At 41.8% G+C, this 244,691-nt stretch overlaps 5 protein-coding genes across 9 annotated transcripts; 4 read left to right on the top strand and 1 right to left on the bottom strand.

The window, feature by feature from the left end:
• The first annotated feature begins 1,349 nt into the window (after window positions 1-1,349).
• On the top strand, window positions 1,350-33,714 carry dop1a (DOP1 leucine zipper like protein A). 5 transcript variants are annotated; one of them, XM_072669444.1, is made up of 38 exons: window positions 1,350-1,430; window positions 3,084-3,276; window positions 3,508-3,689; window positions 3,943-4,113; window positions 4,379-4,568; window positions 4,786-4,884; window positions 6,006-6,105; window positions 6,522-6,604; window positions 8,016-8,130; window positions 9,440-9,560; window positions 9,649-9,768; window positions 10,796-10,883; window positions 11,365-11,394; window positions 13,037-13,258; window positions 16,354-16,846; window positions 17,637-17,911; window positions 18,009-18,161; window positions 18,616-18,716; window positions 18,943-19,214; window positions 19,345-21,442; window positions 22,288-22,399; window positions 22,657-22,842; window positions 24,269-24,394; window positions 24,926-25,060; window positions 25,489-25,544; window positions 25,982-26,086; window positions 26,659-26,725; window positions 27,220-27,364; window positions 27,493-27,572; window positions 28,003-28,112; window positions 29,273-29,422; window positions 29,537-29,598; window positions 29,772-29,924; window positions 31,299-31,435; window positions 31,631-31,686; window positions 31,987-32,151; window positions 32,436-32,565; window positions 32,865-33,714. In XM_072669444.1, exons 2-38 carry the CDS (start codon window positions 3,139-3,141, stop codon window positions 33,165-33,167), a joined length of 7,329 nt encoding a protein of 2,442 aa, XP_072525545.1. In that variant the 5' UTR covers window positions 1,350-1,430; window positions 3,084-3,138; the 3' UTR covers window positions 33,168-33,714. The 5 variants fall into 5 exon arrangements, with proteins under 5 accessions (XP_072525545.1, XP_072525542.1, XP_072525546.1 ...); XM_072669441.1 differs by having other exon boundaries at window positions 6,495-6,604; XM_072669442.1 differs by having other exon boundaries at window positions 1,391-1,475; window positions 6,495-6,604.
• A 2,627-nt stretch (window positions 33,715-36,341) lies between these two features.
• On the top strand, window positions 36,342-91,684 carry LOC140546186 (clathrin coat assembly protein AP180-like). Its single transcript, XM_072669399.1, has 28 exons — window positions 36,342-37,140; window positions 56,826-56,968; window positions 57,773-57,848; window positions 58,607-58,709; window positions 59,566-59,659; window positions 59,889-60,000; window positions 60,130-60,236; window positions 61,220-61,261; window positions 67,245-67,306; window positions 69,032-69,037; window positions 69,660-69,672; window positions 69,856-70,001; window positions 70,430-70,512; window positions 70,885-70,899; window positions 71,346-71,543; window positions 74,811-74,891; window positions 77,235-77,462; window positions 79,172-79,261; window positions 81,146-81,214; window positions 82,486-82,623; window positions 83,073-83,135; window positions 83,767-83,940; window positions 86,225-86,437; window positions 87,845-87,869; window positions 88,199-88,334; window positions 88,444-88,548; window positions 88,693-88,787; window positions 89,351-91,684. Exons 1-27 carry the CDS (start codon window positions 37,011-37,013, stop codon window positions 88,777-88,779), a joined length of 2,739 nt encoding a protein of 912 aa, XP_072525500.1. The 5' UTR covers window positions 36,342-37,010; the 3' UTR covers window positions 88,780-88,787; window positions 89,351-91,684.
• A 1,210-nt stretch (window positions 91,685-92,894) lies between these two features.
• Window positions 92,895-104,623, bottom strand: prss35 (serine protease 35). The gene is made up of 3 exons (XM_072668787.1): window positions 104,595-104,623; window positions 96,829-97,606; window positions 92,895-96,507 (listed from the first exon to the last, which is right to left on the bottom strand). The coding sequence occupies exons 2-3, from the start codon at window positions 97,591-97,593 to the stop codon at window positions 96,037-96,039; spliced, it is 1,236 nt and encodes a 411-aa protein (XP_072524888.1). The 5' UTR covers window positions 97,594-97,606; window positions 104,595-104,623; the 3' UTR covers window positions 92,895-96,036.
• Window positions 104,624-127,633: 23,010 nt separating this feature from the next.
• On the top strand, window positions 127,634-214,416 carry me1 (malic enzyme 1, NADP(+)-dependent, cytosolic). The gene is made up of 14 exons (XM_072668930.1): window positions 127,634-127,735; window positions 156,858-156,991; window positions 163,017-163,166; window positions 179,193-179,268; window positions 180,458-180,619; window positions 188,247-188,350; window positions 204,617-204,726; window positions 205,239-205,336; window positions 206,029-206,142; window positions 206,228-206,333; window positions 207,214-207,356; window positions 209,814-209,987; window positions 212,324-212,422; window positions 214,193-214,416. The coding sequence occupies exons 1-14, from the start codon at window positions 127,649-127,651 to the stop codon at window positions 214,358-214,360; spliced, it is 1,725 nt and encodes a 574-aa protein (XP_072525031.1). The 5' UTR covers window positions 127,634-127,648; the 3' UTR covers window positions 214,361-214,416.
• A 4,843-nt stretch (window positions 214,417-219,259) lies between these two features.
• On the top strand, window positions 219,260-229,778 carry mchr2a (melanin concentrating hormone receptor 2a). The gene is made up of 5 exons (XM_072668771.1): window positions 219,260-219,553; window positions 223,950-224,159; window positions 225,434-225,628; window positions 225,837-225,956; window positions 226,430-229,778. Exons 1-5 carry the CDS (start codon window positions 219,354-219,356, stop codon window positions 226,740-226,742), a joined length of 1,038 nt encoding a protein of 345 aa, XP_072524872.1. The 5' UTR covers window positions 219,260-219,353; the 3' UTR covers window positions 226,743-229,778.
• Window positions 229,779-244,691: the final 14,913 nt, after the last annotated feature.

Here is a 244,691-nt window from a genome sequence, read left to right as displayed (position 1 = left end):
ACATAACTCAATGTAGTGAATTTCTTGTAATTGTAATTAATATCAATATTTACAGACAACAATTTATTACTTATGAGTTATAAGTATCACATTACTAAATGAGTATTAACAAATTGTTATTGATTGTTATTTCTATATTTACAAAATAAATAATTATAGTATATTGCATAAATGTTTAATAATTGTAGCAGTCATTGACAAGCTATTAGATTTCTGCTACTAATTCCAAATTGCTCATATAAAATGTTAGTATTTTTTTCTAGTGATACAGCTTGTGTATGTTATTGTATACGCTTAATTTCTATAATGGGAGCATTTATATATTATTCATAATTCATATCTCTAGCTTGTTATTCAACACTTTTTTGTTTAAAGCAAAACACATTATATTAGTACGTTTGATCTATATTTCTACATTTCTCCATAACTGTTTGTAATCTTTTTTTACACCAATAAAGTTCACACACCATTCATGTTCAAATCGAGTCCTTTCTTAATATCAGTAAAAGTCCATTAATTTAATGGGGACTCATTTTGAGCTTTTAAAATGGTTCAGAACGCAGCCCGTAAATATAGGCATTTTATTTACTAAAACCCCCACCAGTAAACCTGCACATGTTTTTCTGATGGGATATATGGAATGTTGATGAATCTGAATTAAAGATGATATATATTTTACTGCATGATGCCCTATGTGTATCTCGCCACCATTTTATTGATATTTAATTACTATGTCAGTAAAACAGTGTCTCAGGCACCATGCAGTGTATCCATAACCATCTGGTGTGAAAATGACTTTAATTAATCAACATTGTTTTAATTAATATAGTATGCAGCCCATAAACTATAGTGACATAAGGTCTGTAGGTCTATGTATGGAATATTAAAATAGTTGAGCTGAAGACTACAGTCATATTGCCTTAAATATTCCATTCGGACCGCTCTGTAGTCCAGGACTAGTCCCTGTCAGGGAAGCCAGTCATTAATGCTGGGTTTAGTTTAAATAGTTGTGTTTACGAAAACAATAAGATATTTACATTTATGGCATTTAGCTGACGCTCTTATCCAATGTAGTGTTAGGAGTCTTGCCCAGGGCCTCCTATTGGTGTAGCGCAGCATAGTCACCCAGACCGGGAATCGAACCCCAGTCTCCCACATGGTGTGGTAGCTCACTGGCAGGCAGTGGTGTTATCTGTTGCACCACACCAACCTGACTCATTCAGGTTTGATCCTCAGACTTTTATGAAAATACATAATCATAAAGTCAAGGATAATCACAGCCAGTGCACCAGGCACATTAAAAGTCCCATGCAGGGTGACTTTTATTGTGAAATATACTGGGATATGACCGGGAAGTGGTTGACGCTGCGCCTCAGCTGTCAGCGACTCCTATAAACACGGATCTGCCGAGAATGTCAACGCTGAATGCGGTAAAATGAACAATACCACGGTGATTTACAGACGTTGTGTTGGGTGTAAGCTTCGGGTTATCTCATTCTGTTTTTGGTAATCATACATTTTCGACGCTTTGTTCGCGTCGTTCGGGGGAAACCGACTGACATCGCGTTTTTCCGCGAAACGAAATCAGTGAAAAGCAAAGCGGTCCGTCAGGGCGGACGATCACAAAATACTGCTTCTCACAAAGACTCCCCCCTTTTACAGCAAGTAAAAACATCTGTCAAACGACGCGTTCAATTTAGCCTTCTAGGCTGGATAACACCAGCTAGCCCTGGTCATTGAAGCCGATGATATCGGCTGCATCCCAAATGACTGTTGTATGAGGCGTAGGGCTAGTGTAGGGCACTATTCTGCGGTGGGAGCCTTAATCGGCTAATCTAACGTTAGTGCTCTATTGGGGTGTAGAAGTCTTTAAATGACATGTGAAATGCCTTATTTGAGCTTAGTAACAGACATTATTCAGACTATGTAGGGTGTTATATGGGGCATCATGTGGGTGTAAAACACTTGGGTGAAGAAGCCATCATATGGCTTATCTATCTATTGTATTTTTGGGCGTAGAACCCTTTACACATTTTATATAGCCCTTAATATAACCTGTACATCGTGTTACTCTGGGGTGAAGAAGCCATTATATGACCTATGTGTTTTATAATTTGATATTCGATATAATCCGAGTGAATGAAACTATATAAGAAATTATAGGAGCAATTATTTTTTGCACCATTTGGGTGTCGAACCCCTTTTATAGGATTCATATAGTGCACTAAGTGGGAGTAGAACCCCTTTTATAGGATTCATATAGTGCACTAAGTGGGAGTAGAACCCCTTTTATAGGATTCATATAGTGCACTAAGTGGGAGTAGAACCCCTTTTATAGGATTCATATAGTGCACTAAGTGGGAGTAGAACCCCTTTTATAGGATTCATATAGTGCACTAAGTGGGAGTAGAACCCCTTTTATAGGATTCATATAGTACACTAAGTGGGAGTAGAACCCCTTTTATAGGATTCATATAGTGCACTAAGTGGGAGTAGAACCCCTTTTAAAGGATTCATATAGTGCACTAAGTGGGAGTAGAACCCTTTATAAAACCTATGTGATGCTTTAATTGGTGAAGAAGCTGTAATGTGATCTATTTGGGTGTGGAACCCATGTTATTGAATTTGTGTACTATTGTGCACTATTTGGGCATAGAGCCCTTTCTATTACCTATATTGGGCATTATAGTCTATGTATTGCACTTTCCCTGGGTGTGTGATCCTTTATTAATGAATTAATTAATATGAATTTATGTAGCTCACAAGTTGGGCGTAGAAACCTTTATATGGTCTATATAGAGACATGTATATAGTCCTCTATTGGGGTATAGAAATCTTTATATGGCCTAAATAGTACATTATCTGGGATGTAGAAACCTTTGTATGACCTATAGAGTGCACTATTTGGGTGTAGAAACCTCTACTACACTATTAATGTAGGACTCCGTGTGTGTGTGTGTGTGTGTGTGTGTGTGTGTGTGTGTGTGTGTGTGTTTATGTTTATGTTTACAGAAAGCCTTGAGACAGATTAGTTCCCTTCCTTGTCCTGGTATAACCTGTACCTATCCTTTTGTCTCCTGCAGGTGTGATGTGCTTGTGTTGTAGGGGACCTGGCTGTTAGTGCCGCTGTACGGGAGAATGAACGCGGAGGAGCTGGAACTGCTCGGTGACTCCAAGTACAGGAACTATGTGGCGGCTGTAGACAAAGCGCTGAAGAACTTTGAGTACTCCAGCGAATGGGCTGATCTCATCTCAGCACTTGGCAAGCTCAACAAGGTCCTTTCCTCTGTCTCTGACTTGTAAAACGGTTTACTGCAGTTAAAAGTTTACTGTTGTGCCAAAACAGGACCTGTTCTAATGGAAATGACTGGAGATATGATTTAGTAGGGTTGTAGATATCACCCAAGTTTATTACAGTATTAAATCCTGTGCTGTGTTTTCCCAGATGTTCTCTAGCTCTCCTCCTTCTGTAGTGTAATAATGCTGCAATAATGTCATACGTTATAGGTACTGCAAAACAATGCCAAGTACCAGGTTGTGCCCAAGAAGCTCACAATTGGCAAGCGTCTGGCTCAGTGCCTTCACCCAGCACTGCCCAGCGGGGTCCACCGCAAGGCCTTGGAGACCTATGAGATCATCTTCAAAATCATTGGCCCCAAGCGGCTGGCTAAAGACCTGTTCCTCTACAGGTAAAGGAGGCTGTGTTGTTAGTACTGGAGTGTTATTATGGGAGCAAAGGTAAAACTGTACCAAAATAGGGTATATTATATATATATAGGGTTAATACAGCGTGTTGATATCGGCGCCTCTCTGTTTGCTACAGGTTATTTTTATTCATTTAATCTGTGAAGGCCAATAGATAGCCTGTGTGTGTGTGTGTGTGTATGTATAATTTCAGTGTCATGCTCAATTTGCTCCCTCTGCCTCTGTCTTTTGCATTAGCTCTGGGCTTTTCCCTCTGCTGTCCAATGCTGCCATGTCCGTAAAGCCTGTCCTGCTTGGCCTTTATGAGACCTACTACCTGCCGTTGGGGAAGACATTGAAGCCAGGCCTGCAGGGGCTCCTGACGGGGGTCCTGCCTGGCCTGGAGGAAGGCTCTGAGTACTATGACAGGTTAGATGGCCCTAAGTGTGTTTGTGTTTGTTAACATGATTACAGTATGCCCACCTGTTAGGGTAAGCATGTAGACAGCAGACAGATGTCTTGTATCAAATTATCAAATTATTTATATTAGGCAAAATAACTCAATAAGTTTTATGATTCTTAAGATTTTTTGAGTCGGTTGCCCTCATTCTTGAGCTAATCCTCATCATCAGTGCTCCTTAGGGCCAGCATTTGCACTGTTTGTATTGAAGTTGCTTTTACTTTATTTACTAAGAACAAACACCCTGCTGGAGAAGGTGGCCGCAGCTGTGGAGCAACCTGCGTTCTACAGTGCACTCTGGGGGAGTATCCTGACCAGTCCAGCTGTAAGGCTCCCGGGGGTCAGCTTTGTACTGCTGCACCTCAACCGCAAACTCTTCATGGAAGACCAGCTGTATGTCATGGGCAGTGACATCGAGCTCATGGTACAGACTCTTATCTCTCCAAAAGTGCCCTGCCTGGCTGCTAGCCAGAGTATCTGCTTCTGTGATGATGCTCATGCTTGCAGTGATGATTATGGGCAAATGGATTATCTGATTCTGTTCTCTGCGTCATTTCAGTGCGCTCTGCAGCAAACTGGTGCTGAAATGTCCCAACATGAGTTGGACGTGTCTTGGTGTGACTCGTTTGCTGTGTTTGCAGGTGGAGGCGGTCAGCACGTCTGTCCAGGACTCCAGTGTGCTGGTTCAGCGAAGCACGCTCGACCTCATTCTCTTCTGCTTCCCTTTCCACATGAGTCAGGTACACAATCATTCAATCATTCATTCATTTGTTCATTCATTTACCAGCTCAAGTATTCATTTACCCTTTAAACTGCAGGACATTTAATTAATAATTCACAACAGCTAAATAATTTGTCATGGATACTAAATAGTTCATAGTAGTTATTGTATAATTTGTAGCAGATGCTGATTAATTCATAGTTGTTACTAAATAATGTTGTTAGTTACTGAATAATTCACAGTAGTTACTGACATTTCTTTTAATGGCAAAATAACTTAAAGTGGATCCTGTATTAGTATATACAGAATAGTTAATTGTAGCATAGTATAATTTATTGTTGCTTCTGAATAATTCAGTAGTTAGGAGTAATTCATAATGGATACTGCGTAATTCATAGTGGATACTGAGTATATTTTAGTGGATAGTGTTAGAAATCCGGCATACAGGGGGCAGATTCAGGAGTCAGGAGACTGGATCTGGGGTATGTGAGGGGTGTTGATGGTCATCACACAACAAAGGTTATCGGTATGACCACTTAATTGTTGTCACCTTTTGAGGGTCAATTGAATTACCATATACAAAAAAGGGGAGTGACCACTTCAATAGTGAGTATTATTATAGTATTATTATAATTGTAGTGGATGTGGAGTTATTTGTAATTCAGATTGAAAATTGAATTATTAGTAGTTACTAAATAGCTCACAGTGTTTGCTATTGATAGTGGTAACAAAAAAGTCATAGTAGATGTATAATAATTAATAATAGTTACAAAATAATGGGAACTATATAATTAATATTGGTAACGAAAAAATCATGGTATAATTCATAGTGGGTACTGAATAATTTATAGAAGAAACTAAATAATAATAAGTTATTCATTCGTTATTCAGACTGAATAATTAATAATGCATAATATCATGTACCATGAGGTTTTGTTATTTAAGTTTTTTTATGTTATTTTACTATCTGCTTTTTAGTATTTAATATTTTTAGATTTTAAATTTGATTTGCTCTGCTGGAATGAATACTATATATATACTATATAAAGCCCTTGCAGTTTTTTTTGATCAACCATCCTAACCTGGCTAGGGTTCATGTATAACATGTAGTTGCTGCTTCTGTTTATTCTTTTCTCTCAGGCTACTCGTCCGGATATGATCAGAATTCTGTCTGCAGCGCTGCACGTGGTTCTGAGGAGAGACATGTCCCTAAACCGTAGACTTTATGCTTGGCTGTTGGGTAAGACTACACACACACACACACACACACACACACACACACACACACACACACACACACACACACAGACATGCATACATAGTGGGCTAATGTTTATCTTCTACTATTCTGGAAAGATTATCTTGGTTGTTCGAAAGACCTGATTTTCAACTGAACGTGCACACAGACGGTTTGTGTTTAGCATTTACACATTTAACACTGGCTCTATTTTACCTGCAAACCACATGCCGCGGAACGTCCCTCATGGTAAGTGTGTGCGTGTGTGTCCGTCTATATGTGGGTTTGTTACAGTGGCTCACCTGATTTACTTTAATGAATGACTGATTAGATCATCTAAGTGATGTTCAATGAAGACATTCAGGTGTGTTTGTGTGTTGATCCCTCTCCAGGTTTTGACAACAATGGTGCGAAAATAGGCCCTCGCAACACCCGTCTCAGCAACCCGGAGGAACATGCCACCCACTACTTCAACACCTACTCCAAAGACATGCTGGTGCAGGTCTGTGCACTTATACTTACTAACACTGATTTACACAGATGCTCAAATGCTTAGAGTCAATATTAATTACCTCTATTTAAAGATAGAATAACAAAAAAAAAAAAATAATAATAATAATCATTGTGTGCACACATTTTGAAATCTCACTGCCAAGTTAGTCACTGTGGGGCATTTATAGTGTTACAGCAGAGGGAAGAGCCCAGTAGTTTTATTTAGTAGGTTTTAATGGCAATGCAAAAGCAAGACAACACCACTTATTGATTAAAATAATATACTCTATTAAATAATATTTTTAATTCAAAAGAATTTTTAAATGTCATGGTGTTCTTATTGTTTCTGAGTGGAAACAGTCACACCACATTACACAATAGTAATGAAACACCACATTATATTTCTCCATATACTTTATTGAAAGTAATTATGCAAAAAAAAAAAATCTGATAATTTAATATTTAAATATATTTTCACTTCATAATCAACAAAACATGACATTTCACCAGGGAGGCCCAAACCTTTGCATATGCCCTTGCATGTGCTCTAACCCTTGAACCAGTATTAGTAGCACAACCTGCAATGTGCTTCTCCTCCAGTACAGTGATGACTTACCTTTTGAACACAACCAGCAGGGGGCGCTCTGACCACAGCCTTTTATTTGCCTTTCTGACCATGAGCCACTTCTAGATGTTAAAAATGAACCTCATGAGCCATCCGCAAAAGCTCCTGATGATGTTCTTTGAAGGATCATAACACTGTTGTCCTCTACACCACATGACTGATGTCCACTCCGGCCTGGCCTGTACAGTACACGTGTGTATGGGTGTAATTTGGCTTGTAACCACACACTGGTCTCTCTTGCAGGAGTGTGTTTGATATGTTTTGGGTCCTCCTGGGGTTGGAACTGAGGGGCGGGGGGGGGGGGGGGGATCTTTGTTGCTGTGCCATCTGCTTCAGTTCACTTGTTGGAGCGCCCTCATTTGGGAAATGGAGTTACTGCAGCAAGCTTCTGCTGTGTTCGTGTGGTAGCCTGAGCGTGAAATTGGGTTTTGGAGATGAGAGACATATACACTGACACTTAGATACACTCTTGCATGTTACACACAGACACATTTTTAATTTCAAGGGCGTATGGCTGCTTGCTAGGTAGGTTTATGAGGCTCATATTAAAATTATGATCTGGTTTATTCAATTCGAATGAATTAAAATCTGCTTCGGCTGAAATCAAATTCATTTTAAAAATGAGACAAAATTCAGATCTGTCCCAATACTTTAGTCCAACAGTGAGGCGTGCAGTGTCAGAAAGCATATAAACAAGTTTGTTAGAGATTACATTCTTTACTGTTTCATGGACTTGTTTCTTGGACCATGTGCAACTGTGTTTATGTCTGCAGTGTAACTCTGTGTGTGTTTACAGGCCATGGTTGGGATCCTGCAGGGTAAGGCTCGGGGTGGGGAGGAGGAAAGCGCCCTCATGCATGACCTGAAACCCTTCCGCATCCTCATCAGCCTGCTGGACAAACCTGAGCTGGGTATGACTGTAATCACACTCACACACACATACACACACCTACTTAGGGCTACAACAACGAATCGATAATAATCGATTATTAAAAGTGTTGGCAACAAATTTCATTATCGATCCGTTGTGTTGCACGATTTATGTCTAACTCGCCTTGTCATATCCGCTTACATCACCTGCGACGCTTCGTCTACGCTGGAAGCAAACCGGAGCGGAGGCGTGATCTTCAAAATAAGTTTAACATCAAGAAGTAAATATATTCCAAAAAATTACATGACTGACACAGAAAAGAAGATTCGACTTAAATCCTGAAAAGTGTGGAAGCACAGTCACTGCAATATCCTGAGTTTGTTCCGCTTTGAAGTGAGGAAACGTAACGGTGCACTCACACTATGCACAGCATGCACATGCTACTTTTTGCTTGTTAACTGGACAATGTCTCACTCCTCATTCCAATACAGTGCAGTGTTTGCATCAGCAATGCACTTATTTTTCTTTATTTAATTTATTTTTAATTTATGAATACATTTAATTTCATTTAATTTAATAATTTCATATTATTGTTGAATTATTGTACACACTTTTTTGCTTTGTTAGTCAATGTTCTATTTTTAAATAAAGACATGGAAATATATTTTTCATTTGATTCATCGATTAATCGAAAGGATAATTATTAAAATAATCGTTAGTTGCAGTCCTACACCTATTTGTTTTATTTTATAGGAAGACAGTATGGGATGAGTGATATGAGCTTAAATCACTGCATTTTCCACTTTTCTGATGATGTTGATATTACAGAAAAATGATGATGATTTAAATAATACATTTATGAATGTATAGATTATTAATATATAGTAGATGATTTTATTATTTTTAGATGTGTATTTTATGCAATCCAACAGAATTTAATGGAATTTAATTTAATGATTGTTATGGACTAAAATGACTGATGCGTCTCAAAAATTTGTGCAAAAGAAGGAGGTAGAGGAATACGAAGCCCCCTAGCATTGAGCTGTGGAGCGGTGACACTGTTTTGTTTGGAATGATGGATTGTGCTCTATCTAGTACTTTTGGGATGAGTTGGGGATGAAGTGGGGTTGTGATCCTCCAACATCCTAACCTCACTAATGCTCTTGTCACTGAATGCAATCAAATTCTCACAGCAATGTTTCAAAATCCAGTAGAAGGCCTTCCCTGGAGTAGAAACAGTTACTCCAACAAAAGCAGGGTAAACTGTAATAAGCTGCACCTGCTGAGTGATCTCAGGAGGAGCACATTCAGTCCTTCGTCAGTAATTATGGTTGTTGTGGCTCCACTAGGTCCTGCGATCCTGGAGGACGTTCTGATAGAAGTGTTCCGGACGCTGCACACACAGTGCCGGGCCGAACTGGACCTGCAAAACCAGAATCCGTTCAGCAAGGACCAGACACAGCTCAGCAGGTACAGCCCTTACCACATCACAGTGGACGGTCATCTGTTGACCCCTGATAACATGTGTCTGTCTTCTTGCTTTTGTTTCTTTGTCCAGCAAACTCAGAGAGAACAAGAAAACAGCAGAGCTCATTAAAACAGCCAACCTCTTATTCAACTCCTTTGAGCCGTACTACATGTGGGACTATATCGCACGCTGGTTTGAGGAGGGCTGCAGGTGTGTATGGGTCTGCTGGTGTGTGGAGGCATAGTTGGGTTTGTGCATTTTCATATGTGTGTATATATACATTTTACATGGTATCCAAACTTATTGTCTATTCTATCAGCTCCACTGACCATATAGAAGCACTTTGTAGTTCTATAATTCCAGACTGTATCCATCTGTTTCTCTGCATACTTTGTTAGCCTCCTTGTGTGGTGGTTCATTCTTAGCACTGCAGTGATACCGACATGGTGGTAGTGTCCACTCTATTAGTCAGAAGCTCATCTGTTGCTGCACAGTTAGTAAAGGTAAAGGTGCACGTATTTGTCACTTCACTGCGAAATGTGTCCTCCGCATTTAACCCATCTGTGGTAGTGAACACACACTCACACACACTAGTGAACTAGGTAGTGAGTACACACACACACACCCAGAGCGGTGGGCAGCCAACTCCAGCGCCCGGGGAGCAGAGAGGGTAAAGGGCCTTGCTCGAGGGCCCAACAGTGGCAGCTTGCCAAGCCTGGGAATCGAACCCACAACCCTGTTATCGAAAACCCGGCGCTCTAACTGCTGAGCCACCACTGCCCCTGAGTGTTGGTCATATTGGTTGGTAAACCTGTTCTGCTGAGGTGTTTAAAAACTCCAGCAGCACTGCTGTGTCTGATCCACTCGTACCAGCACAACACCATGCAGCATCACTACAGTGCTGAGAAGGACCCACCACCCAAATAATACCTGCTCTCTGGTGGTCAGTCCTGTGGAGGCTAACAAGGTATGCAGAGAAACAGATTACACTCTATAACTATAGAACTACAACGTGCTCCTATATGGTCAGTAGAGCTATATATAGTTTGGCGATATAATGGGCCAAGTTCATTTCAAACCAGGGGTGCTCATTATATTCTGATACATACAGATTTTTTTACAGGTGTTAATTTTCTTGACGGATGGACCAATTGTATTTATATTGTTTATGACTTGTATAAATATAATAAATATGTTATGTGTGCAATATTTAGTGTACTTCTGCTTTGTCCCGTAGGCGGACTCAGAGTGGTTCTGACCCGTCATCGCTCTCTCTGGTTGAGTTCTGTCAGCTGGTTGACTTTCTGTTGGACATCGTCTCTCTGGTAACACACTCTCAAACGCATTACAGCTTTTTAGGACACAAGAGTTTATATCGTACTACATTCACAGTTACAATCGCACATACACACACTTACCACACAAACACACACTTGGGACCGCTTGTGTGTGTGTGTATGTGTCAGCACTGTGAATGTAGTATGATATGACAGTGCAGCGTTCACTGGACTGCTATTAGATAATCTCTTCCTCAGCTCTTGCTATCCACTGTGCTCAAGCCCCATAGAAAAGCCTCCATAATGTCTCTCAGCTCAGCATTAGATCAGCATTAACTTCATTTGCCGACAGTAGAGTCAGAATTGAGCCTCTAGTGTCTGTAAGCTCGTCTGTGAGAGATTTAAAGCTGGCTTGCTGCCATCTGTTTGCTGCCGATACGCTCTGCTTACCTTTCTCTGTTGAAAACCTGCACTTTCTCTCTATGTCTCTCTCTCTGTCTCTCTCTCTCTCTCTCCCTTTTCCTCAAAGCCCACTAGAAGCATGAGAGTGATCTGCCAGGTACAGTACTGCTCTTCTTTCCTCTTTGGCTTTCTTCGCACTGGTGTACCTTTTAAAGGATGTCCCGATCAAGGTTTTTTAGCCCTCGCGATCCGAGGACCCAGTCGGCCAGTACCGGTCAGATCCAATCTTTGTGTCTATACAAATAATACAACCCCCAACTTAGGTAAGATGTACTGTTAATAAACACTAGTAAACCCTAGTAAAATCTTTTTTATTTTTAATGCACAGTTTATATAATGTTTATTTAGGATTGCAACGGTATGAGCTTTTCACAGCTTTTTGCGGTATCACAGTAAACGTTATTTTACAGTTCTCCCTCGTTGTTGTTCTTCTTATTCTTCTTTTTATTATTATTATTATTATTATTATTATCTTACTCTTAAAATAATGATTTTTTTTGTTCAACAAAAGCTTTACTATAGTTTATTATAAAGATATAATAAATATTATAATGTTATTTGTGAAAGCAGATGTGAAACGTCTCCCGTTAATAAAAATAAATTAATAATTCAAAACCCTGACGCTTGCCTATAAAACCAAGAATGGACAAGCCGCTCTGTATTGGATGGCAATTTGTCAAAAGCTGATCTGTACGAAGAGCCCTTTGAGCTTCAAGTACGGCTCGGCTCGACCCGCCATACGTAAGACAAGCATCCAGGCTTTTTCTGTCTTGGCACCAAAGTGGTGGAATGAACTTCTCCTGGGTGTCTGAATGGCCAACTGTAGACCCATCTCTTCCAAGCGTACATGGGCGAAGCGGAGAGTATGTCGAGTATTGTGGTCTCCATACTGACTTTTGTATTTAGTAGTATCTAAGCTTAGAGGAATCTTTTGGATCCTAGCTGAAACAAACTAGCTAAGGCTATTTTCTGAGTGAACAGTGAAGCACTTTTGCAAATCGCTCTGGATCAGAGCGTCTGCTCAATGCCTTAAAACTAAATGTAAGAGGACAACAGGCTAACTGGTAATGTCACCACACTTAAAAAATGCTCTGCTACAACAAAACCAAAAGCAAGAATCAGGTTGGATCGGGCATCAAAAGCTGATACTCGATCCATTAACATATGCCTGGATTGGCCCCGATTCCGAGTCACTGGGTCAGATTGGGACATCCCTAGTACCCTTCCACTAACACCCATGCAGCACATCACCTGTTAGGGGTGGGGGTCTTTAGGCATCTGATTTTTGTTCAGTTTTTGCATATCATCTTTTTTGTCTTGTGTTTGTGCTTCACCAGTAGTGCTAGTTTGGTTAAGTATGTGTTTAAGCCTGTAATTTGTATTCAAAATACATTTTTATTGATATTTAATTTCTTTATGTTGCATGTTGTATAAAACACAGCCCACTATATACCATAAGTTAGCAAAATGATATTTTAGTTAAAAAAGAGTCCAAACATAAAGTCATGCATGAGATATTCATTTCATCCAAACATGCACATGTATTACAATCTACTTTTATGAGAGATTTTATTTAATTAATATTAAATTATATTATAAACAACCCCCGCAATGTGAATGCTAAAAAGCAGCTCAGTTCTGTAGCTGCCGGTTGGTGCAAACGCCACTCACAGGAGCCTCTTTTTTTTAGTAGACTGCAGACACCTCATGCCTCTCCCTCCCCCCCTCTCTCTCTACAGGAGACATATATAGAGATTCAGACAGAGCACCTGCCCCAGCTCTTGTTGCGGATGGTCTCTGCTCTGACTGGCCACCTGAGGGCGCTGTGTCTAGGGGAGCTCACACACTGCCTGCGCCTCTGCTCCAAAATCCTCAGCAAAGTTCAGCCGCCGCTGGTCTCCCCACTTACGTTGCCCTCCACAGGGGCCATGGCAACGGCCCGGGACCACGAGGGCCGGCGGGTGAGTAAAAGAGGAGGAAGGGTGAAGGTTGACAGTTGACCGGTGTTTTCCACAATGAATCCATCCCCTCACTCACACACGAGACCAGAGGAACTTGGACAGGTCTTGGACAGTTTTAACCTTATTAGAGTGTCCTGCTGAGATCAGTCACTTTACATTTATTAGAGTCATGTGACAATATTAAGAGACTGTACCAGTTTGAACAAGGAAACCCTTGTTGTCAAAAAGAAAAAGTCTAAAGCAAGACTAAAGTTCACCCAAAGACTAAAGACTAGAGATCACCCAAACCAGAGACCAGGACCTCTGGGACAGTGTGCTTTGTACAGGTGAAACTTTAGTCTTGCCCTAATGAACATTTTTTCTCTTTGCTCACCTGCCATGAAAACCAAACGTGTGTGTGTGTGGTCTCTTTCTGATAGTAGCTGCTGTACTTTGACCTGTTGGTCCTGTGATGACATTTTAGGATTGCTGGAGACTTCTTTATGCTTCTTGTGGTTCTGCTTTTGAGCTATACTGTCCTGAGATCCTTTAAAATGCCTTCCCAGACCTATCTGCATCTACAGCCTTCTTTCCCAAGGCCTCAGAGTACTCTTTGGATCTGGGCATGATGATGTTCACCACTCACTTCAACAATCAAGAGCAAACTAAGCTAAATGTGTGAGGTTTAAATAGGACAGGTTCCTTCAGAATCCTCCCTAATGATGTTTCAGTTGTCTGCACCTGATTCTAATTCTAACTATTTTCAATTTGGGGGTCTCCTAACTTTTTCCTATTTCTATTAATGACATTCTTTCTCAGTTTTATTTGTTTAGTTTTATTACCTCCATCCCCCGATATTGTTCACATTAGGATTAAATATCCACATGTTTTGTGGACGCTCTTTCTAATTAAGACATTTGGCTACTTTAAGTTGCACCCATTGCTGGTGGATAGGTTAAAACAGAAATAAGTTAAATGGGGCACACTTTCACTGTAAATAATGATATATATGTATAAGAATGTATAATTGAAATCTATATCTATATATCTTTTAGAGACAGTAGAGGTGGTTACTTCAACAATTTATTACCTTTGATTTTGGAAGATACATTAAATGAGCAGTATGTCCCAATACTTTTGTCTATATTGTATATGTTCTAGCTATGCAGAAGCATGATCATTGTACAGATGCCCTACCCTGTTTTTGTTGTGCTTTAATTGCTTGAGTTCTGCAAGCAGTTCACTCTCTTTTGTCCAGTGGTTCTTCAGCCGTGGACGACACATGGGGCAGCTAGGGTTCAAACCTAATTCTCAGCCTTTTGAGATGAGCTTTGTCTAGTTCAGCTTTGTTGTGAATCGAGCCTGAAGCATGTTGTGCCAGAATTGCTGTAGTGTGGGGCTTAACGTTTATCCGTCACTCTAATGTGCAAAACTTTAGATCTGTGGTGGTTGTTTGGTCGTTTATTAGAAATAGGCTGGGATTATTTCTACCACAGTGCTTTTGAAAACAGGCCTTTGTTTTCTGACTGTAGCTCAAACTGAACTGAACTTTGTATGAGTGTTACCATGTCCACTTTTATCGGCTTTGTCCTGCTGAGATCAGTCCCAGCAGTATAAGCCTGGCCTGTTAGGCCTGTTCGTGCTATTCCTTATGGGTTCTGGCCTACAAACAACCCTCTGGCTGATGCGTCCGGTTGCATGCTTCCACCCCAGCTACCCTGCGCTAGGCAGGATGGTCCAGGGCCCTCGCTCATTGCCCTTTGACTGGAGTGTGTGAGGGTACATGTGCTGTGGCCTGTCCGCTACCTGACTGAGTCGCTGTGTGTGTGTGTGCAGTAAGCCATGCCAGACTCCCTGGTGGTGCCAGGGCACAGAGGCAGTGGGGCTGAGTGATTCGCGCTCAGCTGCGCTCCTCCGTCTCTACGGAGGCCAAGCGAAATCTCAGTCCCCCAGGGGGCGCTCCACTCCACTGGAGCGTAAAGCCTCTCTACGCACCATCCAGCCTCTGTGAAAACGCTCCAAACCCCCTCAGAGCCGCCCCGAGCCTTGCTACCATCTGAGTCCAGCACTGGGGTGCCTCAGGGCTACATGCTGGGAACCATTGAAGTGTGGTGCCCTGGGTGTCTGTTCACAAGCCTGCTGGGATCAAGGCTAGGTGGAAAGGGCTGCAGTGCATTGTGGGAGCGGTTGAGCAGAGATAGGGCAGCAGCTGGGCTTGCTTGTGAGGAACAGGGGCATCGTCAGACCGGAGTGGAACTTGATGCACCTCATTGCGTCATTAACAATAAATGAAGTGGGTTACACTGATCCCATTTGCTTTATATTGGCTGGATCTCTCAAGATGGTCAATTTTCAGAACGCAGTACACTGAGAGCGCTTAGCTATCTTGCTAAGTTCCCAGTGAAAAAATGGAAAAACATAGTCTTAGTTAAAGGACGTTCTTGGCAAATGCAAAGAAACGAGAGAAGATAAACATAGGATATAGGCCCTTCATTGGTAAATGTAAGTCAGTTTAGACCATTTATGTTTATTTCCATTTATGCATTTATCCAGAGCGACTTACAAAAGTGCTTTACTGTTAGTTCAAAAATAACCTCAGCTAGTTTGAATAGACTAAAAATTCACCTCTTATTATATACTACCGCTTATATACTACTAAACACAAGTCAATAAGAAGACCATAGTACTCTACTCTTCGCCCAAGTGCTGTCGGAAGAGGTGGGTTTTCATTCTGCGTGTGAAGACAGCGAGCGACTTGGTGCCAGGTCAGAAAAAAGTGTAATGGGCTGCTGGGGTTCTCTTGTGATGTCAAAAAAAAAGCCCAAATCATATATATATATATATATGTATTTAGGGACATGCAGATATGGGAATTGTATAGGAATGGGCCGGTATGTCATTTTGCATGTGCGCTAGGCGTGGACTAGAGGGGTATAAAGATGAGTTGAACAGGTGTCCCGATACTTGTGGTGATATATCGTGGTTCCCTGTTTACATACCACAGAAATTGCAAAAACATGTACAGATATTTGCTTATTATTGATGTTGTTGGTATTATTATTATTATTATTATTATTATGTAATTTCTTTTTTCTGTTTCTCTCACCCTGTACCAGGCTCTCCCTACAACACTGGAGGTTCCAGTCAACGAAGAGGTGTTTGAGGACCGGGAGAATGCCCCCAGCAGCCGTTCTTCTGAGAGTGGCTTCTCCGACTTCGTTCAGTACCAGGCGGAAAATGGGCAGCAGGCAGACCCTGCTCGGCTTACAGAGGGCGATGACCCCGGGCCAGTCCGAACCAAACCCAAAGGGCCCTCTGCCCCTCACAGCAAACCACAGGACACGCCAGTAATGCAGCGCTGCCTGGAGCACTTCCAGCACTTTCTGTCCAGCCTGGTGAAGCTGTACATCGCCCCGGGAGACGGCGTTGACTCACGGATGGACACACTAAGAGTGGCAGGGCCGGAGGAGAGGGAGTGCGTATCCGAGCAGAAAGACTGTGCAGCTGCATTCACTGCAGCCTGTCAGCTGTTTCTGGAGTGCTCCAGTTTCCCTGTGTACGTTGCAGAGGGCAACCTGAAGTCCTCTTCTGCCAGGGAAGAGCACGCAGGTGAGAGCATGCTGGACTCTGGAGAGTCTGGAGAGTGGAAATATAGAGAGAGAAGTATAGAGAAATATTATATTGTTTCTATATATAGAAACAATATAGACAATTAAAGAGCACATTTTTTAGTTTAAGAACTTGTTAACACTGTTTCTTCCAAAATCAAGAGTATTTAAAGGAAGTTTGTTCCCCCTTTTGCTGCATTCAATTTTTCTACTTGCTTTAAGGCTTTCCTCTAGAACATTGCTGTGAGGATTTGCATTTACCCAATGGAGCATTAGTGTGGCTTGTCCCAAAGGTACTGGATGGCACGCCATCTCTCCAGAGAATGCCTTACCACCGCTCTACAGCTCAGTGATGTGGGGCTTTATACATCTCTAGCAGATACTTGGCACTGGGTATCATGACATTAGGTTTATGTGAGGCTGCTCCAGAGCATCCTGTTCTTTTGGTAGTGCCTTCTATAGACATTCTGCAAGCGTTGTGTGCATTTGAACCCCTGTTTCAGCAGAGTGTTCCAGCCACTCCAATCAAACTTTAATTTAAAGATAAAATCTAAATTTTATCTTAAAATAGCAGCTTCGGAATTATGTTGATGCTACACTGACTGTAATAGGGAGAGCAGGATTTCTGTTATTGCAACTTGAAACAGTTCTGTATCTCTGAGCTTGTCAACAAATGCTTGTGCTCTTATAGTGCTGCTTTAAACCGTGTGTGTGTGTGTGTGTGTGTGTGTGTGTGTGTGTGTGTGTGTGTGTGTGTGTGTGTGTGTGTGTGTGTGTGTGATCTCTTTCAGACGGTGAGCGTGTGCTTCCACCACTTTGGCTGCAGACTCTGATGGACGCCTGTTGCTCAGCGACAGACTTCAGCATCAAGGCCGTTGCCATCTCTCTGGTGATGGACTTGGTAGGCCTCACGCAGTCCGTTGCTATGGTGACGGCCGAGCGTGTGGGCAGTCCCAACTCCGGCCAGCCAATGAGTCCCAGCCAGGGGCGTGTTGCTGTGGTGATCAGACCTCCTCTCACCCAGGGCATCATAAAATATATCGCTGAGAAAACGAATTTCTTTAAGGTGCTGATTTTCTTTCTGTCCATCCCTCTTTCTTTCTCTCTCTGCATCTCTGCACTTCTCATGTTGTTGCTATTTTGTTCTCTGTTGCCCCCTGTAGAGTGTGGCACTGATTCTTTGGGAACAGTTAGGGGAGTCCACCCCTCAGCATCATCAGCGCAGTGTGGAGCTCTTCTACCAGCTCCACAATCTGGTTCCCTCATCCAGTATCTGTGAGGACGTAATCAGCCAGCAGCTCATGCACCGCGACAAGGTGTGCACACACACACACACACACACACACACACACATGGATATATATATATATATATACACACACATATATCACATATATTAGTGAATTCAACTGGATGAGGGTGTACCTCACAGACACTGACACAGAGATTCAAATGCACAAACAGCTTGTAGAATTTCCATAAAAGGCACTGCCAGTAGAACAGGATGCTCTGTCACTAAACTTAAGGTCACGATCCCCAGTGCCAGCCCCACATTACCAAACTATAGAGCAGGATAAAGGATAAAAACTGGCGCATGCCTCTTCCGACACATAGGTCGCTAGAAGAGCATAGTCCAGCTTTAAGCAAAAAAAACTCATGTTTACATGTAGCCACATCAATAACTACTCTGGATTGTCATTGTCCTATTTTACATTGTTGTTGTACATTTACACTTCTAAATGGCTCTTATGTGCCGGTTCACCCACTCAGAGGATCCGCTTGGAGGCCCATGTGAAGTTCTCTGTTCTGTGGCATCTCACCAGAGACCTAAACATCACCAAGTCGTCCCCATTCAGCCGCACCTTTGACAGGTAATGTCTTATTTACATATATAGATAAGTTTCTACAGACAAAGAGCATACAGTTGTCCAAATGACAAAAGGCAAGTTATCACAAACATATGTTTGGTTATATAAATGTGACCCACTGTGATTATTAAAGTAGAAAAGCTGTTGTTTTGTTATCAATCAATTTGCATGAAAGTCACTTAAATGTGCAGCTTTTATTGCTAAATTCTCCCGTATTCAAACACGGCAGGTCCCTCTTCATCATGTTGGACAGTCTGAGTTACTGGGATGGTTCGGCGAGTGCAGTGGGTAGGGCCTGGCTCAATCAGGTTTTGCAAAGGCACGATATTGCCCGGGTTTTGGAGCCACTCCTGTTGCTGCTGCTGCACCCTAAAACCCACCGTGTGTCTATCCAGCGTGTACAGGCCCAGCGCCACTGGGCCCGGGCTTTCCCCAACCCGCCAGACGCCGAACCAGAGCCTCCTGAGCCAACCTGTATGGGAGACACAGCAAGTTCTGAAAGTGAGTGTTCATTTTCGTGTTAAAACAGTTGCCTAAACCACATTCCTACAGTTTACTGCACACCAAACTGAGCTTTAGTAGTTCTTGTTGTTTCTGTTCCATTATTTAAATGATATCACATGTCTTCCAGCCTACTGTCGACTATCTGGGGACACCCTTAGGGTGGTACAGACCAGAGGCCTTCCTCTAGACGATATGGAGCCTTTCAGCTTGACGGTCAACCCTTTAAGCGACAGTCTGTCATTGTTGAGCCTTAGCAGCGAGAACCTTCAGCTCTGTGGAGAATATCAACCTCCAGATCAGCAGGGGGAGCCCCAGAGCTCTGATTCCAGTGGCTCCCAGTCCTCCACCATAGACAACGGCAGCTTTGATGAGGTAGATGGTAGCGCTACCGCTGTGGATCAGACCGGTTCTCTGGAGGAGGAACCTCCAGACAGGTCGGTTTCTGAGGTTCTCGCAGAGCTGGTGGACAGAGTGGCACAGATGGTGGAGGAAAATTCAGTGGGGACTCCCTCACCTCCAGAGACCTGGCCTCAGACGGACTCAGACAGCTCAAACTCCTCTTTGGACGTGTCTGCCGAACCGCAAGTCAATCTAGGGCCATTCCCTGGTACCCAGCCATTAACGTTACCTGAACTTGTAGCTGGAGGCACGTTAGAGTTTCTGTCTGTGGCGTCCTCAGACATGGTGGATGATGAGCCTCGTGAAGGGATGACCCGGCACAGCTCGTCTCCGTCCATCATCACGCTTCCGGACAGCAGTGGACGTGGCACACCAGATCAAGGCTTGCGTCCGGATGACCCCCAGGGCCGCAAACGCAGCCACAGCAGCACCCAGCTCAGCCTCAAGGGGAAAATAATGGAAAGGCTGGCTGACAAATCACCAGGCGCCAAGCCTAAGGTCAAGAAGTCCAAGAGAAAAGAGGAAGAGAGACGGAAGGCCAGCCAGGCAGAGAAGAACCGACCTCCCAGCATCTTTTTTGGGGACAGCCTGGACCTGGAAAACTGGTACAGCTGTGGGGAAGGTGAGGTGTCAGAGATCGAGAGTGACGTTGGATCACCTAGCGGTGGAGCTTCTGGAGTCCCCAGTGCATCGCGTTCTTCCACGTCCCCTACCCGCTTCAACGTCCACCCACTTTACCAGCACGTCTTGCTCTACCTTCAGCTCTATGACTCCTCTCGTACCCTACACGCTCTCTCGGCTATAGCTGCCATGCTGCGGACAGCTCCAGCTGGCTTCGTTAGCGCCATCAGCACCACCAGTATCAACAATACCTACACCCCACAGCTTTCTCTGTTGCAGAACCTTCTGGCACGCCATCGCGTCTCCGTCATGGGCAAAGACTTCTACTGCCCGATTCCACAAGATTCACACTCGCACTCCTTCCGCAGTGCCATGTACCTGGAAATTGTCATCTCGCTCTGCCTCTACTTCCTACGGAGCTATTACTCAGCCCACGTGGCAGCCATGACACAAGATTTAGCGGGGAACCGGGCCATGCAGCTGACCAGTGTGGAGGTGCTTACTCTACTCTTCTGCGAGTTGGCCAAAGTGACCGGCGGCTCGGCCAAAGGGTTCGCCAGTTTCATCAGCGACGTGCTGTCTAAGTGCAAGGTTCAGAAGGTAGCACTGCACTGTCTACTCTCCTCTATTTTCAGCGCACAAAAGTGGCACGAGCAGCGGGTACGAGGCTGTAACGTGGCTGCCGTGGAGGAAGGGATGACCGAAGAAAGCATCATCAACCTGTCCGAGGACCAGCTGGATGGATGCAGCGCTGTGCAGTCACAGCTATTGAGGCTTCTGCAAAGCCTGGTGGTGCTGGAGCACCATGTGCTGGTGCCGAACGATGACGGTGGGGAGGCAGGGCTTCAGGGTGCAGGGGCTGGCGCGAATGGAGCCAGTGGAGGCGGGGCCAGTGGTGGTGGTTTTGAACTGCTGGGTGGGGAAGTGGAGCATGTGAACCCTCAGCAGCCGATGGCATCGCTGCAGTACCTACCAGGACAGCCAATCACAGCGCAGGGCATGTTCCTGTGCGCAGTGATTCGAGCGCTGCACCAGCACCATGCCTGCAAGATGCATCCACAGTGGATCAGCCTCATCACGGCCACGCTGCCCTACATGGGCCGGGTGCTGCGCCGCGTGGTGGCGTCGGTCACTTTGCAGCTATGCAGGAACTTAGACAACCTCATCCAGCAGTACCGCTATGAGACTGGACTCATAGACTCCAGGTATGCCCCCTATCGTCATGCAAAAACCTTGCACCTCCATTTTTGCTGTTTTTACTTTTTGACATATTCAGAATCTGAATAGAAATGCTCCAAAATGGTTAACTTCTCCTGTAATGTTGCTTTAATGTTTAAAATATTCATACCTCTACAGAGAACACACTTAAATCAATAACAAATAATAAATATAGATGCATATAGACATATTATTATTGAATATCTTCTTATTATTGCCAAAATACTTGCAATATTGACCTTAACACCTAAAGCTATTTTTGTTGTGTAGAGTATTTAAAGATGCATTATTATAAAATAACCACAAATGTGATTCCAAAATTTTTCAAACTCTAGTGCCTCTGTTTTCCACAAGATGGCAGTATCTAACTGCAGTTGATACTTTAGCTGTCCATGGTGTTCGTAATAGTTTATTATTTATTTCTGATAATCTGCTATTCTGAAGTGTTAAACATCTAATGAACATGCTTAGGATGTTGTGGCAAGGGTTTTTAAAGTAGGTCTCAGTTGCAGGACTGTGGCAATATATATGTGTGAGGGTTGAAATACAGTACCTCTCAAACCATGCAGCTACAGTATGTTAGTCTACATTAATAAATAATCATTCGCTCATTTAGCTAGACCAAACACCCCCCCCCCCCCCCCCCCCCAGCCACAACAACTATGGTGGAAACCCCTGATGATGATCAGCATTCAACCAGATGTGTCCCAACTTTTGACTGGTACTGTGTGTATACACATACAGTATCTGCCCATATAACAATATTTCAACACATCAGTAATATGCATGTCTCAAACCATAATGTGTGGATGTGCTTGTGCTATATTCTCAGGCCCCAGTGGATGGCGCTGTGTATCCCACCTGACCTCATTCTTACTGTACTGGAGGGAGTAACGGCCATCATCCACTACTGCCTGCTGGACCCATCGTCACAGTACCACCAGGTGAGGGCGCCATATCTTTTTCTTTTTTTTTGTGCAGCTGCCTGTCCAGAAAGTCCCCTGTAAATGGAATGACTCTCTACGTACATATTTGTTTTTAATTGAGATAATATATATTTTGAGCCTATAAAAATATTGAAATTTTAAATTTGTTTATTTTATTTTTTATTTTTTTGTATAAGTGTATTCAATAAGCGCATTACTTATGTTTGTATGGTTGCGTTTGGTATCGTGTGTGTTCTGCACCTTATCCCATACAGCTCCAGGTGAGTGTGGACCAGAAGCACTTGGCGGAGGCTCGTGCAGGTATCCTCTCCATCCTGCACACCATCATGTCTTCGGTCACTCTGCTCTGGAGTGTGCTGTACCTGGCAGACAGCTCTGACCGACCTGCTGGTGCTGCTGCCGCCTGCTCCAGCTCCAACATCAACCTGGGCTCCACCAAGGTGAGGAGAAACTCATCTGGACTGCTCCTCATAAAGGGGAGTTCCTCTGTTTTTTTTTTCCTACATCTCTGCATAATTAAATGGTTAAGATGTGAACAAAGTCATTCAGAGTAGGGTTGATGTGAATTGTTCCATTCTGGAGAAACATGATGGAATTGAATGGGACCAGATACCAAAACCTCTAAAGACTCCCTCAGAGAAAGTTTTCATAAGTGTGTTGCCTGATGTTCGAGAAGATTTAGGGTCTAAAACATGATATTAAAGTCGCATATCGTTATAATGGTGGAGGATTACATGAATAAAAAAGGGTGTTATGTGGTAAAAAGTAGTCCCCACAGAAAACTAATTTTGTTGGGGTTTGACATGATAAAAGTCAGATGACACATGTAGGGTCTTTGTTGGGTTTGGATAGAAAATAAAATGGCTATATTAGTTGTAGACATTGCTGCCTTTGATCCAAGTCTGTGCAGTTTCACCTCAAACCACTCTGAATGACTTTGTTCACATCTTAACCATTTAATTGTGCAGAGATTTTGAAAAATCTCCACATTCCAGGTCCTACATTTACAACTAGGAATTTATAATTATCCTTATTACTATTGTTTTGGAATCAGTATTATGAATTATTGTACATTCTTATATATTAAAAACATGTTGTCAACAAAACCACAGATTGTTTAAATGCATGTATTTTAGAGAACACTGAATGCAGTCAGTTCCACTCTGTAGTAGAGTTATCAAGTTACAAACTTTCATATGGAAAAACAGCTGTTTCATAAAACAGAGGTTTACAACCCGGAGATGCTTGCTTGTGAGACAGCCTATGGGAAAGGTTTTAGCAGAAGGAAAATAAAATGCTGTTAAATGTCAACATGGTAAGACTGTGAGTCAGAGGCTCTTATTGTGAGTTTGATTATTGTTTTGGACACCTCTGGCGCCTGACGCCTGTAAAACTGAAGTGTGTGCGAATGTGAGTCATGGTTATATAATCATTATGTAAATACACATTCAAAAAAAGAGACAGAAACAGGTTTAAAATGTGTATTATTGTGAATTATTCTTCACATATTCTTATTTCACATTACTGTTTTTTTTAGTGGAATACCAAACAATGTGCATATCATTCAAATAATTAAAACTGCAATAGTGGAAGTAATTTGATTTATATTATTATATTATTATTATTATTATTTGATACAGATTATTATAATAAGTAGCTAATATTGGCATGGATAATAAATACATGACCAGTATGACATTAGTCATTAATAAACAATTCATATGTCATTCATAATTATTAATTCTAGCTACTAAATAAAATCATTATCATTATTAAAAAAATATATTACATCCTTTTTGATTAGTACTTGTACTCATCAGTGATTCTGATGGAGGATTTGTGAATTATGTATGTGACTTCCTCTAGAATCTGAGGCAGCAGATCCTGGAGCTCCTTGGGCCGATTTCCATGAACCACGGAACACACTTCATGGCTGCCATCGCTTACGTCTGGAACGAAAGGAAACAGGTCAAAACACCTGCCAGGAATAAGGTACAACGCATATGGAGAGTGCACCCGGTCTCTGTGTACATGGATTTGATTTACAGATATCATCAATATATCAGATACCTGTGTTCAGTTTTAGTGATGTGTTTAGTACCCTGTGATATACTGGTAGTTCCATTAACTGACAGATAGATCTCTGAAACTGCTAAACAGTATAACAGCATGGTAATATCATGGTATGCTGTTCTAGACAATATAAACCAGCAGTATGTTTCCTTTCTGGAAGTGAGCGTTCAGTGTAGTAATGTTTACAGTACTGTGTAGATTCCCTTCGATATCAGCAGTCCAACGAGGCTCAGAACTAGCAAATGATTAATAGAGTAGATTGAAATAATATCGCTCATCTCTAGGTGACCTTATGCTTCAGGTTCCACTTTATTTATTTAAAAGATCAAGCTATGATGGAGCCCTAGTGTTGTAGGGGATGGATTGTCTGTGATAGTACTCACTTTTGTGTGTGTGTGTGTGTGTGTGTGTGTGTGTGTGTGTGTGTGTGTGTGTGTGTGTGTATTATAGGTGATTCCCACAGCCAGTGAGGAGCAGCTCTTGCTGGTGGATTTGGTGCGGTCGGTGAACGCCATGCGTACCGAGACTGTAATGCAGACTGTGAAGGAAGTCCTAAAACAGCCACCAGCCATCGCAAAAGAGAAGGTGTTTTAATTGATTAATAATAGTAGTAGTAATAATAATAATGATAATAATCAATATAAATACGCAAGGCATGTATTTTTTTTCTTGACCATTTTTTAGCCTCTCTTCATCTCTTAGAATTAAACAAACCTGAATTTTTTTGCCTTTAAGACACATTATATAATCAGTATGTAAATTAATTCAGTTCTGATTGGCTCAGCTGTACATGGACTAATTCAGTAAGCATTCCGAACTGAAACACTGTTTCGAACTTTTGTGTAAACGGACGGGGCTATGCATCTCTGGGTTTAATAGTAGGATGTATGTAAATGCAATGATTTTTCAGATGATGGGCCCTTTGACAGCTTGTCGTCAGGGAGTCCTGCAGCTATGACGCTGCCGTTTCCAGTAAACCCTTCCTCACTGCAGTTTTCTCTGTCTCTTCACAGAAGCACCTGTCTCTAGAAGTTTGTATGCTTCAGTTTTTCTACGCCTACGTGCAGAGGTGAGTCATTCGGACTGGTTTGAGGATTTGTTTCAGTGCAGTTTACACTTACAGTCTGGAATAAGGTCTAAACCAAGGAAATTGCCATCACCCACGTGGGCTGCGTGGTTTGTAGAGGGGCGCATGTCTGACATCGGCATAATGTCAGTTCGACTATTTACTGAATTGACCACATTTTTAGATTTAGGGTGCTTTCACATCTACAGTTTTGGTTTAGAAGATGTGAAAGAAGGTGTGAAGACACCCAAATCTATCAATAATTGAAATGCTATCAGTTAACCAGCTCATCATCCATCACTTATCTCAGCTCTACCGCTCTAGGACGCAATCTTGGTCTAAGAAATGATTCAGTGCTATATTCAGTGTAATGGTGGGATGTATGATAGTATGGTATGATATGCAGGAACATTTCTTTTTCTCTCTCTTATCTGCCACAGGATTCCAGTGTCTAGTTTGGTGGACAGTTGGCCCTCACTGCTCGCGCTACTGAAGGATTCAGTGCAGCTGGGCCTTCCAGCACCAGGACAGTTCCTCATCCTTGGGTACTACGCATGAACTTAAATTAAAAAAAATATTTATTTTATTATTATTTAGATCAAGATGTCATATGCAGGATATCATCTACTTTCTGCTATATGAGAACGTCTTATGTTGTACTGTCTAATTGTTTACCTGCAACTGTTCTAATGTTTTTACAGTAAAAACTCTCCTATTATTGAAGTAAATGGCTTAAATTATGTGCTTAATTGCCTAAAATGCCTTTACTGTACTGTAGATACTTATTTTGTACACTTATTGTCCCTGTCAGGACAAAAGCAAATCCACCTGTCATTATTTATTTATTTATTTATTTATTTACATATTTTTACATTATTTAAATATGCCAGCTGGACCAATAAAAAAAACTATATTGACTTCATATTGTAAGTTAATCTTTAGCTTTTCCTCAATTGTTACTGGTTTGGGGATTAGATTGTTAGGTATCATTCTGAAATAGATCATATGCTTTATTTTTTTCTTTTACACAACATTCTTTGTTAGTAGTTTTAAGATATTGAGGAACTGTGAATGTGAGCTCACTGTTTTTTGACTGCTTCTCTATGGTTTGTTTTAGTGTTTTGAACGAGTTCATCCTGAAGAATCCCACCCTGGAGAGCAAGAAAGACCAGCGGGAGCTGCAGGTGAGAACAGCCCATCAGCTTATCAGCTCATACTGAGACCTGCTTCACACAGACTGCTTCTGTGTGTGCTGCGGATCGTTACAGCTGGGCATGTTGTATTTATTTACTCCTGGTAGTTTTCTGAATTGTGATTGGGCACAAAATTATCATGTTTATTATCATTTTGCTCATTTTATGTTGGAGCACATCTTTGCAACATGAATTAAAACAAAAGATTGTGTAAAGATTCTCACACCAGATTCAGAAACATTTCTCAGCCACAGAGTGTTTAGCTTTTTTAGCTTCTTTAAATAAAATCCATTATTGTTTAATGTAACATTTTTAATAACTACAAGTAGTTTATTCACTAAAATAGATTTTCTGATTTATGCCGTTTCCATCACCCGTATTGTCGTAATAAGTCAGATAATTTCCAGCATAAAATCTGTAAACCATCTGCCTTATTTTCTACACTAACATTCTCTGTTTTCCACTGTTTTTTGTTTTTTTTTAAGGACGTGACCCACAAGATAGTGGAGGCGATCGGCACCATAGCAGGATCTTCTCTGGAGCAGACCACTTGGCTGAGGAGGAACCTGGAGGTGAAGCCTTCACCGCAGATTGTGGTCGATGGGGCCAGTTTAGAGACAGATGTGGAAGGTAGGAGAGGACGCTGTGGATAAATGGATGTTTGCATGGGTGCATGACCATATGACCGTGTGGAGAGTCTCTCACTAATGTGTGTGTGTGTGTGTGTGTGTGTGTGTGTGTGTGTGTGTGTGTTTCAGATTTGATGCTCACAGTGATGGAGGCGTCCAATTTCACTCCGTCAGTCTACAGTGTTCATGCCCTCACACTGCTAGCAGAGGTAAACTCACAGTGTTACACAGGCTGTCAAAGCCTTTGCTCCTGCTCACACGTGTCTTCAGGCCTGCGTAGGACTTCAGACACTGGTCCCTTGGTGGTTCCACCCATTTAACTGTATTTTGAGGGGTAGATCCTTCAGTGCCATGGCCCCCAAGCGTTGGAATACTCTTCTTCTATCTCTCTGATGCTTCCTCTTGCTCCTCTTAAATGTTTGAATCTTGCCAAACACACAGCCCCCCAACCCCACCCCACCCTTCTGTCTTGGTGTGGTTGTACAATCCCTGGTGGTCAATATCATGCACTACATGGTTCCAAACCTCTGTGGTTCCATACCTCCATGCAACCTGGGCTGGGTCAGCAATCTAGTACACTAACCATTGAGCCACCACTGGTTTGTTTTTATTTACAGTGTGTTTTGGTGTGTTTTTCAGGTGTTGGCTCACCTGCTGGACATGGTTTTCTTCAGCGAGGAGAAAGAGAGGGTAATTCCCCTGCTGGTCAACATCATGCACTACGTGGTTCCTTACCTCCGCAACCACAGGTACACACTTCTTCTAAACCCTCTCTCTCTCTCTCTCTCTCTCTCTCTCTCTCTCTCTCTCTCTCTCTCTCTCTCTCTCTCTCTCTCTCTCTCTGTTCTTTTCATTTATCTACACTGCCTGTCCGAAAGTTGCATAGACAGCTGGTCCTCTTGCTCATGCTAATTTGAAATATTCTAAAATTCCACTTTTTTTCCATTATTAGAAACGTTAGAAAAGGGCTCTAGCAGAGAAGTTTTGCCCACACAAATCTGTGTCCATGTTCCGGATATAACAGATATAACCTATTTCTTCCAGCATGTTACCCCCTTGCTTTTGGAGTGTATAGAGTCATTGACAAAAGTTCACAGTAAGACTAAAGCCAGCATTTAGTTACTTTTTTTTTTTTTTTTTTGCAACCAAAGAAATCTTTGGTAGGCAAGCCTTCACCATTGGCTCTGATACAGACTAAGAAAGGGCACATTAGTATTAAGGCCCATGTTCCTTTACATTAAAGCAGCTTTATGTAGTATTTATGCCTTACAATAACAGCTTCAAACTTATTGAGATGCTTCACTGACTGTAGTGGTGAGAAGAGTGTCTGTACCGTTGCTGCTCTGGGCTCAGCATGCTGCTAACTTCACTGTAATGTAAGTTTGGTAAAGCAGGCAGGACAATGCTTGTAAGAACTGCGTAACTCTGTGTACTTGAGTAGTAATATTGGGTGTAGGTTTGGGCAAAAAAATTTATTACATTATGATAAATGTTGCTATCGTGATACACTGTATGCTGTTCTGAGCATCGTGAGGATCTCGTCAGTCAATAGTTTTTTCCCCAGTTGACATCGCCAATTACCCAACCCATACATATTCTCCCTGTCACATGCAATGCTCCCAACACTGCCCTGCCTTTAATCGAACTCAGCACATTTCTGAACTTACAAGTATAGTGCCCCCCCCCACTTCCTTTACTTTCAGTGATGGTTCTGTATTTCACAGCCTCTCCATTTCCCGCCAGTAGGAACAAGAAATACCAATTCCCCATAATGCTGCTTTAAGTATCGCTCATTTTCTAGCCAGGGCCATTTTTTTTAGCTCTTATTATGGCATCAGTTCTTAAAAAGCCAGGTTCTACATGTTTGCTTGTGTTTAACGTAATCAGTTCTGCTGTTCTCCCATACCAGTGCCCACAATGCTCCCAGTTACCGCGCGTGTATCCAGCTCCTGAGCAGCCTGAGTGGTTATCAGTACACTCGCAGGGCCTGGAAGAAAGAAGCCTTCGACCTGTTCATGGACCACACCTTCTTCCAGATGGATTCTTCATGCGTCAGCCAGTGAGCAGAAGCTATATGAGCCAATCGGTTCAGTTTGTTACCTTTAGTGGGAGGTTTGACCCTGGTTTGACCCTTCTGATTGGTCCACCTTTTTTTTGTTCTTGTCTTTTTCAGCTGGAGAGCCATCATTGACCATCTGATGACTCACGATAAGACCACCTTCAGAGATTTAATGAGTGAGTGTGTCCTGTGTGCTGATACGTTTCAGAACATGATATTGCCATTTATTAAGTAAACGTCTGTTGGATCTGTCTGTTAGCTCTCGTATATCAGTACATATGTTATCGTGTTGTGTATATAAGTTTGTGTGTTCAGTTGTGTATGTGTTTGTGTGTTCCTCTCTCATCAGCACGAGTAGCGGTAGCACAGAGCAGCTCCCTGAATCTGTTCACCAATCGGGACGCTGAGCTGGAGCAGAGAGCGATGCTGCTGAAACGCCTCGCCTTCACTATATACAGCAGTGAGGTGGACCAGTACCAGAAATACCTACCAGACATCCAAGGTACACACTCACTTGGTTTATACAGTTTCAGGCAGTTAGGTCATACTTACGTTCCCCATGTATTAAAAACCTACAGAGGCATGCAAAAGCTTGTGCACCTATGGTCAAGATTTCTGCTACTGTTAGTAGGTGAGTGAATAGAAAGTGAATTGGTCTTCAAAAGGCTTAAAGTTAAAGATGAAACATTCTATTCAACACTTTAAACAAGAGTGATGGTGCACTGTTCTACCGTCAAAGCTTAGGATCACCAAAATCAGCCATGGTAAATATCATTATGAAAAAAGAGTGCACTGATGAGCTCATCAATAGCCAGCATCATCTTGGTCTCTTCTATTTACAAGACCTGTTTCCAGAATTCTGTAATCTGGCCCTTGCTTAGGTGGTTTTGTGGTTTGCATCATGTAGTGTAGCCTCTGTATTTCTGTTCATGACGTCTTCTGTGAATAGTAGTCTATGGAACATGCACACCTGCCTCTGATCTGTCAGTTAGATAACTGAAGATTTTTATGAAGATTGGTGAGGATTCTTCTTCCATCAGCAGTGGAGGTCTTCCTTGGCCTATAAGTCCCTTTGCTATTTATGAGCTCACCAGTGCTCTCTTTCTTCTTAATGATATTTCACAAAGTTGATTTTGGTGATCCTAAGGTTTGACCAACGTCTCCAATGGTGCTATTCTTGTTTTGTAGCTTTGTTGACTTCCGTTGGTGCAGTTCTTGTCAACATGTTGAACATTGGCAACTACAACTGCTTGAAAGCTTAGGAGCAAGCCTAGCTGTCTAATGCCTGCCCTGATGAAGCAATAGAAATGGAGCCTGTGAAGCCAAATGTCCCAAATATGAGGGGGGCTGTGTAAAAGTGTTGTAATTAACAATTTAATTAATTTAACATGTAATACCCTTATATTAAAGGCTGGAATGTGTGATTTAATCATGCCTGATTGGTTTGTTTAGGGATTTATGGAGCAGACAGGCATATAGAGGAAAATGAACCTTATGGAGGGCACTGTATATATGTGTGGTGGCACACCTACAGTGTTTATGTATGTGTGTACACACACACACACACAGCTGCAAGGTGTTAATTCCTGCTAAAGATGCAGTGCACATGGGCACACAGACAGCAGCATTCACCAGAGCACAGGCATACAGATCAGCAGTAAAGTAACCAGTAGTCGTGCCACCACACTATCACACTAATCTGCACATACACACAGATCTACTGACCTCAGAAAGACCTGCTGTCTTCAAAAGCTTTGCAGAATTGTTGGAAGTTACTACATTCATCAGTCATGCTTCTAAGACTGTTGCCATATTGGCCTAATTATGAGAGTGTTATTATAACCCCTGTGTATGTGTGTGTGTGTGTGTGTTTCAGAGCGGCTGGTGGAGAGTCTGCGCCTCCCTCAGGTTCCAATCCTGCATGCGCAGGTGTTTCTGTTCTTCAGGGTGCTGCTACTGCGCATGTCCCCCCAACACCTCACCTCACTGTGGCCCACCATGATCACTGAGCTGGTGAGAATACTGTTCATACAGCTTTGGCCTAAAAACCTACATAAAAACACATGTAGTGCACCTGTCTCACTCACTTTCTGTTTGAACTAGGACACACACACACACACATACATAGACATACATATTTTTTCTATAAGCTTCTCCATTATCATAAGCATGACTGTTGTTTTTCACTGCTTCTCTCTCTTCTCTCAGGTCCAGGTGTTTTTACTGATGGAGCAGGAGCTCACAGCAGATGAGGACATCACCAGGTACACACATACATACCACAAGCTCCCAAAGTGTTCTGAGGTCCTGACCATTGATGCAGTGGTATACATACCCATAGATCTTAGCAGCCCCACTTTTGCGAAGCTAAACTGTTCCTTTTTAATAATAATAGCACTTACAGTTGACCAGGGCAGGTTTAGTAGGGTGTATATAAATAACTATGCACAAGGCCGTGCACTGGCTTTAGTGTTTTAGAGCACACCACTGCTGGAAATGAAGCATCACTGTATGGCTTCACTGTTTTGCAGTCTGATGTTTGTGTGTTTCTGTGCTATGCGTAGGACCTCCGGACCCTCCATCGCAGGGCTGGAGACCACATACTCTGGAGGAAACGGTTTCTCTACCTCCTACAACAGCCAGCGCTGGCTCAACCTCTACCTGTCTGCCTGCAAGCTGCTGGACCTGGCCTTAGCCCTGCCCTCAGAGAGCCTGCCACAGTTCCAGATGTGGGTGACCCCTGAACAACTGGACTCATTACATGCATTTTAACTTATGACATATTACATGTTTTACATTACTGCTCTCACTCTTTCCGGGTGGAAGGATGGCCCTCCCTCTTCCTCATTATTCAGCATGGGCGATGCTAGGCAGCTTATGTAACATAATTAGCAGTTAGCATTATCCTACAAGCGTGTTGAGCTTCAGTGGTAGAGCTTCAGATGTCTGGAGGAAGACTGTGCTAGCCTCAACATTAATAAGCTTTAGTCATAAAGTGTGTTTTGTGCTCCAGGTACCGCTGGGCCTTCATCCCAGAAGCCTCAGACGACTCTGGCCTGGAGGTGCGACGGCAGGGAACGCACCAGAGAGAGTTTAAACCTTACGTGGTCAGACTGGCCAAGCTGCTGAGGAAAAGAGCAAAGGTATTGCAGCCACTAAAGGCTAAAACCACTGATCCCACCCATTTACATTCATGGCATTTAGCTGATGGTCTTATTCAAAGCGTTTTTCATTGGAATCAGTTACACAGTTAGAAGAATGTGGCGTTGGGAGTCTTGCCCTTAGACTCCTGTTAGTGCCCTATTAGGGTATGATTGCCCAACCGGCAACACAGGGAAAGGCCAGTCCAGTTCTAACCCACTACAGTACACCAGCCACAAACAAGTCATCTGCCACTGCCTTTGATAAACTCACTTCATCTAAGCAAAAAATGTCCCCACAGAAAAACCCGGAGGAGGACTGTTCTGGACGACCGTTGGCATGGGAACCGGGCCGACTGACCCTGACTCTGTACGGCATCCGCAGCATGGAGCAGCTCCTCCCCTTCTTCAACCTCCTCAGCCAGGTGTTCAGCAGCAAAGCCAGCAGCCGCACAGGATCCTGCCCTGTCCTGTCCCCCTCCGACACGCCTCACGCAGCCAAACCCAGCAAACCCGAGAGCCAGAAAGTGTTCTGGAGTCGTGCCAGGCAGCACATCGAGGAGATGGTGGAGAAAGACTTTCTGGAGGGCCTTATCAAAACGTGACTGGCCAGAGAGAAGATAAACAAACATGAAAACATATGAACTGACCTGTGGAAAAACACTAACGCCTCACCTTTTAAATGACAAAAAAAAAAAAGAAGAGGGATCAAATATTTAAAAAATAACAGAAGTTTGTACATGGTTTTTGTTTTTGTATTTATAATTACTGTATTTTTTTTCAAAGGCTATTTAATTTAAAGACTTTTATTTGTATTTAGAGGGCAGCTGTGATTGAGCTCCGCCCTCTTGATGATGTGAAGTTTCTTTATCATTCCATGTTGTGCTGATTAGCATACGAGACATATCATTAAAAAATGAAAAGCGAAGCATATTTCGGAGAGCCCTCGTGGCGAGCTTGTAGCACACCTCAGGATATCCCGATTAACCGACCGGATTTGCACTGATGTTTCATTCCTCTAGTTCTGAACGGATCACGTCTTCTATTGTGAAATCATTCTGAGGCCATGAGAAGCGATGTGGCGTGCATTGAATAGCAGAACTGTCACTAAGAATCTACTGACCTGTTGAAATAAAACTGAGCTTTGATTAACTGGTGTTCTGGCGTATGTCGTGTTCAGTTGCATACGGACTGTAAAAACATTATATATATATATATATATATATATATATATATATATATGTGTATGTATACATGTGCATCCCCCCTTCTTACAACACTCAACAGACGTCTGGGTACAGAGGAGACCAGTTTCTCAAGTTTAGAAATAGGAATGCTCTCCCATTCATGTCTAATACAGGCCTCTAACTGTTCAATCGTCTTGGGCCTTCTTTGTCGCACCTTCCTCTTTATGATGCGCCAAATGTTCTCTATAGGTGAAAGATCTGGACTGCAGGCTGGCCCTTTCAGTACCCGGATCCTTCTCCTATGTAGCCATGATGTTGTGATTGCTGCAGAATGTGGTCTGGCATTATCTTGTTGAAAAATGCAGGGTCTTCCCTGAAAGAGATGACGTCTAGATGGGAGCATATGTTGTTCTAGAACCTGAACATAGTTCTCTGCATTAATGGTGCCTTTCCAGACATGCAAGCTGCCCATGCCACAAGCACTCATGCAACCCCATACCATCAGTGATGCAGGCTTCTGAACGGAGCGTTGATAACAACTTGGGTTATCCTTGTCCTCTCTGGTCCGGATGACATGGCGTCCCAGTGTTTCATAAAGAACTTCAAATCGTGACTCATCTGACCACAGAACAGTCTTCCATTTTGCCACACTCCATTTTAAAAGACCCCTGGCCCAGTGCAAACGTCTGAGCTTATGGAGCTTGCTTAGAAATGGCTTCCTCTTTGCACTGTAGATTTTCAGCTGGCAACGGCGGACGGCACGTTGGATTGTGTTCACTGACAATGATTTCTGGAAGTATTCCTGAGCCCATTCTGTTATTTCCTTGACAGTGGCATTCCTGTTTGCGGTGCAGTGACGTTTAAGAGCCGGGAGATCACGAGCATCCAGTAGAGTTTTACGGCCTTGACCCTTACACACAGCGATTGTTCCAGATTCTCTGAATCTTTTGATGATGTTAAGCACGGTTGATGATGATAACTTAAAAGTCTTTGCTATTTTACGCTGGGTAACACTATTCTGGTATTGCTGCACTATCTTTCTGCACAACAATGGTGGAATTGGTGATCCTCTCACCATCTTGGCTTCAGAGAGACACTGACACTCTGAGAAGCTCTTTTTATACCCAATCATGTTGTCAATTGACCTAATTAGTGTTAATTGGTCTTCCAGCTGTTCGTTATATGCTCAATTTCCTTTTTCCAGCCACTTATTGCCATTTGTTGACGCCATGAAATTTTGAATCAACATATTTCTCCTTTAAAATGTTACATTTACTCAGATGAAACTTTTGATCTGTCATCTATGTTCTATTATGAATAAAATATTGACATTTGCCATCTCCACATCATTGCATTCAGTTTTTATTCACAATTTGTTTAGTGTCCCAACTTTTTTGGAATCCAGTTTATATATATATATATATAGTCCAAGGTCAAGGCTGGTAGTATAGTATTGTAGTAATAGGGGTGTAGCAGTCCAATTATTGACTAATACAGGGATCAATCTAGCCAATCCTAGTCCGGGGAGGATCATGCTAGCCAATCCTGCCTCAGGAAGGAGCCTTCTAGAAAATCCAAGCTCAGGACAGATCATTCTATCCTTAAGCTTCAGAAGGATTTTGGATTCTAGCTCAGGAAGTATAATTCTTGCCAACCCTAGCCTAAGAAATATCATTCTAGCCAATCCTAGTTTAGAGGGGATCAGCATCGTTTAAATTCTATCCAATCAAAACTTCAAAAGGATCATTTAAGACAACCCAAGCTTGAAACAGATCACTCTATTCATTCATGTTCAGGAAGGAAATTGGATTCTAACCAATCCCAGCTCAGGAAGTAATTCTTGTTAATTCTTGCCTAGAAAGAATCATCAGGAGCCATTCTTGCCAATCGTAGCTCAGGAAGGAGCTTGTATTCTAGCCAATCATAGCCTAGGAAGCTTCATTTGTGCCAATCTGAGCTCAGGAAGGTTCCAGCCTTGCCAATCTGAGATCTGGAAGGACCATTTTAGCCAATTGTAGCTCAGAAAGGAGTAAGGATTCTATTCGATCCCAGTCAGCATTCTAGATCATTCAAGCACAGGACAGATCATTCTATCAAGTAATTGCTCAGATAGGAGCTTGAATTCTAGCCAATCCTATTTTAGGGAGTCATTTTCTAGCCAATCCTAGACTAGGAAGAATCATTTGTGCCAAACCAAGATCAGAAAGGATCCAGCCTTGCCAATCTGAGATCAGGAACAATCATTCTAGCCAATCATAGCTCAGGAAGGAGATTGGATTCTAGCCAATCCTAACCCAGGACGAATTATTCTAGCAAACGTAGCTCAAATCTGATCACTCTAGCCAATCCTGCTACAGGATGCTCCTGTAGCAGATGCTACTGAAGGCGGATGCTACTTGCCACTCATAGATCAGGAAGGGTCACTAGCCAACCCAATTGCAAGAATGATCATTTTAACCAATGTTAGTGTAGTAAGGATGATATCAGCCAATCACAGCTCGGGAAGGATAACCGTAGCCAACCCGGGAACAAGAACGGTGTTGGTTCAAAAACGGTTAGTTAAAAAAACATCACGCACTAACCGAGACGCTCGCGGGGCTTTTAATGACGCGGGCGCGTGACGCATGCGCGCACGAGGAGGAGCGAGAGGGGGAGAGTGAGGGAGGGAGGCGCAGAGAGGAGAGTGGAGGATAAAAAAGTAAAAAGAGGAGAGAGAGAGAGAGAGAGAGAGAGAGAGAGAGAGAGATCGCCATCCTTCCAGCATCCATCAGTGAGGAGTCCCCGCGACTGTGGATGGGAAGGCACGAGGAGCGCTTGGAGAGGAGGTGAGGAGGAGGAGGAGGAGGACAGAAGGGAGCAAAGGAGGAAGAGGAATAGGAGGACGCAGGGGCGCTCGAGCGAAAGGGACCTGGTGGATGCGAGCAGGAAAGGGACAAACACACACACGCGCGCGCCGTGGGAGTTACACAACCTGCTATAATAGCATCGTTTGCACGCGCTGGCTCTGCAACCGTATCGAGACTGCAAATCGGCCAGACTGGACCGGACAGGACTGGACCCTGCCCATTCCATCCGTTTGCCCGTGCCAGTGGAAAAGGACCCCCGGCCTGAAAAAGCCTGAGCTTATCGGAGGCTTAAGTGTTGCCCCCCCTCCCCCTCCCATCCCCCCTTCAGCTCCCCCTCTCCAACCCCTGCCCCCCTTCTCCGGTCCAAGCAGGACGCAGGATAAGCTCGTGCTGGTACTCTCCGTGAGGGCGAAAGATGTCTGGACAAACCCTTACTGACCGCATCGCTGCGGCTCAGTACAGCCTGACCGGCTCTGAGGTGGCCAGGGCCGTGTGCAAGGCCACCACCCACGAGGTGATGGGACCGAAGAAAAAACACCTGGAATGTAAGTGAGAGGCTTCAGAGCAGGGTCGGGGTGGGGGTGGGGGTGGGGGTGGGGTGGAGGATGTGATGGGCATCGTAGGGTACCAGTGTGTTTTTTGTGTGTCTGCTAACGTACACACACACACACACACACACACACCTACACCTTCATCATCTGTGCTTATATACACATGCAGGTGTTCATATAGACAGTGCAGAGCTACAATACTGATATGACATCAATATCACTGTGTGCATTTTTATTAGATCATTCAACATGATAAAAATACACCATTATAATACATTAGCTACTAGCATGATAGCATGCTGGTCAGGATACAATGTCATATGATATATAATATATAGCATATATAATAATATGACACTGAAATGATACAATATGATGATAGTAAACTGTACAGTATGCGTATGTAATCATACAGTACAATGGGAGACGGTACAAAAGGATACTCAGTGATGCGATACGATGCCATACATCACAATATAATATGATACAATGCCATATAATATGATACATGATGCCATATGATACTGTAAAATATAATACAGTGCTACACAAGACGGTATTCCACTATAGGATGCAGAACAGTATGGCGCCATACAGTAAGATTTGGAATTTGCTATAAATCTATATATCTTGATGTATAATAGAATATATACTATAAATCATTTGATATATAATAGAATATGTTACTATATGCCGCAATACAATACAATATATGATATAACGTGATATACAATATATAAAATGATATAATTCAATGTATAATGTGGTATAGTATAAAATATATGGTATAAATATAATATATAATATGATATACAATACAAAATGATGACAAATATGACAACAGTAATATTACACAATATGACACCAAGCAGTACGTTATGCATACATACACTTATATACAGTATGTGTGTATCTTTGGGCCTGCTCTTTACACATATATGTGAACACTCTTTGGTGAGAAAGTGAGTACTGTTTGCCCACACACACACACACACACACACACACACACACATATAAATAGGTCACTGGTGTGTGATTGAGTGTGTGATAGATGCTGCGGTGCTGATGGGGGTGGAAGAAATGCACGGCTGCCAGTGTTTGGGCTGGTGATGGATGAGGAAGGTGGTGTGTGTAAGATTCCTTTCACAGGGAGTGTGTGTCATCGCATACACTGAGAATGAAGCAGAGAACATGGCTGCCTTCCACGGTGTGTGAGGGGATCACAGTGCAGTTTGCTGGTTATGATGGGGGCTTTTGACAGTGCTGTGAGGACCTGCAGACATGGCTTGGTGGGTTAATGTGTGCTGGTGCTGCAGCTAGCTTCAGCTTAGCATTGTGCTCCTCTCGCATCGCCCCCTACACTTCCTGTAGTGTAGTACAGTCTGTCAGAATGAGTCACACGCCATGGGAACGTGGCATGAACACGGTCATGTGAACATTATAGAGCATTACAGAGCACCCTGATGCCTCCTGTAGTATAGTACAGCATGTCAGAAAAACCGTGGCCTGTGCCTGGCTGTCTTTGGGTAAGAGTCCTCTAGACCTGTGCCTCTGTCCCAGAGGTAATGAGGCCATATCAATAAAACTGGAGGCGTAATTACGCTGCATTAAGCTTTCAAAACACTGTTTCTTTGCTCTTTCATAGCCACAGTACAGGATGTAGTGTGTGTAACAGGGCTTCACACACCTAATCAGTGTGATCTTGTGTGTAGTTTCGGCATTCACGCAGCGGCGGGTTAATTACACCCCCGAACCCCACCTCCACTGGTGACCCACTGTGTGTCAGCAATCTCTTTGATGAAACGCTGACTCACCGGTCCCCCGCACTTCTATACAGTACGAAGGATTTTCAATTTTTACAGATGTCGGCAGTTACCTGTGTTTGAATGCCAGCAACTGGAGGGCCGAATGAAGATTTGGTCCTGGAAAAAATCTACCGTTGTACAAACGTATTGATTATAATACAAGCTTAATATTCACAACTACCAAACGTTACTGAGCAACCACTATGACATATCCAGTATATTTTGTGAATTAGAATGAATTCAGAAACTACTTGTATATAGCATCTATCCATACCCATTCCAATCTATATCAATCTATACCCATCAGTACCCATCAATGCCTGTCCATACCCATCTATTCCCATCCAGACCCATACATACCCTTCTATAACATCTATTACATCTACATCATATATACCCACTCATCCATTCCTATATCATCTATACCCATTCAGACTCATACATCCATCCATACTCTCTACACCCATCTGTACTTTACATACCCATCTATGCCCTATGCCCATACCATAATACCCATCCAGACCCATCTATACCCATGTGGTACCATCCATACCCTTATTAACTCATCTATACTTTCCATACCCATCTATGCACTTTCAGAACCATCCATACCATATATACCTATCCAGACCCATCTATACCTATCTGGTCCCATCAACACCCATCTATGCACAGGCATACCCTCCTGTACCAATCTTCACCTTCCATCCCCATCCATAACACATATGCCCATCTATACTACTGTCACCAAATGTTGGAGTGCTCTGACTTTGCGTAGGGTGTGGATTGTTAGCTGCTTTTCAGCCTTGATAATTGCAGTGTTTAAAGTAGGTGAGCAGCATTATCCATCTGCTGTGGAGGGGAGTTTTCCGGCCCATTATCACTGGGACAGGGCAGTGTGAGGAGTTTTAAGGCGCCATACAGCTTTAGCATATTGAGCAGACTCTCGGCAGATTTCTAATGGGCACACACTAACCCATCATCACCTGGTGTGCCACAGTTCTTTAGGTTAATATGTTCATTTCAGGAATGTACTCATCTCTCTCTCTCTCTCTCTCTCTCTCTTTCTCTCTCTCTCTCTCTTTCTCTCTCTCTATCTCTCTCTCTCTTGTCTTTCTTTCCTTTTCTCTGACTCTTTTCTTTTCTCTTTCTGTCTTTGTCTCTCTCTCTCTCGCTCTCTGCAGTAGCTCATGCTGAATCCAAGTGTGTGTGCTGCAGTGAGAGTGGGTGTGGTGAACAGTGGAGTGCTTTCAGCACTGTGGACAGGGACACCCCCGACACACATACTGCTATGCACACTCACTGCACTCTCCTTCAGACCCCTCTCAGAGGTCACTGTGTCCTTGATGTGTTTTATTCAGCTAGAATGTATGTGTGTGTTTGTATATCAGCGTTGTGATCTAGCCTGAAGTTGTCCCAGCAAGAGCTTTACTGGTGCCAGAAGTACATATTTACATAAATGTTCAAAAGTATCTGGACAGCTCTTCTAATGACTGAGTTCAGCTGCTTTAAGGTGCACCTATTGCTGACACAGCTTCCACTGACCAATAGAATAGGACGCCCATGGAGTGGCCAATGGCACATGACCCTAAGGTCACCCAGATCTGCCCAATGACGATGTAACGTGTAAGTATATTTTTAAGCAAGCTGAGACGGATCTGGTCTGCTAAAAGTGTGTACACATGTGGTATGTTGGTGTATAGACAAATTCTGAAGCCATGCTTCACACAGTGGATGTGGGTTATGCAACACACACACATACACACACACACACATGCTCACTCCAAAGAGGCTGAATGAGAAGGATGTGCTTTTGTATCCATTCATTGCACAGATGTCCAGAGTGCTTCTGCAGCTTTTTTAGGCAACGCTGGTCACTCACACACACACACACACACACACACACACACACACACTGTGACATCAATAATGTAAGCGGAGGTTGTGTTTCCTGTGTAATCAGCTGGGCTCACAGCCGGGCTCCCAAGGCCTCTAATCTCCAGAGAGAGAGCAAGGCACACCTAGCCGACTGCCCCTCCCCTTTTCAGCCTTACCTTTCACCTCCTCCACAACCTAGAACTCCCCTTATCACACAATGCTATCATTGCTGGGAGGGTGCAGGCCAGCATGGTCTTCCACCACTGGAGCTAAACATGCTTGGAGGAGGAGGCTAACTGCTAATTCTGTTAGCTAACAGACACCCATACTGGCTAGCATTACCCATGCTGAGTGATGCTGCGGGGGAGGACCCCCCTACCCTCCCAGTGTTTGGTCTCTTTGGGACTCCAGAACGAAGAACTCACCTCCTCGGTTCCTGATAACCTAATCTCCTAATAACAGAACCAACGCTTAGACAGTTGTGCCACTCAGGAGCCTCCATCATAAATTTTACAGTAGTCTTGTAAACTTTATTATTATTTTACCTTCCTGGCCAAGCTCAGAGCCAAGTCCTGAAATGGGTTTTAATCTGTATTTAGGAACAGATGACATTGAGGTAACCGTCCAGTTACACAAGTACACAAGTGTTTTGGTGCCAATACTGAGCGCCGATCGAGGACAGGGCTGGATGCTACATTAACCTTTCCAGGCAAGCTTGGTAATGCTTCATCAACCACATTTAAACGCTGTCGAACTCCAAGCACTTGGTGTCAGAGCTTGTGAATTTCCATGCAGAACTGCACTGTGGAGCTCAAAGTGTGGTTGGCAGTGTTTGCTAGCTCAGCTTATACTTGTACTGGGCTGATGGATGGACTCCCCAGTGGGCTAGTCTTTACTTGTTCATTAGTTTTACACATTCTACAGTCAGATACAGTAAAAGACACCAGACTAGCTTTACACTAGATTCTGCAGCCGCGAGTAAAATCTGTATCTAGTGGTTGAATAAGGAACTGCAGCATGTTGTGACCTCACGCAATGCTGCAGCAACTCGACAGACATGGGTCATATGATCTGACCAGCTCTCTGGATTGGCTAAATTATCCGGTCTTCGATCACATATTTGGGCTGATAGCAATACTTAGCCGATCGATCCTTCCATTTCCAGTATATACACTCTTGTTCAGGAGGTCCTTTAAAGAACCACAGGAGGTTTTCCCTTTATATAAAGAACTGTATAACCACCAGAAGCCCTGTTTGTTCGTACTAATGTTTTTTATTTTTATTTTCATGGTTACTAAAGAACTCTTAAATAACTGCTTTTGTTCTGGTGTACATCCGCTCACACATCAGCTGATCTACCTTTTAACCAGCTGACGAGGAGAACACTGTAAAATGAGGTAGATGTAGGCTTCCAGGTCTCTCTCTCTGTCTCTCTCACTTTCTCTTTCTGGTGCTCTGTGTGGCACTGAGGGATTATGGGTAGTTCTCTGCTTGAGGGTGAGAACTATAAATACAGAAGCCTCTAATTCGTCATTCATGTGCAACAAAAGATGGTTCCTTACACACAGACAAACACACATACACACACTGGCAAGACCTGCAGCACTTTAGTCCAAATGCTGCTTCTTTAGAGGCTAGAGGTTCTCTCGGTTGCTGTCCAGGTCTTCATTAAGGTTGCTAAGCTAAAGACATTAGGGCACAGGCCTGTTTAATTAATCCCATTAAATGAATCATTGAGAGAAACAGTAACATGCTGGTGCGTAGCAATACTAATGTTAGCATGTAATTACTGTTTAATGGCAGGGGTCAGTGTTTGGTGCTGGTCGTTTGACTCATTCTCAGTGTTCATGGAGTCCTGTTACAGTTCCCAGTTCACTTCCCACGGTTTAGTAACTTCTGCATCTTTCATTTTGAGCAGGCTTTCTTTATTAACCCATGACCTTTAGTGAAGGTCAGGCCTGCTCCGGAGAAGACGAGAGGTGTGAACACTCGAGAATGTACTCAGACTTGCAGAAAGTGACGCATGGACATGGCTTTCTTTCCTCCAGAGGCCCCGGAGAATTTGCTCAGATACATGATATCATGGACTGATGCTATCAGCAGATATTTAATCAAAACCTGGCCACCAGCCAAAAAGCTGAAACTGGGCCCAAACCCCTCGAAGCTTATAGTATATCTGCTGATATATTTACACGTCCGCCTGCAACACACTCGCTCTCCCGCACCGGCCTGTAAAGCTCAATTGTGCGTTAGCCTCGACCGAGCGCTCAAACGAACGGCGACCTGCTCTCCAGAGGAAATGCTTTAGTTGCCATGGAAACGGCCTTCCCGCACGTGTCTGAATTACACTCCCCACTGAAAGAGAAAGAAGCCTGTGTTGCACACATTCGTATGTCATGACATAATACAGTAATAACTGTATTACAGTATACACAATCAGCCATAACATTAAAACCATATAACCATGCCCTATATTGTGTACTCCCCCCTTGAGTCGTTGAGGCATGGACTCCACAAGACCTCTGACGGTATCCTGTGGTATCTGACACCAAGTCCTGTAAGTTGTGAGCTGGGACCTCTATGAGCATCCATGAGCCTTTGGCACCCAGGACCCTGTCTGTCGCTGGTTCATTGACCTTCGGTTGTCCTTCCTTGGATCACTTTTGGGAGGTACTGACCACTGTATAGCAAGAACAACCCGCAAGACCTGGCGGATGTTTTGGAGATGTTCTGACCCAGTCGTCTAGACATTTTCCTGCTTCAACACATCACCCTCAAGAACTGAATGTTCACTTTCTGGTCAATATATAAACGATGATCGGTGTGTTATAAATATATAATTATAATTTAATCTAATTCTAAGTGTAGCATGTTTCTTTGTAGCTACTGTAGCTTTGCTAGCTAGCTTAGCATTTGTTTTTTTTGCTAACGCTAAAGCCTCAGCCACAAGGTTCTGAAGGACACCATATAGAAAGGTAAAGGTGTGAACTCTGACATTTCTAAACCTGTTTTTACATTAATCAGTAGATCAAGATTTGCTCGTTATAAGAATCATACAGTTAAAAAAAACAAACACGTTCAATTTTGGGAAGAAGAGCAAAGAAAGCACCAAAATGCTCTTGTTCATGCTGATGCACACACTGAGTACGGATCCTGTCACTGCGTCCTGCTGTGTTTCCCGGGGTGGTTGCTGAGCCGCTGTGTGAGGCCTAGTTTTTAGCGATGGTGAAGATAATCCTGTGGAGTCAGGGTCGGTCATGTGATCATGTTCTGTCGGGATGACTACAGTCTGTTTGTGTTGTTTTTACTGAAAAGGCAGCAAGATCTGATGTGACACTCAACCATGCAGCTGCTGGCTGTGTATGTGTGTGTATGTGTGTGCATTTGTCCATACACATACATTTACAATCAAGTAAATATATATGCATTACGTATAGGTTGTATACATATAGGTAACATATACATGTAGTAATAATAATATACGTGTGAGTGTGTGTGTGTGTGTGTGTGTGTGTGTGAGTTATATGCAATACAAACTTTAGTAATGACATCACATGAAAACAAACACGTGTGTATGTGTGCAGAGGACTTGGTGATGTCACAGCTATGATGCTCTACCACTGCTATTTGATGCCTCAGGTGGAGCTTTATAAATAGAGCACAGAGTCACAGTGTGTGTGTGTGTGTGTGTGTGTGTGTGCTTGCTGATACAAGCATATACAGTATGTATGCAGAGATGTTAACGGTGACCCCCCCTCTTTCTATTTATCTATCTATCCATCCATCCGTCCATCCTTCCATCCATCCATCCATCCATCTATCTGTGTGTCTCTGTGTTTCTGTGTGTGTGTGTGTGTGTGTGTGTGTGTGTGTGTGTGTGTATGTGTGTGAGTTTGTTAGATGGTGTAACACAGCTGCTCTTGCTGATTGTGCTCTAGACCGCCCTTACAGTGACTGCAATTACTACCAGTGTGACAGTGTGTGCGTGTGTGTAGGGGGGTTGGGGCTAGGGGGAGGGGGAGGTGGTTGGGGTGCTTTATGACAGCTGTTAATTTGCTGTGTATTCAGGCCATGTCAGCATAAGTGTTCCTGTTGCTTTGTGAAATGCGAGATCCGTGAGATGCTGGATCTCTTTCTTTCTTTGTGTGTGTGTGTGTGTGTGTGTGTGTGTGTGTGTGAGAGAGTGAATTATGCAGTGGTTAACTGAATGCTGCGTGTATGTGACTCAGTGCTGCTGTGCGCTGGAGTTCTACTGCAATGCATTTCACAGAAACACACACTTTCAGCTGGGTGGTAAAGCACACTGTAGGGAGTGCTATAGCAGACTTAGTGGCACTAGTGAAAGACCTTCATTATTTACATATGTAAAGATGCCATGCACCTCAGGTGGATTATCGTGATTGCACCCTATGGCTCTATTATATACTGTATATGTGCTAGAATTGTGCATGGGATAAAGTATTTAGGCCAAAAATCAGCTTCTATGCTGTGTGGAATATGAGTGAAAGTGGTCTTTACTGTTCTACCACAAGCTTCACACAAGCCATGTTAAACCCTGAAGCTACCAGCTGGGCTGAAGGCCATCAGGGAGTGTCTGTGTGCTTTTGTCTTCCCCTGCTTTAATTCATCCGATTCATCACATCAGCTAATTATCAAACCCTCCATGAGCTGAATCAGGTTTGATAGAGCAAGAAAAGCATTAAACTGTTTCAGAAGAGCTGTGGAGGAGTCCAGCCCTTCTGTTCAGCGCTGCACTGAGGAAGGGGATGTGCTACAGCTAACTCTCAGGCTATTAGCAGCTTCATTTTGACCAAAAACAGAACAAACAGCAAGTTCATCAGTAGTTAATCAGCCAAGATTCATTATGTTCAACCGCAGTTTAGATAACAAGTAATAGAAGCTTGTACTTCACCAGTTAACACTGGAGCTATGTTAAGGTTAAATCCCAGCCGTTAGCAGAGGAGCTATGAAGCTAATGTAGCTAATAATTAGTGGAAGGTTGTATTCCACAAGGTAGCACTGGAGCTATGAAGCTAATGTAGCTAATAATTAGTGGAAGGTTATATCCCAGCCGTTAGCACTGGAGCTATGAAGCTAATGTAGCTAATAATTAGAGGAAGGTTATATCCCAGCCGTTAGCACTGGAGCTATGAAGCTAATGTAGCTAATAATTAGTGGAAGGTTGTATTCCACAAGGTAGCACTGGAGCTATGAAGCTAATGTAGCTAATAATTAGTGGAAGGTTATATCCCAGCCGTTAGCACTGGAGCTATGAAGCTAATGTAGCTAATAATTAGTGGAAGGTTATATCCCAGCCGTTAGCACTGGAGCTATGAAGCTAATGTAGCTAATAATTAGTGGAAGGTTATATCCCAGCCGTTAGCACTGGAGCTATGAAGCTAATGTAGCTAATAATTAGTGGAAGGTTATATCCCAGCCGTTAGCACTGGAGCTATGAAGCTAATGTAGCTAATAATTAGTGGAAGGTTATATCCCAGCCGTTAGCACTGGAGCTATGAAGCTAATGTAGCTAATAATTAGTGGAAGGTTGTATTCCACAAGGTAGCACTGGAGCTATGAAGCTAATGTAGCTAATAATTAGTGGAAGGTTATATCCCAGCCGTTAGCAGAGGAGCTATGAAGCTAATGTAGCTAATAATTAGTGGAGGGTTATATCCCAGCCGTTAGCACTGGAGCTATGAAGCTAATGTAGCTAATAATTAGTGGAAGGTTATATCCCAGCCGTTAGCACTGGAGCTATGAAGCTAATGTAGCTAATAATTAGAGGAAGGTTATATCCCAGCCGTTAGCACTGGACCTATGAAGCTAATGTAGCTAATAATTAGAGGAAGGTTATATCCCAGCCGTTAGCACTGGAGCTATGAAGCTAATGTAGCTAATAATTAGAGGAAGGTTGTATTCCACAAGGTAGCACTGGAGCTATGAAGCTAATGTAGCTAATAATTAGAGGAAGGTTATATCCCAGCCGTTAGCACTGGAGCTATGAAGCTAATGTAGCTAATAATTAGTGGAAGGTTATATCCCAGCCGTTAGCACTGGAGCTATGAAGCTAATGTAGCTAATAATTAGAGGAAGGTTGTATTCCACAAGGTAGCACTGGAGCTATGAAGCTAATGTAGCTAATAATTAGAGGAAGGTTATATCCCAGCCGTTAGCACTGGAGCTATGAAGCTAATGTAGCTAATAATTAGAGGAAGGTTATATCCCAGCCGTTAGCACTGGAGCTATGAAGCTAATGTAGCTAATAATTAGAGGAAGGTTATATCCCAGCCGTTAGCACTGGAGCTATGAAGCTAATGTAGCTAGATAACAAGTAGTGGAAGGTTAGCTACATCCCAGATGTTAACACTGGAGCTTTGAGGCTAATGCAGCTAAGAAGTAAGGGAAGCTTATATCCAACAGTTAACACTGGAGCTATGAAGCTAATGTAGCTATTAAATAGTGGAAGATTGAATTCCACAAGGTAGCACTGGAGCAATGAGGCTAATGTAGCTAACAAGCCGTGGGAGGTTATATCCCAGCCGTTAGCACTAGTCTAACTAGCCGTTAGTTTCAGTCTAACTGCACACATAAAAAATGTTTTCCAAAATTCCAAGACTTCAAGGATTTAATAGAAATCTCTGTTGAGGTATTTAAATGTTATGTATGTATAAATGGACAAAACTAACATGTTGGCTGTTCTTTCAGGTGAGAAGACCCTGTACAGCTTTCAGTGTGTTGTTTAGCTCTTTTAGACTTTACACACCCGTTTCGAGGATGATGGGTTCCCCTTTTGAGTCTTGGTTCCTCTCAAGGTTTCTTTCTCTGTTTGTGAGGAAATCTTTTCTGCCAGCTTGTCTCCTTTTAGCTGCTCAGAAGAGGCAGAGGTCAGCTGTATTTATATGCTGGTCAACCAGCACCACACTTGCGCCTGACTAGCTTAATCCAGACCAGCATACACCAGCAGGGTTGCTATATCAAAAAGTGTTACTTTATATATATATATATATATATATATATATATATATTTAAATTTTTGTAAACAATTAATAGGAATAGGAATTCAGAAGACTCCCTTTTACACTGTACCTGTTTATTACGGAACAAGTTTCCAATTTTGATTCTGTATTCTGTATTTTACAGCCTGAACGGTTGGCAAGTCTAGAGACAGACCACAGTGTAGCTTAACCTAGCCTACCCTTTAAGACTAGATACGTTTCGTTATTGTTTACAAGTCTTACCAGTGTTGTGACACATCCTATCCCCCCGGACACATCCTATCCCCCCCAGACACATCCTAACCCCCTGGACATATCCCCCCAGGCACGTCCTATCCCCCTAAAACTAAAATATATCGAAAGATATTTACTGATCAATACTGAGAAGTTTTTACCTTGATAAAGCGTTGCTATTTAACTTAAATTTATTAAATCTGAATCACATATTAGCAGGTTCAATGATATTATATTGTTGTTGCTACACTACAGCATTAAATATGTCCTAGTAAGCAGTTGCTTTGGGTCGTTGCTCACTGTATTGGGTACTAAATGGTCCCTCTGTAAGATGACGTCAGAGGGGATAGGATGTGTCTGGGGGGATAGGATGTGTCACGACACCGGATCTGTAGGGTGCTCTTGGTGTTCACTCAGCATGGTCTACCTGAAGGGGTGTGTAGTACACCCGTCTAGCTTCCCCATGACTAATGGTTCTGGTTTTGCTGGACTTTATGTAGAATGAGCTTCCTTAAAAGCCATCCACAAAATGTGTCTCTATTTAAAAGCTTGAAATATGCCATAAAAGCCATTTCTAAAAGATAATCTCTGCAAATAATACACTAACATGTCTTCTGTCAGCTGAAAATACATCATCTGAAGCATTTATATTAGGTTGTGAGCGTTAAGAACCCTTTTTGCCCAGTGAAATGATTGTTCTCTAGAACAGAGAACCTTTGTGTGTGGTAATTTAAGGGCCCTTGTAAAAAATGTCATTCCAAAAAGGGCTCCACAATTGATACTTTTAGTACTATGTAGAACCTTTTTTCTAAGAGGGTACATGCACACACACTTACACATTTAAAATGGATTCTTCAATGGCTGTTTAGCAATGGCAATGGTTCTGCAAAGAACATGACAACTTAAATAGCCCATTATTTTAAAGAACCTTCTATACCAGGGTTCTATGATTCGTACCAGCCAAGGACCAATTATATAGTACTATATGGAACCTGTTTGGCCATAAGTGCAACAATGAGCCAAAACATATATACACACAGTCACTGGGGCAGTGGTGGTTCAGCGGTTAGAGCGCCGGGATATCGATAACAGGGTTGTGGGTTCGATTCCCGGGCTCGGCAAGCTGCCACTGTTGGGCCCTTGAGCAAGGCCCTTTACCCTCTCTGCTCCCCGGGCGCTGGAGTTGGCTGCCCACCGCTCTGGGTGTGTGTGTGTGAGTGTGTGTTCACTACCAGATGGGTTAAATGCGGAGGACACATTTCACTGTATGCTGTACAGTGACAAATACATGCACCTTTACTTCCACACATAAAAACGGTATGTTAATTGTCAAAAAGACAGAAGAGAGAAGGAATAGTCTATGAAGTGTATAAATTCAGAAGAACCTTTTAATCAGGCAAAGAACCATTTTTGGATCCTAAAAAGATTCTTCAAGTTTTATGTACCACCAGTACCTTTACCAAAAGCAGCAGAGTCATACAAATCGCCCTGTCTTTATAGTCTGACCAGGTTGAGTTTCCAATTACAGGACGATGATTCAGTATTTTACGTGACGGTGGGCATCCTTACTTGTAGCTTAAGTAGCAATTTTAGGGGTACAAAGCTGTTCTGGAACAGCGTCCACTGTAGAATACAAATAACCTAAAACCTAATTGAATTAGCAGTGGGCTGTGCCCGTAAACTACTCAATAAATCAAGTGTTTAATTTCTCCTCGTCATCTGAGTACTGGGAGTGGTCCCTGTTGGCCAGCTCCATCCCCCTCTTCCCCGGGGAGCAATGCTGCTTATCGGATGCCAGCAGAACCTTCCAGAAAGCGATTGGCGGCGGCTCTTATTGAGATGAAAGGGACAGGCGAAGGTCAGGCAGTTTTGTGCTCTGTCTCTGAGTGAGCTGCAGTGGGTTGACCATCAAAACCCCTGGAGGAGGGAGGCCACTCAGTTCAGCAGCTCGGATTATGTAACATGCTGTGTATGTGTGCGTATGTGTGTGTGTGTGTGTGTGTGCAGCAGGTCATCTTGCCCTGTGTTAAACATGGACGGCTGTCATAGCCTGAAAGTAATGCATGAATAAAATGCACATCATCATTTTAATGATTCCTGACATATCACCAGGATTCCCATGGGAATGTTTTAGGGAATTCTAAACTATGCATTTAGTTATAAGCATTATAACATAAGCATCTATGCATTAAGTTATAAGGATGTTTTGGGGGGGCTACAGAGAGTCTGAACGTCTGAGTAGACAGGCCTTGCTCTCTCTGGGTAGGTAGTAAGGCCCACCTAGGCCTTCTTCGTCCCAGCACTGGTAGCTCTGGGGGGTCGTGGTGATGGGCAGTCGATTTCAACATATCTGGGAGTCGAGGTTGACTCTTGTCCAGTAGCCCTGAGAGTCTATTCTGAAGGAGTAGGGCCGCAGTACTTCCACCTTAAAATTCACAGCAGGTACATAATTAGAACTTAAGGTAACCGCTGCACCATTTAAGCTGGACAAAATTGTGTAAATAAATCTGTCTGGTTTTCTGGTTTATATTCTGGTTTATTGTCTCCAGATTATTCATTACACTGCAGCTATAAAGGCTGTTTCGCACCATCTGTACAGACTTGGTGCGAGTGTGTGTATGGGTGGGGGTGTTGTGTATGTGTGCACAGTAAACCCTACATATACAGCCTTCAGGTTTCTCAGGTTTCTCACCACATAAACAGAGGTTTAGTGGCTTAGCATTAGCTTGCTGCTTAATAGAGCTTGTTGTTCTTCAAGAGTGTTGAGCTGTCCGATGACATTGGACATGCTAGCCTTCACTTCTTGAGAAAGGAGATAGTGGGAGGTCCAGCTGGTGGCTGGTATGAAATTGGAAAATTGATTTAGTTCGAGCTTTAATAATAATAATTATTAAAAAATCAATATTTTAAGCTGTTCTCAGACCTTTGCACCCACTGCATATATAGACTGTGTCCTACATTTGTGATTATTTGCTGCCTCAGTGCTCAGTGGGAAGTGGAGTCCTGTGTATTTGCTGACCATCACAGAAGAAAAAAGCCTTTTCCAACTCACGGTCAGCAGATAGCCTTCACTTCTCACTTCACGCCTCCTACCGTTATTGATTTACTTTTTTCTTGTTTGTAATTTTTCAAGTTTTAATAGAAAATTCCACTTCTATGAAAGCCAGGGACAGAGCAGTCTATCTTTCTATCTCTGTCTCTCTCTCTCTCACTGTTCGTATTCAGCTGTTTGCTGCTGGGTGACAGATTGCCTTGCCCACTCGGCTGATTGGTGCTACTGATTCCGCTTGCTATAAAAGTCCATTCTGCCTGTCTTTGACTTGCTGGTCCAGTTTGTTTAGCCTTTTTTTTGTTCACTCCTTTTGGCCACCCGCCATTAAGCATATGGTACAATTTTTGTTTCAATACCCAGAATCCCTTCATAATTCAGTGAATGGCAAGTAGGACCTCCAGTGTACCACCAGTGAAGCTACATGTGTCTTCTAAATTTAATATGTAACGGTAATGATGCTAAAATAGTGGCAGATCTGAACAAAATGCTTTTTTAGGGACTATTGTTTGCCGCACAACACCCTACAACACCCTACAGTGGTGGCTCAGCGGTTAGAGCGCCGGGATATCGATAACAGGGTTGTGGGTTCGATTCCCGGGCTCGGCAAGCTGCCACTGTTGGGCCCTTGAGCAAGGCCCTTTACCCTCTCTGCTCCCCGGGCGCTGGAGTTGGCTGCCCACCGCTCTGGGTGTGTGTGTGTACTCACTGCTCCTAACACGTGTGTGTTCACTACCAGATGGGTTAAATGCGGAGGACACATTTCGCTGTACAGTCCACACTGTACAGTGACGAATACGTGCACCTTTATCCTTTTTAGCATGTATCCCTCCACCGTTTGAATGATATCTGAGTTTAAAACTACTTTTTAGACCCATAATCTTCTCAAACCTGTGTCTCAGACATCTGGCAAGGTGTCCACCACCACTGTGAACACTATGTTCTGACTCAGGAAGTTTCTCTAGAATGTAGCATATTACGCTAAACCAGCTCTGTACGACTTGTTCACGTCCTATCTATTAACTTATGGAGGGAATTTTGAAAGATCTGCATATGGGGCTGGAAGTATCACTACTTTGACCCTGAATCCTTTGCGGCGTCGGGGCTGAGCTGTGTATCCGCAGCTGTAATTAGACAGCGCTGGCCTAACTAATAGCCAGGCTTGTGTAAGTAATTAATGTGTGTAATGGTGGTATCCTCAGAGGACAGATCTGACACAGCTTGACACGCTATGACCCTCATATGCACATACACTTACACACACACACACTTCTGCTAATGGCTAATAGTGTGCAAAGCGATAAGCCTTTCTACTAGCCTTTCTCTGGTAGCTAATAAGTTCAGCCAGTGTGTGTCATAGTGAACAGCGTGATAAGCTGGGGTTCCTCTGTGTGGTGGCTTCTGTAATTTAGGAGCTGAGTGAGCGATCTTGAGTAGGAGAGGATGAGTTTAATCATGGAACCGTTTAGCTATTGGACGTTAAACAGAAAGCTTTAGCGTTAGATAAGGCAGCTTTGAGTAATGGAAACTGGTCTACAGATGAGATGTTTTATGGCTCTACGATATTAATGCAAACCATGGAGTTAGAAATGTGATGGCTGTACATTTCAGTCCCTCCAACGCATTGTGAGGACAGCTGAGAGGATCATCGGAGTCTCTCTCCCCTCCGTCCTGGACATTTACACCACCCGCTGCATCCGCAAAGCAACCAGCATTGTGGATGACTCCACCACCCACCCTTCACACAGACTGTTCTCCCTCCTGCCATCAGGAAGAAGGTACCGCAGCATCCGGTCCAACACGACCAGACTCTGCAACAGCTTCTTCCCCCAAGCCATCAGACTCCTCAACACAACTCAACTTCTGAACTGATATCTTTCTGGTACATGTACACTCTCCCTCTCTCTCTCTCCCTCTCTCTCTCTCTCTCCAACCATTTACCCCAGGAAAAAAGGGGAAGCATTTTTGCACAAAGCATTGCACTAATAACTTTACTTTACTACCTCACTGGACTCTTACACATTGCACAATTTGCACACAATTTGTGTGGGCAGTGGTGGCTCAGCGGTTAGAGTGCCGGGCTATTGATAACAGGGTTGTGGGTTCGATTCCCGGGCTCGGCAAGCTGCCACTGTTGGGCCCTTGAGCAAGGCCCTTTACCCTGAGTGTGTGTTCACTACAAGATGGGTTAAATGCGGAGGACACATTTCGCTGTACAGTGACAAATACGTGCACCTTTACACTACCGTCAATTATTTATTATTCTCTGGTCTGTCCTGTGTTGTGTTGTCTGTCCGCACTTGTTTGTTTGTGTTGCACTTGTGTTCTGTATGCACTGTGTCTATGTTGCACTATGGTCCTGGAGGAACGTTGTTTCGTTTCACTGTGTACTACATACTGTGTATGTAGATAAAATGACAATAAAACCCACTTGACTTCTGCTTAATCAGACTAGCATTGTTTTTAAGGTGTCAACAGCTAAGTTCAGAGAAACTAACTTAGCTAATTAGCATGCGAGCTGGTCTGATTATCACCCCGTCACATTTTTCTCATTAGATATCATATTAAAATGATTGTTAGCAAATACAGAACTCTAGATAAAGTCTAGCTCGGCTCTGAACTGTGTAATGTCGGATTTCCAATTTGGAAAGTCACCAACCCACGATTTCAAAATCCAAGATGGCCGCACTGCACATCTAGAGGATATCAACAGGAGCATTACACCATTTCTTAGCACTTCTGTCTATTTGTGTATCATTAAGTCATCGTTCACACAAGTCGTTCACACAGTACTGTCCGGCTTCTCTCTCCGGATGTGTTTCCATGCTGTTTAGATGTGCAAAATACTGTGTAATGAATTGTTGTCAACTGGTGTCGCTAACAGTGCTAAACTGAGACAATGCTAACAGTCTTAGTCTGGGACAGTGCTAACACAGCTAGCCTGGGACATTAAAAATGGGACATATTTTGGTTAGATTTACTATAAAACACTGGCAAATGCTTGGTAAACTCCAAACTGTTTTTTGGAAATGTTTTGAAATAGTTTGCAATGATCTGAATGTTTTACTGGAACATGGTCAACTTAGGTGTGACATCATTCCCAGTAGGGCTGCACGAGGAGACACTGGAGACCAGATAGACTAGAAAATGTTGTGGCTTTATATACAGCAAAAGCATTTTGGAAGGATTCTTTAAAGAACCCTTTTCCTTGTTTGTAGAGAAGCATATACCCAGACAAAGAACCATTTCAGCAGTGAAGTGGTTTTGTGAGTTTTTATGGTTCTGCCTTCATTTAAACAACAGGGTTCGTACGGGTCCTGGAAAACCTGGAAAGTCATGGCAAATAAACATGCTGAAATCCAGTACTGAATAGTCCATGAAAAATAGCAAACTTCATGGAAAGTCATGGAAAATATTGTAATGAGCTCCTGTCGTCATTTTATATAATAATATAAAACACAAGCTTTTACAGTAGCATACTTTTTCACATGACCAATCGCTGCCCGTATTTCATATGACCATGCATTACATTGTTAACTAGCTAGCGGACAGTCTTTCAGCTACTAGCGTGGACTAAATATTCCTGTCATCAAATCTTTGGTACTGGAATTTTTTGTTTTCTGGTACTTGAAAAGCCCTTGAATTGGGAATATTGGTTAACATGTATTAACCCTGAACAACCCTTTTAAGAGTGTACCTCTTTTTTTTACCATCAAATGTGGCTGGAGTATCCAAATATTATTTTGAAATGCTATATACAGTCTTATTTAGAGAGCTGTACCTATAAATGTGTGCTACGCTAAGACATTTGAACAGAATACCGTCTCAGAGCCTGTCCTGGTGTGTCGCAACAGATAACACCACTACCTGCCACTGAGCTACCACACCATGTAGACGGCTGGGGTTCGATTCCCGGTCTGGGTGACTTTGCTGCGCTACATCAATAAGAGTCCTTGGGCAAGACTCCTAACACTACATTGGCCCACCGCTGTAATACGAGTAACCTTGTAAGTTGCTCTGGATAAGAGCGTCAGCTAAATGCCATAAATGTGAATGTCCTCTCCTGGGCCGCACTGCAGAGCACAGTTAGGAGACAAGTAGGACGAGTTTACGAGGAATTATGTAGAATAGATTGATCTCTGATTCTGGCGGGGCTCTCTCTGTGCTACGCCTGCTGTCTCATCTCTTTTAGCAGAAAATTACTCTGCCATCTCTTCCTGTGTGTGTGTGCTTGTGTGTGTGAAGGACACTGTTGAATAGTCTGTGTCTGTGTGTGTGTAGGTGGTAGGCCTATTGCTCCAGTATGTTCTTTTGTTCTTTTGACCATACAGACAGAAAGCCAAATTAAAAATCCTAGGGATGTCTCAATCTTATTTAGTGGATCGTGATTGGGGTCAAAGGCATATTTTAATGGATCAGGGAGCGGCTATTTTAATCCCAATCCAGTCTTTGTTTTAACCACTGTGTTCAGAGCGCAATCTGGTGGTCTCAGTGCAAGCTGACAGAAGTGCAGACGTTCTCAGGAGGTTAAAAAAAAAAAGTTGAGAGCCTGCAGTGTGGAGCTATTTTACAGTGGAACTAGTAATATCTGAACCTTTATAAAACTATCACTGAAACGCTCAGTTTTATCTGTTTTAGCAGTGTGTTAAATGAGATGGGAGCTGATTGGTCAGGGAGGAGAGTCAGACTGCATTATAAGATATTAAACACATGATAAAACAGTCATTTTGAGAAAAGTGTCTACTAAACTAAATCATCTAGTCCAAAATGTCTCATTATGTTACTCATTTAAAAAAAAATACTATCTCATTATGTCAATATTAATCAGCAGCAAATCTTATCTAAACTGTGTGGCTGTATTATTTATACAAACAATTTATAAAAACAAAAATCGTATCGATATCGGCTGATACTCAGCATTAAGAGACTCAGATTGGATCGGGGGCAAAATAACCTGATTGTGACATCCCTATCATATGCACTGATCAACCATAAAATAAAACCATCTGTCTAATATGGTCCCTCTTATGCTGCCAAATCAGATCTGACCTGCTGAGGCATGGTATCTGGCACACCTTTAAGTCCTGTAACTTATGGGGCCTCCAGGAGCACCAAGAAGCCTTGTTGCCTGTTAACCAGCTGTGCTTCCTTTTAGATTACTTTTGGTAGTATTAACCACTGCATACCGGGAACACCCCAGTTTTGGACATGCTCTGACCCGGTTGTCTAGTCATCACAGTTTGATTTTGGGCAAAGTGACTTAGGTCATATAGGATACAAATTCCGACCCCCTGGCTATATATCATTGAACCCTAGGGATCCCTGATCCCCACTTTGAGAACCATGACCAAGAATGCATCAATATGGACAATTGTGGACCGATGTCAATATCCGACATTGTTGATGTATGTATCTGTGGATAGTGATACATAAGCCTAAACTATAAACTGTAGAAATTGAGACTAGACTCACCTGGATCAGCGCTACAGAGAAATGTGCATTAGTGCTAGGGGTTATAAAAGCAGTAAAATGCAGTCGTTTTAGTGTAGTAGACCATCATCACCGAAACACTCTGCTTGTCTAGAGTTCAGCAAATGCCTCAGCACTTATCAGCTTCTGCTACTTCTGATCTGACTCATCAGATAATGATCACTAAATGCAAGGCAGTTTGTTTTGATTTTGAGCTCTTGTTTCTTTCTTTCTTCTCCTTTATAGATTTGATCCAGGCGACGCAGGAGTCTAATGTGAACATCCCGCAGATGGCCGACACGCTGTTCGAGAGGGCAGGGAACGCCAGCTGGGTCGTTGTCTTCAAAGCTTTGGTCACCACACACCATCTCATGGTCCATGGCAATGAGGTGAGGAATTACTCCACCTGTACCCCAAGTGGGCTAAGCAAACATACATACATTCAGTATAGATATTATCAAATTTTCTAGACATTCTTGTTACTGAATTTTCTACTGAATTGTTTCTGAGCTGGTAAAAATGTTTTACATCTTGTAAATTTGTTTCAGAGTTGGTAAACTTTTATCACGTAATTTTGTTTTTAGAACTAGTAAAAGTCTATCACAGAAATTTGTTTTGGAGTTGGTAAAACTGTGTCACATGAATTTGCTTCAGAGATGATAAAAATGTTTAATGTCTTGTAAATTAGTTTGGTGCTGATACATCGTATTTCAGAGTTGGTAAACATGTATCTTGTAAATTTGTTTCAGAGCTGATAAAAGTTTAGCACGTAAATGTGTTTCAGAGCTGGTCAAATTTGTTATGGTGCTGGTAAAAGTGTATCACCTCTTGTAAATTTGCTTGGTGCTTTTTTTTGTAATTTAGTTTTGCCCTTCTCGGCCACCGAAATTCATATTAGATACTGACTAATTCATAGAAGTTACTGAATACTTCATGGTAGTTACTGAATATTTTATATTATATACTGACTAATTCAAAGAGGCTACTGAATCATTAATGGTATTGATTTTTGATATATGCTTTATGCCAAACAAGGTAGGAGTCACCTAATCAGAAGGGGTGTCTGGATACTTTTAGACTTGTAAAACTCCTGCCGTGTCTCTGACCACTCTGACCACACCAAACAACACACTGAGTTGTGCATGTGCAATCTGTGTAAAGTAATCTTTAATATATTTTCATCTTCGTTTCAGAGATTCATCCAGTTTCTTGCCTCCAGGAATACCCTCTTTAACCTCAGTAACTTTTTGGACAAGACTGGCTCTCACGGTAAGTGACTATAGCTGTTAGCTTTAGCAGCATGCCAGCTTAACTTTATCAGCCTCACTCACTTACTGCAGAACAGCTGATAAATTAAACTCACTGTGATTAAACTAGTTCTATAACAGTCATGTATACAGTGAGGATTTGAAAATTACAGACAATTCACTGGCAGTTTGAGACAATTAGCAACCACATAGCAGCACTTGAGCAACCACTTAGCATATCCATAGAAACCACCTAGGAATATTCTATAATTTTTTAAAATCTAAACAATGTCCAAATAGTAAAAATGACCAATTTATTTAAATAGCTAATAAAACTAAAAACATCTAAAAAAAAAAAACAATTTAATAGCTTCCAATATTATAATAATAATATAATATTGCAATATCTACTTTGTAATATTAGCTGACCTCATCAAGACAAGGTCAACTAACAATCTAGTTTGTCAGCCATTGGAATTATCTAAAGCTCTGGTAATCATTCTGGATTCATCAATTCAACATTTCTACATGTTTTATTTGAAATTATTTGAAAATAAAGTCACACCAGATTAGCAGATTAGAATATTTACACATTTAAGTCACGTTTATACTTATACTTTTATACTATACACATACAAGTCTTAAAAATGGTAGTGCACAGTTTTGAGTAAATTTATATACTAAATCGATTTATATATTTGTATATATTTATATCACTATGTTTATATACTGAATATACATTCAGTAGAGGTCTGATGGTCTGTTTCCTGTGTCTTTCAGGCTATGACATGTCCACCTTTATCAGGCGCTACAGCAGATATCTGAATGAGAAAGCCTTCGCTTACAGACAGATGGCGTTCGACTTTGGCAGAGTGAAGAAAGGGTGGGTGTACCCGACTATTTGTACACAATTTACCATACAGAGTTATATAGTTGTATCTATAGTTCTAGCCTTTCTACAGTTTGGCCATTCCCTGTTGATCTCTCTGATCAACAAGGTGTTTCTGTCTGCAGAACTGGTACTCACGTTTCAATAAAACGAACTAAAAACTAAAAAATGTAAATGAAAATTCTTAAAAAAACCAAAACAACAAGTCAGTGGTTAACAACTTACACCTGGTCTGTAGCAATGGAATTAAATTTTAAAAATGAATGTAAACTATTTACAATTTACAAACCCATTGTCCATATAAAAGCAGTGCTGGAACAGGCTGTGTTACTGCACTCTACCACAGTATTTACACAGCATTGCACATCCAGACTGCTGTTATAACGTCTACAAAAAGACACTTACAGATAGGCCAAAGTACAAATAAAGCCATAAAAATACAGTTTCTTACACCATCAGAAGACTCTTGGAAACTGGATGAAACTGAAGAGATCAGGTACAGGGAGAGGTCTGACAGACCAAAATCCACAACAGCATCAGAATATAAGTTTCTGAGAGTCAACAGAACAGCTTGTGAGATAGGCAGCTCACATGACAGCACCTTGTAGCACAGCTTAAAACTGGACCTAGTCTCAGTTTCAACTGTGAAGAGACGTGGAGATGCAGGTTTGACAGGTGGAGTGTCAGTGGGAATAGTGGTTGCTAAGATGGTGGAACACGAAAAGCAGGCGTGCCTGGGTCATGCAACTGGGGGTGTTCTAAAACCTTTGACCGGCAGCACAGCTGCTAAAATACTGCCTAATGGAAAGCTGTCTAATGGACTGTGTGTGTGTGTGTGTGTGTATCTTAGGGCTGATGGTGTGATGAGGACGATGACTACAGATAAGCTTTTGAAAGGCATGCCCACCCTGCAGAGTCAGATCGATGCCCTGCTGGAGTTTGACGTGAGTCTGTTTCCTGTCATTATTAACCAATTTCCTCAGAGTTTAAAGCGTTCCCAGTTGCCTAGGACAAACACATTTCCATGATGTCACTGTGACACACATGTGTAGGCTGTTTTATGCAACAGTCAGTGCTTGTTGTTTTTTTTTTTTAGAATGAGAATAATTTCCCATCTGATATGAATGCCTTATGGGTGTGACTACACCATGTTCTAATACGCTGTGTTTTCAGGTCCATCCAAAAGACCTCGTCAATGGGGTGATCAATGCAGCCTTTCTATTGCTCTTCAAGGATCTGATCAAGTTGTACGCCTGCTACAATGATGGGATCATTAATCTTCTTGGCAAGGCCCTATTCTTCCTCCATTAAGACAGACTCAGCTGTTTCTAAATGACAGTTAGTGGGCCACTTTTGTTGAAAGTACAGCAAATAGTAAAGACTAACTATTTGTTTGTCTGTTTGTTTTATATAGAGAAATTTTTCCAGATGAAAAAGGGACAATGCAAAGATGCTTTGGAAATCTACAAAAGATTCCTGACAAGAATGACCAGAGTTTCAGAGTTCCTCAAAATAGCAGAGGTAACACACTGTAGAGGCATACCGTCAAGCCATAAAGTCTGCACACCCCATCATGCACACCTTTTTCACGTATTATTGCGTTACGACTTATTTTACAATAGATGTAGTAATTTTTTGTCATAATATTTTACACAAAATAGCCCACAATAACAGGGTTTTATAGCAGGGTTTTAGACATTTGTTCTAATTTATGGAAAAATGGCAAATGTAGAGGTGGGCAATTTGGAAAAAATATATTATATCATTATATTTAAAGACATTTTCACAATACATGGTATTAATTTCTATATACATGATCGCAGACAAAATGCATCAGTGGCCAAAGATTTTTGAAAACTACTATGCAAATATTCTCCCATATTTAGTACAGTGATTTTTGTTAAAATGTAACTAGTTAATTGTTTGTAACTAATTACAAAAATGTAGCACGGTATCATAAAATATTGTCATATTGCCCAGCCCTAGTAAAATGTCATATTGCAAAATGGTGACTTTACAATAGAGGGCAAAACTGTTCTTAAATTAAATCAAGGTAAAATAAGAGTTTATTCCAGGTCATTTAAAGATACATGTTTTTCATTGGGCAGCGATATGTGCACAAGTGTGCACACCCTTTAAAATGACACCCAAAAGTGAGATGTATCAACAGCTTAATTGGAGTCCACCTGTGTCAAATGTCATTGATTGGACATGATCAGGGATTGCAAACACCAGCCTATTTAAAGTCCCACAGTTGACGGTGCATGTCCAAGCAAACCCAAATCCATGCGGTCAACGGAATTCTATGCAGAACTCAGAAACAGGATTGTGTCACTAAAGCTGTCTTTGTATGGCTTAACCATGGCCGAATGTCCCATAATTGTAATTATGAATTTCCAAAATTTTATGCTCCCCAGATATTCATTTACTATTCATTCAGTTAGAAAGACACTTGTTTAATGGAAACAGCTATGTAAAATAACAGCATCCTTTTCTCTCAACAGCAAGTCGGAATTGACAAGAACGATATCCCGGAACTTACTCAGGTACAGCGATTCTACCTTTATTTTGTCTTTAATTTGCTTTCATTGCCATTCTCTTCATAAAAGTACTAACATAGCATGTCAGTGTTGTGGTGTCCTTTAACGTGGTGTTGCATGTGTAGTGGTGTCTCAGCCTACAAATCCCAGAAACCCTTTCTCAGCTTTCAGAAAACGTAGAGTCAGTTTCGACTTTCGATCACAGACATCCATTCACAGTTTTCTGGTCATCATGTTCTCATTCTTTGGAACTGGACAGAGTCTAGAAATCCACTACAATGGATCCACTACTACTTACAAAGTGATAGTAGATAGAGGTTGGCGTATTCAAATAGCCCAGTATGTCAAACTTTGTTGTTATAGCAGTGTCTATTCACCTTATTTTCCATGAAACAATGAGGGTGGCCATTTTTGTTTACTTACTTGTGTTAGAACGTCCGGTGCGACAGCGAATCTATTGATGTAGAGTACAATCATAGTGATAATAAACATATGCGGAATCATTGGGTGCTAGTGAGGCTGATGGCTAAAATAGCTTTTAGGCTAACGTTTTACCCAGTAATCACACAAATACCCAACACGTCCGTGTTGCTGGAGCCTCATAATCGAGTTTTCTTGTGGGCCCCGAGGGTTCCAGCGGACAAAGCCACTGTCACTATGATCAGAGGATCGCTGGTTCAAATCTTGGTCATGCTGCTAGCCATCGGTAGCCAAGGGTGGGTACTGAGGGTCTTTCCAGGGTGGGTAGATGGTGCTCTCATTGCTATGGTGTGGTGCTGGCTGTCACTGGCGAAGTCGGGTATGCGCAGGGTATGCGCAGGGTATGCGCCGGGTATTCCCTCTAGGTGTGTTGGTTGGCCAGTGATGTTGCATCGGGGTGGGCAGGATCACCGGGGAGGTGGTTCAAAACATGAGCGACTTGACTGCGTGTCCGCATGTTGGCCCACCCCTTACTAGTGTTGGGGGCATTGTGTGTGATGGGAGATGTAATGTGATGGGTAATTGGTGGTCTAAATTGGGCAGAAAATGGGGTAAAAATCTGATAAAATGTAAAAATAATAAACAATTTAATTGCGTTAGAGTAGACGTGTTCTTTGGATGTGGCACCCCACAAAACTCTGATCATGTTGTGTTGTGTGGGAAGCTAGTTGACTATACTAACTACCTGGTCCTTTAGTGCTTCCTCTGCTCCCAACAAACCTGATTAAACTCATCAGCTCATTTCAGACTTGCAGGGGTGTTAGTAGTTAAAGTCAGGAATCCACTAAAATGTGAAGGTAGTGTGCCTCCAGGATCAGGATTGAGAAACACTGTTTGAATGTTGGGTTAGCACGGCTAACCACTTTATGGCCCTTAATGATCTGTGTCCACATCAGTAGCTTCAGACTGCATTCACTTTTAATACGACCATAAACCTTTAAAAAGAAAATGACCGGAATTTCTAACACAAAAGAAACCCTTGAAAGTGGGCATGGCGGAATAAGGTGGATAGGCTTAATAGGAAAACACTATTTCCCAGTAGTAGTGAGAAAAATACACAAGCTAGTGTGCAAAACTAGGTTATAGTGGCTGGCATTAATGTAGCTGACTAAGCGTTTTCTCTGTTTAGTCAGAGTATACTATTATGTAGCTAGCTTAGTGGGTACGTCCCAATTTCATACTAATTACTAATACTGACTAGTTGTTGAGTTTTTTGCAGTATAGATAGAAGTGTTAAAGTTGAGTATACTCAAATATCCAAGATACTTACTCTGTGGCCAACCTTGCTAACAGCAACATGTGGCCGGTAATGAGAGATGGTTAGTCATACCTACTTTTATATAGCTAGCTAAATGGGTGCGTTCCAATTGCACACTAAAACGAATACTGACTATTTTTTAATTAGTATGTAGTATAGATAAAAGTGTCAACGTTGAATATGCTCCATATATCCAAGACAGACTCTGAGGCCAACCATGCAACCGTATAGACAAAAGTTGAATAGGTAGGGGTAGTTAGTGACCGTGCACCTACTTAAGACACTAGCTAAGTGTTTTAGGTATGTTTCTGTGTGCTAGCTAGGCAAACTATTTTAATTGCAACATGTGGCCGTTGATGAGCGGTAGTTAGTCAAAGAAAACCCTTTTTTACGTAGTTTATGTGACAACTTAAGGGGGGGTCCAGTTAGTCACATTAAATCCACCATTTCAGACCTTACACCACTGGAGGGAAACGTGTTCATGGATCCATTCCGTTCTCCATTCAGCCAACTTCAGTCAATGGCGGCCGCCGCCGCTCTGACAATTGACGGTTTGATAACGTGCCCTGTGTTCTTGTTGCAGAGGTGCAGATTGATCACACAGGCTGAGAGTGTGAGTAGAGTGTAGTGCACACAGCTTTTCGAGGAAACGCAGCCGTGATGAGAGAAAAAGAGAGAGAGCGAGAGACAGACAGATAGTGCTAGCGAAAAACAGAACTGCACACCAGCTCTCTCTTCCCTAATGAACGTGGATGCAACTGAAGTGTAACGGGGCAGAGAATCAGCGCTTGCAGGGGAAGATGTGGCCTAGACCAGCTGCTTCAGGCCCAGTGTTTGCATCATCAGTAGGGTTTCCACAACCATTACAACCCTGTATACCTTGAGTCGTTAGTGACCCAAACCCTCATTCAAGCATACCTCAAATACCACAATTCCACAAAATATTAAAAATGTAACCAAATATTTGAATATTCTTTGGTACTTTTGTTGCTATTATGGCTGAACATAGAGCACTTCCTTGTTTAGTGCCGGGTTGCTAACTAATTGAGATGTATGTGTTTGGAGAACTGCTCATGCATTTTAGGGTTGAGATATCTATATATGCAAGATTTCAGTTTACACACATTTGCTATATTTCTAAATTCCCAGGCAAAAGAAAACTTCCGAGTAGGGCCTGACTAATGTTAGTTAGCTGGTGGAAGTATTTCACCGTTTTTTGAATACAGAATTACCAGGATTTGAACAATATCCTGACTACAGGGCAAAACCTTAAACAGATGTACCACTAAGGAACCCAAAACCAAACCACTGAAATATCATCAAATACCACCATTGGATTACAAAACACTAGAAAAAGAATGTAAAATGAAGTGAGACCTAATCTTTAGCATGTGAAAAATGTTATAACAAACACAAATATAATATTTTATGATAAAAACTAAACTAAATTTATTTTAATTAAAAAAATAGTAACCAGAAACCAATTACTATATTATTTGACTGTGAATTCCAGGTGTTTGAGTGTCACAGTTGTCCTTAGAACTGACCTTCTTATATATATATGATATTAAGAAGTATAATGCAGATATTGTTTGCTAGTAGAACATTTAGCCCACTGAAGTTGGTATTAACCATATTACTTTCATATATCAGTCAGGTCCTACTTTAGAACCTATGAGGATAAACACAGAACACTGTGTTTATCCTCACAACACATGTTTCATAAGTTTCCAGAGGTAAGTTTTTATACAGTATATATTGCCAGGCTTACAGTTGTAAGCAAACAGCCCACAGCAGTTAAGTTGAAATGTATGTGTACTAAACATACTGGCTCTATTCTCTAATGCACCAAAGCTAATGGGGTTTTGAGGTTGTGGAAGCTCTGCGGACAGGTTTAGGGATTGTTCCCCAAGTGTGTTGGGTTGGTTTGATGGCTTTCCCCGAACGCATGCTCGGATGCTGCGAGTTGGCGGTCGAATTGAACTGGGTTTTGGTCAGTGTCCAGCCTGTGCTGGTGGAAACCTGCATGGATGTGCCAATTCTGTGCCAAAGTAACACTCTAGTCTGGGTTCAGTTTGCCAAACAGATAATTGATCCGCAGATCCGTAATTGGTATATAGTCCCCTCCATAATGTTTGGGACAGATTTTTCCTTGATTAGACATTATTAAAGTACACATTTCAGACCTTAATTTAAGGGTATTTGTATATATCTTGGTTTCATTGTGTTGAAATTACTTTTTAAAACACAGTCCCCCTCATTTCAGATGTTCATGATTACTCAGATGTGTTCCATAGCTTCATTAGTGTAGGCATAAGATATTTAGGCTTGCTTTTAAGCTTTCAATCACTTTTGGAGGTGCCATTGGATTTTGCCATTGTTCAACATGAGGACAAGGACTGTGCCAGTGAATGTCAAAGAAGCTACTATGAGGCTATAAAACAAGAAGAAAACCACCAACATTAGCAGTGTACAATATTAATAAGAAGAAAGAGTGGTGAGGTCACTGATCACAAAGGGACCAGTAGGCCAAGAAAGACCTCCACTGACGGTCAAAGAATCCTCACTAATCTTCAGAAAAAAATTACATTTTAAAAGAGCCTAGAAAAAAGTGTATTGACCCATATCAGAGTGATGGCAAGAGCAAAGAACAGACTGCCAATGTTCCAAAGCATGGTGGTGAGGTGCCATGACTCTGGTATGTATGTTTGCCAGAGATACTGGCACACTTATCTATATCAATGCTGTAACTGCTGCAGGCAGCAGCACAATGAATTCTGAGGTGTACAGGACCATCTTGTCCTCTCAGGGTTCACTAAATGCCTCCAAACGTCTTGGGCAGCGCTTCATCCTACAGCAAGATGAGCCCGACCGTACTGCTCCCGAAGGAACCACTGGTGTTTTTCAAAAAAAAAAAAAAGGAAATCCTTGCCAGTCAACCTAGTTAAATTCATAATAACACAAAGCCCCGAAACAAAGCAAGAGCTGAAGATGGCTGCATTAGAGGCTTGGAAAAGCATCACCAGAGAAGGTACTTAGCACCTGGTGATGCAAGGTGATGCTTGCAGACTTCAAACAGTCATTCCATGCAAGAGATATGCAACACAATCCTAAAAATGGCTGCTTTACTATACCTGTCATTGTAGAATCTTCCAAACTTTGGTAGAAATGATGGGGCTGTGTAGAAAAGGGTGGTAATTTCAACATGTTGAAATGGAAATATGTGCAAATACTGTACCTTGAAACTAAAGTCTGGAATGTGTACTCTGAACATGACTCATTGGTTGCATTGGAAATTTAAGGGCAGTGGAGGTCCCTGTATGTGTTGAAATAATATTTGGAACCTTAAGGATCATGGTGGAAACTTTACATTGGTTGTACCTTGGGAACATGCTTGTGGAGTGTAGAGAATCTCAGTTTTGGAACCTCAGTTTTATCGTCCTCCACATGAAACCCCACTGTGTGGAAAAAGCCAATAGTGAAAGCAATTACAGGCCACCTTTGGCCTCCACTTTACAGGGTCGCTTGCGAACAGGCAGTGTCCAAAGCACCTCTAAATAGATTGTTTGCCCGGAACCTTTTTGAGGAGCTTTGTTGCCGGGTTTATTCAGTGTCGTTCTATGTAGAGTCTGGGAGATAAGAACCTTGGTGTCCTTATTTGATTCCGTATAGCTGGAAATGCATGGCATGTATTCATCTGTGATCCTGCGATTTGTCCAGCTAATGAGAAGCTTTGTAGCTCTGATGTGCCTGAATGCATGACCAAGCATGCCGCAGTGCATCGTGGGATTCTGGACTAGAGCATGGGGAACATTCGGCAGGTGCATTTGCAAGATGTTGAGATCAGTGTTTCTCAAAAACGGCCCTGAATGAACACCCCTGTGCTGCACATTTTGGTGTTTCCAGGCTCTAACTGTATTGTCTCAGTCGGGCGCTTGGGAATACACTGATGGCATTAGTGCAGAAAACACTACAGCGTGTAGTGCAGGGGAATTTAGAAGCAGAATGAAGAAGCACAGGATTTTATGGGATGGCATCTGCTCTCCTCATATTATCACCGTCTGATGTTCCACGATTCACTACCGAATGCAGTCAAACTAGCATTTAGGTTTCAGAAATGTGAGGATCTTTTTCTTCTGGTTGACGGGGTTATCATTCTGCATTTTGCCTCGTTCTTTACACCTGTAGGATTGCAGGACTTTGGGGTTTTAGCTTGCTGTGTTAACATGACTGTTTGTTATATATTTATAGGCCCCTGAGAGTCTGCTGGAGTCTCTGGAAACACATCTGAACACCCTGGAAGGAAAGAGGGGGTAAGTAATGCTGATTTTAGATATGTGAATAGGGCCTAGAAGCAGAGTACTGGGCACTGCCGGGTTTGGGAGTCTTGGGTGGAAGGAAGTTGATTATTGTTGTTCATTTTTGGTTGTTATTAACACTGATGAGGTATGCTGGATATGGTTGGGCTTAGTGGTGTTGAGTGCTCTTGGGATTCGAGATGCTGGATACGATTGAGTTTATTAGTGCTTGGTACTGGTGAGTTTAGGCAGGCATATTTAGTGTAGGGATGCTGGTTGTTTTAGGGAAATCGTACTGCAGTTGGTCATGGTTTAGTGTCAGTGGTGTCAGTGGTGCTTAGTACAGTTAAGATTAGAGATGCTGGGCACTCTTGGGTATAGTGGTGTTGAATACTTTTTGGATTATGTATAATGGATACTGTTGGGTTTATTGGGGGAGTTCTTGACATTAGAAATACTTGGGGGAGTTCTTGACGTTAGAAATACTAAGTACAGTTGGGATTAGATATGCTGAGTACTCCTGGGAGTAAAGATTGTGTGTACTATTGGGGTCATTGGGGTTAATTATTTTCATGGTTAGTGATGCTGAGTACTTTTGGGTTCAGTGAGTACAGTTGGGAATCGAGATTCTGGATCCTGTTGGGTTTATTGGGGGGGGGGGGGTATTCATGAGATTAAAGATGCTGAGTACAGTTGGGTTCTGGAGTGCTGAGTATTTTTGAGATTAGTGATGCTGGGTCCTATTGGGATTAAAGGTACTGGATGCTCTTGGGACTGGAGATGATGGAAACAGTTGAGTTTCGGGGTCTTAAGTAATTTTTATGGTTAATGCTGCTGGGTACTCTTGGGTTTTATTGGTGCTGAGTAGAGTTAGGATTATTGATGCTGAGTAATATTGGGTTCAGTGGTGCTGAGTACTTATGATAATAAAGATTCTGGTACTGTTAAGTTCAGCATTGGGATTAGAGATGCTGGCTATCGTTGGATTCAGTGGTGCTTAGTACAGTTGGGATTAGAGATGCTGGGTACTCTTGGGTATAGTGGTGTTGAATACTTTTTGGATTATGTATAATGGATACTGTTGGGTTTATTGGGGGAGTTCTCCTGACATTAGAAATACTAAGTACAGTTAGGATTATTGATGCTGAGTAATATTGGGTTCAGTGGTGTACTTATGATAATAAAGATTCTGGTACTGTTAAGTTCAGTATTGGGATTAGAGATGCTGGCTATCGTTGGATTCAGTGTTGCTGAGTATAGTTGATGATAGAGATGCTGAGTACTGTTGGGTTAAGTAGTGCTGAGAACATGTTGGGATTAGAGATGCTGAGCACTACAGGATTCAGTAGTGCTGAGTACTCTTGGAGTACTGGGTACTGGTGGGTTCAGTATTGCTGAGCAAGGTTGAAATTAGAGATGCTGGGTGCTGTTGGGTTCAGTAGTGCTGAGTACAGTTGGGATTAGAGATGCTGGGTGCTGTTGGGTTCAGTTGAGCCTGGTACTCTTTAGATTAGAGGTTCCGCATACCGTTGGGTTCAGTGATGCTGAGTACTCTTGGGATTAAAGAGATAAAAGTTTCTAGATATAGAGTATCTGAACAGGAGGAGGGTCTTTCTAGTACACTCCCTCTGTCTTTACAGTACTCTTTACTCTATTATTGACTGTCAGTAATGTATACTGAGATATTAATAGAAATGTATGTTGAATTAACATTTCCCCTCCCCTGTCTTTTGTTAACAGGGATGAGTAAGTATTTAATGGCATTCATATGGGAATGGATGTGTTTGAGGATTTCTCTTTCCATTGTGAACTTTTCTTTTCTTTATTGTTGTGATGTTCACTTTACAATTCTATGGATTTAGTTCTTGAACTTCAGTTTTAGATCCAGAAGAATGAAGTTCAGGTTGCTGCAGATCTATAGAATTGGTGTGAATGTCATTTTTGGTCCAGTGTAACGGTGTAATAGTTACATTTGTGCCAGATTACAACAACCCTAATCAGTGTTGACCAAACGGATTGCGTTCAGTTTGCTATATTTTGGTGTCTGATTTGAATTCTGCTGTTCTGTGGAGTTCATATCAGCATCTTTCAGCATTTGTCTTGTAACGACCTCAGTAGCTGTGCATGCCAGCCAAAAATAGCGTTCTTTTTTAAGAGTGAAATCTTAACAGAAGATTTCAGGAGACTGTTTAAGGAGATGTACTGATATGGTGGTATTTATGTTGTAAACTGATTAATGCCTGGTCTTCCTGCTTGCTACCGAGCTGCATTTCCTTCGTAGCCAGTTCACACATTTCATTTTGGCTGTGTGTTTGTTGATCATGACACATTTTGCCGGTTTATAAATTCTCATATGTTCTATTTTTAGGTCACCAACTAAGGTAAGTAATTCAATCTAATAACTTTAATAAAACATGGTATGAGTATGTAGTACGCATGTTTATTGTTACAGTAAGTATATTTTTAAATATGTGATTTAATAAACAATAGTATTCCATGGAATATTACAATATGTTAAATAAATATATATGGTAATGCTGCTGTGTGTGTGTGTATCGGTGTAGAAAGTGTCTGCAGCCAGTAACGGCACTCCTGCTGGTACTCCTGTGAAGACAGTCGATGCTGTTTCTTTGCCGGTCAGTGCAGCAGCTGTTGTCCCTCAGGTTCTTGCAGCTGAGCCTAAAGCAGCACCACCTGCAGCAGCAGCAAAGTGAGCCTTCACTGCACTACTCCTTCATCCCTCTATCACTCCATCACCATAATCCTTCATCCCTCTATCACTCCATCACCATACTCCTTCATCCCTCTGTCACTATATTCCTCTATCACTCCATCCCCATACTCCTTCATCACTCTGTCACTATATTCTTCCATCACCATAATCGTTCATCACTCTACTCCTCCAACAATCTATCACCATACTCCTCCATCACTCCATCACTCTACTACTCCATCACTCCATGACCATACTCCTCCATCACTCTACTCCTCCATCAGTCCATCACCATACTCCTCCATCGCTCCATCACTCTACTCCTCCATCATTTCATCACTCTACTACTACATAACTGCGTCACACAATAGTGTTCACATATTAATCTCTCTCTCTCTCTCTCTCTCTCTCTCTCTCTCTCGCAGCAGTGGGTTTAGTGATTTGGTGGATTTTGATTTGCTGGCCCCCAGCGGAGGCGCCTCAGCAGCTCCCACAGCATCATGGGGAGGTACGCCTGTTTTTTTCTCTCTGAGCTCTTGACCCCTAGTTTTTTGTACAGTTTAGTTTTCTAACAATAATTATTTTCAATTGTTCATCTCCCTCTTTCCCTCTAACACTAGTTTCCCCCCTTACACACTAATTTTAACAGCACACACACATACACATGCTCGCTATCTGTCTTTCACAGTTGAGCACCCAATCTAATAATTCACCCATAGGTGAATAAAACAGGCTCTGTAAAAAATCACTTACCAGGATTTTGAGTCTTAGTGTGTGTAAATTTGTTTTACACACTTTTCTTTTTCTGTATTTTTCTTCATGCCTGGTCACTTCTCCTCTCATCCCTCTGTGTTTGGCTTTCTCTCTGCTGTTTGCTCAGATCTTCTGGGTGAGGGTAAGTAGAGGCATTAAATACATATTTACTACAACCAGCTACATCATAGCGACTCTCACTGGCAATTATATCAGAAGCACCAACCATATAGAGGATGTATATGTGGGACATATACGTGGCCTTTCTAAGCATTTCGCCTGAGTGATAAAGATTCTCACCAAACTCTTCTCTTCTCCTCCTATGTCCTTTCTTCTCCTTTCTTCTCTCCCCCTTGCTTCTCTTCTCTTCTACTCTCTCCTCATCTCCTTTCTTCTCTTATTTCTTAATCTATTATTATTTTTTCTCTGCGTTTCTCCTCTGTTCTGACTTTCTTTCTTCTCTCTCTTCGCATTATCTTCTCGTCTTACCTTCTGCCTTCTCCTTTCTTCTCTTCTCCTCCTATCGTCTGTTCTCTTTTCTTCTCTTTACTTTTCTTCCACTTGCGTTCTCTCTCTCACTCCCTCCAGACTCTCTTTCAGCTCCTGCTGCAGCTCTGCTGTCTGAAACTGACTCCACTGCTCTGGCTAATTCTGCAGAGGCAGGCGCCGCGGCTTCAGCGGAACCTGTGGCTAACGCTAATGCTAGCACTGCTGCTCCAGCAGCTCCAGCCTCGCTGTCCACACCTGCCCCAACCACCTCCATCTCAGACATGGACCTGTTCGGAGGTCAGTCAGCCTCTCCCTGGAGGCGGGCTACAGTCAGTGTTAAACTGATAGGCCTGATTAGGCTAGGCTAGATTAATGACCACCTGCTCCCATCCAATCAAATTATGAGAAAACCTACGGTAGCACAGGCTATAGTGTAGACAGGCTGAAGGCCATAACTAAAGGTGGTGCCATTGTGGTTGTGTTATCAGTCTAAGGTTTGGGGATGCCTATAACTCTTTTTCAGTGATGACCCCTGCTTTTCTGTTTACTAGGCTTTAAGTTTTCTAGAGGTTCAGAAACAGTGAAACTATCTTTTATGGAACATCGCAGTTAGCGTTAACATGTTTCTGGAACTTGCAGTGGCTGAACTGGGGAGGAAATTGGGAAAAATCCCAGGAGGGTGAAGACAAGCACATGTCTTCTTCAATACAGATAAAGTCATTCACCGCCTCTTTTCGAACTGCCACAGATGCAGCAATACTAGGCAGTCAGTCTTCTCAGACGTGCTCCCCATCTCTGATACATCAGCTAACAACCACCTGTGCCGACCAGCCTCACAATGGGAGTGATGAGGGGAGAGATTGCTTTCTACCCAGCCTGAAAGAACATAGCCAATTGTGCTCTCTCAGGCTCCGGCTGCTGATGGCGAAGTAGCATAACCTGAGATTCCGCCTTCATCCTTGGGCTGTAGTGTCAGTGTCTTAATCTGCTGAGCCATTCGAAGCCTGTGTGTCCAAACCTTTGACTGCTACTGTACCTGTTTAACCGTCAGAGAGAGTTTATACACAAATGATTCTAGTTAATAGAATTAATTAATTGTTTATTGATTTTTTTTCTTTATGGCCTCCATTATTCTCCAAACGCAGCTCTTCTGTAGCGCAACAGCTGGTTGATTAAATCTGTGCTGTTTAATCAACAGGTGACTGAATCATATTGTGCTTACTAAAGCACAAACATGCCACCAGCTTCTTGCCTGCTGCTGAAGACAGACAGACAGTCAAAGACTTTAAGTCATTTAGGCCGGCCTGTCTGTTTCTGAGCTTTGCTTTTCAGGTGTCACACAGGCAGGACAGTGTGCAGGTCACTGCTCTGTGGGTGTGGACACAGGACACCAATGTCTGTGCAAGCCTGAAAGAATATCTTACCTGATTTTCTGATTGACAGAGGTTTCCCACTTACCCCAAACATAGACTGGAGTTTGGTGCTGATGTTTTTTTTTATTTTTTGAGTTCTACATTGGAGCTTTTACATTAGCTTTGCTAATGTAGCTAACTGCACCAATTACCTAACTTTGCTAATATGTAGCACCAGTTAGCAGATGGTTAGCATGGTGATAAATACTTGACTGCATCATCACTCACTCTCCTCAAAACTCATAGGGGTGTTCAGTAATCTGTAATAGACAGATTATAATTTTGTGGTTTCTGACACTGTGTGACTCACTGTTATCTATAAACATGGGTTGAATTATACTATATGGACAAAAGTATTGGGACACTCATTGTTTCTTCCAAAATCAAGGGTATTAAAAAGAACCTGCTTTTGCCCTATCCTGCTCTAGCTCAGGCCTGACATTAGACATGGTGCCATTAGGTTCATGTTTATCTGCTCCAGAGAGACCCATTTGGCAGTACGTCTCTTCAAGGACTAGACAAGCTGTGTGCGTGCATGTGTCGAGCTGTGTCAGCAATGGGTGCGACTTAATGTATTTGAATGCATTTGTTAGGAGAGGTGTCCACAAACATTTGGATATATACTGCATGTTAAATCAACATTATGGGGCTTACGGGGCAGTGGTGGCTCAGTGGTTAGAGCTCCGGGCTATTGATGACAGGGTTGTGGGTTCGATACCCGGGCTCAACAAGCTACCGCAAGGCCCTTCATCCTCTCTGCTCCCCGGGCGCCACAGCAATGGCTGTCCACCGCACCGTATATGTGCTCACAGTCACAGTGTCTGACACGAATGGTGTATGTGGTGGTCTTGTTTAAAACATGCAGCTGTACTGAAGCCTGAATTTCGTCTGTTTCGAAACTCGTCACACAGTGTGTGAAACCACATGACCAGGTCTGTTAAGCCATGGATTTTGAATAATGCTGATGGTAGCTACAATTAGCAAAACCTGTTAGCTAATTAATGTAGTTAGCTTTACATAAGCCTCACAGCTCCCATGAGAACTAAAGAAGCAGACTCCAGACACCAAACATGTTTTGGCTGATCGACTTCAGCACTGTGCAAAATCTGAGAAAATGTGTAAAGCAATTTACATCTATCTGGACAGTAATCAGTGTTCAGAAATCTTGAACATTAGAATAAATACTAGTAAACAAATAAACATTTCTTTTTCATGTGTGTGAGTGTGTCAACTTAAAGGAAATCTTCTTATGTCATATAGAGTTTTACATGTAGACACTTTCACTGACCACTGACTTTATGTTTGTTTGGGTTTATTCTAATATTAAATAAAGTTAATTACAGGTAGACACACTCATTGACCACTGACTTCATGTTTATTTGGGTTGATTCTAATGTTATATAGAGTTAATTACAGGTATACACTCTCACTGACCACTGACTTTATATTTATTTGGGTTGATTCTAATGTTATATAGAGTTAATTACAGGTATACATTCTCACTCACCACTGACTTTATGTTTGGTTGGCTTTATTCTAATGTTATATAGAGTTAATTTCATGTAGACACTCTCACTGACCACTGACTTTATGTTTATTTGGGTTGATTCTAATGTTATATAGAGTTAATTACAGGTATACACTCTCACTGACCACTGACTTTATATTTATTTGGGTTGATTCTAATGTTATATAGAGTTAATTACAGGTATACATTCTCACTCACCACTGACTTTATGTTTGGTTGGCTTTATTCTAATGTTATATAGAGTTAATTTCATGTAGACACTCTCACTGACCACTGACTTTATGTTTATTTGGGTTAATTCTAATGTTATATAGAGTTTTACGGGTAGACACTCACTGACCACTGACTTTATGTTTGTTTGGGTTTATTCTAATGTTATATAGAGTTAATTTCATGTAGACACTCTCACTGCTGAGATAAGTATGCCATTTTTGCACAGTACTCTATGTTTGGGATAAAAACTTTCAAGCTGCATGGAGCACCTTTTCTTTTCCTGCTTACTGTCAGGCTCTGATTTTATGCATTGACTCTCTCTCTCTCTCTCTCTCTCTCTCTCTCTCTCTCTTCATCCTCTCTATTCTTTGGCTGGATTTGTTTGTTTGTTTTGCCTGTGTGGTGCTGCAGACGCGTTTGCCCCCTCCCCAGGCGACGGGCCAGCTGATGGCGGGCCTCCTGCAGCCGCTGCCGATGCATGTGCCGGATCTGGTGGGTGCAAACGCCGGGATTAGTGTGTGTGTGTGTGTGTGTGTGTGTGAGAATGAGTGTGGTGTGATAGAACATGGTTACACTAGTCTTAGTTTGTGTGTGTGGATGATCTGACGTCTACATCCGCACACCTCCTGCGGTTTTTGCTTTGATCACATGGCTTAAGTAGTTGAAGATGCTCGCGCTGCGCTCAGCTCCCCCCGCCGCCTCCTCTTACTATCCTCATAGTAAGACTCATCAGGACAGCCCCTCTTCTGTTCTCTTCTCCCTCCACCTTTAACTCCACCTGTGTTTCAGTCAGTCCGATTCAGTCTGACAGTCAAACTGCACTGTATTAAGGGGAAAGCTGAAAGCTGATCAGAGGGATACAGTGTTGGTGTGAAGGCCGTCACACACTTAACACACAGACATGACGCGTAAATAAAGCAGAGAATATTTAGAATAACACACTACGCACACAGTATCGTACAATAATTACACAGTAACACCAAACACACACTAAATATGCACTAACACCAAACACGCACTGACACACCCTAAAAACACACTAAATACACACTAACACCAAACATGCACTGACACACCCTAAATACACACTAAATACACACTAACACCAAACATGCACTGACACACACTAAATACACACTAAATACACACTAACACCAAACATGTACTGACACACCCTAAAAACACACTAAATACACACTAACACCAAACATGCACTGACACACACTAAATACACACTAAATACACACTAACACCAAACACGTACTGACACACCCTAAAAACACACTAAATACACACTAACACCAAACACGCACTGACACACACTAAATACACACTAACACCAAACACGCACTGACACACACTAAATACACACTAACACCAAACACGCACTAATACACACTAAATACACACTAACACCAAACACGCACTGACACCCTAAAAACACACTAAATACACACTAACACCAAACATGCATTGACACACACTAACACCAAACATGCACTGACACACCCTAAATACACACTAACACCAAACACGCACTGACACCCTAAATACACACTAACACCAAACACACACGAAATACACACTAAATACACACTAACACCAAACACGCACTGACACACCCTAAATACACACTAACGCCACACACACACTAAATACACACTAGAGTGTGTACACAAAGAGTACCTTAAGCACAATTATCACACATTATTAACACACCAAACTCACATTTAAACACACATAAACACACATTTAATGTACACTAACACACAACACATACTAAACACATAAAGTGCACATTAAACTAAATGATCACAGACTAAGTAAAATGATGAAATACGGATTTGGGAGATGGACCACGCCTAGTCGACTATATATACCTCACAATTCTACTCCACTTATGTCTACTCCAGCTTTGCACCAACACCAGCTTCCTCCCTCTCATCTCATCGTTCACCTAAGCTAAGTAGGGCAAGGCTTCATGGACCCTCCTCAAGCCACCCTGAACCTCGTTCCAAATCCCACTGAGTTTGCACCCTGGGGTCCACACTAGCAAAACACACATTTAAGCACACTAAACACACGTATGCTCGCTAAACTCACAGTAAACGCCGTCTGATCTCAATAACTGCACATTAAACACACACTAGAGTTAGGATTAGTTTTGACGTTTGTCAAAAAGATCTGGATGCTGGGACACATCCAGTCGGTCATCTTGGTTGTCGCCACGGCAGCTGTCCCCATGGACGCAGAAATATTTCAGATAATATTATATTGTGTTATGTGACGCCAGTGTGAATAAATCACACAAATAAACAGTGTTCGGTGTGTGAAGGCCTTTCACTTTATTTTCACACAGCCTTTGTTGTGTGCCCTTGCTGCGCCACAAGATTGTTGGGCATATGACTGTGACAAGTACACATGACATTGTTTATTCCACACAGCATAAAGAGGACTAAAACCCTAGTCTTTTTTTAGGTGTCTTTACCAATATGTTTAATTAGTACTAATTGATGGTCATTTCGCTTTTTTAAGGGGAGCCAAACTGTGTTTACGGTTGTAGTGATAATGTGAAAGGCATCAGTTACTGTTGTTGTACAGTGACTGTACGTGTTTTAAAGGGCTCATATCTCAGAAAACTGAACCTTTTCTGCTTGACGCAAACATGGAGAATATGAGCCCTTTAGAACCATTTCATTCCTGTCTCCCTGACGTCTGGTTCTCCTGAAGTCGTGCGATTTCAGTAAGCCTCTTTATTTGCAGCATTTGTTGTTTTTAAACACCCCACCATCTGCCCTCCATTTCTCCCACCATTCCCCCCACCCCACCCCAAAGACCCCTGGGCTCCCTCTGAAGGGAGTGTGGAAGTTGCTCCAGAGCTGGACCTTTTTGCCATGAAGCCAGCAGAGGGCAGCACTGCTGCAGAAAGCCCAGCTAACGGAGAGCCGAGCATCGTCCCCAGTGACCCCGCTGCTGCCCCCAGCGCCCCTGCTGATCCCACCACCCCCACCACAACCACAGCCACAGAGTCAGCGGCTGCTCCGCCACTAGACATCTTTGGTGGTAAAGAGTCTGCGTTCATTCTTTTTCTACCTCTCTCTCTCTATCTCTCTATCTCTGTCTATTTGTCTCTCTATCTCTGTCTATCTCTCTCTCTCACTTCTCATTCCTTTGCATTATGACTAATAACTTAGCCGGCTTTCCCTACATTATTACAGTTATTATTTTGCTATCATTTCTATTGTTTTGATGAATTTATTCACATTATTAAAAGAAAGGGCAATAAGTTGAATCGCAAACTTGACCACCTGATAAACCAAACTGAGCTTATCTAAGCCGTCCCATGATGTAATATATTGTAAGTATATACTATTTATTTAATAATCAAATATTTGCATCGTTGATTTTGATCGTTGGAGTGTAAACAAGTCACATCCTCTGCAGAAACACACTTCTGCACATTTTAATATGCAACAAATTCATGTAAAGTTCCATTTATTTCCAATATGTTAATTTTAGTAAATAAATAGAAAGTGTGTCTAAATTGTGCAGAAATGGTCAGATTCAAGTTTCCTGTAGATGATTTATTATCTTATTTACAGGCATAACACCAACACAACATGTCATTTGAACAGGGATGTGCAAACTTCTGCATATATACACCATAAAACATTTTTAAAAACTTCTACCCTGGAACATTTGTATATGACCTACACTCTTCACAAACCTCCACCCTAGAGCATTTTTAAAAACCTCCACCCTGGAGCCTTTTTTAAAAACTCCACTCTGGAGAGCATTTTCAAAGACCTTAACCCTGGAGATCAGTTTCAAACACCTCCACCCACCTGAGCATTTTCAAAAAGCTAATTCGCTAACCACAAACTGCTATGCTAAACATAGTCTAGGGCACTACAGTCTTACTAATCTAAGCTTGATGTCATAATTGCTTCAAGAAGCAGCATAACGGCCAAAACAGACCTAAATACAACATGAAGCTGACAACACATTTTCTAACAACAACAAATTCTAAGGCACTGTGTGATTGGCACTACAGTCTAACTAATCTAATGACCACAGTCACACACACCATGAGTTGAAGTGGTAAATGGGAACCAACATGCTAACCATGAGCTAAGGCCCTAAGCCAACATGCTAGCTCTGAGCTACTGTAATACACTAATCACAAGCGACATACTTGTTTCTAGTCTGCTGAATGTATTGTCTGATGGTTGTTTGTGTATTGAATTAAGTCTAATAATTTAGTACTTTTATCTCCAAAGTAATGCGAGTCGTAAAACAGTGTCCTGGAGAGCTTGTGTTGTTGGACAGGTGGTCAAAGTCTTAGATTCACGTGTGGCCTGTAGAATTGCACTTCCTTTGGTCAAACCAATGGAGAGTTGTCTTGCACTGCCACTATCAAACCCCTCTCATCCAGGGTTTGCCTGCTAAACAAAAGGACTATTTCACCCAAAAATGCTAATATGGCTAACATAGCTACTGGCTGTCATTCATTATTAGCATTGCCTGCGTTTTTGGGAGAAAAATTCCTGTCTTGTTCCCAGCACTCTAGTGCACTTTTGATCTACTGTTTATTTATTTGGATTTCTTTTAGTATGTTTTGCATAGAAGATGCCAATGCACTTGTGTGACTAATGCGAGCTCTGTTTGCTTCACTCCTGTGAATGTTTCCGTGTCTCTCAGAACCAGATGGCGTTATAATATATGATGCGCAGGTTTTGAAGCGTAATGCACATGTGTGTCCTTGTTCGTAGATATGTTTGATTCTGTGCCTGAGCAAAGCGCCACCACAGAGTCCAAAGCTGCCGTTACACCCACTGCTAACGTAGACCTGTTTGGTGCAGGTACAGGAGACGTTTCCACTTTCCTCTGTCCAACGTCTGCCGTGGTGATGAGTGCCTGCAGTTAGCAATTCAGGGTTCTGTTGGCTGTAAATCTGGGGTGTAGAGATTCATGCCTTCAAGTGTTTTTGCTTGTTTCAGAATTTTGGAAATGTTGGCTTTATGAGAGCTCAAACTAACACACAGCACAGCGTCATAGCACAACCTTGAACCTGAAACTTGATCGATATCAAGTTTTACATTTGAAAATGACCCAAGACACATTTTGAAGCCGAAATTTGTGTTTGTGTTCCCTAGTGAAAAAAGTAGACTCATTAACCCATAACTTTATTATGCTACAATGCACTAAAGTGTACTTGTAGCCACAATAATAATGAGTGCATTTAAAAAGTGCTAAAATTATATATATTATCTATACTTTAATTCTACAAAAATGTTTTGTATTGTCTGTACTTTTTAAGTAAATTAATTTAACATACTTTGTGTTTTCAAGTAGAATTTTGCATTGACATTTTTGCAGTGTATTAAAACAGCTTAAACCACTCTGTAGTGCATAACAAATATATTTGTAAATTCTGTAGTATACTTTTTAATATGTTCCAAATATACATATGTACTACACTTTTTTATTTAATATTAAAACGTGTAGTACAGAATTTACAAATATATTTGTTATGCACTACAGAGTGGTTTAAGCTGTTTTTAATACACTGCAAAAATGTCAATGCAAAATTCTACTTGAAAACACAAAGTATATTACATTAAATGAAACTAAAATGTAGCTAAAAGTATAATTCACAGTAATGTTTTAATAAAAAATAAATTGGTTGTATAGATCAAAGTTTACATGAAAGCATTTGATGAAATCATAATATGATGTATTTGTTTTACATATTTTAGTACATATTTTAATGTACATACATTTGCCAATATATTTACTAATCAATGTATTATATTAGGTGCATTTTTCTTTTTGCTAGGGTTACAAAACAAGACAGCTGTAAAATTAAATGTAAATATCTTTAAGAAAATATATTTGAGTAGCGCCAAATATATTTAAGTTGCTTGAGTACGAATGAGTGTTGGTGAAAAATAAAAATTCATATAAATTGTCACTATTGCGCAAAAAAATTGTTGGTTTCTCCCAATTTAATACTGACAATTAACCTACCCCTTGATATCTCCTCCTAGCACTAGCAATGCTCCTGACACTAGGAGACTTCGCCAGCATGGCAAACTGGCCGCTGATGACAAGAACCACCATAGTGGATGCGCATTAGACCAGTGAGCCACTTAGAGCCCCTTGATTTTTTGACATAATACAAATTCTATTCATTATGAATGGACCAATAGAAATGCTCAAAAATCTTTTTACATTGACTTCCATTAAAATTTGTTGGAGATACAAGTGGTTTTTGCTCAACAGTGAGGATATACATATCTGGAAGAAGTAGTTCCAGATACTTTGCGAGGGCGATTACGGACACCTAAAGAATAGGAAATCCACTTCGGTACTACAGCACTGCATCAGCTCAAAAACCACCTCTCACACAGTCCACTGTTACCTGCAGTTATGAGCTACTGCACCTCAGACTCGTAGTCACCGGAGTACTGAATCGCTAACTACGGCCTTTTTATAACCGCGGTCTGGCAACGTCTCGTCTCCTATCGTCTTGTCTTCTTCCTCCCTCCAGCATCTGTTCTTTTTCCCACCACGTCTTGGTTTGTCCTCATAGTGAAACTTGGACTTGTGCATGTTCTTGCCTCCAGAAGCATGAGTGTCTGTCTGAATATTCGGTGTGCTGTTCTTTCTACACTTTCGCGATTCCTCACGCTCGTTCTGTTTTCTCCAAAAAAACGTCACTATTATCTACTGCTCTGATGAAGACCTTCCTGCTGTCTCTCGGGGGCCTTCGCCCTTGCCTGAGGCTTCAGTCACTGGTGACCTTTTATCGGGTGAGTGTGTCCTCAGCCTTTTCTCTCAACTCTGTGGATCTCTTTTTCTCTTTACTCCCTTCAGTTTCTGGGCTTGTACAGATATCCCCAGTGTGTTGTTTCACTTTGATTTGACTCTGTTCCTCTGCACTTTTTTCTTTTACATAGGTTTAAACATGTTGTCCACATGAGATACTGTTCATTACGATGAGTAGTGGAAATGCTTGTTGTAGAAGTTTAAAGAAAAGCAATGGCTGATGACCTCAAGGTGGACTTCAACTACGTTTGGGCATGACCATCTAAGTGTTAGCCCTGTTCTTGGGAGCATGACGGGACTGAGAACTACATTCAACCCTGGACTTTTATCTAGACCAGCCCACTTGGTCATAGAACTAGTTAGCTAGTAAGTTAGTAGTTTGCTAGCTTGTTAATTAGCCACTTTCAGTGCGTAGGCTATATTAGCATTAGGCTAGCCATCTGTAGCTTTGGAGCAGTTCAGTATTAGATTGTCAGCACTAGCTTTCAGATGATCTAAGCTGGTCTAAGCTTAAGAAAACATGCCCTGGTGCTGGTAAGCAAGCTGGTTAAGTTGATTGAGCAGTTTAGCTCTATCAGTATGACCAGTTTTACCAGTTGGCCAGTCTAATTCAGATGCCAATTCAGTGTAACAAAATGTAAAAACCCTAGGAGGATCATTTGAGCCAAGGCTAGCATGCTAGTTCATAGTTACCATGAAGCAACATGCACTTTGAACTAATGCACTTACCGCGAGCTAAGGCCCTACCCAGGCTATCATGCAACACTAGCTTCTGGGCTCCCCCTACAGTAGGGAGGTGTCATTTAACGTTGAGCCACCACTAAAGGATACGCTGTTCTGGACAAGCTGAGCGATTTAGCACCATCACTGAAAGTGAAAGAAGTGTGAGGTCTGACGTGGTACAGTAATGTTACTGAATTTTACACAAACACGACTCGGGTTATGCAGTGTTACGCAGTTCTGGCGAGGCGAGCGTTGTTCTGCCCGCTTCACCAAAGTGATACACTGCAGTTAGCAGCGTGCCGAGCCCGGTGGAGCAATGATTCACTATTCAATATTCTTATTATTAGCATCACAGTGATTTTCAAGCTGCTATCTTAAGGTAAAATGCTACATTGTGGTGCTTTAACATGCTTGCCCAGAGCTAACATGCTAATCACAACCAGCCTCATCTGCCCCAGTCTGCTGCAATAGAAACTCTTTCTCTCTCTTTCTTTCTTTCTCCTCTCTCACTTCTTTTTCCTCTCTTTCTCAGACTCCTTCATCGCTCCGGCTCCATCTCTGGTTGCTGCTCCAGCCGCTACTCCAGCTTCAGTTCCCGCTTCGGTTCCAGCTCCGGCTCCAGCTCCTGCATCTCCTCCCAAACCTGAGGCTCCTGTTCTGGATCTGCTGGGTGTGTGACCCTCACACAACCATGCAGCTCACACACACAGACTATCTGACCAGCTACATGACCTGCACAGTCTGAGACATGTCTAGGTGTAGTTAGAGTTAGAGTTGGTGGTTATGTGGTTTAACTGTCTGATTAACTGAACTCAGTTTACAGCATCTCAGATCTGGAGGAACACAGTAATGAGCCTGGTTTAAACGAACTCCGTCAGCACCACAGTGAACACACTGAAACCTGAACTTGTTTATGCAACATTTTCATGGTTTTTATAGTCCCTGTGCTTTGTGAGTGTAATTGTGGTGCGGGCTCACTCTTTCTCTCTGGCCGCTATCCAGTGTTTATTCTAATTACCCCCTTTCTCCTGCTGCACGCTGCAAATGCTGTGGATGCTGTGGACCTTGTGGTTGCCATGGCTGTGGTTGCTGATGACTGCGGTTGCTGATGTATCCTAGATGCTTTTGGGGACCCTCTTCCTGAGACTCAAAGTACAGCAGTTGCTGGAGATCTCCTTGGAGGTAAAAAAAAAAAAGTCCTCATAGTTTTTTTCCAGAATAGTAATATTAATATTATTATTATTATTATTATTATTATTATTATTAATAATAATAATAATAATATTTATGTTATAACTTCTACATTTTATAGTAATTATTAATTTTTATAGTCTTAACTAAATGTTTTTTAGAATAATATACGGTAGCATTTATAATAACTGTAAGAATTACAATAACATTATTATTATTGATAATAATAATATTATTATTACATTGTTGTTGTTGTTGTAACAATTAAACCTCAATATTATTCATATTCAACAGTTATTAATGATTACTCATTATTCTGGCTGTTGCTATTATTTCCTTAATTAGTATTATTGCAATAATACATTCAGTTTACATTAATTATTAATTATCATGTGATTCATAAGAATGTATACAATTGTAACCTTATCACATAATATACAATTATATTTGTATTATAATAAATGTTAATTTATTGTAATTTATATTATTATTTTTTATAATTATTATGTTATTAATAATAGTAATTATTATAAATAATTACTTTTCACAAGTGTACTAATTATAGAGTGTGTGTGTGTATTATAATGTATGTTTATGTGTTGGTTCTGATATCTGTCCGCAGGTCTAATTTCACCGGTGGCCCCCACAGTCCCTCCGGTTGCACCCGTGCCATCCGGAGCCCAGGCTGACTTGCTGGAGTCTGGCTTCGATGCCTTTGCCTCCAGCCCTCCGGCCTCCACAGCAGCTGACACTGCACCTTCCTCCGCGGCACCCTCCGGAGGTTTCGACCCGTCAGGTGAGGTCACCTCCCGTCTGTGGGATAAACAGTTAAACACAAACTGGGTCAAGGGATCAGCAGGGCCAGCAAAGGGTCCAGCTGTGTCGCGGCGCTGATGCTGAGCATTTCGCTTTCTGCATGACCGCTGCTGTGTTCACTGCTTTTCTTACGTTACACTGACAGGCTGGCACTGTGTGCACACTACTCTCTCTCTCCCCTCTCTCTCTCTCTCTGTTTTGCCAGTTTTCTTCTCTCTCTTTATCTGCTCTCCATCTCTGTTAACTGCACTGCTGCTGCTCTCACTGCTCTCTCTCTTTTACTCTCTCTCTCTCTTTCTGTTGTTTCTCTTTTGTACTCGCTCGTTCTTTCTCTTTTAATCTCTCTACGTTTATTCCTTCTTTTCTTTTTCTTTTTCTTTCTTTCCTTTGCCTTTTCTCTCTCACTCTGCTAACTCACTGATTTGTGTCCTCTTTGGACTCTGGGGTGAGTTCCCAAGCTTTTTTCCCCACAGGCTTTTGCAGCATGAGCTATGTGGCATTTTAGTGAATGGAATGCTGGGAATGCTCCTGTCGTTACCCTCTTGCTGTCCCGCACCTGCAGCTCCCAACTCTCCCTCTCCCTCCCTGAAAATGGAATAATGAAAGATATTGAAATGAATGGTATAAGCTCCTGAAACAGAGTTACAGTGGAGCTACTGTGTGGTGTCTGTCAGGTCCTTTGTTCAGCTTCAGATACTCCCCTCTACAGGCTCCTCCCACAAGCGTGTTCTTTTGTAAATACTGTTGCTATTTACTTTTGCTGTTGACACTAGTGAGAGACTGTTACTCCACCTCCAACTCCAGTGTATATCACAATACCTACATTTACAGTGTTATTAATATTCACCCTAATGAGAGACTGTAGCTCCACCTCAGTGTATATCACAATACCTACATTTAGAGTGTTATTAATATTCACCCTAATGAGACTGTAGCTCAACCTCAGTGTATATTACAATACCTACATTTAGAGTGTTATTAATATTCACCCTAATGAGAGACTGTAGCTCAACCTCAGTGTATATCACAATACCTACATTTACAGTGTTATTAATATTCACCCTAATGAGAGACTGTAGCTCAACCTCAGTGTATATCACAATACCTACATTTACAGTGTTATTAATATTCACCCTAATGAGAGACTGTAGCTCAACCTCAGTGTATATCACAATACCTACATTTACAGTGTTATTAATATTCACCCTAATGAGAGACTGTAGCTCCGCCTTAGTGTATACCACAATACCTACATTTACAGTGTTATTAATATTCACCCTAATGAGAGCCTGTAGCTCCACCTCTGTGTATATCACAATACCTACATTTACAGTGTTATTGATATTCACCCTAATGAGAGACTGTAGATCCGCCTCAGTGTATATCACAATACCTACATTTACAGTGTTATTAATATTCACCCTAATGAGAGACTGTAGCTCCACCTCAGTGTATATCACTATACCTACATTTACAGTGTTATTAATATTCACCCTAATGAGAGACTGTAGATCCGCCTCAGTGTATATCACAATACCTACATTTACAGTGTTATTAATATTTACCCTAATGATAGACTGTTGCTCCACATCAGTGTATATCACAATACCTACATTTACAGTGTTATTAATTTTCACCCTAATGAGAGATTGTAGCTCCTCTTCAGCTCCACTTCAATGCTGTCTCTCATTAGGGGTTTTTTACCAGCATTCTGTAAAGCTTGCCCAACCTAGTAACAGCTACTATGAAAGAACATGTTGTGGGCGAAGCATGAATAGATAAATAGCTATAAAAAGTGTTGTACAGCATGTGATGTATATGTGTGTGTGTGACTTGTAGTGATCAGGGTTTCTTGTGCATGCTATGCACTAAATGTGTCTGTTAGGATGACCTGCTGTATATTCTATGGTTGCTATTACGACTGTTTACCAGGTTTGTCCCTCAGAGACTCACAGCTAGTTCACTTTTACATTTTCTTCTCAGCACACCTGGACCAGGTGGTCAGATGATTATCAACAGCTAAAACTGTGGAGTGGTTGGGAGTCTGATCAGGGCTTAGTTGAAAAACACTGGAGTATAAGTCTGTTCCCTTTTCTTAAGTGGGTTTGACACATTCCACCTAGTATATACTGTTTTAGAGTTTTACCTGTTCTGTGTGGGTAAACATGCTATATCTTAATGAGTTCTGCTGTTCTGTGATGAGATTCTGATGTGTTAATGTGTGCCTGTGTCCTAAGCTGACCCTGTTGTCCATGTTTCTGCAGTTTTTGATGGGTTAGGTGACCTCCTCATGCCCACCATAACGCCCCAGAGTACCGGAGGGACCCCAGTGGCTGCAACACCGGCTCCATCAGTAATGCCAGCTGCTGCTCCCACCATGATGCCCACTTTGATGCCTACCATGATGCCCACTGCAGCTCCGCAACCCAAAGCCATCAGCGGAGACCTGGACTCATCACTTGCAAACCTTGTCGGAAGTATGTCCTATAACAGACAGTAGCTCAGGCTAGGGTTTGGTCAAGTTGGTCATGCTGTTAGACCAGTAAACTCATGAAAACATGTGTTATGCTGGTCAAGTGCTAACCAATCAACACAGTTTTCCCCTGGATGACCAGGTCAACCACCCTGACCATCAAAAATGTCTTAAGACTATCTGAAAGCAGTTGCCAGCTAAAGAAGGGTGGTGTTAATGATAGCACTATAAAGAAGCTGGAAGGTGTAACAGAAGTGAATGCAACATATCAATGTTACAAAAGTGTCTACTTTTAGCAGGAGGAGAGAACAAGGAGCTGATTTTTCAGTTCCAATAATCCACTGAAGTCCTCATAGGCAAGTCTGTTCATTTGGCAACCATCATTGCAGCGCCGCCTGGCAGTTATTTCCAGTCACACTAGACCAGGCTACCATCGCTATGAATAGAATGAATTGTTTGTAGCATTTGGCTCAAAAATGCACAAAAAAACATGATTTTAATTTTGTTCTGTCCACGTCGAGGGGCACTTTCCACGTCAGCCCTCCTCCACTTGCGGTGTAACTAGCTGCTTGGCTCTTTTTGCTGAAGGGCTGGACCCTGTTGATCAGCTCTACATGTAAACATCCCAGATAGCAAATATACATTCAATTATAAACGCATTATTGATTCATCATTAATCCCTGCAGCGTAGAATCACTAAAACGTTGATATAAAGTTTATATGCTTGGTCAGCAACCAAAATGGACCAAAAAAAAAACCTTTGGATTTAGGATTACAATGCTTAACATTATCTTTAGCATTAGAAGTTTAAACATAATGTATGCATGTAAGTAATCCCTTTTTCTGGCCATGATCTATGGTTGAAACCTCTGTTGTATTGACTTTATTTTCATTGTTTATTGTTGCTAGCCCTGTAGTCATAAGCTTCCTAACTAGCAAGCTAGCAGAGGAACGTAGGTGTGCAGATTAAGGGTGCAACCTAAAGCCTAAAAAGTCTTAATTATGTGTTTGTGACCCTACTTTATTAGTCAGCAATCAAAAACCTGGCTTGCAGATGTTCAACTGAACTAGCTGTGGTGTTTGTCTGTTTGTCAGCTGACTGAGCTTGTGTTTAATGGTTTAATGGTTTTAGTAACATCTTGCCATCTTAAAGCACATATTAAAATAATACCAGTTGTCTCTTCTGACAAAACAGTAATAACAGCATTTATTGTACAAGGTTTTATCTTTTATTTTTGTTTTGAGGTATTTTTACAGAGGTTTTTGACTCATGATTTAATTTATAACTAGTTCACTATAATCCACCCTGTGTGTGATGTAATAAACCAAATATCCTCTGTCTGAGAAAGATGCATGGTGACCTGGATTGTCCGGTTAAAAGTTTCTGACCCATTTCCTTTTTTTTTTGCAGATTTGGGAATGGGAAACCAGAAAAAGTAAGAGTATGGTATTTCTTACTGTGTATGTGTGTGTATAGTCTAGTTTATATGTGATGTCAGCTGCCATTTCTGAGTGAATGGCTCAGCCTGACCAGCTAGGTTATTGATCTGTTCATGTAGTCTGAATTGTTTAGAGTGAAATGACCAATCAATTCCTGGCCCACAGAAGAATCCTTTAGAGCTCAGTCCCATTAACTGAGGCCATTTTGAGTTCTTTATTTTATGGAGATTTTAATGAATAAATAAATAAGGAAGTAATACATTAAATTGTTGGGCCTGGAGGGTCTTGTTGATGAACTTGACGAGTGCTCTTACTTTTGATGCAGGGACGAGAAAAAGCTGACCGGCGGCGCTAACTGGACTCCACAGGTTGCGCCCACCAGCTGGGGCTCACCTGCCGCTGGAGCGCCCCCTGCTGGAACCTTGCCATCTGCCATTGGAGCACAGCCTGGATTCAGCATGGTGAGGAGAACGAGTTCTGATCTTTATGACCCAAATTTGTGTTCAGCGTGTGACCTTAGGCATATCTCTCTCTCTCTCTCTATTTCTCTGTGTCTCTCTACCTCTGAAGCCTCCGACTGCTGGTGCTGGAGCTCCCATGATGGGTCAGCCTATGATGATGGGTCAGCCTATGATGAGGCCGCCTTTCGCAGGAGCGGCAGCACCTGGAGCTCCAGTAAATATCTATACAGACATACAATAATGAACATTACCACTAATATCTCATTCTTTCCACCTTTGACCTTTTCGCAGTACTAATTTTAAAAAAAAATGCTAATGTTCAAATAACTCAACCTCTCATGTTTTCTTTTTTCCGCAGCTGTCTCCAGGCCCAGCAGTGCAGAGCCCTAAAAAGCCTCCCACTAAAGATCCTCTGGCTGACCTCAACATTAAAGACTTCTTGTAATATCCCAGGTATCATATTTTATACATGTGAAAGTACACAGATGAGCCAAAACATTATGACCTACTTAATACTCTGTTGTTCCTCCGTGTACAACCAATAACCTCCATCTAAGACCTCTGAAGGTGGTATTTGAAGTATCCATTAATTCCTGTATGTTGTAAGGTGGAGCCCAAAGATACTTGATCAGAATGATATATGGAAAATTAGTCAGGTTTCTCAAGCCATTCCCAAATCACTGAGTGTGCAATGTGACAGGAGGTGTTATTCTATCAAGGAAACCATCGGCAATAAAGGGTTTACCTGGTCCTCAGTGATATTTAGGATTGGGGCAAATGAATGTCCCACTAGACTGCTTGGATCCAGGGTTTGCGAACAGAACGTCATCCAGAGCATCACACTGCCTCCACCTCATTTGTCCCACGTCAGAGCGGACTGTTCAGTTACCCAGAATCTTACTGAACCTTATTCACTTCATCTGGGAGTGCTCATAATGTTTTGGCTCATCAGTTTTTCTGATTTTGGCTCCTCAGGTCAAAGACTAATAATTACCACTCTCTTCTTCTCTTTGCAGTGTTTTGGTGCTGGGCTCCAGTGAGACGTGAGAGTGGTGGTGGGTCCACTGATCGTTTACACACCTTCAGTTAGCCACAACCCAAAAACACAGACACCCCTGCCCTCCTCCTCCCCGCTCTGTGTAATGTCGTAGCACAAAATGTGAAGTGACCCGTAGAAAAAAAAGTCAAATGAAAACAAACAAACAAACAAAAAAAGTGAAGGTGTGCTTATGTCAGTGTAATCATTTTTTTGGTTTTAACAGAAATGAGACAAAACCTAAAAAAGATTCAAAATTAGCAATTTAAAAATGTATGTAGAGGTTTTCCAGTGTTGGCATCTGAGTTTGAATGAAGTGTGTGTGTGTGTGCCTGTGTGTCTGTGTGTGTGTGCCCCAGTTTATTGTGGTGGGGGGTGGGGGGGTCATAGGGTCCCACTTCCTGATTTATGTCCATTTCAGAGCAGCGTGTACCATTGTGTCATATGCAGAAGGTACTTGTGTATATAGTTGGGGAAAAAAATCTAAAAAAATCTCGCTCTGTATCTGTGGATGAGCTTATTGACGTGAATCTGATTATGAAATTATGGCTTGGTCATCTCGCATCATCGGTTATCTACATATTTGTTTCTCAGTATAACTTAATGAAATATACATACACAGTATATGTATAAATGAGTATCAAATCTGGGCCTCTAAATTATATATATATCGTCTGGACATAACGATATATATATATATATAAACCCTCTCAATCAAGGACATTTGTTTGTTTTGGATGGTCACTCATGTGTTTTCCCTGCCTGTTCTGCCTTTTTGATAGAAGATTTTAGATAAAGAACCTCTACAGGCCCCGAATTTAAAGGAATAGGTTGACCAAACATACTAGTACAACTAACAAAGAACGGAGGCTAATAATCACCAGTCATTTTGATAATGCTAATTGGTTGACTATTTGCGTTAATTTCTTTGTTAGCTTGTGTTAGCATTTCGCAGGAGCTCCTAAAAGATTTGGTCACCTGCTTTCAAAACATGTTTTTGATTATTCAGATTCCAGGTTGTCCAGAACAAGTGCTACTGTGCTAAACCCTATGAACTGCCTGTGTTTCAAGGGCCCCACAATTTCCCACTGTCTTCGTTTCAGTGGTGTTTTGATTTTCATAATTGCTTGTGGTGTTTAAATACCAAGTGTAAGATTGGTCAATGTTATTTTTATATAAATGTAGACAAAAATGTTTGGTCCTGTCCCAGTTTGACCCTACTTGACCTCAATGCTGATCCAGAACCCAGTCTGTTATGTGTGATTTTGAAACTGCATTAATTTCACACCATCTGCTGGCGAACGATACAATAGGTTTGTAGTGGAGGAAGGTGCAGTGTGTGTTTTCATCTGTTGGGGACTGTAACCCTACTGGAACTAGATCCGTCTTCCCAGAGGACCTTATTTGGCTTTGACTGGACAGTTTTGGAATAAACTATCTGTGTAATTTCACTTCAGCTGTTTGCACTGCAAATTCATACTGGATTAAAACCACTTTACAGTTATTTAACTTTAGGCTGTACAACACACACACACTGCAGATTGATACTAAAACCATTTAAAACAATTCCACAAATATTACTGTCAGATTGTAAATGTGACACACATGGCAGATTCATACTGGATTAAAACACACTGTAATTATTTCCCTCACACTGTAAAAACCTACAGACTGCAGATTCATACTGGAATAAAACCACTAATCAGTTGTTACTGTCAGATTGTACATGTGACACTAGATTATATAACCCCATAATTATCCCTCAGACTGTAAAACCTACACACTGCAAATTCATACTGGATTAAAGTCACTCCACAGTCGCTACTGTCAGACTTTAAAGACTACAGACACGGCAGATTCATACTGGTTTTAAATGCCAGATCTCATTGGTAATCACTCTCAGCTGAAGCTATTCTAGTTCCAGTAAGGCTTTAGGTCAGGTTTTCTTGGCCATATCCAGGCTGTTCAGAGGTGGTAGATGTGTGTGTGTGTGTGTGTGTGTTTCCAGAAGAGTTCACTGTTAAACAGTGTTACTGGTAATGATGTGTAGACCCAGTGCAGTTAGTTCCGTATCGTTCGCTCCCACATAGGCCATGTTCTGCTTGTCCTTCTATCAGATAGCTGTAAACCTTCAGTTATTGTGAAAAATGATTGGTAGGAAACGGCGGAAGATAATCTCTTTTTTTATTTATTTATTTTCCCCCCAGATCTATTTATTTATTTATTTATTTATTTATTAATTCAGATATTTATGACTCCCTGACCCAGTGCATGTAAGCCTTTTGAGATGCAATAAATACACTGAAGATCAAAATGCTGTCTGTTTTTTTTTTATGTTGATTGATTGTTGGTTGATTTATGGATTATTGATGCAACACTCTAAAGAATTTGTACATGTTTAAAAAGCACAGTTCAGCTGTAATCAATTCCACTATCCATTTAAAGAGCAATCCATTTTATCCAGCCATTATTTATGTTGTTGCCATTGAAATGAGATGTGAAGAGGAGCGCAAGCCACAAAGACGGTCCGGTCCATTTTTAAAAATACACACATGCATTTTTGTAAGTTTATATTATTAAATTATTGATGAAACGCGAGTTGATGGTTGGTCAGTGTTCAGAAAAGGCACAGATATTAAGTAGCGGTTTGCTGCAGCTATAAACCGGTTGTTATATAGCAGTAGTGTTCAGCAGAATTATGAAAATGACTGTTACAACAAATAACACAGATAGAACACTTTGCTGACACTATATAATAACCACCCTGAAAAACAGCAACTTCTAAAGGCATCATCTAATGGTTTGTTAATGACCTTTAATATCGTTGTTAAATATTTTCATTTCAATTATTAACTATTTATTTAGTGGCATACTGACAATAATTTTTTATTGTAAAAACATAAAAGCAATATTTAATAAATACTAACTTAGTCCTTGGATGATCATAAAAATAGGTCATCCCAACTCGAAATGTCAAGTACATCCCTGAATATTAATAAAACATCAGTCATAACTACCTAGTAATTGTCCACTTTCATGGTCATGAGTCATGAGTATCGAATGACTACATACATATTTAATTATTATTAATAAAGTTTAGATAATACAACTATTAATTAAAGCCATATTACAAAATAAATAATCAATAAATGCAAATTATGAATGCATATGTAACAATTATATGTAACACAAATCATTACCATATTGTTAGATCATGTTTTAATGTGCTTTTAATTGGAGTGTGTTACCAATGGGGGTCATCGCCTGGTAGACCTTTATGTGGTCATAGAACTGAATTCTATGAATGTCTGACAAATTTGACTTGTCTTGAATACTAAAACAGTAAGCATTTTTGAGTGATGCTGAACTACTGCTTGTTTACAAACTTGATTGAAAAAATTATCTTCAATTTTATCCTCTCACAACTTCATGTATAAATTATTAACATTTATTTGGTCCCCCCCAAAAAAACATATTAACTGTTTTGATTTACAATCTACATAACTGTATCCTCAAAACTCCATTATATTCAACGCCTATGGTATCTGCATTTAAATACCCTTTTATATATTTATTTTTAATAGATAACAACATTGCTTCATTTGAATCCATCAGTTGAACCTCACATTTAATAATACATCTACAGTACATTATGCAAATATACACTGATGAGTTTAATATTAGACATTAAATTAGCACCAAGAGTCAACATGAGCACCTGCATTTGTGGGCGATACCTTATGCTACCAAACTGACTGCTGATAAGGAAAAACTGCCCAGGGGGAAAAAAGACAGTAACAACAATAACAATAATTACCTCTACATTTTAGTTTTCTTTTATCTAAAAATACAAATGATAATAAAATAAAATCAAATATAAAATATTAAGGTAAAAAGTGGTTCTGCGAAAATATAATTTATTGACTTTTCTCTGTTACCCCAGCTGTTGTCCATCAGCCATGACATGTTTGGTGTCCACATTTTGCTAGCTTCAGCCAGACACAGCAGATATTCAACAGATGTAGATCTATAGGTGTGTCCTCCTGCCCAGAGTGCTTTAAATGTAGAGAACATTTGTGAATTCTTTGTGTTGATTTGACTGATTATGCTGAATTGACTCCAGATGCAGAATTGTCTGTTATTCTGCCAAACCTTGGTTTGCTTGTGTTTTTATCATTTAGAGTTGGACTGCCTGCCAATTTCTCTATGACAAGATCTCTGTGGAAATGCTTTGCATGGCCATCTGGTTAGCATGGCCTGCTAAGTGGAAAGTCGAAGGTGTCCCTAAAACAGCAGTGGCAGTGGTGGCTCACCGGTTAGAGCGCCGGTGTCGATATCGATAACAGGGTTGTGGGTTCGATTCCCGGGCTCGGGAAGCTGCCACTGTTGGGCCCTTGACCCCTTTACCCTCTCTGCTCCCCGGGCGCTGGAGTTGGCTGCCCACCGCTCTGGGTGTGTGTGTACTCACTGCCCCTAGTTCACTAGTGTGTGTTCACTACCACAGATGGGTCAAATGTGGAGGACACATACGTGCACCTTTACTAAAACTGGGCTATAATTTATTGTAGTTTGTTAGCTACATTAGCCTTGTAGCTCCAGCACTAAACTAAAGAAGCAAAAACTGGACACCAAACATGCCTCAGCTATTTGACTACATCTGAGATAGAATGGAAAACTGTGTAAATTAGATTTTTCGCTGAACTATTCCTTTAAAAAAACTACTTACCAAATATATACCAAAGATTTTTCACTCAGAAAAACTCGTTTTTTTCTGGGTCACTGAGCCAAATCTATCTAGCTAGCTCCTAAGGCCGTCCCAACACTGACCACATGCGAAAATATAGGCGTCCATGCTGCATCCAAAAGCTTCCGCGGGGCATCACTGAGCCCACACTGTAATGTCTAGACTCACTAGCCTACTGCAGCCAGGAATGCATTTCCAATAAAAGCCCTTTTTATAGCTAGATTTAGATTAAAAATGAAATAAATTAATGTTTCTGTCAGCTGCTGGGCTGGGTTTTCAGCAATGAGGTGGTAACAGTCTGTTTGGAAAGCTAAAGTAAGGAATTGCTGTGACCAACAGACCAGTTTTGAACATCAATCAAGGCTCCTGGATGATAAGAAGGCCTCCAACAAAATATACAACACGCCTGATTGCTTTTCTCCATCCTCTTCGTCTTCTCTGTTGCTTAATACCACAGTACTGTGGCGTTGTTCGAGCAATTCCGCTTCTTGAAGTAGTGTAGTGGGGGTTGGGGTGGTGGTAGATGTTTCCAGATGGTCCTGGAGTACCTGGAGTACCCTTGCCCTGCAGATGTTTTAAACCTGAATTAAATAGATCCAATTCTTGTGGAAAAGTCTGAAGCTGAATTCATGCAAGTGTCTTTAAGAAGTACAATCTTCTTCGTCTAACTTATTAACAACATTACGAACAAAAACGGTTTCACCCTAGGGAGGCCTCATAAGGCTGCATGGGTGGATGGGTATAGATTGGTATTGATCAGTGTTGATCGTTATGGATGGGTATGGATGGATATGTACAAGGAAAGATTGGTGAAGATGGACATTAATGTGGGTGTTAATTGATATAGATAGGTGTATGTGTGTGTGTGTGTGTGTATAGATCAGCAAAGATGGGTTTGGGTATTAATTAGCAAAGACAGGTATGGATATGGATTATGGATAGTATAGACAGGTACCAATGGTTCTGGTTGGGTATGGGTGGGTATAGATAGATATTGATTGGTATAGATTTGTATAGATGGGTATAGCTGGTTATAGATGTGTGTAGATGGGTATGGATGGGTATAGATGTGTATAGATGGGTATGGATGGGTATAGACGTGTGTAGATGGGTATGGATGGGTATAGACGTGTGTAGATGGGTATGGATGGTATAGATGTGTGTAGATGGGTATGGATGGGTATAGATGTGTATAGATGGGTATGGATGGGTATAGATGTGTGTAGATGGGTATGGATGGGTATAGATGTGTGTAGATGGGTATAGATGTGTGTAGATGGGTATGGATGGTATAGATGTGTGTAGATGGGTATGGATGGGTATAGATGTGTGTAGATGGGTATAGATGTGTGTAGATGGGTATGGATGGGTATAGATGGGTGTGGATAGGTATAGATTTGTATTGATTGGTATAGATGGGTGTAGATGGGTATTGATTGGTATAGATTTGTATTGATTGGTATAGATGGGTATAGATTGGTATTGATTGGTATAGATTTGTATTGATTGGTATAGATGGGTGTAGATGGGTATAGATGGGTATTGATTGGTATAGATTTGTATTGATTGGTATAGATGGGTGTAGATGGGTATAGATGGGTATTGATTGGTATCAGTATGTATGGGTTGGTATAAATGGGTGTGGATATTTCAAACATTGTATATAAGAACATTCCTAGGCATTTGTCTTGGTCCACTGTAATGTAATTTCGTCCACTTTTGTGAATCCAGCCACAGATCTGTGTCACATTAAGGCAATATAATCCTAATTGTCCATTTCATCCCTATTTCTGTGAACACATCCTAAAATGTGCAGGGCAGGGGTGCTCCAGGATGAGAGTTGGGAACGCTGGGGTTAAGGGCTAGGGTGGGGTGGGGTTGAAGAGAGAGGGTTCAGTCAGACTGGCCACAGCTGCAGTGTCTCAGGCGTTCTGGCACTGTCCGGAGTTTCCATGCACCCAGTGACAGATCTGAGCGAACTTCAGTGGCGTGATCCGCACCGCCACGTTATAGTCCTGCTGCTGGCCGTTCACGTCCACCCACTGATGGCCCGAAAACACCCCGATGACCTTCCGCTTCCACTTCCTCTTGCTGCCGGGCTCCTTCAGCCGCACGTACACCCCGGCGCCGCTGGAACCTGGCTTGGCGTCGCAGTACTGGTACAGCAGGTCGTTGGACTCCTCGGAAACAGAGCAGAAGCGGTACACCAGGTTACCGGGCCGGTCGTCGTCAAAGCCGGAGAAGTGAACTCGGCCAGCTGGGAGTTTTTTAACAGAGGGGATGATGCCCAGGTCCATGTGGCGGCTCTTCTGCGCCCTCTTCAGCTCCAGCACGGCATAATCATAATCCGCTGTGGTGCCGTCTGACACGCTCTTGAACCAGCCTTTGGGCACCTAAAATGAATAATACATTATTATTATTATTATATGTTATTAATAATAATAACAATAATAATAATCCTCATCATAATCATAATTAGCACAATTATTATTATCTTCATTTTTCACTTCTAATATATTAAAGGGCCCATATCCTACACAGGGTTTATGGTCCTGCACATTTAACAGGCTGATATATGGAAATGGGCTCTGCTCTGATTGGCTGCTCTGTAACTTCCACATGAACCAGCAGAGCTACACTGAATAAGGGAAGGGTTTGATGACATCACAAAAATATTGAATGCATGGGAAGGGGGGTGAAAGACGGTTTAGCACCTGTGTCTGCTTGACCCTCGTCCAGCGAAGGGAGGCTCCTTCGGCCTTCGTGCTGCGTTTGCTGCGACTCTTCCGACCTTTAGCCTTTTTCCGCTCGCCTTTCTGTTTCCTCTCCTCCTCATCCTGCTCCTCCTCCTCCTCTCCCTCCTTCCCTCGCCTCCTCTTCCCTCCTCCTTTCCCACGGCCCTTTCCCTTCTTGCCCTTGCGGAGGATTCCCACGCTCAGCTTTTGCGCCCCCTTCAGGTAGTCAGAGCCGTCGTGGATGCAGTGCGCAGCGGTTAGCACGTGTTTGGGGGACACCAGCACTCCGGAGCAGCCGGTGGAGAGCTTAACCGAGGTGGAGAAGGGGTATTTGAGGGAATACTGCTTGTCGGAGATGGTAAAGCGCGTGTCTGGACCATAGACTTCCCTCTTGCGGCGAAAAGGGGACGAGGAAGAATTGGCGGCTAGCTCGGCGCCTTTCTGCAGGCTAACTGTGGTTAGCGTCCGCGTGCCATTGGCGTACATGGTTTCGTAGGAGAGCATCTTCTCCAGGTCCTCCAGGCTGGGCTTGGGAAGCTCCCGCTGGCACTCGATTCCGCATGTTCCGTGCAACTCCGCTTGCCGCTCGGCCGTGAAGCTGGAGCTGCTTAGCCGGATGGTCCGTTTGAAGCGCAGGAGGGGAAGCTTCCTCTGAGGCCAGGTGTACTCATCCTCACCGGCGCTGACCTCACCTGGGGTCAGGATGAACAGGCACAGCAGGACGCACAAGGTTACGAACGCCATCACACATACAGCCCTGCACGAGAGAGAGAGAGAGAGAGAGAGAGAGGTACTGCTTTAGATTTGTGCAGGAGCTACAAGGCTAATGTCAAGCTAATTAGCATGGTGCTAACCGCATGGCTCAATCATCACACACTGTGGAGGTGCTCAGTAATCTGCTAGCTGGTTTTCGCTATGCTAACATACCCCAGGCCATGATCTAAGCAACAGTGAATCTTACAGTGTTTTTGTTAACAATTCCTCAAAACTGTTGACGATCTTGGCAAGCAGTTAGCTAGCTAGCATCATGCTAATTAGCTTCCATCTCTTAGCTACATTAGCCTCGTAACTAAAGTAAAGAAGCAAAAACAGACACCAAAGACATCTTGGTAAACCTCAAACAGGGTTGGATTAAAAAGTGTGCATTTGATTTTTTAACTGAATTATTGCTTCAAGGAAACAAACACAAAAGCAAAGTTTCGTACTGGCTAATGAGGCTAATGTAGCTAGTAGCTAGCTATACAAGCACACCACAGTGGTGCTAACAACATGCTAAAGGCTAATATATAATAGCCTTATTAATGTAATAAAATGAGATGCTATACTAATAGTTGTTTTTTTGGCCACAAACTACAATTATATTTTGATCATTTTTACTACTTTTACATTTAAAAGTTGGGACTTATTCGTTATATTCATATATTTTTTTAAATATGTTTTATTACTTTATACTGGATATTAATTTGTGAAATTAATTCAAATGTTAATATCTATCATTTTAAACATTTGTTGTGTATTTTTGTCTTGCAGATTATATGAAACCTGAAGGCTTATTTTTTAGCAGTTACAGTACACGGGGTTGCAGCATGCATTACCACATGTGGCCACTAGAGGGAGACGAATAACCGGAGACCAGAGGCTGCATTCGTAAAGCTTCTCTGCTGAGAACCTCAGGGAAAATATAACACATTGATGTGTCTGCCCAAGTAGTGAGATCATTAATATCATCTAATAATTCTACTTTATATGAGTATAAATCCCACATCTAATCTAATAGCAATTATTTGTTTATTTATTTAAAGGGCCCATATTCTACATTTTCATTATATTTCCCTATATATCTTTATAACCAAGGTCCGTTTTTTGTAATAGTTGTGTGGGCTTATGCACCAAAACACTGCAATTCAACATTCCAACTTTCTTTTTGTCCATTAGAAGTAAATTGTGTTTTTAGGACTAATATATGTGACTGGCTCTGTCCAGATTGGCTGCCCTGGGCTGGACCTCATCCAAAGAGCAGTCAGTCTCAGTGGGTGGAGCCATAACATTAGCAGTGCTCACAGACTACTAGGGGTCTAAGAAAATACAGATACACTTGGGTATCACAGTGTCATGTTTTGCAGTACTGTATCGATTCTCAAATACACAGGATGAATTTTTAAATAATAGTTTACATGCAATGATTTGTGGCAGACAGTGGCTCGTTATGTCTTGTGTTTAACCCTCTGGTGTCTAGTGAGAAGATACTCTGACCCTCAACCTGAAAAACTGAAGTTCGATTTTAGAAATACTTCATATTTATTAGTGAAAACATACCTTTACTCAGGTGGACAAATTGTTTTGGTGCTTGAAATGGTTTAACTTAGACTTTATTGTAAGAAGTAAAATGTATAAATAAAATAGTATATTATGTATAATAATGTATAATACTATGTAAATGTGCCTAAAAAATAAGATTTGTAAACATGTTAGCTGTCACTCTATTTGATACAGCAGGCACTAAGAAGAACTGTCCTTTAGTAAATCTGTACTCCACTGTGTAAAAGCTATGACCAAAACACACTTAGAATAAAAGCAAACTATTTACAATTTATATATGTGAAAATATACGTTGTCTATTGGTCAGTTTCACACAAAACATAGATGGACGCACAAATTCACCAATTGTAGATGAGAGATAGATGGCAGACACCAGTTAAACACGATAAGAGGCAGAGGACAGCCGATTATAGATGAGAGGCAGATAACGGACACCAGTTAGACTCGACGAGAGGCAGAAGATGAGTTTCTTGACCCGTCTTCACAGCCTAATAACTCTCATCTCAATGGAAAGGGAGGGATCTATAGGTTCAGGAAGTGTCTGAACCGTGTTTCTGCGCTGTATTTTCACAAAGATATTAATAGAAACATTGAGGAACATTGAATTTGATGCACTGACGCGTCTGCTGACTACACAGGGTTACACTCTGATAGCTAGATAGCCAGATAATACTTTGTTTTCAAACATTACACCCAGATTTTCCCAAAAATGAAAATAAATAAACAAATAATATTGCTCACAGTATCGCAATGTATATCGAATCGTAACCCCTGTAACCTGATACCAGGTTTTTGCCAATACACAACCATACATAATACAAATGTGAGCAAAAGTTCAAGTTTTCCAAGATACAGGCCCTTTAGGACGCATGTGTGTTTTTGTTTTGCAGTGTCTGAACTGAGACTCTGTCTTCTGGAGCGCCTGTGCAGCTCTGTGGCTGGTCTGCAGGACGGTAGAAGACGTGTACAGACGGAGGAGCTGGTTTAGGCTGCAGTTAGCAGAGCTTTGAGGAGGAAAGTGACTCAGTGGTTGCAGAATGATCTCTCAGAGCCAGTGGCTTGGATGCTGGCCTGTAGACTCCAAGAGCTGTCAGTAATGGATGTATCTGGTTTCTCTAACTCCACAACACTTCAGTCTGACACAATTACACACACACACACACACACTACACAATCTCATCTAATCAGTGCTGCAACATTCGTCGCTGTAATCGCTCATAGTAGATCTACACGTAAGCTGTCTTTTTGCACTGTGTGAACAGACACCAGAGACAAGGACTCAAGTGAGCAGCTAATAGCAGGGCTAGTAGACTAGTCTTGCAAGCCACACTTCTGCCCACTGCCAACAGCCAATCAACAGCTGCTCAGCTCACCAGTCCAATCTTTAAAACTACCTTTTCTTTTCAAAATTTGAGCAGATCCCCCCTTATGCTGCCAAAACAGCTCTAACCTGTTGAAACATGGACTCTGGAAGTCCTGTAAGTTGTGAGGGGGGGCCTCCATATGATTTAATGAGCCTTGGGTGCCCATGACCCTGTCACCAGTTGACTGGTGCACTGGTCCACTGGTTGTCTCTCCTTGGAGCACTTTTGGTGGCTGCTGGCTGTTGCATATCTAGAACACATTGGGGATGTTCTGACCCAGTCGTCTACACATCGCAATTCAGCCCTTGTCAAAGTGCCTCAGATTCTTATGCTTGCCAAATGTTTGTGGACACCCCTTCTAATGAATGCATTCAGTTACTTTAAGTTGCACCCAATGCTGCAGACACAGATGTGCAAATGCACACACACACCTTGTCTAATCCCTGTGCTCTCTGTAGTTATGGTTGGTGCGCTAACCAATACTTTTGAGATGAGTTGGGGTGGGGACTACCAAACATCATGAACTCACTAATGCTCTTTTGCAGAATGCAATCAAATCAGCAATGCTTTAGAAAATAGTAGAAAGTAGACAGTTACTCCAACAAAAGCGAGATAAACTCTTTTTAAATGCCCTTGATTTCAGACAAAAAAAGAATGTGTCCCAATACTTTTGTCAATATAGTGTATCTCTTTTGTCCTTTGATTATGTGCTTTTTAGCCTCTTCAAATTCAGTAATTGGTGACATATATTTAATGTATAATTGGTCAGGCAGCCAGAGACTCAAGTGAAAAGCATTGACTGGGTCCACCTACTCAACCACACAACATCCAGACTCAACCTCACCTCAATTCCTGCATAGCATCAGTTTATCATCAATTTATCACCTTGCCTTCCATTCGGCCACATAACCATCACAGGACAGACTCTGAACATTATCCCGGGTGATCAGACAGTCAGCACAGAGCAAAACAAGACAAGAAAGAAAAATAAGATTTTCTGTCCAAAACCAGAATGGAAGAGTGACTCGAGTTCAGCAGCAGCAGCAGTTTCCATTGCATCATAACACCATTTTTTCCATCAGTGTAACTCTGCAAACCCCATGCACCAACAAGTTCTCCGCAGAACCTCCAGATCAGATCAACTCAGTTCAGTTTTATTTATTTATTATTTTTTCCAAATCAGCTTTCCAAAAATTCCATCAACAGCATGAGGAAGCACCACTGAGAAGACCAGAGACTCAAAAGAAGAACCTCTCTAAGAGCATGAGGAAGAACAACTGAGAAGAACCGAGACTCAAAAGAAGAACCTCTCTAAGAGCATGAGGCAGAACCGCTAACAGGAACCAAGCATTGAAAGCATCTCTATAAGTATAAGAAAAGAACCACTGAAAAGAATTAAAAGGAGAACGGCCATAAGAAGGAACTTACAAATAGAAGTTCTCAAGAGCATAAGGAAGGAGACTCAAAAAGAAAACCTCCCTAAAGGCATGAAAAACAACTAAGAGGAAACAAGCCTCTAAAGGAGAACATCTCCAAGAGTATAAGGAAGAACCACTGAAAATAACCAAGACTCAAAAGAAGAACTTCTGTAAGAGTTATGTACTCAGAAGAACTGAAACTCGAAAGGGAAACCTCCTTAAGAAAATAAGGAACCACTAAGCGAAACCAAGACTCGAACAGAGAACCTCCCTAAAAGTATAAGGAAGAACCAATAATAGGAACCAAAACTTCTCTAAAAGCATGAAGAAGAACCATTGAAAGGAAAGGAGAATGTCCACAAGAACCACTTAGAGGAGCCGAGCCTCAAAAGGAGAACATCTTTAGGAGTGTAAGGAAGAACCACACCAGATGTAAGAATTTCCTTAACAGTGTGAAGAAGAACGACAAAGGGGAACCGAGACTCAAAAGGAGAACCTCTCTATGAGCATGAGGAAGAAGTATTGAGAGGAACTGAGACTCAAAAGGGAAACCTCTCTAACAGCATAAGGAACCACTGAGTGAAACCACAAGTTAAACAGAGAACCATCAAAAGGAACCAAGACTTAATGTATAACTTCTCCAAAAGCATGAAGAAGAACCAATAAGAGGAAGCAAGAATTAAAGTAAAACAACTGCTAAGAGCATAAGGAAGAACCACTGAAAAGAACCGAAACTTACAAAAGAGTCATTCTAGAGTATGAAGAAGAACCGAGACTCAAAAGGAGACCCTCCCTAAAAGCATGAGAAAGAATCACCAAGACTCAGAAGATTTTTTTTAAGATCATGAGGAAGAGCCACTGATAGAACCAAATCTCAAAAGGAGAACCTACCTAAGAACATGAGGAAGAAGTAGTGAGAGAAACTGGGATTTGAAAGGGAAACCTCCCTAAGGGAGAATGAGGAACCACTAAGAGAAACCAAGACTCAAACAGAGAACCTCCCTAAAAGTATAAGAAAGAACCACCAATAGGAACCAAAACCTCTCCAGGAGCATGAAGAAGAGCCATTGAGAGAAATCAAGACTTAAAATATATATTCTCCAAAAGTATAAGGAAGGAAAGGAGAACATCTTCATGAGTACAAGGAAGAACCACTGAAATGAACCTCAACTTAAAAAAAAAAGTCTGCCTAGGAGTATGAAGAAGAACCGAGACTCAAAAGGAAAACCTCACTAAGAGCACGAGGAAGAACCACCAAGACTTTTTGAAGAACATGAGGAAGAGCCACTGATAGAACCAAATCTCAAAAGAAGAACCTCCATAAGAGCTTGAGCTTAATCAGTGCACCAGAGTCCAGGACTCTTAAATGTGAAAAAGGTTCTTCAAAGATTCTTTGCTTTGATTTAAAGTTCTAGGTATAACATTGACATCAGTTGGAGGTTCTTTTCAGTTCTAACTCGCACTTTAAAAACGGTTCTTTAGGGTGGTTCTTTCGTGGACCATTTTGGCACCTGTAGGACAAATTTAATTAATGAAATGGAAGAGCTTTTAAGCAAGGGTTCTACAAACTCTTTGAGTGGAACCATTTTTGGTACTATACAGAGGTTTTCCTTGCAACCCCATTTAACCAGACAAATAACCATCTAAGCATTCACTCCATGTAGACCTGCTGCCTTTACTAAAGAATCACTTGAACCACTTGAAGAACCACTTTCTTTAAGAGTGTAGAGCACAGCTTGCAGAACTTTTCCAAAAGTTCTCTCTCACTGCCGGCACTCTGACCCTTCTTACATTGAGGGAACGCTGCTCTAAATCTCACCCAAAGCTCCTCCTGAAGAATGTGCTCCTACTCCAGCAGCCAGAAGCTCATTACTGGGGACTGCAGCACAGTAATGATCAGTGATTTGTGATTGATCAGGAGTTTTACAGTCAGGAAGCTTGAGAGAAAGACCTGAATGCAGGACTGATCCATGCACAAAGTCGGAAGGAGCATCAGGTGCTGGAGAAAATTGTTCTCCAAGAATGGCTGGTTTGGAAAGTCCAATTCCAGCACTGTAATTCCAGTTTTGGGAAGGTTGTGGGTAAATCTGACTCAGATATCCAGATACGTCCTTCTTCTCTTCTTCTGCGTTCTCTCTCTCTCTCTCTCTCTGTCTCTCGAAACATCAGCAGTGATGAGTCTTCAGTAAATCAGATGTGGAGTAGCTCGGTTACAGCAGTTCACTGCTAGCATCAGTAGTGCAGACAGTGCTGCACTGCTGCCTGCTGTGCTGAGAATCACTGCTGCCACTGAGTTTGAGCACTTTCCTGCATCAGTTTCACTGCTTAATCCATCACTATCACAAAGAAACCTTGTGACTCCACTGTTTTGCTTCTTAGCGTTTTTCAGTACCCCAAAACTTTGCACAGTTTCAGGTAGAAAGGGTCCAAAAGTGTCTGTTGTTAAAAATAACAGTTTAAAACTCTGCTAACTTTGACATAAATTCCATGCATACAGACAGACAGACAGGCAGACAGATAGACAGTATCAGCTCAGGGAGCTGCTGACCAAATACCAAAGGCTTTCATTCATTCTTTCCTTCCCTCAGTCATTCATCCATCCATCCATTCAGACACACATTCAGTCATTCACTCCAGGCTGTACCTGCAGGCTGGAAGGCCGCTGTGCTGCGTCTGTGTGAATCCTCAGTCCAGACTGGAAACACAGCACTGATCCTCATTCCCCCCTCTAACACACTGCACACACACTGCACGCACACACACACACACACACACACACACACACGATGCACACACAAGAAAAAGAAGGAGAAAAAAACTACAGGGTTTTCACTCCCAACAAAGACTCAGCTGTAGGGGAGGGACCAGAGAGAGAGAGAGAGAGAGGGGGGGGGGAGGTGGAGAGAGAGAGAGAGAGAGAGGAAAGGGAGACAGAGAGAGAGAAGCAGAAACCAGTGAGAGAGACAAAGAAAGGAGGGAAAGAGAGATAGCAGAGTTATGTTAGTCACTTTAGTTATTTTATTGATGTTAAACAGAGAGAAGGGTGCACTTCCTTCCTTCATTTTTCCCTATCCTTCTTCCATCCTTCTGTGCTTCCTTTCTATCTGCCTTCGTTTCATCCTCAGTCCTTTCCCGCTTAACTTCCATTCCTCCTTTCTTTCTTCCTTCCTTCCATCCATTCTTCCTGCCCCTTTCTTCTGTCCTTCATTTCTTCCCTTCCTTTTTTCCTTGTTCCCTTTCTGTTTTTCTTTACTCCTTACTCACTCCTTTTTGCTTTGTCACATACCCCAATTTTTCCAAAACCGTCACTTACAAATCACTGTAATTATTACTAATGTTAAACAGGAGGAAGGGCTACACTTCCTTCTTTCCTTCCTTCCTTCCTTCCATTAATTCTTCTTTCCCTCCTTTCTTCCTTCCTAATTTTCTTCCAGTCATCCTTCCTTTCGTCCATCCATTCCTCCTTCCTTCATTTCTTCCTTCCTTCCCTTTTTCCTTCCCTCCTTCCTTCCTTTCTTCCATCCTTTCTTTCTATCCATCCACTCTTCCTTCCATCCACACTTCCTTCCCTTTTTCCGTCCATCAATTCTTTCTTCTATCCATTCATCCTTCCCTCCTTCCTTCCTTCCCTCATTCCTTCCTTTCTTCCATCCTTTCTTTCTATCCATGCACTCTTCCTTCCATCCACTCCTCCTTCCCTTTTTTCTTCCATCAATTCCTTCCGTCCTCTTAAACTATCACTTTAAGGTCTAAACTATCACTATCCGTTCATCCTTCCTTCCTTCTTTTCTTCCACCTTTTCTTCCTTCCATCCACTCTTTCTTCCTCTTTTCCTTCTATCAATTCCTTCCTTCCTCTTAAACTATCCCTTTAAGGTCAGAGCCATGTTATGAGGTCACACACCAAAAATCCCGAGATCCTCCAAAACACATTAGCAGAGACATGATGATCGTTCAGGTGATGAAAAAGTGAATGATTTAATAAATGGAGTGAATACTGCTGTCTTTCTTCTGCCTCCATAAAAGCAGTGGCACACCTTTACATCATCTGTCTGACTCAGCACTCATTAATCAGGCTTTCATCAGTTCCCACTGATGCACATCAAAGCTGTCTGATCTTCAGAAGAGTCTAGGAGTTTTGGAGACGTTTGGTTGTTTTGCTATAGAGTTTAGTGCTTTAGTGCCACACATCTGGCCACCTTGTTCATACACTCCTCCCACTCACTGGCCACATTTTTAGAAACCCCTACCCTTTACAGAAGCAACATACAAAACAACAGTAGCAATAAAAAATGAACACACCGAGGTAAACAAAGACTGGTAAACAAACTGAGGTAAACAAAGACTGGTAAACAAACTGAGGTAAACAAAGACTGAGAGTGAAGGTACAGGAGGGTTTCAAGGTTTGGAGAATGAGACTGAAGAGCTGGCGTGTGCAGCGGGTGTGTGATATTCGTGGGCTATGGTTTGGGGTGTGTTAGTGTATAGAGGAGTCTTTGTATGGAGGCTTTAAAGGAAATCGTCCCTTCATGTTGGTGTGTGTGCGGAATAGGGTGTGTGTGAGGGCGGTGGGGGGGTGGGTTGGTTTGGCACAAAAAAACTCTGTTCTGTAGATGTGAGGTACCTGTGTGATGTCGGTGCTGTGCTGATTTGTAGGCGCTCTGACCGCAGCCATCCTCCACCCACTGAGTGAAGAGTCCAAACATCACTGGGCTTTCTGCTTATGACCTCCAAGAGTCAGACAGGAGTGGAGATCAGAGCTGCACCATATGAACACCATATCACACTGCCATTATACTACATTATACTGCCTTGTGCATCAACGTACTGGCCTTACTACCTGTGCATCCACTCACTGGCCAGTGTATTAGAAACACCAACCTTGTGCGTCCACACACTGGCCACTATATTAGAAACAACTATTTTGTGCTTTCACCCACTGGCCACTTTATTAGAAACAGCTGCCTTGTGTGTCCACTCACTGGTTATTTTATTAGAAACACCAAACTTGTGCTTCCACTCACTGGTCATTTTATTAGAAACACCAAACTTGTGCTTCCACCAACTGGCCACTTTATTAGAAATCTCTGCTTTGTTATACCATTCACTGGCCACTTTATTAGAAATCTCTGCTTTGTTATACCATTCACTGGCCACTTTATTAGAAATCTCTGCTTTGTTATACCATTCACTGGCCACTTTATTAGAAACCCTGACTTTGAGCTTTCACTCACTGGCCACTTTATTAGAAACCCTGACTTTGAGCTTTCACTCACTGGCTACTTTATTAGAAACCCTGACTTTGAGCTTTCACTCACTGGCCACTTTATTAGAAACCCTGACTTTGAGCTTTCACTCACTGGCCACTTTATTAGAAACCCTGACTTTGAGCTTTCACTCACTGGCCACTTTATTAGAAACCCTGACTTCGTGCTTCCACTCACTGGCCACTTTCTTAGAAAATGTACCTTGTGTTTTTACTCACTGGCCACTTTATTAGAAACCCTAACTTTGTGCTTCCACTCACTGGTCATTTTATTAGAAATCCCTGCTTTGTTATCCCACTCACTGGCCACTTTATTAGAAACAGCTACCTTGTGCTTCCATTCACTGGCCACTTTATTAGAAACCCTGACTTTGCACTTCCACTCACTGGCCACTTTATTAGAAACCCTGACTTTGCTCTTTCACTCACTGGCCACTTTATTAGAACTTCTACTTTGGGTTTCACTCACTGGCCACTTTATTAGAAACCTTTACCTTGTGTTTTTACGCACTGGTCACTTTTGCACATGGCTGCATTTTCCTTGTTTTCCCAGTTCTGTAGGTACGGCTTAGGGCTACTTGTTTATTTTGGCCTTCGAATGGAAGCAGCTGAGCTGGCACTAATGATCCACCAATGGAGTCCAGTTTTCACCACCACATCATCATTAGAGAGAGAGAGAGAGAGAGAGAGAGAGAGAGAGAGAGTGGAAGGTCTCTGTGCCTCTCTTTCATTAGCTTGCACTTGTTCTGCTTTAATTGAGTCCTCAGGGCGTCCTGACCACTCCACTTTTTCTGCTACCATCTCCACACACCTGAGGCACATAATCAAGTCTGACTGCAGACCTACAGGCCTGGGTGACTGATAACTTTTTTTTTTTTTACTTAATAAATTATAAACAGAAAGATCGGGGTCACAGGCATTATTTTGTACAGTTCCACTGTTCTTCCAATCTTAGACAAATGGAACAACATGGCAACCACCCAGTAGCACCCTACCAACCAAGATTTGAAAGAGCACAAATGCCGTTGGGCTTTTGACATCAGTGAAAAAAAATATTTATTTATGTTATTTAATGAGACACTTTCCCAAAATTTGGTTATTGACGATGTTTGGGATTGCCTTTGTATAGAAAATATTTTCTCAATAAAGCCTACCTACCAGCTCCATAGCAACCATGTGGGAATTAAAAAAAATGCCATTCTCTTCTAGATTTAATCTATGCAAACCAACCATTCAAATCTGGAATAACATAACAACCACCTAGCAACACCTTAGCAACCACCTGCACCATAAAACCTGGGAATGGTTTGAAGAAGCGGATTGCCCTATTACATAGTTACATAAAGTAAGTGAGTTGTAGTTCCTCATTTTAAGTTGACATTAAGCAGAACTAGTTCCACTTGATGTTGGCATCTAGCCAATGTAAAGCCACTCCCTGCAGCACAGAAATCGGTAACTTACTCTTACAGCCTTCAACACTGAGGCCAGGACACTGCACCACATAGCAGAAGGTAGCCTGGGGGAATGACTACATGTTGATGGTGCTCAGTATGCAAATAAATGATGGCAGGAGCCAATGGGAAAGGTGTAGGTTTTACTCATTAAGGTTGTACTGCACAAACATAAAGTCCACTCAAAAGGTCGGCATATTTTACAGACACTTTTCTTAGTTTATCAATGCAACTGACCAGCCAATAAGATACAATAATAAAAGATAGAATGTATGAATCATGAAAATAAAATGAAATAAAACACAATAAAATAAATGTAAAATATAATCAGAGGTATATATGTATTGATAATATTTCTAGTCGGGCTGAATGCAAACAGATACTCCTCATAGCACCGTTCCAACATCTAGTGAAAAGCCTTTCCAACAGAGCAGAGGAGAGGCTGTTTTGTCTTTACCCCTTTAAGACCCTTTGAAATCATGAGCAGATGTCTGCAAGCGTTAACAACACTAGTCTAGATCATTTAGATGGTCACATTAAGAGGATGCATTTATTTAGATGACAAACTGTTCATCAGCGAAAGGGCCACAGTCTCAAACTGTACTCCAGCAGAGTTGAGCTATAAGAGAGGGGTTTCAGATAAAGTGGCCAGTAATCTGAGGGTACATCAAAGAACAGATATCCCCTGTGATCTGCAGTGTGAGAGGATTGCTCTGGTAGAAAACAGGCTCTCACCAGTCCGCACCCTGGCATTAACAGGTCCAGCAGTGCTGGTCTGATTTGGATTCTTTTCCCTGCGGATCTGTGTGTGTGTGTGTGTGTGTGTGTCTTTATAGAGGAAACAGTAAAACAGCATTTTGATCAAAGCAGTCCAGCAGGAGTTTTGTGTAGCTCTAAGTGTGAGACATACAGCTTCACTTCACCATAAACAGAGTTGTCTACACCAATGTGCATGTGTAAAACTGCCAACACACACGCGCATGAGAGTATCTGAGGACATCCCAATTCCAAACATGAACCAAATGATTCTTCCTGACAAAACAGTCTGTCCTGGTGTTGGAGGTACATTATTCTCCTGTTCTCTGAAACCCAGTTCTTAACCTGAAGACTTAATATTTCATCAGTATCCGCGATAAATGATCCAGTATCCTCTATAAATTATTCAGTGTCTACTGTTAATAACTTAGTATCCACTATGAATTACTCAGTGTGTACTATGAATTACTCAGTGTGTACTATAAATTATTCAGTGTGTACTATGAATTATTCAGTGTGTACTATGAATTATTCAGTAACTACAAATATCAGCATGCACTTGTAATCATTCTGTAACTAGTCAGTAACCACTTTGAATTATTCAGTATTTAAATGAACTCAGTCTTCACTATGAATTATTCAGTATTGACTATGAGTAATTCAGTATCCACTATTATTACTTTACTATGCACTACAAATTACCCAGGATTCACTATGAATTATTCTGTATCTGCTATAAATCATACAGGCTTCATTATGAATGATTCAGTATCCACTTTACATTGTTTAGACACCACTATGTTTTTTTCAGTACCTACTATGACTTATGTAGGGTCTATAAATATCTCCATACTATAAATTAATCAGTATCCACTATGGATTATTCTCTATCTACTATAAATTAGTCAGTATCCACTACAAATTATTCAGAACCAACAATATATGTTTCAGTATTTTCTGAGATGTATTAAGTATCCACTATTAATTAGTCAGTATCCACTGTGGATTATTCTGTATCTGCTATAAATAATTCATTATCCACTATGATTTATTCAGGATCCACTTGAATGAATTTTTTTTAGAACTATGACTTATGTAGCATCCACTATAAATAAGTCAGTATCCACTGTGAATGATTCTGTATTTACTGTAAGTATACTATATATAGTCAGGATCCACTGTGAATTATTCTGTACCTACTATGAATTATTCAGTATCCACTACAAATTATTCAGGATCCAGTATAAATTATTCAGTATTCACTGTCACTTATTTAGCAATAAATTAGTCAGTATCCACTGTAATTTGTTAGTAGTAGCTACAATAAATTACTGAGCTATGAAATATTCAGTGTCCACTGTGAATTAATCAGTAGCTTCTATAAATTAGGGGTTCTAGCAAACATTATGTGGAAGTTACAAAATTCATTTAAGGACATGAAAATGACTCCAAACAGACCATTTTTGTCACCTTATTTTATCATATAAGATTTGTAAGGTTTTAACACCAATGTTCTACAGTTGCGAGAGTGAGAAGGGCTTATGAATATCTTCAGCTTGTGGGACTGCTGTGTTTTCCTACTAGAGGCTAAAGATCAGAATATCCTGCAGATTTATGTTTTCGGTGAAATCATTTACAGGACAGGTGAGACAGCTACTGCCAACTCGCAGAGATTAAAGGTTGCCGCTTTACTTTAAACCGCTAAACACTTTTCAGCCTTAAAATGGTAAATCATAATTACACAGTTTCCCTGTTTACCCCAAACATAGCCAATCAGCCAAGAAGACACATTTGCTGTCAGATGTTTTGCCTCATTACTTTTAGCCCTGGGGCTTCGGACTACATGTTGCTGCTATATAGAATCATGGGCGTCTTTTCCACTGCTGAATGGTTCTGCGCTTGGAGGCTAAATGTTTCTGGTGGCTTTTCCACACGGATACGGTTTGGAAATGAGCATTTACAAACAAATAAGGGGTTAAAATTAATATAGCAAAGGGTAAACACTTACATTGACCCATACATCTTTTTTTCCAAGCATGGTTCTTTAAGGAAACCAAAAGAGGTTCTTCAGTGCATTGCTTAAAGAACCATGTATCATCTAAGCAGTCCAAGTAGTTTGAGGCAAGTGTGCGATGGCTTAAACTGGTGGAACCGTTCTGGTGGTTCTCCTGCTCAGATCATTTATACCTGCAGTCTTTTCATGGTAGAGGGTGGATCATCTTTAAGACAACTGTGTAATCAGTCCTCCTTTAACCCACAGAGTCAGGGAGTTCAGCAGAGAAAGAGCCGCAGTCTGTCTCTTTACATTAAATCAATAAACAGTTATTTACTCTCTCCCTCCCTCTGCCTCTCAGCCTGAGCAGATTTCCACTTTGATCTTTCAGCAAAATGAAAAATGCCTTGAAGGTCAAACAAGTGTGTGATTCTTGGACACACACTCACACACACACACACACACACACACACGTAAGTGTGCTTCCAGAGAACACTACATGAGCAGCTTTACCATATAGGTTTGGATGTCTGACAGAATGCAGGGCTCATAAACTAAATTAAAATCAATGAATCAAGTTCATCAAGTTCTGGTCCACTATAAAAAATAATTATCCACTATCCAGTATGAATTATTTTTCACCTACATATCTACTAAACAGTGCTTTTTATTTATTGATCAAACACACTCTCTAATTCTTTGATGTGGCTGTATGCAATCAGATTCACAACAATGTTTCATTGTTAGTGTACAGCTTTCCCAGAAGAGTAGAGACTGTTACAGCAGTAAACAGGAACACACTTCTGGCTAAGACCCTAGATTTCAGGAGAAACACTGGAGAAGCTGGTGTCCACATACTTTTTTTTGTTTGTTTGTATTCAGGTTACAACTTTCATTATTTTCACAAGACTTATAATAAGTAATAAATGCATTTTCTTCATATTTAACCTTATATTGGACTAAGAATCACTTCTTGTCCACACTGGGCTCAGATTACACAACGTTCAGGTAGAGCTTTGTTTTCCTGCGCAGATTACCTCATGTACTGTTCGAGATCACAGCCACTGTGTTATTACAGCTATTTCAGTCTCCAACCCGTGCTATTAAAACACAGCGCTGGCTCAAGAGGCTTGGCTGCTGGACTGTGACAAACAAGGACCGGCCCGGGGGTCATCCAGGGCCACTCTGAGCCTCGGCCGTGTGAGTTCTTTACTTAATATTTCCCAAAACCTTAAACTTAACCGGTAAGGCTTCATCTCCCCTGCTGAGGCCTAATCTTATGTAACAGTCCTACTTACAAAAATCTCTCAGAGGGAACTAATGGTCCTCGTTAATGCCGAAATTATACGATTTTATGGACAAATTGATTCGCTAGACCCACCAGTGAGGTAAGGACAAGCAGTGCGTCTGCAGTGGTTCTAATAAGCCCTCGTGTACTTTTTAATGCTGTTGTCTTAAGCACTTTTCTACTTTTTCTTTCTTTTATTTACCTCAAGTAACATTTATTAGATCAGCCCTATGAGGGGTGAAGAAACGGTAGACAGGTCTGTTTATACGCTGTAAGAATGTTCAGACTGAGTTTAATGTAGCAGTTCCAATTATAGTTATACCTGACTGCTGATACAGCTGTATTACCATACTCTGCTTGCTTGCTAGTTAGCAAGCTAAGGGTTACACAGTTAGCAACAACAAAGCAAAGGCAACCCAGATTGCAATCAGTCATTGAATAGATGTTAGATGTTAGATGTTTTTTCACATTTAAATAGCAACTGATATATGTGAATACATCTACGCGATGGACGTGGTGGTCTCGAAATGAGGCGTGTTCAGGTCTGTTTCTCGGCAATGGAAAACACAAGGGCGCCACTGACTGAAAACAACAGTCAACAGTCAGACGTTCATTGCTATCCTGGCAGTGAATTGTCAACACAGGCGCGTGCCCAATGCGCATACACCCCTGCTTTACACCACTGAAATAGCAACCCACCAAAGTCAGACCGCACTTGGCTCTTAAAGGGAATGGCAAGTGACCCGCTGATTAGTTTACTGTGTGTTACACCCCAAACACACCTGTGATTAATGAAGAGACTAAGTACATGCATTTTGTGCATTTCGAGCTGCGCAAGGTGCACTTTTCCTGCCGTTGCGATAGCAAAGACTCACTGACGCCCTAAATCAAGCTGTGCGGTTCACAGCTCGCCTAACAATCGCTGAAATGGGGCACTGGGAGTGTTAAGGGGTTAAACTGTTAACATTGCCCTCATTGTATCAACGACCCACCTGACGTTGATTCATCCCCACTTTGGCACCCTGAATTTACACTAAATCAACACTGAAATTTTGACCAAAACTCAAGATTTTAAATCCTATTACTGCAGTAAAATAAGTTAAATCAGCCCTTCTTTATGAACAGCTCCTCACTGACTCGCATATCTGCTGTTTCTTCCTCAGTGTATTTTTACTATCAGTAAAACAGAGATCATCCCTGTGGTTCTGCTGTATTACAGGGTTTCTTTCTTAGCCACCCTAAAATTGACATTTAAGTCGCAAAACCTCAAAACGTCAAAGCTGAAATTTGTAAACCCAGCTCCGAGTCTGTCAAGCTCAAGGCACATTCAGCCTACTTGCTGCACAAAATGCAGAAGAAACTCTGATGTGGCTCCAATGAAGCCAGAAAGAACATCTACTGCAAGAGGCTGCAGTGAAATGCTCCAAAATATCAGATATAGCGCAGCAGACAGTGAGAGATGCTAACACGAGGTTACCCAGATAGCCTTCAGCCATCGAATAGATGTTTTAATATTAAACTGTCAGCATTAACTTTCCTTTGCATCATGAATTAATATTTAAATATTCGAAATTTTCACATAAAATCCACAGACAACAACACTACTTTAATCACCTTAAAAATCCTGTTATTGCAGTAAAATAGGGTGAATTAGAAATACAATTGCAGTACATTTATATAAATAAATACATTTGCACACACACACACTTGTCCCAACATGTTGTACTGCTCACTAAAAGTTACTTTTATGGTGCAAAATGTGAAGCTTGAGAATAAAAACTACCAAAGCTAAGAGGATGTAATGTGATCACAAAATCACAATGATGTGCTACATACTGATACGTATAAAATACTAGAGACCTAGACTTGAGTAAAAGTACAAGTGCAAAAAAGTGGTTTGAGTAGAAGTGCTCTTTAAGCTCCAGACTTAAGTGAAAGTACTAAAGTATTCTGCATTGTTTGTACTTTAGTATTGCAAGTAGTTTATTCTACAATTTACTGCTTAAGTACTGAAAATAAAAGTACAAGTATTGTTCTGTAGTTATTACAGAAAGCCGTCAAAAGGCTGAATATCAGTGTTTATATTATTTTAAATGCTCAGACTGAAGGACTGTCACAGTTCCTTTCTGCTCAATGTTGAGGCAGCTTCAGCAAACCCGGTGACAGCGCCATCTAGCACTCTGGCATCGTGATAATGTGGGTTTGTAATGATTCATACTATTTTTATAATTGTAGCGAGTATCGATGCAGCACATAAACACTGTAATGGAGTAAAAGTATTAAACTCATCCAAAATATGTAGTGAAGTAGGAGAAATAAATACTCCAGTAGATACAGATATACAGGGTGGGCCATTTATATGGATACACCTAAATAAAATGGGAATGGTTGGTGATATTAACTTCCTGTTATAAGTGGTCAGAAACTTGTAAATAACTCATAAAAGAATAAAGTTATGTTAAAAGCAAGCACACCATTGTTTTTCGTGTGAAATTCTCAATAAGGTTGATGTGTCACATCACCCTCTTCCCATTGAAAAAAACTAAAGTTGGACTTCAAAATGGCTGCCATGGTCACCACTCATCTTGAAAAGTTTTCCACCTCCCATATACTAATGTGCCACAAACATGAAGTTAATATCACCAACCATTCCCATTTTATTTAGGTGTATCCATATAAATGGCCCACCCTGTAGTATGTTAGTACTTAAATACAGTAGTGAAGTAGTTCTACTTCCTTACTATACATCTCTGGCTACATACAATATATTTTACCCTGCATGAGATTGATCCCCACTTGTCCCTGTATTCATGTTCATGCACTTAATTCATGCTCCAAATCAGTAAGTCCAGCATATGTCTGGCGACCTGACAACCTGTTAAATGTTCAACTCCAGCTGAAAAGCTCCTCTCGTCATTTTTAACAAGGCAACCAATAAAATGAGAGTCAATCTAAAGCAGAGAGGCAGGGCTGAACACTGGGACAGATGTGCTCATGTTTGTGATTAAAAATGCAAATGAATTCAGCATCCGTTCAAAATCTGCAAGGTTTGGTTATGACCCTGGAGAAACAGACCCCTCCGCGCTGGCGCTATCATTGTGAATAATTGAATGCAGAAAGGTGCTGATGTGTCTCTTTGCTAGTTGCTGTGTTAGCGCTCGCTTGCTTATTTTTACGTGGACTGAGTAAGAGGAATTCAACCTGCTAGATTTTCTCTCCTCCACGCAGTAAGTGCTAGTCTGTAGTCTGTCCATTCAGAGATGATTTGGTGATGTTGTGAACTCAGTGCTTCGGCCAAGACAAGCTAGGCTTTCGTCCGTGTTGGAGAGACTTCCAGACATGTTAACTGCCCTCTTGTTGGTTGTACTGAAGCCCAGTGAAGATTTTTGAGGGAGGTTGAAAACCGGCGAGCGTTCTGTTTAACGTTGCAGGTGGATGTTCGATAACGCTTTTAATTAGAACCGGACATGGCGACGCAGTGACTGTGATAAATGTGACAAATGTCAGTGGTTAGAGCGCCGGGCTATCGATAACAGAGTTTGTGGGTTTGATTCCCGGGCTCGGCAAGCTGCCACTGTTGGGCCTTTGAGCAAGGCCCTTTACCCTCTCTGCTCCCTGGGTGCTGAAGTCGGCTGCCCACCACGCTGGGTGTGTGTGTACTCACTGCCCCTAGTTCACTAGTGTGTGTGTGTGCGTGTGTGTGTTCACTACCACAGATGGGTTAAATGCGAAGGACACATTTTGCTGTACAGTGTACAGTGACAAATACGTGCACCTTTACTTGTACCCTTACCTTTAAAATGAAAAAAGTAGCAGCAATCTAATCATGAGACAAATGACAATGAGACAAATCTCAAATCTCACACATTTTAGAGAAAAGGTCATTAAAGAGTAAAAGTCAGGGGATGGATAATACAAAAAGAAAGTCCAGGTCACTGAACCTTCCATGGAGTTCTGTTAAATCCATCCTTAAGGAATGGTAGGTGTATGGCACGTGTAAATCTGCCTAGAGCTCACAAACCAAGAAGGAGACTACTAAGAGAGGCCACCTTTATGGGAGAGCGGCAAAGAGAGTTAGGTCTCGACTACAGTTCACCCAAAGGTATGTAGGAGAGGTTTTAGGCCATCAGACTTGACGCTTACAATGTTACAATGTTTACAACACCACAAACACACCATCACCACTGTGAAGCACAGTGGTGGCAGCATCATGCTGTGGGGATGTTTCACGGCAGCAGGCCCTGGAAGGCTTGTTTAGGTAGAGGGTAAAATGAATGCAGCGATAACCAGGGAAATCCTGGAGGAAAATCTGATTCAGTCTGTAAGAGAACTGCCACTTGGGAGTAGATTTATTTTCCAGCAAGACAATGACCTGACGAATACAAGGAAAGCTTCCCAGAAATGGTTTAAAGAAAACAAGGGGAATGCTCTGGAGTGTCCGAGTCAAAGCACAGACCTCAACCCAATAGGGAAGTTTTGGCTGGACTTGAAAAAGGCTGTTCATGTTTCCTTTGCAACTTGATAGATATTGAACCTTTTTAAAAAGAGGAATAGAGTAAAATTGCAGTGTCCAGATGTGCAAGTCTGATTGAGACCTATTCACACAGACTCACAGTACTGTGACTGGCTAAAGGTGCATTTCCTAAATATTGACTATATTTTTATTTCATTAAGAATATATAATATAAAGTAGTATAAGGGGAAACATGCAAGGGGGAGAATACTTTTTATTGGTACAATAAGGCACTGTAGGTACAATTAGGTGAATCACCATATTCTTTTAAACTCTATAAAGGTTCATATGTCAATATTACAACACAAAACCAACAGCATTCTAATGAGGAGTAATAACAGTGTGTATTTTCTGATTCATATTAAGTACAGAGATGCAGATCTATTGCCTAATGGCATTTTTCCATTGTCGTACACTGGAATTCTCATTCTAATCTACCTTATTGTAAATATTATAGCAAAATACCTCACAAATAAAGAACATGATGATAATAAACCGCCCCCAACCAAAAAATCAGATATGAATATGTAAATCCGGCCTACCAGTCCCACTCCAGCCCTTCTTCCTCTTTTGAAGCAGTAAAGACCACAGCACTGATGTTCTCACAGTGTCTCATTAAAGAGCGTGAGATATGGCTGCTGTTATTGCTCAGCAGGGTTTATGACCTGCGTGTTAACAGCAGTGTTCTCCTGGAGGGCTCTTTCTGAGAGATTACTGCAGTTTTGGGGTTTGAGACCGCAGAGAGAAATCCAATCAAATGTGTTTTAGTCCTTGAGGAAAGAAAAATACCCTCGAAATGAGTCGGCAATTTTCGGCTGCTGTAGACGGATCTTTGCACTTCCTGCTGTGTGTGTGTGTGTGTGTTTCACTGTATGAACTCTACAGAGTAGTTTATACTGGCAGGTGGACATCCAGACTGACCATGGCTTTCAAATTCCTGAAAGCTTGGGATTAGTGTCAAAATGTGTGTGTGTATGTGTGTGTGTGTGTGTGCACTGAGGTCTCTGCAGGGACAAAATCCCCCCAGGATGATGAAAACATGAGTGTTTGGTGGTTTAGCAGCTCTATAAATGCCTTCTTCTCCCAAAACAGCAGCATTTATTAGAAAAAGTAAAAAAGCTGAACTTTTTGTTGCTGCAATATATTATTAAACACATGGCCAAAGGTTTGTGGACACCTCCTCCTCCAGAGTTTCCCATGAAATTTAAGGGTATTAATAGGGAGTTTTTCCTTCTTTGCTAAAGTAACAGCCTCTAGTATTCTGGGAAGGCTTCACACTAGATGTTGGCACGTTCATGTGAGGAGAATCTGATTACATTTAGCCATCCCCGAGAGCGAGAGCATCAGGTACTGATGGATAATTAAGCGCCATCACTCCGGACAACCCCAAAATCCAATGCTCAGGGGCTTTGCACCCGTCTAGCCCACACTCTGCAGTGGGCATGGTGACCTTAGGCCTATGTGCTCACGGTTGCTCCAGGGCATACCATTCTATTGGTCAGTGCTTTTCTTTGGAGACTATACAAGCAATTAAATGGTTAAGATGAGATGCAAACTTAAATGGTTAAGACAAAGACAAAGTCATTCAGAGTGGCTTTGGTGTGAAACACTCTTCTTAAGAAACGAACAGAGTCAGAACTGTTCACAGTGGTGGTAAATAGAACCAGACGTCTGAACCTCTAAATGGTCCCTCAGTTAGAAGCTATGGGAAATAGTTATCAATACACTGGATACTGGCTTGATGGGATACTCCAATAGTTTTGAGAAGAGTTTTAGTCAAAAATGTCTTTAAAGTTGCATCATCATTAAACAGGTGGAGTGATACACACAGCGCGTTGTGCGTCAAAAAATAGTCCCCAAAGAAAATGTATTTTTCAGGATTTGCTGCTTCTTTTTTTTTGGCAGATTTTTACCATCATCAACATACCATATCATCTCAGAAGACATGTGTTGGTTCCCTGCTGTGGCTGGATAGTAAATAAAATGGCTATATTCGTGTTGTTGTCATGACAACCAATGCCTGGGTCCATTTGCCACCATTGTGAAGAAAGTTTCTCTACAATGAACCACATTTTACACCAAACCCACTTTGACTGCATTCATCTCAAAGACTGAGTCATGCAGGACAGAAGATATACAATACAGTGTGTGTGTGTGTGTGTGTATGTATGTGTGTAAAAGGACCAGGTGTTGTTATACTGTTCTGGAGGAAGTGCTTTAATCCTCTGTAATCAAACTCATTCCTCACTGTCTCTTTCCGGGACTTTCTGGAGCCCCTCGTTGGCCGCAGATCTCAGATCAGTGTGTGTTGTCTGTTTTTAACAGTGAAGGTTAAGATTTGGCTGATAGAGGTTGATCCTGGACCAGTTTTAAAGCAGTCTCCGGCATTGTCTGGCCTGATGGAATAGTCCAGATATTCCCAGGTCTGATTATAGTCTAAAGCACAATGGCCTGACGACACACACACACACCTGACTGTTTAATGACAAAGAGAAGAGGACACACGGTTATTATACACTCATATCACACAGTTTAACATACACGTATTTCTATCTGAAGTAAATGATACATTTGCTGTAGCAGTAACAGCACAAGCAAAACAGCCTGAAGGTTCCATAGATACGCTTATTGTATTGTAGTACATTTAAACAGATTGATTTCATTTTTATTTTTATTGAATTGACTTTTGTTTAATTTTACTACTTCAGAGTTTGAGCAAGAACTACCGAGGAACCAAGAATCAAAAGAAGAGCCTCCCTAAGAGCATGACCAAGAACCACTGAGAGGATCCTAGACCCAAAAGGAGAACCTTCCTAATAGCATGAAGAAGAACCACTGTGAGGATCCTAGACCCAAAGGGAGAACCTCCCTAAGACCATGAAGAAGAACCACTGTGAGGATCCTAGACCCAAAGGGAGAACCTCCCTAAGACCATGAAGAAGAACCACTGTGAGAATCCTAGACCCAAAAGGAGAACCCCCCTAAGAGCATGAAGAAGAAGAACCACTGTGAGAATCCTAGACCCAAAAGGAGAACCTCCCTAAGACCATGAAGAAGAACCACTGTGAGAATCCTAGACCCACAAGGAGAAACTTGAGAATGAACCACTCAGAGGAGCCACAACTTAAAACAAAGAATTCTTTAACATCATAAAGAAGAACCACTATGTGAAACCCTGGCTCAAAAGGAAAACCTTCCTAAGAGCATGGGAAATAGAGGAACACTGAGGGGAACAATGACTCATATAAGCAAAAGGAGAAAACTATATACTCAAAAAGAGAAACTCTCTAAGAGAGCATGCAGAAATAACACTATTAAGAACTGAGACTTCCAAAGAGCATGAGCAAGAACCACTGAGAGGAACCAATACGCCAAAGACTCCATTCATACCCATGTATGAAGTTTACTGGTAAAGTGTACATCTACAACGTCTGCTTTCACTTACCCGTACCCAAATATCCCAAATATCTATACACTAGAGTGACCAAAGCTTCACCAAAACAGAGGCATACACACTCCACGTAGGTGGCCTCTAATAGGGTCATTCAGCTGGAGAAACGCCTCTGTTTGTTTGAGGGGGCTCTGCTCTGAGAACAACTGTTGACATTTATCCACGTGTGTTAAGTGAGCGTCACTGGAGCTGTGCAACAGGAGGAAATCAGCCATTAAACACCCCCACCCCCTTACCTCAATGTAGTCAGTCACTGAAAACACGTCTTTGGAGTCTGAAGTTTGTGAAACATCTGTAATTATATACTGAAGCTACGAGGCTAAAGTGGCTCACAGCAGTGGAGGCCTACAGCCTATCAGCATGCCAGCTTACCGTGGTTTCTCCATGTTTATAGACGAGTCATACAGTGTCAGAAACCACATAAGCAAGTCTCCTAGAGATTACTGAACACCTCCACATGGTCTGAGAAGAAAGTGTGATGATGATATGCGGTTAGCACCATGCTAACTGGAGTGGTATAAGCTTTCCATTATGAGCGACACTAGCTTCCTAGCTGCAGGGCTAAGTTAAAGAAGCACCAAACATGCTGAGAAACGGGTATTAAGTAGGCCAGTTTGTGGTGCCACTGAAACAGGTGTTGTCGAATTGGTATCAAAAGTAAAAGTGATAAACCCTGACTAATAGCATCCTGCAAGTGTGACTAACGCAGTTCCTCAAGGGAGGTTTTTACCAAAACAAAGAAGACAAAACCAGGCACTTATGTGTGCCCCCTCACCTGCTCTTCTCATCTCACCTGCACACTCAAATACACAGCATTCCTCACCATCACTTCCACACACAGTGCATAACGACAACTCTTCTGGACATCAATTTTCACATGTCAGGACAGAAAGCTGTTTAGCCGCTGCTGAACAAAGCCGTAACAAATTCTCATGAATTTCACACAGAAAAGGATAAACATTGGCTGAGATACTTATCCACTCCTCATCCACTTTATTCACACATGAGAACTCATGGGCAGTGACAGATAAAGTGAAAAATAAATACAGGGGTACTGCTGTAGAATTACAACTGTGAGAAAAAATATATTAAAAAATGTTACTATATATATATATATATATATATATATAGTGTATTTGTTCAAAAAGTCTTACTGTGCCAGGGTCAAAAGGTCAAAAGGTCCTTTTGAGATAGATCTAGGTATAGAATAGCCATTAAGCCATTCTAAATATAATAATATTTATATAATAATAATATAAATGTATATATATATACACACATACATATATATCCATGGGTACTGCTGTAGAATGACTTAACATTATTTCCATCAAGATATGCAGAGTGATGGTACAGTGGTGTGCTTTGCTTAATCCGGACGGCCACATCTCACCAGATTATGATTCTCAAAATAACTGGCCATTACAAGCATGGATAACAAGAAAAATAATTGTTGTTTAACCTTACCCAGTGAATGCCTAGATCTGACCCATGTGAGATTAGGGTGGGCTGTAACAATGGGGCCCATTTGGGAAGCCCAACTGGGTGCCAGTAAAAACATATGTACAAACCCACTCAGAGGCCATGCCCACCTTGAACCCCCTAGCCCCCATTCCACCCATGTGAGCCCCACATGAGCAAGTTGGCTGGGTATGGTTATAAGCAAGCCATCATTTGTGCTCTACTGACACACAGTGTTTGTTCCCCGAGAACTGCTGCTTGTGAATATTGTATTTGTATATAAGTAGTATATAATAAAAATGTAGAATATTGTCCCTTTAATTTGCTGATTGGTGCTAATTTACTTGGACAGTGGTGTGTGTGCGTGTCCATGAGAATTATAATCATCAAACATGCCCTTAAGTAGCTCTAAATATACTGCAGGCCAAAGTCCATCATTGTGTAATTAGTTTGAGAATGAAGCACACACATACACATGCTTTCTGTTGAGTCAGCCACATCAGCTTCCCTCTATACTTACGTAACAGCATGAACAGAGAGCAGCATGAACGGAGCATTTATGTTGTAATAAAGCTGACAGCTGAACTCATTCTGCACGTTATCAGCAAGTTCAGGCCGAAGGTGTGCGATAGTTCACACTGAGAACAGGTGATGCATTAAGCTCACTCTTAGCTTATTATATGTGTAATAGGGAGCGTGTGGAGTTCTAGGGGACAGAGCTCTCTAACTCCACAGCTCAGGGAACCAGAGGATCTTAATCTGGTCTATCCGTTAATCAGGGAATAAGGGATGCAGTCTGAGTGTTTAGTATGGAATTGGACTCCCTCACTCCCTCAAGCAGCGTTTGGGTGTCCATTCCTGCTGTCACAGTGACTCAGCAGCCTGCCCTATCAGCCCAGGCGATCTGTGCCTGTGCAGGCAGAATGTTAAAAGCATGCCACCTGAATGTTAGCCAGATTGCACAAACTCAAACTGTTGCATTTTAGCATTTCCTCAGAATAGATACTATTAGAATTGTCGGCCATGACTTAACCCCTGCTTTGGAATAAATTTGGCACATCATATTGGCTTCACCCACCGTAAAGGAGCACTTTGTAGTTCTTGAATTCCAGACTGTAGTCCATCTGTTTCTCTGCAGACTTTGTTAGCATCCTTTCGCCCTGTTTTTCAATGGTCAGGACCCCACAGTACCACCACAGAGCAGCTATGTATTTGTATTTGGGTAGTGGTTCATTCCCAGCTCTACAGTGATACTGATATGGTGGTGGCGTGTTAGTAGTGTTGTGTGTTAGGCTGGTACGATTGAATCAGACACAGCAGTGCTGCTGGAGTGTTTAAACACCTCAGCATCACTGCTAGACTGAGAATAGCCTCATTGAGGCCTTATCCAGATATAACACCTGATCATCAACACTCATGAAGTGATGAGATGTCAATGGAGCCATGGTTCGATTAACAGTTATACATCCCAGACCACGAAGAACCCAGACCCCAAGAACTGTGGCTATTAACAGTCTGAGCTGCAGAAACAACAGGTAAAAACCACAGTAGATCATAATATCTGAGACCTGGAGAAGATGGCAAAGGAAGAGTGCTCTAAAATTCCAGCAGAGAGATGTAAGAAACTCATGCATCACAAATGGTGTGCTACCAAATACAGTGGGGAAAAAAAGTATAATAAGTTCTCCTACTTAAAAAGATGAGAGAGGCCGGTAATTGACATCATGGGTAGACCTCAACTATGAGAACAAAATGAGAAAACAAATTCAGAAAATCACATTGTCTGATTTTTAAAGAATTTATTTGCAAATAATGGTGGAAAATAAGTATTTGGTCAATGACAAAAGTTAATCTCAATACTTTGTTATATCCTTTGTTGGCAATAACAGAGGTCAAACGTTTTCTGTAAGTCTTCACAAGGTTGGCGCACACCGTTGCTGGTATGTTGGCCCATTCCTCCATTCAGATCTCCTCTAGAGCAGTGATGTTTTGGGGCTGTCGGCGGGCAACACAGACTTTCAACTCCCTCCAAAGGTTTTCAATGGGGTTGAGATCTGGAGACTGGCTAGGCCACTCCAAGACCTTGAAATGCTTCTTACAAAGCCACTTCTTTGTTGCCCTGGCAGTGTGCTTGGGATCATTGTCATGCTGAAAGACCCAGCCACGTTTCATCTTCAATGCCCTTGCTGATGGAAAGAGATTTGCACTCAAAATCTTACAATACATGGCCCCATTCATTCTTTCATGTACACGGACCAGTCGTCCTAGTCCCTTTGCAGAGAAACAGCCCCAAAGCATGATGTTGCCACCCCCATGCTTCACAGTTGTGTTTGTACCAAACAGTTTTACTTTGGTTTCATCTGACCATAAGACATTCTTCCAATACTCTTCCGGAACATCCAAATGCTCTCTAGCAAACTTCAGACGGGCTGAGATATGTACTGGCTTAAGCAGGGGAACAGGTCTGGCAATGCAAGATCTGAGTCCCTGGCGGCGTAGTGTGTTACTGATGGTAGCCTTTGTAATGTTGGTCCCAGCTTCTGCAGGTCATTTACTAGGTCCCCCCGTGTGGTTCTGGGATTTTTGCTCACTGTTCTTGTGTTCTGTTCTGTGCCATTAATACAGGTAATGAGTGGAGGACAGAGAAGCCCCTTAAAGAAGAAGTTACAGGTCTGTGACAGCCAGAAATCTTGCTTGTTTGTAGGTGACCAAATACTTATTTTCCACCATTATTTGCAAATAAATTCTTTAAAAATCAGACAATGTGATTTTCAGATTTTTTCCCCTCATTTTGTCTCTCATAGTTGAGATCTACCTATGATGTCAATTACAGGCCTCTCTCATTTTTTTAAGTGGGAGAACTTGCACAATTGGTGACTGACTAAATACTCCAATGTGAGCTATATGAATACACTCGTGAATACCAAAGCATTCGACCTTGCAACAATGTCCAAGGAGAAGTGGTGCATTTTCTGCCAGTTTTCTGCCTAGTGCCAATATTTTTGACCATGACTGTATGGGTAAATAGAGATATTTTCCCTTTAGTCAAACTGAGTTCATTCAGTTACTTTCTCCCGGGCTACACCCAGTGTCTGTTTGTTATCAGCTCTCCACATATATTGACTACAAACACCCGTAATGCTTCTGCCATTGGACCTTGAAGCTGTTTGAATTTCACAGTTTTTACCTCCACCCCCATTCCCCCCCCCCCTCCCACACACTCACACTGCTGAGCCACGACTAAATTATGCGCTTTTAAATTCTTATTCCGAATCATTTCACCTGAATAAATTTTGCTTTTGGAGAAAACGTCTGCCTAAATATGACATGTCACACACACAATCAGCTGGACAGTTCACGTCCTGTTTCTCACTGTCTCGCTCTCTCTCAGACACACACTTACTTATCTGCACCTTGTGTAGTCTCTAAACCCCGGGACCTCCTGCAAAAGCATAGGGGGATCTGTCTCAGTGGAAGTGATGTGTCACTCTAAGATTAATAAGTGATCATAAGATTTTAGCCACATGACTTTACACTAGATGGTCAAATGCAGCTGGAACTCGGTTAGGTAGGCCGTAATGTAATTGCTGAGTGGGATGGAATATGTAAATTTGGTTGTCAAATGCACCGTGGACAGACAGATGTGTTTACCCTGATGTAACATGTGGCTCTAATGCGTCTCAGACTGAAGTGGGGTGACGTCCTGAAGTGGTTTGAGGGATCGGATTTGTTGATCTGTTTTGAATGTGTGGTTTACACATAAAAATGCAAACGTGAACGCACCCAAGACACATTTAAACACTTCAGAGGGTGGTCTGAGGGCATTTTTACACCTGCACTTTTTTACTCTGATTAAACCAGACTCCCGTCCCAGACAGGTCTGACCAACTAACAGAGAGCTCCCATGGTTCTCCCATGGTTTGTTGTGATGCATTTCAGTGTGCTTTTTTTTTTTTTACTGTGTGAAAATAACCCAAACCAAGGTGAAAAAAAGCTAGTTGACCCTAAAACACCACGTGCAAATTTATTAATTTATTTATTTATATATATAGCAATTTATTTTATATTCCGTCCCACAGAGCAGTCAGATTTCTATCTGACTAACCAGAGACGTATTTGAGTACCGAGTGTAAATGCATGGCCAAAATCTTGCCAGGATACAATCCCGATACTAGTCACATGAAGTGACCAGGTGTAAACTTGGCCTTATCCAGATATAATCCTGATACTCATAAAGTGACACGATGTAAACGGGGCCATGGTTTGATTTTATGGCGTTCTCGTTAGCCCAAGAAATAGAACAGTCCATTAAGCTGCAGAAACAACAGGTAAAAACCACCGTAGATCATAACATCGGATGATCTCATGATCTGACTGAGAACTTCCTTTATTATTATTCTTCATTACTCAGAACTTTACACACTGTCTCTTCATCCCTCAGCCTTAACCCCGCCTCTCTGTCCCTCAGTCGTTCTCAGTAATGTTCTACCACACATGGCTATTACCCAACCACGGCCAGACTAGCCTCCAACACTGAGCTGACCCTGACCTGCTGTGCTACTCATACACACACACTACTACACACACAGCCCTGTCATGCAACAACTCCAGTTCCTCCTTTGATGCTTATTGGGGGATTTTTAAAAAAGGGAAAACCTTTAAAACACTGACATGTGACAGGTGTGAAATATGAAAATTTCAATGCTGGATTAAGACATTTGTCATTCTAGTGAGAATGAGTGAGACTATTACAGTGAGACACTGTGACAGACTGTCTGTATTGCCCAACACGGATTTATCTTATTCATATGCAGTAATATTGGTCAAAGTTTGGTCAGCTATTTACTGAATTAACATATAATAAAAATGAAAACATAAAATAGGGTGGGTACAAAGATTATATTTAATAATATATAATATGATGTGGATTTCAGGAGGCTAAATAAATAGAAATTGTGTCAATGCACAGAATACGGCATATTTATTATATTTTTTTCTATAATGATAAAGTCATACTGTAGATGTATACATATATATATATACTTATACATATTTATGTAGATACATATAAAGTATAGTCATTGTGTTGTATGTGTAGGTGTAAAGCTGCAGCTCCTCTCCTGTTATTAATATTCAAAACATACTTTTACACAGAAGGTTTTGTTTCTGTTTAAAAATGCATTTTCTGAATAATGACCACAGCCGCAGCTCTATCAGTGTTAGCAAATGGCTGTCTAGTGACCGCACCCGTGGCTAATATAAGCCCTGTACTTGTCATCAGGATTGGCTGGCCTTTATCACAGCGTTAAATCTGCCCATCATAATCGCGTGTCATAGGCTGCGAAGCGGCGGTGTAATCCAGCAGAGGCTTCCTCCGGGGCAGGCTGGGGGGTGGGGTGGGGTGGGGTGGGGCTGTGTGTGGGGGGGGGGGGGGGGGGGGCGGTGACCGGCGCTATTTAAAGGAGAAGGCCTGAAAACATGGCACGCGCTTTGGCCAGACAGGAATCCGCGGACTGGGAGATGGACAGGTCAGGAGAACAGGGCAAAACTTTCGTCCACACGAAGAAAAGAGGGTATGACATCACCCGCAACCCTCACCTGAACAAGGTAACCCCCCACCTCGGAGATCAGCTTCGCTGTTTTGGAGTTTGGTGGCTGAAACAGACAGGCATGCTTTACAGAGGTGTCAGCTTCACGAGCTATAATTAGGTTTAAAGAGGCGGCGTGTGTGCGCGTGCTGGCTAAAGACAACAATCCCACCCACACACCCACCACCCAGCACACAAACACACACACACACACAAACTCTCGTTTGTATTCCTGCGTTTGTGGGCTGTTTTTTTGCCTTCTGTGGCACTAGAGCTAAACTCCAGTAAACGGTGTAAGCTGCACACATGCTGCTGAAAGGTCAGATCGAAGGCCAGTCTGCAGCCAAAACAACTGATAACTCAGGTCAGGGTTATTTACATGATAGACACCATGTCAGATTGACTCAGATTCCCAGATTTTTCCTGCTTCCAACACATCCGGTTCAAGAAGTAACTGTTCACTTGCTGCCTAATATTTCCCACACCTTGACAGATGACTGAGAAATAAGGTTATCTTTATTAGATAGATAGAAAAACGTTGGTTATAGATGCATAGATAGATGAACAGATAGATAGACAGACAGATAGACAGACAGACAGACAGACAGACAGATAGACAGACAGACAGATAGACAGACAGATAGACAGACAGATAGATAGAGAGATAGACAGATAGACAGACAGATAGATAGAGAGATAGACAGATAGATAGATAGACAGATAAACAGACAGACAGACAGATAGATAGACAGATAGATAGAGAGATAGACAGATAGATAGACATATAGATATATAAATAGATACATAGACAGATAGATAGATATACAAAAAGTTGATTATATATATATATATAGATGAACAGACCGATGGAAAGATAGACAGATAGATAGATACATAGACAAATAGATAGATAGATAGATAGATAGACAGGTAGATACATGATAGTTTGGTAGAAAGGTAGGCAGATAGATAGACACATCCAGTTCAGGAAGTAACTGTTATTAGGCAATCGCTGACTAATATATTCCATACCTTGACAGATAATTAATAATAATGACCTTTCCATTGGGGTTATCCACTCTATGCAATATATATATATATATATATAGTACAGTACTGTCGGTACTCATGGCACGCACTTCCTTTCTCTGTCTGTTTGTAGGTGTCTATTGGCTATTGGGCAGTCTATGTGCAACTTAGGGAGTTGTGATCTCTGGAATAAGCAGCCTGGACATAGTTAAAAAGCAGTCATAGTTAAAAAGCATCTCTTGTGGTAGAGGTCCTGTACGAGTGGCAGAGGAGCTCCAGTCATTAACTAGGCATACAGCATTTGAAACTGATTGCAGTTTACTATGGTGATGAATGGAATCAGACATCTGAACCTCTTCAAAAAATACCTCCAAGTGGCTATTACACCAAGTGGTTATTAATACACTGCCTGCTGGTTATTACTAATGATGTCTGAGACACTGTTTTACCATCCTGGTGGCTTGATTTTATTCCCTCTTCACCTCAGTTCATGCACAGTATGACGTGACTGCAATTTAGATTTTATGGCCTTCATTTACAGTAATTTATGATGCACACTCACACTTTTGAATGTTATCTGCCAAGCGTATTGCCGTGATTAAGTGTCGAAACGATATCATATCATAGTTCAAAATTCGTCTGAAGAGCATATGGCTTAACACAGTTGTGTGTGCTTATATGTAAGGCTAGGCTCTGCAGCTCACAGGCCAGGCTAAGATAACTTCCCCAATGCTACATTTAAACATGGATAAAGTCCAACTGTTCCAGTAAAGCATCCCATGCCCTCATGTTGCCCTCACGTGCCAGTTGCTTAATCCTGCACATTTGGGCAGCAGATTCTGAGTGCATTAGTTTGCATAATTTCCATATCCTCTCGACATAAGTGAGCACTTAGCTCTGCCCTACTAATAATATTTCCTAATAAGGCAGAGATAATCATATTAAAATGATTAGTCCTTTAGTCTCTGTTGCCAGTTCAGGTGTTAGTGTTGTGTGATCAGTTTCCGTTGGAATCTGTGGCTGTTCTTTGTGTGCTGCCCAGCTAAAAGGGGGTTGACCAGCTAAAGGGGTTGTGTTTGTGAGGTATCAACACCTCCAATTCTGAGGTTTCTATTTGAGAATGGATCTATACATATAAATATTAAACCAATAATTTTCATATTTGTAAGCAGATACAGTTCTGTGCAGAAGGCCTAGTCACAAAATTTGTTTAGAATCATATCTCATAGCCACTATTTAACTGTAGCAGTGCAACCATGATTAGGTCTTTAGTTCAGCCCACAGATTTTAAAACCCAGTCAATAATGAAGCTAAATGAAACCTGAACATTTATTTGTGGCAATTCTACATTACCATTTAAATTTTACATTTACAGCATTTACAGTAGCAGTAATTTTTGTGAGTGACTCTGTTGTTCGGACACCCAGGGAAAGTTCGTTCCACCACTTCGTTGCCAGGACAGAAAAAAAGCCTGGAAGCTTGTCTTCCGGAGATTTTAAGGGATGGCGGGTCGAGCCGAGCCAAACTTGAAGCTCGAAGGACTCTTGACACTGATTGGCTTTTGACCATTGCCATATATATATATAATATTTCATTAAAACATTTCCATATTATAACAGTGACCCTTTCATGAAAGAGTCCTGGCACTTGGCACCTGGCAGTAAATGAAATGGCTGATTGGAACTAATTTATAAAGAATTGTTGTTTTACTCAAAAAACTGTTCGTAATGAAATGCTAGGTAGCTTACAATATTTCAGTCTAATTATTCTTTTCCCAGAAGATTTCCCAGAACAATGTTAGCCATTGGAACAATGTTAGCCAGCTAACTGCTGATGTCTGAATTGTGCCTCACTCCTCAGTCCACAGTTCCTCAGTACCTCACATTTGATAGTAGCTTATATAAGCTACATAGCATTTTGTGAAAAGCAGCACCTTGCTGAGTGAGAAAGTTTTTTCAATCAATCCTTTTAATTCACTTGTAGCATTCATGTAAGCCACATAGCCAACCACGTTATTGATTTCAGCTAATAGGACAGTATTAATTATGTATTGTTTTAGGGGATCACTGATATTCTACCATGTTTTGGAATCCCAAAAATATCTTTTCTGTAGTGGTCCTGGGTTGGTCCCTTTCCATTAATGAATGGGGTAGAGAGGGGCCTATCAGTGGAGCAATAACCGATGAGATACTGCCTGTAACTGTACATCTGCAAAGTGCACCTATATGATTGACGTGTCTGATAAAATGGCCAATGTTACAAATTCCTCTTTGTCCACTGATAAAGGTTGATACACGGGTCTGATCTAGCATCGTCTCTGCTGGCAGAGTGCCAACAGACCAAAACCGACTGCTGACAACTTCGAGCACTGCCTGTCATTAAGGTTAATGACTCTGCTCTACTGCAGGTGTGTGTGTGTGTGTGTGTGTGTGTGTGTGTGTGTGTGTGTCTGCTTTTAGTAGAGGGTCATTTGGAGAATGAGTTCACATTTTTTATCCAGGTGTGCCGTAGCAGGACGTGATGAATGACGGCTTTATACAGTATATGAATGCATAGTGTCTATTCAGCCGTAGAGATAACCTCTGGTATGTGTGTGTAAGAGTTTATGCTTGCTTTGCTTCACTTAGGAAAAATGTGAAAGTCTTCAGCCCCTGGGATATGATCATATTACTACTGTTCAGATGTTTGCAGTCAATTTTTTTGTTTATAACAAACCCCCCCCCCAAAAAAAAACATCTGGTTTAAGATGCATGATTATATATTATATATTATGCTCATCTTATTCACCTTCAAAGCTGTCAGATTATTAGCAAATACAAAAGAGAGAAAAGAAATTGAGACAAAAAATATGAACAGAGGTTGATTATAAACTGACTGAGAAACTGTAGAATATTCAGAATGAAGTTCTAGTAACCTCTCATATTCAGTATGGAGCTTTAGTAACCTTAATATCCAGAATGAGGCTCAGTAATATGTACAAAATGCTTATTTAGGGTAAAATCTCAACACATTTACTGTGCATGTCAGTGATAACGACAGTGTAGATTTAGATATTATGATGCACCATAATCTTTTTTAATTTCATATGATTAATGTAACAAGTGATTCCTGGCTTTTGGACAGTACTGTGGGTCTGATCAAAACAAAACAAACAAGCTGTTTTGACAGTGACCCACCTTACACAGAAGGTCACGCTAGAGGCGGCTCTCTTTCAGCCCAAGGCCATGGTCAGGTAAATGCTGATCTGAATGGGCTGCTGTGTGGCGGGGAACTCTAAAGGGAGGCTCTCAGACGCCCTCTGATTAGTGTTGGTTAAATATTTAGGATAGGACTATGTCTAAGTGGAAAAGCCCACTTGGCGCTGCACGGCAAAATAAACTCCAGAGTCCAGGCTTGATTTGTGCTGATTGCCGTCTGGAGGGATGAAAGAGCTAACGTATGTCTTCCACCATTCCAACTGTGCATTCCTGAGGCCCATGAACTTCATGCAGGATTATGAACACTTACACCTAATCAGGTCTCTTTTTGCATTTTGGAACACACTTTGGCAGCTCGGAAGATGATCCTCTGAGTGTTCTGAGATTCAGGACTTTGTATTTCTGTGAGATAATTTCAAGCCCCAGTAGGGTTTCAGATTAGTCCAACAGGGCATCAAAAGTGCTTAATGAGCTGGCGAGGTAGTGTTCATTTATTAACACTGTGATTGTCTGCAGGATTATTGAAATAAACAGTATTACTGAGCAAATTCAGTGTGCATAATAAAAGCAGAAAGCAGTCTTCTTTACAGCTGTTCTTATAGACCCTAACCTTAGTCAAGGCCAGTCCTATGAACACCAGCAGTACCCTAAATCTGTCTCAATGTGAGAATATGAAAAGCCTTGTTTTGTCCCACATGCATCTTTACCAATAAGGCTATTTGCTCTTTTTACTAAAGTATAGGACTTCCTATAACGCTATAAGCAAAACAGTTCCATTATAGTAGTCAACTCTAGGGTAAGGCCTAGCAAAACAAGGCTTTTCAAGGCTGGATGCCAAATAAACCACCATGAAGAAGGCTGGTGTCTTTTGGGAAGGCTGGTGTCCATAGAAATGGCTGTGAAGAAGGCTGGTGTCCACAAGAATAGCCTGGAAGATCACTGGTGTCAACAGGAGCGGCCTGAAGCAATGCTGGTGTCCACTGGAGCAGCCTGGAAGAAGGTTTGTGTCCACTGGAGCAGCCTGGAAGAAGGCTGGTGTCCACTGGAGCGGCCTGGAAGAAGGCTGGTGTCCACTGGAGCGGCCTGGAGGAAGGCTGGCGTCCACTGGAGCAGCCTGGAAGAAGGCTGGCGTCCACTGGAGCAGCCTGGAAGAAGGCTGGTGTCCACTGGAGCAGCCTGGAAGAAGGCTGGTGTCCACTGGAGCGGCCTGGAGGAAGGCTGGCGTCCACAGGAGCGGCCTGGAGGAAGGCTGAGGTCCACAGGAGAGGCCTGAAGGAAGGCTGGCGTCCACAGGAGAGGCCTGGAGGAAGGCTAGTGTAAATAACAATCATTTCTAATGATAACTATATTCTGAACAGATGTCGCTCTGTTTTATGTGAACTAGAATCTAATTCTTGGAATAAAATAAATGGATTTAAATGATCACAATATTTGATATAAATTATCATTCAAATGCTGTCTTTGCTACAAAAACGCTCCAGCTCCAGCTCTTTGCTACAGCTCCTCAAGATGCTAGTAGCAAGGCTTGTGCCTCCCTCATGGTTTTATGGTGTGGCTTTCTGTTCCCCTGTGTCTCTGAGACTAATGAGCCAAGTGTGGCCTTATTGCCTTGTTTTTCAGACAGTCTGAGGGTCTGGATTAATTAAAAAGAAAGTGACTGCATTTGGAGCTGCTTCTCTGCTAAGAAAATTAGCCAGCTTTATGGGGATTAATAGAGTCTGCAGACACTGGCTAATCTTTAAATCAGGAAATAGTGTGAATGTTGTTTACACACTTCATCTTGGCACAGTAAAAAATTGGGCAATTCACGAGACACTGCTAATGTAAAATTTACAAGCATTAACATTTGGGCCTTATTCATCCCTACAGACACATTAGTGCTCAGATTAAAAGTAATGTTATGTCACAGATTTTAAAATGTTCTATAAAATGGCAATAATTAGTAAAATAAGAACTTCTGTTAATGTAACTGATGTGTGATCTGCATTCCAAATTGGTCCATTTATCTTCATGCGGTGCAAAGGGCAACTGTCATTTTTCAACTAAATATATATAAAAAAAAAAAAAATAAACAAACCAAATATGTTGACTTGTGAGGGTTTTCTCATGACAACAAGAATTAGCTTTTTTACCTAACTTGCTGAAACACCTACTGTGCAGGCTCCACTTGAGCCAGAATGAGGAAATTAAGCAGGAAGGAAGGTGGAGCTCTCCAAGGGTGTATAGTTGGCCCACTGTGGTTTTCCAGCATCACCGCCTTTCTGTCAAGTTCTACCAGGGAACGAGTGTTCTCCAGTCTTCAGCTTTCAGCCCACGGCGGGGGAGAGGACTGCACAACGTAGTAATTGATGCTCTGGGACCAATGTGGCGAGAGCTACGAGATCTAACGTCCACAAGCTGGAGTTGACTCTACCCTACTCCTTCCCACCTGAAAGCCCACACCCTTTCTATCTGCGGTTCAGGCAGGATGTTCTAACTGTGCATGCAGTGTGCTCTGCACGTCCCTGATAGGGGAACGGAGGAGAGAAAGAAGTCTCTGTGGAAAAGGAGAGAGGAAGAGGGAGCTGCCCCCCCAGCCTTCCACAGGCCTCCTCTGTGCTCCTGTATTATCTGACTTAATGACCTGCCTGTGCGAATTAAAGCCAAGCGCTTAAAAAAACGAAAACGCCACCACACAAAACACTTTCAGCGGCCTAGCCGAGATCCGGTTTCACTCACACAGGCGTGTAACATATCGTGTTTTTGCAGAGTGGTGGCAGCTAACAGATGCTCTTTCAGCTTGTGGTGAAAACAGGAGCTAAGAGCCATGCTCAATTGCAAATGTGGCACCTCAGTGTTCAGAGCTGCTGACCACAGTGCTCCCTTGTGGGAGGTACCTGAGGGGTATTTTACAAAGCAGTTTCTCAGTCTAAAGCCTGAAGTCAGGATTGTTCAACACCAACAGGTGCATGGTCTATTCCTTTTTGGACAAATCTGAACGTTTCCCATCAAGAAGAGCCTGATGAGCCCTGTTTCCTGACCATGTGCTTGTCTATCTAGGTTATAGTTTAGTAGGTGAGTTCATAGGTGAAGTCATCCAATGGTGAAACCATGCCGAAGGTCAGCACCTGCATTGGAAAAACCCATGTACCGGTCAGATGATCACAGGTTGGTTGCCAATCAGGCATCTCCTGCATGCATCTGTTCAAGTGCTGGCATCCCCTGGTCAGTTTGTTCCTAATGGTCTGAGGTGTGTTGCAAGAGACTATGGGAATATGACCTCACGCTGACGTTGTTGGTAAGACTTGGCTGCAGCTCAGTACCTGCTCAGTTCGTGCTCACATGTGCTGGTCAGCTGATTCTGTTGGTAGAACAGACAAATCCAAACCTTGTTAGCTTGTGAGCTCATTCTGTAGCTGCTGTAGCTGTGATGACACTCGGCCGCAAGTCAGCACCTGAGGATAAATAATCAGAGGAGCTGAGAGCTAACCTCTTCTATGGGAATTTGCAATGCTCAACGTGGAAAAGGCTGTGTGCTTCTTCTGTGAAGTGTACACTTTAAGTGATGGTACAGCACTGACCACATGTAACTACTGCTGACCCAGTGCGTACTTGGATATCTGCTTAGAGGTGGAATAGACTCTGCTCTGTTATGTATGTATGTGTGTGTGTGTGTGTTTGTGTGTGTGTGTGTGTGTGTGTCTCACATGCTGCTGACTCTCGTGTCTCTCTAGGTGGGCCACACAAGTATGTGTGATAGGCCAGGTGTGCCCCCAGGTGTGACCACCCACAGCAGCCAAGACTTTACACTTAGTGATGTGGTCAGACTTGAGACAGGAAACACACACACACACATACACACACACACACACACACACACACAAACACAATATTGCACATATTCATACTGGAAAAAATACTCAGTAGGTTCATACTGGAAAAACAACACACACTGTAGATTCATACTGGAAAAACAACATGCACTGTTCAGATTCATACTGCAAAAAAAAACAACACGCAGTGTGGATTCATACTGGAAAAAATACTCTGTAGTTTCATACAGGAAAAACAATGAGCACTGTAGATTCATACTGGAAAAACAACACGCACTGTAGATTCATACTGGAAAAACGACACACACTGTAGATTCATACTGGAAAAACAACATGCTCTGTTCAGATTCATACTGCAGAAAAAAACGACACGCACTGTAGATTCATACTGGAAAAAATACTCTGTAGGTTCATACTGGAAAAACATTGATCACTGTAGATTCATACTGGAAAAACAACACACACTGTTCAGATTTATACTGCAGAAAAAACGACATGCACTATAGATTCATACGGGAAAAACAACACGCACTGTAGATTCATACTGGAAAAACAACATGCTCTGTTCAGATTCATACTGCAGAAAAAAACGACACGCACTGTAGATTCATACTGGAAAAAATACTCTGTAGGTTCATACTGGAAAAACAATGAGCACTGTAGATTCATACTGGAAAAACAACACGCACTGTTCAGATTTATACTGCAGAAAAAACGACATGCACTATAGATTCATACGGGAAAAACAACACGCATTTTTCAGATTCATACTGCAGAAAAAATGACATGCACTGTAGATTCATACTGGTAAAAAATACTCAGTAGGTTCATACTGGAAAAACAACACACACTGTAGATTCATACTGGTAAAAAAAATACTCAGTAGGTTCATATTGGAAAAACAACACACACTGTAGATTCATACTGGTAAAAAAATACTCAGTAGGTTCATACTGGAAAAACAATGAGCACTGTAGATTCATACAGGAAAAACAACACGCACAGTTCAGATTTATACTGCAGAAAAGATGACATGCACTGTAGATTCATACTGCAGAAAAAAATGACACACACTGTAGATTCATACTGGAAAAAATACTCAGTAGGTTCATACTGGAAAAACAATGAGCACTATAGATTCATACGGGAAAAACAACACGCATTTTTCAGATTCATACTGCAGAAACATTACATGCACTGTGGATTCAAACTGGAAAAACAACACGCACTGTAGATTCATACCGGTAAAAATACTCAGTAGGGTTATACTGGTAAAAATACTCAGTAGGTTCATACTGGAAAAACAATGAGCACTGTAGATTCATACTGGAAGAAATACTCAGTAGGTTCATACTGGAAAAACAACACACACTGTAGATTCATACTGGAAAAACAACATGCACTGTTCAGGTTCATACTGCAGAAAAAACGACACACACTGTAGATTCATACGGGAAAAACAACACATTTTTCAGATTCATACTGCAGAAAAAATGACATGCACTGTAGATTCATACTGGAAAAACAACACACACTGTAGATTTATACTGGTAAAAAATACTCAGTAGGTTCATACTGGAAAAACAATGAGCACTGTAGATTCATACTGGAAAAACAACACGCACTGTTCAGATTCATACTGCAGAAAAAGCAACACGGACTGTAGATTCATACTGGAAAAAATACTCTGTAGGTTCATACTGGAAAAACAATGAGCACTGTAGATTCATACTGACAAAACAATGAGCACTGTAGATTCATACTGACAAAACAACACGCACTGTTCAGATTCATACTGCAGAAAAAACAACACGCACTATAGATTCATACGGGAAAAACAACACGCACTGTTCAGATTCATACTGCAGAAAAAACAACACGCACTATAGATTCATACGGGAAAAACAACACGCACTGTTCAGATTCATACTGCAGAAAAAACAACACGCACTATAGATTCATACGGGAAAAACAACACGCACTGTAGATTCATACTGGTAAAAATACTCAGTAGGTTCATACTGGAAAAACAAGGAGCACTATAGATTCATACAGGAAAAACAACACGGACTGTTCAGATTTATACTGCAGAAAAGACGACATGCACTGTAGATTCATACTGGAAAAACAACACGCACTGTAGATTCATACTGGTAAAAATACTCTATAGGTTTATACTGGAAAAACAACACACTGTAGATTCATGCTGGAAAAATACTACATTAAAATACTGGCACTGTAGATTCATAATCACACATATATAAGTACTAGAGACCCAGACTTGAGTAAAAGTATGTGTATTGTGTAGATTCATACGGGAAAAACTACACGCGCCGTAGGTTCATACTGGAAGAACCTTCATGCACACTGGATTAACTCTGCTCTGAATATGATCTCAGAGAGGCGTTGCGTCTCTGTTTCAGGGAGCGAGGGGATTACCTCCACTCTGCCGCTCTATCAGCTCAGAGCCATGGCCTCTGCTCACTCAGCTAGGAAAGGTATTTGATTAGACAGAGCACAAGTCCATCTCTCATTTTCACTTTATGCACTTTTGCTTCAACAGAGATGGCAGGCTTTTACACATGCCTGCCCTCCATGTGGGTGGGCTTTGAGCTGGACAGAGGAAAACTGTAGTTAGAGTGAGAAAGCACTGGGAACCTGGCGTGACCCGGCTCCGGATGGGCGCCACTGATTTTATCACTTAATTGAGGCATAAGTTTCATTGATGTCTGTATGCACATAGTAAGCACATGCCTGTTACACAGGAGCGGATTAGCATCGCTCTGCACACTTCTGTGTTTGTTAGTGTTTACAGTGCACTCAGCCGACTGAGCAATTTAAGATGTTTGCAGCGATTATCACGTTAGCTTTGGGATAGTGCATTATCTCATTGTAGTTAGCCAGCAGTTAGTTTGTGGTTAGGTCAATAGTCTGCAGTGCTACTTTGGTTATCGCATTAATTGGTTATCATGTTGGTTTGCAGTTAGCACGGTTAGTTTATGGTTAGCATGTTAGTCTGTGTAGTCTGTGCACAAGTTTGTTGTTAGCACATTATTTTGTATTTAGCATGCTTGTGGTTAGCATCTGATATTGCACTTAATATTAAATGTTTAAATAAACTGAAAATGAACACATTTTAACATTAACAAACTCTTATAAACAAACTATAGCGGGGGCCCGAGTGGTCCGACGGACTAAGGCGCTGTCATTATGATCTAAGGATTGCTGGTTCAAATCCCAGTCAAGCACAATTGGCCTTGCTCTCTCCAGGGTGGGTTGATGGCACTCTCTCCCAACAGCGAGACATGGTGGTGTGTCAAATCCAGGTATGCAGTGCTTTCCTCCAGGCACGTTGGTTCGAAAAAGGAGCATCCTGACTGGGGGGGCATGTGTTGATCCACCCTTACAAGTGTTCGGGGCATCATGTATGATGGGGGTATGTATGGGTTGGGTAATTGGCAAAAAATTTGGAAGAAAATGGGTGAAGAATTGGATAAAATGTGAAAAATAAAACCTATAATAATGCTACAGGAATTTGAACAGAATTGTCTTGGTCAGTTACAGTAAATTTTGTAACTTTATTTGGATAGTGAACTCAACCTCAGTCCAAACCCTACCTATACACATGAGTCTATTTTATAATAGATGATTACAAGCACACTATACAAATATACTAATATTACTGCCTTTTTGTATGTATTCACATAAGGCACTTTTCCTGGCACTCCCTATTTTTGCTATATTCAATATTTATAATATGACATCACACATATAAAAGAAACCACAGTACTGTATTTAATGAATGAAATTGTACATTTTCTTTATACCCCTAGCATCCTTTTATTCCTCATGCATGAGTCTGTGTTTATGAGTAAATTTGTTTTCCATGATAATTGCATATGCCGTATAGAGCAAGTGGGAAACACTCCCAGAACCTCAGGACACGGAGCTGGAGATGATTTCTTTTTTAGGAAGCAGAGAAAGCCTTGTTTTCTTTTTATACATGATGCTAAAATCCTTTGTGGTTTTATAAAATGTCATCTTTACTGAGTATAAGATTTGGTATTTGATGTGTTTTGAGAAGGTAATTGCAGATTTTCAATGGTTTTTTAGAGAATCTGTATTTTGTTAGTGGTCCTCGTATGGAACCCTGAGGGACACCGCTGGGTTTAGCTATGGCAACCAGGCCGAATGCGCTCAGTGTTGGCTGTTTTACTTTAGACAGCTGATGGGATGAGCTCCATTTCATGACTGACTTTTTAACTTAAAACTTGCAAAAGTGAGTAGTGTTAAAACTATGCTGTTTAGCCACGTGCCGCTGTGTTTCCTAAACATTCACAGCCTTGGTTCATTGCCAGGGAATACTTCAGCATTAGAAAAGCTGGCAGTCGGACTCGAAATACTTTCGCGCGGTTCACGTCTCTCACTTTCTCTCTCTAGAGTCAACACAAGCTCAATTTCCAAGGCCATTCTACCAACAAGTGCATTCATATACTCGTAGGGTTACACCTCAGCTTGAGTAAAGAAATCTGGTATGTTTGCTGTGGGCACCCTTTCACCTGATTAAGTGTTAACATCAGTAGGCTTGCCAACCCTCTGGCATTGAGGTGAACATCCATAACATTAAGTAGATCCCTCTTGTGCTGCCACTACAAAGCTGACCCTTCAATGTGTAGACCCCTTAAGACCTCTGAAGGTGTCTGTGGTATCTGGCACCAAGACGTTAACAGCAGATCCTGTACGTTGTGAGATGGGCCTACTGCTGGTTCACCGGTTGTCCCTCCTTTGATCACTTTGGTCTAAGCCATCTCAATTTGGTCATTGTCAGAGTGTCTCAGATTCCTCACTTGCTCATTTTTTTCTGCTTCTAATACATCATCATCAAGAACTGACTGTTCACTTGCTGCCTAATATATTCACCTTATGACAGACGCCACTGTGGATAATCAATATTTTTCAGTTCAAATGTCATTGGTGCCTTTGTTTGGCTAATCAGTCTGCCACAATAATCACCACAACCTGCTGCTACCCCCACCATACTTAACTTTTGGGATACTTTCCCTTGTTTGCAGCTTTCACAGTATGAACATTGAAAGTTGAGTTAAGGGGAAAGGTAAACATCATTATGGATTTTCAGGCCACTTGTAACCCAGCTATGAGTAACAGGCCAGCTCCTTAGGGTAGTATCTGTCATCTGTGTAAACGGGGAGCTTCCACAGCTCAGGTTGAATACTAATGCATCACTCTTCAGTTCTTCCAGATGATCAGATATGTAAGAAGTGCTGCTGAAGCGCCAAACTGAAATCTCAGATGTACAGTACTGCCTTGTGAGTCCTTCCTTGAGTCCCTCAAGCTTGTGTGGGTCATGATGAGTTGTACAGAGCGCGATTTGATGGCCTGTCATCCTTGTTTGCGTTCCCTGTTTGGAGACAGTCCCAGTGGGCCGCGACCCAAAGCGATCCTCATTGAGGTCAGCGCTCCCCGGTGTCAGTTTTCCCAGGCTCTGGTGGTCAAGCAAGGTTTTACCTGTCAGAGCTGCCTGTGACTGAGCAATGCTCTAACAAGTTAACGTCAGATCCAGGAGATTGACTGGAGTTGGACGTTTAGACCCATCACATATGCGAGGGCGTAAACGCTTCTCACAGACGTGTCCAGGAATGCAGCGCCCCCTCTTCCTACCCCCTGAGCTGTTCTGCTGAAATGGTGGAAACGGTTGTGATTTAGCTCTGCTGTGCTGTTGCTACAGAGTAGAAGGGTGGAAGCTTTGACTGCTCATGATTCAGAATAATGAACCAATTTGTCCCTGTGTGTGTGTGTGTGTGTGTGTGTGTTCTGGGTTTATTCAGGGACTTTTACTACACTACTGTGCTGAGAGACACAAGATGCCAGTTTGCTTTATGTGATTCTTTCTACTTTATTACTTTGTTGCTTTTTAAATCTTGCAAATTCAATGGGCCCTACTTTAGCAATCTTTAGGCATGCTGTCCACCATGCAGCTTGATTTAGGGCGTGTCTGTGTGTTTGCTATTGTAATGATGGAAAAAGTATGGCAAAACGCGCAAAAGGGGCATAATGTGCAGTAAACCAATCAGCGATCTGACTTTGGCGGATTGCTATTTCAGTGGTGCATCATCTGGGAAGGCTTGCTGAAGCGGTGGAGTGTCTCGCCTCTAGAATAATGTAATTTTATTGTGTATTGTGTTTATTGATGATGTTAAGAAGTTTGCATAGCTGCCAACTGGCAAACACTATGGGTTGCACTGCTGCGTTGTCATGTGTGCATAACAAGCGTGCAGGCACATGCCTGATGCCAATCCACTGCTAAGATAGCAATGAACGTCCGACTGTTGGAGCGCGATTTGATGGCCTGTCATCCTTGTTTGCGTTCCCTGTTTGGAGACAGTCCCAGTGGACCACGACCCAAAGCGATCCTCATTGAGGTCAGCGCTCCCCGGTGTCAGTTTTCCCAGGCTCTGGTGGTCAAGCAAGGTTTTACCTGTCAGAGCTGCCTGTGACTGAGCAATGCTCTAACAAGTTAACGTCAGATCCAGGAGATTGTAATTTTATTGTGTATTGTGTTTATTGATGATGTTAAGAAGTTTGCATAGCTGCCAACTGGCAAACACTATGGGTTGCACTGCTGCGTTGTCATGTGTGCATAACAAGCGTGCGGGCACATGCCTGATGCCAATTCACTGCTAAGATAGCAATGAACGTCCGACTGTTGGCGTCTGCCTAGGTTGTTTCCAGTCAGTGGCGCACCTGTGTTTTCCATTGCCAAAATAGCAGTATTCCAGAAATCAACCTGAACACACCTTATTTCGAAACCACCACACCCATCGGTGTAGATATATTAGCAAGCATTGTTGCTATTTAAATAAGGCAGGATGTAACATAGAACCCAATATGTTTATCCGTCTCTACTATGTTGGATGTTCATAGAATGCTTATTTTAAAAAGCTCTAATAATATTCTTACAAGGAATAAAAGCTCCTAGTTCGTCCAGCACAAATGAGCTAATTCAACAGCTAATTTGCTTCTAGTTCTATTCTGTGTTAGCTACATTAGCAATGTGAGGTAAGCTTTGCTTTTAACCTGAAGCTGGGGTGACCGATTCATGGTAGTGCGATAGTTTAGTAAGCGATAGTTTAAGTATGATGTAAGTACAGAGGATTACATGAAATCTAGGGTTCTTATTTAATGTAGAAAAGGAATGATATAACAAGCTGCATGCAGTTTTGCATTAAGTAATAACCCCAGAGACACTTAGGCAATGGTATTTTGTTACACTATAAGACCTAACATTAGCTTAGCGTATAATTCTCCTTATTGTAGTAGGTACTTTTTTTGTTATTCATCTTTTTTTTTTAGCCATACTTTCAATCTCCTCTTTTGCTCTATGGCACTTTGAGGCCATCTCAAATTAACTACATATTTAACATAATATTTCCCCGCTTTCACAGACCCCTATGTGGCTGTCAGTTCAGGCTGTCCATCTTCTTTTTCTATTAAAAGATTTTCACCTCATCAACATTGCTAGTACTAATCCAAACTGGACTCTGAATGAGCTGGCATTTAGGGGAAAAACATAGCGCATCCAACAAACATGAAAGTCTCGTTCGTCTATTATCAGGTCTGCTAGCTAATCTATTACAATTACTGTGTGCAGCGGGGACATGCATGCATCTTAACCCCTCTGGAGGCAGTAAGCACATATTCAACTAGTCTATCATAGTGATGCACCATCTTCAGATCAATGCATTATAATGTAATAGAATGAAGTCACACTGTTGTTGATTTTGACCGGTCCTCTCTTGTTGTTGACGTTACTCTTGTTGTGGTGAAAAGCAGCAAGCGATCTGCCTTACTGAGCCACTAGTGGGCTGGTGGAAAGAAGTCAAGTCTATGTTTCTATTGCAAATTAATACCTTTTCTATTAATCAGTCATGTTTGAGTTTCAAAGCTGAAGCTGAGGCTTCAATTGATTGAAGGAATTAAAGCTAAGGAATATATTTTTTTAAATATGGGTTCGGGACGGGTGGTCTCTCTCTAGTAGTTGTGCCGCTGTCTGGGCCATGGGCATTTATCATGTCATTTTGCAGAGCACAATAACAAGCTTTAATAACAAGTTAACATGAAAACACAAGATGTTCCACTTGTGTTTTGCTTGGTCTAGAGCAGGACATTGTACAAGAACCAGGGTGTGGGAGGAATGGAACAGTTTGCTAATATTGCTGTAAATATTAGTCATGGTCATGAATTGTAGCCACACCAGAATGTTTGGCGGACCTTTTATAAACCTGCAATTTACACCTGTTTAAAAAAAGAGCAAGAGGTCCACCAGATGGATTTTCACATGATTTACAATGATTTCTGACAGATTTCTGGCAGATCTTAAGCATTCTGGTTGCTCATTAGAGCTCATTAACTGGCAGGAAAAACAGCTACTGCAGGTTCATTAGGTTAGAAGGGAAGAAAAAAGTCATGATGGAGGAGTGCTTGTCTCAAGTGTCCAAAATATCCAGCATTGTTCTGTGATAAGACTCAAATGTTGTCTTGCAGGTTTCTGCTAAAAGGATGATGATGGCATGTTTTAATATTTTCAGCTTGTACTGGCTTTTTACCCCCTTCACACAGGTTCTACCTGCGTCTGCATTTAATTTCCGCTTTCCTTTGTCTGTCTTCCTTCACTATAGTTGACAGACTGATTTGCAGGTCACTCTCTGGCCTGTCAGAGAGGGTTTAGGGTGAGGTGTGTTATTTATTTTCTGAACAGGCAGTTGACAGGCCTGTTTGATGTCCGGTCGTTGAGCCTGTCGCTGTGCTACACCAGGGCCATTTAGAGTGAAGGAAGCTGAGAGAGCAGCGAGTCACACAGCCAGAGCAAGAAAGTGGAAAATCTACATTATTATGTTTAATTTGCTGATGGTCTCATCCAGGTTTTATTCTGGACCAACAGCATTCAGACACTTTTACTCTCTCCAGGGCCAGCTCTTACAAGACTTACAAACAAAGTAGTGCAAACATCCACAAAAGACATTTCCATTTTGTGTAAAGTTGGCAAAAGTAACAGCCCTGATCTTTGACCCCTGGTCTATTCTATATGAGCAATGTTACAGGTTCCACACAACAGTTACTATGGCCACTAGTTATAGATGGAGATGAGAAAACAAAACAAAATAAAAGCTCTTTTTTACTTAAGAAATGTCTGAAAAGAAAGAACATCTGCTGTGCTTTCTTCTCACATTTTAAAGATCTCTTTAACTGAGGAGGGGGAAGGAGGGGCATACTTACAGTTTTATAACTGTTTTATAACTAAATTTATTTTCTTTCTTTATATAGAAACGTGACTTGGCTTTGACAGCAGGTGTAAGAGTACCAATACTGTTACCAAATAGTTAGAGCTGGTAAAAGCTGAGCTGCTAAATGTTGGTACTGGTGAAAGCTGAGCTGCTGAATGTTGGTGCTGGTAAAAGCTGAGCTGTGGAATGCTTACCTGGCAGGGGTGACCCCATGATCACAAAGGTGGTTCGCCCAGGACGAGGGTCAGACATCGCACATGCGGGAATCTCAACTGCATAGTTTCTGATAGTGGGGGATTCTTTTTTTTTATTTTTCAAGGTGCTTAACCCTCAATAAGGGGCAGTGGTGGCTCAGCAGTTAGAGCGTCGGGCTATCGATAACAGGGTTGTGGGTTTGATTCCCGGGCTCGGCAAGCTGCCACTGTTGGGCCCTTGAGCAAGGCCCTTTACCCTCTCTGCTCCCCGGGCGCTGGAGTTGGCTGCCCACTGCTCTGGGTGTGTGTCTACTCACTGCCCCTAGTTAACTAGTGTGTGTGTGTTTGTGTTCACTACCACAGATGGGTTAAATGCGGAGGACACATTTCGCTGTGCAGTGCACACTGTACAGTGACAAATACGTGCACCTTTTCTTTTTTTTTCCTTTACCCAGCGATGGCTGTCCAACGCTCCGGGCATGTGTGCTCACTGTTCACTGTGTGTGTTTGCTCACTAGCATGTATGTGTGTCACTGCATGGATGGGTTTAAGGTAGAGGCCAAATTCCATCTGTGTCCAACACAAATGCTGAATATGGGCGTCTTTGTCTTTGTGTCTTTGTCTTTGTATGTTAGTGCTGGTGACAGCAAATCTGTTGAATCGCCTGTTGCTGTCTTGCACCTGGGACATACTGGTGAAAGCTGAGCTGCTGAATGTTGGTGTTTGTAAAAGCTACAAGTCAGTGGAGCATCACAACGATGTTGCAGCTACTTGCAGTTACTTTAAGGTAAAATGCCACATAATGTTGCTTTTCAGGCACAACAAAGGGCAGCCAGTCAGAATACAGGTGTAGGGATGTAGGGGATGTAGGGGTTGTCTCGAGGAAATGGGCAACTTGACCATTGTGTATAAAATGTTGACCCAAAAACAGAAAAGAGGTGCACATGAGGGAATGTAGGCCGGGGGGGACAAACACGCACACTGGGGGAGCCAAACACACACAATACACAAACAGATGATTCCAGGCACAGGGCCACGTAGGTCCAAACAAACAGTGGCCCAGTGAGGCTGATCGCTTGCTGCTTTTCACCACAACAAGAGTAACATCAAGAACAAGAGAGGACCGGTCAAAATCAACAACAGTGTGACTTCATTCCATTACATTATAATGCATTGATCTGAAGGTAGTGCATGATAATTCAGTCGTGTGCAAAGGTTTGGGCACCCTTGGCCAATTGTCATGTACAGTTGATGTTGTAAATGTTTATGGAGTCACACTTCTGCACATATATATTACACAAGTACTGTTTATTTACTGAATTTAACAGCTGATTATACCGATAGTTATACCATGTCAAAAAACATAAGCAAGTCTATAAGAGATTACTGAACACGTCCACATACTTTCAGAAGAGTAACATCATGCTAATTGGTGGGGTTAAGCTTCCACTACTTTTCTGAAACTTCGTGAGACGCCCTCCTGGTCCTTCTATCCAGAGGAACGGCCTTCCAGTTGATTTAGGCTGGTGTGTGTGTGTGTGTGTGTGTGTTTTCTCTCTGAGTCACTTTCTCCCTCAGCTGCTGCTCCATTCAGTATACTTGGTTCTTTCAGGCCAGAGGGTTCTTTCAGACTGACTCTTGGTGATGATATGCTTTCCCTCCACATTTTGCTGACTCTTGATTAAAAGGCATCTCTGGGCTGAGTTATGCTGACCTCACTGTGTTTAAAACTCCTCTCCTCGATTTAGGGAGTCCACATGGACCTCTGGATTTTATTTTCTTCTCCAAAAAAACCTTGAGCAGATTGCCGTCGCCCGTCTCCGGGCCGTTTTTTTCTGCCATTTCTCGGTCGGTCTGGCAGGCCACTCCGGGGCCTGTGATCTCTCTAGTGCGTTGAATTAAGTGTGTGGGCACGGAGCTGCGGCATTAATGCATGGGTTCAGTCAGGGGTGGTATTTACGAGAATAGCGCTGGCCGCCTGGTCAGCTGGAGTGACGTCTGCTCCGGCAATACTGGCGGTTTTAGCTGTAAGAAAGCCTGGCTCTAGAGAATACCATTAGCCTTAGCAACCTCTCTGTGCTTTCTGCTAATAAGTCGGCGGCAGGCCTGAGCTTGCATAACTCTGCATAATTTAGTGGTTGAGATGAACTCATTCAGAGTGTGGGTTGGTGTGAAATTGTTGATCAATATAGTGAATTGTTTGACAGTGCTTTACATTTTGTTTAATTTCATTTTAACATTTTATTCACTATCCAAACCCACCAGAGAACCTACCCATGTCTTTTGAGTTTTATAATAAATGTTCATGATGGTATAATAGTGGTGAATCTGGAAAAATATTCTTTAGGGACTACGCCCTGCATGTATCCCTCCACTGCAATTTTACAGACACATTCTAGATCTAAAATCGTTTACACTATCAGTATCAGTATCAGTATCTAGATGCAAAGCCCAGTAAAGACTTTAAGGGGCTTGGTTGTTACAGGCCCCCCCTGCATCATTGGCCCCAGGGTCATTGCCAAATTTCTAGAAGAATTACTCTTCAAGCAATGGTTCTTTCTCATATGGTGGAGGTCTTAGCTGGAGCCTAGCAGTCTCGTATTCCTGAAGCTGCTGGGAAAAGCATCAATAGAGAAGAAAAAGGCCTAAAGTGAATGATTCTCCCACACAACTCCCACTGTCTGACTCACTCTTTATTCCAGTGACGGCTGCCGTGCTCAAAACACTTTTACATTCGCTGTTTTTCCTGGTAGGAGACGATCGAAAAGCTTTCTTCTCCTCCACAGAGGGCCCGGGACGTTTTTCTTCGTCTCAGAGCAGCAACCGTGGCTGAGAAAGGCTGAGAAAAGGCCTTCCTATAGCATCAAGTCAAAGGCCTCTCTCAGCAGGAGAGCGCTTTCACATGGAGGAAAAGCATTTGAACTAAAGCATTAAAGGAATATGCTAATAAGACGCAATCGGGTCAGAATGAAGCCTTGTTGTTTGTAGCACTGTCAGCAAATGACCCAATCATCCAGGTCCCAAGCTTTCCCATCATGTGCTCTGTTGTACACGTTTATGAGTACAGCATCTGCAAAACAGGGTGTGAACTAAACAGATGCAGCTGCTGAGCTGCATAATCACATTATTTACTTGCTTGTTTGGTTCAGATGGTCAGTGGACAATGTGCACTGTTCTTTTACTGATTGGCCACTTTATTAGCAACCCCAATCTTGTGCTTTGACTCACTGGCCACTTTATTAGAAACCCCAGTCTTGTGCTTTGACTCACTGGCCACTTTTATTAGAAATGCCTACTCTGTGCTTCCACTCACTGGCTGCTTTAATAGAAACGCCTAACTTGTGCTTCCACTCACTGGCCACTTTAATAGAAACCTTTATCTTGTGCTTCCACTTATTGGCCACTTTATTAGAAATATCTACCTTGTACTTACCTTTGCTGGCCACTTTATTAGAAACCCTCACCTTGTGCTTCCACTCACTGGCCACTTTATTAGGATTAGGATTAGGATTATTACCTTGTGATTCTACTAATTGGCCACTTTATTAGAAACACCTACTTTGTGCTTCAATTCACTGGCCACTTTATTGAAACCCTTATCTTGTGCTTCCACTCACTGGCCACTTTATTAGAAACACCTACTTTGTGCTTCCACACACTGGCCACTTCATTAGAAACCCTTACATGATAAAGTCAGATAAGGTCAGTAGTCTTGGATAAACTCTCTTAAAAGCAGCAGTCTGCAGCAGTCTGTACATGGTGTACTTTAGTCACCACTCCTACCACACCAAGCCTGTTGAGCTATACAGAGCTGCGAGGGAAGGATTTCTGATAAAGTGGACAGTCTGTAGGCCATGCCAACTTGGCATCAGTTTACAGTCTTAAGCGTCAGCTTAAAGCTCCTTTACAACTGGTTATGTTAAGAGGTCTGGTTTGGTTGTAAAAAAAAAACCCTGTTGGGCTACGTGACCACAAGTGGACCAACATTAAAGCATACACAGCAAGAAAATGCAGTGTTCTTGACTTAGACCAGCGTAGACCAGAAAGGAGCTGACCACAAACCAATGCTAAGAATTTGCCCAGTGATTTTAACTGCTGCTTGACTACTACCTTGGTTACCTGAGTCCTGGTTTCAATTGGGGTTTTGAGTCATGCCATTTCAGAATGGGGCAGAATTCCTAGTTTTCATTAGCAGAATTTAAGATGCGTCTGCACTGTCTTTCACATCCAGCTGCGATGTTAATGGTGCAATAGGTCTGAAAGCAAGTATAGGATCTTAACTGAAGGTCTCCTAACCGTGTCAGAAACCGCCTATCAGAACTCTTCCTATAAAGAGCTCTATACTACTGTCCATAGTTTACAGTTTTCAGTCACACTTGCCCACATGGAGCATCAAAACCATGTTTCCCGGCTCACAAGTGGCACTTTAGAGTGGAACTGAAGGCAGGGCTGCTATTTGTAGAGCAGTTCCTTTCCGTCTCTCTGCTCTGTCATCTGGTGTAGTAGACTGTGCACTCTTCTGCCTGCGGCCTGTATTTAAGAAGCTCTAAAAGTTACAGACGGCCTGCCAGGCCGGAATTACAACCTTCCTGATGATTAAAAGTGGACATTCTATTTTGTCAGGGAGGCTGTGGATGCTGCCTGTGTTTACATTCGGCTCTGTGACTGTGCTGGTCTTCAGCAGTGACATGTGCAGAGTCGGAGAACAGCGAGCAAGACTGCTCTGTTGCCTTCTGTGTCATTTTTCCATATCTGTGTTGTTTATTCAATGCAAAAATGAGCAAACTGATTTTGGTTCCCCTGGAAAAAGAGCTGTTTTTTTATTGAGATATGAGTGACTGTTAACATGTCTGTGCTTCATCTAGTAGGAAGCCTTCCATAGACAAGAGTAATAAACTCTGATGACTGAGCAGGTGCCCCAATACTTGTCCATATAGTGTATCCCTAATTAGTGGACAAATCTATTCCAGCTACACTTATTGCTAACAGGTAAATAAAATTAAATGTACAGTCTCTACTGAGTTCTGAAGGTCATGAAAATCATCTGTCCTCCTATTCCAAGCTGTCACTGGCCTTACCCATTTCTGCTAATGCTCCTATGTCTGAATGCAGTCAATCCCCACAGTAATGTTCCAACATCTAGTGTATATCATTCTCAGGAACATAGAGGCTGTTGAGATGTTACATAAGCTCAAATGACTGTCATGATTGAGTGTCCACATACTTTGGGTCATGCAATGTACACTACATGTCCAAATGTTTGTGGACTCCCTTCCTATGATTGCATTGCTGACAGAGATGTACACACACAGCTTGACTAGTCCCTGTACAGGAGAATTACCAATAGAATAGGACTCTCTGGGGCAGATAAACATGAACCTGATCAGGTGATAAATCCCCCCAGCATTGAGCTGTAGAGCAGTGGAACTGTGTTCTCTGGAATGATGGAAGGTGCTCCATCCAATACTTTTGGGATGAGTTGGGGAGTTTGGGATGAGGTGGGCTGGTGATCATCCAACATCCTGACCTCACTAATGCTCATGTCACTGAATGCAATCAAATCCTCACAACAATGCTCCAGAATCTAGTAGAAAACCTTTCCCTGAACGGTAGAGACAGTTAACAATAAATGCGCAGGTGTGCTAATACTTTTGCCCATATCCGCGTGTCCGTCTCGCTAGCTACACCATAACCCAGGCAATTCACACTAGAGGGGAGAGAGGAGGAGGTTTGAGGATATTGAGGGGGTGGGGAGGGGGCCGCGTCTTATTAAATCTAATTACTTACACACTGAATAGCTCCTTGTATCATACGTGTAACAGAGACGTCAATGGATCTCGGCCCAAAGGCCCAATTAACATCCCCGACAATGGGGGCAGAGGACACGGCTGTCCCAGACCGTCTGGTCCGGGACACGGGTGGCTGGTTGTGTCTGCCCTGTTTGATGGAATGCACGAATGGCAACATTAAAGCAATAGGTCTCAACATTCCCGGCGTGGGAACCAGAGGCCGCTTGGCAGCGAGTCCATGTTTTTGAATGCCACTCACCAGTCTGACAGGAGAGTAGGGTTTATAAATAACCTCGTCTGGCCCTTTAAATAGAGCGGGTCATCACCATAGCTGCACTAAATCCAATTACACTACATATGTAGTCAATCAGCCAAGACATGTTTGCTTTTTTAGTATAGCACTGGAGCTTCAGGGCTAATGTTGTTAACAAGTAACGAAAGCTTATACCCCACTGGTCAGCATAATGCTAACTGCAGACCTGAATCATCACACACTCTCCTCAAACCGTGTGGAGGGGTTCAGTGATCTCTGATAGACTTGCTTATGTGGTTTCTGACACTCTATGCACTCATCACTCTAATTTGGAAAGAACTCCATAAAATTCCATACAATTACTGAATAATCACCTTTAGATTTTGAGGAAAGGAACACAGTTGGAGCTTTCCACAGGTCCAAACAATTATTACACACTTATATACTTTTCCAAATAGGTCCGCTCATTTGCCATGTGGTTGTAATTACTAAGTCATGAGCCTTAGGGTGTAATGTGGCTGGGATTTTAAACAGGCCTCTATTGGTAATGAATTATACAGTGTTCCTTAAAGCTAGGGAGTGTAATCCACTTTTGAACCACTACAGTAAATCTGAATCATACTTTGAGCTCCCCCCTTGTGGGCAGCTGTACACATGCATTTGTTGACAAGCTGAGAGACACAGAACCAGCATTTGAAGTGATCGTGGAAGTGGACTGAGGCAGCAGACTAATATTAGGAGATGAGATATGAGGGGTTTACACAGTGTACAACATACAGTTCTGGCGAGAGGTCTTGGGCATAGCACAGTAGCAGCGTTCCAACTCAGAGTGGCAAAAGATGCCATTCTCCCTATTACTGCCAGTGTACAATCAGCATAAATCTGAAGCTGCTTTTGTAATGTACAGTTGCTTCTGACAATAGTCACAGTATACTCTGACAAGTATTGTGATAAAAGGTTAGTAAGAATCAAATTTGACCCATATCACAGCCCTCGGTTTCATCAGTTTCATATCATGTGTCGTTGAAACCACCTTCTGTGGTCAGTACTAAACATCTGGATGCAACCTATCAGAGTAAAGTGTGCAAGACCTAATATTGAGTAGGTCCACCTTGTTTCCTGGTGTGGTATGTGGCACCACTTGCTGGTTAGCATATATGCAGCCCGTGACAGATGCACCAGTGGTGCTAATGTTATGGCTAATTACAGCTCCAAGAATGAGAGCAGTGAGTAAACATTGCGTGGGAGAGTGTTTTAAACAGATGCAGCAGTTAACGTTTTCAGAAGGACACACACGTTCATGTTGGCTGTGAGGAGTGTGTGGAAGTAGGAAAAGCTGAATGTTTACAACGTGAAGATCATCATCCACTTTAATTTTACTGCCTGTTGATTACGCTCATGTAATCTACGTGTTTGCGGGTGGGTGGAGTTTCCATGGTAGTGTTAATGCTGCTGTGCTCCACCTATCCCAACCCTAACCTTAAACTCAGCGTCCAAAAGGTCAGCTTTGGGCTTTTTTTTTTTACTTTGCCACATAAAAGCTGCCCCAGAACCACACATGCCTTATCATCAAGGGTGGGGGGTAGGCTTCATAAAGAGCTAAATACTAGGAAGCACATGTATTCATGCATGGCATCAAAAGGGCGGGGTTGTTGACATTGTTGTTAGAGGGGGAGGAAACATTGAACAATAGTGGCAGATGAAGCCCATAAAGAGCATCATATAGATAGATCATCAGAGATCATCACACTGAACAACAGAGGGAGAGAAAACACCTAGAAATCATCACACAGAACTACAGAGGGAGAGGAAACACCTAGAGATCATCACACAGAACAACATCACATCGGATCACACAGAAGATCATCACACTGAACAACAGAGGGAGAGGTAACACCTAGAGATCATCACACTGAACATTAGATGGAGATGGAACGCCACAAGCATCACACTGAACAATACGTGTAAAAGAAGCGTCCAGGCAGCATCACACTGAACAATAGATAGAGAGGGAAGAACACTTGGAGAGCATCACACTGAACAATAGAGGAAGAGGAAATGCCTACAGAGCATCATGCTGGGCAATACATGGAGAAGAAGCATCCACATAGCACCACATTGAACAACAGAGGGAGAGGGAACTCTTGGAAAGCATTACACTGAACAATAAAATGAGCTGAACCACCTAGAGAGCATCACACTGAATAATACAGAGGAAGATAAACCACCTAGAGAGCATCACACTGAATAATACAGAGAGTGTAAACAGTCAGAGTAACACAGGGAACCATAAAGGGAATTAAAACACCCAGAGAGCCTCACACTGAACACTAGGGGAAGATGAAACATTTACGAGCGCTACGAGCATCACACTGAACACTAGAGGGAAAGAAGTATCAAACTGAACAATAAAGGAAACACATCACATTGAACATCACAATAAAAGGGAAACACCTAGCGAGCATCACCCTGAACAATGCATGGAGAAGCATTCAGATTTAGAAGAACTCAAAACTGAACGATAGAACGAGAGGAAATACATAGAGAGCATCACACTGAATAATACAGAGAGTGGGAACTCTCAGAGTAACACAGGGAACCATAAACGGAGTGGAAACACACAGAGAGCATCTCACTGAACACCAGATGAAAAGGGAACACTCAGAGCATCACACTAAAACAATAGACACAGCTTCCGGAAAGCAACCACTTTCCAGTCCTGCAGCTTGTATTTACTGGTAGTTAACTTGATGGTTGATGTAACTGATTGTCCACCTACCATCATACCTGCCAGTGATTACAAAATCCAATACTGGAAACTGGATTTAAGGCCTGCAATTCACACCATCTGGTCAGTAGTACTGCTAGGGAACGGTGGGTCACTTTACTCAAGGCCATAGACGGTGTGCACCACTTGAGAGCCCTTTAGCACACAGAGGGCCGGGCAGGGTAGCAATGCGTGAACGGTTCCACATGCACCACTGACCACATCTAAACCTGACCGTCCTCTGCCAACATGTGCTGCGGCTTGCAGGTTTTACACAGCAGGGGCACCTCTATATGTGCTAACGTGTAATCTGGCCTTGGAGGGCACGGCCACACCACACTCTAGCCAAGGCCTCCACCTCTCTGAACACACAGTTCAGCGGAAACCGAGTCATTAGCCGAGCATTATGGCCAAACATGAAAGCCTTGATTTTCCTTGCTGATAAAAGACTGTACACGGCCTTCAAAGCCAAGTGTTTCCAACTTTAAACAGAAAGAGAAAAGTTCAATGAAAAAGTACATAAACAAAATGTTTCAAGTAAAAAGTTCTCTGTAAGAAGTCCAAAACTGGAATTCTGTAATTCCCAGCGGTCATTAAAGGACGGAGCAGCTGGTAGAAAGTTAGAAAGTGAACAGTTTGAGCAGCTGGTGGGAGGACGAAGGAGAAGCTGGGCTTTAGGTTCACTCATACCTTCCTTGTCTGTCTGTAGGAGAGAATGTGAGGCGGTCTGGAAGTCTGTGTGATGCTTATCAGTTAAATGTCCAAGTCTGAATAATCAGCTTCTTCTGCACTGCTCTCCAGTTTTGCTCCCACAATGACTCCCATGTGTATTAATCATTCGAGCTGGACCCTCTACTGCTGATACATGAATAGCTGCAGGCTCAATACAGTGTCAGCACAGTTAAAGCATTTTTCACATCAAGACTACGTAGCATTCATAAATACTGGATATAAAGATAAAGGTGAACAAATACAAATAATATCATCATAGTATCAATGATACAGGTGGTCAGTGAGTGAAGGCACAAGCGGAGTGTTTCTAGTAAAGTGGCCAATGAGCGTAGGCAGAAGGTAGGGGGTTTTAATAAGGTGGCCAGTAAGTGAAAGCACAAGGTTGGGGTTTCTAATAAAGTGGCCAATGAGCAGAAGGGCAAGGTGCAGAGTGCAAAGTGGTCAGTGAGTGGAAGCATTAATGCAGCAAAAAAGGTTGGGGATTCTAATAAAATGGCTAGTGAGCATAAGCACAGAGTAGGGGTTTCTAATAAAATGGCCAGTGAGTAAAAGCACAAGGTTGGGGTTTCTAATAAAATGGCCAGTGAGTAGAAGCAAAAACAGAATGTTTTTAATAAAATGGCCAGTGAGGTGTAAGCATAAAGGGAGTAAAAAAGGTTAGTTTTTCTAATAAAATTTCCAGTGAGGGGAAGCATAAGATACAGGTTTCTAATAAAGTGATAATAAAGCCAATGAGCAGAAGTGCCCAGTGAGAGGAATCACAAGGTAGGGGTTTCTAATAAAGTGGCCAGTGAGCAAAAGCACAAGGTGGATGTTTCTAATAAAGTGTCTGGTAAAGGTGGCGAAGTGTGTAGCATGAACATGGGCCTAAGGATGATGTCTAAAGCTCCGGGCTGTGTCAGTGCAAGACCTCCCACTTAGTGTGTGTGTTTTAAAGGTCAGGGTCAGGGTAAATGTCAAGGGTCGTGGCCAACCATGCAGAGTCATGGCTGTGTATGCATTGCCATGGCGGTGTGAGGATCCTGCTGTTGTGTGAAACGGTTATACCCTTGGAGAGGCCTTGCTCAGGTTGCAGAATTTCCGATCATCAAACAGCACAGGCATTGTGAGAATGTGATGGTGCTGCTGTTAAGTATGTAGGTTAGCATAGTTAGCATAGTTACTATTATATTATTATTATTATTATTAATATATAATTACTTTAATAATTTAATATTTTAATAATTTATATTAATATTTTAATTTATTCATTTATTCAGATCAGACGTTTGGTTATGTACAGAAACAGAATCAGACCAAATCAAAGCCTACTTCATAGATGAACCTGACAATACATTGTCTTATCAAAGTGCATAGAAGTTATTGTTATTATATAGACAAAAATATTGGGACACATTCATAGTTTTTTCAGAAATGAAGGACGTAATAAAGTTTATCCTGCTTTTGTTGGAATAACTTTGGAGCATTGCTGTGAGGATTTGATTGCGTTCAGGGTGTTAGTGAGCTGAGGATGTTGGTGGATGGTCACCACCCCACCATATCTCCAACATGTCCCAAAAGCAATGGGTGGAGCACCATCATTCCAGAGAACACAATTCCACTGCTCCACAGCTCAATGCTGGGGGCTTTGTACCCCTCTAGTCCACACCTGGCATTACCATGGTTCCAGTAGGTTCATGTTGATCTGCTCCAGGGAGTCCTGTTCTATTTGGATGCACATTTGCAAATCTTTGTCAGCAATGGAAATTTTGAAATCAAAAGTGTACATTTGATTTCATATTAATATTGGTTGTTCATTGAATTATTGTTTACCATTGTTTATTTGTTGCTGTATTTGAACAATTAGAATTTGAGATGTTCAGTCCACATTGGCACTGAAAAAAGCCCTAAGCCTTGGTTATTAATATGCATGAGCTCATTAACATCAGAGTCAGTTGTGATTGGCTTCTGATTTTTAAAGTAAAAAGAGTAAATGTTAAATTGGCAGCATCACACTGCGCACCGGCATGTTGACGTCATCACTAGAATGCAAAAATGCCTGAATGCATCTTTTTGTCTGTTTGTAGGGCATGGCGTTCTCCCTGGAGGAGCGGCTGCAGTTGGGTATTCATGGCCTCCTGCCTCCCGCCTTCCTCAGCCAGGACGTCCAGCTACTGCGGGTCCTCCGCAACTATGAGCTCAAGAAGGACGATCTGGACAGGTGAGAAAAGGGAGGGAAAATTGCACTCAATGATCCATCCAATGGTCTAACGAGTCTAAATGTAATTTATGAGCACTGACTCCTGAGTTATGAGAATAACGGCACATTCCTTTTACATCACAAAGTAGAACAGCAAATGTCAGCCCCATCAAAACTAAGCTAGACTTTATTTCCATCACTTCCACAGTATGTTTCAGTATGTAATCCATTAAAAATAGGTCAAAATAGTTTAATCGTAATGGAATACATTCATGAATACAGCTCAGTCAGAATAGACTAGCCTGATTGAGCCCATTTCAAATAGAATTTCTGTCTGATTACTTTCCCAATCTGAAACATTTTTTCCCATGGTTTTGGATCTGTAGCCCACTCGCTAAGCTAGCCTTTGCTTAACTAGCTTGGCTACAGTTCCACCAAGTATCAGACATCTCATTGCAGCTGCTGAGCTGCTGACACAAGTGTTGACGTGAAATGAGACCGGTTCTGCCATGTTTGGACTGGCAGCTAAGCGAGACCTACACACACATTTAGTGGATATTGAGATACCTGAGAGCACAAAGTCATGTGAATGGTCTTCACGAGGAGTGTTTTCGACTGCTTTCAGGCACATTGAGTAAATGGTTCAGCCTTGCTCTGTCTTTCAGTCGAACTCAGCATCGCTAAGCTTGCAAGTGTGATGGGCTTGTTTTTTTTTTTTTTTATATGATATGATATGAACAATCAATGAGCAACCTCAGCACCCTTACCCTGTGGCTCTTATAAATGCACATGGGGAAATTAGCTTATTTGACCATGTACTGGACAGATAAAGAACAGAACAGAAATTTGACCTATCAGAATATTAAACCATTGTTAAGATTTGTAGGTGCTGCAGTATGTGCTAATATCATTATACCACCCAAGCCTATCATCCACCATGTTTGGAGGCTGAACTTTAGCAAGGCTAGCTTTTATCATGAGTGGTTTGAGCTACCAAAAAGAAAATTCAGATAATATAGAGTGAATTTTGTGACTGTTTTCTTCAACTTTGGTCATTGGTCATCACACACACACACACACACAAACAGCAACTTTAATAGTCCCACCGCTCCTGTTTCTATAGCACTCTCTCAGATCCCTGGCTCGTGCGTTCTTTTCCCATGGCCTGCCACTACCCCTGGCATTCCATCCCCTGATGCTTTTGCTGTGAATGCGGGTCCCGCCTAACAGTTATGACATCCCTGTCATTTTACAGCCCCGGTTCTGTTTGCATTACGGTCTGTGTTTTGATTCTTTAGACAGTGAACGGCAGCTGTGACTGGACGAGGTCACTTTTCCCGAGCTGGCCCCTCACTCCCTCCGCACGCATGGCATTCATTCTTTAAATAGCGCCTGCCTCCCAGACCATCAAAGCTGTTTTGATATCGCTGATGAGCTTTAGGCCATACGCCAGCACTTTTTAACACAAATATTTGCGTTAAGGACGATTTTCAGAAGTTCTTATGAGAAGGATGCTCAGTTACCGTGCTGCCAGACTGTCCTCAGATCACAGAGCCTCCATAGACAATTCTGTGCTGCGTTAAAGTAGAGTACTTAGAGTATCTGAGCAGTAAAGAGTTTATTAGAGTTTCAGAGTTTAAAAATAACTTTAGAATACATGCAATAAACAGTCCATTGTGATTTGATGTGTGTGTGTGTGTGAGTGTGTTTTACACTTCCTACTAAAGGAAGGCCAGTATTTCCAGTTGCCATTCAACACCTAGTTTATCTAATCAGTCCTTGATTAAGGTTAATCAGGTGAGCTGCTGGTGATCCTGAACACATCCATACTGTGCCTGGAGTTCACAGAAAAGATCAGCGCCCAAACCCGTGTTCGTCTAACCAGCATACACTAAATGGACATAAGTATGTGGACACCTGGTCCTTAATTATTTCTTCTGACATCAAGGACTGCTGTGAGCATTCGCGCATCTGTATCAGCAATGGGTGCAACTTAAAGTAGCTGAATGCATTTAAATGGGTTAAATGCGGAGGACACATTTCGCTGTACAGTCCACACTGTACAGTGACAAATACGTGCACCTTTATCCTTTATATGCAGTCACTGACCCCTGAACTTATGTTTATTCTAATGTTATATAAAGTTCTACAGGTATACACTCTCACTGATCACTGACTTTATGTTAATTTGGGTTTATTCAAATGTTATATATATTTTTACAGGTATATATACACTTACTGACCACTGACTGGTTTATTCTATTGTTGCATATATAAGCAAACTAATCCAAAATATTTTGACTGATTGGCTGTATTTTTATGGTTATTAATGTTATTATGGTCAATGCTTATTGATTAATCTGCATTTTGTTATAAACCATAAGTACACCTACTTCTAGTTGTAATATAAAAAAGTACAGTCAATGTATCTGTCTTGTTTTTTATTTCCCCCATTTTTCTCCCCAAGACTGAATGTAGTCCATGTACTTATGGATGTGTCAGAAATCATACATCATACATTTGAGGTAATGGGGAAAATGTGATGTTTTTTTTGGCTGTACTGTCTTATTAAATATATTTCTTCCACAGAAAAAACATCCCAGTAAGCTGCAGAGTGCAGCTCACGCTAGAGGCGAGGCTTTTGTAAGTCGTGGCCTGAGGGTGAAAAGCTAAGATTAAATTGTCAAATTGGCTAAATGCCACCTAAACCCCGGCGGCCGAGCATTCCAGCTCAGTCACGGCTGATAAACAGTTTGAATGGCCAGTTTATGCCATTCAGAATGTTTATCATTATGTTTTACTGCACATTTGTATGTTTTTTTGTTAAAGCTGAAAGATTTGGCCTTGGTAGAAAGCCTTGGCCGTCAGTAGGTATTGAGGGTGAGATGCAGGTGGAGGAGAAAGTGTTTTTCCTTCTCATACAGAAAGCTGTCCAGAGTTTTGCATGCTTGTTAACGTGGCCCACAACATTTAAACACTGAAATCACTGCTTTCCTCTGCGTAAGGCGTATACAGTACCCGTAAAAAGTCCACACAGAGTTCCAAAACATCCTTTTGTTTCTCATCGGCCTAAAAACGACACAATATATATATATTTTTTCTTTATTTGCTTGTTTTGCAACACAAATTTAAAAACACATCCCGTATTGTCCTTAAAGTCAAAAAGAGCCACTCTGGCGTCCTTCAGAGACCTCTTTTCTGACTGAAATGCAGTGTTCTGCAATAGTCTTAAAGAAATAGCTCACTCACTAATGCTAATGTCACTAACAGTGAAGGAAAGCGAATAGTCACTGAACTGCATCTTATTCAAATCTAATCAAATAAAACATTAAGGGGGACAACAATGAGCATGCCGAGGCGGGGCTTAATGAGAAGGAACCAATCAGGACCTTATCTGCTTTGTATGTTGTGCATTAACATTTGGAAGGTTGTCACTCACTGCTACATAATAGAAGGAAAAATCAGGTGGAGTTTAGATGCTGCAGAACTGACTGTTTCGGCCACTAGGGGGCGCACTAGCCAGATTTGGAACAGTTAAAGTGTCATTTATGGCATTACGGCATTAAATGGCTTTTGTTGAACAAACTTGTTATAACGAAATGCTAAAGGAGCCTTTGTGTGAAATGTACATAGAATTTTGTAGATAATTAAATTAAGCCATTGTTTTTTTTTTTTTTAAGACACTAACTGACACAATAAAGAAGACCGAGATCTAAAACAGATCTACAGCTTGATGTTTTTTTGCAGCCAGTTAAAAACACACCATATGCCAATGATTTCAGTGAGGGGAAAGAGCTGTTGAGTCAATCAGCCAAGACATGTTTAGTATCTGAAGTTTGGTATTCTTTTGTTTTTTTTTATGCTGGAGCTATGAGGCTAATGTAGCTAACAAGCAGTGGAAGCTGATGACCCAGCAGATTAGCATGTTGCTAACTGCATATCTAAATCACTCTGCTACTCTGATAGACTTACTTATGTCTGATGGTTAAATAGCAACGGTGCTGGCAAATATATCAACACAGATGGGCGTGGTGGTCTCGAAATAAGGTGTGTTCAGGTAAATGTCTGGCATATTGCTGCCTTGGCAACGGAATACACTAGTGCACCACTTCATTGCTATCTTGGCAGTGAATTGTCAAGACAGGCATGTGCCCAACATGTGTACACCCTCGCTGTGCGCCATTGAAATAGCAGTCCGCCAAAGTCAGACCGTACCTGGCTCTTAAAGGGAATGGTGAGTGACATGCTGATTGGTTTATTGCACGTTAAGCCCAAAAGTCAAGTCAAGTCAAGTCAGATTTATTTGTATAGCGCTTTTTACAACTGTTGTCGTCACAAAGCAGCTTTACATAAATAGTGATTAATAAAAGACAGAGACAAAGAAGAAAGAAGAAAATAACGTAAGACATGATTGATCATAGACCCCCAGTGAGCAAGCCAATGGCGACAGTGGCAAGGAAAAACTCCTTCAGAGCTGGAGGAAGAAACCGTGGGAGGATCCAAGACTCACAAGGGGGACCCATCCTCCTCTGGTCAGAACTATTTAAACATTAATGATAAAAATGACCAAACCAGATACAACAGAAAGTTAAAAATGGTTTTAACATGGTCACTAAACAGGTAGCAGTGGTAGGCGGGTGAGCCGCTGGTCTGCTATGGGTTGTGGTGGGTGGGGGGCCTGCTGGTTGGACCGGTAGGTGGCAGCTGGTTTGACGAATCTTGCAGCAGGTCGGGCTGGGTGGCCATTTACTCGGAGAAGGTAAACAGAGAGAGTTAGTTCTGAGAGGAGTTTTATGGAGAGCAGAGAATGTTGGGCAGTATCAGATCGTGTCTGACAACTCCGGCAGGTCTGACTATAACAGCCTAATTTAAAGGCTGTTATAAACACACCCATGATTAATTAAGAGACTTAGTACATTTCTTTTGTGCGTTTCAAGACGTGCACGGTGTCCTTTTCCTGTCGTTGCATTGTGACATGCCCTAAATCAAGCTGCACGGGGGCTAAAATAGGTCCCTATGACGTTCATTCATTTAAAATGTATTTATATTTATTTATACAACGAATGTTCTCACAAAACAGCTTTACAAAGATCCAGGTTCAAGCTAGTGGTGACAGTGGCAAGGAAAAACTCCCTCATATTGAGGGGAAGACACCAAGACGGGACAGCTGGCAGCAGGGTAGTGGAGAGCCAGGTCTGGCGGTACCGGGATGGACATTTGGAACATGGAATGTTGCTTGAACAGAATGTCTAATTGACTACATTTATGGTGAGGAGGGGGGGGGGGGGCACACTATCGGTAGTCTGAGTATGACTGTTACAGGCATGTAGCCAACTCATGACTGTACAGCCACCTGACTGGTTTAGAAAGCACAACCCTGCCATCTTTCCTTCTCTATGCACGGAGCGTGTCCAGTGGGGTCGCGGAGGGCGCATGACGCAGCTGGGATTTGTTCCCGACCTACAGCATAAACAGGGTGTGTTCCTTGCTGAAGAGCGGGTGTTTATTTTCAGAATGGGCTAGGCTAAGCTTTCTACACTTAAGCTTTCTCTCGCTTTCAACAAAACGATCATCATTGCATCATTTTTTGTACTCTCTGTATATTTTAGTGAAATGACCTTGAAAAATCCTGGAATTGTGGGTCCAATAGCAGCTTTAGCTGGGATGATGTTTGCTCATCTGTCCATCCACACTAATCTGGGACAATGCAAACTGTGTCTTTTAAAGCAATAGTTTGAGGAAGATTTCAATTGACAGGTTTCTCTCCCCTTGCATTGTGTGCACTCAACCAGCCAGGTGTCTCCCAGGAGGAGCTACCAGGCTAATATAGCTAATATGTTAAGATTAGCTTTCTGACCAAAATCTAGCTAAATGTAGCGCATAGTGGGTAATGACACCACCTTCCCTGCTGGCAGATCATGGCTCGATTCCCTGGTTAGGCTAATAGCAAGACTCCAAACTCTACATTCTCCTGCCTGTGGGACATGTGTCAAATGCTGTAAATGTAACTATGTTTACCACTTTCTTTCACCCCTCTCTTTCACAGATACGTCTTTCTAATGGGTCTTCAGGATCGCAATGAGAAGCTCTTTTATCGAGTGTTGGCTTCGGACATCGAGCGCTTCATGCCCATTGTATACACACCCACCGTAGGTCTGGCCTGCCAGCACTATGGCCTCACCTTCAGGAGACCAAGGTAAGAAACATCACAAATAATTTTAATCTGAATTGAACAGTTTATATTTTGCTTGCATTCCTAACGTTGCCACAAACTACAGTCAAGGATGGTGTTGGAACCCTGGATGCTAGTTGATCAATTCAGTCTGACAAGTATTAACAATACGTCCCTGCAGCTAGCAGTGCTTCTGTTTAATCAGAATTCGGAAGCAGTAGCTTCAAGGTCAGTTAACATTTTTTTTACATTTAAGTTATTCAGCAGACGCTCTTATCCAGAGCAGCTTACCAACGTTCACTGTTTACTCAGAAAACACTGTTAGCTAGTTTGTATCGGCTATGATCCAGAAGATACCTTTAAGCTTAGACGCTACTAAATACAAAATAAAATCAGTATGGAGACCACAATACTCAACGCTACACTTCACCAAAGTACTCTTGGAAGAGGAAGGTCTCCTGATGCCATTTGAAGACAGCGAGCGACTCTGCCTTTTGGACACCCAGGGGAAGTTTGTTCCACCACTTCTGGGCCAGGACAGAAAAAAACTTGGATGCTTGTTTTCCGTGGATCTTAAAGGATCATAGGTCGAGCCAAGCCATACTTAAAGCTCGAAGGACATTGACAGTTGTTCATGATGTGTAAGTGTGTCACAGAATCTGGTTGAGCTGATGCACAAAACTGTGTATTACCGGCCTAAAAATAACGCCTTAGCATGCTCATTATTGCCCCCCTTAATGTTTTGGTTGTTTTTTATGTTTAAAGGGGCTTTCGATAAAACAAGAAGGGCCCTAAAACAAAACCCTGCGGAACACCAGTTCAGGAAACCACCACAATAACACTAACAAATTGACACCAGCTGTCAATTCAAATCATTGAATTTCAAGGGCAATAAAAATTGGTCAGTTGTTGCAAACAAAAGAGATAACCTGGAATTGTTTAACACTAATTTTGGTGCATATTTGGGCCGTATAATTCCATATTTTACTTTATAGCTTTGATGTATAAAATGTGAAAAAATAGGGAAGGACCCCATTTGTCTGGAAAGGGTACACTCTTAAAAATGAATGTTCCTGAGACAGAATGTTTGATTGATATAGATGCCTTACATTGTGTAGAGGGTTCTTCATGCTTTAAAGAGGTTCTTGTCTCATTTATAGGTATGTTTAATTAAAAAAATCATCCATTGAAAGATAATATATTGAAGCAAAGGTGGTTCTTTTGTGGCACCTCTCCAGTAAACAGGTTTTTACACATTTTATTTTAAAGAGTGCAGCCTAAATGAAAGCCTGTGCATTGTCATCATCTGAACAAGTTAGAAGTAGAGAAAGCTACAATCTTCAGCTACTTTTCTTTCATGTGTGTGGAGTGAGGGGCATTTGAGGTCTGAAATTGCAAAGGGCCAAACACCCAATTACCCAAATGACAGACAGAGCGTGGTGTAATTACAGCAAGAAGAGAGAGTGGCTATAAGGCAGGAAGATGTTGAGGCTGGCGAAGAATAAGGGCTCAGGATGATGGCTGTGTTCTGGGAGAATGGAGAGTAGGCATCAAGCTTTGTGGTCTCTTTATGGCTTGTGATTTGTGTTTTTAGCGCTCGTGCCACACAGAGATTAATCTATCTGAAGCAGATTCAGCTGAGTGTGTCTGATCTGACCTGTGTTTGCACCATGCTTGTTTTTTTTTTATAATGACAGTAAATTGATTACGGTACCTATTTAGACCAGCCATCATTCATCTTTCATTAAAATCACCTCTACACTCCCTGTCCATGTAATCACGTTCTGCTCACCATATACTGTGGGGCAAAAAAGTATTTAGTCAGCCACTGATTGTGCATGTTGTCTTACTTAGAAAGATGAGAGAGGTCTGTAATGTTCATCATGAGAGACAAAATCCAGGAAATCACATTGTAGAATTTCTAAAGAATTTATGTGTAAATTTTGGTGGAAAATTAGTATTAGGTCACCCACAAACAAGCAAGATTTCTGGCTCTCACAGACCTGTAACTTCTTCTTTAGGAAGCTCTTCTGTCCTCCACTCGTTACCTATATTAATGGCACCTGTTTGAACTCGTTATCTGTGTAAAAGACACCTGTCCACAGCCTCAACAGTCAGACTCCAAACTTTACCATGGCCAAGACCAAAGAGCTGTCGAAGGAAGAAAATTGTAGACCTGCGCCAGGCTGGGAAGAGTGAATCTACAATAGGTAAGCAGGTTGGTGTGAATAAATCAACTGTGGGAGCAATTGTAAGAAAATGGAAGACATACAAGACCATTGATAATCTCCCTCGATCTGGGGCCCCATGTAAGATCTCATCCTGTGGAGTCAAAACGGTGAACAAAAATCACAGAACTACACAGAGGGACCTGATAAGTGACCTGCAAAGAGCTGGGACCAAAGTAACAAAGGCTACCATCAGTAACACACTACGTCGAGAAGGACTCAAATCCTGCAGTGCCAGGCGTGTCCCCCTGCTTAAGCCAGTACATGTCCAGGTCCGTCTGAAGTTTGCCAGAGAGCATATGGATGATCCAGAAGAGGATTGGGAGAATATCATGTGGTCAGATGAAACCAAAATAGAACTTTTCTCGTCAACTCGTCAAATTTGAAGGAAGAAGAATGCTGAGTCGCATCCCAAGAGCACCATACCTACTGTGAAATATGGGCTCTGGGCTTTGGGACTGTTTTTCTGCAAAGGGGACAGGACGACTGATCCGTGTTAAGGAAAGAATGAAAGGGGCCATGTATCGTGGGATTTTAGGCCAAAACCTCCTTCCATTAGTGAGAGCATTGAAGATGGAACGTGGCTGGGTCTTCCAGCATGACAATGATCCCAAACACACCGCTCGGGCAACGAAGGAGTGGCTCTGTAAAAGCATTTCAACCCCATAGAAAATTTGTGGAGGGAGTTGAAAGTCTGTGTTGCCCAGCGACAGCCCCAAAACATCACTGCGCTAAAGGACATCTGCATGGAGGAATGGGCCAAAATACCAGCTACAGTGTGTGCAAACCTGGTGAAGACTTACAGGAAACGTTTGACCTCTGGCATTGCCAACAAAGGTTATGTTACAAAGTATTGAGTTGAACTTTTGTTATTGACCAAATACTTATTTTTCACCATAATTTACAAATCTTTAAAAATCCTACAATATGATTTCCTGGATTTATTTTCTAATTTTGTCTATCTAGCTGAAGTGTACCTATGATGAAAATAACAGACCTCTCTCTTCTTTCTAAGTAGGAGAACTGCCCCACTGTAGCAGCACTTTGTAGTTCTGTAATTACAGACTGTAGTTCATCTGTTTCAATGCATACTTTAACGTTAAACACTTTCTCCCTGTTCTTAAATGGTCAGGACCACCATAGGACCACCACAGAGCAGCTATTATTTGGGTGGTGGATCATTCTCAGCACTTCAGTGGCACTGACATGGTGGTGGTTAGTCACAGCAGTGCTTTGCTACTCACCGTGCACTCAACTGGACCCTCCTACCTAGCTGGTCCACCTTGTAGATGTAAAGTCAGAGACCGAAGCTCATCAGGTTGCTGCATAGTTTGTGGAGCTCATCCTCTAGTCTTTCATCAATGATCACAGAATGTTGCCCATAGGATGTTGTTGGCTGGATATTTCTGGTTAGTGGACTGTTCTCAGTCCAGCAGTGACACTGGGGTATTTAAAAACTTCACTTGTACCAGCCCAACACACATTACAAACACACCGCCACCACGTCAGTGTCACTGCAGTGCTGAGAATGACTCACTACCCAAGGATTATCTGCTCTGTGGTGGTCCTGTAGGGTCCTGTGCATTAAAGAACAGGGTGAAAGGAGGACTACAGTGTGTAATTATAGAAGTACAGAGTGCTCCTATATGGTAAATGGAGCTGATATAATGGACAGTGAGTGTAAAAACAAAGAGGTGGTTTTAACGCAGCAGAATTTGGTAATAAGAAGGGGTCCTTATAGTGTATAATAGCTATCTGTATTGCTAAAAACACCAGTGATTGGCAGTCACCATGTTGTTGCTAAGCAACAGGGATGTATGCAGCCTTAAAAAATCTATTCTGACCTCCAGGCCAAATTGACAGTGGCCCTTATTTGGGAAAAAATAAATTCCCAGTTTAATTTAGAGTAATGAAGGTCAATTAAAATAATAGTGCTCGTGGCGTGGTGGTATGTGAAACCCCTTTATTAGAAGCCCACTTTATTAGAAACCCCTTCCTTGTAGCTCCACCTTGCTAGTTTACAGAAACTGTAGCTCATCTGTTAATGCACAGTTTGTATTAGCAGTTCTCTAGCCCTTCACCAGTGGTCAGTTTCTCCCCACAGAGCTGCTTGTGTCTGGATATTTTTGGGTGGGGGGCCCACTCTTTACCTAGAAGCGACACTGACGTGTGTAAAGCCTCCAGCAATACAACTGTGCTTGGTGCAGTCATGTCAGCACCACACACGCTACCACTACCCTGAACACTACCATGTCCGTGTCACTGCTGCTCTGATAATTCACCACCTGGTCAACAGCAGTGTGGTCGGAAACTGACCAGGCGTGAATGGGCTAGAATGGAGAAGCTGATAGCTTGCAGCAACCGATTACAGACTACATTAACTGTAAATCTAAAAAGTGCACCTATATGGTAGGTGTTTCTGATAAAGTGGACTAAAGTGGCCAGTAAGTTTAGCTAAAGAAGGATATTAGGGAGGACTGATGATCTGGTGAGAACAAAGCCTTGTCTGCTGTACTCATCTCCAACCTCCTGCAAGATGTTTGAATTTCCAGGCTTTTCTCTTCATCTGGATTTGATTTACAGTCTGTCAGCACTGGACACCCCGCAGCCCAAATTGGGTTGTCTTTGGATCGAACTGTCTGCCGTTCCTGGAGCCATCGACTAGAAATTTGACCTTAGTGGAGGCCAGACTTTTTGAATGAGTATGGGTGAGGATTAAGGTGTTGCTGTGAAGGCCCATGATATGTGGCTCAGTCCAAATGAGCCAACCTAACTGATAGTGACCAGGTGTTGCCATGACTACAGCGCAAGTTTAGTCTCTCTATTTTTATTATTATTATTACCGTCCAAACCCACCAGTGAGCTTACTTTTTCTTCTGAATTTTAGACCTGCAATTGTCTCAACTACGGGAAAGCAGTGTCTCAGGGATCAGGCGGTGTATTCATAACCGTTTGGTTTAATAACCTTCTGTGAGGAAGCTGGATCCACGCACCACCACTATGAACAATTCTGACTGTGTGAGTTTCTCAAGAACGGTGCGTTTTAAACACCAAGCCCACTCTGAGCAAACGGATGTTTCCACTTAACAAATCATCTCGATTGGCCGAGGTGTACATGTTCCATCTCTCCATCTATTAAAAAACTGTGGCCGTAAACTGTGTAGTGGGGGTGAAGTGAGGTGCTGTGTGGAATTCTCCGTGCTGGCAGGTTTTAGCTGCTTCCACATCCTGTAGGGTGTGTATACTTTTTATGGTGTTATTTTTGCACTGAATTATTCCTCCGGCGGAAGAGTGTGAGGTAACCAGATTAAATACGATTTAAAAATGAAGGGAAATCGAGGTTTTATGCCTGTCGTGGTGGAGCTCTTAGCGGGATGCTGTGGGTTGTTTTATGATAGAGTGAGTGTGTGTGTGTGTGTGTGGATGGATGCCTGTGTACCTTTTTGTTTTTCTGGCACTTCTCAAGCCAGAGAGCAGAACGAGCCCCAGCCTTTTACAGGCCAGCTGTGTCTTAGTCAGGTGTGTGTGCATTTATTGTATTACATAAAACAAACTTATTTATAGAACTTTGTAGTTATTATTATTATTATTATTATTATTATTACTTCATATTAATCCCAGAACCCACCAGTGGGTCCAAATAAGTCAGCTTGTTTGCGCTGTAGTCACTGTAGTTTTAGAACAAAGCCTTTGGGTAGAGACGTACTGTTAATTAAATAGGACGCTCTGCAGCAGATAAACCTGAACCTACTGGTACTCTGCTTTCCTGCATTGAGCTGTGAAGCAGTGGAACTGTGCTCTCTGGAATGATGGCTGGTGCTCCCATTTAATACTTTTGGGATCTGTTGGGGAGTTTAGGATGAGATGAGGTGGTGATCATCTAGCATCCTGACAGTTAAACCCTCACTGACTTCTGAGGAAACAAACTAATGAATGAGCAGGTGTCTATCTGACTTTTTTGAGTGCCCATATCATAGAAAAACAGTTTTTTAATAAGATACTGCTGGAGCAAGCAGACACTGTTCAAAAGCATTTCACTCCCTACACAGACCATGCAGTCCATATTAGGACATTAAGCTGCAAAAATAAGTCTGTTAAGTAAGTGTTTGTGATATTACAGAAGCCAGCACATCCACATATGTCTTGTATTGTGCCTCATTCAAAAAGCAATGCAGGCTGAAACTGCAGTAGCCTGAATAGGCACAATACAAGACAGCAAATCAGAACAGAGCTCATATACATATACCAGCTACATATACCAGTACAGCCTACCTAGCCTTCATAAACCCAAATGAATGTAAGAAGTGGGGCTAAAATTTGAGATATTGATTACCCAAAGGTCCTAAGGTTTTATTAACATTCTAGAAATGACATAAATGTACATAAACATCTATAAAGGTTAATTCTTTATGAGGTGAAATGGCATCGAAATAGGCTGCCTGTTTGACAAGTTATGCATGTTGGAGTGGAACTTTATGGGCTTTTTCATGTGGTCTTTCAAATGCTGCCCTTCAGTAAAGTGTTGTGCCTCATTCATAAAGCAGTCCAACCTGTAAAAACCCTTATAATGTCAGTGTGAGTGGATGGAGCTAAACTGCTAAACTGCTGGTGGATAGGTGGATATGTAAAGACGTTGGCTTTTATGACGTCACAGACACGTTTTTTTTTTGCAGCTGTTTCCACATAGGGACTGCAGTGTTGACATACCCTATTGAACTCTAAAATTTCACTTAAAAAAAGCTTACTATCCCCTGACTTCCAATGGGCCAAGTAAATTTGCGGGTCTGATTGCTAGGTTGCAGTCGTATCTCAGCAATTATGACCCTGTCTGATGGTGCACAACTCTGTGACTCTTACTGTAAGAAAGGGGGGATGTTTAAATGTACTGAAAGTGCTGCAAAACGTCTTAACCTCACTTTCCAACCACGCTGGAACACAGAGAGAGCGCCTCTGCTTTCCTTTTCCCCCCTCAGAGCGGTCAGCCTTGATGGGAATTTAAATGGTTAGATATTAATCAGGAGAAAAGAATGAAGTCAGCCTGCAGGCCTATAGTTGTGGAGCTGCCGGAACGCTCCCGCGTTGAATGAAGTGGGCACACAGACAGGCAACTGGCACGGAAAGAATTGGAAAAATGGTCATGCTGTCCATGGTATCTCATGCAAAGTTTGGATGCATAGTTTTTAGTTTTTTTTTGCAGTACGTACTGCTGTCCCTCCTGCTGGCCAGCTCAATCACAGTGCAGCTGTTTTTTGTTTTGCTGCTGCAGCTCCAGATGTGGCAGTTTCCAGTAGATTACTTCTTACAGGTTCTGTTGATCCTAAGAAGAAATTAAAGGACATGAAGGCGCTCTCATAAGCAGTAATGTGATTAAACAGATAGTTGAAAGATTCATTATATCAGCCGGTAACACTAAATTACATTACCAAAACACAAAACTCCAACAAATGAACTGTGGATAGAAGTAGAACAAACGCAGCTCAAACGCCATCCCCCTTTTAACAAACCCAATGCTAGCAATGATAGCCTGGTGAAAACTGCACACAATTTGAAATACTATAATCTCACTTCCCAAATCTCACCTCCCAAATACTTACTCGAATGGCATAACCCTGACCTCCCTGCCACCAAAAAATGATACAGATTATACACATTATACAGAACAAACATCCCACATCTAACCCAGACATACAGCATTGAAAGTAACCAGTTTCTGGGATTTCACCGGCTCAGATCTACACTAAATTCAAAAATTTAAATCAAATCAAATTTATTTATATAGCGTTTTTACAACTGTTGTCACAAAGCAGCTTTACACAATCAGTAACAACAGGAAATCAACAACATAAGAAGACATTTAAACCTAAGGCCTGAGTTGGGAATAAAGCTTGAGAACCACTAAAAAGTCCCACGAGAACCACTCATTTGAAGAACTTGAATGAAATGATGAAATAGGAAATGATGAAATGGGAATTTGTTTTAATTGATCATTTTCATTTAAACCATGATGCCGCAACAGTTAGCATGAAGCTAATAGCACGTGTCAATCATCACACGCTCTTCTCAAAACGTATAGAGGAGATTAGTGCTCTCTAACAGTCTTGCTCATATGGTTTACGGACATTGTATGCCACTGCTATCTAGAAAAAGGAACTGAAGGACATTAGCATAGCTAAAAATGTAGCCAAACATTAAGTATCACTTTAAGGTAACTCACAATTTGAGTTAAAACCAGATCAAATACAGGCACATTACATTAAAAATAGCCAGGAGGCACTGGCATTAGGCAATGGAAGGTATTTCAGAGAAAGCCAGGCCTGGTTGTTAGATGCTGTCAGTGTAATTGAAGGTGATGGTGGCTGGTGATAACGCGGTGAGCAGGTTCGCCTGGGCCGAGTTCATAGATAAGACCGTATTCCTGCTGTAGAATAGGAATGCGCTCCTGCACTGAGGAGTACACTTAACCTCTTTCCACAGGCCCCAGAGAGGCCGCCAAACAGAATTTTGATTGGTTCTGGTGTTACGTTTGACTGGCTAGCTGCTGTCCGCCCCCCTCAGCTGAAGTGAAGATTTTGATTGGTTCTGCTGCTGAATTTAACAGGTGGTCCCGCCCTTCAGCTGAAGTGGACATTTAGATTAGTTCTGCTGAGATTTTAATTGGTTCTGCTGATGAGTTTGTATGTCTGGCTGGCTGTTGTCCCGCCCCCTGGCTGAAGTGGAGATTTTGATTGGTTCTGCTGCTGAGGTTGGATGGCTGACTGGCTGTTATACCGCCCCCTGGCTAAAGTGGAGATTTTGATTGGTTCTGCTGCTGATTTTGACTGGCTGACTGGCTATTCTCCTGCCCCATGGCTGAAGTGGAGATTTTGATTGGTTCTGCTGCTGAGTTTGACTGGCTGCCTGTTGTCCTGTCCTGTCCCCAGCTGAACAGAGATTTTAATAGATTGATTAATTTTTGACATCAAAGCTAATAGAAAAAACGTCTGACGTTTCGGCTCTGACCCTGTCCATACAGAATATGCATATCATTCAATACATAAACAAGCAATTCATTAAATAATTATGTAATTACATGTACACAGTACATCAAAACAGCAACAAAACCGACTTCTAAGGCTCAAATGTGGGAAACGTCTGGTTCTGTGGCCCCTCTTAATTCCGTATGTAATTAGCATGCGTTCTGTTTTGTGTTCATTACTGCAAAATCGCTTTAGCTGGTGCATCGAGTGGCCTGTGTCTCCTCACTTCATTTCTCTGAAGCCCTTCAGCTGTGAAATGGACTGAAAATGCAGAGATCACAGGACAGAGTATTTGGATTGGCCTTAGAGGGGAGCTTTTAATAGCTTGGGAATGAATTGGCGATGCCAGAGTGTGCTTTATAAGGCCTAATAAAAACACAGCACTTCATACTGCAGGGTTCTTGGCTTCTTAAGGAGAAGACGACGCTGCAGTCAGATTCGCTTCAGTGTGTTACTTTGCAGTTACTGTTTGGTGTCACACGTAAGCAAGTTCCCGTCTTCATTTGCCTGTTTTTGTGGCCTCATCAGCAGCTGGTCGTCTAATATGTGCCCTATTAGGAAAGTTTGCTGGCCAGGAGTTGCTGGGAATGTCTGGTCGGGTCAGTGAGTCTGTGGGTAGGTTTTTCGTTTTATGCCCAGAAAGCAGAAGCTATGGGAACGCGACACCAAACTAGAAACCTTCCAGTATCCCACAGATCGGTCATTGTTTGTTTTTATTGTGCTGTTAATTGTGAACAGTGTTGGAGCTTCAGAGTAATTTAATTTGTGAATTCACAGCCGTTCCAAACCCTGCTTGTGTAATCTCTACAGACAAGCACGGACCAATGGAACGGGATGGTCTGGAGCAGCCGTCAGCACATGACCCTAAGGTCACAGCTCCCAGTGCTGAGCCATGGGCCAGAGGGCTATAAAGGCCCACTAGCATGATAAGAAGTGGAGGTGCTCAGGGAGCCCCGTTAGCAGTTTAGGTATAGGCATTGGAAAAGGTAGGTTGCTGCAGTTTCCAGTGCACTTGTAAAGATTGTAGAAATTACATTAAATTCCACCCTACTTTGATGTACTGTAGGTCCATTCATGTGAACTGAAGTTTATGACTTGCGTGAACGGTGTGTGTATTGCCGGTATACAGCTCATAGTAGGCCGTAAACCTGCTTATGTTTATAGAAGAGTGTTAAAGCATTTATGGTTCCAGTGCACGAGTTTGGGGTTCTTAGCTGCCAGGCTGTGGAGTATAGAGTGGAATGGCTTGCAGATTAGTCATCTGCTGCTATCGGAACGGTGTAGAGTCAGGAATGAGGGAGTGAAGCTGTAAGGAACAGACTGGGCATTCTTCAAGAGGGGGGTGGGGGTGGGATTGTACAGAGTTGTCAGGAAAATTGCAGTGAAATACACAGTCATGTCAGAATATGATGACCAGCCCTGGTGTGGAATGAACTCCAGCCCATTCGATTAGCTCTGCTTACCATATAGGAGCTCTTATATAGGAGCATATTGGAGCATGTTTGTAGTTATCTTTGTTAACCTCCTTCCACCCTGTACGTCAATGGTCAGAACCCCATTCTGGTCATTCTCAGCACTGTAGCGACACTGCATGGTGGATCAGACACAGCAATACTGCTGGAGTTTTTAAATCCCTCAGTATCATTGCTGTACAGACAATAGTACACCAAACAGAAATATGCATCCTTGTGGGCAGCGTCCTGATGAAGCACTGGAAGATGACCAACTCAGACTGGGCAGACCTTACTAGGTTGAGGTGTCTAGAGTGGGCACAGGGTTTGTTTAGATATGAGCATATGTGTTATTATTAGCCATTAGCATTTAATAGACATCAGGATTACTAAACCTTTCAGCCATGACTGGGTGCCTTCCTGCCTCAGAAGTAGGCAGCATTTCTTATTTTTCAGACACAGCCCCTGTATTCCCCGCACACCTAACCATGACCCTATGTACTGTGACAGTTCAGGGTGAATACACATACTGTTACACCCTTAATAGCAAGCAGTTTTTAATAGTAATAATATCAGCTCTACAGACTGATACTGCCAGGATGACATATCCTTATTGCAATTTTGAATACTTATATGTTACATTTTTACTATTAAAAAGTCTAGGGTCCAGTCCACAACTGAATAGTTAAGAAATTCTAACGAGTAAAAAAACTAAATCAAGAGATCTCTAACTTAAGTATACATTTGTCCCCTGAATTACAATCTGATTGGGAGACTCTGAACTGACATCAAAAGAGTGACCTCACTGAAACAAATCAGCAAGCTCTGTCCAGTATGTGAGTCTAGGGCGTCTGGCAGCAGTAGAGTACAGTTTAAGTAGCTAGTGTTGTCCTTTAACAGTGTTAACAGTAGTAGGTGACAAACTGTGTGGACAAAAGTATCGAGACACACCTCGGGTGTTTCATTCAGTCCTATTCCCACAGGTGTATAAAATCAAGCACCCAGCCATGCAGTCTGCCTTTACACACATTAGTGAAGCTCACTGAATTTCAGCACGGTACTGTTATAGGAAGGCAGTGGTGGCTCAGCGGTTAGAGCGCCAGGATATCGATAACAAGGTTGTGGGTTCGATTCCCGGGCTCGGCAAGCTGCCACTGTTTGGCCCTTGAGCAAGGCCCTTTACCCTTTCTGCTTTCCCGGGCTGGAATTTGCTACCCACTGCTCTGGGTGTGTGTGTACTCACTGGCCCTAGTTCACTAGTTTCGTGTGTGTGTTCGCTACCACAGATGGGTTAAATGCGGAGGACACATTTTGCTGTACAGTGTCAAATACGTGCAGCTTTACCTTTATATTCCAGCATCACCTGTGAGTGATAGTATCAAAAAGTGATAGCATTTAGGAGCCACAGCAGCTCAGCCACGAAGTGACAGACTGAGATGCAAAGTGCATAAAAGACACCAACGCTCTTTTGTCTCAATATCTGAGTTCCAAAACTGCTGTTAGAGCCGCAAAGGGGGACCAGCTCCATACTCCGTATTAGCTCACTGATTTTATACACCTGTGGAAATGGGACTGAATGATAATACTCATTCTCAGTACTTTTGTCCATGTAGTGTATGTTGGCTACTATTGAAGCTCTTTAATAGGCTCATAATTCCCACCCAGAAACAGATGTACTTAGGGATTAAAGTGTGGTGTGTGATGCTTGCTTGTATATAATAGGGTGTGAGATAGCACAGAGTTTCACTGGCCTTTGCTGTTTAATGTTCTCATAGCGAAATCCAGTTTAGGTCATCTCAGCAAAGCCTGCCTCTGGTGCAGCTTGGCTAACTCCACATGATTAGCATTCTTGACCAAACTTGGAATCAGTCTGGCCTAACACACCAACTGACTGGTGAAGATTTTCGACGCACAGATCACAAGTCAAAGACAGCTGACGACTAATGAGAAGGAAAAACTGAGCTAAGTTCATTTAAGTGTGTTTGGATCAGTATGTTACTCTTGTATTATTTTAATATTACATTATTCTGTGTCTCTGCCAGATATGCTTATATGAAGCTTATGGGTTTCATTAGGGCTTTTAGTTTCAGTGTCCCGCAGCTGACCGTCTGAATATTTGTCCCGTACGATGGGAAAGTGTCCCTGCATGTCCTATAAAGGACCTAAAATGCTCCTGTCATCTGTAATGGATGAAAAGTCTGTGTGGGACGCTGTTAAATCTGCTTTTATGGTGGACACGCTGTGCGCCGTTCCCACAGACATGTAAAATCCAATCCACATTTTTCTATAAAAAAATAACTCCATAAATCATTGTCACTTATACATTTTTGGCATATCTTATATGGTGGGGTGGGGGGTAGAGTTTAATGTAGAGTTTGTGGGAAAACCAGTAAATCAGTGTGCCACCTGTTTCCGTGGTTACACTACACTAATTGCTCCATCAATACGCTACTGCTGTGTCCATGGTTACACTGCTGCTGTTTTCACTTGTTTCCATGATTGCTACACTAATGATCTACCCTCATTTCTGTAGTTATGCTACACTTGTTTCCATGGTTCCATTGTGGTTGCTACTCTCGTTTCCATGGTGACAGTACACCCATTTGTATGGTCAAGTTAGTTTCGTTCCTGTGGTTACACTACTACCATTTCCACTATAGCCCCCCCCCCCCCCCCCCCCCCCCCCATGGTTACTCTGCATGCATTTCAGCAGTTAGGCTACTCCCACTGTCATGCTGATAATACCCTTACACTATCTGTCCAAATGTTTGTGGACATCCCTTCTAATGAAAGCGTTCAGCTACTACTGCACCCATTGCTGACACACAGCTTGTCTAATTCCTGTAGTGAAGTATTGCCAATACAATAGGACTCTCTTGAGGAGATTAACATAAACCTGTTGGCACCATGCCTAATGCCAGACGTGTGCTAGAGGGGTTTAAATCCCCTTAGCATTGAGCAGTGGAACAGTGGAATTCAATCAGATCCTCACAGCAATGCTCCAGAATCTAGTTGCTCCAACAAAAGCAGGTTACACTTTTTTAATACCCTTAATTTCAGAAGAAACCATATATGAGCAGGTGTCCCAACACTTTGTCCATATATACACAGTATCCATTTCTTTGGTTATGCTACATTACCTTTAACCCATTTTCATGGTTACATTATACCCATTTCAGTGGTAATGCCACTCCCGTTTTTAGGCTGACCGTATTCCCATTTCAACAGTTATACTACATCCATTGCTCATGGCAACCCAGGAGTTCTAATGAGAATCACCCCATTAATGACTAAATGCCTCCAAAATTTAAATGATGGAGTGTGAGAAGGAGGAGGAGTCAGTCACAAAAGAATATTCCAACTTGCCATTAGTTTTAGCTAGCATCAATACCAGCACAAACCCCACCCCACCCCACCCAAAACCACACCCCTGATTCTACAGTGTTCTCTGCACCTGATGGTATCTTCTGAGTTCATTAGGTTTATTCTCCTCAAATTAAAAAAGATCATCATCCTTTCCATCTTTGCTTCCATTATATTTGCCATCAGTAACACTGCGGCACACACTGTAAATAAATACAGCAGTAGAGGACTTGTGATGAGTCAGATCCCCTGTTTGATGCCACTCTCGGTGACCGTTCAGCCCAGAGCCGACTGCACCCCGAAACTTTATGAATCACACTAATAGACGGAAAATGTGGCTGAAATATATCCCCTGTGCAGTTGCAGTGCAGATGCCTTTAACAGAGCGCACGCATGTGTGTGTGTGTGTGGCGGTACTTTCCTCTGTTATGTAAGTTTGTGTAATTTGAGTGCTCTGGCAGTCTGGACGTTCAGCCAGGAAGCTGCCTGTGTCTGACTCCCACATACACACATGCATGTGCGCGCACACACACACATCCACAGATTCATAGACAGATCAAAAGTTTTTCAAGAGTTTTTGTCTGACTGTCTATTTCTATCTGTCTGTCTGTCTGTCTCTGTCGATCTGACTTTCTATATGTCTCACTTTTTTTAATCTGTGTCTGATGTTGAGTATGTCTGTCTGCCGGTCGGTCTGATGCTATGTCTCTGTCTATCTTTCAGTATGCCTGTCTGTCTGTCTCTGTCTTTCTGCATGTCTATCTATTTATCTGTTTGTCTGTCAGTTTGTATGTGTGTGTGTGCGTGCAGGTATGAATGAGCGTGTGGGCGAGCTGAGGCGGCTCACGTGCAGAAAAAACACGCCGTGGAACACTGAACATCTGGACTGTCATTTACAGCTGGATCCAACATAAAGACAACAATTAGATTGGGTATTCAAAACTATGGACAGAAAAACAGAAAGACAGACGGACAGACAGAGAGACAGACAAGCAGACCAAGCTGGAAAAGAAATGTTGACTGAGGCTGTTGGTCAGATGGGCCTGTGTTTGGGCTCATGACCCTCACCCTTGCTGTGAGCTTTAGGGGTCAGTTCCAGGTCACCTGCAGATGAACAGTAGTGAAGGAGCTCCACTGTCCACTTTCACACCCAGATTCTGGCTTTACTTTTCCAGAGACAGAAATAACATCAGTAAGTGTACTCAGGAGTGTACTCCGGGTGTCCAGTTCCAGTGCACAGGCAGATTACCCAATCAGCTTGCAGACCACTTGACCTTATTGGCTGTTGAGTTTAAGGGGAGTTCTTAGGAGAGGTTCTGCAGAAAGGTGGACTCTGTTATAAGACTGAAAGAATAAAGTACAGATGTGCTTTTAATATCAATAAAGCGCATTTGAGAGGTGGCACACGTTTGTGGAACTTTATGTGTCCAAAAGTATCCGGACACCCCGAATTATTGAATTCATTTGCTTCAAAATAAAACAGGCATTCAGTTGTTCACACAGAGTTTGCGTAATCTTCATAGAAAAGTACTGACCAATAAAAAGCTACTGTGCCGGCCTGTGCTGGCCTCAAGCTACTGTGAGTACTCACTTTTGACTGTGAATTGACATTGAAATCTATCTAGACACTTGAACCCTCTGTGTATTACCAATACAATTATTATATCTATCAGCAAAGGCCACACCCACCTGCTCTACTGCTCCTTTCAGCTCCAGTGCATCTGAAACAGCGGTTCAGTCAGTCCAGCTCTTCTCCCATATCAAACCCTGCCCTGAGCCCTGACCCTATTGAACTCTCAGTCTGGATTTGGCTTGAGGCCCTCTGGTGTGAATTCTCACAGTTTGTGTGATTGGTGTGGAATCTGTCTGTTTTTTTTCTGCAGAATTTTCAAGCAAGTCATGTTTGTGTGTGTGTGTGTGTGTGTCTCTCTCATAAGGGTTAGTAAAAAAGCATGCAGTAGTTCTAATATCCCTCTCCTCTCTCTCTTTTAGGGGTCTTTTCATCACCATCCATGACCGCTCTCATATCTCCACACTTCTGCAGAGTTGGCCGGAGAGGGACATTCGAGTGAGTTTCTCCTTCTTTCCCACTGCCCTGAATAAACAGAGTGTTCCAGATGAACGCCAAAATGCTGACTTTCCAAAAAAAATCCTAAAAAACATTGATTCCTGATTTATGAGAATTTCACAGTGAAAGTAATCTCGTAAACTCCTGATTATTCGCTTGTTAGGCTTTAAAAAGTCATTACAATCATGATGTCATGCCCCTAAGGCATGTGGGAAACGGAGAGGGTGCAGTGGGAATGGAGCTGTAAAAGATTTTACCGCTTCTACAACTGCGTCACTCTGATAATGGAAAACGTTATTGGTTTAATTTGGGATCCTGGGATCGATTGCTTCTGGTAACAAAGCTTTCTTTTTTTTAACACATTTGTTCAGTTGTAAAGAATAGCAGAATATTTTGCTGTAATTCTTCAAACGCCAAAGTAACATTACTGTGTAATAAACTGAACAATGTGTGTTTACAGTGTGATTAAAAAACTACTTTAAGGGTCCATCTAATAGACGAATAAAGCCAAGAGATTAATGTAGTATGTAACCACTGCTTCGAGTTTAACCAAGCAATGTACAAACATATCTGTCTATGCAGCCTAAGTTAGTTAAGCCCTGCCCATTCACGCTGAAGTTAAACAGAGCTTTTCAGCCAGGGCTACTTTTTTGCACAAAGCATGTACCTGTTGGTAACATCTGTTACAGTACCTTTAGGACTGATGTATGTAAGTGAGCTGTTTTCTGATTGGCTGTTCTCTATAGGTTTTATGCACACCTGTCTTCCGGGTTTCTTGTATACTGGAAGATCAGCTTCCGTTTTTTATGTGCTGGTAAAAAAGTGTATAAATTGGGAAATAAAATTGACAGCCATGCTGCTTGAGGGTAGGGTTAGTAAGGCTAAAGTAATGGTTAGGCAAGCCTTAGCCACAGCACTGAAACCAGCTCTAAGGAGTCTATCTGGGAGGCTGACATCCTCGCTGCTTAACCTACAGCAAAGTCAGGCAAAAAACGAACCTGGCATGCACCGAACTGAGCCAGGTGATGTTTGGTCCACACAGTGCCGGGTTAGGTTGAATAAACAGTTCTAGTCAGAGGACAGATGGTATATGAATACAGAAAGTGGTCCATAGGACCAGCCCTTTAACTCCTTTTGTCCGGCTGTTTTGTGTGTGTGTGTGTATGTATGTATGTTTGGCTGTTGGCAGGCGGTGGTGGTGACAGATGGCGAGAGGATTCTAGGACTGGGTGATCTGGGTTGTTATGGCATGGGCATCCCCGTGGGTAAACTGGCGCTGTACACAGCCTGTGGGGGCATGCCCCCCCAACACTGCCTGCCAGTCATGCTGGATGTGGGCACGGATAATGAGGTAAGCGTCATGGAGACGAAGCTGCACCTGAAATGTAAATGCAGTTCATTACCTAACCTATTCATTATTACCTAACCTTTTCAAATTAATACCGTTACAGCTGTAATTTGTGTGTGTGTGTGTGTGTGTGTGTGTGTGTGTGTTTTTGCCCATTGACCCCCATCATTGAAACAGATGTTCACACTGATGTCTTTCAGATGAGTTCCAGATGTGTTTCTTAGATTAGATTTTAGACACTCGAACACTTCAGTGTAGGAAAGCAGCTTCTTACAATCAACCACCATGTCTCTTTATTGTGCAGCTGTGTTTGTGTGTTATGCTGAAACAGCAGAAGGCACAGAATAGCAGCGTGGAGTGTGTGTGTTATATTTAGTTCTTGGTCTGTATACACTCCGTCTACATCAGCTGGGCCAAAGGCGTGGCACCACATGCAAACGGGCACCATGGGCGAACCGCTGGTAAAACTTCTGAGGAGCAGTGCCAGAGGCAGCTTCCTGGCTGCATGTGCGTTGGGGAGCTTGTGGGTGGATGGGGTGGAGGGGGATTAGAAGAGTGCACAAACTCTTAGCATAGGGAAATCACTTCAATTTGTAACAAAGAGCTTAGCTGCTTTTATTTAGCTCAAACCGTGACAGCCTTTCTACTCCATCAACATCAGATGGACCAAAAGAATGTCCTACATCAAGACTGCTGTTGTAGATGCGATCTGACATTTTTGATTGCCTCTGATGTTCTCCACTGAGCTTTTCTGGGCTGGAGCTATTGTTCTAGAGGACGTCTGCTGTTCTAGAATAGAATATTCTATGCCAGGCTTGCTGTTTTGAATCAGATCTGACATTTTTGACCGATGTACTAGACTAAGTCAGACGTTCTAGAATGAGTCTGCTTTTCTAGACTGGAGCTATTGTTCTGGATCCGCTCTAATTTTCTAGATCAGTACTACTGTTCTGGGTAGGGTTTGACTTCTTTGTTGTCCTGATCTGAAGTCAAATATTCTAGACTGCAACTCTTTTCTAGATTAAATCTAATATTCTACACTGTGTGCAGAATTATTAGGCAAATAGTATTTTGATCACATCATCCTTTTTATACATGTTGTCCTACTCCAAGCTCTATAGGCTTGAAAGCCAACTACCAATCAAGTAAATCAGGTGATGTGCATCTCTGTAATGAGAAGGGGTGTGGTCTAATGACATCAGCACCCTATATAAGGTGTGCTAAATTATTAGGCAACTTCCTTTCCTTTGGCAAAATGTGTCAGAAAAAAGATTTGACAGACTCTGAAAAGTAAAAAATTGTGAGATGTCTTGCAGAGGAATGCAGCAGTCGTTAATCAAGCGTTTCATGGCAAATAGCCAACAGGGTCGCAAGAAACGTGTTTGAAAAAAAAAGCGCAAAATAACTGCCCGTGAATTGAGGAAAATCAAGCGTGAAGCTGCAATGTTGCTGGAGTATCAAAAAGCACAAGGTGTGCGATACTCAGGGACATGGCCAAGGTAAGGAAGGCTGAAAAACGACCACCTGAACAAGAAACATAAGATAAAATGTCAAGACTGGGCCAAGAAGATCTATTGTTCTAGATCACGTACTACTCTTCTGGGTAGGGTTTAACTTCTTTCTGATCTGACATTCTAGTCACCAAGTCAGATATTCTAGACTATAACTCTTTTCTCCATACAGAACTGTTGTTCTAGATCAGATATTCTGCACAAGATCTATTGTTTTAGACCAGACTCTGCTTTTTAGAATCAGATCTGACATTTTAGACCGTCTCTGATGTTCTACACTAAGTCAGACATTGGAGAACATAGACTGGAGCTAATGCTCTAGATGACGTCTGATGTTCTACACTTAGTCAGATGTTCTAGAGTGTGACAGATTTTCTATACAAGAACTCTTTTTTTTTTTTAGACCACAATTGCTGTTCTTAATTGGATCTGCGTTCAGAGTTCTTGAATGTGACAGATATTCTAGGTTGTTAAGCTATTGTTCTAGATCAAATCTAAAATATTCTACACTAAGGCTGCTGTTCCGGGTGGGGCTTGACATGTTGACATCTTTTTTTTTTATCTCCAGACAGAACTATTGTTCTAGATCAGATTTTCTAGACAGTAATTGTTGTGTTAGGCCAGGACAGCTGTTTTAAATTGAAATAAATAAATAAATATTACGATTTTTACCCGTTTTCTTCACAATTTGGACCAACTTGTATAAAAGCCACTCATTTTACGAACTGCTGCCGATCCAACATCACGGGGCAACCAACGCGCCTGGAGGTAGGCGCCGCATACCTGGCATCGGCGCACCACCTCGCAGACACCAGCGATGGCCAGCACCGGAGTGGAACGAGCACCATCTACTCACCCTGGAGAGAACAAGGCCATTTGTGCTCTCTCTGGGCCTCGGTTGCTGATTCATTGCAGCATAGTTGATCAAAGTGACCGTGCCTTAGTCTGCTGGACCACTCCAGGCCCAACATTTTTGACCATCTCAGATGTTCTACTCTACTCTGAGTTAGACATCCAAGAATGTCACAGCTTTTCTAGACTGGAGGGTATGCTCTAGATCAAGTCAGCTATTCTAAAATACAGTGTATTGATTGAATCTGACATTTGTGAGTTTTAGACTATAGCTATTGTTTCATTTTACTCCAATTTGATATATTTGATATGTTAGATATTTTATATTCGCTGTTCTGCATTGGATCTGACATTTTTGACCTGCCCTGATTTTTCAACACGCAGTCAGACGTTCTAGAATCAGACAGATATTCTAGACTGTAACTACTGTTTATATTGAGACATGTCAGACATTATAGAATGTGTCCACTTTTCTGTTGTTGTAGACTGGGTCTTATGTTCTAGACTGGGATTGCTCTCTGGACAGTTGCTCTGGACTGATGTTCCATGCTCAGTTGTATGTTGTAGACAAGGACAGTTTTTCCAGGCTGGAGCTGTGCTGTTGACTGACTGGAGCTATTGTTTAAATCACAGCGAGCAGCAGTACCAGTGTGTAGGAGTTTCACTGGTCAGCAGTTCGAGTGTTTATAAGCACCAAAATACAGCTTTAACAAGAAGAGTATAGTGCTTTGATCTGCTGCACTGCGCTGCGTGTGTCCTGAGAGAGAGAGAGGGAGGGACTGTGAACTTAACATGTTGTTCACAGTGATGGAGAATGAAACCAGACACCTGAAGTTCTTAAAGCTCCCTCACAGAAAGTTATTAAAACAAGACACTGTTTACCATAGCTTTGAGAAGATTTGGGGTCGAAAACCTTTTTCTCCAGATGAAACTATTGTTCTACATCAGATTTTCTAGACAAGACCTCAGGGTCAGCCCAAGCCTTTATGGGGCTCTTAGCAGATTTTAATTTGCCCCCACCCCCCACCCCCCCATACCACCACCTCAGCACCAGATGCTTTGCCATTTCATAGAAAGAGAGATATTGTGCAATACGCTGGAGCGCCCAGGCCTTTATTGACCACCCAAGTGGAGCGTTTCTGTATTTGCCCAACAGCAGAAATTGATTAACCTAGTGTTGTTGTGCAAACTATGATTTTTTAAATATATAAAATCGCTTTTACCTGTGTAATACCACTTCGTTTTATTATTCAATGTTATTTTTAAAATATGTATTTTTTTTATCATGATATTGTGGTCCTCTTGGGGACCCCCTGGTGGCGTTGAGGCCCTAAGCATCCACGTAATTGAAGTACGCCTTGGGCCGGCTCTGCAAGGCCTGTTGTTTTAGACCAGGGCTGCTGTTTTGAGTTGGATCTGACATTTTTGACCGATGTTCTACACCAAGTCAGACATTCAAGAATGTGACTGCTTTTCTACACTGGGGCTAATGCTCTAGATGAAGTCTTATGCTCTGATACTCAGATATCATTATTATTATTATTGCAAGGTGTTGTACAGCAAAAAATAGTCCCCAGACAAAACGTGTATGTTCAGATTTGCCACTATTTTATTGCTTAGAGAAGGTGTGTAGCTGCACTGGTGGGGTTGGATAGTAAATAAAATGACTCCATTCACCACCACTGTAAAGAAGCCACTTTTGGTTTGCGTTTTTGGTTTCTTTAACCTTCAGTATTAAGCTTTTTATTTTCCTTTGACATTGCAGCAGCACCATCGTCAGCCGAGGCCCCGAAAGAGCGCAGTTGGCCTTGCTCTCTCCAGGGTGGGTAGATGGCGCTCTTTCCCCACATTGCTTTGTTGTGGTGCCAGCCGTCACTGGCATTGTAGCCTTGGGTATACGGCGCTTCCCTTCAGGCGTGTTGGTGGAAAAATGAGTGGCACCTTTACTGGTGTTGGGGGCATCACGTGCAATGGGGGGAGTTTACGTATGGGTTGGGTAGTCATTGGGAGTCCAAATTAGGGACAAAAGGGGTAAAAATCTGTAAAAAAGATATAATACTACATATGAAAGTTGATCAGAACTGAATGTCTGATTTAGTCATTTTTTCTTTTTCAGTTGACATCAGTTTACATAAAAGATCAGATTTGGGCCACTTTTACCTGCTGTGGGAATGTAGGCTTTCCTAAGCAATTTCAAATTAAGCTCCACTCTGAATGTGTTCATCTCAAACACTGAACATTTAAGGAAATCTGAACATTTCTGTGGAATTGCCCTTTAAGTCTTACTCTTTTACATTTGGAGTCTAAAGGCTCTGCTGGTGTGCTGTGCTTGTTGGTCTGGTCCGGATGCAGCCTGGGGCTGTTCTAAAGTCTTCCATTTTCATTATAACCTGAAGTGATGTCAGACTGCTTTTCTAGATGGAGATGGAAGTTCATTACTCTGATGTTGTAGAATATTATAATAGCGATATTCTAGACTAGACCAGACATTCCAGGCCAGTACCGCTTTTCCAGATCAGAACTGTTGTTCAGCTGTTGTTTTTTTATTATTATTTATTATTTTTTATTTTTTGAGATCTAATCTAAATTGGCACCGCTGATGTTCTAGATAGGGATTGTTGTTTCGACTTGTACCGGTATTCTAGACTACATGTCCTGATGTAAAAGCTATAGTGCTAATCTAAGTAAGATGTTCTGGACTTAGCCACATGTTCTAGACCAGGACAGTTATTCTAGTGTGGTACTGTTGTTTTAAACTTGTACCATTGTTCTAGACTACATGTTCTGATGTAAAAGCTATAGTGCTAATCTGAATCGGTTGTTCTAGACTACATGTTCTGATGTAAAAGCTATAGTGCTAATCTGAATCGGTTTTTCTAGACTACATGTTCTGATGTAAAAGCTATAGTGCTAATCTGAATCGGTTGTTCTAGACTACATGTTCTGATGTAAAAGCTATAGTGCTAATCTGAATCGGTTGTTCTGGACTTGTTCTGTTGTTCTAGACTACATGTTCTGATGTAAAAGCTATAGTGCTAATCTGAATCGGTTGTTCTAGACTACATGTTCTGATGTAAAAGCTATAGTGCTAATCTGAATCGGTTGTTCTGGACTTGTTCTGTTGTTCTAGACTACATGTAATGATGTAAAAGCTATAGTGCTAATCTGAATCGGTTGTTCTGGACCTGTTCTGTTGTTCTAGACTACATGTTCTGATGTAAAAGCTGTTGTGCTAATCTGAGTTGGATGTTCTAGACCAGGACTGTTATTCTAGTCTGGTACTGCTGTATTACACTGGATCTGCTGTTCTTCTGGAGCTAGATTGAGGTGGTCTGGACTGTTCTTAGATGAGATTGCTAGACTACTGTTGTAGACCAGGTCTGATGTTCTAGATTGTATCACTGCTGTTATTTTTTGTTCTGGAGCATTAAGTGTAAAGGACCATTAGGTTCTCCAAACAGTGGAGCTGGGTTTGGCCGAGTTTATAAAGCGGTTCTGTACACGACGTGCCAGACTGTTGTTTTAGTCAGTAAACACTTCCTGTGTGTGTTTGTGGCGTGATCTGTGTGTTTTCTAAACAGGCCTGGTTCTCAGACTGGGGGTTTGTGGGAGCTGAGTGGTGCACATGCACACAATGTGGAGCTGAAGGCCACACAGGTTTCCCTATTGAAGCCAAGTAGCCTCATTATCTCCACTGCTGCTCGACCACAGTGGTGTACAGTCATTATGGATGTCCCCTCAGATGACCTCACATACACACACACACACACACAAAGAAACACACACAGTGAAATGAGACCTGATGATGTCATCTCACACAATGTACTGTCTGTCTGGGTTTTTGAGCGGCGTAAAGCAAACCAAAATCAAAAAGCTCTCACTCTTCACTGCTCTCTCTCTCTCTCTCTCTCTCTCTCTCTCTCTCTCTCTCTTGTGCTGCCTGTCTCTTTCTCTCTGTCTGTCTGTCTATCTGTGTCTTTCTAACTCTCTGTCTCTCTCTCTCTTTCTCTGTCTCTCTGTCTGTGTTCCCACCTGAAAGAGGAAACACACACACACACAGTTATATTAGAAAGCTCTGGATTAGTCTCAGAAAGAAAAGAGGTTGTATTGCATTACCTCATTACTCATTTGAGCCAACTCAGCACACACACACATACACACACTCTGAAGATGTGTCATTGGGCCCTCCATCAGGAAAGAGAGATAACCAAGTAAAACAAGTAAAACAAGTAAATTACTAAAATAAATCAGTGGTCCTGTGAGCTGATTGGCGGAGAAGCGTGCACGAACACTGTAACATCCGTAAAACCAAGAGGTAGCGTAAATGCCCCAAGGTCTATGTAAGGAGCTGGAGAAGGAACTGCAGGCTGTTCGCTAGGTAAATGGTGTTCATCACTGTGACAAAGCAACAAGCTGCTTGTTAAGGAAATATCATTTGGCAGAAGGAAATGCTAACATTAAAAAAATGAAATGCTACGTTCACGGCTCAATTTATTCATTTCATGCTTTAAATATTTTCCAATCTGTTTAATAAACACAGTAGAACACTCAAGGTCATGTGTTATCATGTTCTGTTGCTTTAATATGTAATGTTGGTAAAATAGTGGCAACACTTCTTTAGGGACTATTTTTTTGCCACACAACACCCTGCATGTATCCTTCCACCATTTAATGACATGCAACTTTAAAATTGCATTTCAGACCCAAGATCTTCTCAGAACTATGGTGAAGTAGTGTCTCAGGCACAAGGCAGTGTATTCATAACCATTTGGTGTGAGACTTCTGAAGCCCTGAAAACCCCCTTCACCAAAATCTCTTAGAGGAACCAAGATCCGAAAGGGAAGCCCCTGTGGGATGCTCCGGAGAGTGCAGCGAGAACAGGAGCGGGAGGCGATAGTGTTGTTGGCAGTTAGCTCATGCAGTGTGTTGGATGCCATTAGCTGATGCTATTGGAAGCTGGACTGACTGATGCTATCTGAACTGACCTAATCTGCTCTCAGTGTTGGCCAACAAACCAACACACGTGTTACACATTACAAATGGTGGATGGATTACACTGATAGCTCTGTGTTGTGTGTGTGTGGTTGTCAAGCTTGATAGTGTTTTGACTGAGCTAACGTTTTAATATAAATTTTGTGAAGTGGAGAACGCAGACACATTCAACGACTAAGGATATACAACATTACTTACTTTTGGATCTGCTCATAGCTAAGCTCTCTCCCCCCACCTCTCTCTCTCTCTCTCTCTCTCTTTCTCTCTGTCTGTAGGAGCTCCTGAAGGATCCTCTGTACATTGGATTGAGGCACAGACGAATGCGAGGCTCAGCCTATGATGAGCTTCTGGATGAATTTATGAAGGCTGTTACTGACAGGTACAAAAACCACAAATTTACACAGCGATACCTTAATGAGAGACTGTAGCTCCGCCTCAGTGTATATCACAATACCTACATTTACAGTGTTATTAATATTCACCCTAATGAGAGACAGTAGCTCCGCCTCAGTGTATATCACAATACCTACATTTAGAGTGTTATTAATATTCACCCTAATGAGAGACTGTAGCTCCACCTCAGTGTATATCACCATACCTACATTTACAGTGTTATTAATATTCACCCTAATGAGAGACTGTAGCTCCGCCTCAGTGTATATCACAATACCTACATTTAGAGCTTTATTAATATTCACCCTAATGAGAGACTGTAGCTCCGCCTCAGTGTATATCACAATAACTACATTTAGAGCGTTAATAATATTCACCCTAATGAGAGACTGTAGCTCCGCCTCAGTGTATATCACAATACCTACATTTAGAGTGTTATTAATATTCACCCTAATGAGAGACTGTAGCTCCGCCTCAGTGTATATCACAATACCTACATTTAGAGTGTTATTAATATTCACCCTAATGAGAGACTGTAGCTCCGCCTCAGTGTATATCACAATACCTACATTTAGAGTGTTATTAATATTCACCCTAATGAGAGACTGTAGCTCCGCCTCAGTGTATATCACAATACCTACATTTACAATGTTATTAATATTCACCCTAATGAGAGACTGTAGCTCCACCTCAGTGTATATTACAATACCTACATTTACAGTGTTATTAATATTCACCCTAATGAGAGACTGTAGCTCCACCTCAGTGTATATCATAATACCTACATTTAGAGTGTTATTAATATTCACCCTAATGAGAGACTGTAGCTCCGCCTCAGTGTAAATCACAATACCTACATTTACTATATACATAAAACACACATGGCACATATGTATGAACCCGATATGGTGAAATAGAGACTGTATATGTTTTGTGTGTGTGTGTGTGTGTGTGTGTGTGTGTGTGTGTGTGTGTGTGTGTGTGAGTGTGTGTGCGTCTCTGTGGGTCTTTGCTGTGTTTGAAGCTCAGGAACTCTGAACCTCAGCTCTTTATTTCACTCCAGATGGCAGGAAAACACCATAATAACGGGGTAGATGCTGAAAGTGCAGCAAACGACAGCGCTTTTCCCAGAAAGAGTGGAACTGGCGGAAAATGAAATGATTATGGGTTTTAAACGATTATAATGAGTGATTAGAGTCTGGTGATTTTTAATAAACTCTGCTACATTTTTAATGCACGAGATGACCACCAACACTACCCCCCCCCCCACCCCCCCACCCCCTGCAAACCTCTGTCAGACTGATGCGCTCAGCACAGTCTTCAATCTACAGGAAATGTGTGTTACACATTGGGCTGATCCTTCAGTCAGGTTATTAATTTGAGCCAGCTACAATTTGAAAGCATTTCACATCAATTTGAGCACATAATAATAATAATAATAAAAAAATAATAATAATACAAATAATAACTACATTGTGCATTTTCTGAAGGAGTGGTTCCCACTTCCAAACAGTTGCTAGGCTGTTTCTGCATTTTTCTTTTTCTACATGGTTTTGCTAGGTGGTTGCTTGGTAGTTGCCTGATGGTTGTTGTGGTGTTGCTAAGTTGTTGCTAGAAGGAAGATATAGCTAGGTAGTTGTTAGGTGGTTGCTAGGTGGTTACTATGGTGTTGCTAGATTGGATTTATAGTATTAGCTAGATGTTCGTAATGGGATTGCTAGGTAGTTGCTTGGTGGTTGTTAATGTGTTGGTAAATAGTTTCTATGGTGTTGCTAGATGGTTGCTGTGATGTTGCTAGATGGTTGCTATGGTAGGCAATTGCTATGGTATCACATGTGGTTGCTTTGGGGTTGCCAGTATAATTGTCAGTGCACAGGGTATAAAACCCTACCAAGAAACACAGTAATACAGAATTATTATTGTAAATGATTTATTTTAGTAAATATGATATTATAAATGATGCATGCAAACATGTTGCAGTGATTTTGCATAGATGCAAGAATAACTTTTTTCTGGTAATAAAACCTTAGAATTATCTCTGACTCAGTTCAGATGAATCAAATATCTTAATTTGTATGCTAAATAGAAAACGTAAGGAAAACCACTCATAAGGAGTGTGCAGGGTTTGGCTGGTCAGATGTGTGCTACTAGTTACTAGCAATCTGGGAATTGCAATGCCTCAGATCGGAAGATCCTACAGCAAATAGTGAGGACTGCTAAGAAGATCATAGGGGACTCTCTCCCCTCTGTCACAGAAATTCACACCACACGCATCACCCATAAGGCCATCAGCATTGTAAAGGACCCTACTTATGCCTAACATGGACTTTTTTCACTGCTGCCGTCTGGCAGAAGGTACAGGAGCATCCGTGCTGTTACTGCACAGTTCTGCAATAGCTTTGTCCCAAAAGCAGTCAGACTTTTAAACAACAGAGACTGAACTAAACCCCTCACCCCCACTACCCATAGCATTTTAATCTGTCTGCATCCTGTTTATCCTATTTATCCTATTTATACATTCCACACTTTACTACCTCTGTGCTGTGTTTCATGTTTCAAGTGTGTTGTATGCAGCTTATTACCAATACCTACCCGTTAAATATCTATGCACCTTACACTAATTACCTCTACTCAGAATTTAGTCAGATTTATTGTACTGTCTTACACGTTGCACTTCCTGCAGTCTGCCCTGTACTGTATTGTTTTTGTTCTCTTTTTGTTCCATGTGGCACCCTTGTTCTGGAAAAAACGTAATTTCATTTCACTGTGTACTTGTACAGAGCTGAAATGACAAAAAAGCCACTTGACTTGACTACATGGCAATAATATGCCAGAATGGTTTAGTTTGAAGACATCTTCTGAGTTTGTGTGCCAGACCTTAGGTTTAGTCTGTTGTGTCTACAAACTGTTCAGGCTCGTTCACTCTTTCAACTGTTCTTTTAAAGAGAGAAGCTCTCACCAGGCGCCTGCCTTCCTGGCTTTACCAAGAGGAACCAAATCAGACAACCCTGACTACCATTCCTTTGTTTAGTCTGTATAGCTGCCCCTGCAATTCACACAGGTTAGTTTATACAGTGTCAGGACATGGGATCACAAATATATCCCATATGTATTTTAAGTATGACACAACTATGTATTTTAACGGATGACACTAGCGAGATGTGGTGGCATGGACTGTATTAAGTGATGGAAGACATTCATTTCCTCACAGTGGTCCGTTGATTGCTCTGTACCACTTGCCCAAATCGTCATTCCCCTCTGGCATCAATGGCCCTTAGGGCTCCACTGTTATGCCATTGAGGGGCACTCAGTGTGTGAGAAGACCATTCTCGGTACACCTACACTACAGCTGCTCCAGAACGTCCCACAAAGTTAGCAGTTTCCAAGATGCTATCACCCTTCCCCCGGTACCCTATCATCACACCCTTTTGGACATCTGTCAAATCGCATCCTTTGCCCATGACGAGCTCTCTGCTACGGCGCATCTGTGACGTCCCAGGCCAAATTTATTCCAAACCAGGGTTGGAATCTTGGAAGATGCTAACTTTGCGGGATGTTCTAGTGATGCAGTGATGGTGTGGCGAGAATGGACGTCACATTTCGACTGCCTCATGGCCATAAATGCCAAAAAAAATGAGGGAATGACGACTTCGACACACCTCTGTGGAGCAGTTAACCTCTAAAAGAAGCATCTTCCATCAGCTAATACAGTCCATGCCACAACATCTTGCAAGTGTAATGTTCTGATATGACAGTGTGTGACTGTGTATATGTGTTTGTGTAAATTATATATATATATATATAATATATATATATATATATATATATAATGATAAATTACCTATATGCAGTCTCCAAGTTTTGCTCTTTTAGCAAACACACACACACACACACACACACACACACACATACACACAAAGCTGTCTAAAGTGAACCAGTTCAGCAGAACTGTTTTTCAGATGCTAAACAGGGGAAGTATGTTTTGCAATTCTTTTATGGCCCAATTAATTCAGGAATAGACTTTGCTGTCGCATGCACTGAAGCTGCCAGCGGGGGGGCTAGATGTTTTTTCAGTCCTATAGAACTTTTTAGAACTTTCTTCTCTGTAGCCTCAGAGTCTGTCTCGGGGCCAGTGCCCATGTCAAATCATTTAATCACAGCTCCATCTCTTCCCAGCATCAGACACATATTCATACATCATCTCCATCTCTATGGCAATGGGGCCCTAATCCAGCCTACATCCCAAAAGTGGAAGAGGAAGCGAGTCTACAATAGCCACTGAATAATTCATACTGGTTACTTGACAGTGCATAATAGATACTGAATTATTCACTATCTAGTAGGTACTGAAAAAAGTTATAGATACTGAAAAATTGATAGTGCATACTGAACAATTCACAGTGGATATTGATCGATTCATAGTAGATACTGAATAATTCGTAGTAGATATTGAACAATTCATAGTAGATACTGAATAATTTATAGTAGTTACAAATAAATCCATAGTGGTTATTAAATAATAGTGGATATTAATTGTAGACACTGATTCATTCATAGTAGATCCTGAAAAATTCATACTGGATATGAAATGATTTATAATAGATACTGCAATTTCCCTCTTGGGATCAGTAAAGTACTTTTAATTGATTTTGATTCTGAATAATTCATAATGGATGTGGAATAATTCATAGTATTTACAAAAAAATTTATAGTGGATGTTGATTAAGTCTTAGTAGATACTGAATAATTCATTGAGGACAGTAACTATGTAAATTATCCTGTATCCAATTATGAATTAAGTACTAATTAATTCTTAGTTGATCATGAATAATTCATATTGGAAACTTATTGGAAATAGTAGATTTTTCTTTTTTGTAAGTGTGTATGCTAACTGAAAAAAAACATGTACTAATAATGATTAAATAATTAATAGCAGATATTCAATAAGTGAGTCTTTAGGTGAGTTTTTTAAATAATACGAGTTCCAAAGATTCAGCTCGTTTCAAGGCCTGCAGGTCCCACTGGGACAGAGGGAGAACAGGGAGAACGGGGAGAACAGGCACAGCACTGAAGATCAGCAGAGCTTCATGGACACACTTTATCCCAGTCATCTTTCTTTTTTGAGCATCTCTTCTAAAGGAGAGAGAAAACGCAGGACACCGGCACGTTCTGCAGTCTAAATATACAGCCGTGTGTGCGAGTGTGCTAACATGTCTGAGAAGCTATAAGGAGGTTGTTGTGAATGTATGTATGAGTGTGTGATCAAGGCTGGAACAGCTGTGTTTGGACAGAGCCTGTGCGCCTGTGGCTTTCTCTACAGCATGGTTTGGGCGGGGAACCCTTCAGTCGAGAGGCCGCACAGTCGAGAGGAGCTCTCTCTGTCTTCTAGCTCTTTTCCCTGTCCGCCCGTTTGTCTGAGTGATCCGCCATGTGGGATCTGGTCCATTCCGCAGAGACGCTCCGGGTGGTTTTATTAGCATAAGAAAACGCATTTTGACCAAGGCCTTCTGACAGACCTTGTTGCCACTGCCAGAGCTTCCTGCTTTGTTGGGTGAATGATTTCCCTGTTGGGTGCGAGTGTGTAATATTCATCGTATGCCGTAAATCACAGCAGATAGTGAAGCAATGGGGGGCGGCTGCATTGTACTGGTAGCTGGCGGCCTGGAGATGACTTTTGCAGCCTCTGGGATGGATCAAGCCGGTGCTCTGCAGAGAGAGAGGGAGAGAGAGAGGGGTTAGAAGAATCTAAGCTGATCAATAATGTGGCTAATAATGAGTGTATACCAAAGGGACTGATAGACTCCCTGGAGCAGATAAACATAGCCCAACTGGCACCATGCCTAATTCCAGGTATAAAGCCCCCCTATGAATTCTCACAGTAATGCTCCAGAATTCAGTAGAAAGCCTGGACAGTAGAGACAGTTACTCCAACAAAAGCAGGATACACTCTTTTTTTAATACCCTTGATTTAGGAGGGAAAAATGAATGACCTGGTGTCCTAATACTTTTGTCTATATAGTATGTCAATCCTCCTTAATTGCTTTGTAACTTAGCAATGGCCGCTAGCCATTAAACAGTACCAAACAAGGTTAGAATTACAATAATGAGCCAAACAGAACTGTCCAAGTCTGAACAGTGGGAGTGAATAGAGTTCTATTAACATTAGCAAGTTGGCACAATGCTAATGCAGCTAATGATGAAAGAAAGAACAGACCATTGCTAGCTCGCATTCGTTGTAAGTATCATTAGCATTTAGATCTGCCTGGACTGGGACACTGGGAAGTTTCCTCCTGGCTGCTAGCGAAGTCCTCTATAATGACTTCTCCACCTTGCATCTTCTTCTTGAACTGCATATTTGATCAGAGTATAATACAGTACTGTTCTGTAATCTTCAGTGTCATTCGAGCCGCAGACATTTATTTTCCATATTGTCCGTTTCTACTCTTATGACATTGACTGGCATGACACATTTATGAGTCTGAAGCTCTTTTCGGACAGGATTAGTTTCACATGGGGAGGTGGAGTAATGTAACTTTACTACAGGACGTCTGTAAAATTTATGACCGATTCACACAGGATAAGAAATCTGGGCATAAATGACTGACATGGGAGTGGCTATGTGATTTTGTTACCAGTCAGCTCCAAAAAATGTGGTAATAACCAATAACCATCTTATAACTTCCTTATAGTAGTAATGAAATGTTTGATGTATGAAATGTATGAAAATGAAGAGCTACATGCTCATAACACGTATGTACACTATAGGCTACATTACATAATGAATTGCCTAAAGCTGCCAGCAGCATTACGCCTCTGAGGAGTCCTTTGGTTGGTCTTCTGGGTTTGACTGAGGTTTGACACAGACTTGATTGACCAATGGTATCTGTGATATTCACAACTAAACGCATGCATATATACTTGATAGTGACCACCAAAATCTCCTTTTTCCACAGGATATGGTGGAATATTTCCCTACATGTCGATTCACACAGGATTCTTATAACCTGAGGTTATTTTGTTTACAAAAGGTACAAAATAATGGCAGATTTTTTTACTGATGCAGTCTGTAAAAAATGTCTGACATGGCTCATTTTGATGGGACTAAAATCACAGAGAAACTAATTACAGAGAGGTGAGGTAACCACAATAATTACATTACCCTACCTCCCCATATAAAACTAATTCTGTCTCAATAGGGCTTAAGTATGTTATACAACATCAGCTGACTCACATCTGTTAGAAAACACACAGGCACACCTTCAACAGTTAGCTTTTCTTGTCTAAACTAGTCTTTGATGGGTGAAAAGCTGGTCATCAGCTTAGTCCTTGACCAGCATAGTGCATGTTTCTCATTTGAGTTTGATGGACTCGCTGGTTTATCAGTATGAACAACTTGCCCAAGCTGGTCTTCAGGCTGGTCATTGGTGGGCCAACTTGGTTATGCTGGCCATGCCGGTCAGCTGTCTTGGTTATGCTGTGCAACCATCTTGGCCAAGCTGATCCACTGGCAAGGTCATGATGTTCATGCCTGTCAACCAGGTGGTCATATTGTTCAATCAAGCTGGCCCTCAGGCTGGAGAAATTGGTTGACTAGTTTGGTGAAGGTGGTAATGCTGGACATGCTGCCCATCTTGGTCATGTTGTCCATGGTGGTAGATCAGCTAAACTGTCAAACTTAAAAAAAAAACAAAGCTTATACTGGTCAACCAGCTTAACCACATTTACCAGCCTAAATCAGACAGGCTATTTTTCCCCAGCATGAATGATGTCAAGACATACTTGTAGAATGAATAACACATCACATCACATTGCTGCATTAGTTTTAGATTTTCAGAACTCCTTATCACGGCACAGCAGAACCATGCTGGGACAGTTTACACCCAACACCGTCTGTCCTGAAGCTATTGAAGAATTTCAGCAGATTGAGGAACGCTGAATAGAGCAGAAGAAGGAGATAAGACGCCTGGTTTTGAGCCAAATGACTCAATATCTTCACAAATCACAGCATATGTTTCCAACTCGTTTTCCCTTCTGAAAGTTCATTCTCTACTCCGGATCAGTCGTCTCTGCAGCAGCTCGGCGCGGCTGTTGCTGAGTGCTACGCCGGCTTAAAACGATGGTTTGGCCCAGACTCAAGTGTACACAATTTGCCGCCTTGCCCTGAATGCAGTCAGCAGAGTTTGTGTCTCAAGGTTGCTTACTCAAGGCAGGACGCTAAAAACGAGGGTTAGGCCGACCTTTGGTTTTGAGGATGACACACTGTTATTCTCAACAACAGAATGAAAAAACACAGACGAAGTTCAGGCTACATGGCGGCTGCTGCTATTTCGAGCTAGTGTTTAAAGGTGACAGTGTGTCACATGCTTCTTTTAATGATCTTTCCAGCACCTCTGCCTCACCACAGCCGTCTACATGACAAAGCGAAGGCGGGGCAGACGACCCAACCTGCACAGTTGTGGTTGTGAGGATTGGGTTTGGCCCTGGGTTAATCTCCAGATGCAGTGTTTGGTATGAAGTGTCTCAGAGACAACAGGCTTCAGTGAGAACAGAGGGCAATTTATTTTTCAAACCAGTCACCACCCCCATTCCTTTCTTAACCCCTTATGCTATGTGACTTTTAATATTACTACATGCAATGGAAGGTTGAGTTGTTCCTAAGTTATAACAGTAGGGGGAAAGCCAGGAACTATCAGTGGTTCCGAGGAGTTTAAGAGGCTGAATACAGGGGTGAGGAAGGCCAATGGAAATTACGGGAGATAATTGAGGTGGAGGATAGCATATTTATAGTAGAGTACCAGTACAGTAATACAGTAATAGCGCTAGTTTATTAAACGGTTAGAATTGTTCAGAAATGTTCACAATGGTGGTGAATAGAACGAGATGTTTGAAAATGTAGAGTCTTACTGCCTCTAAAAGGTGCCTTACAGAAAGTTATTAGACCACACGGTTATGAATACACTGTCTGATACCTGAGACACTGTTTTACCATACATCTGAGTAGATTTGGGATCTAAAATGTCTCATATATGGAAAGTTCACACTAAAATAATGGCCCATCTAGGCAAATGCTTTTTCTTTGGGAACTGTTTTTTCTCATACACCCTGCACGTATCCATCCCATCCCTTTAAAGATAAGACATGTAGATTCACTAGTGGGTTTGGATAGTAAATAGCATGTCTGTATTTGTAAAGGTGCACGTATTTGTCACTGTACAGTGTACAATGTGTCCTCCGCATTTAACCCATCTGGTAGTGAACACACACACATGTGTTAGGGGCAGTGAGTACACACACACACCCAGAGCGGTGGGCAGCCAACTCCAGCGCCCGGGGAGCAGAGAGGGTAAAGAGCCTTGCTCATGGGCCCAACAGTGGCAGCTTGTCGAGCCCGGGAATCGAACCCAAAAATGCTCAAATCTTACCAATAAGCTCAGATTAAATTAATCATATCATTTATTTAACCCCTTAAAAAAGCCTATGGAAGTGTTAATACACATTTCTACTACCAGGGAATAGCCCCACCAGTTTGTACAGAAGTCCCTGTAGTTAAGTTAAACAATACACCTTAGTTTGTAATAAGACTTAGAGTGTTAAGGGGTTATTCAGTAGTTCATATCGATGTTATGAGCATATTCATTTTCAATAGAAATTCACCAATACACAATGGGACCAATACACACTCTTACAGCCTGTGCAAGGTGCATCAAGATGCTCATTGCTACCTTACACTCAGTCTACTTTCAGGCCTTCCGCCTGCGTTGTTTAAATAGCAATCTCGAATGGTCTCGAAATGTGGGGTGTTCAGGACGTTCATCTCTATCTTGGCAGTGAATTGTCAACACAGGTGTGTGCCCAACGTGTGTATACCCCTGCTTTCCACCATTGAAATAGCAACTCGCCACCTGGTCGCACCTGGCTCTTAAAGGGAATGAATGGCCAGTAACCCGCTGATGGGTTTATTGTACGTTACGCCCAAAACACCCACGATTAATAAAGAGACATTTCCAGCCGCACAAGGTGCACTTTTCCATTTGTTATGATAGCAACAAAAGATACACTGACATGCCTTAAATAAAGTTGCGTGGTGCGCGATAGAAGGCTTGCCTAAAGGTCGCTAAAATAGGGCCCCATATGTCCAAATGTTTGTGGACACCCCTTCTAATGAATGCATTCAGCTACTTTAAGTTGCACCCATTGCTGACACAGCTGTGAATATGCATGTGCACAAACATTGTCTGGTCCGTGTGGAGAAGTACTGGCAATAGAATAGGACTTACTGGGGCAGATCAACATGAACCTAGTGGGACCATTCCTAATGCTAGGCGTGGGCTAGAGGGGTGTAAAGCCCCCCAGCATTGAGCTGTGGAGCAGTGTAACTGTGTTTTCTGGAATGATGATGCTGCATATTTTTGTGATGATCATATCAACATCCTGACCTCACAAATGCTCTTGTCACTGAATGCAAACAAATTCTAGTCAGTCTTCTTCCCTAGACAGTAGAGACAGCAACTCCAACAGAAACAGATAAACTCCCCTTGATTAATATTCTTGATTTTGGAAGAAACAATGAATGAGTAGGTGTCCCATTACTTTTGTCTGTATAATCGATGACATTTTTTGAGCTGATGCACATGAATGAATGAGAACTGTTGCAAATTGGCTAGTTTGCTAGCCATTCAGTTACTGGGGGTTAATAGCCATGTTAGCACTTGGCTTTCCATTTAATTGGCTAGCTACTGAAGTCGACCATAACATTAGCTAGCCTGTGTGCTTAAGCATCAGTTTGATGCCTTATCTTAGCTACTTAGTTTAAGATTCGCTAACTAAATAAGTGTGAGTGTGTCGTTTACATTCACGGTGACTGGCGGTGCTAATTCCTGTACTGTAGGCGGTTCTGCTGTAGATTCTAAATGAACTGTGTCACACTTTCCCTTAATGTGATGGTGGGGCTAGCCTAACCTTGAACTTGACCAGGCGCCAAACCCAAATTTGAAACTAGCCCTAACCGAAGTCTAACCCAAAGCCTAACCCTGACTGCCCCAGACAGCAGGGTGTGTTTCACTGGCCTGGGAGGTCTGGCCTTATCTCTGAACCCTAGTGACCTCAATGTTCCTCTGACTGCCACCAGGAGGTGCTGCTATGGCCTCTCCTCAGAATGTCATTGGTCTGTTATTCTACCCTTCTGCAACAGTGTGAGTAATTGGGGTCACACCAGGATGCTGGAAAGTTATGACTTTGTACAAAATGTATTTTCTGTTCCTTTTGTTGTGACCACAGACGCTGCACTGGGAAAAATAGTGGCTGTCCGGTTGAGATACAGCTTTGCTGATTAATGGAAGCAGTTAAGGAATTAAAGTACAGGCCTGTGGATCAGTGAAAAGAAGGGAAAACAAATGTTGTTCCACATAGAAAAAACATTTTCAGCAGTTTCAGGATGGTTCCACGGTAATAGTGTGAGTAACTGGCAGGGTGACAAAGGTTACATTGTGGTAGATGAGTTCATTTTGTTCTCATTTCCTTTATGCCTCGAACAATTGACCTTGTAAGCAATGTGCAGCCCAAGAGAAAAACTTTACCTAACTGAGTGTTATATCAAAACCCCATACACACATGGAAGAACAGAGCCAGTGTCTACTGAGTGAAAGTCACAGAGGGTCTACACTGCCATTTAGTTGAGTAACTTGTCATATTAATAACACACACACACACACACACACACACACACACACACACAAGTTAAATATTTGCGTTTTAGTTGAGTTATTCATGCCTTTAGATTTGATCAGCACTTTAAATACAAGACATTCTAGATATGAAGTTATTAGCATTTCATTCTGGATATTAATATTATTAGAGCTTCATTCTGGAAATTAATGTTATTAGAGCCTCATTCTAGATATGAATGTTATTAAAACTTAACTCTGGATATTAATGTTATTGAAGCTTCACTCTGTATATTAATGTTTTTAGAACTTCATTCTGGATATTAATATTATTAGAACTTCATACTGGATATTAATGTTATTAGAACTTGACTCTGGATATTAATGTTATTAGAGCTTCACTCTGGATATTAATGTTATTAGAGCTTCACTCTGGATATTAATGTTATTAGAATGACATTCTGGATATTAATGTTATCAGCGCTACATACTGGATACTAAGGTTATTATAGCTTGGTTCTGGATATTAATGTTATTAGAGCTTCATTCTGGATATTAATGTTAATAGAGCTTCACTCTGGATATTAATGCTATTAGAATGACATTCTGGATATGAATGTTATTAGAGCTTAATTCAGGATATTAATATTTATATTATTGGATATTAATGTCATTAGAGCTTCATTCTGGATATTAATTCTATTAGAGCTTTACTCTGGATATTAATGTTATTAGAGCTTTATTCTGGATATTAATATTATTAGAGCTTCACTCTGGATATTAATGCTATTAGAACTTCACTCTGGATATTAATGCTATTAGAATTACATTCTGGATATTAATGTTATCAGCGCTACATACTGGATACTGGATAATAAAGGTTATTATAGCTTGGTTCTGGATATTAATGTTATTAGAATGACATATTGGATATTAATGTAATTAGAGCTTCATTCTGGATATTAAGATTATCTAAGAGATGTTTTGAAGGTGTAGATGACAATGTAAGGAGTCAGAAGTTTCCACAGCACTGCTTAATAACAGTAATATTAGAATTATTCCACATGGACAATACATTTACATTACAACCTTTGATTCCACCCGTCTTGTGACAGTAACAGTGTGAGTATCCAGCTGAATGTCACTTAGAGTTTTGTTGTCACCACAAATGCTTGACCTTCTTATCAATGGCTAGAATACAAGTATATGACTTTGGAGATGAGCTGTGAGCTGAAAACTTCTCTTTACAGTGGGGAGAAGGTCTACAGATTATTCCGAAGAATGAGATGGAAAAACTGAGAGATGATGGTGAGAGTCCTTTGGCAGTTCTGTTCAGTGCTAATGATCCACCCTATCTCCTGCCCTGGAGACCTGATTGACAGATGAGGTCCAAGCAGTTTCTGTCCTGGAGTGTGTCCTGTTCCCAGGTTTTAATTTCCTGTCCATGTCAGCTTGAGGTTTTATCAAAGCCTCTCAGAGACGGATCTAGCCCATGATTCCTCTGTTCCATTGGTTCTGCCCTGCTGTGCTCAGGATGTTCCTCTGCTTATCACAGGCCAGGCCTCTGCTACCTGCCTGGCTGTGTGACACATTTGGGCCATAATGGGGAGAGTTGCGTACCTTTGCGTAAGCTGGCTGCTTGGTACTGTACAGAAGGTGGTCACCCTCGTTGATCATGGAATGCACAAATCAGGAACATTGGCTAACACACTAGCCCCAAGATAACACACAAGCCACAGGCTGTTGCTAGGCTGTTGCTATGTGGTCACTAGGGTGAAACCGCTGTGTTAGGTGGTTGCTTTGGTGTTCCAGGTGGTTGCTAAGTTGTTGCCATGCAGTTGTTCGATTATGTTAGATGGTTGATAAGATGGTTGATCCCTGGGGGCAATTGCAACAACACTACAACATATTGCAGTAAACTCGTGTGTCCAGCTTGTGTCCAGATTTCACTTTTGGCTTTCAGAGATGCAGATCCACCAATCATGGAGTCTGTCAGTACTTAGTCAGTTTTCAGCTGAATACCATTAAGAGGAAAGCTGTCTGAGAAGAGTCACACCAAGGCAAAGAAAGCTGAGCACTCTCAGATCAAATGGTTGCTGTCCATCTTCATCTACAGGTTGTAGGGTGCAGTTAGATGGCGCCCTCTGCAGGATGACCAAACAAGTGCAAAACATGTGCAACAGCACACTTCTCATTTTCACTCCACCACAACTGACCCAAGTGTTTGGTTTCCTGGTGACTTGGTTAGGAGCACCAGGAGCTGGCGAACTCACAACTGAAAAAAGTGGACCATCTGGAGATTTCCAAAGGCTAGATGGACAAATAGTGACCTAAACGTGTAGTTTAGAAATTAGCAGTGAAAGAGTGGAGTAGCTCAAGTCTGGTCTCATTATTAGCACAATAGGCAAGGCCATTAGATGTAAGACTGAGTCACAGCTGAGAGCAGTAGTCCCATGTATAACATGTTAAAGGAATCTCTTTACTTTAACCCCAAAAAAGCCTATGGAGCCCCAGTGGCCCAAAGTGTTATTAAAAAGTTCTATTACCAGAGAATAGCCCAACTAGTTTGTACAGAAGTCCCTGCAGTTACTGTGTAATACACCTTAGTGTGTAATAAGCCTTCGAGTGGTAAGGGGTTAAAAAAAACAGTGTGGTGAAAAGTCAGATGAGCATGATTGACCATTGACCCCAGATATCTGACGTGTGCTTCATTAGTTTACAACAGGAGATGCTAGGCTAACGTTGCTAACAAACATTGAACTTACATTGTCATCAATCTCATCTCTGTAAATACACCCACAAAATCATCATTTATTTGTTTCTACCTAAAAGCTATATAAATGTAGAAAATTTATAAAACAGCACGGACTGACCTTATTAAAACCTTTATACTCAAGCTGGAAGTGATGCCACACTCAATTTGCTAACAAATTAACAGGCTGTTGCTAGGCTCTTGCTATGTGGCCACTTGGGTAAAGCTGTCCGTGCTAGGTGGTAGCTATGGTATCCAGGTGGTTGCTAGTTTGTTGCTGAGAAGTTGCTATGGTATTCCTGGTGGTTGCTTGGGTGTTGCTATAGTATTTTAGGTATTTGCTAAGGTGGCTGCTAACATGTTATTAAGTATTGTGTCAAAGAATTGCACTAGTACAACACTAGTACAATAGTAATGGTGCCCAGTAGGATTCCTTGCTAAGTGCCGTAGAAGACGTCTCCCTAAAGAACCCTTCAGCAGAAGTTATTGAGGTTCCATTTACTCCACCGTTCAGCTCAGAGCAGAAGTTTACATTTGTGTTTATAGACTAAAGTATCACCGTGGTCTAAACCACGTCCATTTGCCAACAAATGAAGATCTAGATGTGTTTCAAGAGATGAGTTTAGAGATGAACGTTTTTGGGGAAATGGAGAAGAGACTGCTGAGGGTTGGAGGGTTTCTTAGCTCTCATTGTTAGTCTTCATTATGCAGATATGACTTGGACACTCTCCACCAGTTCACTTTATTCATGGTGAGGCTTCATTATCCGCAGGCGCAAACTGTCCTGTCTCATCCAGCGCGACTTCTTTTTAATCATGATGTGCTTTTGTTATCCGGAATGTCTAATCAAGTCCCGGGCTGTCATGATTAATTACTGAATCTCAATTACACAGTTGGCAGAAAAGCAATAAAAGCTGACCTTCTCGGCTAGTTTGTGTGCTGATAATGCAGGTTTTTGAGTCTGCTGCTGCTCTCTTGTGCAGTCTGAAACAGAGCTTGATTGACACACCCCATTATATGCATTTCTGCCAAATTGTGTTTTTAATGTAGTCATCTTTGCAAGGTCGAACCTCACCATCAGCATATGGTAATGAAAGAGGAGACTGTAAGAGGGGGAGGAGAATGTGCATAAGAGATCTTTGGGTTGGAGTTCCAGTGGCTCCTGCTTTGAGCTAGAAGGCCAATGCACACCCTCTGATTAGTGGAACTAGGGCTGCCAGATTTGGCTGAGTTAAAAAGAGGTGACAGACGGGGTGGAACACTATTGCTAGTAAAGGGTCCCGCTCTATTTGCATATCCTCATATCAAAGGATTAGTCTGGAGACATGTTTAGGACCCGGACCAAAGCCTAGCACCACTTTTAGGCCTAATTAGGCTTAAATAAAGTGTTACCCAGTAAAGTAGGTCCGAACGTATCCAGACACCTCTTCTAATTAGCATTATCATTTATTGAGAGGGTAGCTTTAGCGTGTTCATTTGTGCACACACAGCTTGTGGAATCTCCTTAGAAATACTCTGGCTGATACATCGGGATGCTCTGTGTAGTATACAGTTCTCTAGAATAATGAAGCTCCACCCACTACCTCTGATTATCTATCATCAGGACCTCACCTGACTAATGCTTTCACTCTCAGGGCTGAATGCAGTCAAATCTTCTCAGCAATGTAGATATTTTCCAGAAGAATACATCTGCAAAGGGGGACAAAAGGTGGACAAACTCCCTATGAATATGAATACCCTTGGTTTCAGGAGAAACGCAAGAAGAACGTATGCTATTAGTGTCTTTGAAATGCTCTACATTGTTCATTATAATCATTGCGGTTTTCTTTATCTGCAGGTATGGGATGGACTGTCTGATCCAGTTTGAGGATTTCGCCAACATCAATGCTTTCCGCCTGCTTAACAAATACCGCAATAAATATCTCACCTTCAACGACGATATTCAAGGTACTGGCTCTAAATGTAAATGCTGATCTTTCATAATTCAGTGCTTGAGATGAACACATTTAGAGTGGGGTGTGGTGTGAAATTGAGGTACCAGTTGTCGCCATGACAGCACAAACATAGCCCTTTTATTTACTATCCAAACCTGCCAGTGATCCTACACTTGTGTTCTGAGTTTGAGATGGAATGTTGATGATGGTAAAGTAATGGAAAATATAGAGAATAAAGGGCTTTCTCTGGGGTCTATCTTGCCACATGACAGCCTGCATACATCCCTCCACTTCACACTGGTCCCTGGTCTCTCTTACCAAACCTGTTGTTAGGAAGCCTCTGCTCTGTACTGATGTTTTGCTATTTGGGTAGACTGAGGATCAGTTTGAGAACCACTGCTGTAGGGAACCCCAAAAGTGGTTCTTCTAGGCCACCCCCTTTCTGGCATAATGAAGGGAAACACAGGACCAATTTGACTTATCCAACCTGTCACTTACCTGCTCTGTCATTGGCTGACCCCACAGGTACAGCGGCGGTGGCGGTGGCCGGCCTGCTGGCCGCTCTTCGCGTTACCAAGAGCAAGATGTCGGATCATACCATTGTCTTCCAGGGAGCGGGAGAGGTATGTGTGTGTGTGTGTGTGTGTGTGTGTTGATTCTAGTTATGTTTGAAGTCATGTTGTGTTTTTATACTACACTACATGTCCAAAGGTTTATGGACACCTCTTCTAAAGGATGCATTCAGCTACTTTAAGTTGCACTTAAGTTAAGTTCTGCTGACACAGAAGTGCAAATGTACACATGCACAGCTCAAGTTCCAGGAAGTATTGAAGTATTGCCATAGAATAGATAGAATAGGACTCTCTGAATCAAATAAACAGGAACCTATTGACACCATCCCTAATTCCAGGTGTGAGACAGAGGGGTATAAAACCCACCAGCATTAAGCTGTGGAGCAGTAGAACTGTGTTCTCTGGAATGATCCCAACACGTCATCACATCCTGACCTCACTAACTCTTGTCAGTGAATGCAATTGAATCCCCAATGTAATGCTCCAAAATATTACAGACTACAATATATAATGTAGTCTATACTATGACTATGGGTCACAAAACTTAGGGCTTGCAGGGCTATACATGTTTTACAAGTTGATTGGTCATTAATACAGAACCATTAAAAAGTATTTATTTTAATTAAGCTAAACTTTCCTCTCTCTTGATGCAATTCCTTGCCTATTTAAAAGTCACTTTATAGGGTAAAGTAACTGTATTTCATTGTTTACATTGGTACGATTGTATGCATTTACGTATCCAGGCTGCTATGGGAATAGCTGAGCTGATAGCCATGGCAATGGAAAAAGAGGGAGTCCCACATGCTGAGTGCTTGAAGAAGATCTGGATGGTGGACTCTAAAGGACTGATCGTTAAGGTACTTTCACAAACACTGTACATAACAGCACCAGCATTATGTGCCTGTTTCCAAAAGTACATTTCCAAAGGTAATACATTTTTAGGGTCGTGATCACCTTACTGCTGAGAAAGAGCGGTTTGCCCATGAGCACAGTCAGATGAAGAAGCTGGAGGACGTGGTTCGGGAGCTGAAGCCCACTGCCATCATTGGTAAATAGATTAAACATACACACACACACACAGACACGCAATCACTAACCTAGTGATGTCACAGTCACACATATCCACCTATTCAGTCTACAGCAGTTTAGCCCTGCCCATTCACAATTAAGTTAGAAAGAGTGTTTCATTTACATACAGCCATGTGCAAAAGCTTAGGTACCCCTGTTCAAATACTATGTTGAAGAACTTAAAAAATGCTTTATTTATTATTTTAGACACAATTTCTATTATATATAATATCTATATAATTTATTTGCTGAATGAATCTAATGATAAAATTCCTAAAAAACATAACTTATAAAATGTCCCATAATCATTGCACATGCCACATTGTTTGTTCTGTTAGTTTCCAATCTGTTAAATTTATTAAAGCAACGCTATGGAAAATTGGTATGTATGGAAAATTGGCTTCTTGGCTCCCCCTACAGTCGGGAAGTGTAATTCACACTTTGAGCCACCACACGTTTTTCTGGACAGGCTGAGAGATACACTGAATATGTCTCTGCAGTGTTCTGCAGTGTTACGCAGTTACTGCAGTTAGCAGCGTGCCAAATAGCAACAGCTGAGAGGCCATTCTCTCTGTTAGTCAGTTGAGCACCTCAATGATTTTGAATTTGTTACTTTAAGATAAAAATGCTACATAGCGGTGCTTTAAATGAACAGTAATTGTCTATTAAAAGTGTGCCTCTATAAAGGATGTGACTTATTTACACAATACATTTTGACAGTTTGACCTGGGGTGCCAAGATTAATGTGTAAAAATGAATTATCACTGTTTATGCACAATGTGAACCCTAGGGATAAAAGAAATCCCTCTTTCCTCTGAGGGAATGGTGTAAATGACCTCACTTTCTGTCCCGGGTCTCAGGGGTGGCAGCGGTTGCGGGCGCGTTCACAGAGCAGATCCTCCGAGACATGGCTGTATTCAACAAGCGGCCTATCATCTTCGCCCTCAGCAACCCCACCAGCAAGGCTGAGTGCACCGCAGAGCAGTGCTACACACTCACAGAGGTAAACTGAGTGTATGGGTGTATGTTCATGCGTGTGTGTGTGTCTGTGTTCATAATCTTACAGATAACCGATTTGATGCTGAGGCCTTGACATCGTTCCAACATTTATTCTGTAAAAATTTCTGAGCTTTAAAATAAACTTTTTTTTTTTGTTGAAGCAACAAAGCACTTGAAGGGTAATTCCACCCAAATTCTTAATTTCTACTCAAGCCAGAGAAGATGTAAACAAAGTGGTCCAGCAGACTAAAATGTTGCCACTATGATCCAAGGATCGCTGGTTCGAATCCTGGGTCATGCTGCTTGTCATCAGCACCTGGAGTCCATGAAAGCATGGCCTTGCATTCTCAGAGGTGGGTTGATGACACCTCCTCCCCACATCACTTCTAGTGTGATGTTGATCAGCACAGCCGTCTCTTACCTGCTGTATCTGGGTGCGCTGGCTACTTAGCAATGCTGCATCAGCGGCAGCTCGAAAAGAGGCGGTGGCTAACTCTACATGTCTGTCACAAGAGGACGTGCTAGTTTTACCCTCCTAGTGTTGGTGGCATTGCTGGTGATTGGGGGAGTTCAAATGATTGGGGATTGGGTAATTGAGCTTCCAAATTGGGTCGAAAAAAAAAAACTCTCTGTTCTAGAGAAAGAATTGTTCACAGTGGTGGTGATGGAACCATCTATCCATAACAACAGTAACGTAATTGTAAATGTATATTGTGTAAAAGATCTTCTGAACCCAGTAATTAGTCTTTATTCTTTATTTGATGTTAACACTAAGAAGATCTTTTTTAACCTCTTTGCATTTTTATGGCGAAATAAAGCATTAAATACACTCTTAAGCCCCTTTTAGACATGCACGCTAACCCATAACTTTTCCGAGCTGGATGAGTGACATTTCCCAGACTTTATCCCGTCTGCCCCCTAGAATAAAGTCTGGGTAATGTCAGAGTGAGCCCATGTGCAGGTCATTTCTGGTGAGCAAAACAAAAAAGAGCTTTTGTTTAACTGCTTTATGTGGTGGTGTTACCAGTTAGCAGCCAAACCAAAAGCTAATTCTAACTCTCCATTCCACCTTAAATAGTGCTGCAGTTACACTGTGAACATTTCAACAGCAGACCGAAACTGCTGCATTATTTAAGGTGGAACAGAAAGTTCAGGAGAGAGGAAAACTTTAGCTTAGAGTTAGCTTAGAGCCTTGCTGTAAATGTGACGCTGCAAAACCACAAACGGCACACAGAACAGCAGGTAAAGAGTGTGTTAGTTAATATGTCAGAAGAGGAGGATTTAAACTCTTCACTCTTCCAGAAAATGTTTTTTGTCCACGCTGCCAAAATCACCCAGTTTGGTTGTAATTGCAATATGACAAATATCTTTTATTCCATTACCTTCATTTAGGAAGATCTAACGTTACTCCCATCCTGGCTTTACTCTGGAATTACGCCTGGTTAGACATGAAACTATCGTGGAAATGCTCTGTTCTACCAGCGAGAGAACCACACTCCATTCTGTGGTTCTAAACTAGCTCTGAACATTCATAACTGAGGAGAAGGCTAACACACACACACACACACACACACACACACTAAGTGATTTGACTGCAAAGTTGTAAAGGAGCTGGGAGCTGAATGGTCAGGTAGGTCAGTCAGACTGGACTGCAAGATATTAAACACTATAGAACTCTATAGTGTTTAATATCTTACAGTCCAGTCATACTGACCTACCTGACCACAGTCGCTTAAAAAGTTGCTCCAAACAAAGTAGATCAGATTTTGGTCTGATTATAGAAACTGTTACTAAAATAGTGATTTTACTGCTGTTTCCTATTGTTTATTAGCACATATTACCTAAGTTGTGGGGCAGCATTATTTTTATTATTTATAGAAACACAAAGATCGGATCAGATCGGATCGGATCTCTTTTGGCCGATAATCAGCATTAAGAGACTCCGGTCAGATACGTAAAAAACCTTTGGGCCGTTACTAGTAATTATTATTATGGATCGGACGTCTCTCTGTACCATCTTTCTCACTGTGTGGTACTCGTTTACTTACTGGTATGTGCTTGCAGTATTACAGAGGGAGTTCCCTTGCGGTTCAGGTAGTCCTTCTAACATGTTAGCCTGTCTCAGTGATAACCGTATATTGCTCCACCCTGTTGTAGAACCACCACCGTTCCTCTAACCTGTTCACAGACTAAAGGAGCAGGACAGTTTTGATTAGAGATTATTGTTGCCAGGTGCAAACATGCTCTTTGCGTCATACTGCGCCTTCTGTACAAGCTACACAGGCATTGCCCCAATCGCTACATGTGCAAAAGGGTAACTCCAGATAATGTCCGGAGCTAAGTTTCCATATGAAAACAGCTGTAAAATATAGGTTCTACGAAGGATTCTTTGCGTGATGCCATAGAAGAACCATTATTGTACTGAACATTCAACAGTGTACATTCAATATTTGTGTTGCAGGGTAGGGGTATATTTGCCAGTGGCAGTCCATTTGACCCCGTGACTTTGGTGGATGGACGGAGGTTTTACCCTGGTCAGGGTAACAACGCCTATGTTTTCCCTGGAGTGGGGCTGGGAGTCACAGCCTGTGCCATGAGGAACATCTCTGAGGACATATTCCTCATTACAGCAGAGGTAATACACACACTCTCCCTCTTTCTCGTCCCCTTTATCTCTCTCTCTGTCTCACTGACCTCTTTCAACAGGGGTCATCGCTCATATCTGCAAAGGGCCACTCTGGCTGCAGGTTTTCATTTCAGGAGCTTCTTTCCAATAACTACTTAAGCTTTTAACCAAGTAGAATCAACAGTGGTCGAAATGTGTAGCCACTCCAGCCCTTTGCAGATAAGATTGATGACCCCTCTGACTTCCGAGATAACCTCCTGTTTCTCTCTCTGCACACCCAAACAGCTTTAAGCAAGGTACCAGATCCACAAAGACCTACAAAGGTTCTACAAATCCGGAGTCAGCTTGTTCAGGCACAAATTGAGTCCAGTTTGCATCGATTAAACTGCATTTAAAGATACCTGGAGGCCTTGAATCACTCCGGAAGCCTAACATTTATGGGATAAGGCAAATTGGAGGTAAATCAGGCTGTGCATTTAGGCCCTACAGTACTTTAGGCCCAGCTTTAGCCTTGGAGCTCCAACACAAAACTAAAGATACAGACAAACTTTGGATGTCTTGGCTGGTTCGAATACATTTGTGGTAAAAATGAAAATTGTGTAAATTTGAATATTTCACCTAAGCACTTTAAAAAGAGTGCAAGACCCCACAAAACTCCCCCTCTGGCCTCCGTCATTGTGTTCGATTGTGCCGACAAGCTTTTTCCCCCATTCAAACCAGTGTGATGCCAATTGGGGACAATTGGGCCTTGACCAGGTCCAGGGTCAGCTTGACATTGCAGAAACAACCTGCAGATTTAATGACACACCACAGCCTCACAGTTAAACAAGCTGCTGGGTAGCAGTCAGATTAACCCTTAGAACACTGGGATTTGTAACTAGTGTCTGTTTGCTGTACTGTTTTAATGAGTTGGGTGATTGCAGGATTGGAGTGGCCTTTAGCCTCTGCAGCACTCTAACTTATTTATTTATTTATTTTAAAATCATTTTCCAACATTGCATTAAACCCACTGTATGGACAAAAGTATTGAGACATCTGCTTATTCATTGTTTCTTCTGAAATCAGAGGTTAAAAAAAGTTTAACCTGCTTTTGTTGGAGTAACTGTCTCCACTGTCCAGGGAAGAAGGCTTTCTACTAGATTTTGGAGGAGCATTGCTGTAAGGATTTAATTGCATTCAGCTACCATTCAGCATTAGTGAGGTCAGAATGTTGGATGATCCCCATCCCACCTTACCCTCAACTCCCCAGTTGATTCCAAATGTATTGGATGGATCACCATCATTTCAGAGAGCACAGTTCCACTGCTCCACAGATCAATGCTACAGGGATTAGACAAGAAGTTGTGTGTGCATTTGCACATCTGAGCCAGCAATGGGTGCAACTTAAAGTAGCTCAAAGCATTAGTTAAAAGGGGTGCCCACAAACATTTGGACATGATTCTATTTTAAATTTTTTTGACCACATAAACATAAAATTTACTTTGACTAAAACACTTAAAGAACTTCTCCATTGTAAAATTACATAGCTGCTACTTCTAAGGGTAAAAATAGTTTTTTCACACAAACTGAATCACTTCAAATGAGCTGCGGAATAGAGGCTATTATATGGAGCCTCAGTCAGACACTGCAGAAGGATTAGCTCTGAGTTTTCCTCCGGGAAAGTGACACATTCTATGATTCGGAGGCGCCTCTGTTGCTACGGCATCAAAATTTGACTTGACAGTTCAGATGATTTGCTTCTGTCGCTCTAAACTCCCACACATATGTAAGCTTCAAGAAAGTGTACCCAGAAAAATAAGGGGAATAGGGGGAAATCGCTGTTTCAAAAAGTATTTGCTTTTGTTTTCTGGTCTTTTTCTGCTTTCTTTACGCTTTAACAGCACCCATATCATTGAAGATGGAACGTATAACTCTTTGGCAAGGTTTAATGTAGTGTATAAACATGGTACAGTATCAAAATGTATCATGCAATCCCCAATCCAACAGCAAAAACAGCCAATTTGGGGCTTTTAACATATTTTTTAGCCCTGCCCCTGCAGTTAATTTACATTAAAGTTATAAACCGATCAGCCATAACATTAACACCTTTCACCCTGTTCTTCCTGTTCAGGACCACCACGGAGCAGGTAGTATTTGGGTGGTGGGTCATTCTCAGCACTACAGTGACAGTGAATGGATCAGACACAGCAGTGCTGCTGGAGTTTTTAAACACCTCATCGTCACTACTGGAATTTATATAGTTTGAGCCCTTTAAGCAAGTGTAAGCCTAGGTTTCAGGTTAGACAAAGCCATAAACACCTCTCTTTTGGTGCTATTTACATTTAAATTGTTTTTATTATCTTCAGACGATTGCGCAGCTGGTGACTGAGAAGGATCTGGCTGAGGGTAGACTGTATCCACCTCTCACCAGCATTCAGCAAGTTTCCTTCAAGATAGCAGTAAAGGTGAGACTGCAGAAATATTAATAGCAATTCACTCACTGAGAGTTATCTTCTGTGTTCACAATACCTATTTAGGATTGTGGGCCAGAAAGGACAGCACCAGATTTACTGATGTGTTGTCAAGATAGATCTATGGATCTCATTGGGAATCTCATTCTGCGATGTTGCCTGGCAACTTTAGCTCACAGTACATGAGAGCAAATTGTTTACTGAGCTTACTGATGATACATGTATTTTGTTGTGTTTATTTTTTGCTGTTTTCTGAAAGCAATGCATTATTAAAACCAACACACTCTCCATGATGTTGCTTGGCAACCATACATTTAATATTACTTGGAGAAAAATGTATTAGCCTTAATTTATTATTGATAAAGCTACAAAACTGCTACAAAAGCAGTACGCCACTCAATGCCATGTGTTACTGACTGTACTCCGATGCGTATTGTGCCCAACACCTGTAGTGGTCCCACAGGCCATAGTGACTTACTGATTAAAGCCCAGTATTGATGATAAGATGCATAGTAGATGCTCACTAGACATTCTGTGTTCAGTATTGAACTGAATTATGTATTAAATGCAGCTGAACTCGACTATGTAAATGTCCAATGAATGTAACCCTGCAACTAACCCCAAACCATATCCTTAACTGTACCCCTGAATCAACCCTAAATCCTAACCCTAACCTTAACATACCCCACCCCCACCCCCTTGTACCGAACTCATACCAAACAGTTAGGGCACAGGTTTGATTTTGACATTGAAGGCAACATAAAAGCGGTCCACAGGGGCCCCCTGGAAGCTTTTTTGGCTTTTTGGAGGCTTTTTGCATTTGTGATAGACTTCAGACAGCAATTCTTTGCCATCTAGATTCTTAAGTTATAGATATGGTAGCCAACACACTCACAAAGGGAGTCAACATTTTGTCAGTTTCTGAGACATTAATTACACTATTGTGATTATATAACCAGCAGCATTCCATGCTTCATAATAGAACATCTAAACAAGTCCATACTGAACTGAGGAAACCCCTTAACGCGGCAAGGCCTATTACACACTACAGTGTATTACTCAGTAACTACACGAACTTCTGTACAAACTGGTGGGGCTATTCTCTGGTAATTTACCAGAATTAATATGGTAATAAGAATTACCATAATTTGTAATAACTTCTTTGGCCCACTGGTGGACCATAAACTTTTAAGGGGTTAATTCATTTTGTAATGTGAGATGTAAAATTTACAAACTACTATTTGGCAGGATTGCTTCTGTCACTTGATAAACTAACACACTGGTGCATGCTATATAAACATTGAGACAGCGAGACATTTGCCTATTCAAAGCTCTCATTTCAGACATACATTGATGAACCCTCAGCCTAACATCCATCACAATACTGAATCTCACTACCAACATATCACCAAGTCACAGTCAGAGCAGTGATTTTGAGCACATCTGTTGAATGGTGTCTCTCATAAAGCTTTGCCACTTCTTACATCCACAGCCTCTCGCACATTAGCAAGAAACTGTAAAGCCAGTCCTGTTAGCAATGTATGTAAAGGAGGCAAGACTTAGTTATTTGTAGTTATTGCTAGGGGCATATCAGTAGTCACTGGATATTGGTTGGGGCATGTCCCTACCGTTCCTACCCTATAGCCCTATGACCTTGGTGAGGTCCAAACCGCGGTGCAAACTGAATCATGACTTTGGTGAACATTTGAGGCAGCGTGACCTCACTAATCTGTGTGCTCTGTGTGTGCTATGTTGTGTTAACAGATCGTGGAGTACGCGTACCAACACAAGATAGCGACTCAGTACCCGGAACCCGCTGATAAGGAAGCATTTGTCCGTTCACTCGTCTTCAACACGGATTACGACGACTTCGCCGTGGATTCATATGGCTGGCCACAGGAGGCCATGTCCATTCAGAACTGCAAACTGTGACCAAATTTCACAGAATACTCAGATATATACTTAATAATATATTACAACGAAATGACTATGCATCCGTTTGAAAGGCACAGGAGTGTTTTTACTTGATGTATTTGCTAGCTATGATCCAAAGAGGCGCACATGAGCACTGAATAAAGCACCTTTTACCTAAAACGTAAAGATCTGTTTTGATTGAGAGACACTTTCCAACTGAAAACATCAGGTGGGTTTCACACATTGGGAATAAAGAGGCTTTCAGAAGAGCTCTGCAAATGGCTGCATGTGACCGCAGGAGAAATTGGACATCACAGTGGGAGGGAACGGCGAGTTTGTGGCAGAGCTTTGACTGACGCCTTGGAAATCAATTCTGTCCCACAGTATAAACACAGCACCATAAAATAAACATTAGGATGGGAAGAAATGTGCCTTCTCTCTCTCTATGCACACTTAATCGATGTCATTTAGTTTCATCTCAACTTACTTTGTTCTTTTAGATCAAAGTAGAGCTCTGAGGTTTTGATCTAAAAAAAAGTTTATTTATTTCAGTACTTCCATTCAAAAAGTGAAATTTGTATATTATATTCATTCATTACACACAGACTGATATATTTCAAGAGTTTATTTCTTTTAATTTTGATGGTTATAACTGACAACTAATGAAAACCTCAAATTTAGTAAATTTGAATATTGTGAAAAGGTTCAATATTGAAGACACTTGGTGCCACACTCTAATCAGCTAATTAACTCAAAACACCTGCAAATGGTCTCTCGGTCTAGTTCTGTTGGCTCCACAATCATGGGGAAGACTGCTGACTTGGCAGTTGTCCAAAAGACAACCATTGACACCTTGCACAAGGAAGGCAAGACACAAAAGATCATTGTTAAAGAGGCTGGCTGTTCACAGAGCTCTGTGTCCAAGCACATTAATAGAGAGGTGAAGGGAAGGAAAAGATGTGGTAGAAAAAAGTATACAAGCAATAGGGATAACCGCACCCTGGACAGGATTGTGAAACAAAACCCATTCAAAAATGTGGGGGAGATTCACAAAGAGTGGACTGCAGCTGGAGTCAGTGCTTCAAGAACCACCACACACAGATGTATGCAAGACATGGGTTTCAGCTGTCACATTCCTTGTGTCAAGCCACTCTTGAACAAGAGACAGCGTCAGAAGCGTCTCTCCTGGGCTAAAGACAAAAAGGACTGGACTGCTGCTGAGTGGTCCAAAGTTATGTTCTCTGCTTGAGGTCCAGTGTAATGTTTCCACAGTCAGTGATGGTTTGGGGTGCCATGTCATCTGCTGGTGTTGGTCCATTGTGTTTTCTGAGGTCCAAATGTCAACGCAGCCGTCTACCAGGAAGTTTGAGAGCACTTCATGCTTCCTGCTGCTGACCAACTTTATGGAGATGCAGATTTTATTTTCCAACAGGACTTGGCACCTGCACACAGTGCCAAAGCTACCAGTACCTGGTTTAAGGATATTTACATTTAAGGCATTTAGCAGACACTCTTATTCAGAGCGACGTACAAAAGTGCTTTGCTATTTCCCCAAGAAAAACCTCAGCTAGTAAGGACCATGATATCCCTGTTCTTAATTAGCCAGCAAACTCGCCTGACCTTAAGACCATAGAAAATCTATGGGGTACTGTGAAGAGAAAAGATGCGATACACCAGACCCAACAATGCAGAAGAGCTGAGGGCCACTATCAGAGCAACCTGGGCTCTCATAACACCTGAGCAGTGCCACAGACTGATCGACTCCATTCTATGCTGCATTGCTGCAGTAATCCAGGTTAGATAGAAGTATTGAGTGCTGTTTATGCTCATACTTTTCATGTTCATACTTGGCCAACATTTCTAAAAATCCTTTTTTTTGTATTGATCTTAAGTAATATTCTAATTTTCTGAGATACTGAATTTAAGGTTTCATTAGTTGTCAGTTATAACCATCAAAATTAAAAGAAATAAACACTTTAAATATATCAGTCTGTGTGTAATGAATAAATATAATATACAAGTTTCACTTTTTGAATGGAATTACTGAAATAAATCAACTTTTTCATGATATTCTAATTTTATGACCAGTACCTGTAAACCAATATACACATTAAGTTGGTGGCTACTGAGAGTGTCTACCTGTAAAAATATATATAACATTAGGATCAAACCAAATAAACATAAAGTTGGTTGTTAGTGAGAGTGTCTACCTGTAAACCTCTATATAACATTATAATAAACCCAAATAAACATAAAGTCAGTGGTTAGTGAGAGTGTCTACCTGTAAAACTCTATATAAGATTAGAATAAACCCAAATAAACATAAAGTCAGTGGTCAGTGAGAGTGTCTACCTGTAAAACTCTATATAACATTAGAATAAACCCAAATAAACATAAAGTCAGTGGTCAGTGAGTGTGTCTACCTGTAAAACTATATATAACATTAGAATAAACAACACAACACGTGTACTCACTAAAGCAAAAAAGTTTAGCCAACCCTCAAATCCTAAACAGCTTACAAGGTTATTCGTATTACAGAGGTGGAACTATGTAGTGTTAGAAGTCTTGCCCAATAACTTTAAAAGGGGGTAGTGCAGCATAGTCACTCAAACCCAGGAATCGAACACTGGACTTTCACATGGTGTGGAAGCTCATCAATGGGTAGATGTGTTGTGCCACTCCAACCACACCAACATGTTGAGTTCCACCAGCTCACCAGACTTTCTGTAATGAAAAACTGAGAAGATGAAGTAGGTGTAGATGGATGGGAACTGGGAATGCTGGCCTTTTTCCAGGAGAGCACTGCTAACAAACTTGCACGCACACAGGACAAGCACAATGCATTGTTTATTTGTATTGTATTATTTTTTATTTATAGTTTTTGGCACAGTGAATAATATTGCAGGAAGTCACAAAGACCCCAGGGTAACATCTAAAGACCTACAGGGCTTTTGCATTGAGCTATGTCGATGTACACTGAAGAAAAACATGTGCAGCAGAATAACAAGGAAAAAACACTGCTGACACGTCTGAGGCAAAAACTGAGGGTAAACCGTGAGTCGCTCATGCAGCAAGACATTATCTGAATCTGCAGGGGCTCAGCGTCTGAACATCACCATCTACTTATCTGTGGATGATTATGTATGAGGAGGGATGGGTGTGAGTGGTATGAATTGGTGTGGATGAGTACGGGAATGGATGGGTATGATGAGCATGGATTGGTATGAGCATGGGTATGGATGATATGCATGGGTATGGATGGGTCTGGTGTATTAAACACTGCAAAAGTTTCAAAACACACCAAATCAGCAGTAAATATATATATATATTAAGCTGCAAAATGAGTGTTCCAAATGTTTCATTCACTGCTGGAGTTCATATATTTGCTCCTTAGCATGATTTGAAACTGAACATAGTCTTGACAACGCTTCCCCACTGCAGTTTTTCAAAGGAATTTCTTTAACATGAGCCATTTACTTATTCCTGAACCATTACATTATGACATTCTGCATACCTTCCACAAAGGTACATTATTCCACAGCCTAGAGAGCATAGCTCAGATCACTGGTGACCTTCTGAATTGACATAACTGTGAGCTTCTGGCTGAGATTGTGTGTTGAACGCTAGAGGAATGTGGAGAATGTACTGTATGTGCTTTCTTTTTTGTGTTTTATTATACCTTTATTTAGCTAGTCAGTCTGTGGAGATCTGTGATCTCTTCATAAGGATTTTCTTGATCAAAATAGCAGAACATATTTACTCCCTGTACCGAATGAACTTCCATGGAATTCTTGTAGAAAAGCTTTTATAGTTCTATATGGCTCTAATGTTGAAAGGGACCCCAGAGGACACATGTACATGAAAGTCTATACTATTATTATTAATAGGCACTTAAAATATTACCTTGTGGCCTCAAAATATTAAATTGTGGACTATATATGGTATGGAGCTTAATATATTCACTTATCATCTCACTTTATCTTCTTGTGGCCAATGGATAAAATATTTATTTGGGGCCTTAATATGTTTAATTGTGAAATTAAAGGAAGATAATATAATAATTTTTTACCTCAACATTATCAAATGGTCTCAGTATAGTATCTTGTAATCTTAAAATATAAGGGTTTAATATTACCTTATAGCCTCAATATATTAGACTGTGAACTTAATATAAGATAATGTATTTATTTGCGTGTCTTATATTAATGTCAACATATTAATTAGTGGCCTCAACATATGAATGTGTATATATATATATATATATATATATATATATATATATATATATATATAATTGTGTATATATTAATATACTAATTATTATTGACTTTAACATATTAATAACTGATGCAAATATATTTATTGTTGTCTCAATATATTCATTTATTCATAATTCATAATATATTATCTCATAATTTCAAAATATTCATTTGTGGTCTCAGTATATAATCTTATGATATCAATATTTTAATAACAGATGTCAATATATTCATTTGTGGCCTCAACACAATATCTTGTAACCTAAATATATTAATTTGTGGCCTCAATATATAAAATGAGGACTTGTAACATAATATATTAATTTGTGATATCAATATATTCATATTTGACCTCAGTATATAATTTGTGACCTTAATATATTAATAAGTGACCTCAAAATATTAACTGGTGAGCAGTTCTGAAAGGGGGTTCTGAGCTTTGGTTCTATATAGAACCACATAAGCATTCTAAAGGTTCCTTCAGATGTCCTGGTTCTCTGCAGAATGACTGGCTTTACTAAAGAACCTCTTCAGAGCTTATTTATTAGAAAGCAGCTTTCACCAATCTTAAAACAGGGGGGCGTGGCTTGCTCGTATACAGGTGTGGGAAGTCTCGTACGCAGAGCGCTGCGCTCGCTGCTCCAGAAGCATGGGGGCACGTGTGTCTTTGCCCTGTCTACGCTCAGAAGGTGGCCTCGGCACCGCGCGCCAGGTGGAGTGACCGTGCCACACAGAACCACCTCAGCGCGGCCATGGAGCTGGACAGCAGCGCGGGAAACGAGACCCTCAAATTACAGAGCGGCTCTGGAGCGAACGGGACAGGGGGCGCGACAGATGAAGACTACAACAGCCTCGTGCACCTGACCGAGACCAAAATCCTGCCTGTTTTCATTGGATTTCTCTGCTCCACTGGGCTCGTGGGCAACATCCTCGTGCTGGTTACTATTTTAAGGTAGGGTTAAAGCTGTGAACTGCACACTAACTAAAGGGTCAGTGGTCAGGTTTAAAGTGGTGTGGATGAGCATTAAGCAAAAGCAATGCAGGGAGGACCTTTGATTATAGACTGTTAATTAGATTGAGTCGGTCTCCGGACTGTTTATGCAGTATGGGCAGGCTGAGGCTGCTGACAGGCATCATTGAACCACAATCAATAAAATATGACTCTAATATATTAGTAAAGCTCCCATGTTCACCTGTTTGCAGGCAGAGTCATTACCGTCTGCAGAGCAGACTGAGTGCATGCTCCTCAGCTGTACAAGGGCTCTTACTCTGCAGTTCTGCTCATTGGTACACTTTGCTTCTCCTCTCTCTGATTTTGCTTCCACTGTCTTTGGTTGCTCATAGGATGGAAACAACAAACAAATAGAGCCTTAAATAGGGCTACGAAACATAGATGGGTATGGATTGTTATAGATGGGTTTAGGTATTGATGGGTAGAGGTATATGTGTGGATGGGCATGGAAAAGAATTGGTATAGATGGGTATGGATGGAATTAATTGTTATAGATGTGTGTGTATTGTATAGATGGGCATGATGGGCAAGTATATATATCAATCAATAGTTATAGGTATGGTTGGTTATGGGCATGTATAGGCTTATGTTTGGCGTTATTGGTTTGGGTATGGATATGAGTATGGGTGAGTATAGGTATGGATGGATATGAGAATGGATAGGTATGTAAGGGTATGGGTATATAGGGTTGTGGGTATGGATGGGTATGTGTAGGTATGAATGGGTATAGATATGTATAGGTATAAGAATGGATGTGTATGGTTATGGATGGGTTTGAATGTCCTGGGTATTGATTAGTATGGATATGTACAGGTATGGATATGGATTGGTATGGGTGGTTATATATGGGTATAAATATTGATATGTATGCATGGGTATGTGTATGGAAAGGTATGAGTATGGTTATTGATTGGTCTGCAGAGGTATGGATATGTATAGCTGAGGATGGGTATGGCAATGAGTATGGATGGGAATGTATATGAATGGATATAGGCTGAATGGGTATGAATGACTGAGTTTAGATGGGTCTGTATATGTATGGGTACAGATGGGTGTAGGTGTGGATGGAAATGGACTGGTTGGTGTTTAAATAAATTAGCATGAAAAAAGAAACCTCTTTGGAACATCCTACTGATAATAATAATTAACCCTTAAGATATAATGTAATCAGGTCTATAATTACCCAGACCGGAGTTGTGAATGTACAGTTTGGCATCTGTGTAGAAGATTTACTGGGTTAGAAAGAAAGTGTCAGAACCGCTAACACATTGCAGTGCAAATGGGCTTCTGATGTAGTTAAAATTCAGCACAGATTCATTCAAGGTAACCTCCTAATGAACACATGCCGCAGAGTGTCGGGAGCCTGAGGAATGACAGCACCTCACCTGAGTGCAAAATCCAGATTGGACCTGTCAGTGGAACTGGTTACACCACATGGGGGAGTCTCCAACTGTATATCAGACATGTAGAAAATACAAAGGGCCAGAACATGACATTATCTGAATCTGCAGGGGCTCAGCATCTGAACATCACTATCTACTTATCTGTGGATGATTATGTATGAAGAGGGATGGGTGTGAGTGGTATGAATTGATGTGGATGAGTATGGGAATGGACGGGTATGATGAGCATGGATTGGTATGAGCAGTTTAATTTGGGGTAGATGTGGGTATGGATAGATATGGATGGTGTGAATGGGTATGTACAGATATGCATGGGTATGGATTGGGCTGGGTATGTATAGATATGGATGATATGGATGGGGTTGGGTATGTATATACATGGATGGGTATAGATAGGGCTGGGTATGTATGGGTATGGTTTGGGTGGGGTATTTATGGATATGAATGTGCTATTCAGATGGATATGTGTGAGTATGGCCACAATCTGATGGGGTTAATCTGTGAGAAATTAATAACACTGTAACCTGTGGTTATTCTCTACCATCATTCGTTAGTTATTCTGATTGCCAGCAGCACTGGACTCAGGGGAAACCCATCTGTAAATATTTTGGCACTCTTGCTCCCTGGTCGAGCAGGTGGCTGCTCATGTGAAAGATCAGCGCAACTGCACAGAAGGTCTGGGAGCAAGGGCATTCCTTAATTGAAACAGAACAAACTGTTGACTTCATCCACACAGTGAATACTGATCTGTCTGATCAGAAAAGCCAGTCATAACCATTAAACAGACATTTAATAAAACTTTTAGCAATAGCACGTTTGTTTAAAGGCCTCACACTGAAGTCTAGTAGCTTTGTACAGACTTGAATGTGAAATTTCTGCATAAGCACTTTTTGTTTCTAAACTGGCATTTATTTCACTGCTCTGAAATCTGAATTTTAAACACCAATTAAAAAGCTGTTTGGTAAAGCTTATCAAGATTATGCTTCCCTGCTTGCATGTGTTACTTGCATGTGTGGCAGTTTTAATTTGTTCATAGCTCTGAAACTTTTCAAATGTGCAGTTACACAGCCAGTAAATGATGTTCTTTCTAACGTATTATATCTTATTTAGGATTTATTTGAGTTATTGAGTTATTTGAGTTTTACTTTTTACTCTGTATCGCCAGATACTTGGAAATCTGGTATCTGTATCAGAAAGGAAGAAGTGGTATCGGTGCATCCCTAAGAATCAACCCAAATAAACATAAAGTCAGTGAGAGTGTCTACCTGTAAAACTCTGTATAAAATCAGAACAAACCCAAATAAACATAAAGTCAGTGGTTAGTGAGAGTGTCTATCTGTAAAATTCTATATAGCATTAGAATCAACCCAAATAGACATTAAGTCAGTGGTCAGTGAGAGTGTCTATCTGTAAAACTCTATATAACATTAGAATAAACCCAAATAAACATAAAGTCAGTCATCATCACCCTTCATATTTGTGAGGCCTACAGGTTTGACAGATTAATGAAGTTTATGAGTCACAAGCATCTTATGTATTCCCGCTACTTTTTACGAGTGCGGAGATATTAATACCACTTTCAAGGAATTCCTCATAGTGTTTCCACTGCTCCAGTACAACCTGTTACTGTCTCACTCTTTCTCCTTCCCTTTATTCTATCACTGCCAAACACTGTTCAACATGACTTCTCCTCAGACAGATGTAGCTGTGAGTGCTCTCTGTTTGTAAGGATGGTAATTTCTCCTTCACAGAGACAGGTGCAGAATAGTTCCCAGCACAGGAAAAACACAGCGGATCTAATTGAGCAAAATTATATCTGACTGAATCACTGTTAGAACCTTTACTCTGTGACTGAGTTTCATCCGTTTCTGGAAAATGTGGGTAAATCTATAATCAGAAGTTATTTTGGTCAGTGCTCTGATGGTTTCGCTGCGTTTCCCTGCAGATGATTCCAACCCTCGAAGGAGCGGATGCAGTTTAGATAGACCCTGATGGACACACTTAGTGATGGCTCCTCAAACTGCCTCTCTAAGGTCAAACAGGTCATACATAAACTGACATCGTTTTTATCCTTTAAGATCAACAGAGGAAGGAGCACATTAAAGTGTCAAAAATAAATCAGTCTTCCATTGGTCATTAGAATTGTCAGTCTTATGACACACTTTGTACATTTACACTGTAATAAATGAAGAACCACATTTAAATTAGTTGATGAAGAAACTTCTCTAGTAGAAACCCTAGGGTACAGGTTCTTCAGCAATTTAATGGGTCTTCAAACTCAAGTCTGTTTGCATATTTTTAATGGAACCTATTATGGAAAATATTTATGGAAGACAAAATTACTTCCTTTGAAAGGTGGTACAAAGTAATCCTGAAGAAGAACTGCAATTGGTTCCATAAAGAACTGGTAGATGAAGAAACCCTAGAGATGTTACACTAGGAACCCATTCTTTTATGAAATCCAAATGGTTCTTCTATGGCATCCCTCAGTAAAACCCTCAGATGACGAACGTTATCAAACATCTCACTGGATGGTTCAGGATTTTAGATGATCACCACCCCACAGCTAAATGCTGGGGGGGGGGGGAGTTATTCCTTGGCATGGTGCCAATAGGTTCATGTTTATCTGCTCCAGAGAGTTCTGTTTGCAGTTTGTCTCTATAAGGACTAGTCTAGCTGTGTGTGCGTGCATTTGCACACACAGTGGAAGTCCACAAAAATTTGGACCTATAGTGTGTATTGTATGTGTCAGACAAAAACGCTGTGTCGTTGTTTGTGTAGAATTTTTGGATGGACCAATGGAAATGCTCCAAAATGACTTCCTTGATAAGTCAAGAAGGTGTTTTCTCCTTTACATTTAAAGCTTTCATTTTGGAGATGATGAGTGACAAGGTTTTTGAGTGGACGTGACAATGTATGGTTTGTGTTTTCAGGTCCAGTAAGAAGACGGTGCCCGATGTGTACATGGGTAATCTGGCAGTAGCTGACCTAGTCCATGTGACTGTGATGCCCTTCCTTATTCACCAGTGGGCACGTGGAGGACACTGGGTGTTCGGCAGCTCTCTCTGCGCCATCATCACCTCCATGGACAACTGCAACCAGGTGGCGTGTGCTGCGGTAATGACCGCCATGAGTCTGGATAGGTGGGTCAGTAGCTTGTTCAAAGTAGCATCCCCCAACATCAGACATACCTGACCTCACTGATGCTCTCACTCTTGTGGGGGAGGGCTGAATGCAATCAAATGCTTCTCACAGCAATGTTCCAATGTTTTGTGTAAAGCTTTTCAAGAACAGAAGAAGCTGTTACTGCCGCAAAGGAAGGGGGGGGGGCTCCTGGCTAATGCCCTTGATTTCAGAAGAAACACTGGAGGAGCAGATGTCCAATTACTTTTGGATTGTGTTATGGTGTGGAGTTAGGCAACAGTGTTTATGTAAGGGTGTTTATCTCCATGCTGGGAGAGAGAGAGAGAGAAAGGGAGGGACTTCATTGGCTAATTTGAAAAACACCTGTGATACAATACAGTGAAATCATTCCATGCCAAGATAAGATGAAAGCCGGGATGTTTTCAAGCTGAGGAACATTTTGGCCTTTGGCCTGCACGTCTCCAGGTAGCTGCTCAACCCATTGGAGATAAAGGTTCCTGGAGTCATTCTCAGGCAGAATGAATTCTGCCCTTTTTTCTTTGTCCTCAGTCTCTAATGAAGCCCTGCTTATTTATGTAGTTATTTATTTATTTATTTTGGTATCTCTTTTTATCGTAGCTCTGTGTCGTGTCTGCTGACCTTTCAGATGAGCGCGTCTCATGGCAGGACCAACACTGAATGCACCCAGCAACACAGGAACTTCCTGTCAGAGGAGAAATGCCTCGGCACAAATGGTGGAAATGGGGTCACTTGCATAATTTCTGCACAACATACTCTGCATCTGGGAATTGTCAATCCAGGGCTTATTGTTTAATTAGGAAGGAATTATCTCCTACCTTCAACCAACAACTTCTGAGACACAATAGCCCGGCCAAACATCAGAAAAGGAACACTCTGGGAAGCTTTACACTAGACGTTAGAATATCACTGTGAGGAGGATTTGACTGCATTCAGCCCAGAAGAGCGAGAGCATCCATGAGGTCAGGCTGTGATGTTGGATGATTAGTTTTGCCACTTCAGCTCATCCAAAAAGGTATTAGATGGAGCTCCATCACTTCAGAGAATGCAGCTCCAATTTATTAGGGCTTCTAGCTCACGCTCCACATTGGGTACGGTGACCTTGGGCTCTTAGAAAAGCAAACTTTAAGACACCAAACATGTCCTGACTGACTGACTAACTGACTGACTGACTGACTGACGACTTTTAGGGTAAAAGGGGCGAAACTAGAAATTTGATTTGTGAAACTGAACTATGGCTTTAATGCTGCTGAAGGTATCTGGCCCTGGTTCATCCTTTCCGTCTGACGAGCCTCCGGACGAGGTCAAGGACGATCCGTGTTAATCTCTTTGTGTGGGTGATGTCCTTCATCATGGTGCTTCCAGCCTGGCTTCACTCGAAGGTGATCCGCTTCAGGGATGGGCTGGAGAGCTGCTCGCTCAACCTGGTGTCCCCCAGAGAGGTGCTGTGGTATGGACCTGAATTTATTCTTCTCAACTGCATCTCATTGTTTAAATTTATAATGTTAAAAAGCCTGACTTCAGCTCCACAATCTGACTGACACTTGGTGAACATTATTAGAACCCTCTACTTTGGTCTGTGTTATATGTGTGTGTGTGTGTGTGTGTGTGTGTGTGTGTGTGTGTGTGTGTGTGTGTGTGTGTGTGCGTGAGCGCAGGTACACACTCTACCAGACCATGACGTCCTTCTTCCTCCCTTTACCCCTCATCCTTACCTGCTACATTCTCATCCTCTGCTACAGCTGGAGAATGTACCGTAAAAACAAACAGGCTCGCAGGTAAGCATGTTACACCTGTAAGGTGTGTTACTGTCGCTACAGGTGTGTTACTGTCGCTACAGGTGCAGGTATGGAACTGTGTGTTTCTGATGCCTTTTTGCAGGTGCAGAACTTATTAGAGCCTTATTCTGAGTATTATTGTTATTAGAGCTTCATTCTGAATATTAATGTTAGAACTTCATTATTGGTGTTTTTTTCTTTAGAAATCAATACTAGATATTATTGATATTAAAGCTTAATTATAGATGTTAATGTTATTAAAACTTCATTCTGGATATTAATGTTATTAGAGCTACATTTTAGATATTAATTTTACTGTAAATGTCTTTTTTAATTTGTTTTATTAGATGCTTATTCAGGATGTTCTGCTTCTCTCTCAGTTTGTCAAGCTATTTGATGTAAACAGTCATTTTCACAGACAGCAGATTGTGTGTGACTGACGTCTAGTCTATTCATATCCTGGTGTTTTTCAGGTACAGCACCAGCGTGCCACGTCAGCGTGTGGTCCGTCTCACTAAGATGGTTTTAGTGCTGGTGGCCGTGTTCGTGGTCAGTGTGGCACCATATAACGTCCTTCAGCTGGTGAACCTGCAGGTCCTGCGACCCTCGCTGGCCTACCACACCTGCTACTACCTGAGTGTGTGCCTGAGTTACGCCTCCAGCAGCATCAACCCCTTCATCTACATCTCCCTAAGCGGACACTTCCGCCACCGCCTGGTCTGCCGTGATGCGCCCAGCGTGCCCTGCAGCGGAGAGAAGAAGGCCGAGCCACGGGCCAGCTTCTGAAACAAACACCTGGAGGGCTGCAGCTACTGGTCCATTTAATCAGTTCATCATTGATTATCATGATGACTTTACTTAGAATTTATAATGCTCTGTAATGTTTATATGATCTACATGGTTCTGACAGACTGCAATACGCCACAGGAAGTGTAGGGGGCGATATGGAGGTGTGTATTATTCATACATGTCTAAAACATGAACATGAACTATTAGCCGGGAGTTTGTACCCCTTTGCTGGAATAACAGCCTCTGCTCTTCTGGGAAAAGCTTTACACTGGATGATGGAACACTGCTGTACAGAGGATTTGAATGCAGTCTGCCCTGAGAGTGAGAGCGTCAGTTAAATCAAGTGCTGATGTTGGATGATTAGGTCTACGTTCCAGCTCATCTCAAATGTATTGGATGGAGCTGCATCACCTCAGAAAACGCAGCTCCACTGCTCCACAGCCCAGTAAGGCTGGGGGCTTTATACCTCTCTAGCCCACGCTTGGCATTGGGCTATTTGACCTACTTTAGAGGTAGCACCTCACACTTCCCTGGTTATTACTGACAACATACGAGGCATTTTGGCTCCCTATTACTCCTTAAGCTGTTTGTCACACACTGAGTGAAAAGGTCAGACACCCTTAGTCATTTGTAGAATTGAAAGGAGAACAGGGAATAAACCATAATGAGCGTACTGGCATTCAGGTTGACCCTTTCAGGCACACCTCAGTCTGTGGGAACCACCCTCTATGATGTTCTGTTTAAATGGAGGGTAAATGTAAATGTAGAAGCACAATTAAAGAGTGAAAAGCTTGTGGACACAAAGCAGGTAGCTAAATAAATATCGGAAAAATAGCTTCAGCTCTAGGAAAAACACGCTGTTGCTATACAGGGTATTGCACCAGCTAGCACAAAATGCTAACGGTCATCTCGTATAGAAGCTATACGGTAAACGTTTACGAAGATCCTGAATCGTTCTGGGAAACGATTTATTTTAAAGATCGCTTTAAAGTAATATTTTTGGATCAACTACACTTGGGTCAAGGGTGTTAAATCTGAGTACATTTGATAGTTTTTTTCTTTACTTTTCTAAAAGCTGTGAGGGATTAGATTTAGAAACTCTGGCAAGACCAGAATTGACCCTAAAAATGGCCCATGTGTAAATAGGCGAACAGGGTCTGTGGATTATGGTTTGTTGGCTCCCTCTGCTGTTTTAGGGATGTTTCTACAGCAAATGGCCTTTCAGATGTAGACTTTTGTAGATAGATTTTGTAGCAGGTCCCTTAAGAAGGTATTGGTGTTGGTATTCAGCTGAATTCATTATGAGATTTCTTTTTTAATACATTCAAACATAGGCATCAGTTTCACTGTTTATAGTTGTTCTCAGCACCAATTCCAAGCATTTAAAAGGAAATTCCACCAATTTTTCTTTTTTTTCCTGTTGAAAAAAATATATTTAAAAATCCTTCCCAGTGAGAGAGTTACTGTATTTGCTTAGGAGTTCAGGGTCTCTGGCAAGACCAGATGTGTATATAGGCGAACAGGGTCTGTGTATCATGGTTTCTTGGCGTCCTCTGCTGTTTAAGAGATGTAAGTGTTACTACAGCTTTTTGTTTGTTGCAGGTCAGTTGAGAGGGTTTGGTGTTGGTATATGGTGACTATTATTTTTTTAAATTAAATTCAAACATAGGCATCGCTTTTCCTGTTAGTTTTTGCCATTCCAAGCATTTAAAGGAGATAAAAACCTATATATATTATCTATATAATTCAGTGCTTAAGATGAACACATTCAGAGTGGGGTTTGGTGTGACATTGAGATTTATTGTAGAGGAAATTGTAGACTTCTTTACGGTGGTGGCGAATGGAACCAGGTGTCGTTTGCCATGACTACAACACAAAAAGACATTTTATGTATTATTATTATTTATGTATTAAGCCACCAGTGAACCTACACATGCCTTCTGAGTTTTATATGGAGTTTTGATGATTGTAATCTTGTAACCTTTTGGGGACTATTGTGTTTGCAGCACAACAGGCTGCATGTATCCTTTGACCATTTTAATGATAACCCAAAATCTTCTCAAAACTATGGTAATGCGCTCCGAGTGGTCCAGCGGACTAATGCGCTGCCACTGTGATCTGAGGATGGCTAGTTTAAATCTTGGGTCATGCTGCTTGTTATCAGCAGCCGGAGTCAGACAGAGCACAGTTGGCTTTGCTTTCTCAGTGGTGGGTTAATGGCACCTCCTCCTCACATCACTCCTAGGGTGATGTTGGTCAGCACATGCGTCTGTTAGCTGCTGTATCTGGGGAGTCACGCATTCCTCTGAATGCGTTGGATACCTACCATGTGTAGGAGGATACATGTGCTAGCCTTCTCCCTCCTAGTTTTGGGGCATTGCTAGTGATAGGGAGAGTTCATATTAATGGCTAAATAAATTTTCAATTTTATTATTATTATTATTTTTTTGTTATTTTTTAGATACATTTCTTCAACACGGAGTGTTTTACACCAAACCCAGCCTGAATGACTTTGTTTACATCTTAATAGTTTTATGATGTAGGAATCTCAGACCGATATGGGCAGCACTGTTCCAAAATGTAAAATTCAACACTAAACTAATGTAACTGCTGTGAATGTCCTGCCCTGTCCAGTCAGTTGGACTGGACGGACTGGACCTATTTCAAGCTGAATGATGGTCTGCCTACTGATGACTACATTGGGATCTACAGTTCAAGCATTCCTTCCTGTGAGAGACCTTGAATAATTGCAGATGTGCAAAGTTACTGTATTTGCTTAGGATTTGTTTGGGAGACTGCGCCCGCATTACGTACGTCTGTATTTTGTAAAACTTTAAATTTTTCACTTTTCTCATTGTTGCTTTTTTTATGAATGTTCTACTGTGTTTAGCTCTGCTTTTTCCCTCAATCCATGTTTGTAGACAACAGAAGGCCTAATTACACTGTAAACTGTACGTGGCTGCGTCTGTTTAAGCTGTACATCTGTGAGCACAGGCTAGTTACCGCACTGCCAGCCTGCTGCACTCTTAACAAATAAAGGCCTCTTAATGATTCTTGGTTTGGCTGCACGTGTAAATAAAACATCAGAAATAGTGTGCAGGTTCTTCAAACGTTTAAAGGTTCTCCAAAGCAGTGGTTCTCAATCCGCTCCTCAGACCCCCCCGCCCAGATGGTCTGCACTTCTCCTTAGTGTTGAGTAGAGTCCTGAAAGGTGTTCTCCTACAGCATTGCTGCTTTATTTGGAAAAGTGTGTGTGGAGGCCTTTAGGCCTGCTGGGTGGGGGCTAACTGCACTGTGTTACTGTCCCAGGGGCTGTGGGACCACCATTCTGATGGTCAGATGGACAGTAAACTGCAGACCAGTCCTGAAAACCAGATCAATAACCAAACCAGACACTCGCAGATCGAGACAGTGTCTGACCGGCTGCCCTCAGGCCTTGACTGGGTCGCTCTCTCTCTCTCTCTCTCTCTCTCTCTCTCTCTCTCTCTCTCTCTCTCTCTCTCTCTCTCTCTCTCTCTCTGGTTGCTCGAAGCAGTACGGTACTCCAGTAACTGGTCAATACCAGTGTTTTATGAATATCAGCTGCTGTTTTATTGACTCTGCTGTTCGATATTAAACAAGAGACAGTAAAGAACGAATTCATGGTGGAACAAATATCCTTTAATCGCGCCTGACTGTAAACAGCTGCTCTGAATCAGAGTGGCCGAGAGACGCCCGTCGGTGACCTGACCTTGCTTGACCTTGTTTATGACTTAAACCCCTGCGACCCCTGTGACCTTTTTAGTTCTGGCTCAAAGGCTACACCCCCCCCCCCCCCCCCCAGCACTACGGGGACAGATTTCCCTCCTGGTTTAAACCTGCACTTTGACTTTCCTCTATGTCAGAAGGTGCCCACACCCCTCACTTTTCATGGATTTTACTTCCCTTTAGTGTACAACGTGGGTGTGGGTTTGTGAACCAAAAAATAGTCATGGATCATTTTTACATGACTGTTTTCCAGCCTCTCATTGTTATTATTTAATTACACAGACTGTGCCTTTAAGACTGATATATGTAATTGAGCTCTGTAAATCAGTTCTGATGGGTTTCCCTGTATTGAGCCTCATCCTAGTAGCAGTTTGACCAGAAACCCTCCCTGTAAGTTCATAGTGAGTGGGCAGAGCTAGACTGATGCAGGCTGAATGGACAGCTAGTGTATATGTAAATGTATTGATTTTTGTGACATCATAAAAAAATACATTTAAAGGGGCCATACAGAAATTTTATAAATAATAATAAAACCACAAACCACACTTATTGACAAACAAAATAGATAGACCATTACAATGAACAGAAATGTATGGATATCTTTATTAAAACTGTTTGCATGTTAATAAATGTCCATATGAGGTTTTGTGTAATTTGTCTATTACATTTCTAATACATCTATGATTTATTTAGGTGGACATATAAAAACAGAAGCTATATCACCACTTCAAATGGCTTCACAACTAGAAATCCATGCCATGATTTTTTTTGCTGAACTGTTCTTTAACGCTGAGCTTGGTGGCTAATATTTGCAGCGACCAGCAGATGGCGCTCAGTAACAGCGCTCCTCATCACAGCCTAGAGAAAACAGATTTCTATTTTGATCACTTTGCTGCAGTAACAGCTTCTACTCTTGTGGGAAGGCACTTTGCGCTAGAACATTGCTGTAAGGAGCATTTGATTGCATTCAGCCCTGAGAGCTAGTGAGGTCAGACAGGTTGGGTACTGAGGATTAGTTCTACCACTCCAACCTTTCCCAAAGGTACTGGATGGAGCTCCATCACTCCGGAGAGCTGCACAGCCCAATGCTGGGGGGCCTTGTACGCCTCTAGCTGGTGCTCGGCATAAGGCATGGTGACCTTAGGTGCATGTGCTCGCGACTGCTCCAGGCCGTGCTGTTCTGTTGGTCAGTGCTTTTCTATGGAAAAGGAGAACCCTCATGGCCTTCAGGGATTTCAAATAAGACCTAGTTGTCCAATCAGAATTGTTTTCCTTGTGCTATCTAGGTAGATACATTGGGAAGTGAGCTCTCCCATTGGCTAGAGGTTCTTATTTCTTCTGTGGGTGATCTATAGGTATTGATATATTGAGTTCTATAGAAAGACAAGAGAAAAGGACATAAGAGAGAACCAGGGAGAGAAAAAGGTAAATAGGAGAGAGTCATAGAGAGAGAGAAAGAGAGGGATTTCTTGACAGGTTCGTGCTACAGAGAGAGCAAAAGCGAGACAGAAGGACAGAGAGAGAGAGAGAGAGAGAGAGAGAGAGAATAAGATAATGTGAGGGAGTCTTAGCGAGACAAAGCAAGAATTAAGGAGAGAGATTTCTTGGCAGGTTGTTATTGCTACAAAGAGAGAACGAGAGAGAGCGCTTTGACAACTTCTGTGCTAATTTGAAGAGGCTTGCTCGCTCCATGAGGCCTCCACTCACACACCCCAGATCCAACATGACAAGCGAGAGCACGAAATAAAGTCCAGTTTAATTAAAATTTCTCTCTCTCTCTCTCTCTCTCTCTCTCTCTCTCTCTCTCTCTCTCTCTCTCTTTCTCTCTCTCTATCTCTCTCTCTCTCTCTCTCTATCTGTCTCTCTCTCTCGCCGCGGGGCCTCTTAGCCTGGGTGTTGATGATATTCTCCGTTTGGATGTGTGAAATCACAACCAGCGGAACATTTCCTCCCACCATCACTAATCTGTTCTCAGAGACGCTCTGGTTGAGAGGGTTATATTCACAACCAGGCTGCAGAGAAAGCACTCACAGACTGAGAATATGGTGACATTAAAGGGCCAATATCACTGCATTTTGCTCACCTTTTTTGAATTATACACTTTTATGTGGTATGTAAACATGGTTAATGTCCCAAGACATTCCATTCCCCAGCCCATACAGTCCATATAAATAACCTGTGTTGAATTCACTGTTTTTTAGATTTCACAAAGCAATGAACAATTGTACCCCAAACCCACCCAGAATCTCAGAAGCCGCTATGAATTATTCAGCATCTACTATGAATAATTTAGTTTACACTATGACTTGTTCAGAATCTACTATACATTTTTCGGTATCTACTATGTATGATCTAATGTCTGCTGTACATAATACAGTATGAATTATTCAGTAACAACTACAAATGATCTATTACCCAGTATGGATTATTAAGTAACTACTATAAACATATGGTACTATTCTGTATTTTCAGTATTATTTAGTTCTTTAGCTGCTGTGAATATTTCAATCCACTGTGAATTATACAGTATGAATTATTCAGGATCTACCGTAACTATACAGTGCGAATGATTCAGTTTTCACTATGACTTACTCAGTAATTATTCATTAACCACTATAAATGATTCAGTATCTACCATGAATTGTTTAGTATGTAATTAATTGTTCAATATCCACTGGGAATTAAACAGTATGAATGATTCAGTATCTACTGTAAACTGTACAGTATGAATGATTTAGTATCCACTATGAATTATTCATAAACTATTATTAATAATTCAGTGACTGTTATGAATTATCCACTATGTACTATGAATTATACAGTGTGATTTGTTCTGTTTCCATTATGAATTATGCAGTAATTATTCAATAACTGCTATGAATTATTCAATACCTACTATTAAATAAAGTTATGAGGAAGAGGAATGTGAGGATTCATATTTGAGACCTCAGAGTGTCAGAGGTTTTAAATGGTAGATCATTATATTTATAATAATGATGTGAATGGAATACTCTAGGTTTGCCTCCTGCTTTGGAACATTATGATTATGTAGATGAATTAAGGTTGGGATTTGTGCAGAAATGGCTGGTTCTGAACAGGCTGGGGTCACATGCTGTTTTGCATGTCTGCTGCTGCTCTCTCGCCGTGGGTAGCAATGCTACGCTTGTTGGAAGTAACTCTGTGCGACATTTTGCTGGGCCAAATTTCATTAGCTGCTTCAGATGAAAGTAAAAAAGTGGGGGAAAGGCAGGCGACGTTATTATTTGATTGTGTGAACGCATGGTGAACACTGCACACTCCCTGCTTCCACAAACCAGGCACATGCTCCGCCGGCTTGTGCTGAATATTCACTCTCCACAGCTCCAGATGGATCAACACATGCTGAAAATATGACAGACTCATACACGCCTTTACATCTGACCCCAATCTATCACTCCAGCTCCACTGTGCAAATACCCCCAGCACTCCATCCAGCTAAGACATGTCAAGCAGTGGCCGTTTCTGCAGTGACTAACACTAAAAATAACCGCCCGTGCGATGAATCTGCTTCATGGGATTGATTAGATGGACTGAATTTACGCCGACTTCTCCTTTTACCCTTATTGTGACTCTATATTGTGTTTAAATGCTTCATGCTGGCCTTAACTGCCGTTCCTTACCTAGGAATGCCTCCATTCAACCTTCCACTGTATGGATGTTGTGGCCTTTTCACACAGATGGTTGAAAAGGAAATGTAGCATCTTTGAAAATATACTGTGGGTGTTTCTTTGTCAGGAAAGAGACAAAAACGTCCAGTAAACAGCACAGCTTAGCCACGTTTGTAGGATGAATCGTGCAATTATTGATTCAGAAAACTGGTAAGATGTTGCGGCTTTATGATCCATATACAGCATGAATGTTTAACCACATTTTATACAGCATTGCACTGTAGGTCAGCAACGTGTTATTATAACTGATGATGCGTCTATATTCGATTAATCTAACAGCTGTTTTTTATTGACATTATATGAACATTACCGACCATTGCAGAGCATTTTTCTAAAATAGCTCTATACACTTCCTGTAGTGTATTACAGTCTGTCGGAGTGAGTATGTGGATCCTAAAAAACACTGTAGAGCATTACAGAGCGCCCCCTGTACCTCCTGTAGTGTATTACAGTCTGTCAGAATGAGTATGTGGGTCCTATAAACACTGTAGAGCATTACAGAGCGCCCCCTGCACTTTCTGTAGTGTATTACAGTCTGTCGGAGTGAGTATGTGGATCCTAAAAAACACTGTAGAGCATTACAGAGCGCCCCCTGTACCTCCTGTAGTGTATTACAGTCTGTCAGAATGAGTATGTGGGTCCTATAAACACTGTAGAGCATTACAGAGCGCCCCCTGCACTTTCTGTAGTGTATTACAGTCTGTCGGAATGAGTATGTGGATCCTAAAAACACTGTAGAGCATTACAGAGCGCCCCCTGTACCTCCTGTAGTGTATTACAGTCTGTCAGAATGAGTATGTGGATCCTATAAACACTGTAGAGCATTACAGAGTGCCCCCTGCACTTCCTGTAGTGTATTACAGTCTGTCTGAATGAGTATGTGAATCCTATAAACACTGTAGAGCACTACAGAGCACCCCCTGTACTTCCTGTAGTGTATTACAGTCTGTCGGAATGAGTATGTGGATCCTATAAACACTGTAAAGAATTACAGAGCACCCCCTGCACTTCATGCAGTGTATTACAGTCTGTCGGAATGAGTATGTGGATCCTAAAAAACACTGTAGAGCATTACAGAGCACCCCCTGTACTTCCTGTAGTGTATTACAGTCTGTCGGAATAAGTATGTGGATCCTATAAACACTGAAGAGAATTACAGAGCGTCCCCTGCACTTCATGTAGTGCATTACAGTCTGTCGGAATGAGTATGTGAATCCCATAAACACTGTAGAGCATTACAGAGCGCCCCCTGCACTTCATGTAGTGTATTACAGTCTGTCGGAACAAACATTTTAGTGTAGACTTGAATCATCTGCCAGTTAAACTGCTGCTGACCATTAACTTTGCCCCTTAAGTGTGTGCCTATTTTACTAGTATGAAGAAAACCATCCATCCTTGAGTAAAGACTAAAAGTGTAAGGTAAATGATTTACTCTTACTTACAGCTAATCAGCGTTGTGGACTTGTTGCAGCCGTATCACTGGGTGAACGTCACCAAGCCTCCAGCTCCAGCTTTGGGGGTAAAAACGTGAACAGGAGCCACTCAGGCTGTGCATGAATAGAGCCGGTTTAATGTTTTTTAGAATATTTACACCCATGCAGATGGGGTCACATTAACATGCATGTGTTTGAAACAATAGACCTCCTTCATTGTTTCTCCATTCTTCATTAATACTGTCATTCACTGCCTCTCATGACTGACTGCCAAGTTTTGTGAACATCAAAGCCCCCCTCCACCGAGCCGAAAAACCCCATTAAATTAACATGCATATTGAATCTTGTGCCCAATAAGTTGCTTAATGAATTGCAAGAGGGGCTGATGGAGGCTGTGCACTAATGCTGGGCTTGGAGCTGAAGCTCACGGTGTCTGATTGCGTATGTGTGTGCGTGCGTGTGAGCGATAGTCTGATCTGCTTTGATGTGAGGGTGGGGAGAGAGGTGGCTTTTCTGTGCTCACTTGTGGCATTTAAACTCAACCAGCATGTTGTCCCTTTACCTGCTCAGAGTTCGGCCCGCCATCAAAAGAAACATTATTCATTATGGCCGAGAGACAGACAGACAGACAGACAGACAGACAGCGAAATAGCTGAATGCATTCCTTAGAAGGGGTGTCCACAAATGTTTGGACATATAGTGTAGCCATAACATTAATACCACCTGCCTAATATTGTCCATTTTGTGCCATGATAACAGATCTGATCATTCGAGGCATGATCTCCACAATACCTCTGAAGGCTTTAGCAGCAGATACTTTAAGTCCTGTAAAAAACTCCATGGATCACATTAATAAGCCTTAGGTACCCATGACATGTCGCCTGTTAACCGGTTGTTCTTTTTTTTTTTAGAACATTTTTAATAGGTATTCACCACTGCATACCCACAGGACTTTCCTGATGTTTAGGAGATGATCTGACCTTTGTCTTGTGGCCAAAGTGGCTCAGACCCTTACGTTTATGCCTTCAGGAATTGACTGTTCACTTGCTGTCCTCTGACAGATGCCAGTGTAGATGAAGACAATCAATGTTTTTTACTCCACCTTGTCAGTGGCTGTTATGGCTGATCAGTGTAGATAGATAGATCGTGGTGGTGAGCAGTGAGCAGTGGTCCTTTGGGCTATTGATGGCAGGGTTGTGGGTTCGATACCCGGGCTTGGCAAGCTGCCACTGTTGGGCCCTTGAGCAAGGCCCTTTACCCTCTTTGCTCCCTGGGTGCTGGAGTCCACCGCTCTGGGTGTGTGTGTGTTCACTAGTGTGTGTTCTAATGTGGAGGACACATTTCACTGTACATAATACAGTGACAAATATGCGCACCTTCACCTATAGATATAGATAGATAGATCATGGATGGCTAGAGAGATGGATTGATTGATGGATTGATGGTTTGATTGATGGATGTTAGATATCTAGATCGATCAATTTAAATACAGTATAGGGAATGTGTAGGCCTTAAAAACCTGCTGTGTGTGTACGATACTGTCATTAACAGAATAGCAGGCAGTGTGTCCTTTACACTTGTTTATGTATGTTGGTACATGCTGCACTCTAAACAGCTGCTGATCCAGTTCAGGTACAACACATGTGATCGCCCTCTTGACCTTGAGATGAATGGCCTCCCAAACCAGTCCCTGCTCCGTATTTCCATCTAAATGGGTCTGGGAGAAGGTTAGGGCAGACTATTTGATGTTTGAATGCAAACACAGATCAAAGCAGCATGTCTGCAGCGGGCTAAATTTACAGTAGCCAGTCTTTGGGCAGTGATTTCGATGTAGCACTGAAATGGTGGTGTCCATTTCGTATTGTTTAAGAGTGTGGGAGACATAGAGAGCGAGAGAGAGATTTGGATGAGAGAAGAGAAGAGCACATTGTCCGCCTGGTCTGCCGGCCGCTTACAGGAAGATAGCTCATTATCCATTGTGGTCAGGTACAATAGCGGCGGGGGGCCGAGTACAGGACAATACGCGTAAACAGCCACAGGCTTAATTTGAAATAGACCAGAGATCACCAGGCCGGCATTGTAATAACGCTGGTAAATAATGGGTATGAATAGGTGTGCAATTCCAGAATTAGAGAGCGTCCTGAATGGCGCTAAGAGTGTTCCTGGATGATGTGCTAGGCTTATTTAACTACTGGATGGTGTTTCCAGTTGTTGCCAAGTCATTCAGCTTCTCTCTCCCATGCCACACGAGAGGCTTCTAGTCCATGCTGACCATATTAGACACAATGCTACTAGCTCTCGGGTTGTTTTATGACTTGCATCTCTGCTTATTGAAGCTCCTGCACCAAAAACATGAATCCTTCATTTGCCTGTTTGCTTCAACAGGTCAGTATGGCTCATGTAGGAAAATATGGCCATCAGGGTTTCTTTTCAGGGTCTAGGGTACTTTTCAGAGATTGGGCTGTTGTTCATAACAGAGGAAAGACAGCAAATACATAGGACAAAAGCTCTCAAAGAGAACTTTTCTGCCAGTGGATGCTTTAAAGCAGGCCAGTTGTATAAAGCAGCAGTGAGCTTTTAAATTTTTTTGTGTTAGCAGACATCGCTAAATTCTCTTTAGTTCAGTTCATTTTTCTATCAGTAGCACTTGTGTCAAAGCAGCTTTCCAGAAATGTGGATGCAGCTCTATAATTAGTGCTTCAGCTGGAGAATGTGGCAAGAAAATCTTTCTAAGAGCATGAGAACCACTAAAAGGAAACAAAACTTAAAATACAAACCTTTTGGAAAGCATGAGAAACTGACAGTCAAAAGGGGAGTCTCCCTAAGAGCATGAGGAAGAACCACTAAAGAAACCAAAACTCGAAAGGAAAAACTTCCCTAAGAGAATGAGGATGAACTGCTAAAAGGAAACAAAACTCAACAGGAAAAACACCCCAATAGCATCAGGAAGAACCACTGAGATGAACCAAGACCCAAAAGGAAAACCCCATAAGAGCATCGAGAACCACTGATATAAACCATAGCTCAAAAGAACCCCCCCACCCCCCACCCCACCCCTAAGAGAATGAGGATAAATAACTAAAATGGAACCTCCTTAAGAGCACAACGAAGAACAACTCAGAGGAACTGAGACTTAAAAGGAGAAATTCCCTAAGAGAATGAGAATGAACCTCTAAAAGGAACCAAGAGTCAAACAGAGAACCTCTGTACGAGCATCAAGAACCACTGATATGAACTAAGACTCAAAAGAAAACCCCATGAGAGCATGAGGAAGAACCACTGATATGAACCAAGATCCAAAAGGAAAACCTCCCTAAACCAAGGCTGAAAAGTAAAACTTTCTTAGGAGCATAAGGATGAACAACTAAAAGGAACAAGGACTCAGTAGGACAACCCCCCTAAGAGCACAAGAAAGAACCACCAAAAGGAACTAAGACTCCTTATTAGTGTGAGGAATCAGAGGAACCGAGACTCTAAATATGCACCAAAGTATGATTATGCACCTTGGGGTGTACTCACACTAGGCCCTTTTGTCTTGTACGATGGCCAAGCACAAATGTTCCCACTCCCCCGCAGCGTTTAATGTCGCAGGCCCTAGCATGCTTACATCATCACCCTGCTGCTTTTTGGGCTACCTGATCTGCACATGCCTGATTTGCAAATATATCAATTATGCAACACAGCGATGTTCTGCTAATCTTACTGCACTTAAAGGTGGCAGCATCATCGACAGCATTCAAATTTTGTGCTCTAGCATGGTTAGCGATCACTCTAGATGCATACCATCTCTGCAAGTAGGCCTAGGCATAATTACTTGTATCATGCTCGGGCACAGTATGGCGTGCTTGGGCATGGTGCAGATGCGTGGTATGCCTTGTGTGAGTACACCCTTGATGTGACAAAAGGGCCAAGAAATGCTTGCTGTTTGGCTTGTGCCAAGGGGCCTTGCAAGACCATGATCCCTCTCTAGATACACCTGGAGAGTGTCAGTAAAAGAAATCTGGCAGACTTGTGTTTGTCACAGTCAGTTCACAGTCAGCAGTGCAGTAGAATCTTCACATGGAGCTTGGAAAGCATGTACGACATTGTTGGAAAGATTGCTTTAAAAGAAAAATATGCTAAGCGATCTTGCTTATAACCACAACAGTACACCCACCTTCTTGCCAGGTATCTCTGTTATTCTGCCCACTCTCCACATAGCACACATCAGTGAACACAAACCTTCAGTCCACAACAAATTCCTCCCATTATTGGTCATTCCGTTTTGTAAACTGCTTCGAGAATTATTCGAGAATATTTCTGAAACAGACAAATTCCTACATTAATTACAGTACTGTAGCAGATTAAGATTTAGGTTACAATTGAAGCTTGCTGTACTGTCATAAGCCTGATTCCTGTGCCTGCTGTTTGTCGGCATGGCTAGGAAACAGCTCCAGTCCTGCTGCCTGAATCACTCCCTCCGCTCTGGTTTCTTTCTTCATGTTCTGCTTTTTTTGGAAACCAATTTTGCCAAACCCTTAAAATTGTGTCGTTGTCCTTCCCACGGCAGATCAGATTGCCAGCAAGTTTGTGCAACAGTTTTCCTTCTGGCACAGCGTGGGCCCAACACACAGCCAGCACATACAGCAGGTGTTTCATGTCAAGATACCATACACTCCTAAAGGGTTCTTCTTGGGGCTGTTGGGTAGTGGAGAAAACCAGTTAAACATCATAGAGCAGCTTTGCCTCCTTAAGATTCAACCAGCTTCCTTTTGTAGCCTTAAGAACCATGAACACATAGTAATTAGCACAATAATATGCTAAGAATAGCTTTGATATGAGGTGGTGATGTTGAAGTGCCTCACTCCCAAAGCCTCCATGTCGCAGGTTCTCAACCCTGCTCATCTGCTTCAAAGAAATCTGGCAGTGTGACCTTAGAAGAATAGTCATTATATTTTTAATACCCTGTAATAATGTTACATATATATTCGGCCATTGGAAAAAAAAAATTACTTAACTTTGAATGCGAGTAAAAAAAAATGGGTTACAAGAGTTAATTCCAGGTAATTTAGAGCATTTCCATTGGTCACCCAGAAATGTTTACACAGAATACAGAGCAGTGACAGGGTTCAAACCATAGAGAAAACTGTAAACAGACAAAAATGGAGATACATGGTTTTCATTAGACAGCAGCAATACAATATCTAAAATTGTATTTTATACATTTATATATTGATTAGGAGACTAGATTTCTGATTCCTGTTCCTTCAGTCCAGAGACCGAACATTGCAGCCTTTTAAATAACATAATATTATGGGGTCTGTAAAGTGTCCAGTATGGAATTTTTGAAAGGTCATGAAATCTGCAAGATTATCACTACCACTACAAAAAGCATTGTACATTTACTGTGTTTACTGTAAGTTACTGTAAGTCCATTTGAAACCTTTTGGAGCATTGCTCTGAGGAATTTATTGCATTCAGTTTGCAAGTTTGCAGTTTAACAATTAAAGTTGTGTGCTTATTATTTTTTTATTCCTTTAGTCATCACAAATCACATCTTTGAATTGAAATCAATGTAAAATAAGAATTCATTTGTCTAATTTTCCAAAATTATTTGCACAGTGCACAAAGCAGCTTCAGGATTTAAACAATGGAGAAAACTAAAAATGAACAAAAATGCAGATACATTTTTTCATTGGACAGCAGCGATAATAAAGAAAAATAAAAAAGATACATTCTGTTCAGTCTCAGAGGCATTTATTCAGCAGCTGTCATTTCAGGGATTTGACTGATTAATAGATGTCCTTGACTGTTTAACAGGCAGCCATAGTTGTAATGTAACATTTAAATGATGATGTAAAACTTGCTGGTGAGTTACAAAACCCAGGTTAAAATTTCCAGTATACTGTACACTAGGACTGAGGAGTCTATACAAGTGCTCTTGTTTTTATTTTCAATATGGGTAATAGTGATTAGGTGGCCAGTGTTAATTTGAAAGCTAAATACCATGATACTCCAGCAACACAACTAGACTACTATAAACATAGGGGGCGATATACCTTCTGTTGTTTTATTGCACTATAAAACTTTGGGTAACAAAACACTAGTTCCATAAATCAGTTAAAGGATCAATATTTGATTGTACTGTACTGTACAGGTTTCCCTCTGCTGGCCACTGAACGAGACTGGACCGAAGCTTCTTTCTTGCTGCCCTTGGCGATGCCTGGCAGCTGTTCCAGAAGGGGTCACGTGACCAGGCTGCTGGTTTCTGGGTCGTCCAGCCAATGATGACTGCGGGCAAGGATGCTGGCTGGTGATGTCCAGGACACATGACCACGGGCCATGGTACACTGAAGCAGGTCTCTGGCCCAGCGGTGCCGTTTCGGATTTGCGCAAAGTCCATGTGATGGGCCCGGGTGTCCAGAGGAGACGTTATTGGGACAGAGTGGTACTAATACACTGGGCTGGTTGATACGGGTTGGAACTCTGGTGTCCCATTAAGAATGGCCGGGAGGATCATAAGGTTACAAGTTCAGATGCTGGGGTCTGGACTTGCTTGGGGTAATGCGATCTGAAGGTCAGTGCTGAAGCCACTATCCACTGAATGAAGACTATTAGAGTAATGGAGGGAAATTGAGAGAGCGATGGAAGTAGGTGGTTATCTTGGTGCCTGGAGCACTCCGCTCAAAGCAGGTTATGAGAGACTCGGAGCTGGCTGTGATCAAGGGTAAATCGCCCTCTTCCATGGCCTTTTGATCTGGAACCTTGGCAGACAAGACTTCTGCACCTGCTTTCCCTGTACTTGTGCGTATGCTCAACACAGGCATGCCACCGACTGTAAAATCCCATATGTCCCACCTTTCCTCACATTCTCTTGGTGTTGCACCAGTGTACCCAAACTGCTTTACATTGTGCTGTTTTCCATTTTCTTTGCATTTGCAATTTTGAATGAATCTTGAATTGGCACTATTTGAACTCTCTCCTCTGAAGAAGGGTGAAGGTACTATAGCAAGATCTGATTCTGAAAAAATCAAGTGTGGTATTACAAAGATTTCAGTTTGATCTTAGATGCTTAGGTGGTCTTCTCTTGTTGAGTTGGTCCCTAAAGGTCCAGCTCATTCTTTTGTGGATGTCTTTGATGGGCATACTTTCGGGCCAATTCCATTATCTTAGCAACAAGATTTATGGACAAAATACCACATAGTAAGTATTCTACACATTATTCTTTTGTTACCTTTCCTTGCATACCTCTGTGTCTCCATTGAAGAATAACCTAAATTCATTGACAGTCACTCATCTCCTGAATATTAATAACAAATCATTAATGTATCCATTTCTTCCCATTGCACGGATTCAAAGGCGGCAGGAATCCTGCCTGTCTGTCGGCTTTTCGAAAGCTAGTGTCACATTCAATTATGTCTCAATCATACGTCCCCTTTAGGTCCTTTTTTCTGAGATCAACTCACAACGTTAATTGGGACTCCTCTCAAACCAGGTTGACTGGATGTGACACTTTGGGTGGGGCTGGTCCTTTTAAATTTGGTTAAGCAAAGGGTGGAGGGGGCAGGGAGGGGTACAAACACCCTAAATTAAATTACTGACCAGTAGATTTGGCAATTGCAGTTAATTATCCAGAGTCCAGAGAGGTGTGAAGATAATCCCGAGCCACACGCCTTAAATGAGCCTAATGATGCTTTGACCTAGATTACCCCGGGGAAGGGTCTGAACGTTTAGGGGAAGGGGCCTTCCACCTCGGGCTACATGTAATGTCCCCTTCACCTCATTTCTCTCCAGGGAAGGCTTCTTAGCCTAGCTGATCTGGAAGTGTATGCCTGCCTCGTTTATGGCGATCTCGAAGGCAACAGAACAAGCAGCGCTCCTTCTCTAAAAACCTACCGAGAGCAGTGAAGAAGGAGGACGATGGGGAACTATCTGCACACACTTGATTGAGTTTTTCACCGAACTGGATAAAGCAACCCGCCGCGAGGGCGGTTGAAAGAGCCTCTGCTGCACGCTGCTTCTGACATAGCATGTTTTGCATGGCTCAGAGCTTATTAGGCAGATTAATGTCCCATGCTTGGGTTCCTCACAGTAACAAGCCCTGCTGGATTCTTTCAGTCACTCTGATCATCCAAAGCACCATTGTATCAGAGGATGCACCAAATGAACTCTAGCTGGTGATCGACCTCGGCTCATGCGGCTTGTTTTCCTCCTGACGCTAGATTAGATCTCCATGGCTTTTTACGTAGGGATTTGATTTCTGGAAGTCTTCTGAAGTGACCGTCTATGTGTCTTTCTTTTTACCCAGATATCATTTGTGTGGTGATATATAGTGATGTGGGACATATATGAGGAGATACAGGACACTAAACCCCTCTGGTCTGGTCTTTTGTCCCATCCGCCAAATACCAACAAAAGGGGGCACTTAGGGGGCACAGTATATCAATTAAAGTGCTTGTTGTGTCCCCTTTAGGGGGGGGTGGGGGGGGTGGAGCAGGGCGAGAGTACAGGTCCAAATATTTACATTAGGCTGCATCAGTGTGACGGCTGTTCGACGGAGCGGAGAGATTGGCCATTTGATGCCACAGAGAGGCCATTAGCCAGAGCTAAATGGCCAGAAAGAATCTGGACCAGACAGGTGTCCTCACACGAGCAATAGACCGCAACCACATACCCCACCAAACACTTCCTTCCGTACACTACTCATGTTCGCAAATAAGACAGACCTCCACACGCGTACATGTTACACTGTCACAGCGAACCCTTGTGTCCTCAAATTGGTAAAAAACACTTCCTAACTAGTAATAGAAGTTAATGCACAAAGTAATGTGAGAACATTGCTGTTGGTCCACTGAACTAAACCTATGCAGAATTGGAATAGTTCACCCCAGAAATCAAATTCGCTGTCCTGGGTGCCAGCCCATACCTTCATTCCATATGTTCCACTTTGGTGCAGCAGTTACATTCTGGGGGTTGTTCATCAATAAGACTATAAAAAATGTGACTGCTGAGATATTTAAGGTGGAATAAAAAAAGGTGAATGAGATGCTAACTTCAGCTTTCTGTTTATAGATGTTAAA

The sequence above is a fragment of the Salminus brasiliensis genome, chromosome 23, assembly GCF_030463535.1.
Source record: "Salminus brasiliensis chromosome 23, fSalBra1.hap2, whole genome shotgun sequence".
NCBI classification, from domain to species: Eukaryota; Metazoa; Chordata; class Actinopteri; order Characiformes; family Bryconidae; genus Salminus; species Salminus brasiliensis.
This window is presented reverse-complemented; position numbering and strand designations above follow the sequence as displayed.

Bases quoted from the DNA above. Each gene is read 5' to 3' on its own strand.
- prss35 (XM_072668787.1), bottom strand. From the start codon at position 97,593: ATGGCGTTCGTAACCTTGTGCGTCCTGCTGTGCCTGTTCATCCTGACC. The intron at 96,508-96,828 runs GTGCTAAACCGT...TATTCATTTTAG, and splicing joins CGAGGGTCAAGCAGACACAG to GTGCCCAAAGGCTGGTTCAA.
- me1 (XM_072668930.1), top strand. From the start codon at position 127,649: ATGGACAGGTCAGGAGAACAGGGCAAAACTTTCGTCCACACGAAGAAA. The intron at 179,269-180,457 runs GTGAGTTTCTCC...GGCTGTTGGCAG, and splicing joins GGCCGGAGAGGGACATTCGA to GCGGTGGTGGTGACAGATGG. The intron at 206,143-206,227 runs GTACTTTCACAA...ATACATTTTTAG, and splicing joins CTAAAGGACTGATCGTTAAG to GGTCGTGATCACCTTACTGC.
- mchr2a (XM_072668771.1), top strand. From the start codon at position 219,354: ATGGAGCTGGACAGCAGCGCGGGAAACGAGACCCTCAAATTACAGAGC. The intron at 219,554-223,949 runs GTAGGGTTAAAG...TTGTGTTTTCAG, and splicing joins GTGCTGGTTACTATTTTAAG to GTCCAGTAAGAAGACGGTGC. The intron at 225,957-226,429 runs GTAAGCATGTTA...GGTGTTTTTCAG, and splicing joins AAAAACAAACAGGCTCGCAG to GTACAGCACCAGCGTGCCAC.
- dop1a (XM_072669441.1), top strand. From the start codon at position 3,139: ATGAACGCGGAGGAGCTGGAACTGCTCGGTGACTCCAAGTACAGGAAC. The intron at 18,162-18,615 runs GTGTGCACACAC...TCACCCACTCAG, and splicing joins AGCTCATGCACCGCGACAAG to AGGATCCGCTTGGAGGCCCA. The intron at 25,545-25,981 runs GTGAGTCATTCG...TATCTGCCACAG, and splicing joins TTCTACGCCTACGTGCAGAG to GATTCCAGTGTCTAGTTTGG.
- LOC140546186 (XM_072669399.1), top strand. From the start codon at position 37,011: ATGTCTGGACAAACCCTTACTGACCGCATCGCTGCGGCTCAGTACAGC. The intron at 59,660-59,888 runs GTGAGTCTGTTT...CTGTGTTTTCAG, and splicing joins ATGCCCTGCTGGAGTTTGAC to GTCCATCCAAAAGACCTCGT. The intron at 81,215-82,485 runs GTGAGTGTGTCC...TCTCTTTCTCAG, and splicing joins CACTGGTGACCTTTTATCGG to ACTCCTTCATCGCTCCGGCT.